Here is a 288,358-nt window from a genome sequence, read left to right as displayed (position 1 = left end):
CTCACCAGTTTCTTCTCATCTCAGTCTTTGTCACCAGTTTTCACTTTTGTTATATCCCCAATGTGCCTCAAAGAGAAAAAGTATGGAGGTGCCACACACTTGGCTTTCTTCCAAACACAATGCAAGGTTTATTCAAGAGATGTTACTTTACAAGACAAGATGGAGAGCGAAACCCTGTGCAAACCCTCAGCTGACGTTACTACATATCATGTGCTGTTTCACTAGCAGGGATGCATTACTTAAATACTTAACAGTTTTTAGAATGGGAGGGTGGAGTCTTAAGTGGAGTTTTCAGAATGGGAGGGTTGTATTTTTAGGAGACTTTTTGGAACGGGATGATAGAGTTTGTAGAATGGGAAGGTAGTGTTTCTAGAATGGGAGAGTAGAGTTTTTAGAAGAAGAGGGTTGGTTTTTTTTAAATGGGAGAATAATATTTTAATAGAATGGTAGTGTTTTTAGAATGTGAATGAGTGTAGAGTTCTTAGAATCATAGAATCCTGACAGTGCAGAAGGAGGCCAATCAGCCCATCAAGTCTGCACCGATCTTCTGAAAGACCAAGCCCACTCCCCTGTCCTATCCCCGTAACCTCACCTAACCTGCACATCTTTGGACTGTTGGAGGAAACCAGACACCCAAAGGAAATCCACACAGACATGGGGAGAATGTGCAAACTCCACACAGGCAGTCCCCCAAGGCCCGAATCGAACCTGGCCCCCTGACGCTGTGAAGCAGCAGTGCTAACCACAGTGCCACCCAGAATGGGAGGGTAGTGTTTTTAGAATGGGTGGTAGAGATTTTAGAATGGAAAGGTAGTGTTTTTAGAATAGGAGGTCAAATTTTTAGAACGGGAAGGTAGAGGTTTTAGAATCTTAGAATCGTAGGGTAGAGCTTGGAGAAACCTGCACCCAAAGCACGGTTGGAATCATCAAGGAAGCCAGTAGCAAGTCCGGGGTGATAATTCTGGACTAACACTGCCTGCTCGAAGCCAAGTGTGTGTCGGTTTAATTAAGGCTTTGAAAGATTAATGAAGCTAGCTCCTGGTATTGACGTTACACCTCGAGAGAAGGATGGGAGGCTCACGGACAACAATAACAGGGAAAGAAGACTCTATATGCTTCTCAGTCTAACTGGATAAGAACAAGAGGTGTCACGTCACTCGCTTTGCACGCTCATTCACATTCAGATGCATAATTGATTGCATCTCTGCTTGGGATGAAATTCAGACAGGGCAGAACAAGTATGGGGCTTGTTCATTCAGCACCAAACTCCAAGTTCCATGTCAGAACCCATCTATTTGCATAGAGTTAACATTGCATTCCAAAGAAGCGTCGTATTGAACTCAAAGAAATTTGATTTAGTGGCCCCGTTCGCCGAGTGTGCAAATCACGTTATGATCCTCCGAGTGGACAAAGAGGGATTTGCCCGAGTATGCAAATCGCGTTATGATCCTGCGAGTGGACAAAAAAGGGATTTGCGCCGGCTTGATCTCAGTGTAATTTCCCCCCCGCCCCTGCTAGTGGCCGTGTGCGTCTCATACTTGTGTGGCGATGTGGGGTGGGAAAAAGAGTACCCCCCAAAACATCCGTGGTGAGGGGAGGGCACCCCAATGCTTGAGAAGGTGGTCCTCCGTGTCGGTGGTTTTTTTGGGGGGGAACTGTATTTTAAATACAGCTCAGGGTGCCATCCTTAAAGGGCATCCTGATCTGGCTTTATCAGGCCCCGCCTTGCCAGAGTGACAGCGCAAACCACGCCCCACATTCTCTGTGCACAAAGCATCAGAAAATCTGGTCCGAAAACCCGGCTGCGTTTCTGGAGAAACAAGTCAGATTTCAGTCAGAACCGGACACTTAAGAAATTTCGGGAAAATTCCACCCATCAACTCTGTTTCTCTCTCCACAGATGCTGCCAGACCCATTGAGTTTCTTTTTGCAGACTTTTGTTTTTATTTAAATTAGTATGCAGTGAGCCTCTTGGGTGGTGGTACAGGGGGCAGTTATCACTGCTGTGTTTTGACACCCACATGTGTCTCATAAACAGGTTCAGATGTAGCTGAGATCTGGGGTGAAATGTGATCCCCCTCAGGTTTGACAGTATCTGCTGCAGTTCTGGTCACTCTCCCCCCTGCTTGACTTGGGTTAGAACGGAGCCAATGCAGTGCAAGAAAGACTTGGGAAATGTTTACTGGAGGAACAGGCAACTTTGAGGCAACGCCCTTTAAAAGTCACCATGAGGTTAATGAAGATGAGGCTAAAAAAAGTCAGTAGGTTTTGCCTTGGGCTTCCGAGAAACAGACAAAAGACAGAAAACCATTGCACTCCAGCAACAGTTTACCGCATGGTATTGAGCCAGCTGTGCATTTGTTTTTAAAGACTTTGAAAGCAAATTGCCCTCCAGTATTATTCGTCGCTGCTCTTTGTGCGGGAGCAGGGTGAACACATTTATCAAGGGAGCAGCTTAAAAACTTTTCAGGCAACAGGCAGCCAGGTCAGGTGGCTGGAGTACAATCCCCTTGCCTGTCCCCCATCCCCAGTCTATACAATCTAATCTCCAGCTGAAGGGTTGTCCCCTCAAATTTACAATGAACACTTGTGTTTATATAGCACCTTTAACATAATAAAATAACCCCAGCTGCAAAGCACACCACCATAACTCAGTATTATTTTTTAAATAGTCAAACCAAAACTCCAGATGAAGTGGTCTCACTAGGATCAGTCAATTTTTAAATGATCTCTATGGATAAAACTGTTATCCCTTTTCTATGCATCCCATAGGATGTATTTTTCATAGGATCATCCAATGGCGACAGCACAGAAGGTCATTCAGCCCTTCATATTCCCGCCAGCTGTCCACAAATAGCAGGCGACCTTTCATCAGAATTTCTCCAGTCTATTCTGGAATCATTCTCAAGAATCTGTTCTGCATTCTCTCGATTGCCATCACATCCTTCCTAAAGTGTGGTGCCCAGATGGAACACAGTGCTCCAGTTGAGGCCAAACCAATGTTTATACAGACTTCCCATCATTTCCTTGCTTTTGTACACAAAACCTCTGCTTGTAAAGCTCAGGATGCTACATCCCATATTAACCACTTTTTCAACCTGCTCTGTTACTTTCAACGGTTTGTCCACACATCCATGATCCCACTCTTCTTTTAGAAATGTACCCATTGTTTTACACTGCCCCTCCTTGTTCTTCCTTCCAAAATCTTCTCTGCATTAAATTTCATCTGCCATGTGTCTACCCATTTCACCAGCTTAACAGAATGGGCCCGATAGCTTCCCTCTGCACAGGAAATCAATTCAATTCTGACTATGTTCTTTTGAAGAGTGTCACTATCCTCCCCAGCTTGGGCTACTGTCTGTGTGGAGTCTGCATGTTCTCCGTGTCGACGTGGGTTTCCTCCGGGTGCTCCGGTTTCCTCCCAGAAGTCCTGAAAGATGTGTCCCGAACAGGTGTCGTAGTGTGGCGACAAGGGGATTTTCACAGTAACTTCATTGCAGTGTTAATGTAAGCCTACTTGTGACACTAATAAAGATTATTATTTTGACCTGGACATCCAAGTCTAGGTCATTTACACATAGCAATAAAAGCCGTGGTGCCAATACAGACTCCTGAAGGGCAGCACTATATATATATATATATATTTTTTTTAATGTTCATCACTACTGTTTGTTTCCTGGCACTCAGTCAACTTCGAATCCATGCTGTCACTGTCTCTTTTATTCCACTTTGCTGAGAAGCCTGTTATGGGGCATTTTGCCGAACACCTTTTGGAAGTCAATTTACATGTCAAATACTCCCTCTCTGTAATAATAATAATCTTTATTATTGTCACAAGTAGGCTCACATTAACACAGCAATGAAGTTACTGTGAAAAGCCCCTAGTCACCACATTCCGGCGCCTGTTCGGGTACACAGAGGGAGAATTCAGAATGTCCAATTCATCTAACAAACATGTCTTTCGTGATTTGTGGGAGAAAACCGGAGCACCCGGAGAAAACCCACGCAGACACAGGGAGAACATGCAGACTCCACACAGTGACCCAAGCCGGGAATTGAAGCTCGGACCCTGGAGCTGTGAAGCAACAGTGCTAACCACTGTGCTACCATGCCGCCCCTGCTAGCGTGCTGCCCATAATTGTTGCCACATCAAAAAACACAAGTTAGTTAAACCTAATTTTCCCTTCATAAACCCATGTTGGCTTTTCTTTATTAAGCCGCATTTGTTGAAGTAACTGTTGATTAGATCTCAGATTATAATTCCTAAAAGCTTTCCCTCCAAACTGCTGACCCGTAGTTTTATTATTATAGCTAATGGAAAGAACATACTTAATAAGTATTCCATTTTAGTGAATCACAGCGTTGAATTTTGAATGTTGCATTTAGTGAAGGAAAATGCAGTTTACTGTGGGTAATAAAACATTGATGACAGACATTGTTGGTGTTTTACATTTCTATCACTGGGATTGCCAAATCAATTCAAAGTTTACAATGCTAATTAATATAGCAAGATGTCGTTAACAAAGATCAATTAAAGTAGTTAAAGGAAAAAGTGGATGTAATTAACAAGTTTTTGTTCATTTTAAAGCACAAATTATACAAGCAATCAAGGTTCATTTTAGTTGGGATATCTCCTCCATAGGGTCTTAGTTAAAGTGCATGAACAGTCAAAGACTATTGACTTTGTAGATGGAATTTATACCCACAGGCTGCAGATCGTGTTCTGCCAGTAGAGAGCGAGGCATTCGCAAAGACCTGCTTCCAATTGCCTTGTTCTTTTTAGAACAGGCGGGATCAGACTCATTATTACATAAAATCTCCAATAAATCCAATTAGTGCCTGAACATTCCAAAACACCTTTGCACAAGTGCAGGTGTAAAGCCAAGAAGGGCCAAGCCAGCCTGCAAGGAGAATACCACACAATGCTTGTGCTTTAGCTGCGTCTTGCAGTCAGATTAGGGTCTGCAGCCCTGAATTATGTTGCTATGTTCATATCCAAGATAAACCAAAGTTCACTTTGCATCAATGCAAAAACCTAAAGTACAACAGCAGCACAAGAGGGATGTTTAATCTCAAACCTGCCAAATATATATTCAGAAACTGCTGCAATTTATGGAACAACAGTCATACACAATTAGTGACTATGGTGCAATTAGAAAAAACATTTTAATACTAGCTATAATGATTAAAGTATCTTATATTGTATATTTAAAGGGGCAATTCATTAGCCCCTTAGGGGCCACTCCATTTCAATTTTCCCTGTTTCAGGCAGAGGCCAATGTCAAGTGGGAAGGTCGGCAGTTCTTCCGCTCAGACTGTTGGTGGCAAAGGGGGTGTACTGCCTTTACAGCCCCCCCCATACCAATCGGAGTCCCCTTCCCCATGGATCCCTCGCAACATAGAATTCTACCCCACGAGTGTGGATGTTAGGGGAGGACAGGACTGGGCTTGATTATTAAGTTCACTGATAATTGAATACCTGGTTGATACTCTGTGATCAGACATGAAAAATAGCCAGAAGACGGATTGAGCACTCATGGAATCAGATAGCAGAAAGGAAGTTGCACCTTAAGGAAATGTCTGTGCCAGCCAACAAGCACCTATTTACTCTAATCCCATTTTCCAGCACTTGGCCTGTACCCTTGTTTGCTCTGGCTTTCCAAGTGTTCATCTAAATATTTCTTAAATGTTGTGATGGTGCCCACCTCTACCACCCTTTCAGGCAGTGAGTTCCAGATTCCAACTACCCTCTGGGTGAAAAGGTTTTTCCTCATATCTCCAATAAGCTTCCTGCCCATTACCATAAATCTGGTTATTGACCCGTCCGCTATGGGGAAAAGTTCTTTTCTATCCACCCTATCTATGCCCCTCATAATTTTATACACCTCAATCAGGTCCCCCCCGCCCAGCCTTCTCTGCTCCAGGGAAAACAACCCCATATACAGTCTCTCTTGCTAGCTGAAATGATCCAGCCCAGGCAACATCCAATTGACTCTCCTTTGAATCCTCTCCAGTGCAATAATTTCCTTCCTATAGTGTGGCGACCAGAACTGTACACAGTACTCTAGCATTTTATACAGCTCCATCAAAACCTTCCTGCTCTTATATTCTTTGGCTTTATTAATAAAGGCAAGTGTCCCATTTGCCTTCTTAACCACTTGAGCTACCTGTCCTGCTGTCTTCAGGGAGCTCTGGACATACACACCAAGGTCCCTCTGATTGTTACTACTTCCTAGAGCCCTACCTTTCATTGTATATTTCCTTGGCTTTTTATTCCTACCAAAATGCATTACCTCACACCTTTCAGGATTAAATTCCATTTGCCACTGTTCTGTCCATCTAATCAGTCCATCTACATTGTTCTGTAATCTAAGGCTTTCCTCCTCACTATTTACCACAACACCAATTCTTGTATCATCTGAAAACTTACTGAGCCTATCCCCTACATTCACATCCAGATCATTAATGCATACTACAAACAGCAAGGGGCCCATCTCTGTGGAACACCACTGGACACAGGCTTCCTGTCACAAAAACAACCTTCGATCATCACCCTCTGCCTCCTGCCCTTAAGTCAATTTTAGATCCAATTTGCCAAATTTCCTTGGATCCCATGGGCTCTTACCTTCTTTGCCAGTCTACCATGTCAGCCCTTGTCAAAAGATTTCCTGAAGTCCATGTAGACTGCATCAACTGCACTACCCTCATCTACACACCTAGTCAACTCCTTGAAAAAATTCAATCACATTTGTAAGACATGTGCCGGAAATCTCCGGCTGTTGGGATACACTCTTCCTGCGAGCAGCACAACCACGCCCATGGATTTCCCGGTGGCATGGGGTGGCTTCAATGGGAAATCCCATTGACAAGTGGTGGGAGTATAGCCACTCGCTGCCAGCGAATGGTGCGTCGCTGAGAAAAACTGGGGGACTGGAGAATCCAGCCCATGATCTCCCTTTGACAAAGCTATGCTGACTACCCTTGATTGATTCTTGCTTCCCCAAGAGGAGATTAATTCTATCCTTCAGAACTTCTTCCAACTATTTTCCTACCACAGAAGTTAGACTCACTAACCTGTTTTTTTCCTACTCCCCTTCTTGAATAATGGTACCACATTAGCTGTCCTCCAGTCCTCTGATACCTCACTTGTGTCAAGAGAGGATTTGAAAATTGTCAGGGCCTCTGAAATCTCTCAGAACAGTCCAAGATACAGAACATCTGGCCCTCAGGATTTATCCACTTTCAAGTCCACTAAAATCGTTAATACCTCCTCCCTCTCAATGTTAATTTGTACAAGTACATCATTGTCTCCCTCCCTGATTTCTATACTTACATCGTCCTTCTCCATAGTGAACACAGATGCAAAGTACTCATTTAAAACCTCCCCAATGTCTTCCGTTGCACACAGAGATTGCCATGTTGGTCCCTAATGGGCCCTACTTTTTCCATAGTCATCCTATTGCTCTTAATATACCTATAAAACACCCTTGAATTACACTTTATTTTACCTGCCAGTATTTATTCATGCCCCCTCTTCAATCTCCTAATTTCTTTTTAAGTAACCTTCTGCACTCTCTATACTCAAGGGCTTCTGCTGGTTTTGAGTCCTTGGTGTCTGCCCTTTTTTTCCTTATTGAACCCTGGATATCCCTTCACATCCATGGTTCTCTGGACCTATTGCTCCCACCATTCACCTTTACGGGAACATGTTGGCCCTGTACTCTATTCACTTTTTCAATGAATCCCACTGCTCTGATGTAGATTTTCCTTCAAGTAGCCGCTGCCAGTCAACTTTGGCCAGATCCTGTCTTATTATATTAAAATTGGCCCTCCCCCAATTCAGAACCTTTATCTCCGATCCATATTTCCATAACTACCTTAAATCCTACTGAATTATGGTCACTTTCACCAAAATGCTCGCCCACGGAAACGTCTACCACCTGCCTGGCTTCAGTGCGTAAAACTAGGTCCAGCACCACCTTCTCTCGTGCGACTTTCTATGTACTGGCATAAAAACTCTCCTGAATGCATTCCATGCCCTATAAATCTGTCACACTTTGACCATCCCAGTTAATATTCAGGAAGTTGAAATCCCCCAGTATTAACATAGGAACAGGAGTAGGCCATTCAGCCTTCAAGCCTGTCCCGCTATTCAATGAGATTATGGCTAATCTGTGACCTAACTCCATATGGGCCTTATCCCTTTTGTTTAGCAAAAATGTATCTATCTCAGATTTAAAATTAACAACTGCTCTCGCTTCAACTGCTGTTTGTGGGAGAGAGTGCCAAACCTCTACCACCCTGTGAGTAAAGTTCTTCCTAACATCTCTCCCATTTATATATAAATGACTCGGAAGAAAACGTAACTGGTCTGATTAACAAGTTTGCAGATGATACTAAAATGGTAGGGATTGCAGATAGTGAGGAAGATTGTCAGAGAATACAACAGGATATAGATTGGCTGCAAAATTGGGCAGAGAAATGGCAGATGGAATTTAACCCAGACAAATGCGAGGTGATGCATTTTGATAGATCCAATTCAGGCGGGAGCTATAAAATAAATGGCAGGACCATCAGGAGCATAGAGACACAGAGAGATCTGGGCGTGCAGGTCCACAGATCCTTGAAAGTGGCAGCACAGGTGGAAATGGTGGTAAAGAAAGCATATGGCGTGCTTGCCTTCAGAGGACGGGGTATCGAGTATAAAAGCTCGAAAATGATGTTAAATTATATAGAACGCTGTTAGGCCACATTTGGAATACTGTGTCCAATTCTGGCCACTGTCATGATATTCAAACACACACATCATGATAGACAGACCAACAGACAAATCAGCACACACAACACGACAGCCAATCACAGACAAGGACAGAGACAGTATAAGAGAAGAAACACAACACCATCTGGAGACCAGGACAAGGACAGGACCTGATTAACAACACACTCAGGGAGTCACCACGTGCAGAGTATCAAGACAGAACTGTAAATAGCATGTTAGAATAAAGCAGCATTGTACCAAATACAACCGTGTTGGCTCATCTGTACATCAGAACACCCAACACCACAGCCACCACACTACCAGAAGGACGTGGAGGCTTTGGAGAGAATACAGAAAAGGTTTACCAAGATGTTGTCTGGTATGGAGGGCATTAGCTATGAAGAGGGATTGAATAAACTGGGATTGTTCTCCCTAGAAAAACAGAGGCTGAGGGGCGACCTGATAGAAGTTTATCAAATTATATGGGTTATAGTTAGGGTGAACAGTTGGAGGCTTTTTCCCAGGGCATAAATGATAATTGTAAAGGGGGCACAAGTTCAAGGTGAGGGGTCAAAAGTTCACTGGAGATGTGTGGGGGAAGTTTTTTTACACAGCGGGTGGTGGTGACCTGGAATGCACTGCCAGGTGAGGTGGTTGAATCAAATAACAATACAGCTCAGGAACAGGCCCTTCAGCCCTCCAGGCCTGCGCCGACCATGGTACCTGCCGAAACGAAAACCATCTGCACTTACGGAGTCCGTATCCTTCCATTCCCATCCTAATCATATATTTGTCTATATGTTCCTTAAATGCAGCTATCGTACCTGCTCCCACCACCTCCCCAGCCAGCGTGTTCCATATATTTACCACCCTCGGTGTAAAAAAACTTGCCTCGCACAACTGTTCTAAACTTTTCCCTACGCACTTTAAACCTATGTCCCCCTAGTACTTGACTCTGCTACCCTAGGAAAGAGCATCTGACTATCCAGATATGGTAGCGACCGTTAAGACTTATCTAGATGGACAGACAGGGTATAGAAGGATACAGGAGGTTGGTGGAGAGAGGACAGATGATTGGCACAGGCTTGGAGGGCAGAAGGGCCTGTTCCTGTGCTGTCCTGTTCTTTGAACGGTTTAACCCTAATTTTTAGACTATGCCACATAGTTTTAGAATCGACACCCAATCAAAATAGTTTATTTTTATCAACCCTGTCTTTCTCTGTTAATATCTTGAATACTTTAATCAGGTCGCCCCTTTACCTTCCAAATTCTAGGAAAACCAGGTCTAATTTGAGTCATCTCTCCTCATAAATCAACCCCTGTAATCCAGGTATAATCTTTGTAAACTATGTTGCACTCCCTCCAAGGCCAAAACATCCTTCCGAAGTGTGGAATCCAGAACTGCTCATAGTACTCCAAATGGGGTCTAACCAGGGTTTTGTACAGCTGCAGCATAACTTCTGTGTCTTTCTACTCCAATCCTGTAGATCAAAGGCTAGCATTCCATTAACCTTTTTGATCATTTTCTGCATTTGTTCCTGACATTTTACACCTTTATACACCTGAACCCCCAATCTGTTTGGACATCCACTGTACCTAACCTATTTCCATTTAGAAAGTACTCTGCTCTATCCTTTTTTGGTCCAAAATGGATAACCTCATACTTGTTACATTAACAATTAATAATCTTTATTAGTGTCACAAGTAGGCTTACATTAACATTGCAAAATTCCATCTGCCACAATATTGTCCATTCACCTAGTTTGTCACTATCTCCGTACAATTTCAAGCTATTGTGCACAGCATTGGTCCCCTTATTTGAGGAAAGATGTAGTGGCAGTGGAGGCAGTTCAGAGGAGGTGCACTAGATTGATTTCAGAGATGAGGGGTTCGTCATATGAAGAGGGATTTAACAGTTCAGGCCTATACTCTCTAGAGTATAGAAGAATGAGGGGAGATCAAATCGAGGAACACAAGATGCTAATAGGTATGGATAAAGTAGACATGGAGCTGGTGTTTTCTCTTGTGGGCCATTCTAAAACAAGGGGCGAAATTCTCCGTTATCGGCACAAAGTCCGCCGATCGGCGCTAAAAACGGCGCAAATCCGACCTTCATCACGCCGCCCCAAACGTCGCAAAGTCTCCGGCCCGGAATGGGCTAGCAGCGACGTGATGGGATCCGCGCTTGCTCACGTGCTTCATGCCGTGCGGCGTCATACACGCCGCACGGCGTGACGGCTCATCAGGACGTGCTGCTCCCCCCCACCCGACCGGAACACCCGACCGGAACACCAGACCGGATGGCCGCCCGCCGCTCAGCCCTGAGGTTCCAGTCACGGGATGTGGAGGCGCACCTGGACGCAGTGGTGCAGAGGAGGGAGGCCCGGTATCCCGGACACGGCCGCAGAGTTGCCCCACGCCACAGCCGGCGTCTGTGGAGGGAGGTGGCAGAGGCCGTCACCGCTGTGGCCCTGACACCACGGACTGGCACCCAGTGCCACAAGAAGGTGAACGACCTCGTCAGAGCAGCCAGGGTGAGCCTCCCCCCCTTGCCCGATATCCATACCCCCATATCCCCCCTCCCCATCTCCCCCCGCCCCATCTCCCCCTCCCCCATCTCCCCCCTCCCCCATCTCCCTCATCCCCCATCTCCCCCCTCCCCATCTCCCCTTCCCCCATATCCCCCCTCCCCCATATTCCTCTTCCCCATATCCACCATATCCCCCCTCTCCCATATCCCCTCTCCCATATCCCCCCTCCCCCATATCTCCCCTCCCCCATATCTCCCTCATATCTCCCTCCCCATATCCCCCCTCCCCCATATCCCCCCCCTCCCCCATATCCCCCCCTCCCCCATATCCCCCCCTCCCCCATATCCCCCCCTCCCCCATATCCCCCCCCTCCCCCATATCCCCCCTCCCCCATATCCCCCCCTCCCCCATATCCCCCCTCCCCCATATCCCCCCTCCCCCATATCCCCCATATCCCCCCCTCCCCCATATCCCCCCCTCCCCCATATCCCCCCCTCCCCCATATCCCCCCTCCCCCATATCCCCCCTCCCCATAGCCCCATATCCCCCCCTCCCCCATATCCCCCTCCCCCATATCCGCCTTCCCCCATTTCCCCAAGTGAATCCAGCCCTAACCTTAACCTCTGCAATACACGCGCAACCGATGGCGTGCATTCATATACCTGTCTAACACTGTTGCCTTTTACCCCTGCCACCACCCCCACCCACCCCCCGCCACAGGAGAAGCGAGCACACAACAATAGGGAGCATGTGAGGACTGGAGGAGGCCCCGCTGATGAGAGGCCACTGACCAAATACGAGGAAAGGGCCCTGGAACTGGCTGGCAGACCTGAGGACCGGGAGGTTGCTGATGCAGAGGTCGGGGGCATACTAGCAAGTGAGCCACCGACAGCCCGTCCCCATATCCCCCCTCCCCTATATCCCCCTCCCCCATATCACCTGATCACTGCCTGCATGCCTAACCATGCATGCTTCATTGTGTATCGCAGGGGCAAACGTCGAGGCACCCATCCCCGCAGATGCAGACCGCCCGCATGATGCCCCTCGCACACCATGGGAGACGGAGAGACCCGGACCCTCCGGCATGCGACGCCCGCAGGATGTCCCTTGGAGACCATTGGAGACGGAGAGATCTGGAGCAACAGGGAGACGACGCCCCCGTCTCGTGCGGGTGCGACGACGCAGGCGTGTGCCACCCAGCGACGAGAGGGGCAGCCACAGGCCCCCGTCACAGCCGAGCCAGGACACCACTCCCCAGGACACCACTACCCAGGACACCACTACCCAGGACACCCCTACCCGGGACACCCCTACCCGGGACAGCACTACCCAGGAAAACAAAATACCGGACAGTGACACAGAGTGGATGGGTGGATACGAATCCCCACCCCAAAGTGCCATGGACTCAGAGTGGGACGAAGAGCACGACACAACGCCACTGCTGTCACCAACACCCTCCACCATCGCAGAAACACTCACCTCGGTTGGGCACTTTAGTGATGAGGCGTCTGGTACACTCACTGGTGTGCACAACACAGCCGTCCCGGTACAGCAGGTGGAGGTAGGAGCAGCAGAGGGGCCAGGCGGTCGGAGGGCAGCCCAGCCCAAGCGAACATCTGCCGCCCAGATGAACCCCGGGTTCCTGGAGTTATCACACCCACCCATAGATCCGATGCAACCACCGAACCGGAGACGAGCGAAGAGGGTGACGGCCGGCTTGCGGCGGCTGCAGTCGCAGGTGGAGGAGTCCACCCACGTCCAGGAGCGGGGAGTGGTGCCGGTCATGCGTGCCACCCAGGCCGACACCGCACGGGTGGCGTCCACGGTGGAGGCAATGGGTGCGTCGGTGTCAGACATGGGGAACGGTTTGCGAGGCCTGGGGCTTTCCGTGCAGGCGGCGTCTGTGGCCCAGGACATGGCTGCCCTCTCACAGGAGGCCATGAGCCAGTGCCAGCGCCAGATGGCAGAGGCGCTCAACGCCATGGCCCAGTCTCAGCAGTCCATAGCCCAGTCTCTGCAGGCCATGGCCCAGTCTCAGCAGGCCATCGCTGAGGGCATCGGCGCCAGTGGCCATGTGCGAGCCGGCGTCGCACAGTCACAGACAGGGTTTGCCAATCCCCTGAGCTCCATGGCTGCAAACCTGCAGACCCCTGTCGATACCAGCACGGGGCTCCAGGACTGGCAGCGCCAGATGTCGGGGGGGGGGGCGTCGGATGGCCAGTCCATTCGCATCCCCCACCCATGGAGAGGCCTGGGGGCCATCGGGCACCGTGAGGGAGGAGGAGGTGCTGTGGTCCGTCCCAGGTCCCCCTGTAGGGGAGGTCCCGGAACACCGCGACACCTCGGACTCCCCCCCTTCCGTCCCAGGTGCATCGGGTGGGCAACGGGCAGGACAGGCTGGCAGCTCGCCATCCCAGTCGCCCGGGCCGCAGCCTGGCCCATCTAGGCCAGGACGCCCCAGGAAACGGCCGCCAAAGGGATCCCGTGTCAGAGGGCAGGAATCACAGGGGTCCACCTCCAGTTCTGCTGTACCGTCTGGGGAACCACGTAGACGTAGTCATAGGGTCCGTAAGGCCAAACAATTAGACACTGAGTAAGTTGGCACGGGTGCAGGGCACAGATGAGTTTTAGGGGCTAGGGCACGTGCATGAACTCCTTTGGTTATTAAAGTCAATGTTACACCTACAGAAGCTGCCTTTGTGCTCTGTCCAAAGCGTGCAGGGGTGTCATGTACGTTGAGCGCAAGTGTGTGTGTGAGGGGTGGTCTTACCTCAGCACCAGGTGAGTCTGCCCCCTCCCCCGGGCTGCCATCAACATCCCCCCGGGCAGAGGACGGGACCGTGCGCTGCAGTGTCACAGCCGCATGCAGGGATGGTCCGGGTGGATGGTGGTACTGTGGCCATGGGTCAGACATAGTCCAACGATGTGGAGCCAGGAGCTCATCGCAGGGCGGGTTGTCATCATCCTCCATGACCTGAAATAGACACGTGCCCACCGGCAACTGTGTGAGCCCGGCCGTTGTGCCGCAGGTGGATCGGTAATGGGGGGGGTGGTGTGCATGCGGGTGGGGTGGGTGGGGTTGGGGAGGGGGGTGAGGGTGCTGGGTGGGTGGATGGGTGGGGGGTGTGGGTGGACGGCTGTTGCCATGGTGTGCGATCTGTGGCCATACTACCCGATTCCCACGCCCATCTAGTCAGTGAAGCGGGCGGCTATCAGCCTGTCCCATGCCCGCTGGCCCAGCCGGTAACGGTGGGCAGCCACCCGCCTGTGTCTAGCCCGTTTGCCCTGACCATTGCCCCCATCCCCCTCATCTGGGTCGGACTGCGCCTCTTCCTGCTGCTCCTCCACTCCACCCTCCTCCGCCTGCGGCACATCGCCCCTCTGCTGGGCTATGTTGTGCAGGACGCAGCACACCACAATGATGCAGCCGACCCTATCCGACCGATACTGGAGGGCGCCCCCAGAGTGGTCCAGGCACCTGAAACGGATCTTCAGCACGCCAAAGCACCTCTCGATCACTCCCCTTGTCGCTACATGGGCATCATTGTAGCGGTTCTCCGCCTCATTGCGCGGCCTCCGTATAGGCGCCATCAGCCACAATCGCAATGGGTAGCCCATCGCCCAGCAACCAGCCCCTCAGCCGGGGATGGCATCTTGGCTGGCCCGGTCCACAGGGAAGCGGATGTAGCGGGGAAACAACGACGTGTCATCATTGCCCATACCCCCTCCTACCCCCAGCCAGGTGGCATGGACCGCATGGGTCCAACTGTTGGAGGCTGGCACCTGGCCAGGTGGACCAACTCACGTGCCCTCGCACCCCCCCTCCCTGGCACGGACCCCATCCTCCTCCCCGGCACGGACCCCCCCATCCTCCTCCCCGGCACGGACCCCCCCATCCTCCTCCCCGCCACGGACCCCCCCCCATCCTACTCCCCGGCACGGACCCCCCCCATCCTCCTCCCCGGCACGGACCCCTCCCATCCTCCTCCTCGGCACGGACCCCCCCCCATCCTCCTCGGCACGGACCCCCCCCCATCCTCCTCCCCAGCACGGACCCCATCCTCCTCCCCGGCACGGACCTCCCCATCCTCCTCCCCGGCACGGACCCCATCCTCCTCCCCGGCACGGACCCCCCCCATCCCCCCTCCCGGCACTCCCCCGGAGCCCAGCCCACTCTAACCACCCCTCCCGCCGCACACACACACACAAAACCCTACACACACCTCTCCCCCACACATTCAGACTGCGGCCACGCCATCGCCTCTCCAGCGGCCAACCCCCCAGGCCGTCACCCACCTCCACGCTGGTCGGCGTGAACCTGGAGCACTGGTTGACGCCGATTGAAAGGAGGTTTGATTTACGCCGACGTGACCCGTCATCACGTCGACAGGACTTCGGCCCATCCGGACGGGAGAATATCGACAGGCCCAAAATCAGCCTTGCACCCACCCGTGCCATTCTCCGAGGTCTGCGGCACCATTGATGCCCCGCCGACTTTTCTCCCTTCGGAGACTTCGGCGGACGCGGAATTCACGGCGGCCAACGGCCATTATCCGACCCGCTGGGGGGTCGGAGAATGACACCCAAGAGGTCATAATCTTAGAATAAGAGGTAACAAATTTAAAACCGATTTGATGAGAAACTACCTCTCCCAAAGGGTTGTGAATCTATTCGCTATCCCAGAGTGCGATGGATACAGGGACAGTGAGTAAATTTAAGGAGGAGTTGGACAGATTTTTAATTGGTAATGGGTTGAAGGGATTTGGAGAATTGGCAGGACAGTGGAGTTGAGGCCGGGATGGGATCAGCCATGATCACATTGAAGGTGTTTTGGCTCGGAAGGTTACTCCTAGGTCATGTGTTCTAGGGAGGGGATGCTCGGCTGATTTTACAATCCAGCTCTTGGTCTGTAACATCGTAGGAAACCGATGAGGAACATACCAGCCATGATAGAATGGCAGAGCAGACTCGATGGGCCGAATGGCCCAATTCTGCTCCTATACCTTATGAACTAGGCTGTCTGCAATGCCACCTACCTAACTTTGTATCATCCGCAAATTTGGATACATGGCTTTCTATGCCATCATCCAAGTCATTAATGAATAGTGTGAATAATTGATGCCCCAACACCGATCCCTCTGGTACATCACTAGTCATCTCCTGCCAATTAGAGTAATTACCCAATATCCCCACTCTAGGTCAACTGCCACTCAACCAATTTCCTAACCATGTCAAGAATTAACCCTCAACTCCGAGGGCTGCCACATGAGTTAATGGTCTCGTGTGGGACTTCATCAAATGCCTTCTGGAAGTCTGCATAAATGACATCCATAGATATTCCCCTGTTCACTACCTTAGTCACCTCTTCAAAACGTTCAATAAGTTTATTCAGGCCTGACATTCCCTTCACAAATCCATGCTGGCTTCCCTGATCGACCAAAACTTTTCAAGGTGTTCTGTTAGACTCCAGCAATTCACCCCCCCCACCCCCCGCACCACCCCTCCTCAAAAAGCACTATCAAAACTCCCAGCAAGGATGTTAGCCCCATTCCGGTTTAGTTGCAACCTGTTAATTTTGTACAGGTCCCACCTTAACCAGAAATAAATCCAGTGATACAGGAATCCAAAGCCTTTCCTCCTACACCATCTCTTCAGCCACGTATTGATCTTCCCTATCCTCCTACTCCTATGCGCAGTGGGATGTTGCACTGGGAGTAATCCAGAGATTGCAATCTGCTACCTAGCTCCCTAAATTCTTTCTGCAGGACCTCATCCCTCTTTCTCCCCATTTCATTGGTACCAATGTGAATCATGACTCGTCTGTTCACTCTCCCCCTTTAGAATGCCCTGCAGCCATTCAGTGACATACCTGAACCTGGCACCAGGGAGACAACACACCTTCCTGGAGTCATGCCTGCGGCTGCAGTAACGTCTATCGGCACTCCTCACTATTGAGTCTCCTACCACTATTGCTCTTTCACTCTTACTCCTCCCCCCTTTGTGCAGCTGAGCCATCCACAGGGCCATAAACGTGGCTCTGGCTGCACTCCCCAGAGGAACCATCACTTTCACCGCTTTCCAACACAGAAAAACTGTTCTGGTGCAGCGTGTACTCTGGGGCTTTCCTACCTGCCTGCCTCCCCTTCTCATTGCTGGTCAACCATTCCCTCTCTGACTGCACTTCCTGTAGCTGTGGGGTGTCCACGTCTAAAAACGTGCTCAGTACACAAGTCTCAGCCTTGCAGATGCAACTCCCAGTGCCTCCCGCAGACGCTCAAGCTCCGAAACTCGATGGCACTTCCTGCACAGGTGGTCATTCAGACTGCGAGGAGCATCTCCGAATTCCCACACGCTGCAGGTGGTGCAACACACAGGACTGAACTTCCCAGCCATAAATTTAGTTAAAAACTCTTACCCTAAATTCATGCCGAACAGAAATTTATTCAAGTTTTTTTTTAAATGCTGGAACTCTTATCTACCTGCCGAGTGTGTCGGGTGTACTATGCTCCACCCTGTTGTACCTTTGCATGTCATCTCCTGTAGCTGTAACCTAACTCTTATTATCTATCTTCCTCAGTCATTTAAATATACCAGGTGTCCCCCCACCCCGTTCTACTCAGACCCCCTTCCTTTTATAATATCCCCACGTTCCCAGTCAACTGCCCCACACCTGGTTATTTGCACCTATTCAAAAACAAATGCTTGCTAATGATTGACAGTAATAGGAGACTTTCTTTTTTACATAGAGGCTTATTGGGGCTTAGAATGCCTAGCAGAAGCAGTGGTGGTAGCATAATCTATAATATCTTTCAAAAGGAATCGGGATAAATAATTTAAAAAGCAACTTCTGGCAAGGAATGGTTCGAGCAAGGGTTTGGAATTAGAATTGACAGTTCGTTCAGACAGGCAGCAGAGGAATAATGGGCCAAAGGACCTCCTTCTGGGCTTCACAATGAATTAAACGCCTGTGTCAACATCAGGGAATATTATATCAAAACAGCTTGTTTGCTAATACTGCCAACAATAAATTTTAGGATAAGTTACATATTTGTGATTTACTAATTATTTGGTTATCACTACATACTGCTGAGAGAGAGAAAGAGAAAGAAAAAGAGGAGAGAATGAGAGAGAGAGAGAGAGAGAGAGAGAAAATTACTTCAAAAATTCAGGCCAAAGAAAACCCTGTTCCATTACACAATGTGAACTGGAAAGATCTAGCTTTACTTAGACACTGAATAATTGATAAGAAGCTGAGTAAAGCTACAGTTACCAAGTCAGATCTTCTTTGTTAAGGAAATTAAACCAAGGTATGGGTGATTCATAGGAGAGATGTAGTTACTTTACTGCTCAATAAATTGGCCAGTGTTGCACTTGTCTCTGGGTAATACCAAATCAGCTTACTTTAAAATAAAACAAATTCCTCCCAACCTTCCCTCCTGTTATAGCTCCCCCTCCATTACATGAAATGTGCCTCAGCTAGGAGATGGTTAGCTGACTACTCCCAATGCCTCTCATAATCCCGAATGTATCAAATACTAGAAATGTAATAACTATTGAGGATGGAGGTGAAGATCTTGGCCGGGATTCTCCAAAATCCCGGCCAAGTGTTGACGCCGGCACCAAAACCTGCGCGAGCGACGCTGGCGTCAATGGGCCTCCAGGCCCACTCATTCTCCCCTTCCTCGGGGCCAGAACGGCGCCGGAGTGCTGGGAGTTGTTCCGGCGCTGAAAGCCGGCCATGTGGCTCCCCGCATGCGCGCCACCGCCGTCTCCGCTCCAGCCCCAGGCAACATAGCGGAGCCCTACAGGGGCCAGGCGCAGAGGAACATAGGCCCCCCCCCCCCGGAATGAGCGCGCCTGAGTTTGCCCCCCCATCGCAGGCCTGGCCACCATGGAGGCCCCCCACCGGAGTCGGCTACCTCCGCCCCTCCACCAGGGCAGCCCCCGCAGCCAGAATGCCGAGGTCCCGCGGGGGAGGACCATATGTAAACCGCGCCGGCGCGACTCGGCAGGCACTCGGCACGTCGAGTGCGGAGGATCACCACAGGGCCCACTTTCAACAGCCCCCGACCATCGCGCTGGCGCGATTGCCGGCAATTCTCAGGTCACCGGAGAATCAGCAGCCCGGCGCCGGAGCGGCGTGTCGGGATTCGCGTGCCCCCCCCCCCCCCCTCCCCTCCGATTCTCCGACCCAGTGCAGGGCTTGGAGAATCCTGGTCCTTGTCTTTTCTACTTCATATTGTGTGAACGAACAGCATTGAGTGGATGGGGGTAACTCAATTTCCACATCTGAAGACTAGCGAAATGCTTATTTTTTTCACAAATGAAAACTACATTTGAATATAGTACCTGTGAATTGGTCGACTCAATGAGCCCAATTTGAACCCATTCAAAATCCATCCACTTGTAATAATAATATTACTATTGGATGGGTGCCCAAGAATTTGGTATGCATAGATCTAATTTTGCTCATACAATGGATCTGCATGAACAATGGGCAAAGGTAATTCTGAGTATCTGCTGATGGACACCACTACTGCAAGCACATTGTCAGAGAATCATGTGTGTGACCTTGAACTCTACATCCAGGAATGGATTCTTTGATAATTGAACAATGCCCCCTGCAGTCAATGAAGAACCAGGGAATTTGGGTTTAAGTTCAGTATTCCCATTTTGATGCATGTGTCTTAATCTATTGACACCAACATGTAAGCACCCTGATTCATAATTTATTCACTATGAGCAGATTGAATTCACTGAGCTTTGTGGAATGAATTGTTAAAAGTTTGGAGGCCGCATGAGGCCGAATTAGCAATGTTTTAGATGCCCGTTTTCTTTTCACTGCTCTGACCAATGTTCAAATATAATTCAGGCTGAGGGTCAAAAGCTACTCTGTGCTTCCGGGTGCGGCGATGACCAGCTGAGTCGCACGTTTCGGCAGCTCCCTGTGAAACGGACTTTTGGGCTCTTGATAGGAGCCCCAACGGCAATTTTGACGGCTAAAAACACTGTGCGGTAAACCAGAAGGGAATCCCCCCTGGATACGGATGGAAAAAGGAGGAGAGAGTGGCCAGATTGCAGTGGATCCCTTAGAACAGCGGCAAGGAAGGCAAGCAAAAACCAAGATGGCGTCGGAAGGTGGCAGTTTAACATGGGGCCCTGAACAACAAGAGTTCTTGAAATGCTGTGTGGAAGAGATCAAAAAGGAAATGAAGAAAGAGCTGTTGGCCCCGATACTACAGGCGATCGAAGGGCTAAGGGAGGAACAAAAGACCCAGGAGCGGGAGCTTCGGGTCGTGAAGGCAAAGACAGCCGAGAATGAGGACGATATACAGGGCCTGGTGGTGAAGACGGAGTCGCAGGAGGCACATCAGAAACGATGTGTGGAAAGGTTGGAGGCACTGGAAAACAACGCAAGGAGGAACAACCTGAGGATTCTTGGTCTTCCTGAAGGTGTGGAGGGAGCGGATGTCGGGGCATATGTGAGCACGATGCTGCACTCGTTAATGGGAGCGGAGGCCCCGGCGGGTCCGTTGGAGGTGGAGGGAGCATACCGAATGATGGCGCGAGGACCGAGAGCAGGAGAAATTCCCAGAGCCATAGTGGTGAGATTCCTCCGTTTTAAGGATAGAGAAATGGTCCTTAGATGGGCGAAGAAAACTCGGAGCAGTAAATGGGAGAACGCGGTGATCCGCGTTTATCAAGACTGGAGTGCGGAGGTGGCGAGAAGGAGGGCGAGCTTTAATCGGGCCAAGGTGGTGCTTCATAAAAAGAAGATAAAATTTGGAATGCTGCAACCGGCAAGACTGTGGGTCACATATCGAGGGAGGCACCACTACTTTGAGACGGCGGATGAAGCGTGGACTTTTATTGTGGAAGAAAAACTGGAATGAGCGGGTTATTAAAAAGAACGTTCGAACAAAGTGGTGGGGCGAATGTGGGGGGCAAAGAGGGGTTTTATGTACTAATCCTGCGATGTGGTAACTTTTCTCTCTCCCACAGGTGGTGATGGGGGAGGAGGGGAGGTGGAGGAGATGGGGCGTTGGCCATTGGGGCAGGGCCAAGGGAGAAGCGCGGGCTTGGTTCCCGCGCTATGATAATCATGGCGGGAATAGAGAAGCAGGAAGGAGGGGGCGTCGCACGGTGCGCGCCGAGGTCAGGGGGGGGAAGCCGAGGTCAGCCAGAGTTTGCTGACTTCTGGGAGCAACATGGGGGGAGTAATTACGCTAGCGGGGGATCTAGCGGGGGGGTGGGAGGGGGGAATTACTGGGTTGCTGCTCCTGGGGAGAGGGGAGAGCTGGTATGGGAGAGGATGGGCGGGGGGGCACCGCCTGGGGGAGATACAGCTGCGTGGGAACCGGGTGAGGAGCTGGAAAAAGGTGATGGCTAATCGACAAGGGGGGGGGGGGGGGGGGGGGGTAGTAGGAAGCCCCCCAACTCGGCTGATCACGTGGAACGTGAGAGGGCTGAACGGGCCGATAAAGAGGGCACGGGTACTCGCACACCTTAAGAAACTGAAGGCAGATGTGGTTATGTTACAGGAAACGCACCTGAAACTGATAGACGAGGTTAGGCTACGCATAGGATGGGTGGGGCAGGTGTTCCATTCGGGGCTAGATGCGAAAAACAGGGGGGTGGCTATATTAGTGGGGAAGCGGGTAATGTTCGAGGCAAAGACTATAGTGGCGGATAACGGGGGCAGATACGTGATGGTGAGTGGCAAACTACAGGGGGAGACGGTGGTTTTGGTAAACATATATGCCCCGAACTGGGATGATGCCAATTTTATGAGGCGGATGCTAGGACGCATTCCGGACCTAGAGATGGGAAAGCTGATAATGGGGGGAGATTTTAATACGGTGTTGGAACCAGGGCTGGATAGGTCGAAGTCCAGGACTGGAAGGAGGCCGGCAGCAGCCAAGGTACTTAAAGATTTTATGGAGCAGATGGGAGGTGTAGACCCGTGGAGATTTAGCAGACCTAGGAGTAAGGAGTTCTCGTTTTTCTCCTATGTCCATAAAGTCTACTCGCGAATAGACGTTTTTGTGCTGGGTAGGGCATTGATCCCGAAGGTGAGGGGAACGGAGTATACGGCTATAGCCATTTCGGATCACGCTCCACACTGGGTGGACTTGGAGATAGGGGAGGAAACAGGAGGGCGCCCACCCTGGAGAATGGACATGGGACTAATGGCAGATGAGGGGGGGTGTCTAAGGGTGAGGGGGTGCATTGAAAAGTACTTGGAACTCAATGATAATGGGGAGGTCCAGGTGGGAGTGGTCTGGGAGGCGTTGAAGGCGGTGGTTAGAGGGGAGCTGATATCAATAAGGGCACATAAAGGGAAGCAGGAGAGTAAGGAACGGGAGCGGTTGCTGCAAGAACTTTTGAGGGTGGACAGACAATATGCGGAAGCACCGGATGAGGGACTGTACAGGGAAAGGCAAAGGCTACATGTAGAATTTGACTTGCTGACTACAGGCACTGCAGAGGCACAATGGAGGAAGGCACAGGGTGTACAGTACGAATATGGGGAGAAGGCGAGCAGGTTGCTGGCACACCAATTGAGGAAAAGGGGAGCAGCGAGGGAAATAGGAGGAGTGAGGGATGAGGAAGGAGAGATGGAGCGGGGAGCGGAGAGAGTGAATGGAGTGTTCAAGACATTTTATAAAAAATTATATGAAGCTCAACCCCCGGATGGGAGGGAGAGAATGATGGGCTTCTTGGATCGGCTGGAATTTCCCAAGGTGGAAGAGCAGGAAAGGGTGGGACTGGGAGCACAGATCGAGGTAGAAGAAGTGGTGAAAGGAATTAGGAGCATGCAGGCGGGAAAGGCCCCGGGACCGGATGGATTCCCAGTCGAATTCTATAGAAAATATGTGGACTTGCTCGCCCCGGTACTGACGAGGACCTTTAATGAGGCAAAGGAAAGGGGACAACTGCCCCCGACTATGTCTGAAGCAACGATATCGCTTCTCTTAAAGAAGGAAAAGGACCCGCTACAATGCGGGTCCTATAGACCTATTTCCCTCCTAAATGTAGATGCCAAGGTCCTGGCCAAGGTAATGGCAATGAGAATAGAGGAATGTGTCCCGGGGGTGGTCCACGAGGACCAAACTGGGTTTGTGAAGGGGAGACAGCTGAACACGAATATACGGAGGTTGTTAGGGGTAATGATGATGGCCCCACCAGAGGGAGAAACGGAGATAGTAGTGGCGATGGATGCCGAGAAAGCATTTGATAGAGTGGAGTGGGATTATTTGTGGGAGGTGTTGAGGAGATTTGGTTTTGGAGAGGGGTATGTTAGATGGGTGCAGCTGTTGTATAGGGCCCCAGTGGCGAGCGTGGTCACGAATGGACGGGGATCTGCATATTTTCGGCTCCATAGAGGGACAAGGCAGGGATGCCCTCTGTCCCCATTATTGTTTGCACTGGCGATTGAGCCCCTGGCGATAGCGTTGAGGGGTTCCAAGAAGTGGAGGGGAGTACTTAGGGGAGGAGAAGAGCACCGGGTATCTTTGTATGCGGACGATTTGCTACTATACGTGGCGGACCCGGCGGAGGGGATGCCAGAAATAATGCAGATACTTGGGGAGTTTGGGGATTTTTCAGGGTATAAATTGAACATGGGGAAAAGTGAGTTGTTTGTGGTGCATCCAGGGGAGCAGAGTAGAGAAATAGAGGACCTACCGTTGAGGAAGGTAACAAGGGACTTTCATTACCTGGGGATCCAGATAGCTAAGAATTGGGGCACATTGCATAGGTTAAATTTAACGCGGTTGGTGGAACAGATGGAGGAGGATTTCAAGAGATGGGATATGGTATCCCTGTCAATGGCAGGGAGGGTGCAGGCGGTTAAGATGGTGGTCCTCCCGAGATTCCTCTTTGTGTTTCAGTGCCTCCCGGTGGTGATCACGAAGGCTTTTTTTAAAAGGATTGAAAAGAGCATCATGGGTTTTGTGTGGGCCGGGAAGACCCCGAGAGTGAGGAAGGGATTCTTGCAGCGTAGCAGGGATAGGGGGGGGCTGGCACTACCGAGCCTAAGTGAGTATTATTGGGCCGCTAATATTTCAATGGTGAGTAAGTGGATGGGAGAGGAGGAGGGAGCGGCGTGGAAGAGATTAGAGAGGGCGTCCTGTAGGGGGACTAGCCTACAGGCTATGGTGACAGCCCCATTGCCGTTCTCACCGAGGAACTACACCACAAGCCCGGTGGTGGTGGCTACACTGAAGATTTGGGGACAGTGGAGACGGCATAGGGGAAAGACTGGAGCCTTGGGGGTGTCCCCGATAAGAAACAACCATAGGTTTGCCCCGGGGGGAATGGATGGGGGATATGGAATGTGGCAAAGAGCAGGAATAACGCAACTGAAAGATCTGTTTGTGGATGGGAAGTTCGCGAGTCTGGGAGCGCTGACCGAGAAATATGGGTTGCCCCAAGGGAATGCATTCAGGTATATGCAACTGAGGGCTTTTGCGAGGCAACAGGTGAGGGAATTCCCGCAGCTCCCGACACAAGAGGTGCAGGACAGAGTGATCTCAAAGACATGTGTGGGGGATGGTAAGGTGTCAGATATATATATAGGGAAATGAGGGACGAAGGGGAGACTATGGTAGATGAACTAAAAGGGAAATGGGAAGAAGAGCTGGGGGAGGAGATCGAGGAGGGGCTGTGGGCAGATGCCCTAAGCAGGGTAAACTCGTCGTCCTCGTGTGCCAGGATAAGCCTGATTCAGTTTAAGGTATTACACAGGGCACATATGACTGGAGCACGGCTCAGTAAATTTTTTGGGGTGGAGGATAGGTGTGCGAGGTGCTCGAGAAGCCCAGCGAATCATACCCATATGTTTTGGTCATGCTCGGCACTACAGGGGTTTTGGATGGGGGTGACAAAGGTGCTTTCAAAAGTAGTAGGAGTCCGGGTCGAACCAAGCTGGGGGTTGGCTATATTTGGGGTTGCACAAGAGCCGGGAGTGCAGGAGGCGAGAGAGGCCGATGTTTTGGCCTTTGCGTCCCTAGTAGCCCGGCGCAGGATATTGCTAATGTTCGTCCTAAGGGGGTCGGCTCAAGGGTTCACCAGGCGGTGGCAACCGTTCGTCGAATACCTCGCAGAAAGATAGATGGAATGGGAAAAAGAAGGCAGCAGCAGCAGCCCAGGATCGGGGGGGGGGGGGGGGGGGGGGTTGGGGTTGGGGGGGGGGGGGGGGAGGAGGAACCAGAAGGACTCTCAGGGTTGTTAATATATACTGTATAGTATGTATAGGTCGTTGCTACAGATAATTATATATTGGACTGTTAAATTATATTTTTGGAGAGTGTTACTTGTGACAAGGCAGTTGCCAATTAGGGCTAGTTTTCATTTTTGTTATTTATTATTTATTCATTTTTTTTTGTTTTGTTTATAAAATAGGTCATTGTTATTTGTGTTGTTATAATATTGTGTAAAGGATGCACAATGTACTGTGTTGGTTGACCAAAAATTTTCAATAAAATATTTAATTAAAAAAAAGCTACTCTGTGATAACCATGTCTCAATAATAAAAAGCAAAATAATGTGGATGCTGGAAATCGGAAATAAACAGAAAATGCTCAGAAAACTCAGCAGGTCTGGCAGCATCTGTGGAGCGAGAAACAGTCAACACGGACTCCATATGACTCTTCAATTCTGTAGAAGGGACATATGGACTTGGGAACAGTAACGGTGTCTCTCTCCACAGATGCTGTCAGAAATGCGGAGTTTATCCAGCATTTCTTGTTTTTATATATGAAACTCTCAATTCACTTTTTAAGAGCACGAGTTCAGGTTTAAAACTAACAATTGTTTTTTTTTTAAAAAATGTTCACCGTCACTGGCCAGACCAGCATTTTTGGTCCATCCCCAATTGCCCACGAGCTGGTGAGCCACCTTCTTGAATCACCGCAGTTCATGTGGTGTAGGTGCATCCCCTGTGGTGTTAGGGAGAGTTCCAGGGTTTTGACTGAGCTATGATGATGGAAGGGTGACACAGTTCCCAGACCACTAAGGAAGCTTTCACAAAGTATTCCTACTTGAATTTCTGCCTGTTCGTCAATCCTTAATCCACAACAGTACTTCCTATCCCGTGTGCTTTAATTTTTCTAACCAACCTCCTGTTCCTTGATTTTATCAAAAGCCTTCTGAAAGTCCGAGAATATTATGTCCACTGACTCTTTATCAATTCTGTTAGCAACATCTTCAAAAAGCCAAATGATTCAGAGATACAAGTTCAACACAGACTAGGGCAACTGGGAATTTTCAATTCAGTTGAACTAAAAATGGAACAAAGAGAGTATCAGTAATGTTTGACCATGGAACTACAGGATTGTTGTTAAAACCTATCTATTTCACCAGTGTCCTATGGGGAACAAGAACTGCCATCCCACCCAGTCTGGCCCATATGCGATTCCAAACCTACACCAAAGTGATTGACTCGGAAATGATCCAAAAGCCGCAAAGTCGCATCAAACCACAATGAAAAAAAATCTAACAAATCAGAATTCAGAGACATGAAAATGGTTGACGTATGAAACATCAATTCACATCCACACAGAGGTTCTCTTCTGATTCCCGGGGTTATTACATTGATGAGACTCATGCATCCAATACAAGAGAGCTTGATACTATCATTGGGTGCCACAGTATAACTGTCCCAATTATATTGGGTTTGTCATCCTCAGACCTGACAGAAGCTCTGCCATATGCAAATTTATACAAGTCGTACAACAGGCCTGATAAAGGTCCAAACAATTGCCACAGGCATTTATTTCTGGATGAATTTTATTCCCTTTGGAACAATAGTTTCCTTTTTCTTAATCATTCCCAGGCCTCGATGTCCCTATCATGGTGGCTGGATCACCATCACTGGTACAATGGAGCAGGTGCCTCTGCTGCATCCCTACAGAGGTGGACCATCCATCTTAACTATGGAAATTACTCCATCCCCACAATTTAGGATTGAGTCTGGGCTGAGTGCAATTGGTGGCTAGGAATTCCACTACTGCCTTGCCAAAACAGGGGGCTGGATTCTCCACCCCGCTGCGCCACATTTCTGTTTCACCCCGCCGGCGGGATGCTCCGTTACGCTGGCCGGTCAATGGGGTTTCCCATTGTGGAGCAGGCCCACGCCGTCGGGGAACCCCGAGCGGCCGGCAAAGCGGAGCATCCCGCCGGCGTAGAATCCAGCCCAGGGAGTCTAGAATTGTAGAGCCGAGTACCTAAAGTGGGAAAGTGCTCATTGCACATCTATTCCTCAAAACTACTGCCCTTTACCCAGAGTACACCAATTTATCCAAAGAACAAAATAATGGGGAATGAACATAAGTGAAGTTTTCAATATTAAATAAGTTATTAATGTAGCAGCATCGCATAAGTGTGCTCCACAAATTTGATGATATTTTGTCACAAATATTCCACCCCTCTGAAGAAATTTCAATTGATGACTGAACCGTTCTTGGTGTTTGTAAATTCATGAAGGCCCCACTCTGTAAAGTCAGAGTTGCTGTAACACCAGATGACTTGTGATTGTGATACCGGTAGAAAGAACACACCAATCTCCGATGCTCTTCTCTCATTCCAGGAATTGGAATGCTCAGTGCTAAGAAAAGGAGAGCAATGACTTGAAACACTAATTGGTCAACTATACTACACAGCTTGCATCATTCTAAAGTGGTTTAGGCTCAATACCAAATGGAAATGGTGTAATGTAATTCTGATCTGCATTCCTCCAAATCCAAGAGTTAAGGCCTAGGAGCATGCCTCCAGAGCTCCCTCCTAAATTCAATTATTTTATTTTTAGCATTGCGAGAGGGAACATAGCTGTTAGTCCTGTGCTTAACATCACAACTTATTCAGCATTTGTGGACTGGAGAACAGAGCCTCGTCTGCGGAAGCCTACCTTCCCTGGTTAAGGGACAACACAGGACTCTGCAGTGCAATTCAGGCCCATCAGCACATCAGTCTCTGCGGGTACCTCCTTGTAAAACATTACATCCATCCCCGGCAACATCCTGGTGAATCTCCTCTGCACCCATTCCAGTGCAGTCACATCCTTCCTACAATGTGGCGACCAGAATTGCACACAGAACTCCAGCTGTGGCCTCACAAAAGTTCTATACAGCTCCAATGTGACCTCCCTGCTTTTATAACCTATGCCACGATTGAGAAAGGCAAGTATCCCATATGTCATTTTCACAACCCTATTAACCTGCCCTGCTGTCTTGGCCATAGATCTCTGAAGGTGGGAGGGTAGGTTAACAGGGTGGTGAAAGAGGCATATGGGGTACTTGCCTTTATCAATTAAAAAAAAATAATCTTTAATAGTGTCACAAGTAGACTTACATTAACTCTGCAATGAAGTTACTGTGAAAATCCTGTAGTTGCCACACTACGGCGCCTGTTCGTGTACACTGAGGGAGAATTCAGAATGTCCAATTCACTTAACAAACACGTCTTTTTGGGACATGTGGGAAGAAACGGGAGCACCCGGAGGAAACCCACGCACACACGGGAAAAACGAGCAGACTCCGCACAGTGACCTAAGCCGAGAATTGAACCCGTGTCCCTGGTGCTGTGAAGCAACAGTGCTAACCACTGTGCTATGGCGCCGCACCTGCCTTTATCAATCTTTTTTTTTTATATAAAGGAAATTGGACAAATTTTCATTTATTTTTTCATTTTTATAAATTTAGAGTACACAATTCATTATTTTCCAATTAAGGGGCAATTTAGTGTGGCCAATCCACCTACCCTGCACATCTTTGGGTTGTGGGGGTGAGACCCACGCAGGCACGGGGAGAAGGTGCAAGTGAAGTGGCCTGTGAGCAGGATTGACATGGACAGTGTAGCCACCTAAAATGGCTGATTCCCGAGTATTTGGCCAAACTCCGATGTAAAATGGCGAACTAAAAAGGCTGTAGGGAAAATCAGCCAACAGGACTCAAAACGGACAGCTGCAGGCATCAACCCAGCCATCTGCATTTTAAATCGGCCATCCCCGGGAACAATTGCTACAAATTAGCAATTGAAAGCCGATCCAGACCTCTCGGAGCCAGCAGCGGCCGAGACAAGGAAAGGTGAACGACCACCCCCCGATCAAGGAATCGCCCCATTATTGGAGCATATCGAACCCAGTGATTGGGACCAAGTCCAATCACTTGGGACCAGGGTCAAGGTCCGCCCCGAGAGGCGGGAAGACCCTAGGGACTATAAAAATAGGGGCCAAGTTCAGATCGACCCTTCTTCTCCTACTCGCAACCTTCGAGACCCTTCGACGAAAGCACAAGTAAGTCTTACTCCAGCGATCGCTACCTGATAGGTGTTCCAGACTATCGACCCGTACCAGCCTTTTTGAATCCCGCAGGCCAGATCCAATTCGATAAGCCATTTGTTTCCCTGACCTGGTGGGCCATCACCAAAGTTAAGTATTGACCTTTAGTGGTAGGTAATAGTCTAGAGGTAGTATTATTATATAAGTATTTATTGCTGTATATAATAAATGATTGTTGATTTAACATTTACTAAGCGGCGTGCTGTATTATTAATCATTACTTGAGCTTGGACCACGTGGCGGTATCAGAAAGATACCTGGTGACTCGTGAGCAAAGGTGATAGAATTAGAGCTAATAAAACTAAGGCTAATAAGAGCAACATTTTGGCGACATCCTGACGGGGCCCGATCTAGAAGTGGTAAACCACTCCGGGAGAACCCAAGAAATTTTGAATTAGAATCCAATTGGAGACAAAAAAAACCACAAGTGTTCAAGCAGTTCTGATTAATAATTCATAATTCGGAAGTGTGTGTATGCATGCAAAACTAACAGGGCTATAAGATAAAACTGATAGATTTTTGTTGCGTCAAAACTGTCGGAAGTCTGTATTTTCAGAAATTAGCACAAGCCGTACCCACATCAACGACACCACCTTAACCCCCTGTTCCAAATTTAACCGAAGCAAGCAGATAGGAGAGATGGCCATGCAGGCAATGCAACGCCTCATGAACCCAGAGGAATTTGCGGTTGCAGCGACCAGCAGCAGTAGAGTGGGACAGTGCCCCACTTGGGAAGAGGAAATTCGGAAATACCTCAAGGGCAAAGGATGGCCCATGTGGAATGATTTCTGTAATAATGACGACTCAGGTCCCGGAAGTATAGGGCATACTTGGTGGGAGAACATGAGTGAGATCCATAAAAAGAACTTAACAAAAGCTCGCAAGCCGATGGCAATTGTGTCCTGTCTGGCACAATTGCGAGGCACAGAGGAGGTCGTCAGGACGCTCCGCAAAGAAGTAGAGGGCATGCATCATATGAGTAAAGTCGATGTATGCGAGGTGGAGAAAGAGAATCTGGAATTAAGGTGGAAATTAGTAGCAAAGGACGAAGTGGTGGCTGACGCCAAACGGGGTCACCAGTCTTGTCTGGCGCATTTGAGTAGTTTCCAGTCCCAGTATGAAAAGGCTTATCAGGACACGCAACGTGCAGTCCTGGTAAAGAAAGAGTACGAAGTCTTACAACACCAGGTTAAAGTCCAACAGGTTTGTTTCGATGTCACTAGCTTTCGGAGCGCTGCTCCTTCCTCAGGTGAAATTCACCTGAGGAAGGAGCAGCGCTCCGAAAGCTAGTGACATTGAAACAAACCTGTTGGACTTTAACCTCGTGTTGCAAGACTTCGTACTGTGCTCACCCCAGTCCAACGCCGGCATCTCCACATCATGGTAATGAAAGAGGCAGAGAATCAGGTGGAGACGCTACAGAAGCAATGTAGTGATCTCAAGGCAGCCTTGAGAGCACTCCACGCTGCAACCACAGAACAAAGACAGAGCACCATAGACCATGCAAAGTGCCAGAAGCAAATTGCAGACCTGCAGTCACTGCTTTCTGTCCAAAAGGGATTTCAAGAAACCTTTGGGGAAAGTTTAGACCAGGACGACGGCCCCGATTGGGAAGAATTACAGGAAACAGCGCAGAGATATTTTCAGGGAACATGTGCGCAGGGAAAGCCCCAAAGGAGAAAAGCACCCCCAACCCACACACAGCAGGTAGTTCAGGCTCCGATGAACCCTGTAACAACCCACCGCACAGCCACATCAGACGAGGCGGAATTCCTATATTCCACCCCCCTCACAGTGACCCAATTACGGGACGCGTGTGCAAAAAATCACACCGTTCCTCCCTGCTTCAGACCCACACCACTTCTTTGCCACCGTCAAACATCAGGCGACCATGTACGGCCTGGATGAGAGAGAGCATGTAAAGCTCATTGTTCTAAGTAGCAGCAGCCCTTCCCGACCCACAGAACGTAGGAGGAGACACCCTTGCAGAAATGCATACCGCGATCCTGGATGCGATCGGGTATAACCGGGGTGACCCCGTAGATGGCCTCAATAAGAGCAGGCAGGAAAAGACAGAACACCCCACCGCGTTTGCTGGATGCCTATGGATTCATTTCACAGCAGTTTTCGGTAATTTAGAACGCACCCATTTGTCCCAAGACGGTATGGCCAAATGGACCCACACCCTTAACTCCCATGCCACCGAGGCAGGACAAAAAGCCTGTACAAATTATGACCCCTCAGAGGAAGCCAACAAGGAGAAATGGGTTTTAAAAAGATTGTCCCGCACCTGGGAGCAGTCTGTACAAAGCAAACCCACAGTTAAAAATCCCGAAGAACAGCAGGCAGAAGCAGACAAACCCGCAGTTAGGGAACCCGAGGAAGAGCAGGCAGACATGTATCCAGTTAAAACGCACCAGAACCCCGCATGGGTAAACGAAGGAACAGACCCCCACAGAAACCACCGGAATGTTACAATTGCAGACAATTAGGACATTACGCACGAGAATGTCAAGCCCCCCTGAAACAGCAACAGGATAAGCCCACAAATGCCCCCCGAACCAGCAAAGAAACCAACAGCCCCGACCCCCCACCCAGGGAACCACACCCAAGGGAACAATGCACCAGAGAGCCTTCTCCACCTTATGTGCCTCAGGGGTCATGTTACATTTTCCTTGTTCTTTAGTGGATAGTCAGAGGCTTTTCCCCAGGGTAGAGGGGTCAATTACTAGGGGGCATAGGTTTAAGGTGAGGGGGCAAAGTTTAGAGTAGATGTACGAGGCAAGTTTTTTACGCAGAGGGTAGTGGGTGCCTGGAACTCACTACCGGAGGAGGTAGTGGAGGCAGGGACGATAGGGACATTTAAGGGGCATCTTGACAAATATATGAATAGGATGGGAATAGAAGGATACGGACCCAGGAAGTGTAGAAGATTGTAGTTTAGTCGGGCAGTATGGTCGGCACGGGCTTGGAGGGCCGAAGGGCCTGTTCCTGTGCTGTACATTTCTTTGTTCTTTGTTCTTTGTACAACTGTGAGCAGCCAGGACACTTCGCCCGAGATTGCAGGAGACCCCCACTAGCTAGACTAGCCCCCAGATATGAAAGAGAACACCACCCACAGCAGCTACAAGGTTCCAGCTGCCCCATGCACACTGTGAGCGCTTACCCACCACTTCTCATGGCAGCGTTACCTCAGCAAGGCCACTTCATTTTTGTTTCACTCCTCCTTCCTGTCTTCTTTGGTCATGCTGCACTCCCTCCATATGCTAATTACACCCCAGCCCAAATGTGATTTACGATGTCCCGTATTCGGATGGAACCTGCAGGATGTTTTATATTATTCGTACGTTTGTTTAAGTGTTGTCCTTCCTGATGGAACCTGCAGGATGTTTTATGTTCTTCGGACGTTTGTTTTGTGTCGTTCGTCCGACAGAATTTTTTCTCACTGCCACACGCCCATTCACCTGAAACTTCTGAGCACTTGCCCTCAGACACCCACCGCGACCGGACACTTGTTCAATGGAACTAGCTTGTCTGCAGACACTTCAGCTGATACCGGTTCGGGTACCAGACGCCCGATCGTAGCTGCTCTTGTGATTCAAGGATAGAATCACTGTAGCAACCACACCACGATGACTACATTTTTGCCCGTTCTTGTCGGTTGCTCCCCCCCCCCCATTGGTCAAACACGCTCAGGTAGGGGAGATACGGCATTGGTAGCCGTCCTACCCGGGGACTCCATCCAAATCTTACCCGTCGCGGCCCATACGCACCTCATTTGACATTCTTTCATTTCAAAAAGTTTTTATTTGTTTAGGCGACCTTTAGGTTGCTGCCATATGCTATTTACATCCTGGAACATTTGGATGGCAAATAAGCACTGGTCCGTCATTGGGAAGTGTGCCACGTCCTAAAATTTGGTTTGAAAAAAAAAAAAAAAAGAGGGAGTCACACATAGTGACCAATTATAAGGGTACAATTGGCCCCAAAAGGACAGACACCGGATATTAAACCAAGGTAGTTACAGATACTATGCTTGTTTTCACAGAACTCCAGAGGCTCCAGGATCGGAGAAAACAAAAGAACACAAGAAGGAAAAGGAAAGAGGACAGCCATGAGGACTTCTTTCATCGTGCTCAACACTCTTTTGATGAACATTTGGTTGCGCGGGAACGTGGACCCCATTACTCCAAACCTCCCTGCCGTTAATGTTTCACTGCCCCGCAGTACCCAAAGCCCAGTCACCAGCGACACTGCATCTTCCTGGTGTGCCAGGTTCATAACCTGGTACTCCCTGTCCTACGTGATTGAAGCACTGTTAGCGTTGGCGATACTCTGCTGTGTAGTGCAGACTATGCGCCTCCGCAAATGGAGGAGAGCGTACCGCGCTCGAACCCCGGTATATCGGATCCGATCCCCTATATTCGGTTATGACCAGACCCCCGACCCCCACGACCTATAACACAATAATAAAGAACATGCACTTGCATTTTTCTGTAAATAAGAAAATGTACAAAACCTCCATATACAAAAAAATGTATGATCCTGAGCTTGACTGCCAAGCCAGGAAAGAGTATATTGAATGTTATGATTGTTGTTGTATGTTTTAGGAAGATAGGATAATGCAATGTTTGATGAGTATAGCGTATTTAGGTAAAATTAGAGGTTCCAAGTTTTTATTTTGTAGATACATGCCCCTGCCTGACATAGCACCCTTAGAATTGTTTTGGTAAAAAAATGTGTGCATAGCTAGGGTCAGAGTAGTGGCCATGTTGCTCTAATTCTGTCACCTTTGCTCATGAGTCGCCAGGTACCTTTCTGATACCGCCACGTGGTTCAAGCTGTAGTTATGATTAATAAGACAGCACACCGCTTAGTAAGATTTAATCAACGATCATTTATTATGTACAGCAATAAATACTTACACAATAATCCTACTTTCTATATCACTACCTACCACTACTGGCCAATACTTAACTTTTGGGAATGGCCCACCAGGTCAGGGAAACAAATAGCTTATCGAATTGGGTCTGGCCTGCAGGATTCAAAGGCTGATACAGGTCGATGGCTAGGAGTCTCTATCGGGTAGCTATCGCTGGAGTCAAACTACTCTATCGAGTAGCTGATCGATGGTTCTTGCGAAGGTTGCGAGCAGAAGAAGGGAGAGAAGGGTTGATCTGAACTTGGCCCCTATCTTTTATAGGTCCCAGGGGCTTCCCGCCTCTCGCGGCGGACCTTGACCCTGGTCCCAAGTGATTGGACTTGTTCCCAATCACTGGGTTCGATATGCTCCAATAATCGGGCGATTCCTTGATCGGGGGGTGGTCGTTCACCTTTCTTTGTCTCGGTCACTGCTGGCGCCGAGAGGTCTGGATCGGCATTCAATTGCCCTGCCCTGCCTGGGGACCCCCCCCCCATTGGTCAAACACGCTCAGCTAGGGGAGATACGGCATTGGTAGCCGTCCTACCCGGGGACTCCGTCCAAATCTTACCCGTCGGGGCCCATACGCACCTCATTTGGCATTTTTCATTTCAAAAAGTTTTTATTTGTTTAGGTGACCTTTAGGTTGCTGCCATATGCTATTTACATCCTGGAACATTTGGATGGTAAATAAGCACTGGTCCGTCATTGGGAAGTGTGCCGTGTCCTAACATTTGGTTTGAAAACAAAATGAGGGAGTCACACATAGTGACCAATTATAAGGGTATAATTGGCCCCAAAAGGACAGACACACGAAGACACCGGATATTAAACCAAGGTAGTTACAGATACTATGCTTGTTTTCACAGAACTCCAGAGGCTCCAGGACCGGAGAAAACAAAAGAACACAAGGAAAAGGAAAGAGGACAGCCATGAGGACTTCTTTCATCGTGCTCAATACTCTTTTGATGAACATTTGGTTGCGCGGGAACGCGGACCCCATTACTCCAAACCTCCCTGCCGTTAATGTTTCACTGCCCCGCAGTACCCAAAGCCCAGTCACCAGCGACACTGCATCTTCCTGGTGTGCCAGGTTCATAACATGGTACTCCCTGTCCTACGTGATTGAAGCACTGTTAGCGTTGACGATACTCTGCTGTGTAGTGCAGACTATGTGCCTCCGCAAATGGAGGAGAGCGTACCGTGCTCGAACCCCGGTATATCGGATCCGATCCCCTATATTCGGTTATGACCAGACCCCCGCGACCTATAACACAATAATAAAGAACATGCACTTGCGTTTTTACTGTAAATAAAAAAGATGTACAAAAATTTTCATGAACAAAAAAATGTATGATCCTGAGCTTGACTGCCAAGCCAGGAAAGAGTATATTAAATGTTGTGATTGTTGTTGTATGTTTTAGGAAGATAGGATAATGCAATGTTTAGTGAGTATAGTGTATTTAGGTAAAATTAGAGGTTCCAAGTTTTTTATTTTGTAAATGCATGCCCCTGCCTGACATAGCGCCCCTAGAATTATTTAAGTAAAACATTTTTGTGCATAGCCAGGATCAGAGTAGTGGCCACGTAGGTGGTGTCCTCCCCGGTCAGGGAATGGAAAGACCAAATTTATGTGATCCTTCACGCTTCGTGTTAGGATCACAAGGAGGGAATGTCACCACCTAAAATGGCTGATTCCCGAGTATTTGGCCAAACCCCGATGTAAAATGGCGAACTAAAAAGGCTGATGGGAAAATCAGCCAACAGGACTCAAAACGGACAGCTGCAGGCAGAACAGTGTATTCGGCTCTGGGGAAGTCGGCCCAGACCGATACCGGCAACCATTAACAGCACATCAACCCAGCCATCTGCATTTTAATCGGCCATCCCCGGGAACAATTGCTACAAATTAGCAATTGAAAGCCGATCCAGACCTCTCGGCGCCAGCAGTGGCCGAGACAAAGAAAGGTGGACGGCCACCCCCCGATCAAGGAATCGCCCCATTATTGGAGCATATCGAACCCAGTGATTGGGACCAAGTCCAATCACTTGGGACCAGGGTCAAGGTCCGCCCCGAGAGGCGGGAAGCCCTTAGGAACTATAAAAATAGGGGCCAAGTTCAGATCGACCCTTCTTCTCCTACTCGCAACCTTCGAGACCCTTCGACGAAAGAACAAGTTTGTCTTACTCCAGCGATCGCTACCTGATAGATGTTCCAGACTATCGACCCGTACCAGCCTTTTTGAATCCCGCAGGCCAGACCCAATTCGATAAGCTATTTGTTTCCCTGACCTGGTGGGCCAACACCAAAGTTAAGTATTGGCCTTTAGTGGTAGGTTATAGTCTAGAGGTAGTATTATTGTATAAGTATTTATTGCTGTTTATAATAAATGATCGTGATTTAACATTTACTAAGCGGTGTGCTGGATTATTAATCATTACTTGAGCTTGGACCACGTGGCGGTATCAGAAAGATACCTGGCGACTCGTGAGCAAAGGTGACAGAATTAGAGCTAATAAAACTAAGGCTAATAAGAGCAACAACAGTGACCCGGGGTCAGGATTGAATCCGCGTCCTCGGTGCCGTGAGGCAGCAGTGCTAACCGATGTGCCACTGTGCCGCCCGCCTTTCTCAATCCTGACCATTGGTCACCCTTTATCGAACTCAAAAAAAAGATGGAATTAGGATCCCCCCTCCTCAAACTTAACAGCTTCCACTTTCATTGAAATAAATGCTCTTGATATTGCATTTATATACTTAGCAGTAATTATTATTTAGTCTGAAAGACTTAGTCAAATTTATTGAAGCTTTTGCTCCAAACTTGGTTCATAGTTGGATGGCAAGTTCTATAGTTGGGCAGATTCCCTCGTCTCAAAATCTCCATTTATTCCTCGTCACTCCTGGGACAGAATATCCCAGGATTAACAATTAACTACAAACTTCACTTCCTGGAGAATACATGGGTTACCCAACGCATTTTCTCAGGTGCTGTCTCTCCACGCAGGCAGCAACCTACTTCCCGTCCTGTAAATTGCTGACACGCTTTTCATCTCACATCACCAGTATCCCCCCCTACTGTAAGAAAGCGGGTTAAGATCTGCAGTAATTAAAGTCAAAGTTACACCCCATTTTGGGGAGTCAGCACTCTTCCCGTCAGACCTGCTCTTCTCTTTCTAAAGTCTCTGGACCAATTCCATCTTCTTCTGTTTCAATCGCTAATATAGTTTCCCCCTTAATCCACCACCATGTAACTCCTTCCTCAGCTATTCACATACTTTTCAATCTATGCTTCTCATTATACTTCTTCCTGTTGTCTCAAGTTAACATCATGCTTGAGAATTTAATCATTGGATTTTCTTTTAAAATCTGAGGTCTTGTACTGATACTTCGCATCTCATGGACCAGCATAGCAAATTTTCCCTGTGTTCTGATTTTCCGTGTGTTCGGTTATGATTTAAATGTTGTGCATTTTTTCATTTCTGGGAGAAATTCTACAAACTAAACTACTCTCTCAGCAGGTAGGGACTGCTTCCATTTCTTGTTTCAGGCTTGGGGTTTTGAAAATATGACAGCTTGTCTACACCTTTACAGCAAATGTTATTTCTGTACATATTCATCCGGTTTTAAAGTAAGAGAGCCACCCCTCTCCGAAAATAACACGTGGAAGCAACAAAGCTGATTCAGAAATATATATCGAAATGTATTAGAATCAATTTCTCTAGAATTTTATGAATTTATGAAATTAATTCCATATTAAATCTGAGTACTTTATTTTCAATTGGGAGTTGAAAAAGAGAATTAAATACATATATTGCATAACAAAAGAGACATATTGATGCTGAGAAAGCATTTCAAAATTTATTGAAATGTTGTTTAAATATATGGAGAACACTTCGGATCACGGGACGCAGATTAAAAATAAATCAAACATTAGTTCTCATGCTTCTACTGTGATATGAAATGCATCAACTCTGTCAAAACCTATATTACAATTTTTTCCCATAGTGGTTCAAGCGGATATTGTTTCGTAACATGCAATCTGTCGATTAACATAAAGAAAGAACTGCTCGATGCCAATGCTAATATACAGGTTTAAAAGAGATATTGGTTTTAGTCCTTAGGGAAGCAGGTTCGAAGGCAGCCCACAGATAAGGGAGTGAAGCGGATGCATTACTAATGATTTCTGAAGGACATAAATAAAATGAGCTGCTGACGGCTTGATGCTATTCCCAACGGAAAAATGTCCACGGAGAAAATAATGTCCCCCAGCTCTGCCAAAAACATCTAGAAAAAACATACAATTAACATCAATTAATTGATAAAATAGATTCAAAAGTACCAGGAACAATGAAAACACAATCAACAATTCAACTACCCACTGTAAATATTTTAAAAACTTCTGCAGAGTATAAACTATATTATTTGTTGTTACCTTACTACAAGTGTTTTTTGGATCGACAACAGGCTGAATCATGACCATGAATTCTTTAATTTTATTTTTGAATCAATATTATCTCACATATAAATCATATGCTGATAATAAACAATAATTTGAAGTTAAACAAATAAAATGTGTAACAAATGAATGTGCTTAATGGCTAATTATTTTTTTAAATTAGCCTTAAATGTCATTAGGTGCATTATCTCACAGATAACCCAAGAGGGATATTGCAGTACATGGAGTGTACTTGGAAAACATGATCGTTTTTTGAGCTGCCAGGATCAGGGAGATTCTGTGACAAAGGTAGCAAACTGGTCCAAGATGCGTAATGAGAGATACACTCTGGCTTTACGTGATTTATCTTATGAAAGGGTGTGGAGACACCTACCTTCCAAACCTGCCGTCCCTTAGCATGTGAATTCAGCAGCATCCTTGGAATCTCTACAGTGCCATTCGGCCAATTGAATCGCCACCATCTAAAAGAGAGCCCCACTCAGGCCTACTACCGCCCCCCCCCCCCCCCCCCCCACCTTATCCCCATTGCCCCACCTAACCTGCCCATCTTTAGACTGTGGGCACCCAAAGGAAACCCACGCAGACACGGGGAGAACACACAAACTCCACACAGAAAGTCACCCAAGGCCAGAATTGAACCCGGGTCCAGAAAGCTGTGAGGCAGCAGTGCTAACGACTGTGCCACCGTGCTGCCCATTGATGTGTTGGGTGTTCTGGATCACATACAGGTCACCAACACTTGAAATAGTGCAACACTATTTTATTGAATCATTAACTGTTTAAACTTACTTAGACTGTGGGTTAATACGATACTAGCTTTAACTAAAGACCTTTGCCTTGTCCTAACCAGTCAATGCACTCAGCACATGGTGAATGTCGGTGTTGCAGGCTGTGAGCTCTGTCCTCCTAGCTAGCTGCAACTCGAATGAGCGGGAACTCTGATGCCCCCTGTCTTTATAGTGAGTGTGCTCTCACTGGTGATAGGCTGCGGTGTTGTGTGTGTTGATTGGTCCCACTGTGTGTCCATCAGTGTGTGCCTGCACCATGATATACTGGTGGGAAAGTGCGCGAAATGGCCGCCCTCATCCAGGCTGAGGCCCTGGAGGTGCTCAATCACTTGGACCCGTTCCGCCTCGTGGGGACCTTGCCGCGCCGTTTCAGCCGCTTGTATATGGGAATACCGACTTGTGGCGTTTTCATGTAAGACACAGGTCTCGATGGCGGTCGCTAGGGTGAGTTGCTTTACTTTGAAGAGCTGCTGACGTAGGGGGTCCGACTGAACACCGAAAACGATCTGGTCGCATATCATGGAGTCGGAGGTGGGCCCGTAGCTGCAAGATTGCGCAAGGATGCGGAGGTGCGTAAGAAAGGATTGGAAAGGTTCACCCTTACCCTGCAAACGCTGCTGGAACATGTAGCGTTCAAAACTTTCATTCACCTCTACGCTGCAGTGAGTGTCAAACTTGAGGAGGACCGTCTTGAACTTGGTCTTGTCTTCATCACCCGCAAAGGTGAGAGAGTTGAAAATGTGGATGGCATGATCCCCGGCCGTGGAGAGGAGACGAGCAAACTTTCTGGTGTCCGAGTCACCCTCCCTGTCCGTGGCTTCGAGGAAGAGCTGCAAGTGCTGTTTGAAAATCTTCCAGTTGGCCTCGAGGTTGCCGGCGATGTGGAGCGGCGGCGACGGGCTGATGTTGTCCATGTTGCAGGATGACGGAATGCTGGCGGAAGGCAGATCACTTGCAGGTAGGTCTAAGAAGTGCTATTATCCCACCACTCCTGTTATCATGATGTGTTGGGTGTTCTGGATCACATACAGGTCACCAACACTTGAAATAGTGCAACACTATTTTATTGAATCATTAACTGTTTAAACTTACTTAGACTGTGGGTTAATACGATACTAGCTTTAACTAAAGACCTTTGCCTTGTCCTAACCAGTCGATGCACTCAGCACATGGTGAATGTCTGTGTTGCAGGCGGTGAGCTCTGTCCTCCTAGCTAGCTGCAACTCGAATGAACAGGAACTCTGATGCCCCCTGTCTTTATAGTGCGTGTGCTCTCACTGGTGATTGGCTGCGGTGTTGTGTGTGTTGATTGGTCCCACTGTGTGTCCATCAGGGTGTGTCTGCACCATGATATATTGGTGTATATTATGACACCCATGATAAGAGTAATCTGCACTCCGTTTCAAAAATGCGCTTAACAGGTTGAATATGCCTATTCTTGCCCCATGCTTTCTTACGTACTTCACACTCAACAACATCTCCAAACTGAAATAAAAACAGAAAACGTGGGAAATTCTCAGCAGGTCTGGCAACTTCGGAGGAGGGAGAAACAGAGTTAATGTTGCAGATTGACTGCCTTTGATCAGAAACTAGCTGACTCAGTACAGCAGGACATTTTATACTAACAGCAAGGTTCCAATATTTGTTAAATACTAAGAGAGCAAGAAATTGCATGCAAGAGGAAGGTTTTTCTGTTCATCATTTATAGAAAAATTGTAAACACATTTATAAAGAAGTCTGTGTTGGACAACAACTGTGGAAATAATTTTTTTAAATTATTCTTTCATGGGATGTGGGTGTCGTTGGCTAGGCCAGCATTTATTGGCCATCCCCAATTATCCTTGAGAAGGTGGTGGTAAGCCGCCTAATTGAGCCACTGCAGTCCATGTGGTGTAAGTACACACACATTGCTGTTCTGGAGGGAGTTTCAGGAATTTCAACCAGTGCCAGTGAAGGAACGGCGATAAATTTCCAACTCCGGATGGTGAGTGACTTGGGGAGGAACCTGCATAGATGATCTGGAGTTGGGGACCAAGTGTTCGCATATGACATTAAGATGAATGGTAGAGCAAGTGTGCAGAGGACACTGACAGTCTGCAGAGGGATATAGATAGTTTAAGTGAGTGGGCAAGGGTCTGGCAGATGGAGTACAATGCTGGTAAATGTGAGGTCATCCATTTTGTTAGGAATAACAGCAAAATGGACTATTTAAATGGTTTAAAAAATTGCAGCACGCTGGTGTGCAGAGGGACCTGGGTGTCCTTGCGCATGAACTGTGAACAGTTGATATCGTGGCTGGGTAGGATTGCACTGATTAAGGTGCATGTGTAGCCTAGATTGCTGTATCCTTTAAAGATGCTGTCAATCCTATTGTCTGTTAAGGCCTTAAAGGAGATCAATGGCGTGATCAGCTCATTCATTTGGAATAAAAAGATATTGACCAAGTTGCAGCTCCCAGGTTCTAAGGGGGATTGGGGGTGCCAATATTAGAGCGTACCAATTAGCCTCGCAGGTTCAGTTCATATGGGACCGTGCAATAATATATGGGATTAAACATAGAATATAGAACAGTACAGCACAGTACAGGCCCTTCGGCTCACGATGTTGTGACGACCACTTATTCTAATTTAAGATCAACCTAACCTACACCTCTTCAATTTACTGCTGTCCATGTGCCTGTCCAACAGTCGCTTAAATGTCCCTAATGACTCTACCACCTCCGCTGGTAGTGCATTCCACGCACCCACCACTCTGTGTAAAGAAATGACCTCTGACATCTCCCCTATATCTTCCTCCAATCACCTTAAAATTATGTCCCCTCGTGACAGCCATTTCCACCCTGGGGAAAAGTCTCTGGCTATCCACTCTATCCATGCCTCTATCACGTCACCTCTCTTCCTTCTTCGCTTCAGTGAGAAAAGCCCTAGCTCTCTCAACTTTTCTTCATAAGACGTCCAGTCTAGGCAGCATCCTGGTAAATCTCCTCTGCACCCTCGCCTAAGCATTCACATCCTTCCTAATGAGGCGATCAGTCTCGTATTGATCCGTTATGTAAGAGACACCGGTTCTTAAGGACCATAGTTTGAAATTATCCAGTCTTTCGCTATTCAAATGTTTGCAGAACTGTAGTGCACCAGTTTTGATTTGAAAGCAAAAAGTGCAGAGGATAATGGAAGTCTGCAGAGGGATTTAGATAGGCTAAGTGAATGGGCTGGGGTCTGGCAGATGGAATACAATGTTGACAAATGTGAGGTTATCCATTTTGGTAGGAATAACAGTAAAAGAGATTATTATTTGAATGATAAAATATTAAAACATGCTGCTGTGCAGAGAGACGTGGGTGTGCTAGTGCATGAGTCGCAAAAAGTTGGTTTACAGGTGCAACGGGTGATTAAGGCGGCGAATGGAATTTTGTCCTTCATTGGTAGAAGGATGGAGTTTAAGACGAGGGAGGTTATGCTGCAATTGTAGAAAGTGTTAATGAGGCCACACCTGGAGTAGTGTGTTCAGTTTTGGTCTCCTTACTTGAGAAAGGACGTACTGGCGCTGGAGGGTGTGCAGAGGAGATTCACTGGGTTAATCCCAGATCTGAAGGGGTTGGATTACGAGGAGAGGTTGCGTAGACTAGGACTGTACTTGTTGGAATTTAGAAGGATGAGGGGGGATCTTATAGAAACATATAAAATTATGAAAGGAATAGATAGGATAGATGCGGGCAGGTTGTTTCCACTGACGGGTGAAAGCAGAACTAGGGGGCATAGCCTCAAAATAAGGGGAAGTAGATTTAGGACTGAGTTTAGGAGGAACTTCTTCACCCAAAGGGTTGTGAATCTATGGAATTCCTTGCCCAGTGAAGCAGTTGAGGCTCCTTCATTAAATGTTTTTAAGATAAAGATAGATAGTTTTTTGAAGAATAAAGGGATTAAGGGTTATGGTGTTCGGGCCAGAAAATAGAGCTGAGTCCACAAAAGATCAGCCATGATCTCATTGAATGGCGGAGCAGGCTCGAGGAGCCAGATGGCCTAATCCTGCTCCTAGTTCTTAAGTTCTTATGAAAGGTTGTGTTTTCTGTAAAAATGATAAAATTCTAAATATATATAAAATAAAGTACTTGATTGACTATAAAACACTTATCAATCTGACTCATAGAAAAACTGCAATGACACATTTTTTTACTTCAATAATAAACTTCCTACATCCCTTCTTTTCCATGTTCCAAGAATGGGGAAAAAAGATTCGAGCTGCCAGCTGCTTCCAACTCCTACAATGCAATTCTGGAACACCCCACAAGGGGGAGCATGTTTGCAAAGGAAAATACTTGTGTGGAAAGGGAGTTTTGTACGCAAGATACACAGAATGCCGCAAACTAGTCACATTAATTCAAGTAGAATTTTTTGTTTTGCGGTGTCTAAGCGCACAAGACATCAAGTTGCTTTGTCGTACCCTGGATCCAAAACCAAGTAGAAGTTAATGTCTTCCAAAAAGAATGGGAGGAAGCCGAATCAAAATCATTCCACGCAGTTAATATATGAAACTTCCATTCCATTCATAAATCCCCGCAACAGTGTGGATATTTGGAAGCTGATAAAAACAACTGTTTGTGGTTCTTCGGTTCTAAATATTCTTCAGCGAAGACACGAAACACAAACTTAGTGTAATTGGTGTAATTAGCTCCAGGAAAGTTCTGCATTATTTTGCACCACATGAAAATGACATTTTTAAGTATGCAATGACATTTGTTTGAAGCAAATAGCATTATCCAGTGTTACGGAACGCTGCTAATGTTATGTGTGAGAGTGTTCCAACACTGGTTGCACGTGATGTATTGTTTTTTGGATATCAGTGAGAAACGCCCGCGGAGACAGTGAGAACTCAAACCTCTCTTTCGTTAAACAACAATAAAAGTGTATATTAACGTCGAAGAAAGATAATGAATCACTACAATTACTTCAGCACATTAACTTAGTCCCTCGAAGACTGAAAATCCCAAAACATATTTTCCCCATAATCCTAAACTCCACTAAGACCCTTCCATTTCCAAAACAACAACCATAAACCTATTGGTCAAATCTAGCCAGTGACGACCACACCATACAGCCCAAGTGACCAGAGCTTAAAACCGTCTTCAGTTCAACAAGGAAAACAATATTTTGCACAAACTGGCTTTTGCCTTCAGTACTTCATTCCTGGCTGAGCTGCTTCCTGAGGTTAGCTGGCTCTCTCTCTTGCTTCTTCAGCACCTTATCAGTGACTTCCCCTGCTTCCTGGCTCACAGAACTCTTGACTACTAATTGTATTAATTGCAAAGAACACCCTGTGCCTGATTCTTTTCTGTCTTTTTTCTCAGTTGCTGCACAGACATGGTTTACAAGACACACAGCAGTTTGATTTTACTTGTGCAAAAAATTCATTTTCATGGCATCCTACCATTTTGTGACCCGTGGCTTTAAAAGATGTCTCTTGTCAATATCCATCAGATCAAATCATTCAACTTTGGAGTAGTTGCAATCATTTAAAGTGAAAACTGAATCTCTACATAGTTTGTTTCAAGTTTTCAACTTTAGCTTTTACCTTCAACTTGCAGAATTTGAGAGAAATCATTACAATTATTTTTTTTTTAGGTTTATATAGTACACTTCAAAGAACAATACATAACAGAAACAGGACCTTTGGCCCTCCAACCCTGCGCCGATCATGATGCCTGTCTAAACTAAAACCTTTTGCACTCCCTGGGTCTGTATCCCTCTATTCCCGTCTTATTCATGTATTTGTCAAGATACCTCTCGCTATCGTATCTGTTATCACAACTTCTCCGGCATCGAGTTCCAGGCACTCACCACCCGCTCTGTAAAAACACTTCCCTCTCACATCTCCTCTAAACTTTGCCCCTCACACCGTAAACCTATGTCCCCATGTAATTGATTTTTCCATCCTGGGGAAAAGGATCTGGCTATACAAAAGGTGGAAATTGTGCTGCCTGTAGCCACCTAAAATGGCTGATTCCCGATTAGAATGGTCAAACCCCGATCTAAAATGGCGAACGAAAGAGGCTGATGGGAAAGTCAGCCAACAGGACTCAAACGGACAGCTGCAGGTAAAACAGTGTATTCGGCTCTGGGGAAGTCGGCCCAGACCGATACCTGCAGCCATTAACATCACAACAACCCAGCCATCTGCATAGTAAGCAGCCATCCCCAGGAACAATTGCTACACATTAGCAACATAAAGCCGATCCAAACCTTTCGGCGCCAGCAGTGGCTGTGACAAAGGAAGGTAGACGACCACCCCTCGATCAAGGAATCGCCCCATTATTGGAGCATATCGAACCAAGTGATTGGGTCCAAGTCCAATCACTTGGAACCAGGTACGAGGTCCGCCCCGAGAGACGGGAAGCCCCTGGGAACTATAAAAATAGGGGCCACGTTCAGATCGACCCTTCTCTTCCTGCTCGCAACCTTTGAGACCCGTTGACAAAGAAAACAAGTAAGTCTTACTCCAGCGATCGCTACCAGATAGGTGCTCCTGACTATCGACTTGTACCAGCCTTTGAATCCCGCAGGCCCAGACCCAATTCGATAGACCATTCGTTTCCCTGACCTGGTGGGCCGTCTCCAAAGTTAAGTATTGGCCTTTAGTGGTAGGTAGTAGTCTAGAAGTAGGATTATTGTATAAGTATTTATTGCTGTATGTAATAAATAATCGTTGATTTATAACTTTTACTAAGTGGTGTGCTGCATTATTTTTAAAAAATATATATATTTTATTGAAATTGTTTCCGAGCAACATTTTTCCCGCTTACAAAACAAGCAAAACGATAACAGTAACAAAACAGAAATTTTTAAACTTTTTAACAATAATAATAGTAGTAATAATATACAAGTAACAAAACCTCGTACTCTATTGACCTATACTCAACTGCCTCCCCCCCTCCCCCCTCCCCCCCTGGGTTGCTGCTGCTGGTCATCCGTCTTCCCTCTAACGTTCCCCTAGGTAGTCGAGAAATGGCTGCCACCGCCTGGTGAACCCTTGAGCCGATCCTCTCAGGGCAAACTTTATCTGCTCCAGTTTAATAAACCCCGCCATATCGTTTACCCAGGCCTCCAGTCCGGGGGGTTTCGCCTCCTTCCACATGAGTAGGATCCTGCGCCGGGCTACTAGGGACACAAAGGCCACGACATCGGCCTCTTTCGCAACTCCAAATAGAGCTAACCCCCCAGCCTGGTTTGACCCGGGCCTTCACCACCTGCGAAATCACTCCAGTCACTCCCTTCCAATACCCGTCCAGTGCCGGGCACGCCCAAAACATATGTGCGTGATTTGCCGGGCTCCCGCCACACCTCCCACATTTGTCCTCCACTCCAAAGAACCTGCTCAATCTTGCCCCTGTTATGTGTGCTCTATGTAGCACCTTAAATTGAATCAGGCTAAGCCTGGCGCATGAGGAACAGGAATTTACCCTGCTTAGGGCATCAGCCCACATACCCTCCTCTATCTCCTCCCCTAATTCTTCTTCCCACTTTCTTTTTAGTTCGCCCACCGACTCCTCCCCCTCTTCCCTCATCTCTCTATAAATCTCTGACACCTTGCCCTCTCCGACCCACACCCCTGAAAGCACCCTGTCCTGTATCCCCTGTGTCGGGAGCCGCGGAAATTCCCTCACCTGTTGTCTAGTAAACGCCCTCACCTGCATATATCTCAAGAAATTCCCCCGGGGTAAGTTATACTTTTCCTCCAGTGCTCCCAAGCTCGCAAAAGTTCCATCTATGAATAAATCTCCCACCTTCCTAATTCCCAACTGGTACCAGCTCTGAAATCCTCCATCCATTCTTCCTGGGGCGAACCTATGGTTGTTCCTGATAGGGGACCCCACCAGGGCTCCCCGCACCCCTCGCTGTCGCCTCCACTGTCCCCATATGTTCAGTGTTGCCGCCACCACCGGGTTCGTGGTGTACTTTTTCGATGAGAACGGTAGCGGCGCCGTCACCAGCGCCTCTAGACTCGTCCCTTTACAGGACCTTCTCTCCAGCCTTTTCCACGCCGCTCCCTCACCCTCCATCATCCATCTACGTATCATTGCCACATTGGCGGCCCAATAATAATCTCCCAAATTCGGTAGTGCCAGTCCTCCTCTGTCCCTACTGCGCTGAAGGAACCCCCTCCTTACTCTCGGAACTTTCCCTGCCCACACAAAGCTCGTAATGCTCCTATCTATTTTATTAAAAAAGGTCCTGGTGATTAAAATAGGGAGACATTGAAATACAAATAAGAACCTCGGGAGGACCATCATCTTAATTGCCTGCACCCTGCCCGCCAGCGATAAAGGCTGCATGTCCCACCTCTTAAAGTCCTCCTCCATTTGTTCCACCAGCCGTGTCAGATTAAGTCTGTGCAAGGTTCCCCAGCTCCGAGCGATCTGAATCCCCAAGTATCGGAAGTTTCTTTCCACTTTGCTGAGCGGTAAGCCTTCTATCTCTCTACTCTGGTCCCCTGGATGTATCACATATAATTCACTCTTCCCCATGTTTAACCTATACCCCGAAAATTCCCCGAACCTCCTCAAGATTCGCATAACCTCTATCATCCCCCCCGCTGGGTCCGACACGTATAGCAATAGGTCATCCGCGTACAACGAGACTCGGTGTTCTTCTCCCCCTCTAGTCACCCCTCTCCATTTCCTGGAGTCTCTCAGCGCCATGGCCAGAGGTTCAATTGCCAGCGCAAACAACAATGGAGACAGCGGGCATCCCTGTCTTGTTCCCCTATATAATCGGAAATACTCCGATCTATGTCGACCTGTAACTACGCTTGCCGTTGGTGCCCCATAAAGTAGTCTAACCCAGCGAATAAATACGTTCCCAAACCCAAACCTCCTTAACACTTCCCATAAATACTCCCACTCCACCCTATCAAATGCCTTCTCTGCATCCATTGCCGCCACTATCTCTGTCTCCCCCTCCACTGAGGGCATCATTATCACCCCTAAGAGCCGTCGCACGTTAACATTCAATTGTCTCCCTTTTACGAACCCTGTCTGGTCTTCGTGCACCACCCCTGGGACACTGTCCTCTATCCTCGATGCCAGCACCTTTGCTAGCAGTTTGGCGTCCACGTTCAATAGTGAAATAGGTCTATAGGACCCACACTGCATCGGATCTTTGTCCCTCTTCAAAATTAGCGATATCGTCGCCTCCGACATTGTCGGGGGTAGTGTCCCCCCTTCCCTGGCCTCATTGAACGTCCTTGCCAACAACGGGGCCAACAAGTCCACATATTTTCTGTAGAATTCCACCGGGAACCCGTCTGGCCCCGGGGCCTTACCTGCTTGCATGCTTCCCAGTCCCTTAATAACCTCGTCCAACTCAATCGGCGCCCCCAGGCCTGCCACCGCCTGCTCCTCCACTTTCGGGAACCTCAACTGGTCCAGGAACTGCCGCATCCCCTCCTCTCCCTCTGGGGGCTGAGACCTATACAGTTCTTCATGAAAGGTCTTAAACACCTCATTTATCTTTCCTGCCCTTCGCACGGTGTCTCCCCTTTCATCCCTAATTCCTCCTATCTCCCTCGCTGCTGCCCTCTTTCGCAGTTGGTGCGCCAACAGGCGACTAGCCTTTTCCCCATATTCATACCTCCTCCCCTGTGCCTTCCTCCACAGTACCTCCGCCTTTCTGGTGGTCAGAAGGTCAAACTCAGTCTGGAGTCGTCTCCTCTCCCTGTACAGCTCCTCCTCCAGAGTCTCTGCAAATTCCCTGTCCACCCTTAAAATCTCCCCCAGTAATCTATCCCTTTCCGTGGCCTCTGTTTTCCTTTTGTGGGCCCCAATAGAAATCAGCTCTCCTCTGACCACCGCTTTTAGTGCTTCCCAGACCACTCCCACAGGGACCTCGCCGTCATCATTGACCTCCAGGTATCTCTCGATACACCCCCTCACTCTTGCACACACTCCCTCATCCGCCATCAGTCCCACATCTAATCGCCAGAGTGTTCTCTGCTCCCTGTCCTCTCCTACTTCCAGGTCCACCCAATGTGGGGCATGATCCGAAACCGCTATGGCTGAGTATTCAGCCTCTTCCACCCTAGAGATCAACGACCTTCCTAGAACAAAAAAATCTATCCGGGAGTACACTTTATGGACGTGGGAGAAGAAGGGATACTCCCTAGCCCTGGGTCTAAGAAATCGCCATGGATCCACTCCCCCCATTTGGTCCATAAACCCCTTAAGTACCTTGGCCGCTGCGGGCCTTCTTCCAGTCCTTGAGCTGGATTCTATCTAGCCCCGGGTCCAGCACCGTATTGAAGTCCCCTCCTAAAATCAAATTTCCTGCCTCCAGGTCCGGAATACGCCCCAGCATCCGTCTCATGAACCCCGCATCGTCCCAATTTGGGGCATACACATTAACCAACACGACCTCCATTCCCTCCAGCCTACCACTAACCATGACATATCTACCTCCACTATCTGCTACGATGTTCTTTGCTTCAAATGCTACCCGTTTCCCCACCAAAATGGCCACCCCTCTGTTCTTTGCGTCCAGTCCTGAGTGGAACACCTGTCCCACCCATCCTTTCCTTAGCCTAACTTGGTCCGCCACCTTTAGGTGCGTCTCTTGGAGCATAACCACATCTGCCCTTAGTCCTTTCAAATGCGCGAGCGCTCGGGCCCTTTTTATCGGTCCATTCAGGCCTCTCACGTTCCACGTGATCAGCCTCACTGGGGGGCTACCTGCCCCCCTCCCGTGTCGACTAGCCATTACCTTCTCTAGGCCAGTCCCATATCCCGCCTCCGCGCTCCCACTCGCTCCCCCAGCGTCGCATTCCGCCCCCGACCACCTTCTCTTTAACCATTTCTTTTTGGATTTCCGCAGCAGCAACCCAGTTGTCCCCTCTCTTCCCCCCCCCCCCCCGCTAGCTCCCTATCTAGCTTGATTGCTCCCCCATATCACTTCCGTAAGTCAGCTGACTTCAACTGACCCCGGCTACTCCTGCTCGCTCCTCGGCCCCCCCGGTGTGAGGGAACTCCCATCCGCCTTGCGCCTGTTTTCCCGCCTTATTCTTTCTGGCGCGGGAACATCCCTTTACCTGTCCTGCCTCTTATGGCGCAGCTCCCTATCCCCTCCCCTTCTCCTTCACCCTTCCCTGACTATGTCCCGCCTCTCCCCCCTCACCGGCGCCCACATTTCCCCAATGTCTCCCCCCTTCCCTGTTTACTTCTCGCTTAACTTTCACCATCCCATTAACAAAAACAACAATAACAACAATAACAGTTCCCTGCAGCATCAGTCCCTCAGTTCCGGTCCAGTTTCTCTTCATTGATGAAGGACCATGCTTCCTCCGCCGTCTCGAAATAATATTGTCTCTCCTGATGCGTGACCCATAGTCTTGCCGGCTGCAGCATCCCAAACTTCACCTTCCTTTTGTGCAAAACCTCTTTGGCTCGGTTGAAGCTCGCCCTCCTTCTCGCCACCTCCGCACTCCAATCCTGGTAGATCCTTACCACCGCATTCTCCCATCTGCTACTCCGCACCTTTTTGGCCCATCTCAGGACCTCTTCTCTGTCCTTAAGGCGGTGGAATCGCACGATTATCGCCCTGGGTGGTTCTCCCGCTTTTGGTCTTCTCGCCGGGATCCGATTTGCCCACTCCACCTCCATGGGGCCCGCAGGGGCCTCAGCACCCATCAGTGAGCTCAGCATCTTACTTGCGTACGCTCCACAGTCCACTCCTTCCACACCCTCCGGGAGACCTAGTATCCTAAGGTTCTCCCTTCGCGCTCCATTTTCAAGGGACTCAATCCTGCCAGCACACTTTTTATGAAGTGCCTCGTGCGTCTGAGTCTTGGCCGCCAGGCCCAGGACCTCGTCCTCAATACCTGACACCTTCTGCTCCACCACGCGAAGTTCCGTCTCCTGGGTCTTTCAAGTCTCCTTAAGCCCCTCAATTGCCTGTAACAACGGGGTCATTACCTCCTTCTTCAGCAGGTCCACGCACCGTCTCACCACCTCGTCCTGCTCAGGCCCCCATGTCACCTGTGGTTTCTCCGCCGCCATTTTGTTTCACTCCCTCTCTCTCTCTCTCTCTCTGATCTTCTGGCTGCAGATTCTTTGGGCTGCAGCCGCCGCCGCCGGTTTTTCCCTCCGTCTTTCGGGGGGGGCTCCCTTCCCTCGCGCCTCGCACCGGGTTTTACGGCCGTCCAAGTCCCCGTTGGGGCTCTTAAAAGAGCCCGAAGTTCCGTCGGAGCTGGAGCCGCCGAAACGTGCGGCTAGCTCATCCCTGCCGCAACCGGAAGTCTGTGCTGCATTATTAATCATTACTTGAGCTTGAACCACGTGGCGGTATCAGAAAGATACCTGGCGACTCGAGAGCAAAGGTGACAGAATTAGAGCTAATAAAACTAAGGCTAATAAGAGCAACATGCCGAAAATTGTACCAAAAAAGCCATGAGAGCAAAACAAAAAATCCTACTTTGTGCTCATGAAAATATTTTTCCACTAAAATTATCAATTGCAGAAATTTATTTCAACTGAGTGGAACTGTGGTACCCTCTGGTGGCGACTGGCAGAACAGCAATCTGGCAATGCTGCGATCCTTTAAAGCTGAAAATATGACTTTAAAAATGGAGTCACTGACATGCATATGGAGACTGCCTGCTACAAACTTGTTTTTGGGCTAATTTTAAAATTCTAATTCACAATTACACATGCAACGATGAGGTCAACAGCTGCAATATCTGAATCAATTGGTAGACCACTGATACTGCAAGAAATGCAATACTACTAGCGGTTTCTACAGGAATCTAAAAATAAAGTGGAGCAATAAAGTAAATCCACAATGTCTAAACATGCACACTATCCAGTTGGGCTATTGACAACCATCAGGCTGTGAACCCCCAGGTGATTCACCCTCACTACTTCAGGAGCCATACGGTCATCTAAAGACAATCAAGATCAGCAGTAACTCATAGTCAAACCGAGGATTTCCAGTTATGTGGCCGACTCATGCCACATGCTACCCGTTAACAAATGAATTATTGGTATGTTCCCACATTGCATTTTTAATGACAAATACTGCCGCCATCCTGCCTGTGACAGCACAATTTTATCACCCTGCTCCTCTCTCGGGTAATTAGTATACAGACAATGCATGGATCAGAGTCCTCTGGCCTGAGATTATGTTGGGATTTTTTATGGTCCCAGTCTCAGTCTGATTGTCGGAAACACATATTCTCTGTTGCATCAATGTTTCTCCAAATATTGCTATGACGAAATCTCAATCCAGTCGCCTGCAGACGGTGAGCCTTCCTTTTAACGGATCATCAGTTTTGGATATGTTCAAAAGAGATTGGATAGATACCTAGATTGGCAAGACTTCTGATTCCCATCAAGCTGTCCCAAGAAGGAAGAACATGCAGCTTTTCACAACCGTGGGACATCACAAAGTGCTTTATGGACAATTAATGAAATGTCGTCACTATTGTAAAAGTAGAAATGGTGGCAATGAATTTGTACACAGCAAACCCCCACAAACAGCAGTGAGATGAGGGATATATAATCAGTCAGGACGCTAGGGATAACTCCCAAGTTCTTGTTCAAAAGAATGCCATGGGATTATTTACATCCACCTGAGAAGGCAGATGTTACATTTTCTAGAGGACTATCTAATACAGATACTGCTTGTTGATGTATGGACTTTAGGTTTAAATTAAGATTGAAGTACAGCAATGTCATTAGCTGTGGCATTAAGGCTCTATCGTGGTAGACTCAGGCACAGGGGGAGAACACAAGAGGTGCTTGTCTCACACTTTCATCTGCTTTGCAGCCTGGTACCAGTCTGCACTGGTTCACCCCTCTCCATACACACCTATTTTCTTCTGCTTACAATGCACAGACGATATTAGAACTGGGCAACCCAACAATATGCAGTGAATGCAAATTTTTGACGGCATCCTGAACTGCCACAAAACGAAGCTCAATCAGTGGTGGCGGCTACCCGAATCCCAGCATTAGATTTTGTCTTTCAAATTGCTCTCGGCAACCTATCAATTACAAATATTGAGAGTTGGGGGCATGTTTATTCACATCGTAAATGTCAGTCATGCTACTACATTTAAAAGCACAACTGCTGTTATCTCAACAGTAAGCAATTGATTTTTATTTCAATAACTGCATTGCAGTTTCATGTTTGTATCATTAAAAAAATTAACTGACTTAAAAATCAAGATCCTGGTGCCCATTAGTGGGCATACACGGAATATCAATAATACTCCAGCTGTAGGTTGAAACCCGGAATCTCTAAAACAGTTCAGACACATTTAAATTAAGTTTCAGGTATCATGTAACTTTGTCCTCTAATTTTGATAAGTCTGGTCCAATGCCCAGGATGGTTATGCAACTTAGGTGTTATCTGAGCGAAACCAGCACCCTCCGGTAACTCTGATAACACGTTTACATTATTTGAAAGAATAGTTGCATTTGTATCACAGCAAAAGTATCAAAGGTCTCCCTGAAAAATACAGTGAATATCATACCTTCAAACCTGCCTGCCATTTTGTGTCAACACCCCATGAACAACATAGATTGAAAGCAATAGGTTTTGTTCTTATACATTACAAGAGAAACAACGACACATTGATCCGGAGGTGGCTTTCAACTCAAGCGCTTCTGAAGTGCCAAGATTAATCTGCAGGCTGAACAACGATTGTAGGTACACAGGCAACCTGGCGCAAAAATAAGCAAGTGTCTGAGGGAGCTGGCAAAGTTACAAGATTTGCCATCAAGCTCATTGCATTGTGATAACAGATTATAGCAGAGGCCGGCCAACTTTCAGAAGCGGCGTGCTAAATTTTCATATATTCACTTTGATTTAAGGTTTTGCATGCCAGTAATACATTTTAATGTTCATAAGGTCTCTATATATAACTAAACTATTCTTGTAAGTGAAGCAATTAAGGTTTTTAAAATGATCATGAAGCTTCATTTAAAATTAAATTAAAGTGCAAAGACCCTTGCCTGTCCTTCCTTTCTTTGGAGATTACATTTTGTCAGCTATATCCCTCAATTTACAGTGAAAATAAATCACAAGGTCAGATGCAGTGCGCTGTTCCACATTACGTGATACTAATGTAAGCAACAAATCGAGGCTCAAGAATATCCCAGTAATTTAATAAAACACGTTTGTGCCGTTATTTGGACTAGCAGTGTGAGTACCACTTAAAATCATTTTACATGCATGCCATAGGTTGCCAACTGCTGGATTTTGGACACAGCAGAAAGAGAATGACTAAGTGCCCACTGATCAGTGGAAGTGCACGGACCTCTGCCCAATGCTTTTGCAAATCAGTTTAAATTATTGCCTTCAAATAGTCCTCTAAAGTCCAATTGTCCAAGCATCCACTTTGAATGCACCGGCTAGTATGGAAGGTCTCCAAGGTGGGGTGGAGGTGGGAACGAAGATGGACACAAAGGCTCGTGGTGCTTCCCCAAAACACTCGGGATTTTTGCATGGATGGGAACAGGATTATATTTGCGACTTCAGCCATCAGTTGCAGTGTGAAACACATCCACTGCCTTTCTTTTTTAAACAGTGGAAAACCCAGAGGTCTGAGCATACATGGTTTCATGGAGATCATCGAACTTTTATTTCCAGATTTTTATTGAATTCAAATTCCACAAACTGTCATAGTCGGATTCGAACCCAGGTCCCCAGAGAATTACCCTGGGTCCCTAGATTATTAACCCAGTGATAACGCCTCCCCATTCTGGAAGGGTTGGTTCCTTCCTCAGTTTCCATTTTCAATTAGGGCCTGTCTCAAAGAATAAAGCTTTATAACCCATAGATTCCATCACATTTATATTTAATTTTATATTCTGCTGCTCCATCACATCTCTGGTTTCCTGGTGGCTATTTTTCACAATCCCACAACCCCTACCCATCTGACTAACATTCATGTCATTTGGGGCAAAACCCCCATCATCACCTCAGCTTCCAGCCCATTTCTGTCACGTCTCCGATATTGCAAGTTGGTGTATTCAAATTAGCTGAACAATTCAAGTCAGAAGTGGGTATCAGAACTTCATGCCGAGTGGAAATCACACCACATTGCACTTTCAATAGCCCTTTCAGGAGTCTGGATCAGGTTTGTTTTTAAAAAAATAATTTTTATTGAAGTTTTCGCAAAATATCAACAACAAAATGAAAAAGGAACCCAATAGAATTAAATACAAAACAAAATAAAACAACCCCCGTGCCCCCCTCCCCCCCATACATAAATAATAAATTAACACCCCGAATTAACACATAGCAAACATATACACCCCCTCAGATCTCCCACTCTAGACAAACAAAAATAAAATAGAACCCACCCCCGGGCTGCTGCCATTGTCTACCGTTCTGCCAGGAAGTCTAAGAACGGTTGCCACCGCCTGAAAAACCCTTGCACCGATCCCTTTAAAGCAAATTTCACCCTCTCCAATTTAATAAACCCCGCCATATAGTTGATCCAGGATTCCACGCTTGGGAGCCTTGCATCCTTCCACTGAAGAAGAATCCTTCGCCGGGCTACCGGGGACGCAAAGGCCAGAATACCGGCCTCTTTCGCCTCCTGCACTCCCGGCTCCCCTGTAACCCCAAATATTGCAAGCCCCCAGCCCGATTTGACCCTGGATCTACCACCCTCGACACCGTCCTTGCTACGCCCTTCCAAAACTCCTCCAGCGCTGGGCACGCTCAGAACATATGGGTGTGGTTTGCTGGGCTCCCTGAGCCCCTAACACACCTGTCCTCACCCCCAAAAAACCAGCTCATCCTTGTTCCGGTCATGTGTGCCCTGTGCAGCACCTTAAACTGTATAAGGTTGAGCCTCGCGCACGAAGAGCAAGAGTTCACCCTCCCAAGGGCATCTGCCCACCTCACTCCTCGATCTCCTCCCCCAACTCCTCCTCCCACTTACCTTTCAACTCCACCACCGAGGCCTCCTCCTCCTCCTGCATCACCTGGTAAGTTGCCAAGGTCTTCCCCTCTCCAACCCACCACCCCCACCACCCCCCCAAGAGCACCCTGTCCTGTACCGTGCGTGGCGGCAGCCGCGGGAATTCCACCACTTGCTGTCTGGCAAACGCCCTTACCTGTAAGTACCTGAAGGTGTTCCACGGGGGGAGCCCATACTTCTCCTCCAGCTCACCCAGGCTCGCGAACTTCCCATCCACAAACAGGTCCCCCAACCTTCTTATCCCTGCCCTGTGCCACCCCGAAAACCCTCAATCTATTCTCCCTGGGACAAACCGGTGGTTCCCCCGTATTGGGGTCCACACCGAGGCCCCCACTCCCCCCCCCGTGCCGCCTCCCACTGCTCCCAGATTCTGAGGGTAGCCGCCACCACGGGCTCGTCGTATACCTCATTGGAGGGAGCGGCAGCGGCGCCGTTGCCAGCGCCTCCAGACTCGTACCCTCACAAGACGCCATCTCCAGCCTCTTCCATGCAGCCCCCTCCATCACCCACTTGCGCACTATCGCCACATTGGAGGCCCAGTAGTACACAGAGGTTGGGCAGTGTCAGCCCCCCCCCCATCCCTACTCCGCTCCAGGAACACCCTTCTCACCCTCGGAGTCCCTCGCGCCCACACAAACCCCGTTATGCTCCTGTTGACCCGCCTAAAGAAGGCCTTCGGGATAAGAATGGGGAGGCACTGGAACAGGAACAAAAACCTTGGGAGCACCGTCATCTTAACTGACTGCACCCTACCCGCCAGGGACAGCGGCAACGCGTCCCACCTCTTAAACTCCTCCTCCATTTGCTCCAATAGCCTCGTGAAATAAAGTCTATGCAGGGCCCCCCAGCTCCTGGCCACCTGCACCCCCAAATAACTGAAGCTCCTCTCCGCCCTTTTCAGTGGGATCTCGCCAATCTCCCTCTCCTGGTCCCCTGGTCTCCTGGGTGAACCACGAACAACTCGCTCTTCCCCATGTTGAGCTAGTACGCTGCGAAATCCCCGAACTCCCTGAGGATCCTCATTATCTCTGGCATTCCCCCCACCGTGTCCGCCACATATAGCAGCAACTAGTCCGCATAGAGCGACACCCTATGCTCCTCTTCCCCCCCCACCCCCCCGCACCAACCCCCTCCAGTTCCTCGACTCCCTCAGTGCCATAGCCAGGGGTTCAATCGCCAGTGCGAAGAGCAGGGGAGACAGGGGACACCCCTGTCTCATCCCTCGGTGCAACCAAAAGTACTCAGACCTCCTCTTGTTCTGGCCACACTCGCCATCGGGACCTCATACAACAGCCTAACCCACCTGACAAACCCCTCCCCAAACCCGAACCTCTTCAGCACCTCCCACAAGTACCCCCACTCTGCCCTATCGAAGGCCTTCTCAGCATCCATCGCCACCACTATCTCCGCCTCCCCCGCCGGCATCATAGTAACGTTCAGGAGCCTCCGCACATTCGCGTTCAACTGCCTCCCCTTCACGAACCCTGTGTGGTCTTCGTGGATGACCTGCGGCACACAATCCTCAATTCTCCCCACTCGGACCTCCCCGTTATCGTTGGCCCCCAGGTATCTCTCTATGCTTCCTCGGACCCGCTCACTCACTTCCTCGTCCGCCAACAGCCCCACCTCCAAGTGCCACAACGGGCGCTGGTCCCTCTCCTCCCCCAGCTCTAGGTCTACCCAATGCGGGGCATGATCCGAAATGACTATCGCCGAGTACTTGGTATCCTCTACTCTCGCTATCAGCGCCCTGCTCGTAATAAAAAAGTCGATCCGGGAATAAGCCTTCTGAACATGCGAGAAGAATGAAAATTCCCTAGCCCCCTGCCTTGCAAATCTCCAAGGGTCCACCCCTCCCATCTGGTACATAAACCCCCTCAGCACTTTAGCTGCCACCGACATCCTACCCGTCCTAGGCCTGGAGCGGTCCAGTGCCGGATCCAGCACCGTGTTAAAGTACCCCCCCCCCCACTTCCAAGTACGGGATCCGACCCAACATGCGCTGCATAAAACCCGCATTGTTCCAGTTCAGGGCGTACACGTTGACCAGCACCACCCTCTCCCCATGCAGCTTACCACTTACCATTACATACCTGCCACCATTGTCTGTCACAATGCTCGACGCCTCGAACGACACGCTCTTTCCCACCAAGATCGCCCCCCCCCCCAATTTTTGGCATCCAGCCCTGAATGAAACACCCGACCTACCCACCCCTTCCTCAATCTTACCTGGTCTGCCCCTTCAGGTGTGTCTCCTGGAGCATGACCACATCCGCCTTCAGCCCCTCCAGGTGCGCGAACACCAGGGCCCGCTTGACCGGCCCGTTCAGTCCCCTTACATTCCAGGTTATCAGCCGGATCAGGGGGCCAGCCGCCCCCCCCTCCCCCGCCGACTAGCCATAACCCCTCCTCGGCCAGCCACACGCCCACACCCCATGCCCGGCCCGTTCCCATTCCCCAGGGCGGCAGACCCCCGTCCCAACCCCCTCTACTCGCTCCAGCTCCCCCTTGACCATACCAGCAGCAACCCGGTTCCCCACCGCACCCGCACCCCCCCCCCCCTCCAACGCTAGGACCCCTCCTAGCTGCCTTGCTCCCCCCACTGCACTCCCGCAAGTCAGCTGACTCCTGCCACTCCCGCCTCTCCTTCGACTCCTCCCATTGTGGGACATCCCCTCCTCCTCCATTACCCATCAGCAGGCTCTCCGCCTCCCCTTTCAACCCCAAGCGCGGGAAACATCCCTCGCTTCCCCGCCCTGGCCCCACCCCCTCCAGCGCGGGAAAAAGCCCACACTTTCCACCTGCCTGGCCCCGCCACCTCTGAAGCAGCTCCTTTTACAGGCCCAGTCCCCTCACCCCCGACTTGGGCCTCACCCTCCCCCTCCCCTGCCAGTCCTTGTAGTTGACCCACAGTCGTGCCGGCTGCAGCATGCTAAACTTCACCCCCTTCCTGTGCAGCACCGCCTTCCCCCCATTTGTACCCGACCCTCTTCTTCGCCACCTCCGCGCTCCAGTCCTGATATATTCGAACCTCCGCGTTCTCCCACCTGCTGCTCCTCTCTTTCTTGGCCCATCTGAGCATGCACTCCCGATCAGCGAACCGATGAAACTGCACCAGCACCACCCGCGGCGCCTCGTTAGCCTTGGCCCTCCTCGCCAGCACTCTCTGGGCCCCTTCCAGCTCCAGGGGCCCCTGGAAGGACCCTGCTCCCATCAGCGAATTTAACATGGTGACCACATAGGCCCCCACGTCCGACCCCTCCAGCCCCTCCGGGAGGCCCAGGATCCGCAGATTCTTCCGCCTCGACCGATTCTCCATCTCCTCGAACCGTTCCTGCCATTTCTTGTGGAGCGCCTCATGCGCCTCCACCTTTACCGCTAGGCCCAAAGCTCTCGTCCTCGTTATCGGAGATCTTTTGTCGAACCTCGCGGATCGCCACCCCCTGGGCCGTCTGGGTCTCCAGCAGCTTATCGATAGAAGCCTTCATCGGCTCCAGCAGGTCCGATTTGAGCTCCCTGAAGCAGCGCTGGATAACCTCCTGCTGCCCCTGCGCCCACTGCATCCACGCTGCCTGGTCCCCGCCCACCGCCATCTTGCTCTTCTTCCCTCGTACTTTGTTTGGGTTCACCACCACTTTTTTTAGTCGCCCCGCTCCTGGTCCAAGCCATACACTTTCGGGGGAATGTTACAGTCTTCTTCCCACACCGGGAAATGTCAAAACAATGCCGTTGGGGGCCCTGAAAAGAGCCCAAAAGTCCGTTCCAAGCAGGAACTGCCGAACGTGCGACTTAGCTCTGCATAGCCGCAACCGGAAGTCAGTCTGGATCATGTTTATGGTGAGAGGTGATGCACTAATAATGTCAGTGGACTGACAAATTCAGATTCCCAGGCAAATTCTCTCGAGGCTTGGGTTCCATGGGAGCTGGTGAAATTTAAATTCAATTAAATTAAGAAGTCTGGAATTGAAATCTAGTCTGAGTAACGATGACCATGAAACTACCACTATCATTGTTTGTTGTAAAAACCCATCTGGCTCACTAAAGTCCTTGTAGAGAAGGAAATCTGTCGTCTTTACCCGGTCTGGTCTACGCATGACTTTGCATCCACACTAATGCAATTGACTCTTAACTGCCCTCTGAAGTGGCTTAGAAAGTCACTCAGTTTGAGGGCAACAAATGTTGGCCTTGCCAATGATGCCCACATCCCCTGAAAGAATAAATTTTCAAAAAACAAGACACATTTTAAGATACGATGAATGCATGCCTCTGAAAGTATGCCTAGAAGCCTCACGTAATTGGGGCTTTTCACCAGGTTAAGGAGCTCATCTAATCGTCCGTCAAAAATAAGCGGTAAAAGGTGATGTACCAAAAATAGCAAAAAATATCCCATGGAGAATGTAGGAAGTCTAATTTTTTCACTACGTATATTCAGAACATGGATTGTTTTTCCATAAATACCTACCGAGGCAGAGGTGATGACATAATTTGAAGTGAAATTGGGCGAAGTGTTTGAAAAAAGGAAATGAAAACATATTCGAAAAAACCCACAGGTCCAATTAAAAGCTAGCATCGGCACGATGGGGTTTAATGGCAATTTTTTTCCCTGTAAAATCTATTATCATAGGCAAACTCACAACTGCTACAGTAAAGGTGACTCCGTACTTACATATTCTTCAATGACTCAGCACCTGTTACAACTCATGACGACTCAGCAAATGCCGATGGATAATTGAAAAAGAAAGCCTAACATCAATTACACAAACAGAAAATGCTGGAATTGCTGAGCAGATCGGGCGGCAACTGTGGGGAGAGAGAAACAGAGTTAATTCTTTACGTCAATGGCCTTTTGTCAGAGCCCTAACATTAGTTGTCTGGGTTATAGACTCAGTAAAACTCATAAATAAATGATCAGAGTTTGGGTGCTTTTGACATTATGTTTGAAACTGCAAAATTAGTAAAATAGAATAATCATTACTTAACTATAAAACAAAACTGCACATGTTCCCAAACTAGAACACTAAACATTCACTAATGCTCCACTTCAGCTGGAATTATGCCCCAGACTCTACAAAATGGGTTTGAAATGAAATGAAAATCGCTTATTGTCACAAGTAGGCTTCAAATGAAGTTACTGTGAAAAGCCCCTAGTCGCCACATTCCGGCGCCTGTTCAGGGAGGCTGTTACGGGAATACTGTGACATCACACCATAGCAATAAGACCCAATGAGATCATTGGAATGTAGGCAGTTTTACTGGTAATATTTTAAGAAACTTCGCCACGATTAATAAAACCTTATACTTGTCCTCAGAAAATAAAAATGGACTTGCATTTTCAAAATCTTAATGAGAATTCTGGTTGGAGAATATCTTTATAACATGCTCAAAATGCTCACAAGAAAAAACCCGTATGACTACCACTGAGCGAAACATCGAATGGCTAACAAGACATGGGAACTTTGAGAATAGAAAGCTTAATAACACCAGCACACGCAGTTCCATAGTTAATATGTACAACAGACAGGCCAGAAAGATGATAATAAGCAAGTCTGCCTACCAGAGGGATGGCTATATGAGTATAAAACTAAGCCAAGGTAAGCTGGACAAGAGTACAAAGTGCTGGAAATGCACAGCAGGTGCATTTACATTCTGGAGAGAAAAGATGAGAAACCAGTTGATCTGCAGCAAACTCTCATCAGCCAATTCTGATGAAGGGTCAAAATTGAAACACATATTTCATCTTTTTTTCACCACAGATGTTAAAAGACCTGCTGTGTGTATTTCAGCCTTGTTTTTTGCCATGAAATTTGAGTTTGTTTGCTTTTGTAGATTTTCTACATTTAAAATATTCTTCTTGGTGTCAGTTACAAACCACGGACGTTAGCTGGAGCTTCTTCACATTGGGTCAGTGTGCATAAATGCGATAGCATTTTTAAACTTAGCAGTGCAGTATCATGTCCTACTACCATTCAAGAATTGAACCGGACCTCATTCAACATACTTCAATTGGTGAATTTTATACTCACTGACAAAAACCAAGCAACTGACCAGCTGAAACAAAAAATAGTTAGCACATTGACACATCAGTGCAGTTGGTTATAGCTCCTTTGTGAACTTTACTTTTTTTTTTTGGAATGGTTTTCTTTTTTTTTTTTTTTAAGATGACTAATTTTATTTTTTTTTAATAATTTTTTTTTAAAGTTTTTCCATTTTAATTCATTCTTTTAAATTTTTTCCATTTTAATCATTCTTTTGAAAGTTTTCCATCTTTTTTCCCCTCTATATCCATGTATAATTTTTTTTTTTTTAATGTATCATATTGCAAACCATTCCATTGCAAGACTTTATTTCAAAGGTGAACATGCCTCTATTAGAAATTCAGATACAATCAGTAAAACAGAAATAAAGACATAAATTCAAACGTATAAACTGTTACAAATTCAGCAACAATATCACCCAATGAAGTAACATTTTACTGAAAAGTGCAAGAAACTTGCACCGAATTCACATTTTAGCATAAACAACCTAAAAAATACATTGATGTTCTACATGTCCACAATTCTGAATAAACTCTATTATACAAGTATTTACTTACAAAAGAAAAAGATCATAGAATATCAGACTGTTCTTCCCCACAAAAAAAATCTACAATAGCAATTTTTAAACAGCTTCAAACAGCTGCAATGAGTTTCCTTTCACACAATGCATTTTTTTTGTTGAATCCATCTAGATATTTGCCTTGAAGATCACATGGCAATGACCTCCTCAAACTATAGTTCCACTCTATCCCTCCTCCTTCTTCATGATGGCAAATGCTGTATATACTAATTAAAGAGACACAAGTAAAGTGTAGCCTTCCCTTTATCACGATTTTCCAACTGCTTTCTAATTAAATGACGCAGGGCTTTAAACAGAACAAAGCAAAAGATCTAACAGGAATAACAGGGGAGCAGAGAGGGTGCAAGGAGATAAAACAAAAATACGATGAACAAAAAAGGTTGTAGGAATCCTTCAGCATAGTTGACAAACAAAAAGGACAAACTCAACTAACAAGACTACTCACAGGTTTTAATGTGCCGAAGGGCTAAAACAGAGATCAATCCCAGAAGGCTCAGCTTTAACTCCAGGTTTCTAGCTAAGCTTTTTATGAAAGTTACATGGAAATTACTTGCTGTTTGCTTGAATTGCGCAAAATGTGAGAAATGAATAGTGTAGGTAAGGTGACATCCGGTATGGTAGATACCTGGCAGTAATTATAAAGCACTGGCTCAAGGGGCTCAGATGACACTGCAAATCATAAAAACTTACAATCAAGCAATCCCTCTCATCTCTTATTTTAAATGAACAATTTTGTGATACCAAAAATAAATTCCAATCTTGAAAATGCTTTCCGGTATCTTCCACTCTGGGAAGAGGGAGGGAAAGGAGGTTGAATCAATTTCTGGTTACTTACAACAGCAGTGCCTTATTATTTATGCCAATTACATTTTCAAAATATAGAGCAGCAACCGTGAACATCTTACGGGCAGTTGTGCAAGGTGCTGCAACATTCATGAATGGATATTCTTGAGGATTCCATTAACCGACCATCACAACGGTTAGCTGATATCAGGATAAAGTAGTTGTATTTTGCAGTGATTTGGAGAGTCACTTTGTTCATATATATCAGATGTGGATTGTGGTAGAACAGAGTGTGATGGTAACTGGGTTATATTTTATCACAAGATGGCACTGTTTCCAGTTCTTCACATCTAACAATTTTATCTTCTGAAATAGTCATCAAAACTAATGCTCAAATATTTCAGGCAACAGTCACTTTTTCCTTTTATAAAAAAGAACCGCAGAACATAGATGTTAAAAATTTACAATTATAAAGATGCCAAAAGATATTAACCCACAACAGTTCAGAATTGAAATCTCCCACAATTTATGACTTTCAGCTGGGTCAAGGTACAAATGGTCTAATTAAGCCTTTTTAAAACATTAAACATCAAAAAAGGCAACTGCAAATGGTCACCCTATATACAACCAAATCTTTTTCAACAACTATATTTGACCGGTTTATTTTTCCTTTTACATATGCAGTAGGCTTTCTTGATGTTTCATTTAAAGCTGCATTTCCGCACAAATTGAAAAAGATTAGCATGAAGTTAAATGTGAACTTAAGTATATATTTATTTAAGAACATTTAAATCTTGAAGTGTTTTACATTTGCACTGTAGTATTTCTGTTTAGTGAATATATTTTGTAGTATGCAGCTTTTTGCCTTCAGCGGACATATCATTAGGTCTGCAGAGGTTCTGTATTAAACTTTGCGACTGTTGTTATTTTTATAGCCTATCAAATAGTAGCAAAATTAGAACAGCCTATAAGTTACTCTCCCGCAAGTAAAAATATACTCAAAATTGTGCCACCGAAATTAATATTTTACTCTGGACTATCAATACCTGAATCTTGACTTGGAGGCAAACAGGTTATTTAGGCAAAAAACAAAAGGAATGCATTACAGTATATGTTGACCGGATGCTACTTGATTCATCTGCATGAAGATTACAATTATTAGCTCAGCCATTGCGAATGAAGTACTCCACATAATAGAAAATGACTCTTAACAGAATATACAAAGTCATTCTATATGTCAAGTTGTTCACAGCAATTAAATTTCAAATGCTTGCCAAGATATGTTAAGCAAGGAAATAACTGTACTTTCTTTCCCTCCATACAAATTTCTGCCCTTGGCTGATGTCTAAACACCTACACTTTCCAGTATGAGTCACAGGATAGCAAATAGGATCGGTGAAGAGACTTCTTGATAAAGAGTTTCTTCTGTTTATAAAATATTTAAAGGAGCAATCTTTTCTATAAATGACAAAAGAATTGCCGTTATAGCATCTATACTGTCAGTTATAAGCAAAGCTTATATTTTTATATTTCAATCATTTCTTTAACACTTTAAAAGAGCAATCTTGCTCTTTTACAAGAACTAATGTCTTAAGTTGAGGAAAAAAGAGCTGAAGTTGAATGCACAACTCCATTGAGGTACAAATCACTATTCAGCACATCATTAGTGATATCAAACGTGATGCGCTTGTAATATTTAAGAGTGCTAGGATGATAGCAGAGTAAAACAAACAGAATAAAAATATATCAATAACATATAGCCAACAGAAACTATTGGAAACTCAAGCAATAAGAGTATGTAGAAATTACCATCATAAAAAAGTGGTTTCAATAAATAGAAAATCACTAAAAGATGTTTAGTATTGAAATTTTGATTAGTCGGGCATTGCAGCTTTAAATGCATTTGGCTTTTGTAAACATTTACCATTCATATACCTTATTTTCAAGGATTACTGTATTCTATCCAACTAAATTTTGTATTGGTTAACATCGGTCATCTTGGTTCTACAGTATCTTTTTTGCTTACCAGAAGGTCACTATCTGGCCCAACAAAACTACTGAGGAAAACAATAGAACTCTTTAGGTTTACATTACATTGAATGCCCTCATTAATATATCAATCACTCTATTGCCCTTCAAAATGGAATATATATATATATATATATATATATATATATATGTATGTGTATATATATATATATATATATATATATATATATAAAATATATTTATTAGAACTCAATACTTTCTATAAATTCTCTCCTTGCACGGTGCATTCTGGTGTTTTAATCTTTTTTAAAAGGAGAAAAAGAGACCTCTATCAAAAATTTACTTACAGGCTTTAATGTTCTTTCTTTTCATCAAAAAAAAAAGGCAAAGTATATACACGATTTTAATATACATTCATACAAGAACCTCTGCTACAAGCAGAATGTACATCTGGTTATTCCCTATCTTCCCCTATTTTTTTCCTGAAACATTCTGTGATTTTCCTCCATTGGGGCATGTATCCTAAAAGCATTGAAAGCAAAATACTAAGCTTTTTGTAATTTTCACAAAAATGTCGCGAACCCATTTTTTTTCCTTAAATACAATAAAAATGTTTCTGTAAAATTAGTAAATATATTTAAACACAAAAAATGCACAAAAGTTCATGACGATAGAGTGAAAGTTCTAAATCCCATCATCGTCTCCAGGAGCGAGATTCATCATCTTCTTCTTCATCATCGTCATCTTCACGAAAGAAAGGATCCACAGGTTCTGATGCCTTGGGGAGGGCAAGAAAAAGAATGCTTAATGGCACAAGTTTGTGGACAGCTAAACGTTAAAACCACCCAACAAGCAATCCAGATCTGATGCAAAATGGCTGGTGGGATAGTGAACACTTCTAACTAAAGCTATAAATTATAAATAATCCATAATCTACCACTTTGTCCAGATGCAAACAAAGCAATGTAGGCAAAGTTGGGACAATACTAGATGTTTAGCATTATGAAGGAATGGAATAGAACAAATTGTTTCTGGTCGAGGTGCCTGGAAATGGGGGAGATGGCGAGGGGGAGGGGGCACAGATAAAAGATTAAATGTGAGATTTAGAACAGAGAGCTAGTGAAACTGTTGGGATGAATTCAGATCGGTCAGTTGAGATATTGAGAACATGGCAGGAACATGGGATCAGGGCTACCGCCAGGGTGGAGGTCAAGTATCACCACAGCGAGGTTGGGTAGAATGGCTGCTTCAATTCTTTAATTTTGATGCAATTCTACATATTAGGCAACTCGAGTCTGAAGATAATAAGCCGATCAAATCTGTTGGAAAGTCAATAGAACATTTTGATTCCATGATTACATAGTAACAGAAATCTAATTGGAAATATTGTTCAGTACTCTGATAGAATATTTACAGCACACAAGCTAGCCATTCGGTCCATCATGGCTGTTCCGGCCCTCTGCCACTCCCCTAGCCCCACTCCCTCGCCCTTCAGATACTTTTTTCCTCAAAACAATTATTAAATTCTTTTGAAGGTATCAACTGAATTTGCCTCAACGACACTCCCGGTCAGTACATTCCAGATCCCAACCATCCGCTCTGTTACAAAGTAAATCAATCTTTTCCTCACGTTGCGTTGCTTTTTTACCTCTGGTTCTCGATCCTTCCACTAATGGGAACCGTTTCTGTCTATTCTGTCCAGAACACTCATGATTTTAAACACTTCTTTTAAAAAAAAATTTTAAATGTTAAAAGAGTACCCAATTCATTTTTTCCAATTAAAGGGCAATTTAGCGTGGCCAATCCATCCTCCCTGCACATCTTTTGGGTTGTGGTGGCGAAAGCCACGCAAATACGGGGAGAATGTGCAAACTCGACACGAACAATGACCCAGAGCTGGGATCGAACCTGGGACCTCGGTGCCGTGAGGCAGCAGCGCTAACCACTAAGCCATCATGCTGCCCTTCAAACATTTCTATCAAATATCGTCTGAATCTTCTTTTCTCCAAGAACATCCCCAGCGCCTCAAATCCAAGTAATTGATATTTCTTATCCTTGAAACCATTCTTATGAAACTTCTCTGCGCACTCTCCAATACCTTCCCATTCTTCCTATCCAATATCTTCCCATTCTTCCTAAAGTGCGCAGAATTAGATACATCATGCCATTTGTGTTTTACACAGGTTCTTTATAACTTCATTTTGTACTCTTTATGCCCCAATTTATAAAGCCCGGGATGCCTTATGCTTTATTAACCGTGTTCTTAATCTGTCCTGTCACCTTCAATGATTTGTGCACGTATACTCCTCTGCTCCCACAAAATTATTATATAATGCAGGAATCCAACTTTGGAATTGTATACTTTAAACTTATCTGCCTCCTTCATTCTTACTACAAAAATGAATCACTTCACACTTCTCTGCAGTAAATATTATCTGCCACTTGCCCGCACAAGTTTGTCCATGACTTCTTTTTTCAAAAAAATTATTTATTTATTTATGTTTTTAAATTGAGTGCCCAATTCATTTTTTCCAAATGAAAAAATGAAAATGAAAATCGCTTATTGTCACAAGTAGGCTTCAAATTAAGTTACTGGGAAAAGCCCCTAGTCGCCACATTCCGGCGCCTGTTCGGGGAGGCTGGTACGGGAATAAGGGGCAATTTAGTGTGGCCAATCCACCTAGCCTGCACATCTTTGGGTTGTGGGGGCGAAACCCACGCAAACACGGGGAGAATGTGCAAACTCCACACGGACAGTGACCCAGAGCCGGGATCGAACCTGGGACCTCGGCGCGGTGAGGCAGCAGGGCTAACCCACTGCACCACCGTGCTACCCCTGTCGATGTCTTCTTGAAGATTATCAGGACCATCCTCACGGTTCATCCTTCTACGTTGTGTGTCATCCGCAGAACGTGAAATTGTGCCGTGTGCTCAAATCCAGGTCAATAATATTTATCAAGAAAAGCATTACTCCCAATACCAACCCCTACTATACACCTGTGTGCGGAAAGTAGTCATTTACCATGCCTGTTTCCTGTTACTCAGTCAATATGCTGTCCTTTTATTCCATGGGTTTCAACTTTGCCGATGTGGCATTTTATCAAATGCCTTTTGGATGTTCTTGTATACCACATCAAATTCAACACCCTCATCAACCCTCGCTGCTACCTCATCAAAAAACTCAAATAGGTTGGTCTATCACAATTTCTTCTTAACTATTCAATGCGGTTTTCCTTAATTAATCCACATTTGTCGAAGTAACCATTAATTTTGCCCTGAATTGTCATTGTTAAAAGCTTTTCCACCACTGAAGTTAAACTGACTGACTGGCCTGTCATTGTGGAACTTGCCCGTACACCATATTTTTGAACAAGGGTGCAACATTTGCAGATCTCTAATCCTCTAACCCCTGCATTCAAAAGGGATTGGAAGATTATGGCCAGTGCCTCCACAATTTCCTCCCTTATGCACCTCATTATCCTCAAATGCATCTCATCAGTTCCTGGTGATTTATCAAATTTAAAGTACAGCCAGCCATCTAATAACTCCAATTTTTTTGAAAACAAGTCAAAAAACTGATGCAGGAAGTAAATTATCTGATGTTGTCGTGATAACCAAAAGAAACAAAATTGGAGTGTTAAAATGAGAAGAGTCCAATTGGACTCAAAACGTTAATTCTGTTTCCCTCTGCACAGATGCGGTCAGACCCGAGTTTTTCCAGATATTTCTGTTTTTATTGGAGATTTAAAATGTTTGTGATCCAATAAAAACAAAATGTTGAGTTGGTCTGCAAATCCATAACTTTTATTTTGAAAATTTTGAATTGAATTTTTATCTTGTGTCTTACCCCAAAAGGCAACTGCAGGAGCATCCAAACTATTTTTATTTAGGTTGCAAATATAGAGGCCAGTTGTAAAGTGTAACTGTTTCCATTAATTCATATATATCTCAAGTTGCTGATGCTACCAGATTGAGGTTATTCTGGTTTAGAATTTATTTCCTATGAACACTTTCTAACCTTTAAAGTTCTACAAACTGCCAATTGGACACATTAGCAAATAGGAAATATAAATACAAGAGGGCAGCATCGTCAGGGGTTCGACAACTGAAATATCATACAACATGGAAACCGTGGGGTCCAAGATACTACTAATCTATACAGATCAAAAGGTCCCAGTCATGCTCTTTGGTGAGACAGCTACACTCAGAACAACGGCTGATAATCTGCAGAAATCTGATGAAAGGTAGCAAACCCTAACTCTCTTTTTCTCTCCACAGATGCGGACTGACCTGCTGACTATTTTCAGCATTTCCAGTTTTTTTTTTAAATTAACATTCATTGTTCAGATCCGCATTTTAACAATAGACATTTGGGACAGCAAAGTGTGACTGCTGCTGCTCATCGATCATGCTCAGCAAAGAACAGTGCTTTCAGCAGAAGGCAGGAGAGAACTGGCAAAAAGAATCTCACCAGGGAATCATTGTCTTATGATTGACAGGGAATCAAATGGAAGGAGATGCTTGGGGACTGACAGGGGATATATTGTCAAAAGAATAAAGGTCACATTGTATGTACATGTCATAAATATAACTAAGGCCTCATAATCAGTGCAAGCATTATTATCCAGTGCCAGGGTTCAAATTTTAAATAAAGTAGAAAATTATGATTTGGTGATTATAATTATATAGCATATATTGCTACGGTAAGACTTGGGCATTGATTTTTTATAAAGAGCCAAACCAATTGTATCTGCGAGCCTTTATCAGCTTTGTGCATATTTTTCATGAAGAAAATGGAATTCTAGAACTTCAAAAAAAAATTATTTGGCCAGCATTTATTACCCATCCCTGAGGACATGCAAGAGTCAACCACATTGCTGTGGATCTGGAGTCACATGTATGCCAAACCAGGTAAGGATGACAGATTTCCTTTCCAAAAGGATATTAGTGAACAGATGAGTTTTACGACAATTGACAATGGTTTAATTGTCACCATTAGGCTTTTTAATTCCAGATATTTATTGAATTCAAATTCCACCATCTGCCCTGGTGAGATACAAATCCAGGTTTCCAGAGCATTACCCTGGGTCTCTGGATTACTCGTCCAGTGACAATACCACTGAACCACTGCCTCCCCTAAACAATTGTACAATTATCCATTTCTCTCCAATCATGACTCTTACATGTTTGAAATTAATATTTTCGATTCTGGCTGCTGATTTCAAACATCACACAAGATGGAGCTTTGTAAGTCATTTTCTTCTGGGAGCTTAGCACCTCCCATTAACCACTTCCACATTTCCTGCGGGTTCCATTAGCTGCTTTATTTCTCAAAATGTTTTCTTAGATTTTGTGCATTCTTAACTCGCATAGATATTTTAACAGGACGCAAAGAATGCAATGGAAACCACATTCATGAATAAACACGGGCAATTTCAGGTCTTTTCAACACAGCCTTCATTTCATAAGTGTATCTCACTCACTTTCTCATCCAATTGTTACTGGCCTCAAGTGACATTCACCAATCCTAAATCTCCAGACACTATTACCACCGACAAGGTACACGTCTGAGAGCCCTCTATCACTTGAGTCACAACAGATCGGATGGCACAGAAACTCCAGAGACACCCTTTTCCAACCCCTTTAAATGGTCTGGTGGGCTCTGGCACCACTTCAACTATGACAATAGGTAATGTACAATCTACAATCCCTTGCTCTTCTTGTCTTCGGTGTTCCATCCTTTCCAATTGAATGACTTACAGAGCAACAGTCTATCCTCTTATTCAAAGAGACCTGCTATGAAGATTGCAAAACAGAAAAGTGTTCCATTTAAAGAGAGCCGAGCTTGCTTTCTCTTTGCACAAACATCAATGTTCTGAACTGCCAAACAGAAAAACAGGTTGACCACGCTCCTCTGCCATTAGCTTTTTATTTACCCTTTACTTGGCACCCGAGGTCATATGGGCTTTTCTGGAACCTATTGATGTCATAATCAGGAAACAAATGAATCCCTTACCTGACCACTTTGTTCTTAAAAGAACATCGCACAAAATAAAATACAGGTTTTCCCAACACATGGGTCAAAAGTTTTTCAAAAAAACTTACGGCAACAATGTTTGACTCAGTATTTTGAAGCAAACCTTTGAAGCTTCCTTTGAAGCAAGGAAGAGATAGCGAGGCACCTGGATGGAAATTTTCCCATTGGGCAGACGCAGCATGGGTTCATAAAGGGAGGTCGTGCCTAACTAATTTAGTGGAATTTTCTGAGGACATTAACAGTGCGGTAGATAACGGGGAGCCAATGGATGTGGTATATCGGGATTTCCAGAAAGCCTTTGACAAGGTGCCACACAAAAGGTTGTTGCATAAGATAAAGATGCATGGCATTAAGGGGAAAATAGTAGCATGGATAGAGGATTGGTTAATTAATAGAAAGCAAAGAGTGCGGATTAATGGGTGTTTCTCTGGTTGGCAATCAGTAGCTAGTGGTGTCCCTCAGGGATCAGTGTTGGGCCCACAACTGTTCACAATTTACATAGATGATTTGGAGTTGGGGACCAAGGGCAATGTGTCCAAGTTTGCAGACGACACTAAGATAAGTGGAAAAGCAAAAAGTGCAGAGGATACTGGAAGTCTGCAGAGGGATTTGGATAGGTTAAGTGAATGGGCTAGGGTCTGGCAGATGGAATACAATGTTGACAAATGTGAGGTTATCCATTTTGGTAGGAATAACAGCAAAAGGGATTATTATTTAAATGATAAAATATTAAAACATGCTGCTGTGCAGAGAGACCTGGGTGTGCTGGTGCATGAGTCGCAAAAAGTTGGTTTTCAGGTGCAACAGGTGATTAAGAAGGCAAATGGAATTTTGTCCTTCATTGCTTAGAGGGATGGAGTTTAAGACTAGGGAGGTTCTGCTGCAATTGTATAAGGTGTTAGTGAGGCCACACCTGGAGTAGTGTGTTAAGTTTTGGTCTCCTTACTTGAGAAAGGATGTACTGGCACTGGAGGGTGTGCAGAGGAGATTCACTAGGTTAATCCCAGAGCTGAAGGGGTTGGATTACGAGGAGAGGTTGAGTAGACTGGGACTGTACTCGTTGGAATTTAGAAGGATGAGGGGGGATCTTATAGAAACATATAAGATTATGAAAGGAATAGATAGGATAGGTGCGGGCAGGTTGTTTCCACTGGCGGGTGAAAGCAGAACTAGGGGGCATAGCCTCAAAATAAGGGGAAGTAGATTTAGGATTGAGTTTAGGAGGAACTTCTTCACCCAAAGGGTTGTGAATCTATGGAATTCCTTGCCCAGTGAAGCAGTAGAGGCTCCTTCATTAAATGTTTTTAAGATAAAGATAGGTAGTTTTTTGAAGAATAAAGGGATTAAGGGTTATGGTGTTCGGGCCGGAAAGTGGAGCTGAGTCCACAAAAGATCAACCATGATCTCATTGAATGGTGGAGCAGGCTCGAGGGGCCAGATGGCCTACTCCTGGCTCCTAGTTCTTATGTAAACCAGTGAGGTCAATTATTTATATGGAGAGAGAGGTGTTCAATTTCCTGCAATTGACTTCCAAGAAATAGAATACAAAAGAAGATAAAAATGAACTCATGAAACAAGTTATAACTATGGCAAAAGCCATTTGTAAGTTGTCTCATTTATTTAACCACTGGTTCACGAGTCGAAAATTGGCATACAGCTTTTCCCCAATGCCAAATTCAGAGATACAATTTAGAAGTGCAAAGACTTGCTACTAAAATAATGCATCATGTCTGTCTGTACCCAGGAGAGCTGTGCAGACCACAAAGCAATGGTCTAACAAAATACAAATCAACAACCCGTAACAATTTGGGGATTGTCAGGATTTCAGTTATGTAATGATCTAAATGAGTCCCTGTGAGTAGATATTATGGCAGATGACCAAAAGTCTGGTCAAAGTGCTTTTAATCTGGCCAAAGCTTTTAGGCAACATGTCACAGGAGGAAGCAGAAGAGAGATAAAGAGGTTAGGGAAGGAATCACAAAACTTAAGGCTTGGCATCTGAGACAATGTCGCCAATGGTGCAGCAATTAAAATTGGGGATGCTCAATAGTCCTGGATTGAAGATATCCAGATATTGAAGAGTTATAGGGCTTGAGGAGATCACAGAGATAAGACAGGGTGAGGCCATGGTGGAGTCTAAAAACAAGAATGAGAACTTAAAAACTAAGGCCTTGCTTATCTCGGAACCAATGTAGCTGAGTGGGCACAGCAGGTGAACAGGGCTTGCTGCAAGTTAGGACATGGGTAGCAGAGGTTTAGATGCTCTCAGGTTTAATGAAGCCAGCCAAGATTGTGTTGGCATTGTCAAGTCTAATAATAAAAATAATAATAATAACTTATTGTCACAAGTAGGCTTCAATGAAGTTACTGTGAAAAGCCCCTAGTCGGCACACTCCGGCGCCTGTTCGGGGAGGCCGGTACGGGAATTGAACCCGCGCTGCTGGCATTGCTCTGCATTACAAGCCAGCTGTTTAGCCCACTATGCTAAACTGGCCCCCTGGAGATAACAAAGGCAAGAGTAAGAATTTCAGCAGCAGATAAGCTTAGGCAAGGACAACCTCCTTCATCAGGCAAGAGATACAAAAGTCTGAGAACATGCACTAACGGGTTCAAAAACAGCTTCTTCCCTGCTGTCACCAGACTCCTGAATGACCCTTTTTGGACTGAACCGAGCTCACCACACGTCTTATCTACTTAGTTGTACTACACTCCATATGCTTCACCCGATGTCTGTGTACTGTGTATACGATAAACACATTGTGTGTTTATTGTATGTCCTATGTTTTTTTACGTATGAAACGATCTGTCCGGACTGTACGCAGAACAATTACTTTTCATTGGACCTCGGTACACATGACAATAAATCAAATCAAGGTCAAGTATAACAAGATTCAATCTCAGACAGTTGTCAGGGAGAGGGATGATGTCAGTGGCTGGAGAATGCAGTTTGTGGCAGGGACCAAAGACAATGGACTTAATTTTCCGCCTTCAGGATTCTCTGTTTTGCCGGCAGCCGGGGGGTTTCCCGATGGCGTGGGGCTGCCCCACAATGGGAAACCCCATTGACCAACCGACGAAACGGAGAATCCCGACGGCGTGCGGGATGGAGAAACCCACCCAATTACTTTGGTTGAATATTTAGTTGGAAGACAGTTTGAAACTTACACAGAATGCAATCTGTGATTTTGATAAGAGCTGTTTCAGTACTGAAACCCAATTCCATCCTCTTGAGCAGAAACCTGATTGGAGGGATTGAAACATGGAGTTTTGGTTAAAATATACATGATTTTGGAGACAGCATGTTCAAGAATTTGGAGTTGGAGTGGCAGTTTACCAAAAAGGAAGAGTTGAGCTTTTTTTCTAGCGGGGAGAGATGATGGCACATTTGTTGGGGAGGGACATTACCTGCATAGAGATATTAATTAACAATAAGAGCTAGGAAGTTCCGTGATCAGCCAGTTACTCAAAGATAAGGGCCCCAACTTACCAATTGTTTAAATAACAGCAAATGTAACGTTGAGTTGCTGACAGAAATTTAGGTGGGTGAATAGCCTCCTTCTGCACTGTATGTTCTATGTTAATTACTTTGCCTCAGTATTTAAAGTTGAAAAGGAGGATAACTTGCCGGAAGTCCAGAAAAAAACTAATAGTCGATAGAGGACAGGGACTTCATACAATTAATGTAAGTAGAGCATCAGTAACTAGAAAATTAATGGAACTAACGAGTGACAAATCCGCAGGATCTGACAGTTTCTATCCAAGGGTGTTAAAGAAAGTAGGGGAGCACTTTGTAGATTCCCTAACTATAATCTTTCAGAGTTCTCATATTCAGGAGCAGTGTCTCTGGATTGGTAAATTGCACACGCCACTCCACGTTTTAAGAAGGGTGAAAGGAAGAAATCAAGGAATTACAGACCAGTTAGCCCAGCATCTGTGATGGGGAAATTGCTGACTAATGTAGTGGTCAGGGGAATGTTGATGGATGTCATTTATATGGACTTCCAGAAGGCACCAAGAGACTGTTAACTAAGGTGGAAGCCCACAGAGCTAAGGGCAAATTATTGACACGGTCAGGAAATTGGTTGAGTGGCAGGCGACAGAGAGTGGAGTTTAATGAGTAATTACTCTAATTGGCAGGAGGTCATGAGTGGTGTATCACAGGGATATGTGTTGGGGACATCAATTATTCCCACTATTCATCAATGACTTGGATGATGGCATAGAAAGTCATATATTCAAATTTGTGGATGATACAATGTTAGGTGACATTGTTAAGACAGCCTAGATGAAAGCATAAAAATGCAAGGAGATATTGACAGAATGGGCAAAAGTGTGGCAGATGGAATTTAATGTAAGCAAGTGAGAGGTTATCAATTTTGGACCAAAAAGGGATAGAGCAGAGTATTTTCTAAATAGAAGGAGGTTATGGGTGGCACGGTAGCACAGTGGTTAGCACTGTTGCTTCACAGCACCAGGGACCTGGATGCGATTCCCAGCTTGGGTCACTGTCTGTGAGGAGTCAGCACGTTCTCCCAGTGTCTGCATGGGTTTCCTCCGGGTGCTCCAGTTTCCTCCCACAAGTCCCGAAAGATGTGCTGGTGAGGTGAATTGGACATTCTGAATTCTACCTCAGTGCACCTGAACAGGCGCCAGAGTGTGGCGGCTAGGGGATTTTCACAGTAGCTTAATTGCAGTGTTAATGCAAGCCTACTTGTGACACTAATAAAGATTATTATTATTAGGTGAATGTTGAAAGAGACTTCGGGTTCAGATGTATAAGTCCTTAAAATGTCAGGAACAAATGCAGAAAATAATCAAAAAGGTTACTGGAATGCTAGCCTTTATAGCTAGAGAATTGGACTAGGAAGACACAGCTATACAAATCCCTGGTTAGACCCCACTTGGAGTACGGTGAGCAGTGCTGGACATCACATCTTAGGAAGGATATTTTGGCCTTGGAGGAAGTGCAAATGATACCTGGATTACAGGGGTTGAGTTAAGAGGAAAAAATACTCAAATCAGACCTTGTTTCGCTAGAATTTGGAAGGCTAAGGGGTGACCTGATCAAAGTATCCAAGATATTAACAGGTAAAGACAGGGTAGGTAAAGATAAACTATTTCCACTGGTTAGAGATTCTAAAAGTAGGGGGCAGTGTCAAAAAATTAGGACTAGACTGTTCTGGAAAGATGTTAGGAAGAACTTCTGCATTCAAAAAGGCGGTAGAGGTTTTGAACTCTCTCTCACAAACAGCAATTGATGCTAGATCAGTTGTTGATTTTAAATCTGAAATAGGTTTTTAAGCAACGGTATTGATGGATTATGGGCCAAAGGCAGGTATTTTGAGTTAGGTCACAGATCAGCCATGATCTCATTGAATGGCAGGACAGGCTCGAGGGGGTGAATGGCTTACTCCTTTTCCTATTTTTCTATGCAATTAATTGTAAATAGTCAAGACCTAACAATGATGCTTGTGGTATTCCAGTAGCTACAACCTGCCAAGTCAAAAATGGCCCAATTATTTCTACACTATTTTCTGTACATAACCAATTCTCTTTCCATGCTAATAAATTACATTCAATGCCATGGACCCTAGTGTTGCACCTTTTCAAATGCTCCTGGAAAATCTAAAACATGACCGCTTATGTTCCATGCAAGTTACAACCTCAAAACACTTTCCCTATAAGTCGGTGTTGCATTGTTTTTCTATAGGCCCTGTTACATTACTAATAACGGATTCTTCACCACTACTGATGTCAGTCTAACTGCCCTTCTGGATGTTTTCTCCCTTTCTTTATTGAGTAATGGGGTCATGTGTTCTCTTACATCACTGTCTGGGCAATACTATACTCAATCTCACATTAACCTTTATGTCAATCCTTTATATTACACCTTCACCCAAGTATTTGCAAGTTATCCCACTTTACCCCATACATTATATCATTACTACTACTCCAACACCCCCCGCCCCCCCCCCCCCCCCCCATCAAATTGGAATTCATAGGTTATGGCGGTCTGGCAATCCATACCTTGTTCTCCCTCCTATTGGTGGAATGATTTCATGTTTAGCTATTATATGTTTAGCTGTTGGGCCTACCAAATAAAGTAGTGTATTAGCAGTGTACAGCTTGTGTCGTTTTACCAAAACCTGAAGCAATCCTGAATCTAAGAAATCTCTTTCTCCAAAGTCCCCAACCTTGTCTGGGCATTGGATATGTCCAGAGGATAAGTTCAAATTGATCTGGAAGAATGGATTTCTGATCCATGGCGAAAACGTTTAATTGCACGTCCAGCTTCAAGATTTTTTGAAATTCACAATACACTTCTCCACAAAGGTTTTCCCCACGCTACCAGTTTTGGCGTGTGCCCGCAATAATGGCATTCACGATCTCAGCCTTTACATTTTTTCAATAGTGGATGTCTGGATAAACTGGTTAGAATCTTCCCACTTTAGCGCAATGTCCTTAGGTCTTAGAACCATTGTGTCCCAGCTTTCGTTGTGTTTTTTAAGTTGCCTACTTAATCACAATTAATTTTTAATTATTTTTTTTTGTTTGAAGTAAGCTCGACCACCATGTGTTCAGGCACCAACTCGGGTTTGGAATTCTCGAACTGCGATTTAACAGCAATTTCTGACCACTGCAGTATTTAACTTTTTTCAGATCGAGGAATTTTACATTTTTAGCTCACCCCTGCAAGGCCTGCTGACTCTGTACAATCTGGGTATTGAAGGTCGACTTCCATGGGGTTCAATGGAGTCTTCTGCCATGAAGAATTTAGAAACCTAGAAATTTAGAAATCTTCCAGATTTCAAACCTTTCTTTGAAGCTTTTCTCTGGTAATTCTCCTCTGTGCCTTCACTTCTCGAGCTTTTCTTCAGGTCAGAATAATGCTTCGATTTCTTTTCAGTTTTCTACGATTTTAATTTTCTTCTGTAGTGTCTGTGAGGTTGAGTTATTCCATTTGCTACCACCATTTTGTAATATGTTGGATCGTTCGGTAGGGCCTATTAAAGTATTTGCGGTCTATGTAATACAACAGTAAGTTATTAACTACTGGAAATTATGTACAGTAAAAAGGTCCAAGCTAGGAGCGGTCTCCATGTTCGCTTCTACATATGGCTCTTTCCAACACTACATGACGCTGAGGTGCGGGTCATGGCTTCTCTTACATCGCTGTGTGGACAGTACTGGACTCAGTCCCACATTATGTGCCAGACCCTTATACTCCAGTCCTTGTACAAGGAATTACATGTAATCTATAGGGTCCACCAGCCTCTTTCTTGAAGTGCATGTTCAAGAACCTAACAGTGTCACAGAAGACAGCTCTGAGCAAAAGGTTGAGGGTAATTTTTCAAAGTGCTCTAAATTGCATCATCTCTTGCCAAAGATAAAGCCCCAAGTGCTGCAATAATTCTGAGACAACGGTGGCCTTATTTCTGGGTTAATCATCTTCGGTTTCCTAATCTCAAGATGGAAAGTTTATATTCTAAGAATTCTTCTAATATAAAAACCTCTTTGTAGTGTAATACATTCATGCCCACAGACAGTATGGGGTTGAAAAAGTACATCAATACAAAGCAAAACAATGCTTTCAATGTTTGACTTAAACTACTGCACTTTAAAACATCCTAACCGGTGTACTTCAACGGTAATACAAATTTTCACACATTTCCTGGTATAAAATGCCACTTTTATTCATTTACCGTGCTGCTAACTTCCCAGGTCTCTGAATTAGAAAGTCCACCTTTCTACATAACTTGATTAAACAAATACATTTTACTTTTAATACCTTTGTTCATAAATATAAACAAATGTGCTCCTATGATGACAACAAACCTCTTCACACAGTACATCTAATAATTTGTGGACCCAACCATCATGATTAGAGGCAAAAGCATCCCTTGTCCGGTGGCAGGCAATTTTGCCACCTGTTGCAATCCCAGTTGGTGTTATAAGGTCCCAGATTGGAACCCTGGCTCAGAAGACCAAAACGTTTCATTTTAAGAAAACATGGGACAGTTACAGGATTGCCATATGGTTTTTAACGATAAGAAAAAATATATATTAAACATAAAAAGTTTGAGTATTATCTTCACAAATGTATACAGATTTCAAGGATAACACCCCACTCTGAAACCAAATGGAATTGGATTGGATTTGTTGATTGTCACATGTACCGAGGTACAGTGAAAAGTACTTTTCTGCAAACAGCACAACAGATCATTAAGTACATGGGAAGAAAAGGGAATAAAAGAAAATACATAATAGGGCAACACAACATATACAATGTAACTACATAAGCACCGGCATCGGATGAAGCATACAGGGTGTAGTGTTAATGAGGTCAGTCCATAAGAGGATCATTTAGGAGTCTGGTAACAGCGGGGAAGAAGCTGTTTTTGAGTCTGTTTGTGCGTGTATCTCCTGCCCGATGGAAGAAGTTGGAAGAGTGAGGAAGCCGGGTGGGAGGGGGCTTTGATTATGCTGCCCACTTTCCCCACGCAGCAGGAGGTGTAAATGGAGTTAATGGATGGGAGGCAGGTTCGTGTGATGGACTGGGCTGTGACTCTCTGAAGTTTCTTGCGGTCCTGGGCCGAGCAGTTGCCATACCAGGCTGTGATGCAGCCAGATAGGATGCTTTCTATGATGCATCTGTAAAAGTTGGTACGGGTTAGTGTGGACATGCCGACTTTCCTTTGTTTCCGGAGGACGTATAGGCGCTGTTGTGCTTTCTTGCCACTGAATATGCCATTCAATCGTTCTTCCATGGATTTCTCCTCAAATTTCCCCAGATGATTGGCACGAGTGTTTCCAAACTCCACTCTCAGAAAGACACTCTTAAAATCTTCATTTAAACAATGCTTTCTATCAGCTATTTTCATCAAGAACCCACCTCCAGGTTTTCTAACTATCCTTTCAGGATTCCTGTGTCTTGAATGCTTTCACACAAACTAGGAGATCCAGCCACTGACAACTTTCAACTAACGTCTCACTGTACTAAGATCTGAAGTGGTCTTAAGACTCACAAACCTTAAGACCACTTCAGATATCTTTCTGGGTTCTCACTAGCCAACTCCTTCTTAGCTCTGTCCATCTTCACTGGACAGTACACTGTTCTGGATTCAGTTTTGGCTGTTGTTTTAACTTTAGACTTCCTGGAAATGGCTCTTCATTTCTCCAGTTCTTTAACTAATTGTTCTTTCGATTTCTGCAGTTGCTCAATTGTATGGCTTTTCTTCTAGCAGCTCATGGAGATGTACCATTTCTCCCCACAAAGCTCCTCCTCTGGCTTCCAGTTAAAAACTCAAAATTCTACCTAAAGGTGCCCCTGGTTGGTAGGCAAGATCTCTTTCCTTCTCCAAGCTTTTATTTACTTTTCACACTGTAAATCTCTCCAAGCACAACAGAAACACGATTTGAACTGATCAAAACCTCCCTACATGCATTTAATATGAATCTACCCTTTCCTACACACCACTAAAGTAAACCTATAACTTATTTCTCATATTTAATACAAATTTGGTTAATCTAAAACATGTTTCATTAGGTTGCTGGTAAATAAAACAAGAAAGACTTGCCTTATTAAAGTGCTTTTCACAACCGACAAATATTTTGAGTCAAGGAAATACAGTACTCATGAAATGTAGTTACTGTTGTAACGTAGGAATATGATAGCCAGTTTGCCCACAACAACCCAACCTCCCATAAAAAGCAAGTGACAATGACCCCACAAACTGCTCTTCATGATGTTGTTTGAGGGATAAATATTGGGGATAACTGCTTTATTCTTCTTCAAAATAATATCATGGTATCTTTTATGTCCACCCAAGGGAGCAGATGGAGTCTTGGTCTACCCTCCCATCTGAAAAACACCACGTCCAACAGTTCAACACTCCCTTATACGTCACTGGAGTGTCAGCCTTGATTTTTATGTTCAAATTCCAGAGTGGGACTTTGAACCCAGAATCTTGTGACTCAAAAGGCTAGAGTGCCGCCAACTGAACAAAGGCTGACAATAAATGTGCCACAGAAAACAGCTTTTCGACTTTGTAAATACAACTTTAATCAAGATAAATCTCACTGAACTGTTTAAGCCCAACCATGACATACACTTCCACCACAATAATGAAATAATCTGGCACACAATCCGAACAAGGGTTAACCTAATTGAATTGGTAGAGCATCTTTTTTTGAAGGGGACAGTCTCCATGAAACTCGAGGTGTTCATTTAAATTATTCAACTGCAGACAATACACTCCAACTCAAAATAAAATGCTGAATGGAATGCCAGTTACAAGATGACACATGTAGCATGCTAAGGAAAAAGAAGCTGTGGATATTGAAACACTACTTATTGGAAATATATTATCCAGATATGGGAGCCACACAAATTGGCATGTAATGCCTCCAGAGAAGTATTGCAATGGTTGTGAATGAATTACCTACAAGACTTGGGTTGAAGAACTCGCCGAAAGAAAAAAGGAGAAACTGATGTATGAAAAGGTCGGTTTGTCCATATGGAAGGGTGCCCATTCACCCTTTTCTTTTTTTAAGATCTGAAAGTAATCTCCATCACCCAAAACACTTACATGTGCTGCGCCAGCTCCGTATGAACATATTCAAGTGTAAAAACATAAATGTATATAAATAATTAAGTTATGTTGATCTCAGGTTCCCACAATAAAGCCAAATACCCCCAGAAGGAAAACTGTCAAATCAAATATCTTGGCAGCATCTTTACCATACAGATATTTAAACAAAATTATTTGGTCGTCACTGTTTCATACCGCACATCCATTTCTTCAGATTGATCTATAAGTGAACAAAGTTCAAACTTTCAGATTTTGACAAGTTTTTTTTTCCAATCCCTACTTTCAAGTGCAGGCCAATACACGGATGATATTGGTCAAGTTGCTTGATAAATGCTTGACATTGCATGGTTTCTGCTTTACTGCTCTTATCATTGATTCTCATTATTGTTGCAAAATATAACAAGGCAGCAATTGAGGATATTATACCCATTGGTATTGATGTATTAAGTCGACCTACGACTTGACGTTCAGGTACGTACCAATTCTCAAAGTCATCTTGTTGTAACTACACTTATAAGTGCTGTTCCGCCTTTTCTTCACGTTTTCCACTCGTTGGCTGAGTTGCAAATCTTTTGGTATGTTATTATTCAAACTCTTTCTCATGCCCAAGAAACAGTCCACTTTGATAGCCAACCATTATACATACTTTCAAAACTTTGTTGGCCATTTGTTCATTGTGATCAGGCACAAGTTTGATGACAGGTTTTCTTAAGGTTACGGCACAACCAGTTCATCTCTTACAGCTGGATTCAGTCTTGCCGTTGGATCCAGACTCTCCACCTGGATCATAAGTTCCTCTTGACAGTAGAAATTGAATACATTTTGGAGTGTTAATCTGTGCAGCACCCACCAATTCCTGTAGCTCCAAGTATAACCTTGAATAAAGAATACAGGAATCTACCCATCTACCACTAGGACAACTCTGTTCATTTAGGGTTGTGCATTCCTCGTGTCGGTCATAAATCATCTGGAAAATGAGCCTGCCAACAATTTAGCTCCCCTTATTCTGCTATGTTCACAATTACAACTTCCAAATATACACCCAATTTTTATCGCGTAATCTTTATATTCATGAGCGATTTCCAAACTTCTGCCTGTATGCTCCAAATGTTGAGTTATAAGCAGTACCCATACATGACAATACATTGTGCTCCATCGCTAAATGGAGATACCAACTGTTCCGCTCAAAATTCTTCATCTCACTTATGATTTGCTAACAAGTCAAAAGGCATTAAGAATCAACCTAAGTTGTGACCTTTCTTACAAGATGTTTCTACAGAGTGATGGGCTCTCATTCACCAGACTAGTTAATGACATGTCTTTCCCACAGTGTATGGCGGTACATTTTTATTCTATCTTATACTTCAGTACTATCCCCCATGTGCTGGCGCAACAGTAATTGTCCTCACATGAGGAATCTGCACGAGCACTCTGCTACTTCTCCCTCATTTACACCAACAGCTCACATTTACAAAGAACCATTCATATCATAAAATGTCACAGAAGCATTCTCAAACAAAATTTGACATCAAGCAATTTAAGGCAGTATTATGGCAGGTGACCAATGGCTTGGTCAAAGTGTTGAATTTGAGGGTAGAGAGGCCCAAAACTTTAAGGAGGAAGTTCCAGCACTTAGGGCATTGGCAGCTGAAGATGCAGCCACCAAAAGTGAAGCAAAGAGAATCATGGATGCGGAACAGGTTCAAACTGGAGGAATGCAAGATCTCAGACCATACCCATATGCTCATCAGATCTACGAGGTTAACAACCTCTGGTTTATTAAAATATTGCAGGCAAAGGAAGACAAAAAACGTATGTAGCTTTCCTTAACCACTTCAGGTGCGACTTTCTTCTTCTACTTTACGCTCCACTGCATCTTTACAAGTCTCCAAACTAAGCACTTCCAACTGGAGTTAAATGCTTTCCCCCTTTTCTCTGCACAGATGAGGTATAAGTGGTTAATAATCCCCATCTCTCGTTGCCCTGATACTCATTTTCTGATAATATTGAACGATTCTGCTTCCTTAATTTAATTTCAGCGTGTTTGGCCTGCAAGTGGTAGAACTTCTGCTTCCTTTGTTCCCGATTGTTATGATGTCGGTTCAGCCTAGAATCTTATTTCGAGCCCAAGTCAAAAGTTAGCTTCTTCTAGGAAACCACTTGCTCTCCAAAGCCCAAAATGCAAACTTCTGCATGAAATAATGAGGTTGGCAGCTCCTAGCAAAACCTATTTACTGTAGGTCACTTCAGAAGATGGGTCACTCCAGACACTGCTTTGTAACAGATGAACCATCAAATAGATTTATTTTAGTTATCCATGGAACCAGCAAGACGGTGAATTCATTCTAATCCAGCAGTCTGGAGACAGTTCATGAAGGATCAAATCAGACATCATCATTTGAAAACATTCCTTGTAGAACTAATGATAAAAACAACATTTTTTAAATGAAGAATTATCAGATTCCTTTATGAGTTATGAAATTCCAGTCTTCCGGATTTACAAAGACCCACATAGCTGCAGTCCATCCCACCACTTTCACAGCCAGACTAAAATGGAAATGTTGAATGTCAGAAAATGTTTGGGAAATTTATGCTGTACTTGTAAAGCACTTTGAAGGTCAGTTTGAGACTTGAACGACAATCAAGACAATCTGCAAAGCCAAGATGACGATGGCCAGTTTGCTCGGAGTGTTTCACAAGTCTCGGAGACTAACTGGTTGACAATACCATCAACTCAACTAACCCAAGTTGGATAGGACAAGAGTCGTCTCATTGATTGTTGTTCTGTTGATAAATTCACCATTGATGAGTTTTGCCAACAAAACATTTATGTATTCAGGATATCATAGACCCTTCAAAGGGCAAAGGGTAATCAAAGATATTCCAACCCTCTAGCCGATAAGCAAACTTTTAAAAGAAAACATAATTTCCATTTTGCATGTCTTTTAAAACCTAATATTTTTTCCAAAGGTATTCAAACGTTATCACAGCTTGTTTGGAAAGAGAGTGGGAAGCATGCATAAGTTACATCCACCGTTGAAGTAAAGAATAGCAGAGTTTTCCCAAAGAGCACTACCACCAACTAATCAGATATGGGTATTTATTGCTGCATTCAATGGTAAAGTTAACAATGAGATGGAAAATGTTTCAGTGACTTGGTACCACTTAATGATAACTCTCCACACAACAAAAACTCTAATAAAGGTGGAACTTCTATTTAGCTAACTATCCACCTTTAAACTAAAGTGTTAACCCTGAAAAGGAACTTGCCTCACTTGAGCACCTATAAGGCACCTCATATTAAACCAAGTAACTACAACGGTTTTTCAGTTTGGGGTTTTGGCAAAACAGTGCCACCAGAAACTAGTTTTTGGTTTAATTTTTTATTCGATGGAATTAGGCTTAACACACACATCACTTCCAAAACAGTGGCAACAATATGCTTTATTTCAAGATTGTTAGGTACATAAAGTTCATCTGCTACATACATACATGCATGCATCACAGTATCATCTTTATCTTGCTTTTTGAAGGGAAGTGTTTTGAGTGGGGAGGGACAGGAAATAGATGATGCTTGGATTTATTGCATTTCACATTTTCCCTACTTCACTTCTTTCTGTAATGTTATATAATGTATTTGAGTACGTGCCATGACACATAGTCGTGCACCAAGTGCTGGGCCTTTCAATTAATTGCTTTGTTCATCAAATGCCTGATGTATTACAGCTATAGATTCCTCATCATTGACCTCCTTCCTGTTGGTGTCCCTGGAGCTGGAATTACACATAATATTGGTTTAAACAAAACCCTGCAGATCGGACTGGAAAAATCCATATCTACAGCCCTAACCTGAATATGAAATTTTATTATTTATTTCTGAAATACGCTAGCTATTCAGTTGCAAATTTGATTTTACTTGATCAATTAAAATATTTATATATTTACTAGCTAATTAAGGAGAAGCTTGATCTTTTAAACATATATGAATTTATTTCTGTGTGGTTGTAAATTTAAAATTTGAGCGATTAAGTTTTTTAAAAAAAAGTATTTATTTAAGGCCCAGCTCCAGTTTCATAAAATAAACTATTCAAATGAATCAAAAAAAGTAGGAAAAAGGAGATAGTATTTATTCAAATGTGCAGCAAGTTTCCTATGGTGTGTTCCATCCATATTCTTGAACCCTGAAATTATATCAAATGATTCAAACATAATAGTAGTTACTGGGTTAATCTGGCTTTCTCTCTGAACTAAACTAGAACAGAAGTTAACCTTTTTTAAATAAATACTTACACTAACACAATTTTAACTGAATATATAAGCCTTTGCACACTTGGGTTCCATCACCCGGTTTCAGTATCGTAGTATTTGCAACTTGATAGGAAATCCTTTCAAGTGTATTCCTAATTCAAATGGCAATATTAGATCCAAATTTATTGGAACAGAAATTTATCTGAAATGGATTAATATCTGCTGTTTTGTGAAAGTGGACCATTTCAATGCTACATAGACAAACTTGTCGATGTGAAATTAGAAAATGTACATTTAAAACAAAAGATTAATTAATTTTACAAACAACCCTTGCACAATTCTCCAATTCAAATAAGCTTGAAAGTCAAAACAACTGCCATTCAGACAAGTGAGAGTGCCACATTAATGTCAATAATCAACTCATGTCCTATGTAATAATCAATCGACAGAAAATCAAAATTGCTTTTAAACTTGTTCCTCTGCCTCCAATCACTCCGTGTGTGCCGCTATTTTCAATTTTCTCTTGATTGCAACAATAATAAAAAGAATTACATTTTTGAATCACAACGATCCAGAATCCCCAAAATACCTCTGAAAAATGCGGATCCAAACTTGATGAAAGGGTATCACTGATAAATAGTTTGATTCAGAACTACATTCTTTTGTGAAACATTTGCAGTGATTTGCTTGAAAGGAAGTTGAAACCTCACCAATTGCTACTTAATTGGTAACCATGCACTGTGTTCATGGTTTAAATTAGGGGTTAAAGGGTATACTTTACTGCAAAATAATTTAAACATTTGGTACAGTAAAAAATGATATTGAACAGCAGATGGGCAGCAACTACATGAATACTGGGTGAACAGTGAAAATTCAAAACCTACTGACAGACTAGAATTTCTCAAATGGCAAAAAATGGGCAACATTGTACATTCTTGCAAGTTTTTTGGTGTAGATGTTTCTGAAAAAAAAGTTCCATATCTATAGGATAGCACATATTCATCTTTCAGAAGACACGGTGTTAGAATTGAGACATACGCCCACAAAAGGAGAGGGGAATGCTAAAGTGAGTCAAACACAAATGATGATACATCATAAACACTGGTGAAATTGTAGAGGTTTTATTCTCCAGTTCAAATGAAAAGTTAATATTTTGGTTAGAGACCTAGTGCTTGTATTTTCAATTGCCACTGTATCTCTACAATCGGTGATTTATTTCAGGTTTAGTTTTTCCTTTGCATTACCATACAAATGTAAGTGTTGGGAATTTGACTGTACCAATTTAATATCTTTAATGCTATAAAATGCACTATTAATATTGTAGAATAATAACTTCTAGATGGCTAGGGTTAGCGGTGTGCAAGGTAATAGAAAGCTCTGGGTTAGCTAAGCTATTTTTAGTTATCTTCAATGACTACATTATCATTCGTGAGCCAAAGCTGTTCCTATATTTCTCTGGTAGTACTGAATTTCAAATCCTCTCAGGCTGTGGATCGAAGCCACTTTGGAATCAGGTTAAAAGTGTGAACAATACTGCTGAAATACCTTAGTAACATTGTAGGAGATTAATTTACTTGTCCTACTGTTGCTGGATAGTTCACTCTTACAAAATGTGACGTATGAAGTGACGAAACACGACATTACTCGTACACCTGTAATAATTAATTTAATTTAATGAAGGAAAAAAAACAACTTATAATGGACTGCAGTGGTAACATAGCCTGACTGTTTCAAGAGAGACCCTGAAAAGTTTCCCAAAGACAAGGTGAATTAACCTTACTGCCTTACAACATGAATCATCCAATGTTCATAGACCTTTTTTTTTTTTAAAAACGAAACATAATCGTGATTGTGCACATAATATAGTTGAAACCTTGTAAGTAAGAATGGACACTCATATTAAAATCCTCACTTCAGCTGTTCTGCGTTCTCTCAGCCAGGAGAACAGAGCTGCTTCAATTAGCTGCAATGCCCGAGGAGAAGGTGGGCACAGTATATCATGGTAGGTTCAGGCTCCTAAATACTATTAAGGGACTCCTACAGGAAAATTGCACAGATGTTAGGTTAGGTCATGGCCGAGGTAGGCTGTAATGCCCCTCGTGTTCCGATAACCGATTGGTGCTCGCACAAGGAATGGTCACTTAGGCAACGCAGGGAATGTCCTGATACCCACAGTTCGATGATCCAGCACGAATTAGCACCTTCAAGGCAGTTGGGTTGAAACATTAAAATCATTTTGTGCTTGCCTATGGTTTACCAGTGATGAAAGTCCCATCATTCTGATTTTTGGGCACCCAGCAGATTTTGTTGTGTACACGCAACAACAACAAGCAGTCTGAAAGCTTGTGTCAATAATCAGTGCACACTTGTTCTTACTCAAGTAACACGGAGCAATTTGCATTAATAACCAATATGCACAAGTTACAGTTTTCTCTGTTTTCCCAAACCAAATAATTTTATAAAATTAAATATATATATATATATATATATATTAAAAATTATATATTACTTCAACTAGTAATATCACCTTAGGAAGCATGTATTTCTGACACCTCCCTCTTTAGTCAGGGATCATCCTGATCTTAATATGAATTATTTGTCTGACAAGAACCTCAGGAGCACTAATACTACTGTATTATTCCAAGCAGTGGGAAATTCTATGGCCAGTGCAGTACCTCTTCTTTTGTATCCTCTTCTTCCGGTTCTGTTGATACTGAAGGTGCTTTTGGCTTGTACCAGGAGATCTGAAGATTTCGGCCTTTGAACTTTGCGCCCTGATTGGCAGCCTGTGCAGGATTTATATGAATCAAAAGTTAGAAAATGCAATTGCAGGGTCAGTTGGCGATACAAATGTGAAAATCCATTTGAAGCAAGTTTTTCAACCCCACATTTTCTTCCAAATAGTTCTTAAGTACTACAAAATAAATGCAGCTCACGATATAAAATGTCTTTACAGGTAACAATGATCGAGGCACTTTAACTTGTGGTGAAGTACAAAAATGTATGCATGCGCAAATAGATGAATCTCAAACAAAGATTTACCAGTATAATCTAATAATCTTGTATTAGTGTCACAAGTAGGCTTACTGTGTTAAGTTACATTAAGATACTGTGAAAATCCCCTAGTCGCCACACTCTGGCACCTGTTCGGAGGGAGAATTCAGATGTCCAATTCACCTAACAAGCACTTCTTTCGGGACTTGTGGGAGGAAACCAGTGCTCCCGGAGGAAACCCATGCAGACACGGGGAGAACGTGCAGACTCCGCAATGACCCAAGATGGGAATCGAACGCGGGTCCCTGGCGCTCTGAAGCAACAGTGCTAACCACTGTGCTACCGTGCCACCTCCATGCAATTTTAATCATTCCTTATATCATTGCTTGACTTATAATTTCCAATAAGCTATAAATTATTGAATTATGGAGAGATTTAGGCATCAGAGAACAGAAAGTTCTCTTTCTGAAATTTGCTTTAAAAGGAATTTGGCCTTTATTACGAGGGGTAATACAATAGAGTGTAAGTTATATTATAGTTATATGGTATTCTGGTTAGGCCCAGATGACTGCATTCAGTTCTGGGAACCACACCTCAAAAGGATATATTGGCTTTTCAGGAGATGCAGGAGATTTCACCAGAATGACACCTGAACTAAAAGCATTAAATTATACACACAAGTTGTACAGACTACTGCAACAAGTTAGATTTTTATACCTTTAACACAAATGAGACAAACCGAGGCATTTCACATCAGTGTTATAAAACAAAGTATGAGACAGAACCACATAAGGAGATTTCAGATGAGAAAACAAAAGTTGATTCAAAGAGGTGAGAGATTTAAGAAGTGTCTTAAAGGAGTCATATAACCAAGTCGGCACTGTATTCCCTCAGTTAAAGTACACAAAACATTTACTAGAACAGTACAACGGTTAAATGGATAGACGAGCACATGGATTGAGGAGAGAAACCAGGCATATTCTCCTTACAAATCAAGAGATTCTTAGGATCAGAGATTGATTACAGCAAAGGAGGAGCCCATTTGGACCATCATGTCCATGCTGTTTGTCTGGAATAGCTAGCCCCACTCCCCTGCCTTTTCCCCGTACCCCTGCAAATATTTTCTCTTCAGGTAATTAAACAATTCTCTTTCAAAAGCTTTAAAGGAATCTGCCACACTCTCAGGGAGTGAATTCCAAATCTTTTCTTTAAATATTCGGGATGTGGGGTCACTGGCTGGGCCAGCATTTACTGCCCAGCCTGAGGGCAGTTAAGAGTCAACCACATTGCTGTGGATCTGGAGTCACATGTAGTCCAGATCAGGTGAGGATGGTAAGTTTCCTTCCCTCAAGCAAATTAGTGAACCAGATGGGTTTTTATGATAACCAACAATGGTTTCAGGGATGTCATTAGACTTTTAATTTCAGATTTTTATTGAATTCAAATTCCACCAAAGGCCCTGACGGGATTTGAACCCAGGTTTCCAGAACGTTACCCTGGGTCTCTGGATTACTAGTCCAGTGACAATACCACTATGCCACTGCCTCCACTCACTGCATAAAAAAAGTTATTCCTCATGTCACCTTTGGTTCTTTTGCCATTCTTCTTAAATTGTCCTCAATGAACTTGAACTCATCTGAACCACCTCTGCACGCATTCCAACTCACAAGTTCCTTTCACCCATCACCCCTGTGCTCACTGACCTCATGGTCTAGCAATGCATAATTTTAAAGTTCCCCATCTCAGGTTGAAATCCCACTATTCCTTGTGATTCAATTTGGGGGTTTGAGCACGGTGAGTGTTCGTTTCTCTGAAAGCAGTGTTAGCACTGTGTACTTTGGAGACTGCCTGACAATGACGAGAACATTCAATTACTCTGCAGCAGGCAGGATCAAATTATATATATTCAACACAAACTGTTGAATGTGGTTGGGCATCTAGGTTGGGTGGCAAGGCAGCACAGTGGTTAGCACTGCTGCTTCACAACGCTAGAGTCCCAGGTTCGATTCCCGGCTTGGGTCACTGTCTGTGCGGAGTCTGCACATTCTCCCCGTGTCTTTGTGGGTTTCCTCCAGGCGCTCCGGTTTTCTCCCACAAGTCCTGAAAGGTGTGCTGTTAGGTCCCTCAGTGTACCCGAACAGGCGCCGGAGTGTGGCGACTAAGGGCTTTTCATAGTAACTTCATTGCAGTGTTAATCTAAGCCGACTTGTAACAATAATAAAGTTTATTATTAAAGAGGACGAATCAGAAATCTGGTCCAAATCACTTACATTACAAATAAACAAGAGCATGCTGACCTCATGATCAGAGAGAGGGGAGGGGTTGCTGGTTTTCCTTCTCCTACAGCCCAATAATACCTCACCAAAATCACAGCAAACCGTTCCTTTTCCCATTGCCAAAAACACTGGCACACTCGTTTCACACTGTCAGCATTTCTTGAGTCTACTAAGTCAATATGCCAGAGGCTGCAAAATGCTTAATAGAAAGGTGAGGAAAGAGTCCCTAAGCTGGTGTTGAGCTGCAATTAAACTATGGAAAAGGCCAAAAGATAGATGCAACAATGGAACATGAAAATAAATGACAAATAACAAGTAGTTCAGGGTTGGACTGGCAGACTGAATAGACTTGGTCGCCCATTTTGAACACGACCCCTTTGACTGGAGGTACAACCCTGTTCCATTTAAGCACTTAACAGATCCCTATTTTCTTTCCTGTTTTTGTCCCTTCCACTTGTTACATTTATTCAAAAATAATAATCTTTTAATAATAATCTTTATTGTCACAAGTAGGCTTACATTAACACCACAATGAAGTTACTGTGAAAATCCCCTAGTCGCCACACTCCGGTGCGTGTTCAGGTACACGGAGGGAGAATTCAGAATATCCAAAACACCTAACAGCACGTCTTTCGGGACTTATGGGAGGAAACCAGAGGACACGGAGGAAACCCACGCAGACAGGGAGAACGTCTGTGCAGACTACGCCCAGACAGTGAACCAAGCCGGGAATCGAACCAAGCCGAGAATCAAACCTGGGACCTTGCGCCGTGAAGCAACAGTGCTAACCACTGTGCTACCGTGCCACCCAGTATTTTTAAATACTGTTCAACTACAACATCTGCCAGATCTAATGAAGAGTTCATATCCAAAATATAAAGTTTCTTCTCTCTATAAATATTATCTGATTAGCAGTGTTCCTGGAATTTCCTCCTACTGTTTTGATTTTCAGCACCCACGGTCTTTAACTTTCGGAGTTAGATGGAGCAGCAGGAAGAACAGATTATCTCACAAATACCTAAACTAAGCACTGGGTAAGATAGAGGGCATTGAGCCGTAACCTCCAGGTTCCCCAGTGTCAGATTTGGGGGCTACCCCAAAGATGTGTTGGGGAATACTTCTCGGAAAATTGCAGGCAAGCATTTTCACAGCAATTGTCCAGAAGCGCCAACTTTCCCATGACAATTGCCCTGTGAATCATCCAACAAAGCAATTTAAATCACTAATGCAGGTGGCTCTGCCAGAGGTACACTGATAAGTAATCAGAAAAAGTAAGAAAATAAAACTTTTTCTAACTTCTGCGTAGTTATTTTAAATACCCAGAACATTCCACGCAGGGAATTCCATCACACACCCATCGTTCTCCTGGGGGACGTTACCATCACCACACACCAGACACTCTCGGGCCGCCACCCTCACCACACCTCCTACCCCAAAGGGGACGCAACTCACAGCACACCCCCATGCTCTAGGTGATGCCGCTCACACCACACCCCCACCACATTAGGGAACACTACCACCCCCACTATCCTCTAGTGGAGTCCAACCCCACCACTCCCTGACCCAGCGAGGGGACTGTGACCCCACCATACCCCAACGAACCACCCCCTCCATGCTATTCCCCTCACCCCCCACCAGCAAGGGACAACATGGCCCTCCCCTCTCGCTGCACCCATTCTCTTCCTGACTTGACAGTCTTGACTCTCCTCCCACTAATGAACTGACCCCTCTAATGTGACTAGACACCCACCCCTATGGCTTGACCACCCCCCCACACCTTCTGCAACACCCCAGACCTCCAACACCCCGCACCCACCCTGACCTCCGAACCCCCATCCACGACCTCAGAGACCCCACTCCCCAACACGCCTTGACCTGCGACCCTCCCAACTACCAAAATCCCACACACTTAACTGAGACACTCACCTTCTCCCTGGTCTGTCAATTTCACTGGATCCGTTACACATGGCTACTTTATGACATGGAATGTAATAGAAAAGGGGCCGTTGCCTACTTGAATCTGATGTAGCTGGGCTATGCTGGGGCATGTGGGAACTCTTTCGATGAAGGTCCCAAGCAGCCCTGGCCATCAGAGGTTTCATCATAATTGTCGACGACATGCAAGTGTGCTTTCAAGTATTGTAATTCCAGCGGACCGTCGCTTTCCAACACTTGTCAGAAGTCATTGCCAATTGTCTTTGGTCCCTACTATAAATGTGGTTTCCTAGCCAACTCTACCCTAACTCTGGCAACAGTTCCAAGGGTCCCAACTTTGTTTGAGTTCAAAATGAACTTAATATCTGCTTCATCGCCCAGCCATCTTCCAGAACATTAGTCAACTCTCTTTATGCCTCAGGGCAGATACTGCTGAAACCCTCAGCCATATCTTTGTACACTAGACTTGGCTACTTCAGAGTTCTCCTGGCTGAGACGGTGGTTTTGGTAAACGTATATGCCCCGAACTGGGATGATGCCAATTTTATGAGGCGGATGCTAGGACGCATTCCGGACCTAGAGATGGGAAAGCTGATAATGGGGGGAGATTTTAATACGGTGTTGGAACCAGGGCTGGATAGGTCGAAGTCCAGGACTGGAAGGAGGCCGGCAGCAGCCAAGGTACTTAAAGATTTTATGGAGCAGGTGGGAGGTGTAGACCCGTGGAGATTTAGCAGACCTAGGAGTAAGGAGTTCTCGTTTTTCTCCTATGTCCATAAAGTCTACTCGCGAATAGACTTTTTTGTGCTGGGAAGGGCGTTGATCCCGAAGGTGAGGGGAACGGAGTATACGGCTATAGCCATTTCGGATCACGCTCCACACTGGGTAGACTTGGGGATAGGGGAGGAAACAGGAGGGCGCCCACCCTGGAGAATGGACATGGGACTAATGGCAGATGAGGGGGTGTGTCTAAGGGTGAGGGGGTGCATTGAAAAGTACTTGGAACTCAATGATAATGGGGAGGTCCAGGTGGGAGTGGTCTGGGAGGCGCTGAAGGCGGTGATCAGAGGGGAGCTGATATCAATAAGGGTACATAAAGGGAAGCAGGAGAGTAAGGAACAGGAGCGGTTGCTGCAAGAACTTTTGAGGGTGGACAGACAATATGCAGAAGCACCGGAGGAGGGACTGTACAGGGAAAGGCAAAGGCTACATGTAGATTTTGACTTGCTGACTACGGGCACTGCAGAGGCACAATGGAGGAAGGCACATGGTGTACAGTACGAATATGGGGAGAAGGCGAGCAGGTTGCTGGCACACCAATTGAGGAAAAGGGGAGCAGCGAGGGAAATAGGGGGAGTGAGGGATGAGGAAGGAGAGATGGAGCGGGGAGCGGAGAGAGTGAATGGAGTGTTCAAGACATTTTATAAAAAATTATATGAAGCTCAACCCCCAGATGGGAGGGAGAGAATGATGGGCTTTTTGGATCGGCTGGAATTTCCCAAGGTGGAAGAGCAGGAAAGGGTGGGACTGGGAGCACAGATCGAGGTAGAAGAAGTGGTGAAAGGAATTAGGAGCATGCAGGCGGGAAAGGCCCCGGGACCGGATGGATTCCCAGTCGAATTCTACAGAAAATATGTGGACTTGCTCGCCCCGGTATTGACGAGGACCTTTAATGAGGCAAAGGAAAGGGGACAACTGCCCCCGACTATGTCTGAAGCAACAATATCGCTTCTCTTAAAGAAGGAAAAGGACCCGCTACAATGCGGGTCCTATAGACATATTTCCCTCCTAAATGTAGATGCCAAGATCCTGGCCAAGGTAATGGCAATGAGAATAGAGGAATGTGTCCCGGGGGTGGTCCACGAGGACCAAACTGGGTTTGTGAAGGGGAGACAGCTGAACACGAATATACGGAGGCTGTTAGGGGTAATGATGATGCCCCCACCAGAGGGGGAAACGGAGATAGTAGTGGCGATGGATGCCGAGAAAGCATTTGACAGAGTGGAGTGGGATTATTTGTGGGAGGTGTTGAGGAGATTTGGTTTTGGAGGGGTATGTTAGATGGGTGCAGCTGTTGTATAGGGCCCCGATGGCGAGCGTGGTCACGAATGGACGGGGATCTGTATATTTTCGGCTCCATAGAGGGACAAGGCAGGGATGCCCTCTGTCCCCATTATTGTTTGCACTGGCGATTGAGCCCCTGGCGATAGCGTTGAGGGGTTCCAAGAAGTGGAAGGGAGTACTTATGGGAGGAGAAGAGCACCGGGTATCTTTGTATGCGGACGATTTGTTACTATATGTGGCAGACCCGGCGGAGGGGATGCCAGAAATAATGCGGATACTTGGGGAGTTTGGGGATTTTTCAGGGTATAAATTGAACATGGGTAAAAGTGAGTTGTTTGTGGTGCATCCAGGGGAGCAGAGTAGAGAAATAGAGGACCTACCGTTGAGGAAGGTAACAAGGGACTTTCGTTACCTGGGGATCCAGATAGCCAAGAATTGGGGCACATTGCATAGGTTAAATTTAACGCGGTTGGTGGAACAAATGGAGGAGGATTTCAAGAGATGGGATATGGTATCCCTGTCACTGGCAGGGAGGGTGCAGGCGGTTAAGATGGTGGTCCTCCCGAGATTCCTCTTTGTGTTTCAGTGCCTCCCGGTGGTGATCACGAAGGCTTTTTTTTAAAGGATTGAAAAGAGCATCATGGGTTTTGTGTGGGCCGGGAAGACCCCGAGAGTGAGGAAGGGATTCTTACAGCGTAGCAGGGATAGAGGGGGGCTGGCACTACCGAGCCTAAGTGAGTATTATTGGGCCGCTAATATTTCAATGGTGAGTAAGTGGATGGGAGAGGAGGAGGGAGCGGCGTGGAAGAGATTAGAGAAGGCGTCCTGTAGGGGGACTAGCCTACAGGCTATAGTGACAGCCCCATTGCCGTTCTCACCGAGGAACTACACCACAAGCCCGGTGGTGGTGGCTACACTAAAGATTTGGGGACAGTGGAGACGGCATAGGGGAAAGACTGGAGCTTTGGGGGGGTCCCCGATAAGAAACAACCATAGATTTGCCCCGGGGGGAATGGATGGGGGATATGGAATGTGGCAAAGAGCAGGAATAACGCAACTGAAAGATCTGTTTGTGGATGGGAAGTTCGCGAGTCTGGGAGCGCTGACCGAGAAATATGGGTTGCCCCAAGGGAATGCATTCAGGTATTTGCAACTGAGGGCTTTTGCGAGGCAACAGGTGAGGGAATTCCCGCAGCTCCCGACACAAGAGGTGCAGGACAGAGTGATCTCAAAGACATGGGTGGGGGATGGTAAGGTGTCAGATATATATAGGGATATGAGGGACGAAGGGGAGACTATGGTAGATGAACTAAAAGGGAAATGGGAAGAAGAGCTGGGGGAGGAGATCGAGGAGGGGCTGTGGGCAGATGCCCTAAGCAGGGTAAACTCGTCGTCCTCGTGTGCCAGGCTAAGCCTGATTCAGTTTAAGGTATTACACAGGGCGCATATGACTGGAGCACGGCTCAGTAAATTTTTTGGGGTGGAGGATAGGTGTGCGAGGTGCTCGAGAAGCCCAGCGAATCATACCCATATGTTTTGGTCATGCCCGGCACTACAGGGGTTTTGGATGGGGGTGACAAAGGTGCTTTCAAAAGTAGTAGGGGTCCAGGTCGAACCAAGCTGGGGGTTGGCTATATTTGGGGTTGCACAAGAGCCGGGAGTGCAGGAGGCGAGAGAGGCCGATGTTTTGGCCTTTGCGTCCCTAGTAGCCCGGCGTAGGATATTGCTAATGTGGAAAGAAGCCAAGCCCCCGGGGGTGGAGACCTGGATAAATGACATGGCAGGGTTTATAAAGCTAGAGCGGATTAAGTTCGTCCTAAGGGGGTCGGCTCAAGGGTTCACCAGGCGGTGGCAACCGTTTGTCGAATACCTCACAGAAAGATAGATGGAATGGAAAAAAGGCAGCAGCAGCAGCCCAGGATCGGGGGGGGGGGGGGGGGGGGACCAGAAGGACTCCCAGGGTTGTTAATATATACTGTATAATATGTATAGGTCGTTGCTATAGATAATTATATATTGGACTGTTAAATTATATTTTGCAGAGTGTTACTTGTGATAAGGCAGTTGCCAATTAGGGTTAGTTTTCATTTTTGTTATTTATTATTTATTCATTTTCTGTTTATAAAATAGGCCATTGTTATTTGTGTTGTTATAATATTGTGTAAAGGATGCACAATGTACTGTGTTGGTTGACCAAAAATTTTCAATAAAATATTTTAATTAAAAAAAAGAGTTCTCCTGGCTGGCTTCCCACCAAATACCCTACATGAACTTTGAGCACCTTCAAATTTCCATTGCCCATATCCTATTTCGCATCAATGCATCAAATCCCAGTCATCTATTCATCATGTGCTCGCTGACAAAAATCATCTCTCCCTCGGGCAATGGCTCAACAGAAAAATTATCTTTCTTACAAATTCCTCCAAGGCCTTGCCTCTCACTGTGTTTGTGATCTTCTTCAACTCCACAAATCTGCAAGATCTCCGCACTCTTCTAATTCTGGCCCTTATGCATTCCTGATTTGGCCACCAAGCCTTCAGCTTTGGAAGCCTTAGCTCTGGAATTCTCACTCTCTGAACCTCTCTAGCTTTCTCTTATCCATTAAGATGTTACTTAAAACCTAACACTTGGGGCAAGGTTTTGGTCATTTGTCTCAATAACTCCTTACATGACTCAATGTAAAATCTTTGTTCGAGAATGCTCTTCTGAAGCATTTTGGGTCATGTACTACTACACAATAGGTAGTAGGGATGGAGTTGCCATGGATGCCGCATAAATACAAGTTGTTGTTGGTGTCGGCCCGTAAAATCAGAAATTTGAGGACGTCCAAAACAAAATACACAGAAAAATACATCTTTCTCTATATCTGAACAATTATAAAGATTATCTTTTGCTGACCAAAGAGAAAAACATTTTTAGCTTAATCAGTATGTGCTACATCTAAATATTATCTTGTATGATTATTACAGCAGACCTTTTCTGAGCATCAAAATTAGAAACATGGTTCCGGAAATTTTATACATGTAGCTAAATAATTCACCCCAAGAAGTCTACATTTCTTAAAGTACTTGTAATTTATTAATATTTAACAAGTTGCTAATTTGATAATTTTTAAAATTTCTGGATCTAGAGTCATTTTCAATCATCTCAAAGTATAAATATTACAGAAAGTACGACACAGCAGGAAATAGTAAAAATATCTTTAGTTCTGCTTTATGTCAGTTAGGTTTGATACTGGATCAATGTGCACATGCTGTCTGTATTGGAAACTTATTTTCTTTTACATTTCTTTGTGCAATGTGGATGATGCTGGAAATGCAGTATATTTGCCCAACTCTAGTTGCTCTGATGGCATCTTTATAGTGAAATAAGTCTTCAGTAACATCGTTCATTATCCATCATATAGTCAACAATGCAAAATGCTAGTCTCATGAACAATGACCACAAAACTGTCAGATTGTTGTTAAAAACCCAGTCAATCAGTTAATTAATGTTCTTTCATGGGGGACATTTGTTGTCCTCACCCAGTCCAGCCTGCATGCAATTCCAGACCCACAGCGATGTGGTCCAGACTTAACTACACTCAATGACCTAGCAAGCCACTTTGATGTACCAAACTACTACAGTAAAGTTAACAAATAAAACAGACGACCTAGACACCGGAAATGACAAAGGCATATCTTGTGCAATTGACCCTGCAAAGTTCTCTTCACCAACATTTGGGACTTGTGCCAAAACTATCCCACAGATGAGTCAAGGAGCAGTTTGATTTAATTCAAGCTCGTTGACTCACACTGTAAATGTCACAGATTCCTCCATCACCTTTTCCACTGACAGGACAGACCCACAAGTGGTGGCACAGTGGAAAGCAGTTGGGATGGAGTTGCCATGGAAGTCCTCAGTATCAACTCCGGGCCCCACGATGTCTCATAAGATCAGGTCAAACAGAGGCAGAAAATCTCCTGTTGATTGCCACCTACCTCCCTCCCTGACCTGATGAATCAATGCTCTCAATATTGAACACCATTTGAATGAAGTAGGGTACAGAATGTACTCTGGATGGAGAATTCAAAGTCCAAGAATGGCTCAGTAGCATAACCGCTGACTGAGCAGACTGGGTCCTAAAGTAAACATCTACCAGTCTGGGCCTTTGGTAGGTAGTGGGAGAACCCAGAAGAGGGAAAAACATTGTCCTCACAAAGCTACTTGGTGTAAATGCATCTGTCCATAACAGCATTAGTAGAAATGACCACCGCACAGATCATGTGAACACTACATCCCATCTTCACAATGAGGACACTCTCCATTATGTTGTGTGGCACTTCCATCAGGCTAAATCGGGTGGTCACAGAGTAACTCAAAACTGGGCATTCATGAGGCATTGTGACCAGTAGCAGAAATGAAATTATATTCAACAACAATCGGCAAATCTCATGGACCAGTATATCTTTCACTTTACCAATATCATCAAACCAGGAGATCATACGGAGAGTAACATCAAGCATACCTAAAAATGAAGACCTGGCAAAGCAACAATGCAGCACTACATGTAACCAAACAGCGGTAGTAGCATGCAGAGCTAATCAGTACCACAGCCAACAAATCAGATCAAAGTTCTGCAGCCCTGAAACACCCAATCATGAATGGTTTTGGACAATTAAATAACTAACTGGAGCAGGCTGCGTGAAAAAAAATCCTGAATGATGGGGCTACCATGCACATCAATGCAAAAGACAAGGCTGAAGCGTTTGCAACCATCGTCAACCAGAAGTAGAGTGGATGATCCATCTCTGCCTCCTCCAATCATAGATGCCAGTTTTCAGACAATTCGATTCACTCCACGTAATATCAAGAAGTGACTGAATGCACTGGATGCTACATAAGCTATGGACGCCGACAATATTCCAGCTGTGGTACCAAAGACTTTTGCTCCAGCCATAACCCTGGTCAAGGTGTTCCAGTACAGCTACAAAAACAGCACCTTTCCGGCAATGTTGAAAATCTCCCAAGTGTGTCCTGTCCACAAAAACAAGACAATCTGGCCAATTACTACCTTATCAACCTACTCTCAATCATAGGTGTCGTTGACAGTGCTATCAAGCGACACTTACTCAGCAACTTGTTCACCGATGCTCAGTTTGGATTCCACAGAGGGCACTCCACTCCACATCACATTAGTCTTGGTCTAAACATAGATAAGAACTGAATTTCAGCAGTGACTTTCCTTGACATCACGACAACATCAAGAAGCACTTGCAAAATTGAAGTTTATTGGAATCGGGTGGAAATCTCTCTACTGGTTGCAGTAATACCTAGGCCAATCATCTCAGTCCTAGGATATTGCTGCACGAGTTCCCTGGCCTAGTCTCCTCAGCCCAAATATCTTCAGCAGCTTCATCCAGGACAAAGCTGACCATCCACCACCTTACCATTCACTCCTTCCACCACTGATGCAGTGGCAGCAGTGTGTACAAAGAACAAAGAAACGTACAGCACAGGAACAGGCCCTTCGGCCCTCCAAGCCCGTGCCGACCATGCTGCCCGACTAAACTACAATCTTCTACACTTCCTGGGTCCGTATCCTTCTATTCCCATCCTATTCATATATTTGTCAAGGTGCCTCTTAAATGACCCTATCGTCCCTGCTTCCACTACCTCCTCCGGTAGCGAGTTCCAGGCACCCACTACCCTCTGCGTAAAAAAACTTGCCTCGTAAATCTACTCTAAACCTTGCCCCTCTCACCTTAAACCTATGCCCCCTAGTAATTGACCCCTCTACCCTGGGGAAAAGCCCCTGACTATCCACTCTGTCTATGCCCCTCATAATTTTGTAGACCTCTATCAGGTCTCCCCTCAACCTCCTTCGTTCCAGTGAGAACAAACCGAGTTTATTCAACCGCTCCTCATAGCTAATGCCCTCCATACCAGGCAACATTCTGGTAAATCTCTTCTGCACCCTCTCTAAAGCCTCCACATCCTTCTGGTAGTGTGGCGACCAGAATTGAACACTGTACTCCACCTACAAGATGCACTGCAGCAATTCACTAAGGTCCCTTTGATTGCATCTTCCAAACCCGTAACCTCTACCCACCTCGAGGTACAGGGGCAGCAGATACATGGGAATACCATCACCTGCAAGTTCCCCTTCAAGCTACACACCATCCTGACTTGGAACGATATCGCCATTCAAGAACCTGGAAGTCCCGCCCTCACAGCATTGTGGTGCACTTATACCCAAGAACTGCAGTGGTTCAAGGCAGCAGCTCACCACAACCTTCTCAAAGGCAATTAGAGATGGGAAATCAATGCTGACTTAGCCAACAGTATTCACATCCCGTGAACGAATTTAAAAACTGACATTAAGTTAGATATTCACTGATGATTGCATATAGTTCAGTGTCATTTGCAAAGCCTCAGATATTGATGCATTCCATGTCCGCATGCAGCAAGCCCTGGAGAGAATTCAGTCTTGGGCTGGTTAGTGGCAAGTAACTTTCACGCCACATAACTACCCCACAATGGCCATCTCAAACAAAAGAGAATCTAACTATCTCCTCTTGAAACTAAAAAACATTACCATCACTGAAACCCCCACAATCAACATGTTTGGGATCACCATTGACCAGAAATTTGACTGGACCAGCCATATAAACACTGTGGCTACAAGGGCAGGCAAGAGGCTGGGAACTTGCAGCAAGACGCTCACCTACTGGCTCCTTGAAGCACGTTCAACATCTACAAGGCATAAGTCAGGAGGGTGGTGGAATACTCTCCACCTGCCTAAATTAATATGGCTCCAACAACATTCAAGAACAAAGCAGCCCCTTTGATCAACATCCCATCCATCCATCACCTTGGATATCCACTTCCTCCTGTAAGGTTTCGGGCAATTCGGCCCTTTTGGAAAAACTCAGAGACTGTAAACTGACTTTTCAGCCAAGATAACAGAACCAGTTTTCCCAGCAGGCTTGGCCCGCTGAGCTGAGTAGGGACATAAGTACATAAATATTTACAAACACCCCCCTAGGAGCTACAAGGAAGAAGGAGCCAGACAACAAGATAACATCAAAACACAGACAAAGGGGCACGGGAATACACAGGAGGCTTGCATGCAAGCAGGACAATGGGATGGTCATAGCCCCATGCAAATGTAAATGACCTGGCCTCCACCAGAGCAGAATCCAATTAACACCCCATCAACATAGCGAGGTGAGAATAGCAGCCATCTCCGGAGCAGCTGGAAGACACTGAAATTCTCCACAGAAGAGCCTAACCTCGTTAAACTAGAAATCAGACTGTCTGAGTCCAGCATATTGCGCTGGAAAAGCCCCATGAAAATCAGCGGTAGAGAAAAACCAAGTTGGAGGCGGACCTGGGGGAGGTACTCCAATCTTGACAGGAGCTACCGGCAGAAACTCACTGGGAGGAGGGGGGCGGAGCCAGCGCCAAATTCAAATCACGCCGGTCTGGAAAAAACCAAGTTGGAGGCGGACCTGGGGGAGGTACTCCAAGCTTGACAGAAGCTACCGGCAGAAAAACCAAGTTGGAGGCGGACCTGGGGGAGGTACTCCAAGCTTGACAGAAGCTGCCGGCAGAAACTCACTGAAAGAAGGGGGCGGAGCCAGCGCCAAATTCAAATCGCGCAGGTCTGCCTAGCTGGAAGAAGCGGACCTGCAAGGAATACCCGGAAACATACAGCTCTGACCGGCTCAAAGGGGGCGGGACCAGCGGGAACTTTAAAACTTACCTTTTTCAATGCAAAAGGGGCTGGCCGATCACAGAACAAAGCCAGGTAAAGCAATATAAAAGGGGCTGTGTTTTCAATTGGGGGTCTCTTCGTTCGTGGCTCGACCTCTGCACCCCTGACTTGACCTCTGCAGCCTGTGACCGTAAGTACTCTGCAGCAGCTTGCGAAACTCCCTTGACTTTAATAGTGGTTGAGGCTTTGGGGAAGGGAATTTGTTTTGTGCCTTGTGATATTGCTAAAACCTGTGTAATCATAAGAATTTTCGTTGTGTCCGCTATATTACTTTTGAATAGACATAGTGTGTATTAGAGCATAAGATTTTATTGTGTTTCTTCTGTTGATGATTTTGACCTGGGTTTTTACAATAAACCTTGATTTGATGATAATTGGAGTCGTTTAAATCCTTCAATCCTTCACCAGCGATCTCTGACCAAGTCATTGTTAAAATACTCCTCACCTTAATTCCGGGTTCAAGAATCGAGGGTCATCTTGAGCGATTCACTCAGGACAGACTGCTGGTTAGGAAATAAACAGCAGTGTCCTATTCTCTCTCTTGGGAAAGCTACTCTAGTGGAGTAGGAACCGGGTGGGTGTTGCCCCACCGGCAAGAGAGAGAATCACCTGGGTATTGGTAGGGGTCTGGAGATCTGTGTGATATAAGTCTCAGGCTGTCGGTTAGGAATAAACGGCAGGCTTGAATCAGTGCTCTCTTCAGTGGAAGTGTCCCAGTGCGACATCCCCTGGCCTCTGAAGTTTCAGTGCCAGCTGGAGAGAGACACACACAGACATCCAAACCCCAGATATCGGCCCAGTAGTGGAGTAGCGGAGATGGCACCCTCTACACTCCCCCACCAGTGCACATCAGCAGCAGTATACAGCACCTAAAAAATGCACTACAGCAACTAGGTCCTTCAGGAGCACCTTCCAAACTTGCAACCTCCACCATCTAAAAGGACAAGGCCAACAGACACATGGGATTACCACCACCTGGAAGTTCTCCTCTGAGCCACACATTTCCCATAAGCCTTCAAACTATATTGCCGTGCTTTTCCTGTCACTGGTTGAATATCTTGGAACTCAATCCCTATCAGCACTGTGGGTGTACCCCCACTATATGGACTGCAGTGGTTCAAGAAGGCAGTTGACCATCACATTCTCAAGGGAAATCAGGTATGGGAATATTAGCTGGCCTTGCCAGCCACATTCACATCCTGAGAACGAATAAAAATAAAATCTATCTACTTACATTTTCTGCTTCAATTCTTGATTTGAATGCAACTCTAATATTTAAAGGAGTATCCTCTTGAAAATCCTCCACTTCTCCAAACTTCTAGAGAAACCAAATGAAATACAAAAGTCAGATATTTTTTTTTAACTCACTTTGTCTAAAAACCTGTAAACCAGTTTATTGTCTCTAAATAATTGAGCAAACACTTGGCAACAAGTCACAGACTGGTTCTGGAAACATCGACATCGACTTCAGCTGAACCTTCATTGCCCGTGGTTACTTCAAAACATCTGTATGTCTTTCACAGCAATATACATGTTGCCACGATTACAGATCATTTTTTTGTCCCCAAGGATTGTGGGGGGGGGGGGGGGAATGCAGAGCTGAATATAGAAGCGTAACCTATGAAATTCTTTAAAAATGTCCTGTGGTAGAGGGCCAAAATTCAAATGGTACCTACTTCATCATGCCAGAAATAAATCCAAAATTTTAATTCTCTGATCAAGAAAACAAGAAATGGGGAAAGTGCCGAAATAGTGTTCCTAAGCTTAAGCATCCAAGTGTGTAAACGTTCTTCATTTGTTATTCTGGGCAGGCAGGACTCTGCATAATACACAAGGACAAGGTTGGACCCAAAGCTATGTAACTTGTGCAGCTCAATTAGAGCTGATCCCAGGGAACCCAATTTAAATTGTATTTTGAGATATACACAGACTTTGTGCAGCAGCTGTTTTCTAATGAAATGTTTTAAAAGAGAGTCTCTATTATTTCAAACACTATCAGTTTAAAATCACGGGTAACGTTTTTAGTCAACCTTTTTGATTTTGCATATTAATTATTTTCCGATAGCTTTGTTAAAATATTTAGCAACTGACGATGGCAATCCCACAGGGGTACATTGATTGGCAGAATTATAGCTATACTTGAAATGAAATGAAATGAAAATGAAATAAAAATCGCTTATTGTCACGAGTAGGCTTCAATGAAGTTACTGTGAAAAGCCCCTAGTCGCCACATTCCAGAGCCTGTTCGGGGAGGCTGGTACAGGAATCGAACCGTGCTGCTGGCCTGCCTTGGTCTGCTTTAAAAGCCAGCGATTTAGCCCAGTGTGCTAAACCAGCCCCTTGATAGAATGGAATGAAATACTGCTGAAACTAAACCATAGCTGGGTTAATGATGGTTCCCCCGGCATTAATCAGATCACCTGCACGGTTTATAGCTCACTAATTCCTCAATGACAACTTCTCTCTATGGGGCATCAGCTTTCATAGCCATATCGACATCAAAGCAAAAGGCCATAAAAACTGATCACAAGAGAATGAAAGCGATTAAAGGCCAAAAGGCCTTTGATAAGGTGCCTCACGGGAGGCTGCTGAGTAAAATAAGGGCCCATGGTATTCGAGGCAAGGTACTAACACGGATTGACGATTGGCTGTCAGGCAGAAGGCAGAGAGTTGGGATAAAAGGTTCTTTTTCGGAATGGCAACCGGTGACGAGTGGTGTCCCGCAGGGTTCAGTGTTGGGGCCACAGCTGTTCTCTTTATATATTAACGATCTAGATGACGGGACGGGGGCATTCTGGCTAAGTTTGCTGATGATACAAAGATAGATGGAGGGGCAGGTAGTATGGAGGAGTTGGGGGGGAGGGGGGCTGCAGAAAGATTTAGACAGTTTAGGAGAGTGGTCCAAGAAATGGCTGATGAAATTCAACGTGGGCAAGTGCGAGGTCTTGCACTTTGGAAAAAAGAATAGAGGCATGGACTATTTTCTAAACGGTGACAAAATTCATAATGCTGAAGTGCAAAGGGACTTGGGAGTCCTAGTCCAGGATTCTCTAAAGGTAAACTTGCAGGTTGAGTCCGTAATTAAGAAAGCAAATGCAATGTTGTCATTCATCTCAAGAGGCTTGGAATATAAAAGCAGGGATGTACTTCTGAAGCTTTATAAAGCATTAGTTAGGCCCCATTTAGAATATGGTGAGCAATTTTGGGCCCCACACCTCAGGAAGGACATACTGGCACTGGAGCGGGTCCAGCGGAGATTCGCACGGATGATCCCGGGAATGGTAGGCCTAACATACGATGAACGTCTGAGGATCCTGGGATTATATTCATTGGAGTTTAGGAGGTTGAGGGGAGATCTAATAGAAACTTGCAAGATAATGAATGGCTTAGATAGGGTGGATGTAGGGAAGTTGTTTCCATTAGCAGGGGAGACTAGGACCCGGGGGCACAGCCTTAGAATAAAAGGGAGTCACTTTAGAACAGAGATGAGGAGAAATTTCTTCAGCCAGAGAGTGGTGGGTCTGTGGAATTCATTGCCACAGAGGGCGGTGGAGGCCGGGACGTTGAGTGTCTTTAAGACAGAAGTTGATAAATTCTTGATTTATCGAGGAATTAAGGGCTACGGAGAGAGAGCGGGTAAATGGAGTTGAAATCAGCCATGATTGAATGGTGGAGTGGACTCGATGGGCCGAATGGCCTTACTTCCGCTCCTGTGTCTTATGGTCTTATGGTCTAAATTGAATGAAAATTCTGTACAGCATGATTTTGAAATGGGATCTTAGTGGCAACATTTCCTCTTTAAAACTGCCCTAAGAAACTCTGGCACAATACCATTTTGAATGTTCAGGAGGTTCCTGCTCCATGAATGTTCCATGCAGCCAGGAGTGGACTGAACACCAAAAGACTGTGAGCCTCAACAACACCCCAGCACAACCTCCTCTCAATACTGGCATCTGGGAGACTGTCACGGTGCATCCACAAAATCCAGAACAAACCCAATTTAGTCAGAATGATAACAAAGACGTCAATGGCGTGATCACATGAGATTTACTCACCAATGACCTGATTAGAAGTTCTTTTCCTCAGAGGATTCCCCTCCATTCTAGTTGACAGGGACCTCATCCACATCCATTCCTTTTCCTGCAATTCTGCTCTCATTACTTTCTCTCCCTCCAAGATTCATCACACCTTCAACTTCCCATCATTAACCCCCACTCAACCGATCATCCTCCATTATTTCTGCCACCTACATAGCAAACATCTTCCACCTCAACTTTCAGCATTCTTAAAGGACCACTCCCGCCATGACATTCTGGTCCATTTCTCAGTCAACCTTCCCCTCACACAGCCTACCCATAACAGCACAGGAGATGCAACACTTGCCCCTTTACCTCCTCCTTTCCCATTATCCAGGTGAAACAGCAATTTACTTGTACTACTTTCAATTTAGTATACCGCATTCACCAAATCTCCTCCAAATTAAGGAACTAAATGTAAATTGAGTGGCCACTTTGTGGAAACAGGATCAAGAGTTTCCGGTTGCATTTTAATTCTTCACACAGTGCCAAGTTAATCTCGCTGTCCTCGGCTTACTGCATTATTCTAATAAAGCTCAATATGAGCTAGAGAAACAGCACCTTATCTTTCAATGAGGCACTTCACAGCCTTATGTATGAACATACATATTAGGAAGTGTAGCCACTTGGCCCCTCAAGCATGCTCTGCCATTCAACGAGATCACTGCTGGTCTGATTGCAAGCTCAACTCTCTGCATCCCCACTCTTACCCCCTTGCTCATCAAAAATCTAGCTCTGTCTCAAAAATATTCAAAGATTTGGCACGAAAGGGGCAATTGGGGTCTCAGAAGAGGCCGGCATGGGAGGGTGCCCAACTTCAGAAGCGCCATCAGTCTCATCTGCGATGCAATTCTTTTGATTTTTGGCCTTCCCCCACACAAGTTCAAAGCATGCCCAAGAATTGAGGCTGGATGGGAGACAGCCCTAAAGTGGCCAACAATTGGCCATTTAAGGGCCTCAACGGGGGTACGGTCAGGCTTTGTATCCGAGGCCTTGCCTGCCCCAGCGTGAAATCGCTGTGCGGTTGTGGCAGGTGGAAACTTGACAGAATTCAGTCCTTTCAATTTCAGGTTCACAGCCCACCGGTGATGGGAGTGCAAAATGAAAATGAAAATCGCCTGTTGTCACAAGTAGGCTTCAATGAAGTTAGTGAAAAGCCCCTAGTCGCCACATTCCGACGCCTGTTCGGGGAGGCTGTTACGGGATTCTGGCCCAGTTCTAGGTTCTCCCACAAGAGGAAACATCCTTTCAATATCGTTCAGGATCTATGTTTCAAAGTGGTTTCTGGTCTTCTAAACTCCAATGGATACAAGCCTCGCTTGTCCAATATTTCCTCGGAAAACAACCTGTCTATTCCAGATATTAGTCTAGTATACCCTCTCTGAACTGCTTCCAACATACTTCTTCCTCAAACAAGGAAATTGATACTCCAGATGGAGTCTCACCAATGCCCCGTGTAAATGAAACATAACCTCCCTATCTTTGTATTCAATTTCCCTCACAATAAACAACAACATTCTATTACCGTTCCTCATTACTTGTTGTGCCGGCATATCAGCCTTTTGCGATTCATGCATTAAAACACAGGTCCCTCTAAATTTCAAGAGCTCTGCAATCTCTCACCATTTAGATAATATGCTTCTTTCTATTCTTCCTGCCAAAATGGCCAATTTCACATTTGTCCATGGTATACTCAATTTGCCAGATCATTGTCCACTCACTAACCTATATCCCTTTGTAGCCTCCCTATGCCCTCTTCACAATTTACTTTCTTACTTTTCCTTGTGTCATCAGCAAATTTAGCAAGCATACCTTGCGCCGGCCCCATCATCAGTCATTTATATAAATTGTAAAGTTGAGGCCCCAGCACTGATCTCTGTGGCACATCACTTGCTACATCCGGACAACCGGAAAATGCCTACTGTTTGCTTTTTAAAAAAAATTTAGAGTACTCAATTCTTTTTTTCCCCCAATTATGGGACAATTTAGCGTGACCAATCCACCTACCCTGCACATCTTTTTGCGCTGTGGGGGCAAGGGCCACGCAGAGAACGTGACACCTCACATGGACATTGACCCGGGGCCGGGATCGAACCTGGGTCCTCGGCGCATGAGGCAGCTATGCTAACCACTGCGCCACCGTGCCGCCCTTACCTACTCGGTTTCCTGTTAGCTAGCTAATTTTCTATCCATGCCAGAATGTTACCGCCTACATCATGCACTTTTATTTTCACAATTACCTTTGGTATAGCACCATATCAAATGCCTTCTGGAATTCTAAATACAGTACATCCGCCTTTTCCCCATTAACAACAGCACTTGATAATTCTTCAAAGAACTCAAATAAATTGGTAAAAATCACAGAATTTACAATGCAGAAGAGGCCATTCGGCCCATCAAGCCTGCACCGGCCCTTGGAAAGACCACCCTACCCAAGCTCATACCTCCACCCTATCTCTGTAACACCATACAACCTTTTATTTTTGAACACGAAAAGCAATTTAGCATGGCCAATCCACCTAACCTGCACATCTTTGGACTGTGGGAGGAAACCGGAGCACCCGGAGGAAACCCACGCAAACACGGGGAAAACATGCAGACTCCACAGACAGTGAACCAAGCCGGGAATCAAACCTGACCCTGGAGCAGTGAGGCAGCTGTGCTAACCATTGTGCTACCATGCCGCCCCTTGATTTACTTTCACAAAACCATGTTGACTCTGCCTGATTACCTTTAATTTTTCCAAACGTCCCGTTAGAACTTCATCAGCTTCTCACATTTCCCTATGGCATATATCAAGCTAACTGGCCCTAAATGGCCAGTTCTTGCCTGGTTTGTCTCCCTCCATTTTTGAATAAAGGAGTGATATTTGCCATTTTCCAATCAAATGGAACCTACCAGAATCTAGGGAATTTTGGAAAATTAAAACCAATGCACCGACTATCTCACAAGCCACTTCTTTCAAGGCCCAAGGGCTAAGTCTATCAGAACCCTCTGAACACAACAGCAGGAACAAAAATTTTAAATCATACCCTGGTCCCCATTTTTTCAGGTTGCTGTTGTTGGTAATGATTCATGTCATTTGTATTTACACCCCCTCTAGATATCTCTTCGGTTTCTTTGTCACCTCCTTATGCCTTGCACCATATATCCTTTTGTTATTTGATCTCTCCTCTCCTAAAACAGGCCTTCCCTTTTGTTCCTTCTCCCATTTCAGACTTCCCCCTACCTTTGTACTTGCTTAAAACCTATATCTCTTGTTTTTCTTGTTTTGACTGAATATTTTTCTCTCCACATTTGTTGCCAGACTTTCTCAGTTTTGTCACCATTTTCTTGTTTTTAATTTTACATGTCCATTATCTACAGTTTTTAAATTTTATATTAATGTTCAGTTTCCATTCTGCTAGGAAACCTTGGCTCCAAATCTTATTACAGCTTTGGTTCAAACACAAGTTGAGTTCTAGAGGTGAAGTAATAGTAACTGCCCTTGACACCAAGTTGCCATTCAACCAAGTGTGGCACTGTCAAGGGGAATTGGGGAAGCTCACCATCTTCTCAAGAGCAATAAGTGCTGATCTAGCCAGCGATGACCACATCCCCTGAATGAATAAATTAACTCTCCAATGGTTGGAGTCATATCTGCCACAAGGCAAGATGATTTTTAGAGGCCTATCATCTTGGCAGTAGGACATGACTGCAGGATTTCCTCAGGGCCGTGTCCTGGGTCCAACTATTTTCAGTTGCTTCATTATTAACCTTCCCTTTTGATGGATAATGAAGTAGTTCCTAGCCACACACAGCAAGGTATGGACAACATCCAGAAGAAATAATCTCATCACCTTCCCAAGACATTCGATGGATTACTTATCATCACCACTGACCAGAAACTTGATTAGATCTTTACTTTACACATCCACTCCATCCATATTAGCACACTGTCTACAGGATGCACCATTCAGCAATATCTCCCAAATATGCAACCTCCATCACCCAGAAAGACAACAGAAGTAGGTGCACAGGGACACCATCACCTCAGCTTCCGCATCATATATAACCACTGTTCTTTCATAATTAATGGGTAAAAATCTTGGAACTCCCTAGCTAACAGGATTATGACAGAAACCTTCACCACAGAGATTACAGAAGTTCACGAAGGCAGCCCATCACCAACTATGACAGGCAAAAATGCCAGACATGGCAACAATGTCCACATCCAAAGAAAAATAATTAAAACAAATTTCCCTGGGATTAAAATGCAACAAGAATTTTTTTGAAAGTCTCAATTCAAAATCATATCCCAAGCATCTTTTTTATACTCACTGACACACTGACTTGGCCTAAATTTCACCTTCACTGAACTCTTAAATTTAAAAAAACACTTATACAAACATCTCATTGGTTATTTATCTCAGTGCAGTAGGTTAAATTTTGTAAGCACAAAATAGCTGTCATGTTTCCTTGCATAACAAGTTCGTTTTCGGTGATCACTCGGTAATGAGTATGATTGTACACCGAAGAAGTTCCATGTCACTGCTTACTGCTCTTTTAAAATATTTTATGTGGAGTCCTACGGTCCTTTTGAAGAAACATGAAACGCTTTTTCAAAAGCCTAACCAATTCTACATAATGAAGCCTATATTATATTGGAAGATAAATGCAAAGACTATCAGTAAATGCATATCTTGCATGATCTGGAGTCACACAGACCAGGATGAACCCAGGTTCACTATTTTTCGGAACGTGGCGACTAGGGGCTTTTCACAGTAACTTCATTTGAAGCCTACTTGTGACACTAAAGGAAAAGAGGTGCAAGAATTAACCAGTTTCCCTGGCCTGTTTCTATAACAAGACTACCCCATTAATGGGACATGGGCAGTTTCCAAGTTAGCGTAAATACTGGTGCAATGCTACAAGATGGATCTTATAGTCTGTACCTAATGGCATGAATTGAAGAATAAAATATGCTCCATTGTAATGTGAATTTGCAAGATACACAATGAGCAGGCCCCAAGATCTCAAAAAGCCCTCACTGACATTTTCAAAGAATTGGATTCGTGCCCTGTGACAAAATGTGTCTGGAAATTTTCAATAATATAATGGATTAGATAATAATGGGGAGAATAAAAATCCACCTATCTGCCAAGGCATTCAATTGACTCTAATTTCTTCTGCAGGATCACAGAAAGTAGCAACATTTTTTTTTTTGCATTGGCTCATGGAGCTGGAGACAACGGAAATTCTTGAGGGAACAGTTCACAGAAGCATTGAATTTCTACAGTGCAGGAGGCCATTTGGCCCATCAAGCTTGCACCAACCCTCCGAAAGAGCACTCTACCTAGATCCACCACATAACCGCACTTATCCCTGGGCAATTTTGCATAGCAAATCCACCTAACCTGCAGATCTTAGGACTGTGGGAGGAAACCCAGGCACCCGGAGAAAACCTACACAGACACAGGGAGAATATGTGAACTCCACACAGACAGTCACCCAAGGCTGGAATCGAACCTGGGTCTCTGGTGCTGAGGAAGTAGTGCTAACCACTATAGTTATTTAACAAACGGTTCCAAAACAGCAGAAATCTTTCATATGTCTTGATTGGGATAGTAACTTTCAACAAAAGTGAGAATTGAGTTTTTCATTTTTTTTTAAAAACAGGATTGTATTTAGTCCAGTCCGAGAGTAAACATATCTGATACCCTTAGTGTGATGAACTGTGTCACCCATCCTATTAATTCCCAACTAATCAACTCATTAAGATTGATATTTTGCAGCACAATTGAGGGGAGCAGTGGCAGCTGCGCTATCTTGAAATTGAATTTGTAGCCCTGGTGCTTCACAGATTAGCAGGCAAACTCAAGTGGAAAATCTGTATTACATGTATACCGACCACATACATACTGTCATTGCAGCACGGTCAAGTAACAGGACATCAGAGAAGTCAGCAATGCTGAGCAATACAAAGTTGATTGGGGAATAGGAACAGGCTGGGAATATGGAAGTACATTCTACAAAATAAGCTCATCGCGTGAGGGAGATATTAGGGAGTTGCGTGAGAAACGAGACAACGATGTAGTAGACAATTTAAGGGTTAAACAGACGGAGAGGGAAATATCTGCTCGCACAGAGTCAGAGGGATATGCCCACACTTGGCCGAGTTACATTTCCGCAGTCAGACTTAAATTCGATGGTGGCAATATACATGATGCCCCGGATTCATTGTTCTTTGGGACGCTCCTGGCTGACCAGGCAATAATCCACGACAGAGTTTGATGGTCTCTTTGTCCGTCAATGGGACGTTAGTTGCACATCAGTAACATGGCTCTGTTCTTTTGTATACACGGGGTGGGCAATCAAATAGCCGAGATAACGCTGATGAGCTCAATCATGGAAACCCCAGCGGAGAACCTATGTACCTTTGTGTGAAGGAGAACAGATTCAGAGCGCAAGCGAGCGCGAGAGCAAGAAGAGAGCGAGAGCAAGCACAAGAGAGCGCGAGAGCGAGAGAAAGCGCGAGAGAGCAAAAGAATGCTGTTCTGAACAGTTATAGGAGAAAGCTTTGGAAATCGACCGAGAGGGTCATGAAAGTTGCAACTGAAGCAGGCTTTGGAAAAAGGGTTCAGAGTGAATGGCCCAACAAGAAAAAGTGCTTCGTAAATGCAAGTATTGCCTTTGTCTACTAGTGAAAGTTATACGAGAACTGCAGGTTCTGTTACAGTGTAGTTTAGTTTGGGAACTAGTGTATTAAGGTTACAAAACTGCATGTAATCTGTTATTGTTAAGGTTGAAGTGTAAAAGTTTAAATATTTTTTTATTTTCTTCAAGTTTATTTATAAAATAACCACCTGTATTTCTTATATTATGGAACAAATTGATCTATCCACTGTCTTAAAATAGCCTCTTAGCAACTGTTGAGAGCTGACTAGGCTTCCTTAACAAGCTACATAAGATTATTCCCTATCCTTACTATTTCCAACCCCCAGTGAACAGTACATCTCATGTACGGTACAATTTATGAGTGTAAATTTTTGGTTGTGTGTTGTCTCCGAAATGATACTTAACAGCAAGACCTAAATCTTGGATGTGCAGACCATAAGATCATTTCAGAATCTTTAGTATAGATGGAGGCCATTCGGCCTTTTGCGTCTGCACTGACCCTTCGATAGAGCACCTTACCTAGGACCACGCCATGTCCTTGTAGCCCCACCTAACCTTTTGGGCTATAAGGGGCAATTTACCATGGCAAATCCATCTAACCTTCACATCTTTGGACTGTGGGAGAAAACCAGAGTATCCAGAGGACGCCCACGTAGATACGGGGAGAATATGAAAACTCCAGTCACTGAAGGTCAGAATTGAACCTGGGTCCCTAGTACTGAGGAAGCAGTGCTAACCACTGTGTCCATGTTGCTCATGGTTGGGAGATGAACAAACCAAAATATCTACACTCATTTTGCAAATTAATTACTTAAATTTGAATGCTGACTGCAATTCTTAAGTCTGGACTTACTGAAAAATGTGGCATTAATTCATCCTTTTCTTCCTCTGTGAAGCCGAACACAGTTAGCGTTTTTGGTCTGTGATCAACCACCATATGCATCTGTGCGCCTCGTCCCCTCACGCTCCTGCCTCGACCTCGGCCTCGTGTCTGCACAGTTTTACCACGTCCTCCAGGAAGAATACCCAATCGTGCAGCCTGGAAACAGATAAAGAATTTGATTATGTCCATTTATAATGTAAAAGCTTTGCTGATTTGTGCCAGTTTCTTCTCGCACCTTTTTACAACTGGATTCCTCATATTGTGCCTTCTTAGAACAGCAACAAATAACAGAATTGGCATGGGATATAAAATCAGACTTGGAAGAATACAGGTAGTTAAAAAATCAAGGTGTGATGAATGTAGGTATATCGTATTATATGAATCTGGTACAGTAATGGGTAAAAGCCTGCATTATGGGTAAAAGCCTGCATTAGCGTGTGTATGTATCTGCTCCTTAAGATGTTTCATAAACCTGGTTTAAAAAACAGGCATACACCGTGGCTACATAAGTAGTAATTAAGGCATCGTAAAAAATGAGATTATCCTTATTTCAAACCATGCTTATGAGTAGAAGGACCAGCCTAACAGATTTTTATTATGATTTCTCGGGAGTTGATCATTGGAAACATTGGGCGCATTCAAACGGCCATGCTTCCGCCCGAAAAGTAGGGCTCCGCTGCACAACGTTAGATGTAAATCCCACAAGAAGGTGCGATATAAATCCCGGCCAATGTGGATGGAAGCTGGTAGACCCCACTCCCGAGATCTCGCGAGACATTGCGGTGTAAATCCCCGCCCCCCCAGTGTGGATGGAATTACTTTTTGGCAAACCTTCATATAAGAGAAAGTTAGCCCAGCTTGGGTCACTATCTGTGCAGAGTCTGCACGTTCTCCCAGCATCTGTGTGGGTTCCCTCCCACAAGTCCCGAAAGACGTGCTGTTAGGTGATATGGATATTCTGAATTAACCCTCAGTCTACCTGAACAGGCGCCGGAGTGCGGCGACGAGGGGATTTTCACAGTAACTTCATTGCAATGTTAATGTAAACCTCCTTGTGACACTAATAAAGATTATTATATTATGCAGTTTCCTGAGGCATCCATGTTGGGATCTAGCCTCTTCACCTCGGAGACCTGGGGCAAGTACCGTTCAGTACGGATCTCCACAAATGGGGACAAGACGGAACAGCACTCGTGGGGGTCTCCCAGGGATTGGAGGCCCCCAGGTACATGCCCTTTGGGCTGGGTGGTACCCTGGCACTACTGGTGCCACCTGGGCACTGGCAGTGCCAGCCAGGCACCCTGGCAGTGCCAAGGTGCAATCTGGCATTTTTCGCTCAGCAGCAATCGGGCTGAGGCTGCACTACGACGATGGTGCGGGAGAGAGAGGCGGATTCCTCGTAGTCCCTATTTGTGCATGGAGTCACTCCTCGAGCGAAATATCCTTTCCTCACAGCTTTACAAATTTAAAAAAATTGGGGTTCTGCCCAGTATCCTAGCAAAGGTTGGGGTCTGGTTCAGGATCATAATAAAGGCCAAATGAAACCAAAATCGATCATGCATGAAAAGCAACTAAATCTACCAATGATGAAACTGAACTAATCAAACTGCTCCAAATATTTTTCAAAATCTTGTGCTAATATCTTGGTTTCTTTACTCAGATGAGAATTTATGACAAGACGTTTCCCTGTAGAACAGCATTTTCTATTGGACGCCTGTACTATATTTACTGCTATCCTTCAAAGACAAATTCACCAATCATTCAAATAGAACTGGTAAATTATATTGCAAGTTCTTTATTCAAAGATTACAGCAGTAGTAGGACATTGCTAGATAGCTCTTACCAGTATGTCTTGCTTGGTCAACTAACACATGGTTGAGTTTGATACCAACGCAATGCTAGGTGTTGCACTTTGTACATTTGTATGCACAGATGCAGTATTTGGCAGTATCGCCAGATCAGGCAACAGCCAGTAAAAAAAAAAAATGTGCTGTTCATAGCCCACCACATACCCACTGCCCAAGTTCACTGCAATTTTACCAACAGCGGCAGGTGTGTTAGGTGGCCCATCCACCAGTAAACCAATTGAGGCCCTTAAGTGGGCGATTAAGTTTCACTTCAGGGCCTCATCCTTGCCACTGGTGGGAGATTGGGTGGCACACACCAAGTGAGTAGCCCTGCAGATTACCCCAAATGTTTTACCACCTGCCAGGTTCACCTCCCTCCCCAAGCCCCCGTAGTCTATCAAAGCCCGAACCCTCACCAGGGCATCTTAGCATCTGGCAAGACCCCAAGCATTTGCCCAAATTCTGATGCAATGTTGCATGGTTCAGTCCAAAGTACCAGAGAGCGGTCGGTCTCGAATCAACATTTAATTGCAGTATTCTTCCCAGAAAATCTGTTGTAAACTTCTTTCCATCACTGGAAAGGTGTACTACTCCAGCAATTTCACAACTCGGCTCCCTTTGCAACATTGTCACTACTCATTCCATCAGCAATGCTATTGGATATCAGCTTGGAGTGTTTATTTCATATTGCATCCCATTTCCAATAGTCTTCATCATACGTCTAGAGTCAGCGATAATATACCATTATTTCCAAGAGATCTCAATTTATGGTACGGTAATCCCTTGTTTAAAACACTTCCAATAACGCACTTTCGTTTCACATTAGTGGTTTTCATTTCAGGGAACTAATTGTTTTAATAGTGTTACCAGCCTTATAGTAAATTTTCAACTTAACACGGTGAGTAAGCGTCAAGGGACTGGATGAACCATTCCTTTAATTTTTCCTGACTGATTCCCAAGCTTTCTTGATGGTACAGGGACTGAATATGGCCTCTGCCGGTGAGCCAAATCTTTGTTCTTGTCGTCTACTTAGGCTGCCTGCCTGCAGCCACTCCCAACTCTCCTGACAGTTACAATGACTGGAGCTAGATCTGTGGTCTTCCTGGGGTCATGCCCACTGACAGCCGATAAAGGTGCCAGGACACTGGGTTTGGTAGTGATCTTGGACTGCAGGCCGGGTGCTCACTCCTCACCTTCGGTGTGTCCACACTGCTGCCAATCAGCAGCAGATGCCAGGGCTGAGAGAAAATGAGAGATTTCTGCCTAATTTTTTATTCATTCATGGGACATGTGTGTTGCTGGCTCGGCCAGCATTTATTACCCACCTGCAAGTCAAGAAAGCATACGGAATGCTTGCCTTCATTGGACGGGGCATCGAGTATAAAAACTGTTAAGTCATGCTACAGTTGTATAGAACCTTGGTACGGCCGCACTTGGAATATTGTGCACAATTCTGCTCGCCACACTACCAGAAGGATGTGGAGACTTTGACGAGGGTGTAGAGGAGGATTACCAGAATGCTGCCTGGTCTGGAGGGTGTTAGCGATGTGGAGAGGCTGAATGGACTCGGACTGTTTTTCATTAGAAAGGCGAAGGTTATGGGGTGACTTGATAAGAGGTCTACAAGATTATGAGGGGCATGGATAGAGTGGATGGACATGCACTTACCCAGGGTGGAGGGGTCAGTCACCAGGGGGCATAGGTTTAAGGTCTGTGGGGCAAAGTTTAGAGGAAATGTGCGAGGCAAGTTTTTTTATGCAGAGGGTGGTGAGTGCCTGGAACGCGTTGACGGGGAGGTTGTGGAAGCAGATACATTAACGGCGTTCAAAAGGCACCTTGACAAAGACATGGATAGTATAGAGGGATATGGCACAAGGAAGTGCTGAGGTTTTTGGCAAAGGTTGGTATCATGACCGGTACAGGTTTGGAGGGCCGAAGGGCCTGTTCCTGTGTTGTATTGTTCTTTAATATTTAATAATCGCTTATTGTCACAAGTAGGCTTCGATTAAGTTACTGTGAAAAGCCCACATTCCGGCGCCTGTTCGGGGAGGCCGGTAAGGGAATTGAACCCCCGCTTCTGGCATTGTTCTGCATTACAAGCCAGCTGTTTAGCCCACTGTGCTACCAGCATCACATGGACTGCAGAGATTCGAGAAGTCAGCTTACCACTACCTTCTCAAGGACAATTAAGGATGGGAAATAAATGCTGGCTTAGGCAGCAATGCCTACATCTCATGAAACAATTTTTTTTAAAGTTGTTTACATGCAGGAAATAATGATGATCTGTAATGCACTTCCCAAAGGGGTGGTGGAAGCAGATGCAATACCAACTTTCAAAAGGAAACTAAATAAATACTGGAGAGGAAAACACTGCATAGATTTTTCTAAAGGCCAAAAACAGCATGATGGGCTGGATGAACTTCTGTGCGGTGTCATGAGGTGATTCTATGGAAGGCTTGCCAAGAGATCATCGGAGTAATCTTGACCAAAGGTAACAGATATCATAACCATGCTCCAGACATCATAACCATGCTCCAGACACAGACTACCCTCGAGCAATGTCACAGCAATTTAAACAGTACATCAAGTTCTGAAATGTATCCTTCAAACTTGGTCACAATTGAGAATTTCTGCCATACTTAAAAACGGAGGAGAGGAAGCATACTGTGTTGTATTTGTTTAACACTTCATTTGTCTATTGGCTGGAAGTAAGCTTTATGGTCTTGAAGTGACATCTGATTGGAAATATCTCCACTTCAGCAGCAGAGCAGCATAATCAGAATCCTCCAACTTATCATGAGCAACACCACTGGTACGGATAACTGAAATTTCCTTGCCTTTGTTGTCTGAAAGTCACACTATCAAATTTATGACATTTAAGGACTTTTTAAAAAGGTTATAGGTTTGTTACTGTTTCCTACTTTTATTTCTTCCATATTTGGTAAATATATACAGGTATAGTTTCTCAAAACCAGCAACTTGCGAGTCCAGGCTGAGTCCATGCCAGATTTCAGATCTTGGTTTACAAGTCTGGTAGTTCGGGCTGGGATTGAACAGTGCGGAGGTATGTTTTTCGAGTAAGGATTGCAAAGGGTATTTTGAAAGAAAAAAAGAAGTTCTGTAAATGGGGTCCACTGCACTTCAATGAATAGTTGCTGGCAGACTGGAGCAGCTCCAAGGAATTTCCTAGCCATAGTTAGGCCGAAGACCGTCACTGAGGAGGTGATGGCAGCTTAAAGAAAAGTATCTCATCAAAATTATACAAGTACATATAATCAACAACAAAAGTTGTTTCATATTAATTTGAAATAGGTGATGTTTTCAAAGACTTTTTGGGTGATTTTTGCAATGAGGCATAATAGAATGTAATATTTTGATTCTCCAGAAAAACTGAGCTCTCTTGCGCAGGTTACATAAAGTGTAAAGGTCCCTCCATTCTACCCATCAATATGTCTAATCGGAATCTCAAAGCACAATGATTCTTCTGCCATTTCCCAAATCAGTTTTTCTTTTTTTTTGACACTAACACTGACAATCAACCTGTGCTCTATTAACCCATAACTTTTCAGAACTGTGTCCAGTCTAAACCAATTTGACAAAGGAATCTTATAGCCAGAAAGCTTGGAATTCTTTCATTTAGTCTAGTCAGATTCAAGCACATGTCGCAGAAATGATGGAACAGTACTGTCAGGAGGCAACGGTAGTTTTAAGTGATATATATTTGCACTGTTGAATGTTAGAAGTAAGATATAGATTTAAATGCGTTTAATTTAGCGTTTCTGTGTAGGAAAGGGTACAATTCCGCCCTCGGGAGACTGTCAGTGTGGAGTTTGCACATTCTCCCCATGTCTGTGTGGGTTTCCTCTGTCCAGTTTCCTCCCCCAGTTCAAAGATGTGCAGTTTAGGTGGACTGGCCATCTAAACTTCCCCTAGGTGGGGTTACGGGAATAGGGTGGGGGATTGGGCCTAGGTCGGGTACTCTTCAGAGGGTCGGTGCAGGCTCAATGGGCCAAATGGCCTCCTTCTGCACTGTAGGGATTCTATGATTCAAATAACATTTTTGTTGCTGAAAGCAAACTGGCAGACCTGTGACTGTTCTTCCACGTTTTCTGAAGAAAAAGTAAAAGTTATGTTGTTTTGAGTCAGGGTTCAATTCTGGGACCTTCCCATCCAGTAGAAACACCAAATGGGATCATAATAGTACGTTCACCTATTCTGGCAATAACACATCCATTTTTGAGGTCTGATTGTGGCTGCTGACTTCATACACAGGCCAGTGCTTAGCAAATTTTTTCACTCTCGTGGCCCCATATTAAAGTCTGAAAACTGACAAAACCCCCAGAGTGAGAAAGAGAGGCGGGGTTGGAGGTGTCTTTACAGCTATGAGAGCTGCGGGTCAAGAGAGGTCACCAGGGGTCACAACCCTGAGTTTAGGAACCCGGGAGACACAGAGATTTTAAAAAACAACTCTCACCTCCACCTGGAGCTGGTTCAGCTTTTTCCTCAAGTCTGTTGTGTCCTCTCCCGAGTTAAGCTTCTTGTGGAAATCCAGTTCTGCATCCAGTAATTCCTTCTGTGCCTGAACAGTCAAAAGAAGAAAAATTATAATTAATCTTTATATGACCGTATTCCTTAACCAGCATGTATTCCTCAACCAACAACTCTAAAAATTCATTTTTTTCCATTGCTATTTGGAGGAACTTGATGTGCGCAAATTAGTTGCCACGTTTCCTTACAATAGAATATACTTCCAAAAACACTTCTGCCGTTTGGATACTTCGATGCATCGCAGGTGTTGAATGGGCTAAATAAATGGCTGTCAGAGGGTTGTGGGTTCAAAACCCACTACAGAAACCGGAGCACATAATATAGGCTGACATGCCTTTGCAATACTGAGAGAGGACTGTTGGGGCGGATGTGCTGGCTTTTGGATAAAATGTTAAAACCATGGCTCTGTCTACCTGCTGAGGTGGGCATAAAAGATTCTATGGCACTATTTTAAGCATCAGATGCGTTCTCCTGGTGTCTTGACCATTTAGCCCACAAACATCAATTAAACAAAATTGGTTGTTATCTGGTCATTATCTCATTGCTGGATTTAGGCTCTCATTGTAAACAATTTGGATGCCCTGTTTCCTACATTCCAACAGCAATTACATTTCAAAAAGGACTTTGTTGGTATAAAGCACTATGAAACATTCAGAGGTTGTGAAAGTCACCAAATAAATCTAGGTACTTAGACTTACAATCGTGCTATTCTTTGTGCTAACTCAAACAACTTGTCAACACTGAATCTTCTCAGTTACTTTTCTTTTATGACACCGCATACATCAAGGATCAAAGTGATCCATTATGACAACAGTGACTAAAATACTAATGGATGACACTCATTACTGGTGAGAACTGATAAGGGTAAAATATTTATGTACATTTATCACTAACTGTGCCTCACTGAAAGATATCTGAACTGTACAATCGCGAGAAAGGGGCGCTCAGATTCCATGGTGCCTCATGCTGATTGGGAAAGATGGCCAACACTAGCCGTAAGGCTTGATGGGAAAATAAGTCAATGACTAACTTTAAAGAAGCTAACAAGAAAATTGCAGTTCTTTGCAAAATGGATTTCATGAGAACCAGGGACAACAATATCACTGATAACACCCTTGTTTTCAGAACACGGGAGGACAGGCTCAGATGACGTCCAGTATAACATCCTCGTTTATGGAACGCAAAGGATAAGCTCGAATGACATCTGAAGCTTGAAGGATTGTTTAACTTAAATCATCTAAAATACCCTATCACCGAATTGAACCAACGATAACTTGAAATCAACCGTTGTATGTGTAGACTTGACTTTCAAAGCCCATCAGCCCCTCAGAGTGAACCTGGCCAAGCTCTGTAGCCACCTAAAATGGCTGATTCCCGATTAGAATGGTCAAAGCCCGATCTAAAATGGCGAACGAATGAGGCTGATGGGAAAGTCAGCCAACAGGACTCAAACGGACAGCTGCAGGTAAAACAGTGTATTCGCCTCTGGGGAAGTCGGCCCAGACCAATACCTGCAGCCATCAACATCACAACAACCCAGCCATCTGCATATTAAGCAGCCATCCCCGGGAACAATTGCTACAAATTAGCAATTGAAAGCCGACCCAGACCTTTCGGCGCCAGCAGGGGCTGACACAAAGGAAGGTAAACAACCACCCCCCCCCCGATCAAGGAATCGCCCCATTATTGGAGCATATCGAACCAAGTGATTGGGACCAAGTCCAATCACTTGGAACCAGGTACAAGGTCCGCCCCGAGAGGCGGGAAGCCCCTGGGGACAAGAGAATAGGGGCCAAGTTCAACTCAACCCTTCTCTTCCTGCTCGCAACCTTCGAAACCCTTCGACAAAGAAAACCGTAAGTCTTACTCCAGCGATCGCTACCAGATAGGTGCTCCTGACTATCGACTTGTACCAGCCTTTGAATCCCGCAGGCCAGAACCAATTCGAAAGACCATTCGTTTCCCTGACCTGGTGGGCCATTTCCAAAGTTAAGTATTGGCCTTGAGTGGTAGGTAGTAGTCTAGAAGTAGGATTATTGTATAAGTATTTATTGCTGTATATAATAAATGAGCGTTGATTTAATTCTTACTAAGCGGTGTGTTGCATTATTAATCATTACTTGGACTTGAACCACGTGGCGGTATCAGAAAGATACCTGGCGACTCATGAGCAACGGTGACAGAATTAGAATAAAGTAAACTAAGGCTAAAACGAGCAACAGCTCTCTCTCATGGGAAGTATACTTGATTCAAGCAACTGTTTAAATAAACACATAGCTGTAGTCTTGGTGAAGTCTTAAAAGAAATAATAAAGCTGTGTTTAAAGATAAATCAACCCGACTGAGTATTCAATTCTGTCTGCATTTGTCAGTTGCGGCCAGCAGAGGCAGAACATTTGGCACACCCAGATGGGGCATATCTAACTTTATAGAGGTGAGTCATGATCCAGTTCCAAGTCCAGCATCTCATCCACCCAGACTGAGCTTGAATTAGAGGGCAGTAGCCCCACGTGATGGCCAGGATTAAGTGAGTGAAGAGAGTATAAGACAAAGAGCTGGGTTGCCGATAAGTTCTGAGGCTGTGTTTAAACTACAGAAGCTGAAGACAGAATTGTGAGAGTTAAAAGATTAAAGTGACGAACGGTTAATAGCAAAAGTAAGCTCCAATGATCAGCCTCGAAGGGTGTTCAGCAAACCTCAAATGTTTAGGGGCTGGTTTAGCTCACTGGGCTAAATAGCTGGCTTTTAAAGCAGACCAAGGCAGGCCAGCAGCACGGTTCAATTCCCGTACTAGCCTCCCCGAACAGGCACCGGAATGTGGCGACTAGGGGATTTTCACAGTAACTTCATTGAAGCCTACTCGTGACAATAAGCGATTTTCATTTCATTTCATTTTCATTTTCATGTGCAGACGAGGGGAGACTGGACAGGAAGTTAATGACAAGGGTATCTAAAAGGAGTTTTAAAGGATTATAGAGACACTCTCTGCCAGAAACCGGCGCTGGACCCAAAAAATCTTCAAACGGGCGGCACGCAGCACACTGGGTTATGCATTCCTGGAATATCCACTACAAGCCCACTGACTCCCACAGCTGTCTGGACTGCAGCTCTTCGCACCCTACACCCTGTAAGGACTCCATCCCTTTCTCTCAACTCCTTCACCTCCGTCGCGTTTGTTCCGAAGATGCCACTTTCCAAAATGGTGCTTCGAAAATGTGTTCCTTCTTCCTCAACCACGATTTCGAACCTAGTTGTTGACAGGGCCCTCAACAATGTGCGGTCCATCTCCCATGCCATGACTCTCGCCCCCTCCCCTCCCTTGCAGAACAAGGATAGAGTCCCCCTCATTCTCACATTTCATCCCGCCAGCCTCTGGATACAAAGCAAAATCCTCCGCCATTTTCGCCAACTCCGAAGTGTGATGCCACCACCAAACACATCTTTCCTTCACCGCCTCTGTCAGCATTCCACAGAGACTGTTCCCTCCGAGATAATCTAGTCCACTCCTCCACCATACCCACTGCCTCTCCCATCACCTATGGCACCTTCCCATGCAATCACAGAAGGTGTAACACCTGCCCCTTTACCTCTTACATGCATAACATCAGAGGTCCAAAACACTCATTCCAGGTTAAGCAGCTTTTCACTTGCATCTTTTCCAATTTGGTCTATTGCATTCGCTGCTCCCAATGTGGTCTCCTCTATACCGGAGAGACCAAACGCAGACTGGGTGATCGCTTTGCTGAGCATCTCCGGTGTGCGCGCATTCAGGATCCTGACCTTCCCATTGCTTGCCATTTTAACAAAAGACCCTGCTCCCATGCCCACATGTCTGTCCTTGACCTGCTGCAATGTTCCAGTGAAGCTCAACGCAAACTGGAGGAACAACATTTCGCCTTCCGGTTAGGCACGCTACAGCCTTCCGGTCTCAACATCGAATTCAACAACTTCAGATGATTAGCTCCATCCCCACCTCGACCCATTTGTTTTCATCCCATTTCATTTTAACTGTCTTTTACCATTTCTTTCTTTCTTAATAGATATTACCCCCCCCCCCCCCCCCCCGTCTTATCCACCTTTCCTTACCCTTTCTCCACTTTACTTCCCCCTTCCCCTCTCCCTACATCTACATCTCTCAGAGTTTACCCTCTGATGTCAGTTTCTCTGCTGTTTGGCCTTTCACATCTTTTGTTCTCTCTGGGGACTGCCATTAGCACTCTTTCCCATTGGTTTCTATGGCCATTACCACCTGGTTTCCCTGGGTTTCTGTGGCTATGACTCATCTTTCATTCTCAGTCCACAGTATAAATATTTCCCACTTTCTCTGTCTGTTTGCTTTGACAAAGAGCCATCGGACTCGAAACGTTAGCTCTTTTCTCTCCCTACAGATGCTGCTAGACCTGCTGAGATTTTCCAGCATTTTCTTTTTGGGAACAGTAGCACAGTTGCTTCACAGCGTCAGGGTCCCAGGTTCGATTCTCGTCTTGGGTCACCATCTGTGTGGAGTCTGCACACTTTCCCGGTGTCTGCGTGGGTTTCCTCCAGGTGTTCTGGTTTCCTCCCACAAGTTCCGAAAGATGTGCTGTTAGATGAATTGGTCATTCTGAATTCTCCCTCGTGTGTACCCAAACAGGTGCTGGAATGTGGCAACTAGGGTCTTTTCACGGTAGCTTCATTGCAGTGTTAACGTAAGCCTACTTGTGACAAAAGATTAGATTATAATATAATTACCGTGTTGATTAACTGAATTAAGAAATGGCTGGATCTGGGCCAGAATGGGAAAAGGCACTTGGGGAGTACCTAAACTGTAAATGGTCCAAATGGATAGATTTGAGGAAAAATTAATGGGTCTTTGATCCGTCGGACAAAGACAGTGGGAAGAAGTCCACTCTGAGTTAGGAAACTGTCCATTGAAATATGCAACAGCTATAGCTATACTTAGTGTACAAGAATTAGGTGAGAAAGCAATGGATATACCAAATTTGTGACATAATGAAGAAATTTAAATTTAAAACAAGAGTTGAAAGTTGCAAAATCAGATTTATTCACAGAGGCTCAGAAGAATCAAATTAATTCTGCACATAGGAGCCTATTCCAAACGGAAACTGAGAAAGCTCATCAGGAAAAGGAGCAAGCTGTTAGTGAACGAAGCTCAGCCCAGAAAGAAATTAAAGGTTGAACAGGAGATGTGTTAATTTACAAGCAACCGTAAAAGCATTGCATCAAACAAATAAAACCGTTCAACATCAAACCACTGTCGACAGCTGTCAGCATGAGGTAGATAAGTTGAGGTCACAACTCCAGATCTGGAAGGAGTTAGATTGAAGTGTATTGGGCGAAGCCGTGCAACAATCCGGCCATCAGGAGCAAGTCGAGAGGCCTGGCCCCATTCCTCGGTCTGAACACCCCAGTCCCTCTACTCCATAGGGAGAACCAATTCCCATGTACCCCATCACAACAGCACACACTGGGGGCATGGAGTAGGGCATGTCACATACAGTGGCCCAACTGCCGGTATATGAACAATCTGCAGATCCTCACAAGTTCTTTAATTAAGTCTATCAATGGAGGTTTCTACACGGTTTAGATGCAAATAGTCATAGAATTTACAGTGCAGGAGGCCATTCGGCCCATCGAGTCTGCACCGGCTCTTCGAAAGAGCACCCTACCCAAGCCCGCACTCCCACCCTATCCGCATAACCCAGTAACCCCACCAACACCAAGGGCAATTTTGGACACTTAGGGCAAACTCGTTGTGTTTACATTCGGCTGTTGGCTCAGCCTCACCAGCCTCGAGGACACTTGAAGAAATGAAAATGGCCATACTAACGAACAGTCGAGTGGACCAGGTAGAAGATCTGCATAAGTGCAGACAAAGGAATGGGGAACATCACATGTCATTTGCTAATTGCATATGGGCGCTCATGTTCCAGGGCTGTGACACTATAGTTAAGAGAATCAGAAAACCTATCGTCGCCACAGAAAAGCCCAGTTACAGAGGGGAACAGCATGACTATCAGGTCTTGACAGTAAACAAATCCAAGGGACCATTCATGTCAAAACAAAAAAGAGGAGGGGAGCCCAAGGCACCAAGACCTGGGGAGGCTGGGGCCACCGCAGCTAGGGCCACTGTGCCCCCACCCCCAAAAGTTTTGTCAAGGCACAGGAGGCAGATGAGGATTTGAAACAGATCAAGATTGGATTGTTTTTGGCATCTTATGACAAACGAAAAGCCAAAATTGTAACAGAGGACGGTCTTATCCTTCAGGGCGGAAGTTATGTGGTGCCATTCCAGGATTGGAACCAGATAATCCATCAATGTCAAATACATTCTGGTCATCATTGATACCTTTAGTAAATGGATTGAAGCATTCCCTACTTACCAAGACGAACATAGCAAACGTAACAGCCAATGTGCTGATATAGCAGGTGTTCACTAAATGGGGACTCTCCCGTAACATTGAATAATCAAACCAAGGAACTAATTTCACCGCTCAGGTGACCCTCTTCTGAATAAAACAGAAATTCCACATAGCCAATCCCCCACAGTAACTGATCCCGAGGTTCACCTCTGGTCCTGACTGCCTTTGCTCAATTTCCATTTAACAGTATTTAAATACAAATATCTTTAAAGTATAATGCAGGCATAATTCCAATTTACCCACTGCACTCCATTTCATTCAAGCTCCTCAGATCAGACAATCGAAACCATCAGCATTAGTCCTCCATGAAACAAACTCACTTAAATGTGATGGACGTAAGGAAAGAACTCAAGAGGCAAAAGCAATGTTCAAAGATTTTTTAACTTTTTTTAAAAATTGGTGCAAAGAAGTCTATTCTGCACTGGACGTTTAACACAACGCAGAAAATAATAGGGTAGTGTTCAAAAATAAAACTGCTTCATGCTAAGCAGTAAATGGAAAAACAAAATCAAACCGGTCTATTTGGCATGCAAATGAATTCAGTTATCTTGTTCCTCAATATACTCATTTCCCACAGTAACCACATGTAATTCTGATCCAAGAATTAAAGAACCTTTAAGAATAGGAATAGGCAGTTGATCTTCGCCACTTGCTCACCATATTCCTCAATCTAACACACAATCCAAAATGGATAAAAATTATTTTCTCGGTCCATTTACACTGCCTGCTTTAATGCACTTTGCAGAAAACTTATTCCATTACTATTACCATTTGAGTGAAGTAAATTTCATCACTTCAGGACAAAGAAAATTCAACACTCACGTCAGATTTTGATTTTAGTTGTGATGGCGCCAATGACGTTGATGCTGACGTTGCCTTCAGTTCATCTCGCAATTGTGATATTCTTTCTGTCAAGTCTTTAATGGTTTTCATTATTTTAGCCCTCTCCTCTGCTTTCATACCTTTATTCTTTTCCAGTTTGCAAATTAATACCTGAATTGGTGGAAAAACAAAAAGAGAACTATCCTTAATATTATAAATATTTCTTAATCTAAACTGGTTAACAGTAATAGATGCATGCTGTGCCAAATGAGCACTGTTTTACATGTAAAGAAAAATAGTGCATCAGCTTAACATGACAACAGAGACAACATGAAAATAACATTAGCAAGTCTCATACGTTGGACAAAATAACAGAAGTTGATTGGCTGAATAGTCTTTTCATCCATTCTTCTATGTATAAACAGAAGAGGACACAATCTCCGATCAATCCTTGGATCTGCTGCTGCCTCCCAAACGCATATCCATCTTTCCCTCCACTTCATATTTGAATCTCTTTGCACCTTCCCACTAATCAAATTCACACTTAACATCCTTAGTGACCATGACTGCATTACACTATCCATCCTCAACCTTCTCCACCTCTCAGCAGTCTTTATTCTGACATTCCACTCCTGCTTCACCCCTTGCAACATCTATAGCTTCCTTCAGGCTTAATACAACAAACTCTGCATTCGTCCAGCTCTGACAATCTCCATTTTCTTTACTTCATCACCGATGGCTGCACCTCCAACTGCCTTTTTAGGCTCTCTTTAAATGCTACGACTTTGAAAAAGCTTCTTTTTTTTTTTTATTCTCCTCCATTTTCACATTTTCTCCCACATTTACATCCATCAACAATAAACAATAATCAGCAAGATATGTCAGTCCCCATAATAACATCTACCCACCAACCCCCAAACCTCAACCCGCATGTTTACATAAACAAATGACAAAAATAAATCAGGGATTACCCATAGTCACCCTTAATCTTACACAGCTCCCACCCCCCACCCCAGAGCTCCAGCTCCTCCCGTCCACTGCCTCTTGTAAAACTCCTCCCCCTACCCTTGGTTCCTTCCCCCCCAACTTTCCACCCTGGCTAGACCACTCGGACCCTGTTCTGCCAGGCTCCGATGGCCGCAGCCCCTTCCCCCAACTAACTCCCGTTCACTGGCCGGCACAAACCGGCCAGCGTGGAGGCCCCCGCCTGGGTCCCTTTCCCACTTGCGCGGCCCCAGGAAAGCCCAAAGATCCCCTTTTAGCACACAAACCCCGCCTATCCACCTACACCTCAAAGAACTCTCATTTCGAGTGAAAGTCCCGTCCCTTCCCTCGTCCAAATATATACCACCTTGGCTCCTTTAATCTCTACACCCGCGCGCAGTGATACAAAAAAGAAGAAAATACAGTCATGAGGTTGCATCGGCACATGGCCATTCCTCAGTTTGTCAGTTCTGCCACAGTCCTTCTGCTTTCGCAAACTCCTCCGCTGCTTCCGCCGTTCCAAAATAAAAGTCCCTGAGCTTGTAAGTCACCCTCAGCTTCGCTGGATATACAATGCCGCACCTTGCTAATGTACAGTGCCCTCGTCACCCGGTTGAAGGCAGCCCGCCTCCTTGCCAGCTCCACCGTAAAGTCCTGGTATACACGTATACCAGCTCCAGCCCACTGCACCACCCGCTTCTGCTTGGCCCAGCTCAGGACCTTCTCCTTCACCCTGTACATACGGAAGCACAGAGTCACTGCCCTTGGCGGCTCACTCGCCTTTGGTACAGGCCTCCACGACCGATGAGCCCGATCCAGTTCATATCGGGAGGGGTCCTCCCCCTCCCCCAGTAGTTTTGCCAGCATCGCGGCAAAATACTCAGTCGGCTTCGGTCCTTCAACTCCTTCGGGCAGCCCCACAATCCTCAAATTCTGTCGCCTGGATCTGTTTTCCAGGTCTTCCATTTTTCCTCGCAGATCCTTGTTAGTACCCATCACCTTCCGCATCTCTTTCCCCATCGAGGCAAGTTGATCACCGTGCTGCAATAACGTCTCCTTCACTTCCTTCAGTGCCTCCCCTTGCTCTCGCACCTCCGCCACTGCGCTTGCCACCTCCGTCCTCACCGGGGAAACCGCCTCCTCCACCAGCACACTCAAAGCCTCCCTCATCTCCTTCCTCACCGATTCCATGCATTTCGCAATCTGCGCCAACTGCTTTTCAAATTCCGCAGCCATCACCTTGGTTATTTCTTCAGCCGTAAGCAGTGCGGCCTTCCCTGGTGCTCCAGCCTCCATTTTTCCTGGTGACCCCGCGGTGACCTTTCCACTCCCCGACAGACCTCCAGCTGGGTTTTTTTTCGGCCGTTTTTCTGCTCACCCTCGACATTTTTCTTTGTGGTTTTTTCCCCTCCTGTGTCTTCTCAGTGCCTCCTCCGTGCCTTCTCCCTTCTTCTGCCGCCTCCGCGGACCCTGGGACCGGGCTTAAAGCCCCGAAATTGCTGTTCCCGAGTGGGGGCTCTCCATTGTGCGGCCGCCTCCCGCCCGCCGTCACCGGAAGTGCTTTGAAAAAGCTTTAATAAACTCCACCCAATAGTTCCTTCTTGGATTCTGTCAAATTTTGTACTAATATGTTTCCATTAAATACCTTGGAATGTTCCTCCATGTTAAAACATTATAGAAATGCCAGCTGTTTTTGAATACATTGCAAGAACTCTGTAATCCAACTACCACACAAACATCTACACAACTGTGGACAAGGACAACACCCAGCTCTATTTCACAACCACCCTTCTCAACCTTCAACGTCTCTAAATTGTCATGATGTGGAGATGCCAGCATTTGACTGGGGTGGACACAGTAGGAAGTCTTACAACACCAGGTTAAAGTTCAACAGGTTTGTTTCGAATCACTAGCTTTTGGAGCACAATTTCTTCACTTGTGCTCTTTTAAAGCATCGGTGCAGACCCGATGGGCCGAATGGCCTCCTTCTGCACTGTAAGGATTCTATGATTCACTTGGACCACCTACTTCCACGAAGGCAAGATCTCTCAACTCTGACTCTGCCTCAGTTCATCTGCTGTTGAAACCCTCATGCATCCAAACTTGACTATTACAAGACGATCCTGAATGGCCTCTCATATTCTAGGCTCTGTAAACTTGAGATCATCCAAAATTTTGCTCTACATATCCTAACTTGCACCAAGTCCAATTCACGAATTTCTGTATTGCTCAAGGATCAACAATTGCTCTGAATAAAATTGCCTTAATTTTAAAATTCTTATCCAGATTTTCAATCCTTCTGCAGCCTAATTCTTCTGTATCTTTGTAATCACCTCCAACCCCACAACCCTCAGATATCAGCCAATTCTGGTTTGTTGAACAACCCTCAATTTCAATTATCCCATCGTTGGTGAATTGTGCCTTCAGCTTTTAAGATCCTGCGTTTTGGAATTCTCTCTTTAAACCTCTCTACCTCTTTTAAGACACTTCATGAAACCTCTCTTGCTTGGTTATCTACTCTAGTTTTACAACATTCCTTAAAAGCACAATACAAGTTAAATTTTTGTAGTGAGTTGCAGTTGTGAGTATCGGACCACTTATTTTATTGTTTTATAATGCCTTTCATTTTAAAACCACATTGGGGAAAAGTGCTGAAAGGAAGGTAGCCAAAATTACTTTCATTCTGTTAGGGACCCAGTTAATATCAAGGGGTCAGCCTGGACCCGGAACATAGAACATAGAAAATTACAGTGCAGTACAGGCCCTTCAGCCCTCGATGTTGCGCCGACCTGTGAAACCGCTCTAAAGCCCATCTACACTATTCCCTTCTCATCCATATGTTTATCCAATGACCATTTAAATGCCCTTAGTGTTGGCGAGTCCACTACTGTTACAGGCAGGGCATTCCACGCCCTTACTACTCTGAGTAAAGAACCTACCTCTGACATCTGTCCTATATCTATCACCCCTCAATTTAAAGCTATGTCCTCTCGTGCTCGTCATCACCATCCGAGGAAAAAGGCTCTCACTGTCCACCCTATCCAATCCTCTGATCATCTTGTGTGCCTCAATTAAGTCACCTCTTAACCTTCTTCTTTCTAAAGTAAATAACCACAAGTCCCTCAGCCTTCCCGCATAAGATCTTCCCTCCAGACCAGGCAACAACCTGGTAAATCTCCTCTGCACCCTTTCCAAGGCTTCCACATCCTTCCTATAATGCGGCGACCAGAATTGCACGCAATACTCCAAATGCGGCCGCACCGGAGTTTTGTACAGCTGCAACATGACCTCATGACCTCCGAAACTCAATCCCTCTACCAATAAAAGCTAACACACCGTATGCCTTAACAACCCTCTCAACCTGGGTGGCAACTTTCAGGGATCTATGTACATGGACACCGAGATCTCCCTGCTGATCCACACTACCAAGAATCTTACCATTTGCCCAGTACTCTGTCTTCCTGTTATTCCTTCCAAAATGAATTACCTCACATTTTTCTGCATTAAACTCCATTTGCCACCTCTCAGCCCAGCTCTGCAGCTTATCTATGTCCCTCTGTAACGTGTTACATCCTTCCGCACTGTCCACAACTCCACCGACTTTAGTGTAATCGGCAAATTTACTCACTCATCCTTCTACGCCATCCTCCAGGTCATTTATAAAAATGACAAACAGCAGTGGCCCCAAAACAGATCCTTGTGGTACACCACTAGTAACTTGACTCCATGCTGAACATTTCCCATCAACCACCACCCTTTGCCTTCTTCCAGCAAGCCAATTTCTGATCCAAACTGCGAAACCACCCTGAATCCCATTCCTCTGTATTTTCTGCAATAGCCTACCGTGGGGAATCTTATCAAACGCTTTACTGAAATCCATATACACCACATCAACTGCTTTACCCTCGTCCACCTGTTTGGTCACCTTCTCAAAGAACTCAATAAGGTTTGTGAGGCACGACCTACCCTTCACAAAACCGTGTTGACTATCTCTAATTAAATTATTCCTTTCGAGATGATTGTACATCCTATCTCTTATCAACCTTTCCAAGACTTTGCCCACACCATAAGTAAGGCTCACTGGTCTATAGTTACCGGAGTTGTCTCTACTCCCCTTCTTGAACAAGGGGACGTTTGCTATCCTCCAGTCTTCTGGCACTATTCCTGCAGACAATGATGACGTAAAGATCAAAGCCAAAGGCTCAGCAATCTCCTCCCTAGCTTCCCATAGAATCCTAGGATAAATCCCATCCGGCCCAGGGGACTTATCTATTTTCACACTTTCCAGAATTGCTAACACCTCCTCCTTAAGAACCTCAAGACCTTCTAGTCTAGTAGCCTGTATCTCAGTATTCTCCTCGACAACATTGTCTTTTTCCTGTGTGAATACGGACGAAAAATATTCATTTAGCACCTCTCCTATCTCCTCGGACTCCATGCACAACTTCCCACTACTGTCCTTGACTGGGCCCACGCTTAGCCTAGTCATTCTTTTATTCCTGTCATATCTATAGAAAGCTTTAGGGTTACCCTTGATCCTACCTGCCAAAGACTTCTCATGTCCCCTCCTGGCTCTTCTTAGCTCTCTCTTTAGGTCCTTCCGAGCTGATTTGTAACTCTCGAGCGCCTTAACTGAACCTTCACGTCTCATCTTTACATAAGCCTCCTTCTTCCTCTTAACAAGTGATTCAACTACTTTAGATAACCATGGTTCCCTCGCTCGACCACTTCCACCCTGCCTGACAGGGACATACTTATCAAGGACACACAGTAGCTGGTCCTTGAACCAGCTCCACATTTCAATTGTGCCCATCCCCTGCAGTTTCCCTCCCCATCCTATGCATCCTAAGTCTTGCCTTATCGCATCATAATTGCCTTTCCCCCAGCTATAACTCTTGCCCTGCAGTATATACCTATCCTTTTCCATCGCTAAAGTAAACGTAATCGAATTGTGGTCACTATCACCAAAGTGCTCACCTACCTCCAAATCTAACACCTGTCCAGGTTCATTTCCCAGTACCAAATCCAATATAGCCTCGCCTCTTGTTGACCTACCTACATAGTGTCAGGAAACCCTCCTGCATACATTGGACAAAAAAGGACCCATTTAACGTACTCGAACTATAGCTTTTCCAGTCAATATTTGAAAAGTTAAAGTCCCCCATAACAACTACCCTGTTGCTTTCGCTCCTATCCAGAATCATCTTTGCAATCCTTTCCTCTACATCTCTGGAACTTTTCGGAGGCCTATAGAAAACTCCCAGCAGGGTGACCTCTCCTTTCCTGTTTCTGACCTCAGCTCATACCACCTCAGTAGAGTAGTCTTCATCGAACGTCCTTTCTGCCACCGTAATACTGTCCTTGACTAACAATGCCACCCCTCCCCCTCTTATACCACCTTCTCTGAGCTTACTGAAATATCTAAGCCCCGGCACACGTAACAATCATTCCTGTCCCTGCTCTATCCATGTCTCCGAAATGGCCACAACATCGAAGTCCCAGGTACCAACACATGCTTGAGTGGACAGTAAAAAGCACGAGAGGTTTGGCTGCAACACCATCAATGTCAGATTGTCTTTTCAAACAATGTTCTTACCTTCTGGCACTCAATTTGTTTTTCCAACATCTCTTGTTTCTTTTTCCTCATATCTTGCTGCAGCCTTATAGCTTCCTAAAATCAAAATATGAAATCAAATAAACAATTCTCACTTTTACTTTAAAGATTTTAATTCAAACAAAAACATCCGCATTGTGTAACAACAGTAAGAACATTTAATTGATTGTGAAAATAACACTTTAATATAAAATTTAAATTATTTATAAAGGGATCTTTTTCTTCATTCTTTCATATGGAGATCTTTGGCAAGGCCAGCATTTGTTGCCCATTTCTAATTGCCCTTGAACAGATTGGCTTGTTCGGTCATTGACGAGAGCAGTTAGGTAGAGCTGGGTGGCGTCAGTAAATTTCTGCAATCCACTTGATATTACCAATGGAAAGGTTGTGATTAATGAGGCGGAGAAGTCTAAGGAGAAATCCATATTAAGGACTGGAAAAACCTTCACAAACAAGGCAAGACCTATATCATTAACGGGGACAAAATAGTCAAATGAGGTTCCTGCTTTGCCATGGTCGTGCATCTATCTTCATATGTTATAACCTCCGAAGGACATCAATCCAGATAATTAACTTCCCCTTGCAATATTTCAATATTCAGGGTTAGAATGAGACATTTCCTGTTTTAAGTTGTTGTAATTAAGCAATAGAAACAAAATGACTTCCACTTTATTATTCTTTTTTCTACATTTAACTACCATCTTATGCTTAAAAACTAAAGATTAGTAGCCAGTCTGTCCCACATAACTTATGATAAATGACCTTAACATAATTTGTATCTGTAACTTTTCAAAGCAGCTCGGGGAGACTTAATTTTCTTCACTCATGAAATGTGGGCATTGATGCAAGGCCAGCAATTATTGCCCAGTGCTAATTAATTGCCCTCAAGAAGCCGGTGATGAGCCACCTTCCTGAACCACTGCAGTTTGGATGGTGAAGATATATCTACAATGCTGTTGGGGGGGGGAAAGTCCAAGTATTTTGACCCAACAATGAGAAAGGAACCCGATATATGGTGTGCTATGCCTGCTGCCCTTGTTCTTCTCAGACATTAAGAGTGGCTTTGGAGGGCACTGTCAAGAAGCCCTGATGAATTGCTGCAGTGCATCTTGTAGATGGTACAAACTGCTGCCATTGTGTGTCAGTTGTGAATGGAGGGGGTGGTGGATGGGGTGCCAATCAAGCAGGCTGTATGGTGTCAAGTTTCTTTAGTTGCTGGAGCTGCACATATCCAGACAAGTGGCAAATCGAATCATAGTCATTATGACACAGCAGGGTGCCATTTAGCTGGTTTTGGAGTCTAAAGTTTAAAAACAAATGTCCTTTAGGATAAAACATCTAATAAATCACACTCCTGACTTGTGCCTTGTAGATGACACACACACATTCAGGAGTCGGAAGACGAATAACTCTTAGAAAATACCTAGCCTCTTGAGTTTCCCTTATAGCCACAGTATTTAAACGTTCAGTTAAATTTCTGGTAAATGGTAATTCCCTTGAATATAGTTAGCGGCAGATTCAACAATGTTTATACCACTGAATGTCAGGACAGATATTCAGAATCTCTCTTGTTGGAGATGATCATTGACTGGCACGTGTGTGGCATGCCACAATAAAATTCCCCTCAGTGTCCAAAAATAGGTTAGGTGGGGTTACGGGGATAGGGTGCAGGGTGCTCGTTCCAAGGGCCGGTGCAGACTCAAATGGCCTCCTTCTGCACTGCAAATTCTATGATTCCATGCATCTCATTTTTGCTTCTTAGCCCAAGCCTGAACGTTATCCAGGTCTTAATGCATGCAGGCACAGACTGCTTCATTATCTTAAGAGTGGAGTGCAAATGAACACTGCAGTCAGTAAAAATTTCCGTATTTCTTGTATGTCATGAATGAAATGTCAAATATTGATTAAGCAGCTGAAAATACTTGTGCCAGGACACAGCCCTGAGGATCTCCTGAGACAGGGACGATCAACCGCCAACAAACACAATTATCGTACTCCTAAGCAGTGAAGAGATTTCATCCTGGATTCTCATCGACTTCAAATTTTGCTAGAGCTCCTTGATGCGGTACACAATTAAATACTGCCTTGATATCAAGCAGTCTCTCTCACCTTATCTATGCAATTCAGCTCCATATTTGGAACACAACGGTATTGAGGTCTGGAGATGAGTATAGAACATACAGTGCAGAAGGAGGCCATTCGGCCGATCGAATCTGCACCGACCCACTTAAGCCCTCACTTCCACCCCACCCCCGCAACCCAACAACCCCTTCTAACCCCTTTGGTCACAAAGGGCAATTTATCATTGCCAATCCACCTAACCTGCACGTCTTTGGACTGTGGGAGGAAACCGGGGCACCCGGAGGAAACTCACACACACACACGGGGAGAACGTGCAGACTCCGCACAGACAGTGACCCAGCAGGGAATCGAACCTGGGACCCTGGTGCTGTGAAGCCACAGTGTTAATCACTTGTGCTACCATGCTGCCAGAGTAGATCTGGCAGAACCCAAACTAAGCATCAGCAAGTAGGTTACTGGTGAGTAAGTGCCACTTAATTGCAGTCAATGGTGTCTTCCGTCATGATGCTGAAAATCAAGTGGATTGATGGGAAAGTAATTGGATGGATGGGTTGGATTAGTCCTGCTTCTTGTGGACAAGATATACTCTGGGCAATTTTCCACATTGTCAGGCAGATGCCAGTGTTGTAGCTGTACTGAAACAGCTTGGCTACAAGAGTGGATAGTTCTGGAGCAAAAGTCTTCAGTTAAACAGTCAGGATGTTGTCAGGGCCCATTGCCTTTGCTGTATCCAGTGTCTTCAGCCATTGATTGATATCACATACGGTGATATCACACTGGCATCTGTGACCTTAAATAGAGGCAGAGATAGATCATCCAGTCAGCACTTGTGGCTGAGATGACTGCAAATGCTTCAGACATGTCTTTTGTATCATGTGCACGGCTCTGCCATCTGGGATTGGGATGTTCTTGGGAGTTGTCTCCTACTGTTGTTTAATTGTCCATTGCCTTTTGTGACTGGAAGTGGCAGTACTGCAGAACCTGGCTCTGATTCTTTTGCTGTGGGATCACTGAGCTCTGTCTATATACCATGATTCTGCTGTTCAGTGAGCATAAAATGCTCCGTTGTGGTTTCACCAGATTGAAACACAATTTTCAGGTAAACTCTGTTGCTCCTGCGATGTTCTCCTACATTCACTGTCGAAGTTGAGACATTGGCTCTCGATGGTAATGGTAGAGTTAAGAATATGCTGTTAAAATGCTTATTAATTGAGGGGGTTGAAAATTCTGATCCTGCTGATAGCTCACAGCCCAGGTTTGAGATGTTCGATCAGATCTGAATCTCTTCCATTTTGGACAGCGGCGGTGCCACACAACAGAACGGATGGCATCCTCAGTATAAAGATGAGGCTTCGCGAAGCCTCATTCTTGGCCAAGACACCTTCCTTTGCAACAAGTAGACTGGTTAGGAATTAGTCAAGTAGATTCTTCCCTCATGCTGTTTCTCTCACCATCTGCGCAGGCCTATTGTGGCAGTTATGTCCTTCAGTACTTGGTCGGTTGTGGTGTTACTGAGCCACTCCTGGAGTTGGACATAACCAAAATATGTTGTGTTTACACTCCATGCTGTCCAACATTGAGGACACTGTTTCATCACCTGAAAGAGTGCGATAGGTGGTAATTAAAACAGGAGGGTTCCTTGCGCAGGTTTTATCTGATGCCATTAAATTTTCCATGGCGTCTGGGATCAATTTTAATTTCCAGAGCAACTCCCCACTGATTCTATGGACTGGATTTCACGCTCCCTGTCCTGGCCAGCAGGTTGGCTTGTTAAATCTGGCAGGTGGCCTGTCAGCCACCAACTTTCTTATACTGTCCCACCAAAATTAAAATTATACGAGCAGTGGTGATGCCATCGGGCAGCCGGTGAACCAACTGAGGCAATTAATTTCTACTTGAGGGCTATAACCAGTTGATGCCAGGACTGAACAGCCTGCAGGAATGGCCCATGCTCGGCACAGGCATCCAGTCCAGCGGCTTTCCCTGTGAGCTGGAGTTGGTGGGGTTGTTTTTTTTGGGGGGGGGGGGGGCAACCTTCTGGGCCATCGGAACACACACCCCAAAAAAGTCTGGCCACAGAATCATTTGAGGCGCAGGAGGTGGCAATCGTGTTTCACTCCCCCCTGCCCTCTTCTAAACGGTTGGTCTCCACGCAGAGCCTCTCAAACCCTAACCCCACTCTCCCAGCTGGGGACTTCCCATTTAGCAGCTAGTGAATAAGACAATTGGAAGATTTGAGGAAATTTGGATTATAAATGTAGTGGGCAATTTAAGGGTTAAAAGCCTGGGGTTAGAATGTGTTTGACTGCAATGGTCATTTATTTATTTATGTTTAAAAAAGTTCTGTTCTGCAGGGCCTGGGTGGTTTTAGCAGCCAGCAGGTGAATTTGACAAAGGAATGTGTTTTTCCAATCTCGGCTAACACATAGTGGTTTGCCTGGAGAAGTGTCAAGAGAGTTTATATGTTTTCAGTCCCCGGAAATTTAATTTGTTTTTTTAACTTGGGGTGACAAGAGGGTAGCCAGGGAAAAGGGTTGGCCCATTGAAGGATAGGCAAGGGAATCTGTGTGTGGAGCCAGAGGAAATGGGTGAGGAACTAAATGAATACTTTGCATCAGTATTCACCAAAGAGAAGAAATTGGTAGATGTTGAGTCTGGAGATGGGTGTGTAGATAGCCTGGGTCACATTGAGATCCAAAAAGACGAGGTGTTGGGCGTCTTGAAAAATATTAAGGTAGATAAGTCCCCAAGGCCTGGTGGGATCTACCCCAGAATACTGAAGGAGGCTAGAGAGGAAATTGCTGAGGCCTTGCCAGAAATCTTTGGATCCTCACGGTCTTCAGATGATGTCTCGAAGGACTGGAGAATAACCAATGTTGTTCCTCTGTTTAAGAAGGGTAGCAAGGATAATCCAGGGAACTACAGGCCGGTGAGCCTTACGTCAGTGGTAGGGAAATTACTGGAGAGAAATCTTCAAGACAGGATCTACTCCATTTGGAAGCAAATGGACGTATTAGTGAGAGGCAGCATGGTTTTGTGAAGGGGAGATCGTGTCTCACTAACTTGATAGAGTTTTTCGAAGAGGTCACAAAGATGATTGATGCAGGTAGGACAGTGGGTGTCGTCTATATGGACTTCAGTAAGGCCTTTGACAAGGTCCCCCATGGTAAGACTGGTACAAAAGGTGAAGTCACACGGGATCAGGGGTGAGCTGGCAAGGTGGATACAGAACTGGCTCGGTCATAGGAGGCAGAGAGTAGTAATGGAAGGGTGCTTTTCTAATTGGAGGGCTGTGACTAGTGCTGTTCCGCAGGGATCAGTGCCGGGACCTTTTCTGTTCGTAGTCTATATAAATGATTGAGGAAAATGGAACTGGTCTGATTAGTAGGTTTGCAGACGACACAAAGGTTGGTGGAATTGCGGATAGCGATGAGGACGGTCAGAGGATACAGCAGGATTTAGATTGTTTGGAGACTTGGGCGGAGAAATGGCAGATGGAGTTTAATCCGGACAAATGTGAGGTAATGCATTTGGGAAGGTCTCATGCAGGTAGGGAATATACAGTGAATGGTAGAACCCTCAAGAGTATTGAAAGTCAGAGAGATCTCGGTGTACAGGTCCACAGGTCACTGAAAGGGGCAACACAGGTGGAGAAGGTAGTCAAGAAGGCATACGGCATGCTTGCCTTCATTGGCCGGGGCATTGAGTGTAAGAATTGGCAAGTCATGTTGCAGCTGGATAGAACCTTAGTTAGGCCACACTTGGAGTATAGTGTTCAATTCTAGTCGCCACACTACCAGAAGGATGTGGAGGCTTTAGAGAGGGTGCAGAAGAGATTTACCAGGATGTTGCCTGGTATGGAGGGCATTAGCTATGAGGAGCGGTTGAATAAACTCGGTTTGTTCTCACTGGAACGACGGAGATTGAGGGGCGACCTGATAGGGGTCTACAAAATTATGAGGAGCATAGACAGAGTGGATAGTCAGAGGCTTTTTCCCAGGATAGAGGGGTCAATTACTAGGGGGCATAGGTTTAAGGTGCGAGGGGCAAGGTTTAGAGGAGATGTACGAGGCAAGTTTTTTTTACAGAGAGTAGTGGGTGCCTGGAACTCGCTGCCGGAGGAGGTGGTGGAAGCAGGGACGATTGTCACATTTAAAGGGGCATCTGGACAAATACATGAATAGGATGGGAATAGAGGGATACGGACCCAGAAAGTGCAGAAGATTTTAGTTTAGACGGGCAGCATGGTCGGCAAGGGCTTGGAGGGCCGAAGGGCCTGTTCCTGTGCTGTACTTTTCTTTGTTCTTTGATAAGGTCATTGCTGGGTGGAGCTCAGGATGGCAGAGAGTTATTTTAAAAGCATGAGAGAGGCAGAGCTTTGGAGAAAGACTTTTGGAAATGAAGTCTGGCAACACTTGTGCTCTTTAAAGAGTGCAAGTAAAGGCAATTTTCTTTCCAAGTGGGAGAGTTTAAAATTAAGAGTAATAATATTTTAAAAGCAGAGCAGTCTTGTCTGAAGACAATGAAGAGGCTGAAACAACCAGCTGAAGCAGTTATTTGAAGATATTCAGCCAGAGTCTGAAGGGGCTTTAACAAGAGCCAGAATCTGTTTTGTAAAGCAAGTATTACGATAGACACTGCTGATTTTCAACTGGATTGAGAGTGTATGTTTCTTTTCTTGTTGTTTAATGGGAATCTTAAGTCATGTTAAGGGGTAATTGGAAGCTCTTCTTTTTCAGATGTGAAGTGAAAAGTTAATATTGTATTTGTAATAAAGCTTTGTTTTAGAGATACTAAAGCCCTATTTTTTTCATGTAATCATTTCTGGAGCAAATCATTCTTTCCGCAATATTAAAATAAACAAAAGGACTGGGACTTTGGTCCAGTATCCTAGCCACTGTTGAGGTCTGGTCTGGAATCGTAATAAGAGACACCCATAAACCTACCCACATCCTGACCCAATGCTGCTCGCCTCGGTCCAGACATTCCGGATGTCATAATATACACCAGTATATCATGGTGCAGACACACATTGATGGACACACAGTGGGACCAATCAACACACACAACACCGCAGCTAATCACCAGTGAGAGCACACACACTATAAAGACGGGAGGCATCAGAGTTCCCGCTCATTCGAGTTGCAGCTAGCTAGGACAGAGCTCACAGCCTGTAACACAGTGCATCGACTGGTTAGGACAAGGCAAAGGTCTTTAGTTAAAGCTGGTATCTTATTAACCCACAGTCTGAGTATGTTTAAACAGTTAATGATTCAATAAAATAGTGTTGCACTATTTCAAGTGCTGGTGACCTGTATGTGATCCAGAACACCCAACACATACCGGAGAGCTGCCAGCCAATCAGAGGCAGGCCTTTCTGCTCCTGAAGGACAGAAATCCCACCTCCAGCCTTTTAATGGCCAATGCAGGGGTGGGTGGGGGCAGGCAATCTGGTGCCTCAGATAATTCAGCCCTGTACCACTGTATGATTGTATGGCTATGTCAGGCTGTTGCTCGATAGGCTTGTGGTACTACTTTCCCAATGTTTGCACAGGTCCCTAGATTTACTGAGGAATTTGTTGCAGTGTTGACTGCCGTGTCTGATGCTGGAGGTCAATGCAGGGCAGTTCATCAGATTTTGTCAAATAACCTTCTTGTAGCAGCTTGATACCATTTTTTTTTAAAAATTAAATACTTTATTGAAAATTTTTGGTCAACCAACACAGTACATTGTGCATCCTTTACACAATATTATTACAACACAAATAACAATGACCTATTTTATGAACAAAAAATGAATAAATAATAAATAACAAAAATGAAAACTAGCCCTAATTGGCAACTGCCTTGTCACAAGTAACACTCTCCAAAAATATAATTTAACAGTCCAATATATAATTTATCTGTAGCAACGACCTATACATACTATACAGTATATATTAACAACCCTGAGAGTCCTTCTGGTTCCTCCTCCCCCCCCCCCCCCCCCCCACCCACCCCCCCCGATTCTGGGCTGCTGCTGCTGCCTTCTTTTTCCCGTTCCGTCTATCTTTCTGCGAGGTATTCGACGAACGGTTGCCACCGCCTGGTGAACCCTTGAGCCGACCCCCTTCGGAAGAACTTAATCCGCTCTAGCTTTATAAACCCCGCCATGTCATTTATCCAGGTCTCCACCCCCGGGGGCTTGGCTTCTTTCCACATTAGCAATATCCTGCGCCGGGCTACTAGGGACGCAAAGGCCAAAACATCGGCGTCTCTCGCCTCCTGCACTCCCGGCTCTTGTGCAATCCCAAATATAGCCAACCCCCAGCTTGGTTCGACCCGGACTCCTACTACTTTTGAAAGCACCTTTGTCACCCCCATCCAAAACCCCTGTAGTGCCGGGCATGACCAAAACATATGGGTATGATTCGCTGGGCTTCTCGAGCACCTCGCACACCTATCCTCCACCCCAAAAAATTTACTGAGCCGTGCTCCAGTCATATGTGCCCTGTGTAATACCTTAAACTGAATCAGGCTTAGCCTGGCACACGAGGACGACGAGTTTACCCTGCTTAGGGCATCTGCCCACAGCCCCTCCTCGATCTCCTCCCCCAGCTCTTCTTCCCATTTCCCTTTTAGTTCATCTACCATAGTCTCCCCTTCGTCCCTCATTTCCCTATATATATCTGACACCTTACCATCCCCCACCCATGTCTTTGAGATCACTCTGTCCTGCACCTCTTGTGTCGGGAGCTGCGGGAATTCCCTCACCTGTTGCCTCGCAAAAGCCCTCAGTTGCATATAACTGAATGCATTCCCTTGGGGCAACCCATATTTCTCGGTCAGCGCTCCCAGACTCGCGAACTTCCCATCCACAAACAGATCTTTCAGTTGCGTTATTCCTGCTCTTTGCCACATTCCATATCCCCCATCCATTCCCCCCGGGGCAAACCTATGGTTGTTTCTTATCGGGGACCCCCCCAAGGCTCCAGTCTTTCCCCTATGCCGTCTCCACTGTCCCCAAATCTTCAGTGTAGCCACCACCACCGGGCTTGTGGTGTAGTTCCTCGGTGAGAACGGCAATGGGGCTGTCACCATAGCCTGTAGGCTAGTCCCCCTACAGGACGCCCTCTCTAATCTCTTCCACGCCGCTCCCTCCTCCTCTCCCATCCACTTACTCACCATTGAAATATTAGCGGCCCAATAATACTCACTTAGGCTCGGTAGTGCCAGCCCCCCCCTATCCCTGCTACGCTGTAAGAATCCCTTCCTCACTCTCGGGGTCTTCCCGGCCCACACAAAACCCATGATGCTCTTTTCAATCCTTTTAAAAAAAGCCTTCGTGATCACCACCGGGAGGCACTGAAACACAAAGAGGAATCTCGGGAGGACCACCATCTTAACCGCCTGCACCCTCCCTGCCATTGACAGGGATACCATATCCCATCTCTTGAAATCCTCCTCCATCTGTTCCACCAACCGCGTTAAATTTAACCTATGCAATGTGCCCCAATTCTTAGCTATCTGGATCCCCAGGTAACGAAAGTCCCTTGTTACCTTCCTCAACGGTAGGTCCTCTATTTCTCTACTCTGCTCCCCTGGATGCACCACAAACAACTCACTTTTCCCCATGTTCAATTTATACCCTGAAAAATCCCCAAACTCCCCAAGTATCCGCATTATTTCTGGCATCCCCTCCGCCGGGACCGCCACGTATATTAGCAAATCGTCCGCATACAAAGATACCCGGTGATCTTCTCCTCCCCTAAGTACTCCCCTCCACTTCTTGGAACCCCTCAACGCTATCGCCAGGGGCTCAATCGCCAGTGCAAACAATAATGGGGACAGAGGGCATTCCTGCCTTGTCCCTCTATGGAGCCGAAAATATGCAGATCCCCGTCCATTCGTGACCACGCTCGCCACTGGGGCCCTATACAACAGCTGCACCCATCTAACATACCCCTCTCCAAAACCAAATCTCCTCAACACCTCCCACAAATAATCCCACTCCACTCTATCAAATGCTTTCTCGGCATCCATCGCCACTACTATCTCCGTTTCTCCCTCTGGTGGGGCCATCATCATTACCCCGAACAACCTCCGTATATTCGTGTTCAGCTGTCTCCCCTTCACAAACCCAGTTTGGTCCTCGTGGACCACCCCCGGGACACATTCCTCTATTCTCATTGCCATTACCTTGGCCAGGACCTTGGCATCTACATTTAGGAGGGAAATAGGTCTATAGGACCCGCATTGTAGCTTATTTAAGAGAAGCGATATCGTTGCTTCAGACATAGTCGGGGGCAGTTGTCCCCTTTCCTTTGCCTCATTAAAGGTCCTCGTCAGTACCGGGGCGAGCAAGTCCACATATTTTCTATAGAATTCGACTGGGAATCCATCCGGTCCCGGGGCCTTTCCCGCCTGCATGCTCCTAATTCCTTTCACCACTTCTTCTACCTCGATCTGTGCTCCCAGTCCCACCCTTTCCTGCTCTTCCACCTTGGGAAATTCCAGCCGATCCAAGAAGCCCATCATTCTCTCCCTCCCATCCGGGGGTTGAGCTTCATATAATTTTTTATAAAATGTCTTGAACACTCCATTCACTCTCTCCGCTCCCCGCTCCATCTCTCCTTCCTCATCCCTCACTCCCCCTATTTCCCTCGCTGCTCCCCTTTTCCTCAATTGGTGTGCCAGCAACCTGCTCGCCTTCTCCCCATATTCGTACTGTACACCCTGTGCCTTCCTCCATTGTGCCTCTGCAGTGCCTGTAGTCAGCAAGTCAAATTCTACATGTAGCCTTTGCCTTTCCCTGTACAGTCCCTCCTCCGGTGCTTCCGCATATTGTCTGTCCACCCTCAAAAGTTCTTGCAGCAACCGCTCCCGTTCCTTACTCTCCTGCTTCCCTTTATGTGCCCTTATTGATATCAGCTTCCCTCTAACCACCGCCTTCAACGCCTCCCAGACCACTCCCACCTGGACCTCCCCATTATCATTGAGTTCCAAGTACTTTTCAATGCACCCCCTCACCCTTAGACACACCCCCTCATCTGCCATTAGTCCCATGTCCATTCTCCAGGGTGGGCGCCCTCCTGTTTCCTCCCCTATCTCCAAGTCCACCCAGTGTGGAGCGTGATCCGAAATGGCTATAGCCGTATACTCCGTTCCCCTCACCTTCGGGATCAATGCCCTATCCAGCACAAAAAAGTCTATTCGCGAGTAGACTTTATGGACATAGGAGAAAAACGAGAACTCCTTACTCCTAGGTCTGCTAAATCTCCACGGGTCTACACCTCCCATCTGCTCCATAAAATCTTTAAGTACCTTGGCTGCTGCCGGCCTCCTTCCAGTCCTGGACTTCGACCTATCCAGCCCTGGTTCCAACACCGTATTAAAATCTCCCCCCATTATCAGCTTTCCCATCTCTAGGTCCGGAATGCGTCCTAGCATCCGCCTCATAAAATTGGCATCATCCCAGTTCGGGGCATATACGTTTACCAAAACCACCGTCTCCCCCTGTAGTTTGCCACTCACCATCACGTATCTGCCCCCGTTATCCGCCACTATAGTCTTTGCCTCGAACATTACCCGCTTCCCCACTAATATAGCCACCCCCCCTGTTTTTCGCATCTAGCCCCGAATGGAACACCTGCCCCACCCATCCTTTGCGTAGCCTAACCTGGTCTATCAGTTTCAGGTGCGTTTCCTGTAACATAACCACATCTGCCTTAAGTTTCTTAAGATGTGCGAGTACCCGTGCCCTCTTTATCGGCCCGTTCAGCCCTCTCACGTTCCACGCGATCAGCCGAGTTGGGGGGCTTCCTACCCCCCCCCCCTTGTCGATTAGCCATCACCTTTTTCCAGCTCCTCACCCGGTTCCCACGCAGCTGTATCTCCCCCAGGCGGTGCCCCCCCGCCCATCCTCTCCCATACCAGCTCCCCCCTCTCCCCAGCAGCAGCAACCCAGTAATTCCCCCCTCCCACCCCCCCCCCCGCTAGATCCCCCGCTAGCGTAATTACTCCCCCCATGTTGCTCCCAGAAGTCAGCAAACTCTGGCTGATCTCGGCTTCCCCCCGTGACCGCGGCTCGCACCGTGCGACGCCCCCTCCTTCCTGCTTCTCTATTCCCGCCATGATTATCATAGCGCGGGAACCAAGCCCGCGCTTCTCCCTTGGCCCCGCCCCCAATGGCCAACGCCCCATCTCCTCCACCTCCCCTCCTCCCCCCCATCACCACCTGTGGGAGAGAGAAAAGTTACCACATCGCAGGATTAGTACATAAAACCCCTCTTTGCCCCCCACATTCGCCCCACCACTTTGTTCGAAAGTTCATTTTAATAACCCGCTCATTCCAGTTTTTCTTCCACAATAAAAGTCCACGCTTCATCCGCCGTCTCAAAGTAGTGGTGCCTCCCTCGATATGTGACCCACAGTCTTGCCGGTTGCAGCATTCCAAATTTTATCTTCTTTTTATGAAGCACCGCCTTGGCCCGATTAAAGCTCGCCCTCCTTCTCGCCACCTCCGCACTCCAGTCTTGATAAACGCGGATCACCGCGTTCTCCCATTTACTGTTCCGAGTTTTCTTCGCCCATCTAAGGACCATTTCTCTATCCTTAAAACGGAGGAATCTCACCACTATGGCTCTGGGAATTTCTCCTGCTCTCGGTCCTCGCGCCATCACTTGGTATGCTCCCGCCACCTCCAACGGACCCGCCGGGGCCTCCGCTCCCATTAACGAGTGCAGCATCGTGCTCACATATGCCCCGACGTCCGCTCCCTCCACACCTTCAGGAAGACCAAGAATCCTCAGGTTGTTCCTCCTTGCGTTGTTTTCCAGTGCCTCCAACCTTTCCACACATCGTTTCTGATGTGCCTCCTGCGTCTCCGTCTTCACCACCAGGCCCTGTATATCGTCCTCATTCTCGGCTGCCTTTGCCTTCATGACCCGAAGCTCCCACTCCTGGGTCTTTTGTTCCTCCTTTAGCCCTTCGATCGCCTGTAGTATCGGGGCCAACAGCTCTTTCTTCATTTCCTTTTTGATCTCTTCCACACAGCATTTCAAGAACTCTTGTTGTTCAGGGCCCCATGTTAAACTGCCACCTTCCGACGCCATCTTGGTTTTTGCTTGCCTTCCTTGCCGCTGTTCTAAAGGATCCACTGCAATCTGGCCACTCTCTCCTCCTTTTTCCATCCGTATCCAGGGGGGATTCCCTTCTGGTTTACCGCACAGTGTTTTTAGCCGTCAAAATTGCCGTTGGGGCTCCTATCAAGAGCCCAAAAGTCCGTTTCACAGGGAGCTGCCGAAACGTGCGACTCAGCTGGTCATCGCCGCACCCGGAACCACCAGCTTGATACCATTTAAGATTCACCCACATTGCAAAAGGTATGGAGTCACATACAGGCACAATCTTGTAAGGAATGCAGATTTTGCTCCCCAATGACATTAGTGAACTTGTTGGGATTTTAGAGAGATAGATAATGCTAGTTTCATGGTCATGATTACTGACCACAAAACTATTATTTTATTTCATGAATTGAATTTAAATTCTCAATCACAATGATAGAATTTGAACTAATTATCTCCACAATCGGAGTCTCTGGGTTCCTCGTTCAGTAACATAGCACTACAAGTGCAGTAACACAGTAGTCTCAAGCTTTCCAACATTAGTATGAATAACTGATCTGCTCAAAATTAGCATTTAAATCAGGTACTAAAGAACTCACTGTAAAATTAGATAAATTAATTGAGTATATTCAAGACAGTGATGAATAGATTTCTAGACATTAAAGATACCAAGGGATAATGTGATAAAATGGTGTTGAGGTAGATCAGCAGCCATGAGCTAGTTGAGTGGCGTAACAGACACAAGGGGGCTCATAGTCTACACCTGCACCTATTTCCTATGTTCCTAAACTTAATTCAAGAGTGAAATGAAGTGTACATAAGATGCCCAAAAGACTACAAAGGAAACTATGCCACTAATATCTACAGTACCTGCTTTTTCCTGAGAGCTTCTTTTGCTTCAATTGCTTTACTGGATGTAACAGAAGATTTATGGTTTGTCTTTGTGACTGCAGAACTATATCCTGCCTTTATCAGGCTTGTGGAGTTGGGAGGCCCCTAGGAGAAACAAAGTTAGCATAATAACTTAATAGCATTATAACTTCAGACAAGTATTATGGAACATTAAATAGTGCGCACAATTTTGGCTGTAGAACAAAGTCCCAGGAAGACACCAAATGGTGTCTAATTATAATACTCAGATCATGCTAGACAACTTGATATGACAAAATATCATGGCACAGGGTTTTTCGAATGGTGGGTCTCAACCCGCTGGAGGGTTGCAGGCGGGTGCCAGGATGGTCATGCCCAGTGACCGCTACCAGCATTTAAATTGAAAATGGCGGCTGCTACCAGCTTTAAAATGAGAACAAAATGAGGCTGTGTGCAGTTTTCTAACCATAAGCGGTAGCAGTGAGGTCAGAGAGCATATACACTTATCAAGCACCCTGTCTGTACTTCCTTTTGGCCTGAAATCACTGAAGAGAGTTTCTTCCACTTTCTAGCTGCTAGCAAGCAAGGCAACACGGCTGTGAAGTAGATTGTTTTTTTTAAAACATGAGATGGGCAGACACAACATAAATAGGCAGTGCACCTACTGGCCAGGATCTCTCATTTGAATCTGTTGGAGCTACTGGGGGGGGGCGGCTCTGCACAGAGTTCTCGGGCCTCAGGTGATCAACCTATGAAGAAACTTAACTTGAGAACAAAGCAGTATTAAGATGATTTCTTGAGGTATGGTTTTGTCAATTGTGCGGATGCAAAATCCATGTGTGTTATATGCAGGGACGTACTGGTGAATGAGAGAAGTTTCAGATTTTGAAAGAGGAATGGTGGGTGAAAAATTCCTTCGGAGGTTGAAACCTCAGAGTTATGATTAACTTACAGCTGACTCCAAATGAAAGGCTGCTGTACCTGACCTGTGACAGCCCATTAAAAACACACCAAACGTCCATGAGGCTGTCAGCATTCTGGAGTAGCATCTCCCAAGAGGATCCAGTGCAGAGTAAAACAAGCATTTTGTTGCTATTGTGCAAGGTTGGAATTTTTGTTCTCACAAAAATTAAGACAGCACAAAGGAACTGGCTGAACTCTGCATCTGATATGCATTGTCCTCTTCTGTGAACCTGAATGGAGTGAGGACCAAGTAGGCTTCCCTTTCCCATTAAATGTATGCGAACGTGGCATGTTACAAAGGTCGGCAAACGTGGGTCCCGAAGGTCGGCTTGTTGGCGAAAGTGGATCACGGGAAAAAAGGTTACGGTTTGATAAAAACTGCATGGCCTGCATTTCAGAAAGATCTATAGCATGTATTTCAGAATGTTCTCATGTGCTCTTCAAATAAGTCATTGTGAAATATATCACTATGTTACCAGTTAATAACTATCATTCCTTGCAGATGACCGAGAATTGCCATTTTTTGCAGTTTCTAATATAATCGATGAGAGCCAATATATTTTTCCTGAATTGTGTACTTAATTTTTTAACTAAGTCTACATCCTGCAAGGGTCCGTCCTGTTTTTTCCAAGTTGATTCCCTTATTTTCCCTTTCTTTTATTTTTGGTGTTACATTTTTCATCTATGGATGTTTAATGGACCTGTGACTTTAAGGCAAAGCAGCCTGTAAGCAGCCTTTCATTCAAACAAGCAGATTCTAGCAGACTGTGCTGTTTTAGCTTGGTGATTGAAGATTGGCTGTCCTGAGTGATGACTCTGTCTGAGTGATGTGGCTAGTAGCCAATGAATTGGACCAAACAGCTGTGCTCTGCTCTGTAACAGGAGGTGATTGGATCTTATTCCTCGGAAATGTTTCTCAGAGCCATGAGGGTCCATTTCAGTTTCACTTCTGATTCTCCAGTCTGGTTGGAGGATTCCAACTATTTCTCTCCCAAAAGATCCAGCTAAACTCCAGAAGGCCACGATGAAAACTCTTGCTCCATTAAGTCTGGGTGCCATTCTCTTGGCACTGCAAAGGATTAAGGTCAAACCACAAGCTGAAGACAAGGTTTGATGAGAGATATAGTGTCTCATGAACGAAAGAGGCCTGGAAATTATCCACAAACAAAAAGCACAGTCTGATGTGAAGCGTCTCCAGGAAAGGCTGGGAGTAAAACATTTCTAAACTACAGTGAAGATCATTCCAGACTGCAAACCAAGGGCTCCAATACACAAACAAACTGTGAAGAAAGCATGCTACCCTATGAAGCAATGTCTCTTATCTTTCAATGTTCACTCTTATTATTTTCACCCCTTTCCCCCCCTGTGGTTGTTTGTCTTGTGTCTATGATAGACAATGGGACAATTCAAAGGGGTAGTAGGTTAGTTTGTTGTTATTCAGTTGCATTTACGCCTATCTCATCATCATCCTTGTTCTAAATAAACAGGAATTATGTTTCAACTTACAAACCTAGTGACTGTAATTACTGGGCGGTCAATGGGCAAAGATTTCAGGAATTTGCATAATTATAGAATTCACTGGTATGTGGCTCCTGGGCATATGGGGCCGGAATCGACCGCACGCTTGCCCAGGGTGGCATAATAATCCCCAATCCGGCAATTTCCTTTCCCCAACTAATCAAACTGTTTGCAAACCAATGAAAATTTGATCACCTCCTTTAACGCTCTTCCCGAAAGAAAAATTCTAAAGTACACATTATTCTTTACAGTCAAGTACTCTTCTGTGTTGGCATGAACATTACCATCCTATGTTTAATCTTCCGTAATATCATGACATCCATTTTGAAGTTGGGGACAATAAGTATGGGACCTCAAGGGCATTCATCATTTTACAGCTTACATTTTGCTGTGCAATTTGATATCTTGCTATTCTCTTTCAGACTCCCAGGTTTATGGTGATACTGATCTTGGATTTGAAAGTACATATTTACTGCTACCTTTGGTCAAATCTCATCACTTCACCTTAGTTGCATTTTTTTCTTTATTCTTTCATGGGATTTGGGCGTGACAAAAGTGGATCGATCCATCACTTTTCTGCCCATAATCTCCAGTGTTTTCTGATTGCTTCTGACCATCTACTTCTACTGCTTTAATGTCATCTGTAAACTTGGGCATCCTAGGGCGGCACGGTGGCGGTGGTTAGTACTGCTGCCTCACGGCGCTGAGGACGCAGGTTCGATCCTGGCCCTGGGTCACTGTCCGTGTGGAGTTTGCACATTCCCCCATGTCTGCCTGGGTCTGACCCACAACCCAAAAGATGTGCAGGGTAAGTGTAATGGTCACGCTAACTTGTCCCTTAATGAGAAAAAAAGAATTGGGTAACTTAACAGACTCCAGTAACCAATACTTATAAAACAGAATCAGCCAAAACTCCAATCTTACATTGTTCTAAAGGCATACAATGGAGCAATTAATGATATGCTGATGGGTAAAACGCCATTTCTGCTTCAGTTTAAGCCAAACCAAACATTCGGTGGAGGGGGGTGGGGGGAGAACTCACAATACTTTGTATTTATGTTATGTAGAATTACTTGAGCGTTACTTTTTCCCTCACCAACAAACATAAGGAACTTGGGTCTTCTTTATTACAAAGATTGTGAGCAGCATTTCAGCTGCCTTTAATTGTTTCTCACAGTTCCCCTTGCCGGCCAAGCCAAACCTTCCCCCTAGGTTTCACTCTTGCCCCAGCCCTGAGCCCACATAGTTCTTGAGCCAAAATAAAAACAAGTTACTGCGGATGCTGGAATCGGAAACAAACAGAAAATACTGGACAATCTCAGCAGCTTTTGACAAAGAGTCATCCAGATTCGAAATGTTAGTGCCCTTCTCTCTCCACAGATACAGTTAGACCTGCTGAGATTGCAGAGTATTTTCTTGAGCTTCTCTTTTATCTCTCTTCATGCCCTCAAGAGTTCATCTTGAACACAAAATCCTCCTTCTACTCCTTGATTACATTGACAGCAAGTGCTGACGACCCAACTTCTCTTTCAGGCTCTTTAGAGTAGCGAATGCAAATACCTCCCTCTCAATTTCAACACCATCATTGCCATCCATTCCTCACAAAATCCCTCAACCTTGTTCTTGAAAACTATTGGCATATCCTCAACCTCCCTTTCCTCTCTCAACTTTTGATAATGTTGTCACTTTGCAATTCTGTGCCCATCTTTGCCGCAACTCAAAATGTTTGAAACTCCAATCAGTTTTCTGACTCAGCCATAGCATTGAAGCATATCAAAACCAAATCATAAATTTATTTAAATAAATATTTTTCAGCTTTTTCAAAATTATTACACATATCTACCTAACATTTAACAACCCCTTCCTCAACTCGAAAACAATTAATGAACTAACTACCCCCTTCCTCCTTTAGCTGCTGACTGAGGTTAATTCCTAACAGTGAGATATGAACAGGCGCCATTGTTTATGAAACCCCTCCTCATTCTCTCAAACTAAACTTAACCTTCTCTAGGCTTAGAAACTCAATTAAATCTCTCAGCCAAATTGAGGCAGAGGGTGGAGAAACGTACCTCCAACCCACTAGCATCCTCCTCCTCGCCACAAGGGAAAGGCTAAGACATCTGCCCCTGTCTGGAGCTTCAGCAAATCCGACACCCCGAATATGGCTCCAGGGGACAGGGTTCTAGGTCTATCTGGAACACTGCCGACATGGTGCTAAAGGTGGTGTTCCATAATTTCCTCAGTTCCAGCCATGACCAAAACATGTGTACATGATTGCAGGAGGCTGGTCTCCTCCCGCATCGGTCACAAATGTTCTCAATTCCTTCAAACATGCAACTCATTCTCAACCTTGTCAAATGTGTTCTGTGAACTAAGTTCAATTGTATCAGTGCCAACCTTGCACACAAAGTCGATGCATTTATCCTCCGTAAAATTTTGCACCAAAGCTCCCATTTGGCCTTAACCCTATCCAAAAATTTGGATCCTGCTTCCATAATCTTTCCATAAATCGTAGAGGTAACTTCCCCTTCTATCCCCAAAACCATCAACGCCTCCTCTTCCAAGAAGGGGGTAACATTGGGAACGTAGGGAAGGTCTCCTTTACGAAAGCCTGTATCTGTGTATATCTAAAGGCCTCCCTCCTTGAGAGCTTATTTCTCCTTCAATTCTTCAAATGTTGTAAAACAACCTTCAAGAAACAAATTTTTAAACGTGATCACACCTTTATCCTCCCAGTCTTGAAACCCAGCACCCATTTGTGCAAGTTTAAATAGATGGTTTTCTCGGACTGGCATTTGTTTCCAAGTCTTAAATGATGTCCTTGTGAATGTGATGAGATGCATTATCCCTCCATGTCCTTTTTGACCACCCTATCCTTTTTACTTTGACTGAAACCATTCCCAGCCAAAGCATCTCCGACAATGGCTTCCTTTCCAGCCCTCACATCATTGTCCATATAAATGTTTTTCAAACTTTTTTCCACGACCCACTTTTGCCAACAGGCCGACCTGCACGATCCATGCCAGGTTCACTTACGATTAATACGAAAAGGGAGCCTTCTTGGTCCCCATGATCTCACTCCCCAGGTTTACAGGAGGAGAGGGAAATGCACACATCATGTGCTTAGACTTCAGCCAGTTCAGTCTTCATCTTTTGTGATCCATCACCACACACGTAGGTCATTGTGAAGGGCAATAGCAACACAATGCACGTTTTACTCAGCACTGGGCTCTCCTGGAAGATGCTACTCTAGAATGCTGACAACCTCATGGGCTTTTGGTGTGTTTATACTTGTGCAATCACAGGTCAAATATAGCAGTGTAGTCTTTTCATTTGTAGTCAGCTGTAAGTTAATTACTTACGCTGGGGTCTCAACCACAAAAGGAATTTTTCACCCACTATTTCTCTTTCAAAGTCTGAAACTTCTCTCATTTGTCAGTCCTTCCCTGCTTATGACACAGATGGGCTTTGCATCCTTATTTGCACTGGCACAAATGACAAAACCAAATCTCAAAAAGTCTTTATACTTCTTTGTTCCAGAGTTAAGTTTCTTCTTTGTAGGCTGTTAACCAGAGGCTCTGGAGCTCTGTATAGAGCTTAAACTAGCACTGCTCTGTCCTGCTGTGGACTCTTCTGAACAGCTCTCTCCAGCAGATTCAGTTGTGCGACCTTGGCCAGGAGATACACTGCTGGCTTGTACCTCTGGCCTTCTCTTACTTGTAAGAAAATGATTAATCTGCACAGTCCTCTTGCCTTGCTTGTCAGTAGCTGAAGAACCTCTCCACGGTGATTTGGCGCCAAAAGCACGTACAAATAAGGCGAGTGACATCAGGTGTACATGCTCACTGCTGCTGCTCCTGGTCGGAAGACTGCAGACAGCCTAATTTCCTTTTTATTTAAAAGGCAACAGCGGCTGCCATTCTCAATAAATATGCCGGCAGTGGCATTTGGGTGCTTCTTCCACAATGGGGACCACAGAGGAAACAATCCTCTCCTTCCATTCACATGCTGCACAGTGGCAATCAAAATTAGACACATTGGGTCAGCTTTCATATATATCTAATGAGGCCAATCTCTACCACTCTATTTTGTTGTCCACTTTTGTACGGCTTCGGAGTTGTCAGGGTGCTTGTCCAAAATATAGTCTTGGTTGAGTCACAATTAACAATTCTACATTGAGAACACTGCACCTATCGGCGCTAGCTCCCGTCAATACTTCTATACACTCAGCAGATTCCATCCTCTTCCCTGGCCATCATCTGGTTAAAAATCATATCCAACCTTAAGTTGAATTTCAAACCCCTACATCAGGCCTACTGCTGAAACTATGTTGCCCTCATCCTATGCAGCACCATCCCCTCACCCATCATCTCCACTTTCCTGACTTGCACTGGTTTGACTGGTTTCCAGTGCACAATGCCTCAAATTTAAACATTTTGTCTTGCTTAAATTTCTTTATTATATAGCTTCTCGCTATCTTTTCTACATTAAAGGGTGTTAAATAAATGCATGGGGCGGGATTCTCCATATCTGAGACGAAGTGTTGACGCGGTCTATTCATGCTTCTCGTCTTGTGGACACCGCCCCAGTCGTGTGTGTGTGTTGGGGAGGGCACCCCGGCATGTTTCCCCGGCACATACCCACCCAACCACCAGCCAGCTCAACCAGTCTGCAGTGTCCGGCCCGACAGCCCACAGCAACTGTGTCCTACCTCCTCGCTCTCTCCCTCATACGCCACGATGCCAGTTTCACGATTTTTAAAAGCACAAGTGAATCGTGCTCTCGGGAACTCTCCCATCGGAGGAGGAGAATCGCGGAGGCCCAGAACCTATTCTCCGCCCAATCGCCGTTTCCGATTTCACCATGAGGCGACGGAGAATCCCCTCCAAGTTGTTTTTGCAAATAGAAACATGAAACTGGAATAGTCATTACCTGTGAAGCTTCTCCACCAGCTCCAAACTGGCTTGAACTTATTTGTGTCCCATCAGGCTGACTGCCACACAATGGCCCAAGTCGTTGCTTTAGTGATGGATTTGTAAGTACAAAAGGCCCTGGATTTTGGTTTCGGTTTAGTATCTGGAACATAGATAAAAGGGTTTGTGATCATGGGAGTTAGTATTCAACACATGACTTATCTATTCATGCTTTTTAGGATTTTAGAACCGTATCCTTGGACCTTTGGAAACTTGGAATTCAAAACTAGTTAGATTAGATGAAAATGACCTCTTATGTCACAGTCATTACGGCACATATAGAGGCCATTCGGCCGATCGAGTCATAGGGTCCAAAAGTTTGAAAAGTAATTGGATCCCAAAAAAAAGTGATAAAACTGCATATGAAAGGAATTATTGTACAACATATTCTTTGCATAATGTATTCTTTGCAATGTTGTAAGCAGAAGGTTTAACAAAACGTATACAGATTAACTATTAGTCTGATTACAGAAGGCAAACAACTACTGAAGCAGGAACCTGTGTAACACATGTAGCAAAATGAAGTCACCGGCTGCCAATGTTTAGCAGAAACAGATTTTCAATTTCCCACTGAAAGCTAGAACGGGAAAGAAAGGAGAATGTATGAGCACAGGCAGTAAAGTGAAGCAGGAGAAAGAAAAGCAAGGATGGAGGAGGTGGAGGTACTTGGCATTATCAGTATTCTAACTGAGGTTGGGACACACTCGAGGCAGACAGCTTTTGGTTGCACTAACCCCACAAACCACAGACTCAGATCCTCTTTTCAAATTTACTGTCAAGAATGTTGAATGGTTTGAGCAAATGCTTTGGATATGTCCACGTGTGTGTGATAAGGCCCTGTTCTTTAGCAGTGATTTCTTTTCATTGTATTAAAGCCATATTTTGTGTAACTGTTTAATGTAAATTAGTTGCAAAGCACGAAAACATTCTTTTATCTATCATAAAATATACGGTTGGCTTCCTTTTAAATGAAGGTAAGGCAGTGTAATTTGCAACACATCTGACTTAAGGAGGAAAAGCACCAATTTATTTTGCCCACACACTATAACGAGCTTCAAGTAGGAAAAACACATGAACGAAAAAGGAACTCCACTTTGACAACTTGGAAGCCGTACAAAAGTGGACGAAAAGATAGTGGTCGAGCTTGACCACTTTGACTTCAGGCCTTTGACAAAGGGTCATCCAGATTCGAAATGTTAGCTCCTTTCTCCCTCCACAGATGCTGTCAGACCTGTTGAGATTGTCCAGCACTTTGTTTTTGGTTCAGATTCCAGAATCTGCAGTAATTTGCTTTTAACCCCACTTTGCCAAAAGTTTATTCAAGGCTGAAATTCATTATTTGGAGTTGGGGACCAAGTGCAATGTGTCCAAGTTTGCAGACGACACGAAGATGAGTGGAAAAGCAAAAGGTGCAGAGGATACCGGAAGTCTGCAGAGGGATTTGGATAGGTTAAGTGAATGGGCTAGGGTCTGGCAGATGGAATACAATGTCGACAAATGTGGGGTTATCCATTTTGGTAGGAATAACAGCAAAAGGGATTATTATTTAAATGATTAAATATTAAAACAAGCTGCTGTGCAGAGAGACCTGGGTGTGCTAGTGCACGTGTCGCAAAAAGTTGGTTTACAGGTGCAACAGGTGATTAAGAAGGCAAATGGAATTTTGTCCTTCATTGCTAGAGGGATGGAGTTTAAGACTAGGGAGGTTATGCTGCAATTGTATACGGTGTTAGTGAGGCCACACCTGGAGTATTGTGTTCAGTATTGGTCTCCTTACCTGAGAAAGGACGTACTGGCGCTAAAGGGTGTGCAGAGGAGATTCACTAGGTTAATCCCAGAGCTGAAGGGGTTGGACTACGAGGAGAGTTTGAGTAGACTGGGACTGTACTCGTTGGAATTTAGACCGATGCGGGGGGGGGGGGGGGGGGGGGGATCTTATAGAAATGTATAAAATTATGAATGGAATAGATAGGATAGATGCGGGGAGGCTTTTTCCACTGGCGGGTGAAAGCAGAACTAGGGGGCATAGCCTCAAAATAAGGGGAAGTAGATTTAGGACTGAGTTTTGGAGGAACTTCTTTACCCAAAGGGTTGTGAATCTATGGAATTCCTTGCCCAGTGACGCAGTTGAGGCTCCTTCATTAAATGTTGTTAAGATAAAGATAGATCGTTTTTTGAAGAATTAAGGAATTAAGGGTTATGGTGTTCAGGCCGGAAAGTGGAGCTGAATCCAAAAAAGATCAGTCATGATCTCATTGAATGGCGGAGCAGGCTCGATGGGCCAGATGGCCTACTCCTGCTCCTAGTTCTTATTATGGGGCAATTGTGGATGCAAGTTACACTGTAGCAAATAGAACGAACGTGCTAAAGTTCCGCCACAACTGCCACCTATTTTAATAAAAATACAGATAGATTGCAATCATCGTTACTTGAAACTGAATAATTCCGGGATTTGATTTGAACATTCCAGACAGAAATCATACAAAAAAAAAAAAAAAATGACTGTCCATTTAAACAGGTTCACTTTTAACTGGAGTACTATTTTGTATAAATCTGCAGGAATAATTTTTAAGTCTGCAAAATAAATGTGCATTTTGAGTCCATTCACACATACGCGATTTTTCCATTGGGATCAATGCTCAGATTTGATTCCCGTTCAGTGACATTGGGTTAGATATCAGTTCTGGTTTCCAGATAGTTGAAGAATCTTATTGTCGAATACACAAAATACACCAGTCTGATTACTAAATCAGTTATCAGTTCTGGTTTCCAGATAGTTGAAGAATCTTGTTGTCGAATACACAAAATACACTAGTCTGATTACTAAAGGATTAGACGTGCAGTAAAATAGTAAACCAGTACCTTATGAACAGTGCTGTGATGTGACACTGCTAACTGTTGTGTCTGTACTTGCTGATGCTGATGTTGATGTTGATGTTGAACTCCATTGTTCTCTCTGTGCCAGTATACCCTAATAAATCTGTTGTTCAATACTGCTGCAGTGCTGGAAATGGCTCGTTTTGCCTCCTCGTTATGAGAGTATTGAATGAGAGCGGCTTCTGGGTCACCACCAAAGGCCACCTGTAGGATTAAGTGGAAGGAGGGGAGTGGGTGAAATCAATACTTTGGACCAGCATTATATTCATTTCTAAGAGAATAATAGCTTCAGGTTCTATTTGTGCCTGCCATTGGAAATGGTGTTCAGCAGATTCAAGCCTTTGTTTACTACAGCTAGCATATAACGTTAACTGAAATGTCTGAAGAAAATTGCACTGCTCATCAAAGTGTGGTCATTTATTTCCACGGTAAAAGCATCATCCTGGCAAATGATTTAACTAGTCTATTTTGTTGCAGTGCAATGGTTATTGATTCAAGTGTTAAGCCAACAAAACTGTTTGTATGGAGACCAAAATATATGGATGAAATACCGATATTCCAACAACCATTCATCGAGTACTCCCTCATCATGTTACTCCTTCCAAAGTGCATCACCTCACACTTTTCAGGGTTATATTCCATCTGCCATTGATCTGCCCATCTGACCAATCATATCCTCCTGTAATCCAAGATCTTCTCCTTTACTGTCAACCACCCGGCCAACCTTTGTGTCATCTGCAAACTTACTTATCATCCCCCTCCCCCACACACATTTCCTTCTATATCATGGTCCCCTGTACATCAAATTCAGAATTATGTGCGAAAATACCTTAATGACCTTACATCTGCTCATCTATATACCTTTCAAACAGTTGTGCAAAAATCCCCATCAAACTTGCTATTCCTCTGCCTTTAGTGAAACGTTTCCTTCCTTCATCCGCTATTCTTATGAATGTCTTCAGCTCTCTGAGCCCATAGTACTAGAATTTCTTCTCTAAACTGTTCCATTTCTCCACATCTCTTTCATCTTTTAACAACCTCCTGAAAACACCCCTCTTTGATCAACATTTTTGATGCCTCTTAATATCATAGAATTTACAGTGCAGGAGGCCGCCATTCGGCCCATCGAGTCTGCACCGGCTCCCGGAAAGAGCACCCCACCCAAGGCCAACACCTCCACCCCATTCCCACAACCCAGTATCCCCACCCAACACTAAGGGTAATTTTGGTCACTAAGGGCAATTTATCATGGCCAATCCACCTAACCTGCACATCTTTGGACTGTGGGAGGATACCGGAGCACCCAGAGGAAACCCACGCACACACGAGGAGGATGTGCTGACTCAGCACAGACAGTGACCCAAGCCAGAATCGAACCTGGGACCCTGGAGCTGTGAAGCAATTGTGCTATCCACAATGCTACCATGCTGCCCCAATATCTTGCTTGTTCTTTGTCGCAGTAACATTTTTGTCTGATTATGCATCCACAAAGCCTTTTCCTATATTAAATGCACAACATATATGCAAAATGTTGTTATATACACTAAAACCGATTCTCCAGTGTTTTGTCCACTAATTAGTCTCAAATTAGAATCGTAGGTTTGAAGGATAACGATTATAAAATTGAGCTTTTCCCTTCGCATGCCTTCCCAAATGAACTTTCGCATTTTGATCTCTTCAGGGGCGATTTGAGAACATGTCGGTCCATCTGGACTCTTGTGCTGCAACTGAGTTCGGAATAGAATAGTTTGGGAGTCTGGTGTCAGGTGCATGAATGACATGCCTTTCTCCCAATCAATTCATATCAATGATGAGGTTCATGAAAATGTACCCAAGTCCTTGTACCATCAGCTAATGGACACAGTAAGAAGTCTAACAACACCAGGTTAAAATTCAACAGGTTTGTTTTGATTCATTAGCTTTCAGAGCGCAGCTCTTTCCACAGGTGAATGAAGAGGTGGGTTCCATAAACACATATAGACAAGTCAATGATGCAACACGATGCTTTGAATGAGAGTCTTTGCAGGTAATGAAGTCTTTACAGGTCCAGACGGAGTGACTGGAGAGAACGATAACCACAGGTTAAAGAGGTGTGAATTGTCTGTGGTTATCCCTCTCTCCAGTCGCTCCGTCTGGACCTGAAAGACACGCATTCAAAGCATCGTGTTGCATCATTGACTTTGTCTATATATGTCTTTCTGGAACCCACCTCTTCATTCACCCAAGGATGCTCCGAAAGCTAGTGAATCGAAACAAACCTGTTTGACTTTAACCTGGTGTTGTCAGACTTCTTGCTGTGCCCACCCCAGTCCAACGCCAGCATCTCCACATCATCAGCTAATGGGGAATGCTTTTTTTACAATCTTATCAAAAACAATGTTAATCGAGCGGACATCCATCAAATCTCCCCTGCTCCAAGCAGTACAACCCTTGCTAATATTCACCAGCCCAGGAACCACTCTTATAATTCAAAAGGATCATTGTTTTTTGGAAAGGTCAACCCCAAGTGGACGGCCAACTTTCTGATGTGTATGACACCTCCTCATTCACCCAGTTAACTTACATACTGTTTCACAAAGTATTTAAATACTAAATATACGTTCATGTGGTTAACTAGTACATTGTCTTTTCACCTCTAAAGCCAGCACCATGCTTCTCCCTCAGCTTGATACAAGTCAAACAAATTTTGGTGTACTGATCACCAATGTTTAGGAGGGTGGGATAGCTTGAGTGGAAAGTATAAAGTTCACTTTGAAGTTTGCTTTGATAGTCTGCAGTTAAAGCACATCGATGGGATCCAGTAATAGATTTGGTTTTACAAATGGCAAACTAACCAAAAATACAAAGCTTAGTGTGTCCCAGGCTTGTGTTCTCAGCCACCCTCCTTTACAGTAGCAAGGCATGGACACCTTATGTAAGCCAAGAAAAGCCACTGAACAGCTCCCATCTCCATTGCCTCAGATGAACATTGGACAACTTCCGGCAAGGCAAGAGGGCCGAATATGGAAGCATAGCAGCTTGCAAGGATCCCCAGCAGGTTTGCCTTCATGAGTCAGTGGCAACTCCATTAGCTGGGTCGGGTGAGCTGAACCAATGGCAACATCCAAAGATATGTTTTATGGCGAGTCTGTTAATGGCATGATGTCGGTGAGCGAGTCTTTAAGTTGACCGGGTTCAGGGTTGATGCAGGGGAAGCCATCGTTGCTGACCGGAGTGTCTGGGGTTCAGCAGTCAAGAAAGACATGGCAAAGGCAGAGAAATAAAGGAAATGACCAGATGACAGAGGTCCGAAGTAAAAAAACATCAGTCGACCATGGGCCAATGCTGTTCATCTGTGCCAGCTGTGAAGGGACTGCCACTGAATTGGCCTCGCCAGCCACAACAGACGATGTTCAATACAGAAGCGGCGTACAATGCCATCATCTCCCATGACGGCAGTTGCCAATGTTTTGCATGTAGAACAAGTTTTGCTCGACATGATGGAACTGGTCTTTCAATTACCAGCACTAAAATCTCTCCCTTTGATGCACAGACCTTCATCTGAAAGCGGGCGATCTGTTGAACAGTAATATCTGATATCATTGCTCCTTTACAAACAGGAGATAATGCTCCATTTATCACATGACTCGTGAAAAATAATAATTTTAATTCCTTATAAAAGTGACAGTCTGCTTACCTGAATGTTGACAATAGTACCAAATTTACTGAAATGCTCATTGAGCTGGGTAATGGTGTTCATTTCTCTTGGGATTTTGCGGACCTCTAGCTTTGTGTTATCATATGTGTGTGGAGTTTTCTTCTGAAACCCTTGCTTGTTTTGATGGTTAAAGCTTTGCCTGCTGATTTAAAATAAAGTGCGACATGTATATAATGGCATCCAGGACTCCAGTATTCTTGGATAAGCATTTGCCTTCAACAATGGGTTCATGTTAAAAATCGTTGTGTCAAAGCTAAATTCTACACCAGATTTCAGTTTTGGAGAAATGAATGAAATGTGAAATCGATACATTCAATTAATTGCTACCAGAATACCCAACTCCCATTAATCTGATGCTGTGAAATATTAATTAGACATATTTAAATCCTTAAAATGAACAAACATACATAAATATATAATTCCAGATATGTTACAGCACATTGGCACACCAGTACTGTATATTAAAGGAGGTAGGTTTGAACCCCAAAAATACAACTCAGCAAGCTTCCTATTGCAGCAGTCAAGAGAACTTGCAGAGCAAAGACCAGACTTGTAATCAAAATTCAGAACAATGCTTCATGTCATGTTCAGTTTGTTGCCCTTTTAATTAGGAAATGGAACAAATCAAAATGAAAAGTACTTAAGGATTTTTTAGATTAAAACCAACAGGAATATCACATTAATAAGTTAATCAGTATGGACTGGATGGTACAGTAAGCATAAATCCACACCAGAATCATCGGATCCAATCCTTCTGTTTGCTGGTTGCAAAAACCTGATCAAAGAATTCTGGCTTGAGCACTCAGTATCATGCAAAATTTAATGTCGAAGTATTTATTCCATGAAATGGGTATCAGCCATTCCTCACAGTTACATTCCTTGACCTAGAAAACAAGAAAATTCTCAGTGTAACCTTACTTTTCCATCCAAGGCTTTTTCGTAGGTGGTCCATCCACAGTCACTACAGTCCTTTTCCGAGATTCTGGTTCAATAACTACACGTGACACACTGTTGCTGGTTGTTGCTGCTATACAGATCTCAGTTTGATTAACTTTCATAGGCACTGGAAGTGTTAAAGAATAAGAAAATTAACAACATCGCTGTGAGCCATCAGCATATACAACCGAATTGTACAGTGTACAAAATACTTTCCAAAATGTCTTTTGGTTTCAGCATGGGTGCATTTTAAGTCATGGCTAACCACGAGAACAATGCCGAAGAGTGCAGCTTCGCAGAGGTAGAAATAGAAAATTTTGTAATAGCATCTCGGGCAGCACGGCAGCATGGTGGTTAGCACAATTGCTTCACAGCTCCAGGGTCCCAGGTTCGATTCCCGGCTTGGGTCACTGGCTGTGCGGAGTCTCCACATTCTCCCCGTGTGTGCGTGGGTTTCCTCCGGGTGCTCCGGTTTCCTCCCACAGTCCAAAGATGTGCAGGTTAGGTGGATTGGCCATGCTAAATTGCCCTTAGTGTCCAAAATTGCCCTTAGTGTTGGGTGGGGTTACTGGGTTATGGGGATAGCGTGGAGATGTTGACCTTGAGTAGGGTGCTCTTTCAAAGAGCCGATGCAGACTCGATGGGCCGAATGGCCTACTTCTGCACTGTAAATTCTATGATAATCTATGATCTCAGGGCAAAGGCATTGTGCTGTGCTGGTGCAAAACACTTCAGATATACCGGGTGTCATATTATCTGCCTCCATCCTGTGGGGTTCTTGTGTAGTGAAACTGCTGCAGCTGATTCCAGTCCAATTGGAAACTCAAGGGAGACAGCCATCTCAAAACACCAGCCCAAAACACCAAATGGCCTGTGAATAACCCAATCAATTGAAGATATGCATTGAAATCTGAGAAGAAATCGTTTAACTTCAACAATTCACTTTTATGAAGTCTATAAAAATCTTCCCAGATTAGAAGGAATCGAAGCACTTTGCTCTCTAACTTCTTTCTGTCAAAAACCAAATCAGCATTCAGCCCCAAATTCCAAACCAACGACTTCAATTTATATCAACAATTATTTTTTTGCGCTCAGAGCTCTTTGAAATTGTGACTATATGTGGAGAGGGAAGCAAATTAATTTTAGGTTGATGACCTCTTAATCCGAAAGGTTAGAGAAACAGAAAATACTGGGCAATCTCAGCAGGTCTGACAGCATCTGGGAGTTAACGTTTCAAGTCTGGATGACCTCAGTTTCTCTCTCCAGATGCTGCCAGACCTACTGAGCATTTCCAGCATTTTCGGTTTTTGTTTCAGTTATTCCAGCACCCATAGTGTTTTGCTTTGAACAAGACATAAAGGGCAGGATTCTCCAGTCTCCCAGCCGTGTGTTGCTCGGTGAGGGAGGCGACGTGCTCACTGAAGCCATGCCACGCTGCAAGTAGGGTGTGCTGCTGACAGGACCAAAAGTTCCGTTGCCAGCGAACGATCGGAGAATTCCAGCCTAATAACGGTTTACTCGCCTGCTTGTAAAGGCATTATTTTGAATTTATAAACAATAATTAAGGTGGCTTAAGTTGCAATCTCAGTCGTGACACAATGACAAGACATAATCCTAAATTCAATGACAAATTCTAAGTGTGTTGGGATACCCAGTAGCTCCATCTTTTCATTATATTAGATCTATTAGATTGCTATGCATCTTGGCAGCGTAGAATTTCAAGCACAGGTGTCACAAATACAGATTTACTATATAAACTATCTTTTCCCCATTCGGAACTCAAATTAAAAGAAGATTCATTCAGTTATATTTTTTCCTGTTCAACTTATTTGGACTAGAAACTTCTTGGTTTTCTATAGAACCAATTAGGAAAGTAACATTTTTTGAAAGAAGTTTGAATTAATAGCCATGTTCAAAAACTGTTACTGCAAGAAAATAATTTTGATCCATTTTAGTCTTACCACAATTAACAGACACAAGATAGTCAAAAGCATTCCAACATTGTTTCTCTCAAATAAAGCGTCAAACAAATGCAAGGAATCTATCAGCTAAGCAAGTCTTAGCAATGTACATTTTAATGTACATTGATTTAAAATTTCAGTCCTTACTAATTCCTACCTTAAGATATAAATTCTGAACCAACACCACCTTGTAATTAAGAAATTGTACTAATAGCTGAAGACCACCTGCTATCTACCTCTACAAAGCATCACAGTATTTTTTTTACCTCGTGAAGGACCATCCATCGTGTTGGAAGTTAAACCAATCAGATTTGGACGTTCAGTGTGAACTCGTGGGATGTAGTGGCGATACGGAGGCCTGGCACCTCCAGTAATACTGGGAGCTTCGGGGTTATATCCATCAGGCTCATAGTTATCTGAAACATAAAGGCCTCATCATAATATTTTATTGAAGCAGAGTGGTAAAGCAAAAAAGTTAGGAATCTGATCATATTGCAATGAGTTGCTAGAAATACATTCTTAGAGTCAAGCGGAAAGAAACTGGAACCCAACTATATTCCGTGCCATGGTTGCTGGCAATACCAAAATTGCAATGAGTGATTTAATGCAACTGTCAAAACATTTAACTGTCAAGCAAGGGGAAAAATAATGTTTGAAACATCTCCAGCCAACATACACATAGTGGTCGAAAGTTATACATACCTACGCAATGAAACATTTTACATAATTTAGAAACTAAATTCTGAAGACATTATCCCTATATCACAACTGGTTAAAGCAGCAAGTAACCAAGACACACAAGACAAAAGAGGTCTGCGATTTAGCTCATGATCTGTGTTGAATTAGATAATATCAACCAGGTTGATGGCATTGGTGCAACATTGGGCCTCCATGCCCAGGGCCAGGAAAGGGAACCACGCAAGTCAAAGTTGTTGCTCTAAATTGCTTTCCTTTGATCCCTGCTGGAAAGTGTTAATGCATGCTCATTAGTTGACAAACACACCAGGGTTGGTGATCATTCTTACACAGTCACTCGCTGACAATCAGTAAGGATCACAGGTGTGAAAGGCCACTGGGATGATGAGGCAGCATACAAGCGGTATGTGAGAAACTGGACCCAACAGGCACCTTCAGGCAAGGAGGGGAGAAAATTGGCAAAATTACTTTTGGGTAGATAAAGCTATGATTTTTAAGTCTTAGGAGATAGCAGTGACGCTGACATTGTATCTGGTCTTGGAGAAGCCCATCTGGAGTTCAGCTTTTGGTTCCCACGAACAAAATTTGATAAGTTTCCCAACCTGCCACCAGAAGACGCAGCAAGAAAAACTAACGCCAGGAGTGCAGGAGCCATTTAGCATTCCATTGATCGGTGGCCATGACCGAGACTACAATCAATTCCAAATGTTAATGGTGGAGCTAGGATGCTGCTAAGTTCAGGGGGTGTTGTGATGAGGACGAGCAAAGGCTCGACATGGTGGGGATCTTTGCTTGGGGGGGGGATCTTGCTGGAGAGGGGGAATGGGAGTGTGAGGAAGCACCCGGGGGAGGGGCAATCCCTTTAAAAGGGGTCAATTATGGACAGACCCACCCCAAGAGCACCCTGTTGGGCTTCATCTCTATTCTAGCTCTTCTGATGGCCTTAAAACTGAGGCCAGTGGGAAGCAACCCTCAAGTGGGTTAGGAATTGCATCGCGTGTAGTAAACATGTACTTTTGGTTTTCCTCATCCCAGCATCGCCTCTTGCCTCACAAAAACCCTATCCTGTGACAGTTTTCTTGCAAAACCCATGAAATTCTACCTGGCCCAACAATGCTGGGAAGAGTGGGAAGACACCAATCGAGCAGAAACCCCACACTATTTCACATTTGCAGCCACAAACTTAAAGTATAGCAGTGAAGCACCATCTGCATACACTGACACAGCATGCATTTGCAGTCCCGAACCAGGGCTGAGAGCAAGGGATAGCACAGGTGCCACGGCCAGGTGGATGTGGTCTCACAAAAGTTCTTAGAACTAGGGGGCATAAGCATCATCATCTACTACGTGCAACTCCAGGAGTTTTCTGTAAACCTTTTTTTATGTTTACTTGCTACTGGACTCGGTCCTTATCTCTTGTCTGTATGATTGCAGATTCAGGTGTTTTAGCATTTCTCCTCAACTTTTACTAGTTAATAAACTTACTTTCTCTTAACTCAAGGAGCCTAGTTGATTAGGCTCCTTTGTAAACATACCTATTGTGTCTGGAAAAGGTAAGGTAAAGGAAACCAGATGAATAACTTTTGGGGAACCGCACCAGAGGCTGGTTGGAACAATGGGGATCTCGCATATTCAAAAAATCCGACAGCACTATCAGAAGAAGAGCAAGGGACTTCTTTAGTACCACAGCTAACATTTATCCTTCACCAAAGTCAGTGAAACAGGATTCCTACTCATTTATCTTATTGCTATTTGCACTGCCCTCATGTCATTGCCTGCTAAAATTCTCATCCTTCTTTTCACATACCTCCATGGCCTCCTCACCTCTACCTCCGAGATCGCAGCCCTCTTGTGGACCTCCAATTTTCATTGCTCCGCCGTTGGCAGTCATGACCTAAGCTGCTTAGCCCTTAAGCTCTGGAAGTCCTTCCCTAAACTGCTCTACTTCCATTTTCTCCAATGTAACAAGAGAAGTTATATAAATACAGGTTATTCTTCCTAAAAAGACTGCGCCACATTTTTCTTCTTATTGGATGACGGAGTATTCATTTCTCCATGGAGTCTAATTATATTGACAGAGTAAAGGATACAGTGCCTTTAAAGTCTCATATTTCTGGCACAAAACATTTTTCAGCTACAACAATTCAAAATGAATTAGAGTCGTAGGTGATGTCACAATTTCTTCAGTAAACACCTGATAGTTTCCCGACTGAATGATGATGCCCTGCATACGACTGCACAATTTAAATTTGCTGATTATATTCATGACAAAAATTAAATGGGCAATAAACTAGACAAAACCATGCTTGATGTGCATGAAAACCATAGTAAGCGCCCACAAACAAAAGAATCTGCAGCAATATAAAGCCATAAACATTTTAAAATCTCAGTTAATTCATATAATTTTGATTAGCTGACAACAGGCTGGATTTTTACATGGCAAGATAATTATTAATATGTCACTATTACAGATTTGAAATATTTGTATGTTCCAGAGACAATCATAAAATTATTTTCATCCTGGCTTATAAATAAGGTGACTACTTACATTCTGAAGTCACATATGGTGGATACTGAGGTAAAGGTGGGGGCCTTAATCTTGGAGGTGGCAATGTATGTACTGTACTGGTCCCAGAGACTTCAATGGTGTCTGCACCATTCTTTGGGATTGGATGTGGTCCTACAAAGACAACACAGAGCATTGCGTTATAGGTATCATCAAGCACAATACACTGGAAAAAAGATACTTGCAATTACTCAGCAATTATCTGTCATGCTGTCATTTTGATTACCGTCTATCTTTCAAAATGATCGCATTAGCCAATCACACATACATATATTAGAGTAAGGATGCTGCAACTGTTCCTTTAACTGTGGTGGCACAGTGCCGGCATGGTGGCACAGTGGTTAGCCTCGGTGTCTACGGCGCTGAGGACCTGGGTTCGAATCCCGGCCCTGGGTCACTGTCCATGTGGAATTTGCACATCTCCCAGTGTCTGCGTGGGTTTCACCCCCACAACCCAAAGATGTGCAGGGTATGCGGATTGGCCACGCTAAATTTCCCCTTAATTGGAAAAAAATAATTGGGTACTCTATATTTTAAAAAGAGAACAATGAGACTAAATAAACAAGACGAAGAATGGAATATGTCAACGAAAGAAAGAATGTACGTTAAATCCCAATTGCATGACAAAGCAAATGCACATGCTTTATCAAAGTAAACTAACTTACCTTAGGAATATCATTGGGCACAGATTTTTTTTTTTTTAAATTTTAAAGTGATATATAGAAGCATCCATAATTAATGGTGTTGATTTAATGAATTTGTGTTCTGAATATTGCTCATCTCCCAAGATATGTTAAGATAAACAAATGGAAATTAAAAAAGATAATTTCATATATGGGTTTTCCCCAAAGTAGCCTCACAAGCACGGAGATCTTTTAATTCTGCACAACATTCTTGGCAGCAGACTAAGCGCTGTCCATTTGAGCAGAAGACGTCTTCGGGGAATGTTAGGATATAATTAATATCATATTAACTCTGAAGGACATTGTTTAAAACCAAGCCAAGATTCAGAGAATAACCATTTATTTCTGCAAATCAATTGTTTGGTCATGACAGAACAAATTATTTCTACCGTTTCCAGCTTTAGGATTTTAGACAGAGATTGATAAAGATGCGTAATCTTACAAAAGCCCAATATTTTCTACATGGTCACAAATACAAAGCTTGTGTGACTGGTGCTATTGTAATGGGTCAGTCTTATAACAGAGTACAATGGACTACTATGCAGCCCTCCTCTGACTCTACATATTGCTCCATTTTATCTTGCATCTACTCTTGACAGGCACTGGTGGCTCTCCTTTACCTTGCCTACATTGATCCCCCTTCATGTATTTGAGCCTTTTTAACTGGAGGTTGAGGGTGGTTGCTGTTCAGGTGAGGCTAAAGATCCTCACATATTTCACTGGCAACCAGGAAAGATAGATGTATGTTGATATAATACCTTTAACTATCTCCATGCATCTCAGAGTGTTATTTTGTTTTTGCTTCATTGAAGCGGTCTTCATGAATTCATCAAGCCAAAGATTGCGAACTTTATATCCATGAAAAGCAACAGTCATTTTTGTCAATTCTCTGCTTGCTGGAAAGGTTTCAGAATGCATCAGGATATAAATATAAAAGGAATGAAACGTCCTCAAAAATAAAAATGATCTGGTTTACAAATATAACCAACATTTCTCAGTCGATTGACTGACTGATTTTGAGGCACCCCTCTCTGACTCCATACTGAGACTGAAATAACAGGGCTTGCTGCCAACAAGTGAAGAATATATAATGGGAGACTAGTCTGGAATTTTGTCACTGGTGATCTTGTAAGCAGAAATTATGATGATAAAAATATCCAATGTCAGCTAAATGTTTTTCAACAGTATAAGCTCTGTACACGTTGTCAGCATGGTAACTGAAGTTCTTGTTTAGCACTGACGATGTTCATAGAACATAACAGCGCAGTACAGGCCCTTCGGCCCTCGATGCTGCGCCGACCTGTGAAACCACTCTAAAGCCCATCTACACTATTCCCTTATCGTCCATATGTCTATCCAATGACCATTTGAATGCCCTTAATGTTGGCGAGACTACTACTGTTGCAGGCAGGGCATTCCACGCCCTTACTATTCTCTGGGTAAAGAACCTACCTCTGACATCTGTCTCCCCTCAATTTAAAGCTATGTCCCCTCGTGCTAGACATCACCATCCGAGGAAAAAGGCTCTCACTGTCCACCCTATCTAATCCTCTGATCATCTTGTATGCCTCAATTAAGTCACCTCTTAACCCTCTTTTACCACCTTCCCTGAGCTTATTGAAATATCGAAACCCCGGCACCTGCAACAACCATTCCTGTCCCTGCTCTATCCATGTCTCCGAAATGGCCACAACATCGAAGTCCCAGGTACCAACCATGCCGCAAGTTCACCCACCTTATTCCGGATGCTCCTGGCATTGAAGACACACTTTAAACCACCTTCCTGCCTGCACACTCCTGCAACTTTGAAACCTTACTCATGACTTCACTACTCTCAACCTCCTGTATACTGGAGCTACAATTCAGGTTCCCAACTCCCTGCTGAGCTAGTTTAAACCCTCCTGAAGAGCATTAGCAAATCCCCCCCCCCCCGAGCTAGTTTAAACCCTCCTGAAGAGCATTAGCAAATCCCCCCCCCCCCCCGGATATTGGTACCCCTCTGGTCCAGGTGTAGACCATCCCGTTTGTAGAGGTCCCACCGACCCCAGAATTAGGAGGAAAAAAAGTTATGGCAGTGGTTAAATTGTTTGGTCTCACAAATTGTTCACCCTTCTCCATCAGAGATGCAAGACCATGGAGAGGGTTAAGTGCAGTAGAGACTCACTAAAATAAGAGGCCTTGGTTCTGAAAAGGGACTTTGGAAACTGTTTTTTTTCCATTACAACAAAGAAGGCTAAGAAGAATCTGATAATGGTAAAGATGAAGAGGGTTTTGTCAATTCAGAAAACTATTTTCACTGGTGGTTTCATACCATAGGGCATAAGGTTGGTAATTCACTCAAAGAACACTTGAGCACTTGAGGTTTTTTTTTAAATGCAGGAGGTATTGAGGACATGGAATTCCACAACAAATAGTGGTAGAAACTTGAGTCTATAAGTACCCTAGAAAGCAAGTAAATAAGTAATTAAGAAATATAAAAGGATATGGAGTGGAGAAAGGGTGTGGTAATAGAATTAAGTCAATAACTCTTTTTCAAGGACTGAATGGGCTCTTCAGTGCTATTCCTTACTGGTTGACTTACATAAATATGGTCAATTGGTAGGAGCCATGAATTGCCACAATGTGTGAGCAAGTATTTAGAAGCACTCTTTTTACAGGCAATTGCTAACATAAATTGAAGAAACAAAATCGGAACGCTAACCAGACATTCCACACAAGAAATCTACTTTTGATGTGCGTACATGCTGCAGTTATATTGTCATTTCAGTTCTCCAACCCTTTCTCAACATGTCTCCACTAGAACATAGAACATTACAGCGCAGTACAGGCCCTTCGGCCCTCGATGCTGCGCCGACCTGTGAAACCATTCTAAAGCCCATCTACACTATTCCCTTATCGTCCACATGTCTATCCAATGACCATTTGAATGCCCTTAATGTTGGCGAGTCCACTACTGTTGCAGGCAGGGCATTCCACGCCCTTACTACTCTCTGGGTAAAGAACCTACCTCTGACATCTGTCTTATATCTATCTCCCCTCAATTTAAAGCTATGTCCCCTCGTGCTAGACATCACCATCCGAGGAAAAAGGCTCTCGCTGACCACCCTATCTAATCCTCTGATCATCTTGTATGCCTATATTAAGTCACCTCTTAACCTTCTTCTCTCTAACGAAAACAGCCTCAAGTCCCTCAGCCGTTCCTCATAATCCCTCATAAGATCTTCCCTCCATATCAGGCAACATTCTGGTAAATATCCTCTGCACCCTTTCCAATGCTTCCACATCCTTCCAATAATGCGGCGACCAGAATTGCACGCAATACTTATGTGCAGGCTCAAGTTCAGCAGTCTTTAACCTGAAACTGGCATACAGTGACTTTGGGATACATTGTATTTAACGTGGGTCCAACGTTAGCACTAATTCCCAAGAGGCTTTTATTTTGGTACCATATTGCTCTCCCAATAATCAGCAATTTCTGCCTGCTGAAGTCGTCAGTTGTCACGTGTTGAAAATGTTACTTCAATCCAGCACTCCCACAACCACGTCAAAAACAAGTGGCCATCCAAATGGCCAAAAAGCTTCTTTAAAATTGGATACTGAAGCAAGAACAACTTTTAATTCTAATTTAAGCATCTTCCACTTCTTGAGAGAGGAATCATGAATATTTGAAAGCCTGGCTTTAACTGGACACTCGTTGCTCTCCCCTGAATCAAACATTACAAAGGGAAGAAGGAGGTGGGCTCTCGCTTCTCACATTTGAAGAGTCGGCACAATCAGAATACTCCACAGCCTTTTCAGGCTCGAATGGATGTTAAGCTGCAGGCAGGACTTCCGTACCTCACTTAGGAGAACGTCCTGCCTCAGAGAGCTGCCGGCCAACCTGATTGGTCAGCAGTGCAAAGGAGAGAAGAAGTAATACAGGAGGACAATGGATCCTAAGTTTGAGCACCAGAGGTCCAGCTAAGACCCGAGGGACATGAACAGAGCCTTGGGGAAGAGGGAAGGGGGCTAGCCCTGAAGTGGCCACCGCCTTGCCCACCCCAGCATAAAATCTTTGTGGGGCCAGAGTTCATTACTAGAACCGCTGCTATTTTTCAAATACAGTAGCAGCTTACACATAAGGTGCAATTTAAAAATTTGCGGGTGACAGAAAACATGGAAGGGTAGTAAATGGTGAAAGAGACAGTGATATACTTCAGAGAACATGGATTGGTGAACAACAAACATGGCAAATTAAATTAATTGCAGTAAAATTAGGGGTGAGAAGAATGGGGAGGAGATCAAGGACAATAACAAACCTTGGAGAGTTTGTGGATAAATCTTTGAAAGTGACACGACAAGTCAACAAAACAGTTAAGCATATGGAATTCTGAGACTTTAAAGGCGAGGGGCAGAGTATCAAAGCCAGGAGGTTATCCTAAACTATGTAAAGCCCAAGTTCAGCCTCACATGGAGTATTGTATCCAATTATAGATACCATATTTTAGGATGGATATGAAGATTAGGGAGATGGTAAAGAAGAAATTTACCAGGCTGGTTCGAATAATGAGGGACCGTAACTGGAAAAATTAGGTGTGTTCTTAAAGCAGCAAAGACTAAAAGGAAATTTGATAAAACAGCTCTAAAATGAAAGGGATACAATAAATCAAGAAAAATGGTTTCCTGAACCTGAAGAGTTAATAACCAGAAGGCAAAGGTTTAAGGTGATTGGCAAAGAACCAGAAATAACTTTTTTTTGCGTAATGAATGGCAAGAGTTTGAATCCACTGCCCAGTGAGGGTCGAAACAGATCCAATGGCAGCTTTCAAAAGGAAATTAATAAATACTTGGAGAAAAAAAAAATCAGTAATATGGAGAAAGAGCTGGGAAAGTAAGTCTTCAAAAGAGCACCTGGTTCTTTTACACTAGATGGGATGAATGGTCTCCTTCTCTGCTCTACAAGTCTATGATGATTGCATAAAGCCAGGAGATCGCAACTGTCATACAAAACTGCAAGCAAGACTGGCTGATTTTTTAAGCATAAATGTTTCTCTTGGGACATCACTGCTGTTAGCATTTTATAGACAATGGTTATATTTATCATTAGATGCAAATCTCAAAATTACTATTCCAATTAGCAGAGGGTCACAAATTTTTCAAATATAATTGAAAAAATGGTTCTACTGGGAACGCGAGTTACAGAAAATCACTAAACATTTTTGAGATCTTCTTTCTTTAGCCAAAAAGCTTCCATGCATTCACTTAACTGTTACATTTTTTTCTCATTTGTTTTTTTTCAGTTCAACAACATGGCTAATCATCATGCAATGTTAAGTCAACCATCAACTCTACCTTACAAAAGCATTCTCAGTTCTTGTACCATACTTTTCCAAATAATAATCCCAGTTCTCACATCATTAAGTCTATTTTAGTACTGTGGTAATAATGACTTAAGATTGCATTACACAAGGGCTCTTCAATCAACCAAGCATGTGAAAATAACCATAACAGAGATCTTTCCAATAAAGCCTGCTTATTCATAAAGGTTTCAATCTGTAGCACAAAACCAAAGTGGGATGCATTGCAGATTCAAACATCATAGTGCTTAATGCCCAATGACAGCCTGGTTTTCTGTTTCATTCCTTTGTAAACAATTTCCTCTGTCATGACTCTGTTGTGCACCTTTTCAACGTAAAAACACAAATACATCTCAAACACAGTGTGCTGCAGCTTTACAAAGAACTGCAGCTGTGTGTTTCTTAATTCACATGTCCTATGCTGCTCAGTGATTCCATGACTTAAATATGTTGTTTCACAGAGTGAAAATAAATAGTTTTCCACGTACAAAAGACTTAACAGTAAATTAACATGTTTTTTTCTTCAAGTAGAACCAAAATCCTCTACAAAGTAACCCAGGTTCACTGAATACAAGCAAATATTTAAGACAACTGTGAGAAAAGAAATGGTGTCCTTACCAGTTACAGGGTGGATGCCAGGAGGAGGAGGCTGCCCAGGTGGGGGTATTGGGGGCAACCTCAGGTTTGGAGGGAGACCTGGTAAGGGTGGAGGTAAATGATGTCCTGGTGGAGGCAATTGATGGCCAGGGGGGGGTAAGCCTGGAGGTGGGGGCGGAAAAGGAATCATTCCAGGAAGAGTGACATCTTCCACTATTAATGGGTCATTGCCATGATCAAAGAGGCAGAGATCACCACGCATGCAGAAACCTTTCTCTGAAAACAAGACATAAATTTCAGTGCAAGGTTTTTCTTCAAGCTATATTTTTCACTCATATCCTTCAAATTTTAATTTATGGGGGTATGGGGAAAGGAGGAGTAAATTTATCTAGCAATCATATTGTAATATTATGTACTCATTACACCGTGCACATACACATAATAATATTTATAATAATAATCTTTATTATTGTCACAAGTAGGCTTCGCTTACATTAACACTGCAATGAAGTTTGTGAAAATCCTCTAGCCGCCACACTCCGGCGCCTGCTCGGGTACACTGAGGGAGAATTCAGAATGTCCAATTTACCTAACAATCATGTCTTTCTGGACTTGTGGGAAGAAACCGGAGCACCCAGAGGAAACCCACGCGCAATGTGCAGACTCCACACACACAGTAACCACAGCTAACCACTGTACTACCGTGCTCGGTCCTCGACTGCCAATAGTTGACAAGCTTCTTTTCAATGGACACTATACCAAAAATTAGATTTTGTTGGGTGTTCAGTTCTTATGTGCAACCAGGTAACCATATATTATTTTGGACATGAGTTCATGTTCACAAATGATTAAAGCAAGTCTGATGAACATAGGCGCGCAGGGAGGGATAGCCCATTAAGTGCCACCAAGAGCACAGATTTTGATTCATTTTCTTACATAGAATTACATAGATATTCAGCACAGAAACAGGCCATTCGGCCCCCAAGCCTCCTCCCATCTTTCCTCATATAAATATATTATCTTAATCCTCTTTTCCTTTCTCCCTCATAACCTTGCCTACTATCCCCTTAGGCACATATAAACTACTCGCTTTAACCACACCCCATAGTAGCAAGTTCCATATTCCCATCTCTCTTGGGTAAAGTTTCTTCTGAATTCCCAATTTGATTTCTTGGTTTCTATCTTACATTGATGGCCTCTCATTATGCTCTTTCAACAAGAGGAAACATTCTCTCTATACGCAGTATATCAAAACTTTTGATAACGTTAGATATATTCTCAGCCTTCCTTTCAACAGAGCTTTTAATTTATAGCCGAATTTCAACTGGAATCATCACTGAACTTCATTTGCATGGCCCTTACATTATGGACATTAAACTCGAGTTTGCTGTATCGCACTGAATTTCAGTGCAGGCTATCTTGACTATAGTCACCATCAAGTGTCAAAATGCAGTTGAAGGAATTAAATTTTGACTCAAAAATATTCGAGAACACAAAAGGTGAAAGCTGGACACATTTCTTACCATCATAGTCTCTGCATCGGTGCTTTGGGGCTGAATTTCTACCAAAGGAATTTGTGCCCGTGTGGTTATTATAAAAATTAGACCAGCTCTCAGTCGTGTTGTCAGGGTGGTGGGCAGGAGCTACCACAGTTACTGCACTAGAAGCAGCATGTCCTCCAGAGAAATATTGTTCAGTTGAACTGCTCGCAGACGTGCAACTAGGAACATACATGTTCTCTGACCCCTCGTTTCTTTCCAATTCAAATTTTGATCTGTCTTTATGTTGTTGCTCTGTGTATTTAAAAAAACAATAAAGTGTTATTGAACCAAATTCTTTCAAACAGGCTGTATTTTTCAAAATAATAATTATGCATTGTTATCAACTTATCACGAGTTTTGCATTGCCAAATAAAATCACCTTCCTTAAAATTTGTACAGCTCAATTACTTCTTGTACATTTCATTAATCTTACAAATTGGATTTAGCTAAATGTCCTGTTAAAAACATGTCAGCAATTGCTTTTGCATTGTTATTGAATGCTCTTTTACATTTGCTTAGTATCTCGAGCAAAACGTAAGCCAAGCCACTAGAATCCATGGTAAGCTATGTTTTAATACTATGCAAGACCAGCGAACAACAAAACTGGTACGACTAGAACGACCACTTTAAGGAACCTCTTTTAAATTCTTGTCTGGTCCTGGTGTCCTTTTTAATTCCGGACTTGCTGGCTGCTTTTGAATTGTAGATTTTGCTTTTAAACTATAGACTTTTGAAAAAAAAAAACCTGCAGCAAACTGCTATTTGAACTGGCCCAGGCACCCCCCCCAAATCCAGTGTGCTATGTGGTAAGGCCCCCGTGATGTCATTTTGATGGTCCTGGCTAGCAGCCAATCAGCTCTTTTGAAATCCGGGTGTATGACAGGCTCTCGATTCAGATTGGGGGCCTGGTTCCGGAATGTTCTGAAAACACAGGCAAGCTCCGTTTTGCAGTGTTGAGTTTCAGGACTGCTTACACCTTAGGAAGAACAGGTTCTCTCAACTGAGGTTGGCAATTTTAAAAACTTTCCAACTAGGCCTGTGAAGGTTTAACTACTTTAAATAATGCAAGCATCCCACCCAGCCAGGTCCGTGAAGATCAAAAGGCTGCAAGCAGTCTCTATCCAGGTCGGTGAAAGCCTAACCTCTGTATGAAAGGCTGGGGAGGGCACAGTGCTGATATCTCTACCCTGAGCGCTCTAGAGGTCTGGAATAAAGGGCCTCTTTACTTTCTCTTCACTCCAGTTAATCTTGATCTGCAGAACGTCAGGGACAAAGTCGACAGAAACCCCTCTTTTAAACTCTCATGTAGAGAATTCTAATACTATCTCAGTGAGACTGAGAGTCAACCTGGTGGAGGCCTGTACAAGTGAAGGTGACTCTCCGGAGGAATTGCTGCAGCCACGAGATCCAGTTGAAGGCAGATTCTAAAAGATTCACACCAACCGATGATTTCAAGATCATTGACTACAAAGACTGCCACCTCAGCAGCAAAGATTCAACTCCGCCCTTTTAATCCGTGTTACTTTTTAACCTTTCCTAACCACCCACCATGTGTCTGTCTGGGAGGAGGATGGGAGGGGCTTTGGGGGAATAGTCTGAGAGGTAGACCCTTGTTCTATTATTTCCATCACATGTTTATCTCTTCTCTCATTATAAATAAAGTTTTTTTTAATGCTTCAAAACAAATCTGGTACCTGTAAGTCATTGGAGCAGTTGAGGGTCAGAGATCTCAGGAAAACATACAAATTATTGGTTAATTCACTAATGCTGGGACTCCGGGCCAGTCAAGCTGGAATTAGAACATAGAATATAACAGCGCAGTACAGGCCCTTCGGCCCTCGATGTTGCGCCGACCTGTGAAACCACTCTAAAGCCCATCTACACTATTCCCTTATCGTCCATATGTCTATCCAATGACCATGTGAATGCCCTTAATGTTGGCGAGACTACTACTGTTGCAGGCAGGGCATTCCACGCCCTTACTACTCTCTGGGTAAAGAACCTACCTCTGACATCTGTCTTATATCTATCTCCCCTCAATTTAAAGCTATGTCCCCTCGTGCTAGACATCACCATCCGAGGAAAAAGGCTCTCACTGTCTACCCTATCCAATCCTCTGATCATCTTGTATGCCTCAATTAAGTCACCTCTTAACCTTCTTCTCTCCAACGAAAATAGCCTCAAGTCCCTCAGCCTTTCCTCATAAGATCTTCCCTCCATACCAGACAACATTCTAGTAAATCTCCTCTGCACCCTTTCCAATGCTTCCACATCCTTCCTATAATGCGGCGACCAGAGTTTTGTACAGCTGCAACATGACCTCATGGCTCCGAAACTCAATCCCTCTACCAATAAAAGCTAACACACCGTACGCCTTCTTAACAACCCTCTCAACCTGAGTGGCAACTTTCAGGGATCTATCTACATGGACACAGAGATTTTTCTGCTCATCCACACTGCCAAGAATCTTACCATTAGCCCAGTACTTTGTCTTCCTGTTATTCCTTCCAAAATGAATCAACTCACACTTTTCTGCATTAAACTCCATTTGCCACCTCTCAGCCCAGCACTGCAGCTTATCTATGTCCCTCTGTAACTTGTAACATCCTTCCGCACTGTCCACAACTCCACCGACTTTAGTCTCATCTGCAAATTTACTCACCCTACCTTCTACGCCCTCCTCCAGGTCATTTATAAAAATGACAAACAGCAGTGGCCCCAAAACAGATCCTTGTGGTACACCACTAGTAACTGGACTCCAGTCTGAACATTTCCCATCAACCACCACCCTTTGTCTTCTTCCAGCAAGCCAATTTCTGATCCAAACTGCTAAATCTCCCTGAATCCCATGTTTCCGTATTTTCTGCAGTAGCCTACCGTGGGGAACCTTATCAAACGCTTTACTGAAATCCATATACACCACATCAACTGCTTCACCCTCATCCACCTGTTTGGTCACCTTCTCAAAGAACTCAATAAGGTTTGTGAGGCACGACCTACCCTTCACAAAACCGTGTTGACTATGTCTAATCAAATTATTCCTTCCCAGATGATTATACACCATATCTCTTATAAACCTTTCCAAGATTTTGCCCACAACAGAGGTAAGGCTCACTGGTCTATAGTTACCGGGGTCGGCTCTACTTCCCTTCTTGAACAAGGGGACAACATTTGCTATCCACCAGTCTTCTAGCACTATTCCTGTAGACAAAGATGACTTAAAGATCAAAGCCAAAGGCTCAACAATCTCCTCCCTAGCTTCCCAGAGAATCCTAGGATAAATCCCATCCGGCCAAGGGGACTTATCCATTTTCACACTTTCCAGAATTGTTAACACCTCCTCCTTATGAACCTCAAGCCCTTCTAGTAGCTTGAATCTCAGTATTCTCCTCGACAACATGGTCTTTTTCCTGTATGAATACTGACGAAAAATATTCATTTAGCACCTCTCCTATCTCCTCGGTCTCCAAGCACAACTTCCCACTACTGTCCTTGACTGGGCCCACTCTTATCCTAGTCATTCTTTTATTCCTGACATATCTATAGAAAGCTTTAGGGTTATCCTTGATCCTACCTGCCAAAGACTTCTCATGTCCCCTCCTGGCTCTTCTTAGCTCTCTCTTTAGGTCCTTCCTAGCTAACTTGTAACTCTCGAGCGCCCAAACTGAACCTTCATGTCTCATCTTTACATAAGCCTCCTTCTTCCTCTTGACAAGTGTTTCGACTGCCTTAGTAAACCACGGTTCCTTTGCTCGACCACTTCCTCCCTGCCTGACAGGTACATACTCATCAAGGACACCCAGTAGCTGTTCCTTGAACAGGCTCCACATTTCCATTGTGCCCATCCCCTGCAGTTTTCCTCTCCATCCGATGCATCCTACGTCTTGCCTCATCGCATCATAATTGCCTTTCCCCCAGATATAACTCATGCCCTGTGGTATATGCCTATCCCTTTCCATCACTAAAGTAAACGTAATCGAATTGTGGTCACTATCACCAAAGTGCTCACCTACCTACAAATCTAACACCTGTCCTGGTTCATTACCCAGTACCAAATCCAATACGGCCTTGCCTCTCATTGGCCTATCTACATACTGTCTCAGGAAACCCTGCTGTACACATTGGACAAAAACGGACCCATCTAAAGTACTCGAACTATAGCGTTTCCAGTCAATATTTGGAAAGTTAAAGTCCCCCATAACAACTACCCTGGTGCTTTCGCTCCTATCCCGAATCATTTTTGCAATCCTTTCCTCTACATCTCTGGAACTTTTCAGAGGCCTATAGAAAACCCCTAACAGGGTAACTCTCCTTTCCTGTTTCTAACCTCAGCCCATACTACCTCAGTAGACGAGTCCTCATCAAACGTCCTTTCTGCCACCGTAATACTGTCCTTGACTAACAATGCCACCCCTCCCCCTCTTTTACCATCTTCCCAGAGCTTACTGAAATATCTAAACCCCGGCACCTGCAACAACCATTTCTGTCCCTGCTCTATCCATGTCTCCGAAATGGCCACAACATCGAAGTCCCAGGTACCAACCATGCCGCAAGTTCACCCACCTTATTCCGGATGCTCCTGGCATTGAAGACACACTTTAAACCACCTTCCTGCCTGCACACTCCTGCAACTTTGAAACCTTACTCATGACCTCACTACTCTCAACCTCCTGTATACTGGAGCTACAATTCAGGTTCCCAAGCCCCTGCTCAACTAGTTTAAACCCTCCCGAAGAGCATTAGCAAATTTCCCCAAGATATTGTTACCCCTCTGGTCCAGGTGTAGACCATCCCGTTTGTAGAGGTCCCACCGACCCCAGAATGAGTCCCAATTATCCATAAATCTGAACCCCTCCCTCCTGCACCATCCCTGTAGCCACGTGTTCAACTCCTCTCTTTCCCTATTCCTCGTCTCGTTATCACGTGGCACGGGTAACAACCCAGAGATAATAACTCTGTTCGTCCTAGATCTAAGTTTCCACCCTAGCTCCCTGAATTCCTGCCTTATATCCCTATCCCTTTTCCTACCTGTGTCGTTGGTACCTATGTGGACCACGACTTGGGGCTGCTCCCCCTCCCCCTTAAGGATCCCGAAAACACGATCCGAGACATCACGCACCCTGGCACCTGGGAGGCAACACACCAACCGAGAGTCTCTCTCGTTCCCACAGAATCTCTTATCTATCCCCCTAACTATGGAGCCTCCAATGACTAATGCTCTACTCCTCTCCCCCTTCCCTTCTGAGCAACAGGGACAGACTCTGTGCCAGAGACCTGCACACCATGGCTTACCCCTGGTAAGTCTCCCCCCACCCCCCCAACAGTATCCAAAGCGGTATACTCGTTACTAAGGGGAACGACCACAGGGGATCCCTGTACTGACTGCTTCCTCCCAGCCCCTCTCACCGTCACCCATCTATCCTTATTCTTCGGAGTAACTACATCCCTGCAGCTTCTATCTATGACCACCTCTGCCTCCCGAATGATCCTAAGTTCATCCAGCTCCAGTTCCCTAACGCGGTTTCGGAGGAGCTGGAGATGGGTGCACTTCCCACAGATGAAATCAGCAGGGACACTGAAGGCGTCCCTCACCTCAAACATTCTGCAGGAGGAACATTGCACTACCTTCCCTGCCATCTGCTCTCGATAAAAAAAAAAAGAAAGAAAGAGCTTACCTGTTATTCACTCCCCTTCTCAGCAAGCACTCACTCAGCAACCTCTGCGCCCTGCACGATAACACCTGAGGGAAAATAAAAGAAAAACTACTTACCAGTCACCAGCCAATCCCTTACCTGCAGGCTGTGGCGTCATGGTTCAACTTCTTTCTACTTCTACCTGACCTCGAGCCTTCCTCTTGATCTTTACAGCGGTTGTTTTTTTTGGTTAGAGGAGGGGGTAGGGAGGGAAACACTGAACAAGTGTTCGGGTTTAAGTGTCACTTGACAACAGCTCCTCCACAAACCACCTTCAAGTTAGGGTGACCACAACGGAGGTATGCAAATTTCCCTTGCAACAGCCAATCAGCAGCTCCGCTCTACTGCCCTCTGCTGGATTTGGCCACACACTAGCCCAGGGTGTCACAATATCACACCATCTAAGATCACATCAACAAAAAAAGAGGAAAGCTCTCCGTGCCTGGCAAAACGACATCACCAGCAAGACTAAGAGGAGAACTAATCAAACAACAACGGCAGAGATGCAAACAAGAACTAGGGAAATCAAGAAGCAATGGTGGACTGAGAAAGCCAAGAGCTACAACTCCTCACTGACAAGCATGACAGTTGGAGCTTCTTCAGTGCCAATATAAGGCAATATGTGGACCCAACTCCCTCGGCCTCAAAACGGTGCAGAGTAAGAATGAAACTCTTCTGGGAGACGCAGGAACCATCAGCCTTCGATGGAGAGAACACTACAAATAACTCTAAATCGGGATGTTCTCATGTATAATTTGTGTGCTTGGAAATCCCCCAACTCCCCAAAGATAATCTTGGACTCCCACCAAGTGTGGATGAAGTCGAAGCGGCTATCAAACATATGAAGAATGGAAACGCTGCAGGAGTGGATGGGATTCCAGGGAAGATTTTCTATCTTGGAGAAGAGATCACCCGTTGTCTCCATCAGCTGTTCCTGGGACAGAGAAGAAATCCTGCTGACTTCAGGGATGCCGTCATTTCTACTATCTTCAAAAAAGACGACAAAGCAGACTGTGGGAGCTACCAAGGAATCTCCCTACTCTCCATCGCCGGGAAGATCATCATCCGAATCCTCGCATGCCGCCTTCTCCCAATTTCTGAATAAATCCTGCTGGAAAGCCAGTGCAGATGGGAGGACATGCATACTAACATCGAAGTCCTTGAAGGGCCAGCACATGCTTAGGATGTCAGAGTCCCGACTGCCAAAGCAAATTTTCTTCGCCCACCTCAGGGAAGGCTTCTGAACAAGAGGAGGACAATGGGAGTGCTTCAAAGACAGCCCAAAGGCTTACTTTCAAGAAATGCAACATAGACATCAATGCCTGGGAGTCACTTGCTCAGAGACGACCGACTTGGAGGAAACGCCTCATTGAAGGGACATGATTCCTTGAGAACACCCATGGCAAGAGGAGATCCGGAAAAGGAGCCCGAGAAAGGAATATCAATGATCGAGTCGAAGGACCAATCCCACCTCCCAGAAACTCCTGCCATGTATGTGGCCGAAGATGCGACTCTAATGATCAGACACATCCACCACGTGAGGACCCACAGAACTTAATGACCAGTGACACGGAATTTCTTAGATGGACAATCATACACATTAGCGACTGATCGCCGGAGAAGAACATTGGGTCTTTGAACCAGTGTTTGCAATACAGCAGAGATTCAACACCGGCCTCTACTATACAAACAGCACGTGGCAGCACGGTAACATAGTGGTTAGCATGGTTGCTTCACAGCTCCAGAGTCCAGGTTCGATTCCTGGCTTGGGTCACTGTCTGTGCGGACTCTGCACATTCTCCTCGTGTCTGTGTGGCTTTCCTCCGGGTGTTCCGGTTTCCTCCCACAATCCAAAGATGTGCGGTTTAGGTGGAGTGGTTAAATTGCCCTTAGTGTCCAAAAAGGTTAAGTGGGGTTATGGGGATAGGGTGGGCTTGGGTAGGGTGCTCTTTCCAAGGGCCGGTGCAGACTCGATGGGCCGAATGCCCTCCTTCAGCACTGTAAATTCTATGAACTTCTATGAAAAACATAGCACACTTCAAAATGGAGTTAAATTATGACTCAAAAATATTTTAGAGGGAAACACTAAAACTGCGCCCTTTACTTCCAGTCATAGTCTCAGAAGTAAACTTTATAATAGCTGTTCATAACCATGAACAGTCCAGAGACAACCAGTCTAATTTTTATTTTTTTTAACCTTTTCATTTATTTTTTCCTTCAATCTGGCTCCAAACTAAGAATTCCCACCAACATTCATAAATGCAGAAAACGTGACTTTCTTGATGTACAAAAGGAGCTGAACTTGATCTTTGTCAGTTGCTAGTTTCTCCACCCTTTCACAAAAACAGACATTTTCTAAATGAGGTTTTCCACCTGATGCCCTGTTTGAGAAATGATGAAACTATTGCAAGTACAGCTGATATATTCAAGTAACAGCTAGGGACATGATCTTAAATCCAGAGGGACTATGTTGTTCACATGCAGTCCCTAAAAATGAAATTGAAAAGGATCTCTTCATAAACATTGTGATATAGCTTTCTTAGCAGCATTACAAGTCACAGTTCACAGTCTGCTAATTTACTAATGCAACAATGGAAATGTTTCCAATCCGATGTAGGTGTTAAAATCAAGACACAACTTCCCAAAGTTTAGCCCAATTTGCAAAACTGTTTCGCTACCAGTATCATCCGAGAGATAATTCAATTCCAGGAGCGTTCTGTCCAAAGGCAGGTCCTTGGTTCATTGTCTGCTCATGCTTAATCTTAAGGCTTCAAATTATGTGCCCAGCAATAGAAAAGTCTGAAACTATTTCTAACTTCCAATAACTGATGGAATCAATCATCAGCCTGAATTTAAATGGGAAAAATAACAACAGGTGTCAGAGGACAAATCCTACTCTTCTCCTCCAATTGTATTTAGCATGAACAACACTGCACAGCACAAAATGTATTTTAAAGTGTTTCTTTTTAGAAAACAACATTTATTGGTTAAGTCATATCTTATGTAACCTGTCTTTCATTCAAAGGTAGGGAAGCAGATTTAATACTGTGCAGAAAATAAAAACCCGCACAGCCTACAGATAAAAGGATTAATCACTGTACTCCAGGTGCCTACATGAGCACCCTATTGAGATTTAAGAAAAATATTTTTTAAATCTCAAAGTGCTTCAGGTAAGGATTCCATCTAGACCTCAGAAGATATGAAGCTGTCTGGATTTCCTTTCTAAAGGCTTGCACAATCAGTGGCCTTGCACATACCCCATAGTATACCACTGGAGAGAGTAACAGGTTAATGCCAATGAGAACATACTTAACCGGAGTACATAATGTAGTGGTTATGGTACTAAACTAGCAATCCTGAGATTGTGGCTTTCAATTGCACCAGAACAGCCTTTCGAATTGAATTTAAGATATTTGAAATCTGAAGCAGCAAATGAACAGAGTTCAACTTCAGTTAATTGCCAAATGCAAGAGCTCCAATTCTAAAATAGCTTTAAAATATTGATATAATTCACACAAGGCTTTGCATTACTTCACAGTCAATGATATATTTCTGAAAAGTAGTAGCTGTTTTTTTTTTTTTTAAATATTGGTCCATGATATGTGGGCATCACAGGCACTAATCAACCACCCCTGGAGAAGCTGGTGATGAGCTGCCTGCTTAACCTGCTGCAGTCCATGTGGTGTCGGTACACCCACAGTGCTGTTCAGGTGGGAGCTCCTGGATTTTGACCCAGGCGCAGTGAAGGAACGGTGGTAGATTTCCAGGTCAGGATTGGGGGGGCTGTCCTGGTCCTTGAAATGGTAGCGATCGCGGGTTTGGAAGGTGCTGTCTAAGGAGCCTTGGTAAATTTCTGCATCTTGTAGATGATACACACGGCTGCTGAGCGTCGCTGGTGGAGGATGTGAATGATTTAGAAGGGGTGGCAAGCACCTTAATAGTGTTGAGCATCTTCAGTGTTGCTGGAGCTGCACTCATTCAGGCAAGTGGAGAGTATTTCCCGTTGCCCCTGCTTGCTGCTGGTCGAATACCAGAAGTAGCAGGGTGGGACCCTTTAACTGGTCACCATCAGAACTGGTCTATCGGTGGGAAGGTCACTCTTGAGCCTTCCCATTCGGTCTTAATTCGGGGGGGGGGGGGGGGGGGGGGGGGGGGGAGAGATCCACAACCAGAATTACCACCTCATTATTTGCAGGGCACTCCCCCCAAACACCCAATCTGCACCTAGGGGTGAGTGGGGATATCCCATTCTGCCCCAGGTGTCGACACAAATATATTCTGCCCTGAAAAGCTATTCAAGCATGTGTGAGATGTGTAATCCCTTTCTGTATAAACTACCATGGATATGGGGGCATGGGCCAGTACATCTATGAAAAGGAAGACTTGCATGGAAAATTTCACTTTATGGCTTGTGATAGAGATAAGATTTGTGATAATGGGTTTTGCTGTGCAATGTATTTCACAGTGCAGTGAATAAAATGATTTCACAGCTTCAAGGCATTTAATATCCAAGCTTAATTTGGAGTTTTAACTTCTGATTTTACATTTGTCATTTGAGGGGATGAATAAGGGACCTTTCTAAAAAGCAATTTGACCATTGATGTTTAATTTGGTCTGGGAGAAGGAATAGAACACAGTCAGCAAAGTCTATGGACTTCCAACAATGTGTAGGTTCGGTGGCTTGACCATGATCAATGTATGGGATTACAGGGAGAGGGCGGGGAGTGGGCCGAGGTAGAGTGCTTTCTGTGGTTCAGTGCAGACTCAAGGGGCCTAACAGCCTCCTTCTGCACTGCAGGGATTCTATAGAATCTTACATCTGACTGGTGCCTTCTGGATGTCTGTGCGCATGTGTGGGGGTTCAGGAGTCAGGAGGTGATGTACCCGCCGCAGAATTTCTTGCCTCTGATCTGCTCTTGTAGCCATAGTATTTTTATGTCTTGTCCAGTTAGGTTTCTGGTCAATGGAAATTCCATGCAGGATTTTGATAGTGGGGGATTCAGTGATGGCAATGCCAAGGAGCAATGGTTAAATTCTCTTACATTGGAGATGATCATGGTCTGACATTGTGTCAGCCCAAGCCTGGAAGCTGTCCATCCCACTGCATTTGGACACGGACTGCTTCACTATCTGAGGAGTTGTGAATGGTGCTGATCATCATGCAATGCCCACTACTGACCTTATGATGGAAGAAAGGTGAAGATGAAGCAGCTGAAGATGGCTGGGCCTAAGACATAACCCTGAGGAACTTTAGCGGGGATGTCCTGCAACTGAGATGATTGACCTCCAAAAACTACACCCACCTTTCTTTGCACCAGGTATGACTCCAATCTAAAGAGGTTCACCAATGATTTGGATGAGAGTACCAAATGTAATATTTCCAATTTTGATGACGACACAAAACCTGGTGGTAATGTGGGTGGTGAGGAGGATTTTGAGAGACTTCAAGGTGATTTAGACAAGTTGACCGAGTGTACAAATATGTGGCAGATGCAGTATAACGTGGATAAATATGAAGTTATCTACTTAGGAAGGAAAAACAAAAGGGCAGAGTATGACTTAAATAGTGATTGGTTGGGAAATGTTGACATACAAAGGGACCTGTGTGACCTTGTACACCATTCATTGGAAGCAAGTATGTAAGTGCAGCAAGCAACTAAGGAAGTAAATGGCATGATGGCCTTCAAAAGAGTGGACTACAGGAGCACAATGTCTCACTGCAGCTGCACAGGGCCTTGTTGAGAACACACCTGAAGTATTGTATATAATTTTGGTCTCCTTACCCAAGAAAGGATACATTTGCCATGGAGGGAATGCAGCGAAGGTTCACCACACTAATCCTTGGAATGGCAGGATTGCCGTACGAGGAGATATTAGTTGGACTAGGCCTGTATTCACTGGAGTTTAAAAGAATGAGACGGATCTCATTCAAAGGTATAAAAATCTGACATGGCTGGACAGACTGGATGCAGGGATGATGTTTCCCCTTGCTGGGGTGTCCAGAACAAGGAGTCACAGTCTCAGGATACAGTGTGATGAAGGTAGGAATTTCAGATATATTGCATTGTAGGTATTACGTGCAGGAAGCATTAAAAGCCTGGGTTAGTGGGTTTGTGTGTGTCTGACTGCTGCAGTTTTTTTAAAAATGCTGGTCTGAAAGGCTTTGGGAGCCAGAGGTGCCGAGGCTAATGGAGTTTTGTTTGGATGAAGGGGGTTCCCTGTGGAGTTAATCAGATACATTGTGTTTCAGCTTGCTAAGTTGATGTAATTAATGGGATCAGCTACGTTACCAGGCATTTTGCAGAAAAGCAGTTTAGTGGAGTTATAGATTGGAATGTGAGCAGAAGTCAAGCATCTGCTCTCACTGCAGCTCAGTTAAAGATATGTCTGCAGACAGATTAGCAGTTTCTTTCCAAGCCGTTTAGAATAGTGGCTGGAAGGTGATCTGAAACAAAATTATCTACATCAAATTGCATCTTCAAATTACCTACACATGCTTTACATAGCTATAAAGCTTGTTCCCATCTTCTACCATATTAAGAATATTATTTTAGTATTTGAATCTCATTTCTCAATCTCTCCATGGATTCACTCCTCAACTATCTCTGTGACCTTCTCCAGTCCACAAACTTTCTGCCCTCCACCCAGAACACTAGTTATTTAATGTTAATCAGGAAAATTCAGACCATCTATTAATTTTTCTAACTGGACTTCCATTTCAAAGGTCTTTTTTTTTATATACAGGAGTCCAAGTAAATTATATCCATATTGCTACCCATGCTATATTATTTTAACTCAAAATTCTATTAAATTGGTCTGGCATAACTTGCCTTTTGTAATGCAATTACAAAATTAACTACAAATATATATATTAACTGAGCATTAATTTGGTCAATTAATACAAGTATAGCACCCCAAATAGTCTACCAGTTTATCCTTGATGAGCAATTGCAAATTTTCCAGGTGTAAGATACTCCCACATAAGTTTTAAAATAACAAGACATTTGCCCTTTACCGGAACCAAAGGACAAATAGAAAGTTGAATGACTGATGACGTCCAATTCTATCATACTGCATCATTTGGTCTGTCCTTCCTTTTCTTAGATCACCAGATGGGGGGTTTCTTCAGTTCTTTGCATGAAAGAAAGGTGGATGAGCTCAGGTTTAAGGAGCAAATTCCAAAGCTTAGGGTCTATACGCCTTAGACCATCTTTTTGATTATCCATCCCAATATCCCCAATCTGGCTCAATATCACATTTTGCCTGATTAAGCCCATTTAGAGTATCTTGGGACACTTCCTGTATAAAAGGAGATGAATAAATGCAACTTGTTGTTCATAACTGGATAAAGATATGTCCAGCACTGAAAGGATGGCAGATTGGAAGAAAACATAGCAAACAGCAGACCATATCAGAGAAATCAACCTTCCATTCGTGATTATGCATCAATGCTGACAGTAAATTATGCATCAATGCTGACATCCTTCACCCCACCACTCCAAAAAAGCATATTCGCAAGCATATTAAAATTACCTCTGCTCGTGCTGTTGCTGCGCCCAAGATCTCGAGTCCTGTCTCGACTACGACTGCGACTTCGACTTGCGCTCTTTGTTGGACTGTGGCTGTAACTTCTGCCCCTACGACGGTCATATCGCTCTCGATAAAGGTCTCTGGGATGAGGATATCTCTCAAAGTCCCTGCGTCGTCGTTCTTCACGTTTCTTATCATCGCGAGTTCTAATAAATTGAAAGAATAGATCATACTAGTACTTGCAATAAAATTATGGCCTTTCAGATTAAAATGTTTTTTGTTTTTTTTTAAATCCAATCACACTTCAGTTCAGTTGAAGTCAATGATACAGACAGAAATTAGATTCAGCTGAGAGATTGGGGAGGTCGGACCAAAAAGTAAAACCTTGGACCTAGGGTAGGTTGCTCTTTCCAAGAGCCGGTGCAGACTCGATGGGCCGAATGGCCTCCTTCTGCACTGTAAATTCTATGAAATTGCAGCAGAATCAATCTCTGGATTGTCATTTGAGCCACTTACAAATTAGCATAGGCATCAATAATATTTCGATGTTTAATAAGTGGCTGAAAGAGCAGTGTTGAAGGAAAGGAGTTCCCGTTTACGGATCACCGGTACCATACTGAGGAAAGAGCGAGCTGTTCCAACGGGATGGTCTTCACTTGAACTAAGCTGGGACCAGTACCTTAGTGAATCAAATCACAGTAAATAGAGCTTTAAAACGAATATGAAGGTGACAGTTTGATGAATCATGACACATTCAGGAAATCATTTTCTTTAAAACACAAGACAGGTTTTGTGGCTCGCTGACAAAATATTTCAACTGAACATTACAGGATGCATGAGCATTCAGAATATTACTTGGCAATATTACTCTTGAAATGTGCCAAGTGAAGAATTATTTTGAATGCAAAATCTCGCAATCAAAATTGCCTGTTTCCTCTGTAATTACAATCCACTAAGGAAAGCTATCAACGTGTGGAAACGGTGATGTTGCAATTTCATTTGTAGGGCATTAGGTTTTTTTTGGGGGGGGGGGGGGGGAAATAAAACAGGCATCCTTCCATTTTTCATTACAACAGAAATTTCATCTCCTTAATGTCTTAATCCATTTTATATTATAACATTACAAAAAAAAAACAGAAACTCTCCAAAACTAAAATGGTCTGATAATCATTACTTATTTATCATGCTGAATAAGTACATTGTAGAGCAATATATTAAAACTAACAAATATCCATAATTCATGAAAAACAAGGCAATAGAATTTGCAAGCAATACTTCTCTGCTGGGTATAGCTTGCAGTGCCCCATCACCTTATGAAAAGTAAGTCAAAAGGGGACACAGTCGTGAGTTTACTGCATTTGCAGAACAAAAATCAATACTATATTCTTGTGTATTTGTGCACTCCCTCTGTATCCGAAAATGAGAAAAGTACTTGACTGATGACGTGCGTCTGCGTGTTCTCCCTGTGTCTGCGTGGGTTTCCTCCGGGTGCTCCGGTTTCCTTCCTCAGTCCGAAAGTGGATTGGCCATGATAAGCTGACCCTTAGCGTCCAAAGCTGTGTAGGTTAGGTGGGATTACGAAGAAAGGGCAGGGGAGTGGGCCGAGATATGGTGCTCTTTCGGAGGCCAGTGCAGATTCGATGGGCCGAGTAGCCTCCTTCTGCACTGTACGGATTCTATTAGATTTAACCCAATTGTACCTGCGCTGAAAGCACACTTAATTCTGATATTTTCAGGTAATAATTTGGGTTGAAGCACATACCTTGGATCAATAGGTCCCAAAACAGGTTTAAAAGGACTATGACTTTTCTTTAATAAAGATTTTCTGCCATCTTGATCTTCATCATACAAGGGAACCTAAAATAACAATAAGCAGTAAAAAAAAATGTTTCTTGCAGTTAGCAGTTAAGAAAAATCTTTGTATCTAGTGCATATCCCATGCCAACTTACAGATAAAAGGTGAAAAAAATAAATGATTACATCTCAGCAGTTAACCCCTTAAGAGTACAACATCTCTCGTCATCGGCCTCTCAAGACAACTCACATTACAAACTAGTAGGAATGGCATCATGAAATCTGACCGACTATATAGACATTAGAATCTTCCTCAAAGTACATCATTAGGCAATCTGTTTCTAGAATTATTCTATTCCTTGGATATCCGCTGCAACGATCCCCACTGCTTTCACTTTATCATATCTCCCACCAAATTGACAGCATCATCAATGGAACATCAATAAGAAAGTCAGGAATAATGATACACGTATGAAAAAGGTTCTGTAGATTATTTGCCAAAGAACCGTTGTATATCCATTGGTAATGCGTACCATTAATGGAACACTATGCTCAACACAACTGCCTTGGCGCCCTGTCCTGGCAAACATCACTCCTCCACGTATCCACCGACTTGCAACAACCTACAAAATTAGAAAAAATTTGCAATGTTTCCGAACGTTATGTCATCTGGAAATTTTAAAATCATGCCCTGAACGTGACAGTCTGGATCATTAACATCCTGCCGATCTTCATGCTGATCTATTCAGCCCACCCAAGGTTCGACTCCCATCAAGGAAACCAAACTGGAAAAACCATCCCTCACAGGACTTCAACACAAATTCCACCTGGACAAATTAATGGGAATCTTTGAACATGACAAACAAGTACCTAGTCCACCTTTTACAGATTAAAGACCAGCTACAGCCCCTATTTGGCCAACCTCCACAGATGGGGCATAGGCACCAGCCCCCTACGTGCCTGTGGGAGAGAGCAAACTGTGCACCCCATCATAGAAGAATGTCCAATCCGAACACTCATCAGAGGTCTATCCGCACTCAAACACAGCAGAGCCGGAAGAAACTACTTGGCTTGGAGACTTTGCATTCACTAAATAAATAAACATCCATTGGTGTAACACATTCATGCACACACATCATTTATGCAACTTCATGTGCACTTTTCCTCAAATTGTATAATCTGATATTGGCAACAAATGGCAACCACAAGATTAAAGCTAATCAAATGCATTTTTGGCACACCAGAAAACCTCCCAAAATTTCAAACTACGAGATACAACAGGAAGCGACAACTGCATTGTAGAACAAAATCTTTCCCAAAGAAGCAAAACACTGAATGCTGAAATTCGAAAATAAGAGAAAAAAGTTGTGTAAATATTCAAATGAGGCAGCATTTATGGAAAAAGAGTTAATGGACTCCCAATGGCCAGCAGCTCTTTCTAAGTGGGATTCCGAACATCAGGGCCCTAAATCTTGGGGAAGACCCAACTTTATTGCCAGAGATGCAGTTGCATTTGGTCAGGCCTCCCCCATGGAAGTGCAGCAGGGTTCTCACTGGTTTCTCCAACTAATATTCCTTCACCAATCGTCACCCACATTAAATTTCAGTCCAACATTTCAGGTCTGTGTCCTTTCACCAGAACAGAGCTGGAACATTAACTGTTTCTCTCTCCACCAATACTGGCAGACCTACTGACTCTTCTCCAAAGTAGTCTTAATATCAATTCTGATCAGAATAAATTTCTATGCCATCTCTCTCCTAAACCCAGATTTTGTGTTTGTAAGAAAGCGTTTTCCTACTCCTATCTTTAACTCCAATCATCCAACAACACATCACTTCAGCTGTACCTTCGTCACCCCCTCATTCATTCAGTCCCAAGGTTCAAGTCTTTGACTGAATTATGCAGGTCTGGGATCAATTATGAACAGTTAGATTCATTTGTGAGAGAATTTTTTACTGAAAGTAAACAGACTGTATGTCCTTTTTTTTTTCTTACTATTTAATTAGTTCCTATCCATTGTAAAGGCAATTTCCTACGTTTTAAAAAACTGTTCAAGATGCAAGCAACTTTGGAAAGGTAGTACCAAGTTGCACATTAGTTTTAACCCTGAGAGAAATAAGTATTGTGAAAGTGACAAGTAGGTCAGACTAGGGAAGTACTGCACATTTCTCTCCTAATCGAGATTAATGAAGCAGAAGGCAACCCACAAGTTACCAGATTTATCAAATTCACGGAATCTTTAGTGCAGGAGGCCATTCAGCCCACTGAATCCGCACTTGCTCTCTGAAAGAGCTAATCCCACTCCCCTGCTTGTCCCCATAATCTTACATATCTCTCTCTTTTCAGATAGAAATTCAATTCCCATTCGAATACCTCAACCAAACTTGACTCCACCACCCTCTCAGGAACTTTATTCCAGATTTCAATTACCCTCTGGGTGAAAACAATTTTCCTCACATCATTTTTACTCCTTTTCCCAATTATTTTGAATTTGTGCCCTCTAAGTCTTGGTGCACTTGACTAGGGCCGTTTCTCACTAATTATCCTGTCAATAGCCCTCAGGATCTTGAATACCCCAATCAACTCTCCTCTCAGCCTGTTTTCTCCAAGGAAAACAATCCCAACTTCCCCTCATATACACCAAAGTCTCTCCATTCCTACACCTCCGTTTTTCCCTTCATTTGATACTGTCTTTCCATATTCTTCCTGCCAAAATGAATCACCTCACACTTCTCTGCATTGGACTTTAGAATCATAGAATTCCTACAGTGCAGAAAGAGGCCATTCGGCCCATCGAGTCTGTACCGACACTTCCAAAGACCACCCTACCTAGGCCCAATCCCCGCCCTGTAACCCCACACTGAGGGGCAATTTGTCATGGTCAATCCACCTAACTTGCACATCTTTACTGGAGACCTGTCTGGACAATCCACCAACAAGTCTACGTCCTTTTGAAGTTCAAAGCTACCTTCATCACAGTTGACAATGTTTCCGAACGTCATGTCATCTGGAGATTTTCAAATCATGCCCTGAACATGACAGTCTGGATCATTAACATACATGAAGAATTGCCAGGGTCCCAACACTGTCGCCTGGGAATTCCACTACAAACTATCCTCCAATCTGAAAAACAACTATTTATCACTGCTGTTTCCTGTCACTCAGCCAATTTTGTATGCAAATGCCCCCTTTCTCTTTTGTTCCATGAGATGTAATTTTGCTCACACGTCTGTTGTATGGCATTGTATCAGATGTCCATTTACACTACATCAACAGTGTTGCCCTCATCAACTTCTCTGTTACTTCCTCAAAAAACTCCAACACTATAGTTCAACATGGCTTTACCTCAATTAATCCATGCTGGCTTTCCTTAATTATCTGCACTGGTCTAAATGACCATTAATTTTGTCCTTATCTATAGTTTCTAGAAGTTTCCCCAACAATGAGGTCAAACGGACTGCACCCCTTTTTGAACAAGTGTGTAACATTCACAATTCTCCAATCCTGTGTCACCACTCCCATATCTGAGAAAGACTGAGAATCACTAATGCCTCTGCAAGATGCATCTCATCCAGTCCTCGTACACGGTCTATTTTAAGTAAAGATAGCTTTTCCAATACTTTCTCCTACTCAACTCCCAAATTCTTCCAGCGTACCAGTTACCTCCTCTCACCTCGACATAAGACCATAAGACATAGGAACAGAATTAGGCCACTCGGCCCATCAAGTCTGCTCCACCATTCAATCATGGCTGATATTTTTCTCATCCCCATTCTCCTGCCTTCTCCCCATAACCCCTGTTCCCCTTATTGATCAAAAACCTATCTATCTCTGTTTTAAAGACACTCCGTGATTTGGCCTCCACTGCCTTCTGCGGCAAAGAGTTCCACAGATTCACCACCCTATGTGACATGCGTCGCAGCTTCTTCCTTTGTCAAGACCTATTTAATCGCTCCACTATTTCTCCTGTCACCTCGTGCAAGTCCCCTTTTTTAAATCCGTAATCGGCCCTACTCTCTTTTACTAGCATTTTATTTTTAAATGTTTATAGAAAGCCTTGGGATTCCCTTTAATGATATCTGAATTTTTGATCTCCGAATTGCACGTTCAACACTATATTCACTAGCTTAGCCATGCTCTAATACAAAATTAACTCACAGAAGTAGACATATTGTTACTCACTTCTTTCTTGTCCTCTCTTTCTTGCCAAGTAGGTTGCATGTCCTGCTTTAATGTCTCCTGAACAAACTGTTCTGGTCGTGGCACGTAGTTCTTTGTGCTTAAAGCATCAAAAAGTTTGTCCACAAATCCAACAGTTTCTGTCAAAATAATTATAGACTAATGATGAGTTACGGTGCCAGAGTAAGTAACATGTTAAAAAAATGTTATTTCACAAAAATAACTTGCTTATAATTTAATTACGTAGAGTACCTCAAAAAGAAACATGTGCAATGCTCTCATATAGGACTTGGGTATTCATATGTACAAAGGCTCTGTTACAAATAACTACGAACCACAACTCTCAAAATACAGTCAAAGCTGTCTGTTACCTCCACTGTCTCAGAAGAAACTGAAGTATGGAGAGAGTAAATAAAGGAAAAGGACACTGCTATCCAATGCAAAAAGAAAACTTCCCAATATATAGTTTATCTTCTGAAGGTTACCATGAAAGGATTTAGTTATGGGGCGGGATTCTCCGGTGGCCGATGCCAAAATCGGGAAAGGCGATTGGGCAGAGAATAGGTTCCGAGTCTAAATCGGGCATGCGGCGATTTGACGCCAAATCGCAATTCTCCATCACCTCAACGGCAGAGTCAATGCGTTCTGGAATGAAAGTACAGAAAACAATGTTTGCATATCATTAGGGGGCCCGACCAGGTATTCTCTGGGGTCTCTGTGATTCTCCGCCTCCGATGGGCCGATGACACGGTTCGCTTGTGCTTTTATAAATCGTGAAACTGGACACTTCCGGTTGCGGCGATGACCAGCTAAGCTGCACGTTTCGGCGGCTCCAGCTTTGATGGACCTTCGGGCTCTTTTAAGAGCCCCAACGGGAAATTTTTTGCGACGAAAGCCGGTGTGGGGTGAAGCAACAGGGAGTCCCCCCCCAATGTGAAGAAAAAGATCGGCGGCTGCAGCCAGATCACGGAGGATCCTCGAGGGCAGCGGCAGAGGAAAGAAAGGAACAAGATGGCGTCGGAGGGAGCCCAGGCGACATGGGGACCGGACCAGGATGAATTTTTAAGACGGTGTGTGGAGCTGCTAAAAAAGGAGGTGCTGGCCCCGATGCTACAGGCAATCGAGGGGCTTAAAGAGACAAAAAAGGCCCAGGAGATAGAGCTCCGTGTGGTGGAGCAGAAGGTAACTGACAACGAGGACGAGATCCTGGGCCTAGCGGTCAAAATGCAGACGCACGAGGCGCTCCATAAGAAGTGCATCGAAAGAATTGAAGTCCTGGAAAATAGATCAAGGAGAAAGAACCTCCGGATCCTGGGTCTCCCCGAGGGTGTGGAAAGAGCAGACGGTGGGGCTTATGCGAGCACGATGCTACGTTCGCTAATGGGAGCTGAGGCCCCCACGGGCCCCTTGGAAGTGGAAGGGGCCCAACGGGTCCCTGCGAGGAGACCAAAGGCTGGAGAACCACCGAGGGCGATGGTCGTGCGATTTCACCGCTTCAATGACAGAGAGGTTGTTTTGAGATGGGCCAAGAAGGTACGAAGTAGCAGATGGGAGAATGCGGTGATACGAGTGTATCAGGACTGGAGTGCGGAGGTGGCGAGAAGGAGGGCGAGTTTCAATCAAGCCAAGGAGGTGCTGCATAAGAAGAAAGTAAAGTTCGGGACGTTGCAGCCGGCGCAATTATGGGTCACGCACCAGAATAGACATTACTACTTTGAAACGTCGGAAGAAGCATGGACTTTCATTCAAAAAGAGAAACTGGACCAGGACTGAGGGACTGATGTTGGAGGGGAAATGACAATGCTGATGTATAAGGGTGTAAATTGGGGAGGGGGGGGACACTGAGAAATGTGGGCGCCGGTGGGGGGGGGGGGGGGGGGGAGACCCAGGCGGGGGATGGGGAATGGGAACGGGGCTGTAGGGGGAGCTGCGCCATGGGGGGTGGGATGGTTCTAGAAAGCGCGAGGTTTCTTTTTCTTTTCCCGCGCCAGAGAGATGATGGCGGGAAGATTGGCACAAGGAGGAAGGGAGTTCCTCACACAGGGGGGGGTCAAGGAGAGAGCAGGAGAGGCCGGGGTCAGTTGAAGTCAGCTGACTTTCGGAAGTAATATGGGGGGAGTAACCATGCTAGATGGGGATCTAGTGGGGGGGGGGGGGGGGGTTGGACAACTGGGTTGCTGCTGCTGCGATCAAAAGGGAGCTGGTAAGAGAAAAGATGGTCGAGGTGGGAATGCACCGCCTGGGTGGGTGCGCGGGACCGGGACGTGGGACTGGCCCAGAGAGGGTGATGGCTAGTCGACAGGGGAGGGGGGCAGGCAGCCCCCCAGTCCGGTTGATCACGTGGAACGCGAAAGGCCTAAATGGGCCGATTAAGAGGGCCCGAGTGTTCGCGCACTTAAAAGGACTGAAGGCAGATGTGGCCATGCTTCAAGAGACGCATCGGAAGGTGGCGGACCAGGTTAGGTTAAGGAAAGGATGGGTGGGACAGGTGTTCCACTCAGGGCTGGACGCAAAGAATAGAGGGGTGGCCATATTGGTGGGGAAACGGGTGTCGTTCGAGGCTAGGAACATTGTAGCGGACAGCGGGGGCAGGTATGTGATGGTGAGTGGCAGACTGCTGGGAATGGAGGTTGTGCTGGTCAACATATATGCCCCGAACTGGGATGATGCGGGATTTATGAAGCGGATGCTGGGACATATCCCGGACCTGGAGGTAGGAAACCTGGTAATGGGGGGGGGGGGGAAGACTTCAACACCGTGCTAGACCCAGGGTTAGATAGATCTAGATCCAGGACCGGAAGAAGGGCGGCAGCGGCCAAGGTGCTTAGGGGGTTTATGGACCAAATGGAGGGAGTGGATCCGTGGAGATTTGCCAGGCCGCTGGCCAAAGAGTTCTCCTTTTTCTCCCATGTCCATAAGGTATACTCCCGGATAGATTTCTTCGTTCTGGGAAGGTCACTGATTTCGAGGGTGGAAGGAACGGAGTACTCGGCCATAGCTGTTTCAGACCATGCCCCACATTGGGTGGATCTGGAACTAGGAGAGGAGAGGGAACAGCGCCCACTCTGGCGACTGGATGTGGGATTATTGGCGGATGAGGGAGTCTGCGGAAGAGTGCGGGCATGTATCGAAAGGTACCTGGAGGCCAATGATGATGGGGAGGTCCGAATGGGGGTAGTATGGGAAGCGCTGAAGGCGGTGGTCAGGGGAGAGTTGATCTCCATCAGGGCTCACAAGGCGAAAACAGAGGCCAAAGAGAGGGAAAGATTACTGGGGGAGATCTTGAGTGTGGATAAAAGATATGCGGAGGCCCCGGACGAAGGACGATATAGGGAGAGGCGAAGACTCCAGACGGAGTTTGACCTGCTGACCACAGGGAAGGCAGAGGCACAGTGGAGGAAGGCACAGGGGATGAGATATGAATATGGGGAAAAGGCGAGTCGCCTGTTGACCCACCAGCTTCGTAAGAGGACAGCGGCGAGGGAAATAGGGGGAGTTAGGGATGAAACGGGAACCACGATGCGGAGAGCAGGGAAGGTAAATGAGGTGTTCAAGACCTTTTATGAGAGGTTATATAGGTCCCAACCCCCGGAGGGAAAAGAGGGGATACAGCAGTTTCTGGACCAACTAAGGTTCCCGAGGGTGGAGGAGCAGGAGGTGGCAGGCCTGGGGGCGCCAATTGGGGTGGACGAGATGACCAAAGGGCTGGGGAACATGCACGCAGGGAAGGCCCCGGGACCTGACAGGTTCCCGGTGCAATTTTACCGGAAATACGTGGACTTGTTGGCCCCGCTGCTGGTAAGAACCTTTAACGAGACCAGAGAAGGGGGGACTCTACCCCCGACAATGTCGGAGGCGACGATATCACTAACCCTGAAGCGAGATAAAGACCCGCTGCAATGCGGGTCTTATAGGCCTATCTCGCTTCTGAATGTGGACGCCAAGTTGCTGGCAAAAGTGCTGACAATGAGGATAGAGGATTGTGTCCCGGGGGTGGTGCACGAAGATCAGACAGGGTTCGTAAAGGGGAGACAATTGAATGTCAACGTGCGACGGCTATTGGGGGTGATAATGATGCCCCCATCAGAGGGGGAGGCAGAGATGGTGGTGGCGATGGATGCAGAGAAGGCATTTGATAGGGGAGAGTGGGAGTATCTATGGGAGGTACTGAGGAGGTACGGGTTCGGGAGGGGTTTGTCAGCTGGGTTAAACTCCTCTATGGGGCCCCAATGGCAAGTGTAGTCACAAATGGGCAAAGATCGGAGTATGTTCAACTACATAGGGGAACAAGACAGGGATGCCCGCTGTCCCCATTACTGTTCACGCTGGCAATTGAACCACTGGCCATAGCGCTGAAAGACTCAAGGAAATGGAGAGGGGTGGTTAGAAGGGGAGAGGAACACCGAGTGTCACTCTACGCAGATGACCTACTGCTGTATGTGGCGGATCCAGTGGGGGGGGGGGATGACAGAGGTTATGCAGATATTGAGGGAGTTTGGAGATTTCTTGGGATATAGGCTTAACATGGGAAAGAGTGAGCTTTTCGTGATACACCCTGGGACCAGAGTAGAGGGATAGATGGCCTGCCGCTAAGGAGAGTGGAAAGAAACTTCCGATACCTGGGGATTCAGATAGCCAGGAGCTGGGGAACCTTACACAGACTCAACCTGACTCGGCTGGTGGAGCAAATGGAAGAGGATTTCAAAAGGTGGGATATGCAGCCGCTGTCACTGGCGGGCAGAGTGCAGGCGATTAAGATGATGGTCCTCCCAAGGTTCCTATTTGTGTTTCAATGTCTCCCTATATTGATCACTAAGGCCTTTTTCAAGAAAATAGATAGGAGCATCATGAGCTTAGTGTGGGCAGGGAAGGCCCCGAGGGTAAGGAGGGGGTTCCTGCAACGTAGCAGGGACAGAGGGGGACTGGCGTTGCCGAATTTGTGCGACTATTACTGGGCCGCCAATGTGGCGATGATCCGTAAGTGGATGATAGAGGGAGAGGGGGCGGCGTTGAAAAGGCTGGAGATGGCGTCCTGTGAAGGAACGAGCTTAAAAGCGCTGGTGACGGCGCCACGACCGCTCTCCCGGAAAAGGTTCACCACAAACCCAGTGGTGGCGGCAACATTAAGTATCTGGGGGCAATGGAGGCGACAGAGGGGTGTGCTGGGAGCCTCGGTGTGGTCCCCGATCAGGAACAACCATAGGTTTGCCCCAGGGAGGTTGAACGGAGGGTTCCAGAGCTGGCACCGGGCAGGAATTAGGAGAGTGGGAGACTTATTTACAGATGGGACATTTGCGAGCTTGGGAGCGCTAGGGGAAAAGTATGAGCTGCCCCCAGGGAATATCTTTAGGTATATGCAGGTGAGAGCGTTCACGAGACAACAGGTGAGAGAATTTCCGCTGCTCCCGACACAGGGGATCCAGGATAGAGTGCTTTCGGGGGGGTGGGTCGGGGAGGGCAAAGTGTCCAAAATATACCAGGAGATGAGAGAAGAGGGGGAGGAGCTGGTAGAAGAGCTGAAAGGAAAATGGGAAGAAGAGCTCAGGGGGGAGATTGAGGAGGGTTTGTGGGCTGATGCCCTAAGTAGGGTAAATTCCTCTTCCTCGTGTGCCAGGCTTAGCCTGGTCCAATTTAAGGTGCTACATAGAGCACACATAACGGGAGCGAGGTTGAGCAGGTTCTTCGGAGTGGAGGACAAGTGCGGGAGGTGCGGGGGAAGCACGGCGAACCACACACATATGTTTTGGTCGTGTCCGGCACTGGAGGGGTATTGGAGGGGAGTGGCGGGGGTGATCTCGAAGGTGGTGAATGGTGAAGGTCCTGGTCAAGCCAAGCTGGGGGTTAGCTATATTTGGGGTAGCAGATGAGCCGGGAGTGCAGGAGGCGAAAGAGGCCGATATTGTGGCCTTTGCGTCCCTAGTAGCCCGGCGAAGGATTTTACTCATGTGGAAGGAAGCAAAACCCCCCGGCGTGGAGGCCTGGATAAACGACATTGCAGGGCTCATAAAACTGGAGCAGATGAAGTTTGCGCTGAGAGGATCGGCTCAGGGGTTATCCAGGCGGTGGCAACCGTTCCTCGACTATCTAGCGGAACGTTAGGGGGAAAATAGATAGCCAACAGCAGCAGCCCCGGGGGGGGGGGGGGGGGGGATTGTTTTTGTTCTAGAGGGGGTGAAGGGGCTGGCGGGGGGGGGGAGCACTATTTTGTGTTATGTTAGTTCACTATTTTATTTAAACCATGTTATCTTATCAGTTATCATGTTACCGTTTGAGTTGATTTGTAAGGGGGAAAAATGGTGTATGAAAACTTTAATAAAATATATATATATTTTTTTTTAAATCGTGAAACCGGCGCCACAGCTGCTGAGCGAGAGAGGGGGGTATGGAAAGTGTTCAACATCGCCATACTTTGCAAACAGTTGTGCCGCTGGCCAGGGGAGCTTCTGCCAGGGCCGGGGGGAGTAGCAAGGAGGTGGGTTGTGGGATGGACTGGCATGGAACACCATTGCTGCAGCAAAGAACCAGAGGAGAGATTAAAAGAATAATTTTAAACAAGTTAAGATCTAGAATGCATTGCCTTAAGGAGTGGTGAAAGCAGATTCAAAAGTAACTTTCTAATGGAATTTATATAGACATGCTTGAGAAAAATGTGCACGACTATCGGTGAACACCTACGAAACACAACTGACTGATAGTTATTTCAAAAATCCCACACAGGCAATGTATCACAAGTGGCTTCCTTCTGTGCTGCAAGATCCATAATTCTCAGTGTTCTTCAGGATGATTTGAACAGAGTTGTCATCTCCATTTTTATTGACAGCGATCCACACTCATGTTGTATGTCAGGATATTAAATTGCCAGCGAGCCTGACACACATACATTATTATTACAGCTGGAGTTGAAAAAGGACACATTATTATTACAGCTGGAATTGAAAAAGGACACAATGTCGAATATGCTATTTATGTAACCAGTGTAGGCCCGCTGGTTCCTCATTAGAAATTAGAGCTGTTGCACTGTAAAATAAATGCCAAACACAATTGTGTAGTAAATAATGAATCAAACTAACATGCATGATGAAGTAACACAAATCTAACTTTACAGAAAGAAAGCCTGCATTAGGCAATTACACCAGCCTGATGAGATTCCCCTTCTTCAGAGCACAAGGTATCATTGTTAAGAAAATACAAAGCATTTGCACCTCTCGATCTGAAAACAGGCGTTAATATCAAATAGTATTTTACCGTCTTCTTCCTGCCTAGGCTGAAAAGTTAAACCAAATTGCTGGATCGAGTGGAATATATTCAACTTAAACTGCTGTCTCACAGTGCCAGGGACCCGGGTTCAATTCCAACCTTGGGTGACTGTGTGTGGAGTTTGCACATTCTCCCCATATCTGTGTGGGTTTCCTCCCATTGTCCAAAGATGTGCAGGTTAGGTGGATTGGCAATGGTAAGTTGCCCCTTAATGTCCAACGGTTAAGGTGAGGTTATGGGTTTGTGGTGAACGGGGCTAGGAAGAGTGTTCTTTCAGAGGGACGGTGATGACGATGAGCTAAATGACCTTCTTTTGCACTGTAGGGATTATATGGTTCTATGATTAACACGGGTGTTTTCGTGGGACGTGACAACATTATCTTCTTTACTAAGCAGTATCTGAACACACACGACGATGCTTTTGTGAGGTAAGATTTATCTGACCTACATGTGACTCCAGACCCGCAGCAATGTGGCTGACTCATAACTGCCCCCCTCATGGGCAATAAATGCTGGCACAGCCTGCGACGCCCACGTCCCATGAACAAAAAAAAAAAATTACATTCAGGAGTTGAAGCCGAAGAAGTGCTCCTAATATTGGTACCCAAGAAAAGATTTAATTTATTCTTGGATTAATTTGGTTTGCACTGAGTGCTGAATTTGGTGCATTTGAGTGCGATAGTGAGAGTTTGGTGACCGAGGGAGTATAAGGCTTCATTTTTATCTAAAGTTTAGTCTTTCGTTTATTTAGTTAATTAACTTAAAAGTTGCTGTTTGGTTTAGAAGAAGGTGAATTTTCAATAAGCTTTAAACCGGCTTCTACTTGTAGGCACTTGCAGCTGGAGCTTGTTAATTAGTTAATTGGATTAGGCCAGGTTTTCAGAGGCTAGATTCACAGTATAAAAGTGATCCCCTACAGTGCAGACTTTGTTTGCACTGAGTGCTGAATTTGGTGCATTTGAGTGCGATAGTGAGAGTTTTGGTGACTGAGGGAGTGCTGAACTTGGTGCATTTGAGTGCGAGAGTGAGAGTTTGGCGACTCAGGGAGTGCTGAATTTGGTGCATTTGAGTGCTATAGTGAGAGTTTGGTGACTGAGGGAGTTAGGTGAGGAGGGAGTAAGGTGCTCCTTTCATTTTGTTTCCGACATTTCCGCGAAGAGTGCCAGGAGCTTACAGGAAGTGTAGCTGACTGGGAGCAGAGTCGGAGGGCGGATGTCCAGTTGGTACACAGGGCAGCTATATTCTGTAAGGTAAGAGGGGATGGAGGCTAGGCCAGTTGCGTGCTCCTCCTGTAGGATGTGGGTGGTGAGGGATACCACCGGTGTCCCCACTGACTATACCTGCGGGAAGTGCACCCAACTTCAGCTCCTCAAAGGCCGTGTTAGGGAACTGGAGCTGAAGCTGGATGAACTTCGGATCACCCGGGAGGCAGAGGGGGTGATTGAGAAGAGTTACAAGGAGGTAACCACATCCAAGGTACAGGACAAGAATAGCTGGGTTACAGTCAGGGGGAAAAAAACAAACAGGCAGAAAGTGCAGGGATCCCTCGTGGCCGTTCCCCTTCAAAACAAGTATACCGTTTTGGATGCTGTTGGGGGGGGGAATGACCTACCGGGGGAAGGTCCTAGCGGCCAGGTCTCTGGCACTGAGTCTGGCTCTGGGGCTCAGAAGGGAAGGGGGGAGAATAGAAAAGCAATAGTTGTAGGAGATTCAATGGTTAGGGGAATAGGGGATTCGGTGGTCGCGAGCGAGACTCCCGGAAGGTATGTTGCCTCCCGGGTGCCAGGGCCAGGGATGTCTCGGATCGTGTCTTCAGGATCCTTAAGGGGGAGGGGGAGCAGCCAGAAGTCGTGGTGCACATTGGTACCAACGACATAGGTAGGAAAAGGGGTGTGGAGGTAATAAACAAGTTTAGGGAGTTAGGCTGGAAGTTAAAAGCCAGGACAGACAGTTGTCATCTCTGGTTTGTTGCCGGTGCCACGTGATAGCGAGGCTAGGAATAGGGAGAGAGTGCAGTTGAACACGTGGCTGCAGGAATGGTGTAGGAGGGAGGGCTTCAGGTATTTGGATAATTGGAGCGCATTCTGGGGAAGGTGGGACCTGTACAAGCAGGACGGGTTGCATCTGAACCAGAGGGGCACCAATATCCTGGGAGGGAGGTTTTCTAGTACTCTTCGGGAGGGTTTAAACTAATTTGGCAGGGGAATGGGAACCGGATTTGTAGTCCAGCAACCAAGGTAGCCGATATTCAGGACGCCAAAGCGTGTAATGAGGCAGTGGGGAAGGGAACACTGACAAAGGAGAGTACTTGCAGGCACGGAGAGGGGTTGAAGTGTGTATACTTCAACGCAAGAAGCATCAGGAATAAGGTGGGTGAACTTAAGGCATGGATCGGTACTTGGGACTACGATGTGGTGGCCATCACGGAAACTTGGATAGAAGAGGAGCAGAAATGGTTGTTGGAGGTCCCTGGTTATAGATGTTTCAATAAGATTAGGGAGGGTGGTAAAAGTGGGGGGGGGGGGGGGGGGGGGGGGTGGCATTATTAATTAGAGATAGTATAACAGCTGCAGAAAGGCAGTTCGAGGAGTATCAGCCTACTGAGGTAGTGTGGGTTGAAGTCAGAAATAGGAAAGGAGCAGTCACCGTGTTAGGAGTTTTCTATAGGCCCCCCAATAGTAGCAGAGATGTGGAGGAACAGATTGGGAAACAGATTTTGGAAAGGTGCAGAAGTCATAGGGTAGTAGTCATAGGCGACTTTAACTTCCCAAATATTGAGTGGAAACTCTTTAGATCAAATTGTTTGGATGGGGTGGTGTTTGTGCAGTGTGTCCAGGAAGCTTTTCGAACGCAGTATGTAGATTGTCCGACCAGAGGAGGGGCAATATTGGATTTAGTACTGGGTAATGAGCCAGGGCAAGTGATAGATTTGTTAGTGGGGGAGCATTTTGGAGATAGTGACCACAATTCTGTGACTTTCACTTTAGTAATGGAGAGGGATAGGTACGTGCAACAGGGCAAGGTTTACAATTGGGGGAAGGGTAAATACGATGTTGTCAGACAAGAATTGAAGTGCATAAGTTGGGAACATAGGCTGTCAGGGAAGGACACAAGTGAAATGTGGAACTTGTTCAAGGAACAGGTGCGACGTGTCCTTGATATGTATGTCCCTGTCAGGCAGGGAAGAGATGGTCGAGTGAGGGAACCATGGTTGACAAGAGAGGTTGGATGTCTTGTTAAGAGGAAAAAGGTGACTTATGTAAGGCTGAGGAAACAAGGTTCAGACAGGGCATTGGAGGGATACAAGATAGCCAGGAGGGAACTGAAGAAAGGGATTAGGAGAGCTAAGAGAGGGCATGAACAATCTTTGGCGGGTAGGATCAAGGAAAACCCCAAGGCCTTTTACACATATGTGAGAAATATGAGAATGACGAGAGCGAGGGTAGGTCCGATCAAGGACAGTAGCGGGAGATTGTGTATTGAGTCTGAAGAGATAGGAGAGGTCTTGAATGAGTACTTTTCTTCTGTATTTACAAATGAGAGGGGCGATATTGTTGGAGAGGACAGTGTGAAACAGATTGGTAAGCTCGAGGAAATACTTGTTAGGAAGGAAGATGTGTTGGGCATTTTGAAAAACTTGAGGATAGACAAGTCCCCCGGGCCTGACGGGATATATCCAAGGATTCTATGGGAAGCAAGAGATGAAATTGCAGAGCCGTTGGCAATGATCTTTTCGTCCTCACTGTCAACAGGGGTGGTACCAGGGGATTGGAGAGTGGCGAATGTCGTGCCCCTGTTCAAAAAAGGAACTAGGGATAACCCTGGGAATTACAGGCCAGTTAGTCTTACTTCGGTGGTAGGCAAAGTAATGGAAAGGGTACTGAAGGATAGGATTTCTGAGCATCTGGAAAGACACTGCTTGATTAGGGATAGTCAGCACGGATTTGTGAGGGGTAGGTCTTGCCTTACAAATCTTATTGAATTCTTTGAGGAGGTGACCAAGCATGTGGATGAAGGTAAAGCAGTGGATGTCGTGTACATGGATTTTAGTAAGGCATTTGATAAAGTTCCCCATGGTAGGCTTATGCAGAAAGTAAGGAGGCATGGGATAGTGGGAAATTTGGCCAGTTGGATAACGAACTGGCTAACCGATAGAAGTCAGAGAGTGGTGGTGGATGGCAAATATTCAGCCTGGATCCCAGTTACCAGTGGCGTACCGCAGGGATCAGTTCTGGGTCCTCTGCTGTTTGTGATTTTCATTAATGACTTGGATGAGGGAGTTGAAGGGTGGGTCAGTAAATTTGCAGACGATACGAAGATTGGTGGAGTTGTGGATAGTAAGGAGGGCTGTTGTCGGCTGCAAAGAGACATAGATAGGATGCAGAGCTGGGCTGAGAAGTGGCAGATGGAGTTTAACCCTGAAAAGTGTGAGGTTGTCCATTTTGGAAGGACAAATATGAATGCGGAATACAGGGTTAACGGTAGAGTTCTTGGCAATGTGGAGGAGCAGAGAGATCTTGGGGTCTATGTTCATACATCTTTGAAAGTTGCCACTCAAGTGGATAGAGCTGTGAAGAAGGCCTATGGTGTGCTCGCGTTCATTAACAGAGGGATTGAATTTAAGAGCTGTGAGGTGATGATGCAGCTGTACAAAACTTTGGTAAGGCCACATTTGGAGTACTGTGTACAGTTCTGGTCACCTCATTTTAGGAAGGATGTGGAAGCTTTGGAAAAGGTGCAAATGAGATTTACCAGGATGTTGCCTGGAATGGAGAGTAGGTCTTACGAGGAAAGGTTGTGGGTGCTAGGCCTTTTCTCATTAGAACGGAGAAGGATGAGGGGCGACTTGATAGAGGTTTATAAGATGATCAGGGGAATAGATAGAGTAGACAGTCAGAGACTTTTTCCCCGGGTGGAACAAACCATTACAAGGGGACATAAATTTCAGGTGGAAGATATAGGAGGGATATCAGAGGTAGGTTCTTTACCCAGAGAGTAGTGGGGGCATGGAATGCACTGCCTGTGGAAGTAGTTGAGTCGGAAACATTAGGGACCTTCCAGCAGCTATTGGATAGGTACATGGATTATGGTTAAATGATATAGTGTAGATTTATTTGTTCTCAAGGGCAGCACGGTAGCATTGTGGATAGCACAATTGCTTCACAGTTCCAGGGTCCCAGGTTCGATTCCGGCTTGGGTCACTGTCTGTGCGGAGTCTGCACATCCTCCCAGTGCCTGCGTGGGTTTCCTCCGGGTGCTCCGGTTTCCTCCCACAATCCAAAGATGTGCGGGTTAGGTGAATTGGCCAATGATAAATTGCCCTTAATGTCCAAATTGCCCTTGGTGTTGGGTGGAGGTGTTGAGTTGGGTGGGGTGCTCTTTCCAGGGGCCGGTGCAGACTCGGGGGCCGAATGGCCTCCTTCTGCACTGTAAATTCAATGATAATCTATGATTAATCTAGGACAAAGGTTCGTCACAACATCGTGGGCCGAAGGGCCTGTTCTGTGCTGTATTTTCTATCTTCTATGTTCTATGTAATCTGGAGCAAATAATTCGGAAAATTTCCACGGGTGAAACAAAATCAACTTTATGAAAACATTTATACAAAGAAATAACTTATATTGACATAGCACATTTCATAACCTCAGGACATCCCAAAATAATTTTTTTGAAATGTAGCCATTATTGTAATGGAGGAAACACCTAGAACGGAATAGAATTACTACAGTGCAGAAGGAGGCCATTCGGCCCATCACGTCCGCATCGCCCCTCCCCGCTGAAAGAGCACCCTTCCTTGGCTCACTCCCCAGTCCAATCCCCCTAACCCTACCTAACCTACACATCTTTGGACACTAAGGGGTGATTTAGCATGGCAATCCATCTACCCTGCACATCTTTGGACTGTGGGAGGAAACCAGAGCACTGGGAGGAAACCCACGCACACACAGGGAGAAGGTGCAAACTCCATAGACAGTCACCCCAGGCCAGAACTGAACCAGTGTCCCTGGCGCTGTGAGGCGGCAGTGTTAACCACTGTGCTACCATGCCGACTATCCCTGCTGCCACCGCAACAAATCTGCACACAGCAGGGTCCCACAAAGAGTAATGAGAAATTGACATGGGTATTGCAGTCAGCATTGAAGTAACAGCGTCGGAAAATCCCATTGAAAAGCACAAGATTTTGAAGGAGCATTATAGCATTGAAGCTCAGAGATAGTTTCTGCTGATCGGGGAATTTAAAAGGCGGGGACAGAGTCTCAGGATAACGATCGATCATTTGGGACTAAGATGAGGAAAAATTACTTCATTCGAAGAGTTACAAATCTTTGGAATTCTCTGCCTCAGATGGTTGTGGATGTTCCATCATTAAATACATTTAAAGCTGGAATAGGCACATTGTTGGTCTCTCAGGAATCAACGGATATGGGAACGGACAGAGACGTGGATTTGAAGCCCAAGATCAGCCATAATCACACTGAACGACAGAGCAGGCTCAATGGGCCATATGGTTTACTCTTGCTTATATTTCTTTTGTTGTGTTTTCACCACTGATCTCAGAAAGCTCCCACAAAATAACTACCAAACTTTATGACATAGATTTCATCTTTCCCAATGTTAATACTTCTCCAATCAAGGGGATCTTCCAGCGTACAGCAATAGTGATGTAAGTAAGCAGCCAATCACACTGAAGCATTCCCAGATAACAATCCAGGAAGTAAATTGCACGATCCTTCACTTTTCATCAAATGTTACAGAGACAAAATAATTGATTTGGGAAATACAATACAACACAAATGGCACTAATGTAGGCAGAATATCAAAACATGTTTTTTGTATAAATGATTTTAAAATATGGGATTTCGTCCTAAGACCACAAGACATTGGAGCAAAATTAGGCCCCTTGGCCCATCGAGTCTGCTCTGCCATTCAATCATGGCTGATATTTTTCTCCTGCCTTCTCCACATAGGTTCTTGATTAACCCTTGATCCCCTTATTAATCAAGAACCTATCTGTCTCTGTCTTAAAGACACTCAGTGATTTGGCCTCCACAGCCTTCTGCCACAAAGAGTTCTACATATTCACCACCCTCTGGCTGAAGAAATTCCTCCTCATCTCTGTTTTAAAGGAGCGTCCCTTTAGTCGGAGATTGTGTCCTCTGCTTCTAGTTTTTCCTACAAGTGGAAAGATCCTCTCCACGTCCACTCTATCCACGCCACACAATATCCTGTAAGTTTCAATAAGATCCCCCCTCATCCTTCTAAACTCCAACGAGTACAGACCCAGAGTCCTCAACCGTTCCTCATACGACTCTCCATTCCAGAGATTATTCTTGTGAACCTCCTCTGGACCCTTTCCAAGGCCAGCACATCCTCCCTTCGAATCGGGGCCAAAGCTGCTCACAATACTCCAAATGGGGTCTGACCCATAGAAGGAGAATTATGATTTTTCACAAATAAAATTTGGATTTTCAGAGCCAAAGAGCTTTTTCAAAATAATTAGAAACGCAGTAAATCATTAAAAATCCAGTTATGCCTCATTCAACAAGGTACAATCTTTTCCAAGAGCATTAATAGCAAGACATAGATTCCACGTTTCCCAATTTTAATCCAACTCAAGGGGATCTTCAGGCAATTCTTGTCATTTCAGTGTTTTCATTTAACATAGAAACATAGGAAATAAAAGCAGGAGTATGTAATTTGATCCTTCGAGCCTGCTTTGCCATCCAATACAGTCACGGCTGTTTTATCTCAAAGCCATACTCCCCCGCACTCTCCCCTTGACACCTAGACAGTGTCTAGAAATCTATTTCCTTCTTAAATACATTGTGACTTGGCCTCCACAACTTTCTGTGGTTGAGAATTCAACAGGTTCACCACCCCGAGTGAAGGTTTTCCTCGTCTCAGTCCTAAATGGCCTACCCCATATCCTGAGACTGTGACCCCCCTTCTAGACTCTGCAGCGCGGTAGCACAGTGGTTAGCACAGTTGCTTCACAGATCCAGGGTACCAGGTTCGATTCCCAGCTTGGGTCACTGTCTGTGTGGAGTCTGCACGTTCTCCCCTTGTCTGCGTGGGTTTCCTCCCACAGTCGAAAGATGTGCAAGTTAGGTGGATTGGCCAAGATAAATTGCCCGTCGTGTCCAAAAAAGGTTAGGTGGGGTTACTAGGTTACGGGGATAGGATGGAGTGGTGGGCGTAAGTAGGGTGCTCTTTTCAAGGGCCAGTGCAGACCCAATGGGCCGAATGGCCTCCTTCTGCACTGTAAATTCTTTGATTCTATGACTCCCCAGACAGAGGAAACATTAACCCTGCATCCAGATTGTTCAACCCTGTCAGGGACATATACATTTCAACGAGATCCTCTCTCATTCTTCTAAACTCCAGTGAACATAGACCTAGTTGACTAAATATCTCCTTATACGCCAATCTGCCAGCACTGGAATCATTCTAGTGAATCTTCGCTGCACTCGCCCAATGGCAAACATATCCTTTCTTAGGTAAGGAAACGAAAGCTACACCCAATCCTCCAGCTGTGGTCTCACCAAGGCCCTGAACAGCTGCAGTAAGACATCTTTGCTCCTGCACTCTAGTTCTCTTACAATGAAGGCTAATATACCATTTGCTTTTCTAAATGCTTGTTGCACCTGCATGCTTGTTTTCAGTAACTGGTGTACAAGGACACCTGGGGGTGCGTGTAGGTGTGTGGTGAGCACAACATCACTGAGAACGACTCTCTTCTTCTGCAAATAGCGCCACGGGATCTTTTACATCTACCTGAAAGAGTACACAGCACCTCAGACTAACATCGCATGTTAGGAGCACCTCTTATAGTGCAACACTTAAGTACTCAACTTTCAGCCTCAACCTGCATTTTGCACTTGTGTCTGGAGGGAGACTTCAATTCACAGCCTTCTCACCCAAAGGCAGGCGTTCTACCACTGAGCCACAGCTTATCCCCAAAGTACATTTCATACACAACAAATACAGATTCTCAATTCAAATAGTAGAAAAAATAATGGCCAACCAAATCACCGGTCAAGAAAATAAGCCATTGAACCATTGCGATTCCTCCAGGCAAACATTTGCGGTATCTGTAAAACTCCATGCTCATCTGCTCTGCTGCTGATAAACAAAGGAAAGTTCTGCTGCCATTTATGCATGCACTGTCAACTAACAAAAAAATTATTCATCCTTAGAGAATGTGCTTCAGATATTGTTTTAAATAAACTGTCATACCTTTTCAAATGGAGGGTGCATTTAAGTACATTTTTTTTTTTTTTTTTTTATAAAACTTAGCAACATATATCTGAAACAATGCACGCTCCAGTATCATGTAGCCGGTAATCCAAGGTGAAAAGGGGAAAACAAGGTAGACCAGTCAATTGGAGCCAATTAGGTTTGGTTCTATACCTGCCAGTGTAGACCGCAAAACAAGATAGTTATTTTTAGGTGGTAAATCTAATTTTGCCAAGAGCTGCCTCATTACATATATTTAGATTGTAGTCAACATCTATTCCCCTCTCCAATATTAAATTAAGTTATAGAAGTAAACAAGTCATTATTATAATTTGTTAAACTGATAGAATTTAAAAGCTGGCCTCTAACAATAACTATCTTTGCTTTTAGATAAAGAGATGTGCACACAATACCCATCAATCAAACGAAAAGACTTTAGAGAAGCTGTTGCTTTTTTTTTTTGCAATAATAAAATGTCTTCAAACTGTATCTTGGAATCCAACTGGTATTTGAGGTTTTTTTTTTAAATGCTGCACACTGGATAGTGACTGTACAAAATGCAATGCATGCACAATATTTTAGTATAGACAATTAAACTACAAAACAGAAATGGATGGCACAGGCCTAGTCTTTAAAACCTCAATACCACCTTCGGGCTCTTTTAAGAGCCCCAAGGGGGAATTTTTCGACGACGCAACCCGGTGTGGGGTGTGTGAGAAGGGAGTCCCCCCCCAAACGAAGGAGGAAAAAACCGGCGGCGGCGGCTGCAGCGCGAGGAATCGTCGACCAAAGGGTCAGAAAGAGAGAAGTACAAGATGGCGGCGGAGAAAGCGCAGGCGACATGGGGGCCTGAGCAGGATGAAATTGTGAGACGGTGCGTGGAGCTGCTGAAGAGGGAGGTGCTGACCCCGATGCTACAGGCAATTGAGGGGCTCAAGGAGACACTAAAGACCCAGAAGACAGAGCTCCGCGTGGTGGAGCAGAAGATGACAGATATTGAGGACGAGATCCTGGGCCTGGCGGTTAAGACACAGACGCACGAGGCACTTCATAAAAAGTGTACTGAAAGGATCGAGGCCCTAGAAAACGGAGCGCGAAGGAAGAACCTTTGGATACTGGGTCTCCGAGGGTATGGAAGGAGTGGACTGTGGAGCGTACGCAAGTACGATGCTGAGCTCACTGATGGGTGCTGAGGCCCCTACGGGCCCCTTGGAGGTGGAGTGGGCAAATCGGATTCCGGCGAGAAGACCAAAAGCGGGAGAACCACCCAGGGCGATAATCGTGCGATTTTACCGCCTTAAGGATAGAGAAGAGGTCCTGAGATGGGCTAAAAAGGTGCGGAGTAGCAGATGGGAGAATGCAGTGGTACGGGTATACCAGGATTGGAGTGCGGAAGTGGCGAGAAGGAGGGCGAGCTTCAACCGAGCCAAAGAGGTGTTGCATAAAAGGAAGGTGAAGTTCAGGATGCTGCAGCCGGCAAGACTATGGGTCACGCATCAGGAGAGACACTATTATTTCGAGACGGCGGAGGAAGCATGGACCTTCATCAAAGAAGAGAAATTGGATCGGAACTGAGGGACTGATGCTGCAGGGAACTGTTATTGTTGTTATTGTTGTTTTTGTTAATGGGATGGTGAAAGTTAAGCGAGAAGTAAACAGGGAAGGGGGGAGACATTGGGGAAATGTGGGCGCCGGTGAGGGGAGAAAGACGGGACATAGTTGGAGAATGGGGAAGGGGAGGGGGAGGGGAAAGGGAGCTGCGCCATAAGAGGCGGGTCAGGTAAAGGGATGTTCCCACGCCAGAAAGAATAAGGCGGGAAGACAGGTGCAAGGCGAATGGGAGTTCCCCACACGGGGAGGGGGGGGGGGGGTGTCGAGGAGTGAGCAGGAGTAGCCGGGGTCAGTTGAAGTCAGCTGACTTACGGAAGTAATATGGGGGGAGCAATCATGCTAGAAATAGATCTAGCAGGGGGGGGGGGGGGGGGGGGGGGAGATGGGGGGGGGGGACAACTGGGTTGCTGCTGCGGAAATCCAAAAGGAAGTGGCTAAAGAGTGGGTGGGCGGGGATGGTGTGCGACGCTGGGGGAGCGAGCGGGAGCGCGGAGGCGGGATATGGGACTGGCCTAGAGAAGGTAATGGCTAGTCGACACGGGAGGGGGGCAGGTAGCCCCCTAGTGAGGCTGATCACATGGAACGTGAGAGGCCTGAACGGACCGATAAAAAGGGCCCGAGTGCTCGCGCATTTGAAAGGACTAAGGGCAGACGTGGTTATGCTCCAAGAGACGCACCTAAAAGGTGGCGGGCCAAGTTAGGTTAAGGAAAGGATGGGTGGGACAGGTGTTCCACTCAGGACTGGACGCAAAGAATAGAGGGGTGGCCACTTTGGTGGGGAAACGGGTAGCATTTGAAGCAAAGAACATCGTAGCAGATAGCGGAGGTAGATATGTAATGGTGAGTGGCAGGCTGGAGGGAATGGAGGTCGTGTTGGTTAATGTGTATGCCCCAAACTGTGACGATGCGGGATTTATGAGACGGATGCTGGGGCGTATACCGGACCTGGAGGTAGGAAACTTGATTTTAGGAGGGGAGTTTAATACGGTGCTGGACCCGGGGCTAGATAGATCCAGCTCAAGGACCGGAAGAAGGCCGGCGGCGGCCAAGGTACTTAAGGGGTTTATGGACCAAATGGGGGGAGTGGATCCATGGCGATTTCTTAGACCTAGGGCTAGGGAGTTTTCCTTCTTCTCCCATGTCCATAAAGTGTACTCCCGGATAGATTTTTTTGTTTTGGGAAGGTGGTTGATCTCTAGGGTGGAAGAAGCTGAGTACTCAGCCATAGCGGTTTCGGATCATGCCCCACATTGGGTGGACCTGGAATTAGGAGAGGAAAGGGAGCAGAGAACACTCTGGCGATTAGGTGTGGGACTGATGGCGGATGAGGGAGTGTGTGGAAGAGTGCGGGGGTGTATTGAGAGATACCTGGAGGTCAATGACGACGGCGAGGTCCCTGTGGGAGTGGTATGGGAAGCACTAAAAGCGGTGGTCAGAGGAGAGCTGATCTCCATTGGGGCCCACAAAAGGAAAACAGAGGCCAAGGAAAGGGAAAGATTACTGGGGGAGATTTTAAGGGTGGACAGGGAATTTGCAGAGACCCCGGAGGAGGAATTGTACAGGGAGAGGAGATGACTCCAGACGGAGTTTGACCTTCTGACCACCAGAAAGGCGGAGGTACTGTGGAGGAAGGCACAGGGGAGGAGGTATGAATATGGGGAAAAGGCTAGTCGCCTGTTGGCTCATCAATTGCGAAAGAAGGCAGCAGCGAGGGAGATAGGAGGAATTAGAGACGAAAGTGGAGACACGGTGCGAAGGGCAGGAAAGATAAACGAGGTGTTCAAGACCTTCTATGAGGAACTGTATAGGTCTCAACCCCCAGAGGGAGAGGAGGGGATGCGGCAGTTCCTGGACCAATTGAGGTTCCCGAAAGTGGAGGAGTGGGGGGTGGTAGGCCTGGGGGCACCGATTGGGGTGGACGAGGTTATTAAGGGACTGGGAAGCATGCAAGCAGGGAAGGCCCCGGGACCAGACGGGTTCCCGGTGGAATATTACAGAAAATATGTGGACTTGTTCGCCCCGTTGATGGTGAGGACGTTCAATGAGGCCAGGGAAGGGGGGACTCTACCCCCGACGATGTTGGAGGCGACGATATCGTTAATTTTGAAGAGGGATAAAGATCCGTTGCAGTGCGGGTCCTATAGACCCATTTCATTATTGAACGTGGACGCCAAATTGTTGGCAAAGGTACTGGCATCGAGGATAGAGGACTGTGTCCTGGGGGTGGTGCACGAAGACCAAACAGGGTTCGTAAAAGGGAGACAACTGAATGTTAACGTGCGACGACTATTAGGGGTGATAATGATGCCCCAAGTGGAGGGGGAGGCAGAGATAGTGGCAGCAATGGACGCAGAGAAGGCATTTGATAGGGTGGAGTGGGAGTATTTATGGGAAGTGTTAAGGAGGTTTGGGAACGGGTTTATTAGCTGGGTTAGACTTCTTTATGGGGCTCCAACGGCAAGCGTAGTTACAGGTCGACATAGATCGGAGTATTTCTGACTATATAGGGGAACAAGACAAGGATGCCCGCTGTCTCCATTGTTGTTCGCGTTGGCAATTGAACCTCTGGCCATGGCGTTGAGAGACTCCAGGAAATGGAGAGGGGTGATTAGAGGGGGAGAAGAACACAGAGTCTCGTTATACGCGGATGACCTATTGTTATACGTGTCGGACCCAGCTGGGGGGGGGGGGGGGGAATGATAGAGGTTATGTGAATTTTGAGGGGGTTCGGGGATTTCTCGGGGTATAGGCTAAACATGGGGAAGAGTGAATTATTTGTGATACATCCAGGGGACCAGAGTAGAGAGATAGAAGGCTTGCCTCTAAGGAAAGTGGAAAGAAACTTCCGATACCTGGGGATTCAGATCGCTAGGAGCTGGGAAAGCTTGCACAGACTTAATCTGACACGGTTGGTAGAACAAATGGAGGGAGACTTCAAGAGGTGGGACATGCAGCCTCTATCGCTGGCGGGCAGGGTGCAAGCAATTAAGATGATGGTCCTCCCGAGGTTCTTATTTGTATTTCAATGTCTCCCTATACTAATCACCAAGACCTTTTTTAATAAAATAGACAGGAGCATCACGAGCTTCGTGTGGGCAGGGAAAGTTCCGAGAGTAAGGAGGGGGGTTCCTTCAGCGTAGTAGGGACAGAGGAGGATTGGCACTACTGAACTTGGGCGATTACTATTGGGCCGCCAATGTGGCAATGATACGTAAATGGATGATGGAGGGTGAGGGAGCGGCGTGGAAAAGACTGGAGAGAAAGTCCTGTAAAGGGACGAGTTTAGAGGCGCTGGTGACGGCGCCGCTCCCGATCTCACCTAAAAAGTTTACCACGAACCCGGTGGTGGCGGCAACATTGAATATCTGGGGACAGTGGAGGCGACAGAGAGGGGTGCGGGGAGCCCTGGTGGGGTCCCCAATCAGGAACAACCATAGGTTCGCCCCAGGAAGAATGGATGGAGGATTTCAGAGCTGGTACCAGTTGGGAATTAGGAGGGTGGGAGATTTATTTATAGATGGGACTTTTGCGAGCTTGGGAGCATTGGAGGAAAAGTATAAGTTGCCCCGGAGAAATTTCTTGAGATATATGCAGGTGAGGGCGTTTACTAGACAACAGGTGAGGGAATTTCCATTGCTCCAGACACAGGGGATACAGGACAGGGTGCTTTCAGGGGTGTGGGTCGGAGAGGGCAAGGTGTCAGAGATTTACCGAGAGATGAGGGAAAGGGGGAGGAGTCGGTGGGCGAACTAAAAGGAAAGTGGGAAGAAGAGCTCGGGGAGGAGATAGAGGAGGGTATGTGGGCTGATGCCCTCAGCAGGGTAAATTCCTCTTCCTCATGCGCCAGGCTTGGCCTGATTCAATTTAAGGTGCTACATAGAGCACACATAACGGGAGCAAGATTGAGCAGGTTCTTTGGAGTGGAGGACAAATGTGGGAGGTGTGGCGGGAGCCCGGCAAACCACGCACATATGTTTTGGGCGTGCCCGGCACTGGAAGGGTATTGGAAGGGAGTGACGGGAGTGATTTCGCAGGTGGTGAAGGCCCGGGTCAAACCAGGCTGGGGGTTAGCTCTATTTGGAGTTGCGGAAGAGCCGGGAGTGCAGGAGGCGAAAGAGGCCGACGTTGTGGCCTTTGCGTCCCTAGTAGCCCGGCGCAGGATCCTACTCATGTGGAAGGAGGCGAAACCCCCCGGACTGGAGGCCTGGGTAAATGATATGGCGGGGTTCATTAAACTGGAGCAGATAAAGTTTGCCCTGAGAGGATTGGCTCAAGGGTTCACCAAGCGGTGGCAGCCATTTCTCGACTACCTAGGGGAATGTTAGAGGGAAGACAGATGACCAGCAGCAGCAACCCAGGGGGAAGGGGGGGGGGTTTAGTTTAGTTTAGGTCAAAGATAATGGGGTTTTGTTACTCGTGTATTGTTAAAAATTTCTGTATTGTTATTGTTGCGTTTGCTTTGTAAGAGGGGAAAAATTGTTTGGGAAAAAAATTTCAATAAAACATTTTTTTAAAAACCTCAATACCACTTGAAAAACCAGAAAACATGTACGTGAAACTCAGTCGAAACTTAAACTGCAGTGGTTAAAGCAGCATTTTCAACCAGTTAGCAATCAGAGTCTAATAAATTATGAACTTAGGAAAATTTCTGTTGGCACTGAACATTCTAATCAGCTGAGAAGATCTTCCCCAAAAAATAAACAAAACAGCTCCTCTATTCATTCAGTTGATAAATGTACCGCCCATTGTGTTACTGAATTATACAGATCATGAAGATCTCATGTTCAAACCAAAGTGAGAGTTCAATCAGTTGATTTCAGTCAGGTCAACAGTAGGGGTGTTACAATTGGCTTCAGAACAGCTTATGGAGAAGGAATGGAAAATTATTTAGGTCATCATTGCTAACCTGCCTGCCAGTAAAATGTGTTTTCAAGATCAGGTAAGGATAAATCTAGCTAAATAGGGTGATCTCTTCCGCATCCACCCCCCCCACCTTTCTCAAGATTAAACAGTTTACTAAAGCTTGCAGCCTATATTTCCACATGATGAATGTCACTTGCAACAGTACATGTGAAACTACAATCCCAGCATGAATCAGCAAGTTCAAAAAATGCAGTAGTAAATACAAAAACCATAAATCTTACCTTTTTGTAAAAATACGTCCAGTTGATCAACGCACAAAGCCTTAAGTTCTTTTTCTGGCTTGTCTTTCTTAACTAAAGCCACTACATATTTTGCTAAAGCTGATGGGTCAGCATCGCAACTGAAAAATAAGATCATTAAAAAAAAAATCAAACACTAGATTGCTAGAACAACATACTTGATTTCTTATGGTGGAGGTGTGGTTTCTGTAAAGCATGCCGAATGGCTTTCTGTGCGCTGTAACTTTTCTATGACATGTAATCCACATGGCACAGATTTTAAGATTGATCTCAAAAAGGAGCTCTCGCTACAGAAAATGAGCAACATTGTAACTGATTTATCATTTTCCATCCTAGGTCAAATCTCCATGCAATCAGCTAAAGAAACTTATTTCTGCACAGGATCGCAGTTGTTCATTCCACATATCCAAGTCCTACGGCAAATATTTATCATAGAATACACAGTTTAGTGGCAGAAAGGGAATTCTGGTGCACATCCACTTGATCTCAGTTAATAGAGGCCAGCCAGGTTACCTTCCAGTCATATTCGGATTCTTGCAAGAGTATAAAAGAGAGCACAAAACTAAAAGATTTTAAGAAATTCACTTGCTGCCTTTTAAAAAATTATTTGATGGGATAGAAGCGTCGCCGGTTAAGCCAGCATCTGTCCATCCCCGATTGTCCTTGAACTGAGTGCCATAGTATGCTTACAGTACAGAGAACAGTTTACACTACAGAGGGCTGTTAAGAGTCAACCACGTTGCTGTGGATCTGGAGTCACATATAGGCCCACTAGGCAAAGATGGCAGATTTCCTTCCATAAGAGGGGTTAATGAAGCAGATGTGTTTTTACGGCAATCAATGGTGGTTTCATGGTCTCCATTACTGAGGCTAGCTTTCAATTCAGAATTTTATTAATTGAATTTGCATTCCACTAGCTGCCATGGTGGGATTTGACCCAGGTCCCGAGGCATCAGCCTGGGTCTTTGGATTATTAGTCCAGTGACATTACCACTATATTACCATTGTCCTGTTTCATTGTTTCTGTTAAGAAACTTTCAAAAGCTTTTTCCGAGACTGCCAACATTTAATGCCCATCCCTAATTGCTCGAGAAGGCAGGAGTGGTGAGCCAATTTCTTGAACTGCTATAGTATGTGTGGTGCTAGTGTAGTGTAGGTACTAGTGCTGCAAGATAGCAAGTTCCAAGATTTTGACCCAAGCTTGAAAATGAAGTTGTCAGGAAGACTGGGAAAGGTGGGCAGTTTTCAAACCTTCAGTACAATAAGTAAAAGGTTGGATAGGAATCAATGATGTTGTCTTATTATATACACAACAAAAATTTTACAATTGAAAACATTCCTACCACTTTCAGACAGCACTGAAAATGCATATCAAAAGCAAAAATTTAAATTTATGCCTTCTGTTTAATGATTTAGAAGCTTTTGGCTCAGTCACACAAATCTTAAGAGGTTTTTGTAAGTAAATGCTACTCCTGATGCAGCACACACTTATATAACGATTTTAACATAGCAGAACATACCAAATCATTTGACAAGTACATTATTGGACAAAAGTAGACATGAAGGTCTCTTTACTTAATCCCTCTTTTCTTGTACAGGTTAAATTCCTTACTCAGTTAATTTTACAGCAACCATTTGCCCTCATGTACCTTGCCCAAATCGAGAACATTCACACACAAAGCTTGACAATGAGCACATTGTACTAACAGCTTGGGGAGGATCATCACAAATAATGTATGACCCTGTGCTCATCCGACATCCATAATCTCCACTTCTAGCGATCAAAAATAGGAACCCTGGCCTATTTTCCTTTCCCTAATTCAGAAGCATTGAGGATGCTTTTGATCTAACAATTGCCCCCAAAAAAGCACAGACTGGGCTGTGAACTTTTAACTGACCTAGTACGTGAAGCAAGCTCCCTGCAAAACTCCTCTGGAGCAGAAAGACGATTTGTATGTGGTCAACCATTTCCATTTATATTGAGTAGTTAAGAAATCAAAATTCTTCACAGGAAAATGAACAATGGGAGAATTAGAGGACTGAACGATTGGTCAAAGAGCTGGATGTTGCAAATGCTTTAAATGCCAAAGGACATGGGTGTAGATGGAGTTTCAAATAGCAAATGTGAAACAGCGAAGGGTTCCACCTGCTAGGGTGGAGTGAGGAACAGATTCAGAAAACCAATAAGTCTGAACATAAGACTGGAAGTAATTTCAGAGGTCCAATATTATTTTCTAGTTTTGAAGTTGGTCCAATCAGGTCTAATATTTACTGTTTTAATACAAGGTCATGGAACATCAAAACTCAATTGACTTTAGATCAATGTATGCAGCATTTAAAATACTTACAGAATGGTTGGTATTGGATTGACATATCAGGAAATTCACTTCAGCAGTGTTAGGAAGATAAGGTACTTAATTTTAAAAAGGCAGTTGCAGGACAGGAACTACAGTTGCCAGTGGGCCTCGGGTCTTCTGCGCATGCACCAGGCGGGAAATGTGCAGTTCATGTCGGTCAAGTTTTTCAGGCCAGAAGCTGGCACTGCATGCCTGCCCAGTCGGAAGGAAGTGAAATGGCATGAAACTGCAGTTCAGGGGACCTGAAACTGAGCATCATCCCAGAGAAGGTGCTCCAAGGAGCAGGACATGGGGAGAGAGAGAGGAAAGTTCCAAATAGGGACAAAGTAAAGAGGTCCCAGAAAGAAATCCCAGGCAAGGGACAGAGGCTGGGATCAGAAATAGGTCCCGATAAGGAGTTGAAGTAAGTTAAAGAAAGAGCTACAGGGTGCAGACTTGACGCTAATGGGCTCGAGAGAAGCCCTGAAGATCCGAGAAGGCAGCCAAACATTGGTGACTCCTTACTGTGGACTTTTTGGAGCAGTGGTGCTCCACTTGGCATAGCCAAGGATCTGAAATTGTGCTTGGAAGGTGACATTTGAGTGTATTTGGAGATCCGGGAAAAGGAATGCTGGAAGGTGAGATTGAAACCCTCAAAGTAGGTCAACGTTACAGCCGTAGTGAGAGCGAGGTTTGGATCGAAAAACAAAAGAATTCTGCAAATGTTGAGAATGGACAGTGTCAAACAAAATGTACAGAACTAGCTTTGGCCGCATATGTTATTTACTTAAAGTGTCTGACCACAATTTATGGGAAATATTTGTTGTAACAATTCGCCTGTTAATTCATAAGTACCTCATACTTCCCTTGAATATTAGAGCACAAGATAGATATGACAAATTATTTTTCTCTTTCTGAATTTGGATGAGTTTGTAAACATGTTGCCAGTATTAAAGGAACAGTGTGAACTTTTAATTATTTTCTTGTGTTTGTACTGAGACCTTTCCAACCATTTTGCCTGGTTTAATAAAGTTCATTTTTTCTTGTTTCATATTTTGTTCTTATAGTTAGACGTTCATTAGCAGACTTCTGTGAATTTGTTTGGCCACTTTTCATTGCAGTTTCTAAACAAAAGCTAGGATCCATCATGCCAGGTTTCACTCTGGGATATGATTGATCCAGTATTAACACCAGCTTGGATCATAACAACAGTGTCAAGTTAAACTGCGCCTTGCCCTAATTATACCCCATCACCTGTATAAAAAATACAAACTGCTGCAATTTTACATTCTAAGGCAGGGTTTATAGCTGAAACATGAATTGATTTGTGGTTTCTCTCCAATGTTGCCCAACCTGCCGAGTCTTTCTGGTGTTTGTTGTTTTTTATTTGCAATTTCATGAAGTGTTGTGGCAGGTGCAGGGCTCAAAAACAGTAACAGTCCACTAATCTAAACAATAAGTAGCAAACCAACATCAAACACAATTTCTGAATGGACTCAAGAATGGATTTTAATGCCAATAGATGGTCACTTCACTGCTCCTATGTGAATGCAATTTCTTCTGTTAACGCTCTATATTACAATTACCGACAAGGAGAATAATTTTGGGTGCCTAATCGAAGCAGACAGTTTAATGTAGCTGAGGGGATGTGACATTTGGTGCCGCATTCATTCCCTCAGGCGATATTATTCCAATTCTCACAATCTAAAATTTTAACAAGGGCAACCTGTCAGGAGGAGTGCAAGTACACAGCAAACCGATATGTTGGACTGGATGGATTGGAACCTGGGATATTAAAGGAAGTAGCTACAGAGATAGTGGACTCACTGGTAGTAATCTTCCAAGAATGCTTAAATTCTGGAAAAGTCCCAGAGGATTGGAAACTACCAATGTAACACCCTTATTCAAAAAGGGAGGCAAAAACAGGTAACTATGGACCAGTTAGCTTAACGTTGGTCATTGGGAAATTATTAGAGTCAATTATAAAGGATATAATAGCAGAGCATTTAGAAATACATAATATAATCAAGTAGAGTCAGCAAGGCTTCAAGGAGAAATCATGTCTGACAAATTTATGGGAAATATTTGTTGTAACAAGCAGGATCAATAAAAGGGGAACCAGTAATATATTTGGATTCCAAAAAGTGTTTGATAATGCACCGCAGAAAAGGCTGCGGTAAGGTAAGAGCCCCTGGTTTTGGGGGTAGTATATTAGCATGAATAGAGGATTGGCTAATGAACAGAAGGCAGAATTGGAATAAGAGAGACATTTTCTGGATGATGTAGTATCCTGTGGCCGACGCTGTGCCAAACACGCCGGCGCAAATGGCGCCGATTCTCCGCCGCTTGGCGAATCGCGCGCCGGCACGGGGCGTCGTGGCGCGGTTGCTTCGATTCTCCGGCCTGCCGTGGGGCTCGGAGAATCGCCCCCTATAAGTCACCATAAGGTCACCTCTCATTCTTCCAAACTATAATGAGTACAGGCCCAAACTACTCCACCTCTCCTCAGAATAAAAATCCCTCTGTAGAATGAGAACCTAGTGAACCTTCTCTGGACTGCCTCCAAAGCTAATGCAGTGCCACAGGAATCAGTGCTGGGGGCCAAAATTACTTGCACTATATATTGACTTGGATGAGGGAAGTGAACTTCCTATCGCCAAGTTTGCGGACAGAAAAATAGGTAGGAAGGCAACTGGTGAGGTAGACAAAAAGAGGGATATACTCAAGTTAAGTGAATGGCCAAAAGCTTGGCAGATGGAATATAACATAGGAAAATGTGAAATTATGCACTTTGGTAAACATAAAAACATAGAATATAGGAGCAGGAGGCAGCCATTTGGCCCTTTGAGCCTGCTCTGCCACTCATAATGATCAAGGCTGATCATCTAACTCAATAGCCTAATCCTGCTTTTCCCCCATATCCTTTGATCCCCTAAGTGCTATATCTAACTGCTTCTTGAAAACATACAATGTTTTGGTGGGAAGAATAACGGTGCTGAATATTATTTAAATGGAGAAAGGTTGATAAAAAACATAGTACACAGGGATTCGGGGGTCCTCATGCATAAGTCACAAAAAGCCAACATGCAAGTTCAGCAAGTAACAGGGAAGGCAAATGGAATGTCAGCCTTTATTTCAATAGGAATGGAGTATAAAATAGGGAAGTCTCGCTAAAACTGTAGAAGACACTAGTTAGACTATCCCTGGAATACGGTGAACAGCTTTGGCCCCCTTATCTAAGGAAAGATATGCTAGCTTTGGAGGCAGTCCAGAGAAGGTTCACTAGGTTCTCATTCTACAGAGGGATTTTTATTCTGAGGAGAGGTGGAGTAGTTTGGGCCTGTACTCATTATAATTTGGAAGAATGAGAGGTGACCTTATGGTGACTTATAGGGGGCGATTCTCCGAGCCCCACGGCGGGCCGGAGAATCGAAGCAACCGCGCCACGACGCCTCGTGCCGGCGCGCGATTCTCCAAGCGGCGGAGAATCGGCGCCATTTGCGCCGGCATGTTTGGCGCAGCGTCGGCCACAGGAATCGGCGGGGCCGCCGATTCTCCGGCCCAGATGGGCCGAGCGGCCGCTCCGACACGACAGAATCCCGCCGGCACCGTTCACCCCAATCGGCGGGCCGGCCTCTGTCAGCAGGCCTCCTTTCCTCCGCCGGCTATGTTATAGCCCTGCGCCATTTTGTATGGGGCAGCCTGGGGGAGGACAGCCACTGCGCACGCGCTAGTTGGCGCCTGTCCAACTGCGCATGCGTGGGACCCAAGGTTCTCCGACGCCACGCCAAGGCCCTGCCCTGCAAATCGCACCACGCCCTTGCCAGCCTCATGGAGGCCCCAGAATAGGGGTCTGGGAACAGGTGCCGATGCCAGAGTAAAACACTCCGGTTTTTACTCCGGCGTCGGCACTTAAGACTCCCGCCCAGATGATTCTCAGGGGGCTTGACAGGGTAAATGCTGAAAGGTTGTTTCCTCTGGGAGACTCTAGGACCAGAGGGCATAATATCATATCATAAGGCGTTGTCCATTTAAGACAGAGATGAGGAGGAATTTCTTCTCTCAGAGAGTAGTGAATCTGTGGAATTCTTTACCGCAGAGGGCTGCAGAGGCTGGGTCATTAAGTATGCTGAGATAGACAGATTTTTAATCAAGAATGGAATCAAGGGTTATAGGGATCAGGTGGGAAAGTGGAGTTTTGAGGATTATCATATATCAATCATGGTCTCATTGAAGGGCAGAGCAAACTCGATGGGCAGTAGACTACTTCTGCTGTTATGTCTCATCTTTGTAAATGTAAGATCCCATTTTAAGTTGCTAGTGAACCGGTGGTCTTCACCACTGACTGCTCTCATTGTCTGACAATTTTATTTTCTTCTGAGCTCTGCAAATCCACAAACAGGTTGAGCATCCCCTATTCGAAATGCTTGGAGCCGAGAGTGTCTCCGATTCCGGAATACCTGTGTAGTTGAGAAACATTGCGTAGCTAGCGGATCTCGGTTACACAATGTTATTGTTTTCCCGGAAACATGATTTCGACCCTCGAAAAAAAGTGCAGATTTTACAGTTTGTCAAATTTTGAATAAGGGGTGCTCAACCAGTAAGAAGCAACAGTTTGTAAAATCTAAAGGTGAATAAAACAGTTGCAATACCTGTATCTCACTTAGAAGTCATGGTAGGTTTGATCCACACAAGTTTAAACATTTAGTCCAACTTCTTAAACTTTTAAAACCTGAACTGCCTTGCATCAGACACTAGTAAATCACATCTCAAAATGTTGTACCATTATGTCTCCAAACACAAGTACCATACTTGCTTTTGATGAACTGAAATAATATTTTTTTTAAACAGAATGAAAACACCAACTGGTGCAAAGTAAACCTAATCAACAAAAAAAACATCAGTTGTGAAACTGGTGATAAATGTATGATGAGTAACTAATGAAATCACAGAAAACTTTTTTTTTGAAAAACAAAGTTTTTGGCCATCATCCAATTTGCTTCAGCAGAAGTTAGGACACTACCAGAGTGATGCAGTGTTTCCCATCAATTCAACTTTGTCTTAAATGGATTTATACCTCAGTTCAGCAGCAGCAGAATAACATTCATTTTTACAAGATGTAACCCTTACAAATAAGAAATACCTTACCCCTACCACACGAGAACTTAAGTAATTCTATTAAAAAATACAGATATTAAAAAATTGAAATATTTCAGGCATGTTTAATGCAAATTTCTGTGTCAGGTTTAAAGGCAATCTTTAATGCCTCAGGAATAAATTATACTACCCAAAAATAAAGCCAGGATTCTGACCTCCCAGTTTTTATAACAACTAACTTATAAATAAGAATGCTTCAATTTATGAATTATAATTTGTAGTCTTAAAACATTCATGGGAGGCACGGTAGCACAATGGTTAGCACTGTTGCTTCACAGCGCCAGGAATCCAGATTCGATTCCCGGCTTGGGTCACTGTCTGTATGGAGTCTGCATGTTTTCCCTGCGTCTCTGTGGGTTTCTTCCTGGTGCTCCGCGGAGTTTCCTCCTCTTGAAAGACGTGCTCAATAGGTGAATTGGACATTTTTGAATTCTCCTTAAGTGTACCCAAACAGGCGCAGTAGTGTGGTGACGAGGAGATTTTCACAGTAACTTCACTGCAGTGTTAATGTAAGCCAACTTGTGACACTAATAAAGATTATTATACTACCATATCAGCAGAATAAAACTATTATTTTTAGATAATGTCCCATATTTCTCAGTATTATTAAGAACTAAAATGAAGAATAACGTTCAGCAACAGCATGTGGGCAGTTAAATGAGGAAATCACAAAGTTGCTGTCTGAGTTGCCCTGCTTCTCCACAAGCTTTTGCGACACTTGCACCTCACAGAGGTATTCACTTGGAGTAATGTTGCTGCACTTACCCATTAGATGCTTGCAAATTGTGCTCGGAAAAACTAGGGCTTGTCCAGTCAAGCAAAAGAAAATGTTCCAAGGGGTGGTAAGCCTCAACTGCTGCCAAACAACTTCATTGGCACAGTGGTTAGCATTGCTCCCTCACAGCACCAGGGACTTTGGTTAAATTTAAGCTTGGGTAACTGTGTGGAGTTTGCACTTACTCCCTGTGTCTGCGTGCATTTCCTCCGGGTGCTCCATTTTCCTCCCAAAACTGTGCAAATTAAGTGGATTGGCCGTGCTAAAATTGCCACTTTGATTGCAGAGATGTGCAGATTAGGTGGGGTTAGGTGTGAGCCTCGGTATGGTGCTCCTTCAGAGGGTCGATGCAGACTCAATGGGCCAAATGGCCTCCTTCAGCACTGTAGGGGAACTGAGAACTGAACTGGGAAAATTGACCCCAAAATGTCATTTAATGCCTTCAGATTTGTATTACTGTTGGTCATTTTTTTAAAAATAACTTAATTTCAGACTTTCTCTGTCCATCTCGTTTCTCTCAAATCCCATCTTTATTCCACATTCTAGTCAAGATTTTATAACTAAATATTTTAATTTATTCTTCCTAGATTACACTTTAGTGCCTACATATTAACAGGTGCAGGTAACGTGATGGGTGGAGGTGGGTGCAGAGCTTCAGACAAGAAACCACAAAATCCAGGTTTCCCCACCTGCAGGGGTTTTAATTGCACATTGTACATCTTGTCATCAACAGGTTCCTTGCACAAACCCAGACTGATTGACAAGTTTGGCTCTTTTTCCAGCACGTAGAATGTCCGCAGCAGGTAGGTTTGATTCACAATCCCAGAGAAGAGAAGCACTCTCATCCCCTCCTGGCCTACAAAGTAGGGCGGTAAGAGACACTTATCTTCTTTCCGAAGCGGTCCTCATCTCCCTTCAGCTTCATGGAAACAAAGCCACCCACTATAAAATTCCCACTGCATGTCAAACAACAGGTTGCTCGCTGATTGAAAATATTAAAATTCCCAACCAAGGGAGCATGTTGGTTGTCCGCCCATTGTCCCACCCTCAGTTGAACATGGAGGTGGGTGGGTTAAACTGGGTTTCAGACATAAAACTTCAACATTTTGGCCTGACATTAACAAATCAGTTTTTGGCAGTTAAAATTACTGCAAGTCGCAGTCAGGATTCTTCTGGTGAGGAGATACACCGCTGCTAGCTCTGTTCACCAGAAATCCCTGGTCCCGTGGAGAGGGCGTTGAGCTGTTTTGGCTTTCTAATTACCACACAAATCACAATGTAAAAAGTGAACGTGTAAATGCAATGAATGTCAAGCATTGTTCATTCATCCCCAAGCACAAAACATGAGCAGCCATAATGTTCCTGGTTAGTTTAGCGCAGTTAGTCGGACAGCTGGTTCGTGATGCAGAGCGCGGGTTCAATTCCCGTACCAGCTGAGGTTCTTTCTGAAGGCCCCCCTTCTCAACCTTGCCCCTCCCCTGAGATGTGGTGGTCCTCAAGTTAAATTACTGCCAGCCAGCACTCCCCCTCAAAAGGGGAAAGCAGCCTATGGTCATCTGGGACTGTGGCAACTTTACATTCTTTACAGAAAGTGGTTCCTGACTTGCGTTACTATTCCCGTAGAGACTGATAAACCTTTTTAAAAGGCATTTTGAATTTCCAAAGGCATTTTGAATTTCTAGTGACACATTGAAAAGATCACACAAGATTTCAATTGTTTAGGCTCTTACTGTAACAAAAAAAATTATCTAAATATTTTTCAGTCAGCAATTTGTACTGTAAACGACAAACATGAAACTCCACAATTAGCTCTCAACAGGACTGAAAATCTCCCACTACGGTTATATATTATATTGTCCCTTATGTGGACACTTCATTCTCCAAGAAGGAACTAGTCCCAAGTCACTCAACCCCAAGGGCTTGCTTCCTTTATTTTCCTTTCCCAGCCAGGTAACTTCTAATCCCAGAACCCACTTGCACTGTGAGGGTTACACTGGAGATTACTGCTCTCGATTCCAAGCTATGTGAATCTTGCAGCCTCCTGTAAATCCTCACGGACCACGTTTCCTCAGCTGAGCATGAGCTCCCACCCACATTCTGCATGGTGAAGACTCAGCATTTTTACGACTTCAAATGCAGGACTAGCTGCCTCTCTCTCTGCAGCCTCTCAGATGGCTGCAGACTCTTATTTCTGAGATTCAGAACCTGTAACCCAATACAATGGCTTTCTAATGGGTCTTTTTCTATCTCAAAGTTCATCTCCATGATAATGTGAATTACATGGGCCTTGTATTGAGGTGGAAATGCTGATCACCTATCTCTCAGACTCCCAACTCAGTTGTAACTTGAAATTAAACAGATAATTTAAAGTACAACTGTTTATAATGCCGAGCATTCTTAATATCTCACCATGAGACTTGGATATTAACAATCTGCCCATAGCCAGCACAATTGCTCTTGCTCAGATGAAGGTTGAGCACCTTATTCCCAATAACACAAGCACAACCTGCCCCCCCCCCCCCCTTTAACAACCAATCCACTAGGCTTGTTGGGCAGAACTCAGGGCAGGTTACATGACCCCCATCATTCTTCCATCTTACTTTAAAGACACTGTCCCAAAACATAACAATCTTATAAATTTTTCATTTGTAACACTTAACATGAGCAGTACCATAGATTATTGGCAAGTACACACATACACAGTCTGTGAAACTGGCAAGCAACATTCTAATCCAAGTTCCCAGATCAAATTAAATGCTCAATATTACCATCAGTTTTCATGGAAGGAATGAATAAATAAACCCAAGAATGAAATTGCTTTTGGATACTTCATAATCAAGACCTTTGTGGGCTTAAAGAAACACGATTCTGCCTTAACATGAAATAAATTTGGCAATATATCGTATGACAACCCATTAATAATAAAGACAATGAGGTGAATTATCCGCCAGCGAGATTCTCCCTTCCTGGCAGTGTGGGGTGGCTACAATGGGAAATTCCATTCACCAGAGGTGCAACAGAGAATCCCGCTGCCAGTTACGGCACGCCACCGACAAACACGTGGCTGGGGAGGTGGAAAATTCACCCCAGTGTTTTTATCCAACTTAATTAGCCAATCTCTTAGTGTTGTTTAGCTCAGTTGGCTGGACGGCTGGTTTATGATACCAAGTAATGCCAGCAGCATGAATTCAATTCCCGTAACGGCTGAGGCTATTCATGACCTTACCTCTCGTCTGAAGTGTGGTGACCCTCAGGTTAAATCACTACCAGTCAGCTCTCCCAAAAGGGGAAAGCAGCCTATGGTCCTCTGGGACCAAAGCAACTTGATTTCATTTCATTCTTTGACTACAAATCTTACACTGAGCATATCTTCATCATACATGTGCAGGGGTCATAAGAAAAAATGCTAGTTTCCTGGAATCAATCAGAAGACCCTTACTTCTTCTACTTTCAAAACTTCCTTCCAAATTCTCTGTACCCTTCCTAGCTGTTAAAGCTAACAACAGCCCACCTTCCAACTCATCATTAAATGGAAATTATATCTGTGGTTTTATTAAATGCACAATTAAAATCATACACAATCATAATTCGTGCAGAAGAAAATTTCTGATATATTAGGGACGAAAATGACACAAAGCATTATGAGGAAAAACACATTTGAAGAACCTTGGATGTTTTTCTATCTTAAAGGTGCTGTATGAATACAAATTGCTGTTTTTGTTGTATCACATTTTTTATATTTCTTTTCAAATCACAGGACCCCATTTGTATTAAAATTTTAGTAAAACACCCTTGAACAGACCTGCGCTCATCAGCTGAGCAACAAAGATTAAATAAATATCATGGGAAAGGGCACAACCTTATTTGAAAAAAAGTCAATTTTATCCAGTTTAAAGAGTAGCAAACACATTCCAAAATTTCAACATATAAAATTAACTAAATTATCTAAGACTGCTGCCTGAAGCACAACACAATAAATGTTAAAAATGTAGAAAATAATATTTGAATGCCACAGCATTCATCTGGAGGGGTCATTTGAAATCTCATACAATTGCAAAAGACTTCCTTCATTCTGCAATACTAACAGTCACAATGCTCTCCACTTTAGCCAATGCACAGAATAGAATGACATTCATGCTCATCATTTTATAAAAGTTATTCCATTGAATAGATCGCCAAAGGGTGTGAAAAGGGCTGAAAGTACATACTAAACAATTACTCTTTTGAAGTTTTCTTTAAAGAATATTCCAGCTCCACATCACCTGTACAGGAGGTTCCACATCCACATTTTAATGATTTCAATATCACTATTCCTAGTCAGCTTGAAAGAAAACAATCTCCGGGAACAGATAGTATATATCTGAAGGCACTAAGTGAGGCACAAAGATTCTACAAAATAGTGATGGTGTGAGGGTGATGAAGAGGCCAGGAGAGGTACAACTAATTGGAAATAAATCCACATGCTCAAAACTTTAAATTAAAAGAAATGTTTTACATTGGCAACTGTCAAAAATAAAAAATTATCTGGAATAAACTAGACAACGATATAACAAAATATCACCTCGCGCATGACACTCAGTTTCTGGAGATGGAAATCAGGTCTGTCCAGAAGTTTATTAATTTACTCTTTCACAAGATGTGGCCATCCCGGGCTAGGCCACTATTTATTGCCTATCCTGAACTGCCCTTGAGAAGGTGAAAATACACGATAACCCTTGAAATTGTTCTTAGTTTTTTGGAGGAAGTCCTTCCTCACGTGGACAATACAAAGTCCTATGATCAACACCAAGGCTTCCAGAAAACCTCTGACAAAGATGCGCATGAATGGCTGATACACAAGTTTACGGCAATGGGTCCTATCCAATGAGGATACATCATCAACTGCTTCCCTTTACACCTACAATACCACTAAAAATTTATGCAAACTATTATTTTAATAAAATAAACAGAAAAATCTTTCATAACCCCAAATTGTGGATGATTGTGTTCACAAGGTCCAGGAGCAGACTCAATAGGATGCACTCCAATCTGCTTAACTTGTGTATTGGGTGACCAAAAATATAGGGAAAATATCAAATCTTTCAACGGCATCCTTTCAAATAACATGGAACACAGGCTTCTCCCCACCATAAAATAGACAATGAGTTGGAGCTCAATGGCAACATTTAATAAAACTGGCCGTACAATAGTTTACACTCTGGATATCCATGCATTTATAGTGTGCCTTTCACTTGAGATACAATAGAGCATAGTTGTGCTCCTCGGAAAATTTCCCTTTCCATATGCCATTGATAAAAAGGACGTTGGGGGCGATCTAGCGACCATGTCAAGCGTGAAAGGCAGCGCAGCGCATCGCAACCGATCGATGTCAGGAGGTACCTCTTCCGGGATGCCACGATGGGAATCCCATTGTAGGCGGATCACCTTTTGGCAAATCTGTAAACAGATACTCTAATACTCCCACAATCTACACATGCTGGCAATTGAATTTAACCCCTTCACTTTGGAGATCTTGGGCGAGCGCCATTCAGTGCCGGTCTCCACAAACAGGGACCAGATGGAAAGCACTCATGGAGGTCTCCCAGGGGATCAGAGGTACCAGGTGCTTGCCCTCTGGGCAGGTGGCATCCTAGCACTGCTGGTGCCACCCAGGCACCCTCACACTGCCAGCCTGGCATTCTGGCAGTGCTACCTGGGTGCCAGCCTGGCACGGAGGTGCCCAGGTGGCACTGCCAGGTTGGCACCCTGGCTGTGCCAAGCTGGCACTTTTTCCACACTGCAGATTGGGCCCAGGGGTACCCTGCGTGGGTGCAGCATGGCCTGTGGGAGAATGGGCGGTTCGACAGATCGGGGTGCCATTTCCGATCTCCTTCTGCACTGAGGAGTTCCGGCAAGCGGAGCACCTCAGTGCAGAAAACAAGACGAAGTGTGGCCTCATTGGGGCGTTCCCCACTGAATTCCCTTATCTACCTGAATGGGCGTTCAATAGTGTGTTTCTCAGCGCTTAAATACCCAGCTAACCATGCTTGTGACAGGATTCCATTCCCATCTGGGTAGATCGCACCCTTTGTCTTTCTGCCAATATCTGCATTATAATTTAGAAGCACTATAAAATAAGTGCACCAAATTATACAAACTATTTCTTTATTCAAATTAAACCTGACATAATCGGATCATTTAAATTTTAGAAGATGACTGCTACAATCCTGAAATAGTTCATTAAACACTGCGCAGTTGCAGTGAACACAGTAATTACACAAAAGTAAAACTTACCCAAATGTACACATTTTACTCATTCATGGTCTTCAAAGTTGAATGGGAGAAAACCACGCACTCAGGAAGAATCCAGAACAGTAGCAATGCCAGTAGGAACATACAAGAAGCAGCCGCAATTCAGGCAATACTAATTATATGGAAAATTGTATGTATTTCACAGGGTTTTGGATTTTTCTATCAATATCTTGATTCCAAGAGATTTTTGGGTTTGTTTTGCAGTTCACAAAGGAGAGGGCCCACTGATAAGTGTGGATATGATGATGCAACAGCGGGTTTTTATTCAGACAAGTTGAATGCAGTACTCTCAGAATCACACACAGCACTTGCATCTACATTTACAGCATTCAACAAAAAGAATCTTTGTTTTTCAAAATACTATAAGAATTTCACTTGAAAAAGTATGGAGCACTTTTCTGCCATTGAAGGACAGCAAATATGGCTTTACTGTTTGACATGAAAGAAATGTGACAAATAAGGATAGAAAAAGCTGATAAACACAGAAATCTAAATCTTTATAATGGAACAGCCACAAAAGCTTGACAGCGACAAAGAAAAGTTAATCCTGAGAGTGGAGGGAAAGGACCGAATCCTCCAATAGTTGCATGAAAATTAAATGTGCACCACTCATAGGTTAACCAATTACTTTAAAAGTGAGGGCAGAGTCCTAAGAAAACAGGGCGGCACGGTAGCACAGTTGCTTCACAGCGCCAGGGGCCCGGGTTCGATTCCTGGCTTGGGTCACCGTCTGTGCAGAGTCTGCACGTTCTCCTTGTGTCTGTGTGGGTTTCCTCCGGGTGCTCTGGTTTCCTCCCAAAGATGTGCAGGTTAGGTGGATTGGTCATGCTAAATTTCCCCTGTTGTGTCCAAAAAATGTTTGGTGGGGTTGCTGGGTTACAAGGATAGGGTGATCTTTCAGAGGCTTGTGTAGACTCGATGGGCCAAATGGCCTCCTTCTGCACTGTAAATTCTATGATTCTAGAACTTTACATCAGCAAAATGAGGATTAAGACGTGGATTGTGACATAACCAAAAAATAAAAATAAAAGATAATAAATAGGGCAACACAAGGTACACAATGTAACTACATAAACACCGGCATCGGGTGAAGCATGCAGGGGTGTAGTGTTAATCAGGTCAGTCAATAAGGGGGTCATTTAGGAGTCTGGTAACAGCGGGGAAGCTGTTTTTGAGTCTGAATGCGTTGTCTTAGACTTTTGTCAGAGCGGCCACAGATGTCAAACATACAGCTCAAGAGATGTTATTTTTCTAATCTGAAGGTTGTCACGCACTCGGAAATGGGACATAAATCTTACAGTCTAATTTAACTGAGAGAACTGCACCTTTTCTTCTTCTTAGACAGTCTTTCGGGATTGAGGATGATTGCTTTCACCTTGGTTCAATTAGTTAGGGGTGCCTGAAGAGCCCAATACGTGATCTGCTGACTGCAACATATGAGGCAGGTGACACTTGGGTTCTTCAGGTTTGTGCGCTCCCATCAACACCTCAGCTTTGCCTCTGCACACTCCCAACAGTGCGTTTCCGAATTAACCTTCTTCGTTTCTCCAGTCACAAGCCAGCGCCTCCCATGAGTCTGCAGGAATGCTAACCCTCATCAGCGATGAAGAGATCCCCAAAGGGTTTCTAAGGTGATCCCCAAAGGGATCACCTGCCACAATTGAGTTCCAAGTGGAGCAGTTGCTTCACAATCTGGTGTCAGACATACGAACAACATGTTCTACCCAGCAGAGCTTGCTTTGAGTAATGAGCACCTTGATACTGGACAAGTTGGCTTGGGAGAAGATGCTGCTGTTAGACTGCCTTTCATGCCACCGCTGATGGTGTTCCTTCAGTGCTTTGAGGTACCTGCTGTAGGTTTTCCAATGTTTTTAAGAACATAGCAGCAAACGAGTTATTGCTGCCCAGTACACCACGACCTTAGCCTGGAGTTTGAGATCCTGATCCTCAAAACACTCTGTTCTTCACTTCTAACAGCTCCCAATAATTACAACTTTTAAACTTGGTGTGGCTGCGCTCCCACAGCCTCACCTCACTCCTTAACCTTCCGACACAGCCCCATTATATAACTGAAATACTAAGTCAGCACAGCACATGCTCAAGTTGTTTCCCATTTTGCTGAAGAGTCCCAAAATAGTTGCACGACCCTTCTTTTCATACTTAAATTGATCCAATACTTATTTCAAGCAGCTCCCAGGTCCATGAAGACCAATATAACAGCCATATCAGAGGGATATAAAATACAACAGGTGAGAATATTGAAGTCCACATTTTCAAGGACTGGGAGCCAATGTCGTTCAATAAGGTTATGGTCAAGCACAGCAGCATTCTGGAACAGCTAAAGTTTGCAAAAGATATTAGCCAAGAAAAGCATGGAATAAGTATTTTTTGGCAAAGGAATGTGGCAAGGGTTTCAGCAGCAGATGAGCTACGGTTGCAGTATTGTATGAAAGTAGGTATTTTGTAATGATGGAGAAGATAGTGTTGGAAGCTCAGCTTGTAGTTAAATAGTTATGGCTGCGAAATTGGGGACATTTTTGTTCTGTATGAAAGTGACTCTGCACTTTTTAATAAGAAAATTCTCAAGATAGGAAGCCTGAGAAAACTGCAACAATAATTAGAACGCCTGGAACGTATGAAATAGAATTTTAGCAGCTGCACGGAAGAAATGAGATACCCATAACACAGAAAAAGTGAACCTTGTGAGAAGTCATAGCCATACCAGTTTGAATAACTGCAACAAATATATCATAGAATCACAGAATCCCTACAGTATAGGAGGCCAATATCATGCATTTTTTCAAACTTAAAGCATTGTACAGTGCAGCATTCACCAATGGAGTCAAAATATAATATAATTATAATCTTTATTATTGTCACAGGTTTACATTAACACTGCAATGAAGTTACTGCAAAAATCCCCTCGTCCCCACACTCCCGACGCCTGATCAGGTACACAGGGAGAATTCAGAATGTCCAAATTACCTAACAGCGCGCTTTCGGGACTTGTGGGAGGAAATCCACACCGGCACGGGGAGAACGTGCTGACTCCACACAGACAGTGACCCAAGCCGGGAATCGAACCTGGGACCCTGGGTGCTGCTAAACACGTAAATGTGTTAATGGTGCGAGCAAGATACTTTTACAGTGCAATTTCTGCTATATTTCCCCACACCCCACCATCTGGCAACTGCAATTATGCCCTCAGTCACGAAGATGACATGAGCTTTGGCAAACAATCCAAGCTAGGAACAATGTCATCGTTCAACAGGTAACACTATACATCTATCATTTCAATCTCTCCATATATTTCCATGCACATAAAATTTGGATTTTGGATTTGTCACATGTGCCAAGGTGCAGTGGAAAGTATTATTCCTCATACAGTCCAGACAGATCATTCCATACATGAAAAACGTAGGACATACGCCAATAGTTAAGATGCTGAATCAATCGCTTCATCAACTTACAAATTTCTGTTTTGGCCTTCGACAGCTCCTCGCCTTCAGACACCCCCAATACTATGTACCATTCTCCCCCAGCTACAAAAGACGACAAGCATGCAGTTTAGAGACCGATATTAGTTGCCAAAGTGAAATCTGGAGTGACTTGCCTTTTAAATTTCTTACCCTGCTTTAAAGCTGTCTGTTTCCATCCCAATGACTGCATTTAGGAATACAGGTCATAAGCAATGAACCAAGGACTGACTGCCTCTTCTAATATAGTTACTAATCAGAAGTTCTATTTCCTCACTTCGGAATAAAAAAATAATTGCGGGAGCAAGATTCAGTACTGAATCAGAACTCCTACTGCCACCCCGCATAAAGTAAAGGTTGAATGTAACATTGCAGTTAGCATGACCATTGCAAACCGTTCAGCGCAGCAACAAAATATTTAGGTTACAATCACCAACTATTCAAGCATTCTATAAAATATGCCTGAAAGGCGTGAATGATGATGTTTTTCCTTCAGTTTACTATCCTTCCCTCAATGAAGCAACTTTGAGTTTGGGACTATTCCGTACCTGTATTCAGTTCTGTAGGATTAACTGGAGTGATGCCAACAAAAACAAGAAAAGTGCCCATTTTCGACTATGTTTTATGGTTATTTCCATTAAATAGGTTAAAAGGTTGATAACCAAAGGACACAGAATTAAGGAAAAAGTAGGCAATATAAGGAAACTTTTTTTTTTTTTAAAAAGTGAGTTGCTGGAATCAAGAGTGCACGGTCTTAAAGGGTGGTGGAATAAGATTACATCCAATTTATAAAACAATTGGATAAATATGTGAAGAAATATTCACAGGGCTCTGTTAAAATTGGGTAACTCTACCACAGAGCCAAAACAGGCACAATGGGTTAAGAGATCTCCTTCTGTGATGCGATTTCATAAAATCATTCTGTACATCTTGAAGCTCTTGGCAGCTTTACCTAAATCAATTTCCACTATAGTGCACATCACTGACATTTATTGCCCATCCCTCATAGCCTCGTGTAGGTGGTGACTAGATTTTGTTTAGAGTTGCTATAAGTGGTCCAATACAATTGGGTGCACACTAGGCCACTTCACAATGGCTTCTGCAACAAGAGGCTGCTGGGAAAACTCAGCAGGTCTGGCAGCATCTGTAAGCAGATAAAGCAGAGTTAATGTTTCGAGTCCTTTTGGCTCATACAGATGCCAGCCCTGCTGAATTTTTCCAGCATCTTCTGTTCCGGTTTCAGATTCCAGCTTCTGCAGTGTTTTGCTTATCATAAAGAGTTTACTCTGCTTACACAGGTACACCTAGCAAACCAGCTGCGTTTTTACAACAATCCAGCATCTTCATGGACACTTCTAAATGTGCATATTTCCAGATTTGCTTTTCTGAAGTCAATTTCAAATTCTCACGGTGCAATGGATTCGAACTGACATCCTTAAGATTATTAGTCCAAGTTTCTAGGTTACCATCAAACTTCTAGCTCAATAGCCCAGCAAAGAACCAATGCATTGTCACAATCCTATAATTTCTTCAAATTTAACAAAATATAACAAAAGCATTAAACATAATGCAAGAAATATTGTCAGGAGAGTTCACTCTGGTCCTGGAAGCAGCTCAACCCATTCAATAAAATTCTTGCTGATCATGGCTTTAACTCCACTTTCCTGGTAGCTCCTCATAATCCTAGACTCCCTTGTAGAACTAAAATATATCAACTCAGCCTTGAATAAATGCAATCCACTGTTTTCTGGGGAACAAAACTTCCAAGGACTGATGACCCTCAGAAGAAATTCATCTTCATCTTCTTAAATGGGGAACTGCGTTCTTGAATCCTCTCTGAGGTGAAACATCAAAATCTTTCATGTTTCAATCATGTGGAGATGCTGGCGTTGGACTGAGGTGGGCACAGTCAAAGGTCTTACAACACCACCAGATGAAGGTGCTGCGCTCCAAAAGCTAGTGATTTGAAACAAACCTGTTAGACTTTAACCTGGTGTTGCAAGACTTATTAATGTTTCAATAAGATCAACTTTAATTCTTCTAAATTCCAAAGAGTACAGAACGAAGGTGCTCAACCTTTCCTTGCAAGACAACCCCTTCATCCCAAAAATGGACCGAGTGAACCACCTCCAATGCAAGCACAGTATAACCCGCTTAATTAAGGAGGCCAAAACTGTACGTAGTACTCTCGGTGTGGTCCCACCAATGCCCTGTACGGTTGGAACAAGACTTCTCTACTTTTGAAGATAAAATGAAACACTTATGGCTCATGAAAATACACCCAGGAGAGCGACTGATTATTTGCACACACAAAACCATTGAGGAAATCTTGCTGAACTGAATTACCAAACATTTGGTGTTCAATGTTAGTTTAAACATTTTCAAGATGAGTTGAATGATAAGGCCACCAAATCAGTAGTTGTTTCGGTAGTACAAAGATCTAATTACAATGTAATAAAGCAAAAACAGGAGACAAAAAATGCAATATTCTAGCCTGCAAGAAATGTTTCTAAATACAATTTACCATGTAAAAGTTATAAATATTCTTCTCCGTTCCCTGTGCTCGAGTGCTGTCCCACATGTATCAACAACTGCACTGTGCTTCACCAACTTCTCCATCCTTTGTGTCTGAGCCAAAACAGAATGGCAGCTGGCTGTTCACCAAGATAGACAGCAGGTATCCATTGATGCCCTCATCTAATTTAGCCAAACATGCACTTTGCAGTGGGGGAGACTGAATAGCAATCACAGGGTTTTCACAAGCTATACATCAATTGCAGTCAACCATGGCATGATCATCATTTCCTTGTGTTAGCTAAAAATAAAGATCAAACTTCAGCTGGTCCATATAGCTCAGTGCAACAAGTGCACATTTATGGACTGTGCTATCACAGATACCTTTTACTTTAAAAAGGTTACCATGACAAATCATAGAATTTTTTATGTCAAAAGTTGCAATCCCTCGTACATTTTTGTTTAAATATTTTCATCTGTTAAACATATTTAATAGCCAAAGGAAGGTACCCCACCTACGAAATCAATATTTTCTTTGCTCAATTTTAAAACAACCCACAATCTACTTAATTTTCACAGTTGGTGCTAAATCACAAATTATCTTATGTATGAACAAGATGGGATTTGAACTCTTCACCTCTGGATTGCTTATCCAGTACCATTATTAGATGCTAAGAAGAGGATCTCCTCATGGCTTACCAAACAATGCAGTTCCATCTGAATTGCACAATGGACCACACAATCTCAGTTAGGGCAGTAGTTTACCCAAACAGTTAGCCACATTGTTCCTGAGATTGGAGGAGTGGGCGTCAGGTAAAGGGGAGATGTAAAAACAACCAGCATGATCCCTGTTCCAGATTGCTATCCAGGAATATTGATTGTTGGGGTCAGCTGTGGCTCAGTTTGCAGCACACTTGCTCGACAGTCAGGTGGTCATTGGTCCCAGCCTACTCCAGAGACTTTCACACACAAATCTAGGCTGACATTCCAGTGCAACACAAAAAGAGCGTTGCGCTGGCAGAGGTTCTGTCTTTTGGATAACACACCAAACCAAGACCTCATTTGCTCTTTCAAGGCGAAAGATGTAAAAGATCCCATGGAACCTTTCAAAAAAAAAAAAATAGGGAAATTATCCCCGGTTCCCTGACCAATAATTATTCTTCAATCAACACCAATAAAATAGATTATCTGGACATTATCACTTTGGAACTTTGCTGTACACAAATTAGCTGCCACATTTCCTACATTACAAAAGTGACTAGATTTCAAAAGTACATAATTGGCTGTAAAGCATTTTGGGATGGTCTAAAGTTGTGAAAGATCCAACATAAATGCACGTCTCTCCCCCCGCCCCACCCCCAACTACATAGAAACATGGGGCTGGTTTAGCACAGGGCTAAATCGCTGGCTTTTAACGCAGACCAAGCAGGCCAGCAGCACGGTTCAATTCCGTACCAGCCTCCCCGAACAGGCGCCGGAATGTGGCGACTAGGGGCTTTTCACAGTAACTTCATTGAATCCTACTTGTGACAATAAGCGATTTTCATTTTCAACATAGAAAATAGGCACACGAATAGGCCATTCAGCCCTTCGAGCCTGCACCACCATTCAATATGATCATGGCTAATCATGCAAATTCAGTATCCCACTCCCGCTTTCTCTCCATACCCTTTAGCCGCAAAGGCTATGTCCAGCTCCCTCTTGAACATATCCAACGATCTGGCCCCAACAGCTTTCTGTGGTAGAGAATTCCACAAGTTCATAACTCTGAGTTGTTCCCCATCTCAGTCCTGGATGGCTTACCCCTTAGTCTTAGGCTGTGACCCCTCGTTCTGGATGCCCCCAATATCGGGAACATTATTCCCACATCTAGCCTGTCCAGTCCCATAAGGATTTTCTATGTTTCAGTGAAATCCCCCCTTTTTCTTCTAAACTCCAGTGAGTACAAGCCCAGTCAATCCAGTCTTTCTTCATATGTCAGACCTGCCATCCCAGGAATTAGTCTGGTGAACCTTCGTTGGACACACTCAACAGCAAGAATGTCTTTCCTCAAACGAGGAAACCAAAACTGCACATAATACTCAAGGTGTGACCTCACCAACTGCAGCAAGACACCCCTACTCCGGTACTCAAATCCTCTCACTATGAAGGCCAGCATGACATTGGCTTTCCTCACTGCCTGCTGTACCTTCAGCAACTGTTCTACCATGACACCCAGGTATCATTGCACGTCTCCTTTTCCTAAACTGCCAACATTCAGATAATAATCTGCCTCCCTGTTTTTGCCACCCAAGTGGATAACCTCACATTTACCCACATTGCATTGCATTTACCAAGTATTTGCCCACTCAGCCAGCCTGTCAGTCACCCACCCTGCAGCCTCTTTGCATTCTCAATAATTTTTTTTAAATATATAAATTTAGAGTACCCAATTCATTTTTTCCAAGGGGCAATTTAGTGTGTTCAATCCACCTACCTTGCACATCTTTGGGTTGTGGGGGTGAAACCCACGCAAACACGGGGAGAATGTGCAAACTCCACACGGACAGTGACCCAGAGCCGGGATCGAACCTGGACCTCGGCGCCATGAGACTGCAGTGCTACCACTGCGCCACCGTGCTGCCCTTGTTCTCCTCAATAATAATCTTTATTAGTGTCACATGTAGGCTTACATTAACACTGCAATGAAATTACTGTGAAAATCCCCTCGTCGCCACATTCCAGCACCTGTTCGGGTACAGTGAAGGAGAATTCAGAATGTCCAATTCACCTAACAAACATGTCTTTCAGGATTTGTGGGAAGAAACTGGAGCACCCGGAGGAAACCCACGCAGACACGGGGAGAATGTGCAGACTCCGTATAGACAGTAACCCAAGCCGGGTATCGAACCTGGGTCCCTGGCGCTGTGAAGCAACAGTGCTAACCACTGTGCTACTGACAGCACACACTGCCACCCAGATTAGTATCGTCTGCAAATTTGGAGTTATTGCACACAATTCCTTCGTCAAAATCATTTGTGTATATTGTGAACAACTGGGGCTCCACCCTGCGGTACCCCACTGGTAAAAAAACAAAAGCAAATTACTGCAGATGCTGGAATCTGAAACCAAAAAGAAAATGCTTGAAAATCTCAGCAGGTTTGGCAGCATCGGCAGGGAGAGAAAAGAGCTAACGTTTCGAGTCCAGATGACCCTTTGTCAAAGTGGTACCCCATTAGTCATTGCTTGCCACTCTGTAAAGGACCTTATTCCCACTCTCTGCTTCGCAGTCAACCAGTTCTCTATCCACGTCAATACATTACCCCCAATATCATGAGTTTTAATTTTGCTCACTAATCTGTGTGTGGGACCTTGTCAAAAGCCTTTTGAAAGTCCAGATACACAATATCCACTGGCTCACCATTGTCCACTCTGCTGGTCACATCCTCAAAAAATTCCAGAATATTTGTCAAGTATGATTTCTCTTTAGTGAATCCAGGCTGACTTGGACCAATCCTGTCCCTGCTTTCCAAATTTTCAATTATTTCATCCTTAATAATTGATTCCAGCAATTATTTCGTCCTTAATAACTGGTTCCAGCAATTTACCCACCACCATATTGATCTTGAAGGAGGGCTGATTAACCTGTAACATTAACTCTGCTCCTCTCTCCACAGATGCTGCCAGTTATTTCCAGCATTTTTCAAACATTATTTTGATAAATGAATCTTGACTTTGTAAATTTTGGGCTGAAAATGGCTTTAACATACTCATTTGGTCTAAGCACAGAACACATCAGTACTCAAGAGATCACAGATTCATGGATCATAAATTCCATGTTGACAGATGATTTTATGGGCAAGATTTTACCATAACAAGATTACTCAGAACGTGGTCCGACAAAAAGAAAGTGACTGGGTTGAAATTCTGGCTTGCACAAGATTAAGTGGATTGTTTGTCTCGAATAATAGTGTATACTACTTTTCTTAAATGGTCTCAGCAGCAGTGTTACTCTTGCCAGTAAATAACATTCTTCCAACAAAATGTTGTGGAAAGCTAGTTGCAGAAAAATATGAAGAAGCACTATAAGTTGCCATGAATGGAGAATTAACAATTTCACGAAAGTGATAATTCACTAAGATTGCAATTTGCTTTGTGTGTTTCCTGTCCCACCTTCAAAATGTCCAGTTCCAATTTTACAACTCCCATTGGTCTTTTACTTTGCTGCTCCCCCACCCTCCACAATTGGAAATGTATCCACCCACTGTCCAAACCAAACTTCCAAATCAACTTCAGACAATGGCAACAAAATCTCAAAACATAAAAGCATGGTACCTTAACACAACCACAGCCAGCAGAGTGGAATTCAAGTGTGATGCAGCAAACACACATAATTATAAATTTCTCATGGAACTAAAAATAATTTTACTTGTGAATCTTCAGAGGCATGATTCACACTAAGTTTGATGATATGCTGTTTTGTGATATGAGCATTATATCAGTTCACAAAAAATATAATGATTCCCTTATTCTGGTGGATGAGTTCAAGATGCCCTCTTAACTTCAACATTACAAAGTCTAGTTACTGTAAGCAAATACAGCCTGTGATCAATCAGAATTTAACAGCTCTTTGGTGAGGTAAGTTTGCAGATTAGAAGGTATTTCTGTTTTTTATTTATTTGCAGCAGAGGGATGATTTACTGGAGATGTATACAATTATTAAGAGGGGCCTGGTTAGGTCAATAACTCGAGGGCATGGTTTTATATTACTAGAAGGATTATTGAAGGACTCAAGAGGCATTTATTCATCCATAAGGTGGGGGCAGTCTGGAGGGCATTGCCTGGAAGGGTGGTAGAGCTAGAAACCCTCTTCACATTTAAAGAACAGTTGGAAATGCACTTAAGCTGCTCTAACCGACTGGACTATGGACCAAGAGCTGACGGTGGGATTAAATTGGTTTATGTTTTTTTGCCAGCAAGCACGTGATGAACCAAAAGGCCTCCTTCTGCACAATAAATCTTTTTAAATGTTTCCCTTCACCAAGATAGAAACAAAATTACAAACTGACTACTTTTCAGGTTATATATTTGGACATTCTGAAGTGTGACAGATGCTCTGAAAGCTTCCTGTCGGCCAACACTATAAAACTCCTTCAAGCATCTTGGAATTTTTCATTTTATGTTAAAAAGGACGAAGTAAACAAAGAGTAAGAACTTTCATTTGCATAGTATTTTTACAACTTCCGAATGTCCCAAACTCTTCATAGCCAACTGAGTACTTTAGAACTATGGAGACATAGCAATCGGGTGCATCAATTGCCCACAAGCAGCAAAAAGATAAATGACCAGATCTGTTTTTGTGCCACTAGTTACATAAATGCATGATGTTGTTGCAGGGGCTCACATTCCACCCAATACCTGACCAGAATATTTAAATTAAAATAATCTTTATTGGCACAAGTAGGCTTACATTGCAATGAAGTTACTGTGAAAATCCCCTAGTATTTATATTTAGAATGATTATAAGATTGGCAATGTTGACATTAATGGATAGAAAATATTACTGGTCATATATTACTGGTTAATCAACTATAGGAGATATTCATTTTCTTTTTATCAAACAGTTTGAAAAGCAATTAATTTTTGTTCGTCAAAAAAAATGCAACTTTGAATTTTCTCTCCCACCGAATGTGATAATTACATCGAGAACACCCTGCACTTAAAGGAAATACTCCAATGGCGTACTAGGAGTTTTAGAAAGAAAAAAACATAATAATCAATACATCTGGCACTTCAAATTAAATTTTCTGTTTGGTAAATGTTCTCGCTTCACTCGCCACAGACTACAAAATTGATGTGGGTCCTTCTGCTATCGTTTAAAAAGATGAAACCCCAAAATACAAGGTTGGTGAGTTCAGATTCGTAAAAGTAACGAAGAGTACGTGTTTCGAAAGAGTTAACACATTTAAAGAAAAAAACAAAGTCTGCCTGATGGATTAAATTGTTGAGCCTCATCTTAACAGGGGGGACAAGAGCAGAGTCTCAGCGTGTGGCCTTGCAAGCCTGGCTCATGTGGCAGCCCGAGGGCCCGAAAAGTGAAAAGTCCCGCCCTCTTCCCCCCAATAAAACCACTTAAAGAAAGCCCCAAAACCGCCCGGTGCACCCGAAAGGGCAGAATACTACTCACATCGGGTCCAGCGCCCTTGACAACCAAGATCTGAAAGCGTCCAGGTTCTCTATGATCATCTTCCTGTGGTGTCTGGCCCAGTCCCTGGTGCACCATCAGAATTGTCAGGCCCTCAGTAAAAGTCCACAAGCAACATGACAACAAACCAGAGCGAAGCCCAGGCCGCGCCGCGCCGCGCAACCGACCCTGCCGCCGATCCGATTGACAGCTCGGTCAGCCAGTCAGCGAGCGGCCCTTCGGACGACGCACCAATCGGGAGGAGGAGGTAGGCGGGGCGAAGCGCGGGGCGGGGCAAGCGGCCACCAGCTAAGTTAGGTTGCACTCAACGGCCTGGGAAGGGACGAGCAATCGATCGGTCCAAATTTCGGTTTGCTTTCCCCGCTCCCATTTACAAAAAAAAAAGTTGAAACGCGAGGGTTTGTGGAATGGACAATATTCTTTTCCACCGGGGGAAAAAAAAATAGACACTACCCGAACGACAAACGTTTGAGTTGCGGGCGAAGCCCGGTCTGGGGGGAGGGGGGACGATGCCGCACTGCTCAATCAAACCTGAAAACGTCGTGCAGACAGCCACTGTTTGATAGGCAGCGCTACTGTCCAATCACAATGCGGCTGACTGGCGGCGCTGCTTCTCCATTGGACTGGTGGGCAGTAGAAGGCGGGACGGCCCCGTGCTGACGGACGGCCTCGCGACCAACAGAACAAACGCAATTTTCCTAACTACCGAAAAAAATTGGCGTGCATGTGGGAGACGCGTTAACATGGTTACGTGGTCGGTAAATATGACCGAATATTACGAAATGTCAGCACAACGCAGGCAGTCACGCCGCCACGTGATCAGGCGCAATTTGATGGACAACCGCCGAGACCCAGCCCCTTGCTTTTTCCGGATAAAATATAATATCGCGAGATGATAACCCCTCCCTCCCCCTCGCCGCGTGCGGTATCCTAGCAACCAGAAACCCAGGCCTACTGCTAAATACCCCCACTCCCGGGCCAGGATAGAGCTGATCTGTGTCCTGCAACAGCACAGCAACCAGCCACCCAATGAATTGCTAGATAATTGTGGTTCCGAGAAGGTTCACTGGGATGGGCAAGTACAAGTTACAGTCCAGATAACCAGGGAATTGGGACAGAAAGAATGCTTAAGACACCTGATGTGAAGAGAATACAGACCAAGGTATTGTTCAGCAGAATTCAAGGAGGAGTGAGCAAAATGGTATGAGTTAAAGAATAATTAGTAACTAGGGCAGCACGGTAGCACAAGTGGATAGCAATGTGGCTTCATAGCGCCAGGGTCCCAGTTGGATTGGATTTCTTTATTGTCACATGTACCGAGGTACAGTGAAAAGTATTTTTCTGCGAGCAGCTCAACAGATCATTAAGTACATGAGAAGAAAAGGGAATAAAAGAAAATACATAATAGGGCAACACAACATATACAATGTAACTACATAAGCACCGGCATCGGATGAAGCATACAGGGTGTAGTGTTAATGAGGTCAGTCCATAAGAGGATCATTTAGGAGTCTGGTAACAGCGGGGAAGAAGCTGTTTTTGAGTCTGTTTGTGCGTGTATCTCCTGCCCGATGGAAGAAGTTGGAAGAGTGAGGAAGCCGGGTGGGAGGGATCTTTGATTATGCTGCCCGCTTTCCCCAGGCAGCGGGAGGTGTAGATGGAGTCAATGGATGGGAGGCAGGTTCGTGTGATGGACTGGGCGGTGTTCACGACTCTCTGAAGTTTCTTGCGGTCCTGGGCATAACAGTTGCCATACCAGGCTGTGATGCAGCCCGATAGGATGCTTTCTATGGTGCATCTGTAAAAGTTGGGAAGGGTTAATGTGGACATGCCTAATTTCCTGAGGAAGTATAGGCGCTGTTGTGCTTTCTTGGTGGTAGCGTCGACGTGGGTGGACCAGGACAGATTTTTGGAGATGTGCACCCCTAGGAATTTGAAACTGCTAACCATCTCCACCTCGCCCCCGTTGATGCTGACAAGGGTGTGTACAGTACTTTGCTTCCGAAGTCAATTACCAGCTCTTTAGTTTTGCTGGCATGGAGGGAGAGATTGTTGTCGCTACACCACTCCACTAGGTTCTCTATCTCCCTCCTGTATTCGGACTCATCGTTATTCGAGATCCGGCCCACTATGGTCGTATCGTCAGCAAACTTGTAGATGGAGTTAGAATCAAGTTTTGCCACGCAGTCGTGTGTGTACAGGGAGTAGAGTAGGGGGCTAAGTACGCAGCCTTGCGGGGCGCCAGTGTTGAGGACTATTGTGGAGGAGGTGTTGTTGTTCATTCTTACTGATTGTGGTCTGTTGGTCAGAAAATTGAGGGTCCAGTTGCAGAGTGGGGAGCCAAGTCCTAGCTTTTGGAGCTTTGATATGAGCTTGGTTGGGATTGTGGTGTTGAAGGCGGAGCTGTAGTCAATAAATAGGAGTCTGATGTAGGAGTCCTTGTTTTCGAGATGCTCTAGGGATGAGTGTAGGGCCAGGGAAATGGTGTCTGATGTGGACCGGTTGCAGTGGTATGCGAATTGCAGTGGATCAAGGCGTTCTGGGAGTATGGAGGTGATGCGTTTATGATCAACCTCTCGAAGCACTTCATTACGACTGAAGTCAGGGCCACTGGTCGGTCGTCATTGAGGCACGTTGCCTGGTTCTTCTTTGGTACCGGTATGATGGTGGTCTTCTTGAAGCAGGTGAGGACCTCGGAGTGGAGTAGGAACAGGTTAAAGATGTCCGTGAATACCTCTGCCAGCTGGTCCGCGCATGCTCTGAGTGCACGACCAGGGATCCCGTCTGGGCCCGTCGTCTTCCGAGGGTTCACTTTCAGGAAGGCCAATCTGACTTCGGAAGCTGTGATGGTGGGTATGGGTGAATTATGGGCTGCTGGCGCCAGCGGATTGTTGGTTACCTGCTCAAACCGAGCATAGAATGCATTGAGTTCATCGGGGAGGGGTGCGCTGCTTGCTGCCAGAGATACTGTTCGGCTTCGCTTTGTAGCCCGTTATGTTGTTTAGTCCTTGCCACAACCGCCCAGAGTCTGTCTGTGACTCTAGCTTGGTTTGATATTCTCTCTTGGCATTCCGGATGGCTTTGGGGAGGTGCGCAGTTTCGATTCCCTGCTGGGTCACTGGCCGTGCGGAGTCTGCACGTTCTCCCTGTGTCTGCGTGGGTTTCCTCCGGGTGCTCTGGTTTCCTCCCACAGTCCAAAAACGTGCAGGTTAGAGTGGATTTGCCATGATAAATTGCCATTAGTGAACAAAAAGGTTAGATGGGGTTATTGGGTTACGGGGATAGGGTGTAAGTGAGGGCTTAAGTGGGTCGGTGCAGACTCGAGGGGCCGAATGGCCTCCTTCTGCACTATGTTCTAGGGGTGGGATTCTCCGGTCTCCCAGCCGAGTGCATCTTGCCGGCAGGAGGTGGCAAGCTGTTCGCTGGCGGAGAGATTCTCTGCTCCCGCCACTGCCAATGAGTATTTCCATTGAAGCGACCCCACGCCGCCGGGAAACCTACAGACGGAGGCACACTGCCACGAAAACTAGAGAATGCTGCCGCCAGCGAACGGCTGGAGCGCTCTAACCTCGATTTAAAGTGGGACAGCAGACCTCAGAGGCAGATTAAACATTTGACATCATTTTCATAGTTTGGGAATTACGAGTTAAGCAATTGTGAGCAATTTGCACAGCAGTCAAGTCAAAGATATCCTAAAGGGATTGCTGTAGAATCCTGGACTGGATTCAGAACTTTGTTTAAAAGTGCCATTTTGAAAACCTGGTGTGTATTTCAGGATGCAAACCACAGAGAGAAAGCATAAGGAAGGTGGGGCAACCACGAGAGATGGGGGCTACTCCCCCTTTTTCCTTTTTTTTTCTCTCCACTCTGTCCGGAAAATGAAAGATATGCAATGCCGAAGCCGGGGTGGGGGGGTAACGGGGAAGGGGGAGGAACCATAGACCGATCCAGAGGGCAACGAACTGCACATAGGGTCAGTTAAACGAAGGACAGACTAAACCTCTGTATAACAAAGGAAATTAGCGCGGGCGATAAAACTGATGGCTATATATACAACTGCTTATAAATATGGGAAATGCCAATAAAAAGATTTATTTTTTTTTAAAAAAATATTTGGGTGCCAGATTTAAAAGGTGCCCTGACATCCAACTCACTGTCAGGTCCGATTGAGATGTCAGGAAGGGGAGGTGAAGGTTCAAGTCCAGTGACGCCTCCCTGATCATTCGAGATCAGGAGGGCTATACTCTACCAGGCTGATTGGAGGAGAAGGCTGAGCAGGAAAGCCTACCCTGCATGGGAGCAGGTTGCTAATGCTTGAAGTGCCAGACTGTCCAGTGCAGCTCAGCCATACAATGCTGGAAAAGGATGAATAACTTCATCTGCTCCACCAGTGTAAGTGTGCAATGAGGTGGGAGATGGGGTGGGGTAGGGGAGGACCAACCTCTGAGGGTTCTCACGGAGTTTGAAGAGAGGGCAGCCCAGCTGGCAAGTGTGAAGCGGGACCGGGCAATTGGTGTTGGGGAGCTTGGAATTGGGCCTCCACCCAATAAGGATCCATGCATGGTATAGAATCCTGAGGGCCAAGTGGGCCTCCATGTTGGAGGCAGCTCATGCTGTCATAAGAACTAGGAGCAGGAGTAGGCCATCTGGCCCTTCGAGCCTGCTCCGCCATTCAATGAGATCATGGCTGATCTTTTGTGGACTCAGCTCCACTTTCCCGCCTGAACACCATAACCCTTTATTCTTCAAAAAAACTATCTATCTTTATCTTGAAAACATTTAATGAAGGAGCCTCAACTGCTTCACTGGGCAGGAGATTCCATAGATTCACAACCCTTTGGGTGAAGAAGTTCCTCCTAAACTCAGTCCTAAATCTACTTCCCCTTATTTTGAGGCTATGCCCCCTAGTTCTGCTTTCACCCGCCAGTGGAAACAACCTGCCCGCATCTATCCTATCTATTCCCTGCATAATTTTATATGTTTCTATAAGATCCCCCCGCATCCTTCTAAATTTCAGCGAGTACAGTCCCAGTCTACTCAACCTCTCCTAGTAATCCAACCCTCTCAACTCTGGGATTAACCCAGTGAATCTCCTCTGCATACCTTCCAGCGCCAGTACATCCTTTCTCAGGTAAGGAAACCAAAACTGAACACAATACTCCAGGTGTGGCCTCACTAACACCTTATACAGTAGCATAACCTCCCTAGTCTTAAACTCCATCCCTCTAGCAATGAAGGACAAAACTCCATTTGCCTTCTTAATCACCTGTTGCCCCTGCAAACCAACTTTTGCAACTCATGCACGAGCACACCCAGGTCCCTCTGCACAGCAGCATGTTTTAATATTTTATCATTTAAATAATAATCCCTTTTGCTGTTATTCCTTCCAAAATGGATAACCTCACATTTGTCAACATTGTATTCCATCTGCCAGACCCTCGCCCATTCACTTAAACTATCCAAATCCCTCTGCAGACTTCCAGTATCCGCTGCACTTTTTTCTTTACCACTCATCTTAAGTGTCGTCTGCAAACTTGGACACATTGCAATTGGTCCCCAACTCCAAATCATCTCTGAAAATTGTGAACAATTGTGGGCCCAGCACTGATCCCTGAGGGACACCACTAGCTACTGATTGCCATCCAGAGAAACACCCATTAATTCCCACTCTTTGCTTCCTATTAATTAACCAATCCTCTATCCATGCTCCTACTTTACCTTTAATGCCATGCATCATTATCTTATGCAACAGCCTTTTGTGTGGCACCTTGAAATCTAGATATACCACTCGCTCATTTACAGGTGCCACCAGGAAAAGGCCAAGGCCTCAGGCAGAGGACTCCCTGTCAGACCTCAACAGAATTCCGAGCCTGGAGAGAGCCAGGCGAGAGGACAAGAGGAGAGATGTCACAGCAGACATCTTCATCTGCATGTCATGAGTGAGATGCAAACTGGTCTCGCGCTGGCCTCTCGTGGTAATCGCAATCTGCCATGGCGGGCCGAGTCGGAATATCCTGCAGTCATTTTATGCTGGCATGAAATAGATTTTTGAACCTCCCGCTGAATTCTATCCCCCTCCCCACACCTGCCATTGATCCCTTGAAGAGGGGCATGTGAGAATTCCGCCCTCTAAAGAGATCACAATTGTACACAAATGGCATACAATTCGAACTTTGACGCCTTCCAAATTCCTTCCAAAAATGATTTGTAAGTCGAGTACAAAAGTGAGCCGCCAGTGTGCATGATGATCATTTTGAAAAGTCATTCACATCTGACTTGTGTATATACACTCGCACGCATCTTTGCAACACACTCCAGATTGCTTGCTTGATCCCTTGCACCCAGTTATGAGGTACTAGCACGTTCCTTGTGGAGTGAAAAATTGAGGCTAACTACGAATGCAAGTACAGCATGTTGTGGCTGATATGGGAGCGCGGTCAACTTTACGTAGAACCGTTCACAACCTCGGTAACCCAAAATGGTTCACAACCATTGAAGTACTTTTGAAGCATTGTCACGATTCCAATGTAGAGACTGTGGCAACAAATTTTGTGCGTAGCAAGGCTCCTCAAACAGTTGTGATAATAACCAGATCATCTGTATTTATGATGTCAATTGAGTGATAAATATTGGTCAGGACACTGGGGTTAATCCCCTGCTCTTCTTAGAAACAATGTCATGGGATCTTTCACATCAAGATTTTTCAAAGTGCTGTCGGGTCACGGCGGGTGTCAGAAGGGTCACAATGTTCTGAATCCATCAGCCAATAACACAGAGTTTTCCAACATCAGAATTCAGAAGCCTGCAGGGAAAATCCAGCCTAAAATTTGAATTCAGTCCTCTAGAGAGAGTAATTATTTGACACTTTTCCTGTAAGCCTCGCAGTTCCCCCCCCCCCCCCCCCCCCCCCCACCACCACCATCAACCCCTTCCCGGCGGCGGCTCTGCTTCAAAAATCCCGTGCCACAAAATGTTTGGCAAATTCCTCAACCTCTCCTGGCCAAAGCTGCAGCCAAAGAGTTTACCCAGATGCAGTCTCTCTGCACTTCCATCCACCTGGACATGGGACCCATGTGCTCTGCCTCGATGCAGAACAGTAGTCTGGTGGACGACATCAAGGGGACCATACTACTCTCCAGGAGACCATCCTGCAGGAGAAAGAGACCATCATGAAATAGAGACCATCAGAGAACCCACCATCAAGCTCAGCAGATCCAAGAGTCAGAGTATGTCAGGGCCCTCGGTGAGTGAGCACAAACCTGGACAGAGATTCCGTGTGTGTGTGTGAGTGAGTGGTTGTGTGTGCAACGTCTCCATGCAGACAAATAGCTTGAAAGTCTTCTGCAGATCCTCTTGCAGTGTGGTTGCTGCTGAGGGGCCAGAAGTGTGTCTGTCAGCGACGGCATGGAGACACATTCATTGGGAGAGAATCGTTGCCATTGCAGCAAGATCTATATTAGTGGAGTCAACAATCTCCACGGAGTGACTGCAATGGCATGTTTTCTGGTTGGGAGACATGAGTACATCACAATTCCACAATTGAATATCTGAGAAAATAATGAACATTTGCGGAAAAAAAGTTTGATGTCCATTTTGCCTGATTAATGACAGCCAGAACAGTTAGTTTGTCAGTTGTCTGTGGGCCAGTTTTAGTGTTGTCAGCATTCATCAATATTCATAGAAGAATAGAATCATAGAATCACTACAGTGCAGAAGGGGGCCATTCAGCCCATTGAGTCTGCACCAACCCTCTGAAAGAGCATCCTACCCAGGCCCATGTCACCAACCAATTCTGGAACCCAGTAACCCCACCTAACCTTTTGGACACTAAAGGGTAATTTAGCATAGCCAATTTACCTAACCTGCACATCTTTGGACTATGGGAGGAAACCGGAACACCCGAGAGAAACCCACACCGACACGGGGAGAACGTACAAACTCCACTCAAGGCTGGAATTGAACCCAGGTCCCGGCGCTGTGAGGCAGCAGTGCTAACCACTGTGCCACCGTGTCAATATTGGTGAACTTGTTTCTAATAGTATACTTTGAAGTGGATAAACTTATATCAAATAGTTGAAGTGCATTTAAGCCAATTATAAATCAAGATTTTAATATCATTAGCTTCAGATTTATGGCTGTTTTATTTATGGCTCTCTCCCACTGATACCTGTTCTTTGTTCTCCTCACCTCAGTCTTCTTCCTTTATTTCTTTGTTTCCTCGAGGCAGTGTCCCACAATGAATGCAGATTCACAATTGTTGGTGGATCTCCAGTATCTCTCACGAGTAACTATCCTTCGTGTCTGACCCTTATCAATGAACTTTTCTAGATGGGAGGACATCACAGGCAGATATGATCCTGTCCTCACTCAATGTTGATATAAATTCAATGCACCAAAGGTGACTTGATGGTGAATAAGAACAGGAAAACTTGAGGATTTACTTTCCCTCCCTTGCCTGGGGCTCAAACACTGTCTTGAATCAGGATAGACTGAGTTAGCAAAGGTGGCGTGGGTCCCGAAGGTTGGCCAGCATGAGGCCCGAAGGAGGAAAATGTGAACTTGCCCCCCCTGGCAGGCGGGATAAAAAAACAGCATTATATTTAAATAGAGAGAGATTGCAGAACGCAGTGGTACAGAGGGATTTTTGGTGTCCTGGTACGTGAATCACATAAAGTTAGCATGCAGGTTATCAGTAAATCAGGAAAGTGAATGGAATGTTGGTGGTTATTGCAAGAGAAATGGAATATCAAAGTAGGGAAGATTTACTGCAGCTGTGCAGGGTATTCGTGAGACTTCATCTCGAGTACTGTAAACAGTTTTGGTGTCTTTACATGAAAAGGATATAATTGCATTCTAGGTAGTTCAGAGAAAGTTATTAAAACTCATTCCTGGGATGAGGGACTCCCCTTCTGAAAGGTTGAACAGTTTGGGCCTATGCCCAAGAATGAGAGGTGATCTTATTGAAACATAGGATCCTGAGGGGTCTAGACAGTGCAGATACCAGGCGGATGTTTCCACTTGTTGGCGAGATTGGAACTAAAGGACACAGTTTAAGATTAAGAGGCATATTATTTAAGATGGAGATGAGGAGAAATACTTTCTCTCAAAAGTTAATTAGCATGCAGAATTTTCTTCCCCAGAAGCAGTAGAGGTTGGATCATTGAATTTATTCAAGGCAGAGTTAGACAGATATTTGATAGCTAAAGCAGCCTCGGGTACAATTAGATCAACCATGATCTTATTAAATAGCAGAGCAGCCTCGTAGGGTCGAAAGGCCTCCTGCTCCAAAGCCCTATTTTCCTAACCTGTGAGGCAGGAGGTCGGGCATGGCAACTCCATGCTCAACACTAGGGGGAGCAGTTCCTGCACATGGGTAACGTGAGTCACTGTTGGCTGCTGCATTAAAACAAATGAGTTGGCATGACACACACATGACCATGCTGTGCAGTTCTTATGATCTGGAATGTATTGCCAGACCAGGGAATGGAAGCAGATTGAGCAGTCAGTTTTCAAAGAGAATTGGATACTTGAAGGGAAAAATTACAGGCCTATGGAGAATGGATAGCTCTCCCCAAAAATCTGCCCAGGCATGATGGGCTGATTGGCCTCCTTCTGAGCTCTCTCATTCTATGGGGCGGTGTCATAATATACGCCAGTATATCACGGTGCAGACACACACTGATGGACACACAGTGGGACCAATCAACACACACAACACCGCAGCCAATCACCAGTGAGAGCACACGCACTATAAAGACAGGGGGCATCAGAGTTCCCGCTCATTCGAGTTGCAGCTAGCTAGGAGGACAGAGCTCACAGCCTGCAACACCGACATTCACCATGTGCTGAGTGCATCGACTGGTTAGGACAAGACAAAGGTCTTTAGTTAAAGCTAGTATCATATTAACCCACAGTCAGAGTATGTTTAAACAGTTAATAATTCAATAAAATAGTGTTGCACTATTTCAAATGCTGGTGACCTGTATGTGACCCAGAACACCCAACACATCAGGCGGTTCAGCTCACTTGGCTGTAGAGCTGGTTTGTGATGCAGAGTAAGGCCAGCAGCGCCGGTTCAATTCCCTTACCGGCTGAGGGTATTCATGAAGGCCCTGCCTTCTCAACCTTGCACCTCGCTTGAGATGTGGTGATCCTCAGGTTACATCACCAGCAGTCAACTCTCCCCCTCAAAGGGGAAAGCAGCCTATGATCATCTAGGACTATGGCGACTTTACCGATGATCATTCTCTGATTCTAACTTGATCAAGATAAGAAAGAATGGCAAAAAATATCTTCCACAAAGGCACCTTCTACTACATTGGAGTTGCTGAGAATTAATGTGATGTCGGTTCACAATGTAACTTATAAAAGCATCCTGTTTATGGGGAGGCAAAAAGTAACTTACAACAGTGCACATATATGGAAACAGAGGGTTGAAGTTAAATAGTGGGGTCGCTGGGAAGAATTCACACGAGGGCAGATTTGGAAAGTTAAACAAGGCAGATATGGGTAATGATAGCCAGAGTGTGACAGGAAGGGGCAGCACATGCAAACACCAGCAAATACGGTCAGAGTAGTGAAAAGTGGTAAAAAGACAGAATTACTAATGTTGGAGAAAACATATCTTCACAGACTGTGTTTTTCTTATTGTCAACTAGTCTGCCTTTTCTAGGAAATCACATTATTTCAGCGATCTAATCAGCATGCTCCTTGAAGTTGGAGAGCTATTTGAACCAAAATTATGTTATTTGTTGGGGAAAAATTGGTTTAAAGGCAAAGACCTGGTGGTTTAGTGGAAATCGCCTGACTAAGGAGTTTTAAGTTTTGAACCTGTTGTTGTTAAACTCAGTTTTGGGAGAATAAGCCAAGAAGGAAGGCTGTCCCAACTTTCTCTCTCCCTGCCTTGCCTAAAATTCCATGTATGGTTATCAGTCTGCAACAAGAGAATCTTCATATGTGTATCACATGTCTGCATTTGAAAACCTGCACAGCTGAGATAACAAGAATTGATACAGCTCCATATTCTCCTGCACACCGAAGCTCTGTTGGTGAGAACCCCTAGACATCTACTGGGACCAGTAGCCCATCTTAACACAAGGGAGTTCCAGATCAACAGCGTCAAAACCTTGCAAACTTTATCCTTTATTTTATAAAGTCCATGCCCCAAAGCCCATCTCTACAGAGACTTTATCTGTTTATCTATGGTTATACTTCCAGGGTACAATTCTGTGTGTACTAGTTCCTGCAACTTGTTTCAAAAAATAAGTTTTGTTTTATAATAAATCAATTATTCTGAGTTTATTGTTGAAGTGTCTTATTCTGGGTCCAACAGCAATAAATGTAGATAATTGGCCATTTTGATGTTGAATTAACTTTAAATTAATGGAGCAAGCTGCAGTCTAGTGGGGCTAGATAAACTGTGCAGTTCTCCCATCCTGATCGTAACAATGGTTCTTTATCTGAATGCACACATCCATTGATAGTTCAAATCAAAATAAATGATACAGATATGACAGAGACACTATTGCAAGATAATGAAGGCCAGGAGCTGAATATTCAAGAGCATTGACATTTCAAAAAATGGGCAGCACGGTAGCATTGTGGATAGCACAATTGCTTCACAGCTCCAGGGTCCCAGGTTCGATTCCCGGCTTGGGTCACTGGCTGTGCGGAGTCTCCACATTCTCCCCGTGTGTGCGTGGGTTTCCTCCGGGTGCTCCGGTTTCCTCCCACAGTCCAAAGATATGCGGGTTAGGTGGATTGGCCATGCTAAATTGCCCATAGTGTCCAAAATTGCCTTAGTATTGGGTGGGGTTACTAGGTTATGGGGATAGGGTGGAGGTGTGGACTTTGGGTAGGGTGCTCTTTCAAAGAGCCGGTGCAGACTCGATGGGCCGAATGGCCTCCTTCTGCACTGTAAATTCTATGATACTCTATGAAAAAGGCAGGAAGAAAGAAGAAGGATGGAGTAGCTCTGTTAATGAAGGATGAGATCACTATTGTGAGAAATAATCTTGACTTGGAAGATCAAGATGTAAAGAGTTTAAGTTGAGATAAGAAAGGAAACAAGTCACTGGTGGGAGTAGTCTAATAGCAGCTACACTGTCGAGCAAAGTATAAATCAAGAAATATTTGGGGCCTGTAAGGAAGGTACTGCAATAATTGTGGATTGTAATTTTCATATCGATTGAGTTAATCAAATTGACAAAGATAGCCTGGAGGATGAGTTCAGACGGCATTCAGGACTGTTTCCCAGAATGGCACATCTGGAACCAACCAGTGAGCAGGCTATTTTAGATCTGGTAATGTATGATGAGGCAAGATTAATTAATAACCTCATACTAAAGGATCGTCTCGGCAAGAGTGCTCATAACATGCTAGAATTTCAGATTCAGTTTGAGGATGAGAAATGTGGGTCTGAAATTAGTGCCTTAAACTTAAATAAAGGCAATTACAAGGGTATGAAGACAGAGTTGGCTGAAGTACACTGGGAAAATGCGTTAAAAGATAAGACAGTAGAGCAAACAGCAGAAGATGTTTAAGGAGATACTTCATAACTTCTAATAAAGATAAAGTCCATTGAGAAAAGAAACAATGTGAGAAGTATGCACTATACATGACTAATTAAGAGTTACGGCTGGTATCAAATAGAAATGGGTACAATGCTTCCAAAAACAGAGGATTGGGTGGCACAGTGATTAACACTGCTGCCTCAGGTCCAGGGACCCGGGTTCGAATCCGGCCTTAGGTGATTTTCTGTGTGGAGTTTGCATGGTCTCCCCGTGTCTGTGAGGGTTTCCTCCCACGGTCCAAAGATGAGCAGGTTGTGTGGATTGGCATGCTAAATTGCCTCTTATTGTCCAAAAGGTTAGGTGGGGTTACGGGGATAGGACAGGGGCATGGGCCTAGGTAGAGTGCTCTTTTGGAGGGTCAGTGCAGACTCGTTGGGCCAAATGGCCTCTTCTGCACTGTAAAGGTTCTATGATTGGGACAAATTTAGAAACCAGCAAAGGGTGACTAAAATAATAATGAATAGAGAAAAATAAAGAGTAAGAGAAGAAGCTAGCAAGAATTATAAAATCAAACAGTAAACCTTGCTACAAGTTTATCAAAAAGAAAATAATAACCAAATGAGCTTAGAGGGTGAGACTGGGGAATTAACCTGAGGAAACAAAGAAATGACAGAGACTTTAAAGTCTCCGTCTTCACAGTAGAAGACAGAGACGGCATCCCAAGAACAGTAGAAAATCAAAAGGCAAAGGGCAGGGTGAAACTTAAAATAATCACGGTCATAGAGAAAAAGTGCTGGGGAAACTCCTGGGACTGACAAAGGTCTGTGGGCCTGATGGCCTGTAGGCTCGGGTATTTAAAGCTTCAGAGTAGTGAAATCATTGATTGTTAGCATACAGATACAGTAGGTAATTTAGAATGTACATGGATGGTTGGTCTTTATTGCAAGAAGTATGAAGGTAAGGATGTATTGCTATAACTATATTGTATGGTAAGACCACACCTAGGGTACTGAGTACAGTTTCGGTCTCCTTAGTTAAGAAGGGATAAACTTGCATTGGAGGCAATTCAGAGAAGGTCACTCGGCTGATACTTGGGATGAAGGAATGTCTTATAAGGAAAGGTTCAGCAGGTTGACCCTGTCCTCATTGGAGTTGAGAAGAATGAAACAGATACAATTCTGAGGAGGTTTGACAGGGTGAGAAGATGTTCCCCATTTGTGAGGGAATATATAACTAGGGGCACAGTTTAAAAATGAGTCTCCTGTTTAATATGGAGATGACGAATGTCTTGCCTCAGAGGTTGTTAATCTTTGGAATTCTCTTCGCCAGAGAGCCGTAGAGACTGAGTCATTGAATACATCAAGACTGAGTTAGACAGACTTTTGATCAACAAGAGAGTCAAGGGTTATGGGGGCAGGGAGTAAAGTGCAGTTAAGTCGATAATCAGATCATGATCTTATTGAAATGGTAACAATCAGAGCCAGGATCATATTGCATGGTGGTGTAAGCTCGAAGGGCCAAATGGCCTACCCCTGGCTCCTGTTTCTTCTGATCTTATTATGAGAACATAAGAACTAGGAGCAGGAGTAGGCAATTCAGCTCCTTGAGCCTGCTCCGCCATTCAATATGATCATGACTCATTTCCTCCTGGCCTCGACTCCACTTTCCTATCCATTTTCCATAACCCTTCAACCCATTACGAATTACAAATCTGTCTACCTCCTTAAATTTACTCAATGTCCTGGCATTCAGCGCACTCTGGGGTAGCGAATTCCACAGATTCACAACTTTTTGAGAGAAGTAATTTCTTCTCATCTCTGCTTTAAATCTGCTCCCCTTTATCATAATACTGTGACCATTATGATCTTATTAGGTCAGTCAACATCAACAGGCAACATTTCTTTAAAAGGGTTTGGTATATCACCCAACTGAGGTACCTAATGCTTTGCTTTTCTATATGAAGTATCTAATGATAGATCCATCATTTGAGGTTAGGGTCTCATGCTTTCTCCCATCAATCGGATCAGAGCTGGATTCTTTTAATAGAGATTTTGTTTCTTGGGATGTGGGCAAGACTGGCATTGCCGGCTGGGAAAACTCATGATGGAACAATCTGCTATACACCTGTGGGCTACAAACCCTTCAATGGGAGGTGAGTAGCCATTTCCATTTTCCGGCATGCAGCTCCAGGGAGCTGCTGCCCCAGTGCTCAGGAGAACCCTCGGGGGTTGGGTTTGGTCGGGGGGGGGGGATGATAGCATAAAATTGCAAGGAGATATTGACAGACCAGCTGAATGGCCAAAATTGTGGCAAATGGAACTCAATGTAAGCAAGTGCGAGGTTATCCATTTTGGACCAAAAAAAGGATAAAGCAGAGTACTGTCATGTGAGAGTACCTTTAAGAAATGGGTGTTTATAAATGGATGTGTATATAAATATCTGTAGTGAGAGTACCTTTAAGAAGTGGGTGTTTACTACTGCAGTGATGTCAGAGAATGGGTGGAGCTGGGCTGTCTGTCAGCTTTTTACTTTCGTTTTTGAGCAGGCTGCAGGGTGTGTTTTAGTTTAGTTTTCAGTGTTGGAGCTGAAGCCAGACCAAGCAGGTGTACTGATGTTCTCTCTGCCATCAAAAGACTATCTCTTGGGACTTCCGATGGCGGGAATGAGTGAGTGAGCCGCACATTCGGGGGCTCTCACTCCGGCGGGATTTGAGGACCTGGTTCCCCGGTTTTGCGGGACTGCGGAGCGCTGGAAAGACGGCCACGGAGGTGCTGAGGAATGGGCAGAGCTGCATGGAACTGTGGGAGAGCAGAAAGCAGCGCAAATGGGAGAGGAAGGGACAAAGGCAAGGTGCAGGGGAAGCTGACCAGGGAGCAAAGATGGCGGACCTGCAGACCTCGGACCCGGCGATCCAGCAGGCACTGGAAAACATGCTGCAGGTGATAAAAAGCAGTTTTAAATCGTTGAAGCGGGATAACTTGGACACATTTCAGAAGGCAGTGGATCAATTGAACCAGGGATTGGATGCCCAGGACAAAAAGATTAAGGAGCTGGGAGAGGCGGTGGAGGAGCAGGCGGGCGCGCAGACGATTGCTGTGCTAGAAGTCGATGGGCTGATGGAGAGACAGAGAAGACTGCTGGACAGAGTAGAGGAGCTGGAAAATAGAGCCCGTAGATAAAATCTGAGGATCATCGGCCTCCCGTAGGGGGCGGAGGGAGCTGATGCCACAGCGTTCGTGGCGGACCTGTTGATGCAGCTGATGGGGGCGGAAGCCTGCCCGTGACCGCCGGAGCTGGAGGGGGCACACAGAGTACAGGCGAGGAAGATGCGTCCGGGGGGTCCCCCCGTCCAATGGTGATCAGGTTCCACAGGTTTGTGGAGAAGGAGCAGGTGTTGCAGTGGGCAAAGAGCGCTAAGAGCAGCACGTGGAATAACAGTGTCCTTCGCATTTACCAGGACCTAAGCCAGGAGGTGGTCAGGCGGTGAGCAGCCTTTAAACAAGTTAAGGAGATGTTGTTCAAAAAGCAGGTGAAGTTTGGTCTGCTCTTCCCGGCCCGTCTTTGGGTCACGCGTCAGGGCCAACACCACTACTTCTCCGAGCCCGAAGAAGCGATGGGCTTTGTGAGGGATCAGGGGCTGGTCTCGAAAAAAGGTCCCACAGACGCAAGCTGGGGTCCGAGAATTACTGGTTGAAGGGACGCTTACTGTGCCTGGACTGCAGGTCGATTGTTTACTGCTTTAAAGGTGCCTTGTGTATTTTTTTGTGGGCAGTTTTTGCCTGTGGGGGATGTGGGGGGGGGGGGGTATCCCCCACCCCCATCCCCCATCATCCCCCCCCATCATCCCCCCACTCCCCGAATGGTCTTTTTCCTTATATTGCGGTGTTATATATTTCTTCTTTTTTCTTTTTGGTGTTCAGAAAGGGACGTGGGTTGACACTTTTCTGTGTACACAGCTGGAACTGTATTGTATCTGGAGCAGCCTCGCGGTGCTGTTTGATGTTTACATCTTGTTTGATCTTTCCCATCTTAGTGAGACTGCTCTAGTGGGTCGGAGTGGGGGATGGTTTGCTGGGGAGTGGGAGATGAGGTCGGGGAAACAATGGGAGTGAGACAAGGGGGCGCCGGAGCGGTGAGTCACCGGGCTAGCAGATTGGCTAGTCAAGAGAGTCAGGTGGGGGGGGAAATACAGCCAGTGAATGGCAGGGGTGGGGTTATCGGGGGATGTTGCTGGGGGGGGGGGGGGGGGGGGGGGAGTTATTTTGCTGACGTGGGGGGGGACTGAAGTAGGTAATGGAAAGGAGGTCGGGGGTGGAGGCATCCAAGAGGCGAGCCAGGAATGGCACGGCGCATGGGCCGGGGGCGGGCCCAGGAAAGGTTATGGCTGACCGGCAGGGTGGGGGGTTGTGCCCCCCAACCAGGCTGATCACTTGGAATGTCAGGGGACTAAATGGGCCAGTTAAAAGGGCACGTGTGCTCACGCATTTGTGGGCTCTAAAGGCAGATGTAATTATGTTGCAGGAGATACATCTGAAAGTTTCTGACCAGACTAGGCTAAGGAATCAGCCAGGTCTTCCACTCGGACTTGGATTCTAAGTCCAGGGGGGTAGCAATTATGATCAATAAGCGGGTTCAATTTGAGGCGGAGGGCGTAGTCGCAAACGGCGGGGGCAGATTCCTTATGGTAAGGGGCAAGCTGGAGGGGAGAAGAGTGGTGCTGGTGAACATATATGCGCCGAACTAGGACGACGTTGACTTTATCAAAAGAGTGCTGGGGAAGATCCCGGACCTGGACTCATGTAAGTTGACAATGGGGGGGGGGACTTTAATACGGTCCTTGACACGGTGCTGGACCGGTCATGTCCCAGAACAGGCAGACTCCCAGCAATGGCAAGGGAGCTGAAAGGGTTCATGGAGCAAATGGGGGCAGTGGACTCATGGAGAGAAGGACAGCCGACGGGAAGGGGCTACTCGTTTTATTCGCATGTTCATAAAGTATATTCTAGGATTGATTTTTTTATCTTGAGCAGGGACTGTGTAGGGGAGGTAAAGAATACGGAATACTCGGCAATCACTATGTCGGACCATGCCCCGCACTGGGTGGACCTGCAGGTCGGGGGGGCGAATTACCAACGCCCGCAATGGAGGTTAGACGTATGACTGTTGTCGGAGGAGGGGATATGTGAGAGACTTCGGAAGTGTATGCAAAATTACTTGCAGGTGAACGATATGGGGGAGGTATCAGCAGCGACCCTGTGGGAGGCGCTGAAGGGAGTAGTGTGGGGGGAGCTGATCTCAATTCGGGCTCACAGGGATAGGACGGACAGAGCAGAAATGGACAGATTGGTGAGGGAAATTCACCGGATAGACGAGGAGCATGCGGGGTCCCCGGGGGAGGACCTACTCAGGGAGAGACGGAGATTGCAGGCGGAACTGGGGGTGCTATCCACGAGTAGGGCCATGGAACAACTTAGGAAGGCAAGGGGTGTGGTGTATGAGCATGGGGAGAAGGCCAGCAGATTGCTAGCGCAGCAACTCAGGAAGAGGGAGGCGGCCAGGGAAATACGTAGAGTGGTTGATGGGGAGGGGAGCAGAGTGGAGGACCCGGCAGGACTGAATAAGGTATTTCGGGACTTCTATAGTAAGCTGTACACTTCAGAACCCCCGGAAGAGCCGGAGGAGATTAAAAGGTTCCTGGATGGACTAACCTTCCCAAAAGTAGGCAGGGGACTAGTGGATGGGCTGGGGGCTCCGATTAGAGCAGAGCAGGTACTGGGGGGCCTAAAGGCCATGCAGTCGGGGAAAGCCCCGGGACCAGATGGATACCCAGTAGAGTTTTGCAGGACGTTCTCGGAGATAGTGGGACCGGTCCTGACAAGGGTTTTTAATGAGGTAAGGGACAGAGGGACCCTGCCACTGACGATGTCGCAAGCCACCATCTCGCTGATACTAAAGCGGGACAAGGACCCGGAATCCTGCGGGTTATACAGGCCAATCTTCCTGATCAATGTGGATGCCAAGCTCCTGGCCAAGGTCCTGGCGATTAGAATTGAGGACTGCGTACCGGAGGTGATTGGGACGATCAGACAGGGTTTGTGAAAGGCAGGCAGCTGACAGCAAACTTGAGAAGATTGCTTAATGTGATCATGATGCCCCCGACGGGCAAGGAGGTGGAGGCAGTGGTTGCAATGGACGCTGAGAAGGCCTTCTACCGGGTGGAGTGGGGCTATTTATGGGAGGTGCTTGGACGGTTTGGGTTCGGGGAGGGACTGGTTAATTGGGTCAGACTATTGTACCAGGCCCCAAAAGCTAGCATTAGGACGAACAGGATAATGTCAGATTATTTCAGACTACACCGCGGGACCAGACAGGGATGCCCACTCTCCCCGTTGCTGTTCGCGCTGGCCATAGAGCCGTTGGCGATGGCGTTAAGAGCTGCGAAGGGGTGGAAGGGAATGACTAGGGGGGTGGAGCATAGGGTCTCTCTCTATGCGGACGACCTGCTCCTGTACGTGTCGGACCCACTGGCCGGGATGGAAAATATACTGGAAACATTGAGGAAGTTCGGCCGGTTTTCAGGGTACAAATTAAATATGGCCAAAAATGAGATGTTTGTGGTGCAGGCAAGGGGCCAGGAGAATAGACTGAAGGAGCTGCCATTTAGGTTGGTTGGGGAAAGTTTTCGGTACCTGAGGATACAGGTGGCACGAGACTGGGGCAGGTTGCAGAAGTTAAATTTGACTAGGGTGGTGGAACAAATGAAGAGGGAGTTTCGGAGATGGGATGCACTCCCGCTGTCACTGGCGGGGAGGGTGCAGACTGTAAGGATGACAATCCTCCCTAGATTTCTGTTCATCTTCCAGTGCCTCCCGATCTTTATCCCACGGTCCTTCTTCAAAAGGACTGGCAAAATCATCATGAGCTTTGTCTGGGCGGGAAAATCCCCGCGGGTGAAGAAGGCAATGCTTGAAAGGAGCCACAGCGAGGGGGGACTGGCATTGCCGAGTCTGATCAACTACTACTGGGCGGGTTAACAGGAGTATAATGGGGTTTGTGTGGGCGCGAGGGGCTCTGAGGGTGAGAAGGGTGTTCCTGGAGCAGAGTAGAGATAGGGGGGGGGGCTGGCATTGCTCAACCTCTGTGGGTACTACTGGGCCGCCAATGCGACGATGGTGCGCAAGTGGGTGATGGAGGGGGAGGAGGCTGGAGACGGCGGTCCTGTGTGGGTACGGGTCTGGGGGCGCTGGCAATGGCGCCACTGCCGCTCCCTCCAAGGAGGTATACCATGAGCCCGGTGGTGGTGGCGGCCCTCAAAATTTGGGGGCAGTGGAGGCAGCATAGGGGGGAAGTTGGGGCCTCGGCGTGGACCCCATTACGGGGGAACCACCGGTTCGCCCCAAGAAGAACAGGTGGAGGGTTTTCGGGGTGGCACAGGGCAGGGATACGAAAGTTGGGGACCTGTTTGTGGACGGGAAGTTCGCAAGCTTGGGTGAGCTGGAGGAGAAGTACAGGCTCCCCGCGGGGAACACCTTCAGGTACTTACAGGTAAGGGCGTTTGCCAGACGGCAGGTGGTGGAATTCCCACGGCTACTGCCACACACAGTACAGGACAGGGTGCTCTCGGGGGGGTGGGTGGGAGTGGGGAACATCTCGGAAACTTACCAAGTGATGCAGGAGGAGGAGGAGGCCTCGGTGGTGGAGTTGAAAGGTAAGTGGTAGGAGGAGTTGGGGGAGGAGATCGAGGAGGGGACGTGGGCAGATGCCCTAGGGAGGGTGAACTCTTCCTCTTTGTGCGCGAGGCTCGGCCTCATACAGTTTAAGATGCTGCACAGGGCACACATGACCGGGACAAGGATGAGCTGGTTCTTTGGGGGTGAGGACAGGTGTTTTCGGTGCTCAGGGAGCCCTGCAAATCACACCCATATGTTCTGGGCATGCCCAGCGCTGGAGGAATTTTGGAAGGGCGTAGCGAGGACGGTGTCGAGGGTGGTAGGAGCCAGGGTCAAACCGGGCTGGGGGCTCGCAATATTTGGGGTGGCAGAGGAGCCGGGAGTGCAGGAGGCGAAAGAGGCCGGAATTCTGGCCTTTGCGTCCCTGGTAGCCCGGCGAAGGATTCTCCTTCAGTGGAAAGATGCAAGGCCCCCAAGCGTGGAACCCTGGATCAGCGATATGGCAGAGTTCATTAAATTGGAGAGGATGAAATTCGCCTTGAGAGGGTCGGTACAAGGGTTCTTTAATCGGTGGCACCCGTTCTTAGACTTTCTGGCAGAACGATAGACATTGGTCAATGGCAGCAGCAGCTCGGGGGGAGGGGGGGGGGGGGTTTACTTTATTTTTGTTTATGTTATTTACACTGGAGGGCCTGAGGGGGTGTATACACCTGTTGTGTTAAGTCGGGGTGTTAATGTTAATTTATTATTTATGTACAGTGGGGGAGGGGTTTGGTGGGTTGCTTTTTTTTAGATTGTGTTTTGTACTTAACCCTGTTGGGTTCTTTTTTCTTTCTCATTTTTGTTATTGCTATTTTATGAAAACCTTTAATAAAATTTTTTTTTTTTTTAAACTACTACTGGGCGGCTAACATAGCCATGATAAGGAAGTGGATGGTGGGTACGGGGTCTATCTGGGAGCGAGTGGAGGCGGCTTCGTGCAGGGGTACCAGTTTGGCAGCCCTGGTCATGGCTCCCCTACCGCTGTCGCCAGCCAGGTACTCCACCAGCCCGGTAGTGGGGCGCCCCTGTGGATATGGGGCCAGTGGAGGAGGCATGTGGGGGCTTGGGTGCGTCTGTTTGGGCTCCAATATGTGATAACCATTGATTCGCCCCCGGGAACATAGATGGAGGGTTTCGAACATGGCAGCGGGCGGGGGTGGGAGGGTGGGCGATATGTTCCTGGAGGGGAGCTTTGCGAGTTTGAGGGGCTTGGAGGAGAAATTTGGGCTGGTAAGGGGAAATGACTTTAGGTACTTACAGATGCGGGACTTTGTATGCAGACCGGTCCCATCCTTCCTACACCTCCCGCCAATAGGGATCCAGGACAGAATAGTCTCTAGAGGAGAAGGAGGAGAGGGTAGAGTCTTGGATATCTACAAGGTGCTCATGAAATGAAAATGAAAATCGCTTATTGTCACAAGTAGGCTTCAAATGAAGTTACTGTGAAAAGTCCCTAGTCGCCACATTCTGGCGCCTGTTCGGGGAGGCTGGTACGGGAAGGGGGGAAGAGTCCCAGACGGAGGAACTGAAACTCAAATGGGAGGAGGAGCTCGGCGGGGAGATGGAGGACAGGCCGTGGGCGGAAACTCTGAGTAGGGTAAATTCAACCGCAACATGTGCCAGGCTCGGCCTGATTCAATTTAAGGTCGTTCACCGGGCCCACATGACGGTAGCTCGGATGAGCAAATTCTTTGGGGTAGAGGACAAGTGCGCTAGATGCGCTGGAGGACCAGCAAACCATGTTCACATGTTTTGGGCATGTCCTAAGCTTAGGGGGTACTGGGAGGGATTTGCAGGGGTCATGTCCCGGGTGCTGAAAACTAGGGTGGTGATGAGTCCAGAGGTGGCAATTTTCGGGGCTTCGGAAGACCCGGGAGTCCAGGGGGAGAAAGAGGCAGATGTTCTGGCCTTTGCTTCCCTGATAGCCCGGCGGCGAATACTGCTGGCATGGAGGGACTCAAAACCCCCGAAGACCGAACTATGGCTTTCGGACATGTCAAGTTTTCTGGGTATGGAAAAAATTAAGTTCGCCTTGAGGGGATCTGTACTGGGTTAGCCCGAAGGTGGCAACCATTCATCGACTTCTTTGCGGGAGAGTGAACGTCAGCACGGGGGGGGGGGGGGGAGAGAGGAGGGGGGGGGGGGAGAGAGGAAGAGGGGGGGGAGGGGGGAGATTAGGGTAGAGTAGGAGGGATAAATAGGCGGGTAGTGTCTAGGGGAGAGGAGCGGGCATGTGCAGTATGGTTTGATTGAAGTAGTGGTTTTATATTGATGTTTGCACATTTCTGTTAGCTGTAACTGTTTACAATGCCAAAAGAATACCTCAATAAAATTGTTTGCGAAAAAAAAGACTATCTCTTGATCATTTGGTGAATTCAGAATTATAAATGTTTTCAGTCGTGACTTTAACCTGATGTGCTTCTGATAAAGGTTTAGTTTTTAACTCGTATGGATGTTAAAAAGGAAAGCTTAAACGTTTGCTTAGTGTTGTAGTCTTTGGGGGTTGTATTTGAATTAATGGTTGCTAAGATGTTCACTGTATGTTTTAAAAAGGTTAACTTGAGTTCACAGAATAAACATTGTTTTGCTTTAAAAAACACTTTTCCATTTCTGCTGTACCATACCTGTAGAGTGGGCCGTGTCCTCCCCATATCACAATCTATTAAAAGTTGTGGGTCAGTTGAACTCCACGATACATTTTGGGGTTCTCTAAACCCTGGCCCATAACAGTTCTTTCTAAATGGAAAGAGTTTAGGTACAGTGGATGTCCAGATGGGGGTTCAGCTGTAGGTCCCTAAAATGGCACGAACTAGTGCAGAAAATAATCAAAAAGGCTAATGGAACGTCAGCTTTTTGTATCTAGAGAATTGTAGTATAAAGACACAAGGATTATGCTGCAGCTATACAAAACCCTGGTTAGATTCCACTTAGAGTCACTGTGAGCAGTTCTGGGCACCACACCTGAGGACAGTGAATGGTAGAACCCTCAAGAGTATTGAAAGTCAAAGAGATCTAGGAGTACAGGTCCACAGATCACTGAAAGGGGCTACACAGGTGGAGAAGGTAGTCAAGAAGGCATACGGCATGCTTGCCTTCATTGGCCGGGGTATTGAGTATAAGAATTGGCAAGTCATGTTGCAGCTGTATAGAACCTTAGTTAGGCCACACTTGGAGTATAGTGTTCAATTCTGGTCGCCACACTACCAGAAGGATGTGGAGGCTTTAGAGAGGGTGCAGAAGAGATTTACCAGAATGTTGCCTGGTATGGAGGGCATAAGCTATGAGGAGCGATTGAATAAACTCGGTTTGTTCTCACTGGAACGAAGGAGGTTGAGGGGCGACCTGATAGAGGTATACAAAATTATGAGGGGCATAGACAGAGTGGATAGTCAGAGGCTTTTCCCCAGGGTAGAGGGGTCAATTACTAGGGGGCATAGGTTTAAGGTGAGAGGGGCAAAGTTTAGAGTAGATGTACGAGGCAAGTTTTTTACGCAGAGGGTAGTGGGTGCCTGGAACTCACTACCGGAGGAGGTAGTGGAGGCAGGGACGATAGGGACATTTAAGGGGCATCTTGACAAATATATGAATAGGATGGGAATAGAAGGATACGGACCCAGGAAGTGTAGAAGATTGTAGTTTAGTCGGGCAGTATGGTCGGCACGGGCTTGGAGGGCCGAAGGGCCTGTTCCTGTGCTGTACATTTCTTTGTTCTTTGTTCTTTGTTCTTTGTTCTTTGAAGGATATTTTGGCTTTGGGGGGAGTGCAGCGTAGATCTACAAAAATGATACCTGGACTACAGGGGTTGAGTTACATGGAGAAATACACAAATTAGACCTGTTTTCACTAGAATTTAAAAGGTTAAAGGTGATCTTATTGAAGTATTCAAAGCTATGGGCCAAGTGTTGGCAAATGGGATCGGGTAGACAGGTCAGGTGTTTTTCATGCGTCAGCGCAGGCTTGATGGGCTGAAGGGCCTCTTCTGTACTGTATCATTCTATGATTCTGTGAATCCATTGAAGCTAATGTGCCATCTCTGACTCATTCATGCTATCAGTTGAGTTCATTGACACATAAGGAGACATTTTTCTCAAAGCTTATCCAGTGAAACGCCCTTGGAGTCAGAGGCAGATTTACAATGAAACACACTGTGCCTGGGCACAAAGTCTCAACCAATGGGGCGCTCCACGCTGGCCGATGCACTGGACATCCAATCAAAGCCTAATTACTCCAGATTTGCCGATGTGCTCATTTGTACTTGAAGAGCCTATCAGCGGGAAATGCAGAGCAAAATCAGACTCTGATTGGTGAATCTGAAAGCACCGAATCAAGCTTTAGCAGCACAAGGAGATGATGAGTGAGGCAGGAGGCTGCCTTGAAGACCCAGGCAAGCAAGATGAGTGCGATTGTGAGAATGGGAGAGTGTGAGCGGTTGGGGGGGGGAGCAGGAGGGGAGTGCGAGGACCCCAGAAATGAAGAGGCCTCATGAACATTAAATCCGCCTGTCTGGAGCCATTTTGCTGTGACTACTCCAATGAATACAAGGCTGCTCCTTCTCCAGCAAGTGTTGATCTCATTCAGTACAATCTACTTATGTCATTCTGGACTTTTAACAATGACACATCAAATAAAACAAAATATCAAACCAAGATGAACAGTGACCATGGCATGCATGTGCAGACGTCAAAGATATCTCCATGTCTTGACTGAATTATTACTCAGCGGCAGCAACAGGTTTCACATTAAGTAAAGCAAAAATAACAGTAAATATATATGTTTAATTGTATAACCAGTTTCTGCAACTAAAAACACTTGTTACAGGGATCCATGGAATTTTTGTAACAAAGGAAAGGCGGAGGGGGGGGGGGGGGCGCCTCAATCAGAACCAAAAAGGTTGAGAACCTCTGACTTAGATAACATATTTTAGAGCCATGTATGCACATTTGCCGATGGCACAAAGATTGGCGTTATAACCAGTGCTGCAAGTTTAGCTTCTGTGGTCTTATCATAGTAACAAATGACATCCTCTATAACTGTGACCATGGTAAACTGCTCCTATCCTTTTTAACTGGTCTACAATCTTTGACACACTATCCTCCTCCAGTGCTTGGTGGGACTTTTCTCACCTGGATAGATTCCTATCTAACCAGATATAAGCATAACATCATCTGCAATTACTTCTCTTCTAATGTTTCTACCATTATCCCTGAAGTCCCCAAAGGCTGTACCCATGGCCCCCTCCTATTTCTCATCAACATGGCACTCAGAGTGACATAATTCGAGAACACAATAATACATCCCACAGGTATACGGGAACACCCAGTCTGCCTCATCAACCCCTCTCGTGAGACTTCTGCCATCTCTGATTTGTCACTCTGCTTATTTGACTTCCTGTACTAGATAAGCGGAAACGCAGTCCAGTAGATACTGGGAAGACTATTGGGTGGGATTCTCCGTCGGCCGGCACTGAAATTAGGAAAGGCGATTGGGCGGAGAATTGGTCGTGAAGACAAAATTGTAGCAGGCACCTGGCACCCGCCAGATTGCCATGCTCCGGTGCCCCGACAGCAGCATAAATGTGTTCTACTCCGCACGTACAGTAAACGCTGTTTGCATATCATTAGCGGGCCCGACGCCATATTCTGCAGGGCCTCCGCAATGCTCCGCCTCCGCCGGGAGGAATTCCTGATGGCTAGTTTCAAAATCCGGAAACAGGCCTCGTGGCTGAAGAGGGAGAGAGGAGGTAGGACATGCAGAAGCATGACTGTGGGCTTCCGGTCCTGCTGCTGGCAGGGGTGGCTGAGGTGGAGGGGGGGTGGCTCCACAAGGCCCGAGGCCAGAGGCCATGTACAGTGCCACCGGTCGAATGGATTCCCCCACCCCACCATCCCCAATGCCCCAGCCTCCACCAACCCTAACATGCTAAGGGGAGGGATGTCAAAGACAGCATAAAAGCTAAAGTGGTAAGGATTAGTGGGAAGCCAGAGGATTGGGAAGCCTTTAAAAGTGAGCAGAGGACAACTAAAAAAGCAATAAGGGAGAAGAAGGTGAAGTATGAGTGCAAGCTAGCTAGTAATATAAAGGAAGATAGGAAGAATTTTTTTCAATATATAAAAGGTAAGAGAGAGGCAAAAATAGACATTAGACCACTGGAAAATGTGGCTAGAGAAGTAATAATAGGAAACAAAGAAATGGCAGACGAACTGAATAGTTACTTTGCATCAGTCTTCACGGTGGAAGATTTTAGAGCCTGTCATTAACATAAGAACATAAGAACTAGGAGCAGGAGTAGGCCATATCGCCCCTCGAGCCTGCTCCGCCATGCAATGAGATCATGGCTGATCTTTTGTGGACTCAGCTCCACTTTCCGGCCCGAACACCATAACCCTTAATCCCTTTGTTCTTCAAAAAACTATCTATCTTTATCTTAAAAACATTTAGTGAAGGAGCCTCAACTGTTTCACTGGGCAAGGAATTCCATAGATTCACAACCCTTTGGGTGAAGAAGTTCCTCCTAAACTCAGTCCTAAATCTACTTTCCCTTATTTTGAGGCTATGCCCCCTAGTTCTGCTTTCACCCGCCAGTGGAAACAACCTGCCCGCATCTATCCTATCTATTCCCTTCATAATTTTATATGTTTCTATAAGATCCCCCCTCATCCTTCTAAATTTCAATGAGTACAGTCCCAGTCTACTCAACCTCTCCTCGTAATCCAACCCCTTCAACTCTGGGATTAACCGAGTGAATCTCCTCTGCACCAGTACGTCCTTTCTCAGGTAAGGAGACTAAAACTGAACACAATACTCCAGGTGTGGCCACACTAACACCTTATACAATTGCAGCATAACCTCCCTAGTCTTAAACTCCATCCCTCTCGCAATGAAGGACAAAATTCCATTTGCCTTCTTAATCACCTGTTGCACCTGTAAACCAACTTTTTGCGACTCATGCACGAGCACACCCAGGTCTCTCTGCACAGCAGCATGTTTTAATATTTTATCATTTAAATAATAATCCCTTTTGCTGTTATTCCTACCAAAATGGATAACCTCACATTTGCCAACATTGTATTCCATCTGCCAGACCCTAGCCCATTCACTTAACCTATCCAAATCCCTCTGCAGACTTCCGGTATCCTCTGCACTTTTTGCTTTACCACTCATCTTAGTGTCGTCTGCAAACTTGGACACATTGCCCTTGGTCCCCAACTCCAAATCATATATGTAAATTGTGAACAATTGTGGGCCTAACACTTATCCCTGAGGGACACCACTAGCTACTGATTGCCAACCAGAGAAACATCCATTAATCCCCACTCTGCTTTCTATTAATTAACCAATCCTCTATCCATGCTACGACTTTACCCTTAATGCCATGCATCTTTATCTTATGCAGCAACCTTTTGTGTGGCACCTTGTCAAAGGTTTTCTGGAAATCCAGATATACCCACATCCATTGGCTTCCCGTTATCTACCGTACTGGTAATGTCCTCAAAAAATTCCACTCAATTAGTTAGGCACGACCTGCCCTTTAAAGATGCGATCGCGGAGTACTTGGAAGTGCATGGTAAAATAGGACTGAGTCAGCGTGGCTTTGTCAAAGGGAGGCCATGTCTGACAAATCTGTTAGAGTTCTTTGAGGAGGTAACAAGGAAGTTGGACAAAGGAGAACCAGTGGACGTGATTTATTTAGATTTCCAGAAGGCCTTTGACAAGGTGCCGCAGAGGAAACTGTTAAATAAGTTAAAAGCCCATGGTTTTAAGGGTAAGATCCTGACATGGATAGAGGATTGGCTGACTGGCAGAAGGCAGAGAGTGGTGATAAAGAGGTATTTTTCAGAATGGCAGCTGGTGACTAGTGGTGTGCCTCAGGGGTCTGTGCTGGGACCACAACTTTTCAGAATATACGTTAATGATCTGGAAGAAGGCACTGTTGCTAAGTTTGCAGATGATACAAAAATCTGTACAGGTGGTATTGAGGAAGCAGGCGGGCTGCAGAAGGATTTGGACAAGCTAGGAGAGTGGCCAATGAAGTGGGCAAATGAAATACAATGTGGAAACGTGTGAGGTTATGCACTTTGGAAGGAGGAATTTAGGCACACACTATTTTCTAAATGGGGAAATGCTTAGGATATCAGAAGCACAAAGGGACTTGAGAGTCCTTGTTCAGGATTCTCTTAAGGTTAATGTGCAGGTTCAGTCGGCAGTTAAGAAGGCAAATGCTGGAGGCCTGGATAAACGACATGGCTGGGTTCATAAAGCTGGAGAGGATTAAGTTCGCCTTGAGAGGGTCTGCGCAGGGGTTCTACAGGCGGTGGCAACCGTTTCTAGACTACCTCGCGGAGCGTTAGAGGAAGGTCGGTCAGCAGCAGCAACCCGGGGGGGGGGGGGGGGGCGGATGGAGGGGTGAGCGAGAGATTGTTTGAGGGGAGGGATGAGCAGGAGATAACATGGAGGGTGGGGGAAACTGGCACGTGCGGGTGAGAGCCAGTGTATAAAGCTATGTAAATATACCATTTTGCCATGTATATATCTTGCTCAGTGCGATTTTGTGTTATTTTGTTACGTTTTGTAATTGTTATTGTTATTGTTCATAAGGGGAAAAAATTGTGTTGTTAAAAAACTTTAATAAATATATTTTTTTTAAAAAGAAGGCAAATGCAATGTTAGCATTCATGTCAAGAGGGCTAGAATACAAGACCAGGGATGTACTTCCGAGGCTGTATAAGGCTCTGGTCAGACCCCATTTGGAGTATTGTGAGCAGTTTTGGGCCCCGTATCTAAGGAAGGATGTGCTGGCCTTGGAAAGGGTCCAGAGGAGGTTCACAAGAATGATCCCTTTAATGAAGAGCTTGTCGTATGACGAGCGGTTGAGGACTCTGGGTCTGTACGCGTTGGAGCTTAGAAGGTGAGGGGGGATCTTATTGAAACTTTCAAGATACTGCGAGGCCTGGATAGAGTGGATGTGGAGAGGATGTTTCCACTGGTAGGAAAAACTCGATCCAGAGGACATCATCTCAGACTAAAGGGACGATCTTTTAAAACAGAGATGAGGAGGAATTTCTACAGCCAGAGGGTGGTGAATCTGTGGAACTCTTTGCCACAGAAGGCTGTGAGGCCAAATCACAGAGTGTCTTTAAGACAGAGATAGATAGGTTCTTGATTAATAAGGGGATCAGGGGTTATGGGGAGAAGGCAGGAGAATGGGGATGAGAAAATATCAGCCATGATTGAATGACGGAGCAGACTCGATGGGCCGAGTGGCCTAATTCTGCTCCCATGTCTTATGGTCTTATGGTCTAACCCCACCCAGCTGACTGCACCCGCGGCCACAGTGGCCCCTGCAGGAGGGTGCCAGACGGGGGCTGCGGAGGTTACTACTGGCATGGGTAGTGCCAGCCAATGGTACAATGGGCAGCAGGGATGTGCACCAGGGCCAGAGACATACCACGGCGTCAGGCACTGAGGGGGCCAGGGGCTCGGTGGGTAGGGTGCAGGGGTAATGGCTGGGGGTTGGTGTGGGGATGGGGGAGGGGAAGGGGAAATGCGGGGGCAGGGTCTGCAGTGCAGACCTGGGCCACCATGTAGCCTGTTGGACCTGGTTGGGCACAGGGGGTACGCATCATGCTAACATGTCTGACTTTCACCCCCTGCAGACAATGGACTTCAGAATTCACTCAGGAACGGTGGCCTTCATTCCAGCTGCAGCAGCCCTGGGGTATGCACTGAGGCTGGACGAGCTGGGAGACTGATTAAGAAGGTCCATGGGATGCAGGGCAATTTGGCAAATTGGATCCAAAATTGGCTTAGTGGCGGAGGCAGAGGGTGGTCAAAGGTTATTTTTGTGACCAGGGGTCAGCTTGGTGGCACAGTGGTTAGCACTGCTACCTCACATTGCCAGGAACCCGGCCTTGGGGCACTGTCTGTGTGGAGTTTGTACATTCTTCCTGTTCCTGCGTAGGTTTTCTCCGGGTGCTCCAGTTTCCTCCCACAGTCCAAAGACGTGCAGTTTAGGTGGATTAATCATGCTAAATATAATCTGATTCATAGTTTGACATCTCTGAACGCTCCTGATACTAAGTCATTAGCAGAGCTAGTGGACCAAGTGAAGGGGCATTATCATCCTAAAGCTTGGTGACACTGCAAAGATATAAGTTTAACTCAATGGGGAAAGCCCTGGCATTCGTAGACAGGCTAAAGCAGATTGCAGAGTACTGCAACTTTGGATCAGCTTTAAATGATATGCTAAGAGATCAGCTAGTATGTGGTGTGAATAGCATAGTCATACAGATGAATCTATTGGCTGAGTCAGAGTTGATTTTCAAGAAGGTGTTAGAAATGGAGCCAGCAATTGAGATCGCTGAAAAGAATCACAAGATCAACAAAGCTTTGAAGTCAATCAGTTAGGGTGGGAAACAGTGAGTAGTAATGATGCCAGCAGTGTGGGCACGGGATTATGCTCAGGCAGTGAAGAAGCAGGAAGAATCACCAAATACCAAGTCTTGGAGTAACACAGAGTGTTTTCAATGCATTGGTAAATAACATGGGGGATTGTCCAGTGGCAGAATGTAATGTCAAGACCATAAGATATACGAGTAGAATTAGGCTATTCGGCCTATGGTGTGTGTGATTTACCTTTAATCTGAAGCAATTTAGAATAGATAATACAAATTAGCAGTTATTTACCATGCCCTTAAATAGTGTGGAAGAGGACAAGTTAGCCCCCATCACAGTCGTGTTAATAGCAAATGACCGGCTATTAAAAATAGCAGTGGACACAGGGGCATTAGGTACTGTTATAAACAATCAGTAAGAATAAACAACAACACCTCATCCACGAGGTGTGTATTTAGCCCCCTACTATACTCCCGAAACACAAACGACTGTGTGGCAAAATTTGGCTCAAACTCCATCCAAAAGTTTGCTCATGACACCATCGTAGTGGGTTGGATTTCAAACAATGATGAGTCAGAATACAGGAGGGAGATAGAGATCTAGTGGTGGCGTAATGACAACAATCTCTCCTCAACCTCAGCAGAACTAAAGAGCTGGTCATTGACTTCAGGAAGCAAAGTATCGTACACACCCGTGTCTGCATCAGTGATGCCGAGGTGGAGATGGTTGACAGCTTCAACTTCCTTGGTGTGCACCTCACCAACAAACTGTCCTGGTCCACCCACCTCGACGCTGCGACCAAGCACAACAGCACTGATACTTCAAAGGAAACATCCTATCTGGCTACATCACAACCTGGTATGGCAATTGCTCGGCCCAAGACCGTAAGAAACTACAGAGAGTCGTGAACAGAGCCCAGTCCGTCACACAAAACCGTCTCCCATCCATTCACTCTATCTACACCTCCCACTGCCTTTGGAAAGCAAACAGCAGAATCAAAGACCACTCCCACCCGGGTTACTCACTCTTCCAACTTCTTCCATCGGGCAGGAGATACAAAGTCTTAGAACTAACAATCTAACACAATCAAAAACAGCTTCTTCCCCGCTGTTACCAGACTCCTGAATGACCCTCTTGTGGACTGAACTGATCTCGTCACCCATCTTCTCTACTGAGTAGTACTACACTCCGTATGCTTCACCCAATACCTGGATCTATGTATTTACATTGTGTATTTATGTATATCCTATGTTCTTTCACGTATGGAATGATTTGTCTGGACGGTATGCAGAACATACTTTTCACTGTACCTCGGTACATGTGACAATAAATCAACTCCAAATCCAAGTGTACAGATCTGATTTGTTAACAAAACTTTGTTCTTATTTTTACTCGCTGTGGACACCCTATGTCCTTATTAAACTGGCGACGTGGAGTAAACTGGTTTCCTGTTGACGATGTGACCTAGTCAGCTGAGCCAGCTCCCCGATTTTATGAACCCAGGTTTGGATTTCTTTGATTTGCCATGCCTCTGTATGTGCGGTTAGATGCACCTGACACCCAATCAAAAATAACGTGAGAGCCATTAAAGAAGCTCAAGATCCGAAGAAGATTTCAGAACTCAGTTCTTTCCTGGCAATGGTTAATTACTACGGATAGTTCCTCCCTCACCTATCAACGTCGTTAGCTCCGTTACATGTGTTGTTGAAGAAATGCCAAAAATGGTGCTGGAAGAATCCACAAAAAGAAGCTTTCAATCAAATGAAGCAAGTGCTTTGATCCTCAAGTTTATTAGTGTGGTGGTATGTATTAGGGGTAATACGGTACCTGTGAAGCCGAGAGGCTATTGGTTGACAGGTCCCGGGTCCTGGTTGGATCTGCTGCCTTCTGGCTCCGCCCTGAAGGCGGAGTATAAGAGCTCGAGTTCTCCCAGCAGCCGCATTCTGTAACTGAGCTGCTGGGGAACAAGTCTTGCTTAATAAAGCCTCGATTGATTTAATCTCTTCTCGACTTGAGTGAGTAATTGTTGCGCTACAATTTATTAAGCAAGCTTAAAAGACTATGGAGCTCCGGATCGCCCCGGAGTGTCTGCGAATCAGCCCCCATGCAGCAAACTCGGCAGCCGTGTTTAAACACTGGCTAGCATGCTTCGAAGGTTACCTTCGAACGGCCCCCGGCTGGACCACGGAAGATCAGAAAATGCAGGTCCTACATTCCAGGGTGAGCCCGGAGATCTACTCGCTCATCGAAGACGCGGAGGATTTCCCGGCGGCGCTTGCCATGCTGAAAGGAGTCTACATTCGGCCCATAAACCAGGTTTACGCACGCCACCAACTCGCGACGATCCATGTGCGGCCCGCGGGCGCTGCCATTTTGGGTCCCGGACACCACGAGGGGAGGATGGGCGCCGCCATCTTGTGACCCCCCAGCCACGGGCGATTCATGGGGTGGCCATTTTGTCCACCCCCGACCGCGTGCGATCCATGGACGCCGCCATCTTGGCCAATAGCCAAGGACTCCAGCATAGACGGCTCCACAGGGTCTGAAGAAAACGCTGCGACGCAACAATCACGACTGGCTTCGGTGACCCTGGACCAATCGCGGCCCCGGACGCTCCAGACGGCAACAACAACGGTGCTGATCAACGGGTACAAGACGCCATGCTTGATCGACTCTGGGAGCACGGAAAGTTTTATCCACCCGGATACGGTAAGACGCTGTTTTCTTTCCATTCGTCCGAGCACCCAAAAGATTTTCCTGGCAGCGGGATCCCATTCAGTAGAGATCCAAGGGTTCTGCATCATGAACCTAACGGTGCAAGGGAGGGAGTTTAAAAATTATAGGCTTTACGTCCTCCCCCAACTCTGCGTTCCCACTCTATTGGGGTTAGACTTCCAGTGTAACCTCCAGAGCCTAACGTTCCAATTGGCGGCCCAATACCGCCACTCACTACCTGCAGCCTTGCAACCCTCAAGGTTGAATCGCCTTCCTTGTTTACGAACCTCACCCCGGATTGCAAACCCGTCGCCACTAGGAGCAGACGATACAGCGCCCAGGACCGGACGTTTATCCGGTCCGAAGTCCAGTGGCTGCTGAAGGAAGGCATAATCCAGGCCAGCAATAGTCCCTGGAGAGCCCAGGTGGTAGTTGTGAAGACTGGGGAGAAGCAGAGGATGGTCGTAGACTATAGTCAGACCATCAATAGGTACGCGCAGCTAGATGCGTACCCTCTCCCCCGCATATCCGACATGGTCAATCGGATTGCACAGTACAAGGTCTTTTCCACCGTGGACCTCAAGTCCGCATACCACCAGCTCCCCATCCGCCTGAGTGACCGCAAGTACACGGCCTTCGAGGCAGACGGGCGGCTCTACCATTTTCTAAGGGTCCCATTTGGCGTCACGAACGGAGTCTCGGTCTTCCAACGGGAGATGGACCGAATGGTTGACAAGCAAGGTTTGCGGGCCACATTCCCATACCTCGACAACGTAACCATCTGCGGCCATAACCAGCAGGACCATGACGCCAACCTCCGCAAATTCCTCCAGATCGCTAACGCCCTGAACCTCACCTATAATGAGGAAAAATGTGTTTTTAGCACCGACCGTCTGGCCATCCTGGGATATGTAGTGTGCAATGGAGTGATAGGCCCCGACCCCGAACGCATGCGCCCCCTTATGGAATTTCCCCTCCCCCACTGCTCCAAAGCCCTGAAACGCTGCCTGGGCTTCTTTTCGTATTACGCCCAGTGGGTTCCCCAGTATGCAGACAAGGCCCACCCGTTAATCCATTCCACTACCTTCCCCCTGTCGACAGAGGCCTGCCAGGCCTTCAGCCGCATCAAAGCGGACATCGCAAAGGCCACGATGCGCGCCATCGACGAGTCCCTCCCCTTCCAGGTCGAGAGCGACGCATCCGATGTAGCTCTGGCGGCCACTCTCAACCAAGCGGGCAGACCCGTGGCCTTTTTCTCCCGGACCCTCCACGCCTCAGAAATCCGCCACTCCTCATGGAAAAGGAAGCCCAAGCCATAGTGGAAGCTGTGCGACATTGGAGGCATTACCTGGCCGGCAGGAGATTCACTCTCCTCACTGACCAACGGTCGGTAGCCTTTATGTTCAATAATGCACAGCGGGGCAAAATTAAGAATGACAAGATCTTGAGGTGGAGGATTGAGCTCTCCACCTATAACTATGAGATTGTGTATCGTCCCGGAAAGCTGAATGAGCCGTCCGATGCCCTATCCCGTGGCACATGTGCCAACGCACAAGTAGACCGCCTCCAAGCCCTCCACGAGGACCTCTGCCACCCGGGGATCACTCGATTCTACCATTTTGTGAAGTCCCGCAACCTCCCCTACTCTGTGGAGGATGTCCGTACAGTCACCAGGAACTGCCAAATCTGCGCAGAGTGCAAATTGCACTTTTTCAGGCCAGATAGAGCGCACCTGATAAAGGCTTCCCGTCCCTTTGAACGCCTCCGTTTGGATTTCAAAGGCCCCCTCCCCTCCACCGACCGCAAATCATACTTCCTGAACATGGTGGACGAGTACTCCCGTTTCCCCTTCGCCATCCCCTGCCCCGACATGACAGCGGCCACAGTCATTAAAGCCCTCGGCACCATCTTTACACTGTTCGGTTTCCCCGCGTACATCCATAGCGACAGGGGGTCCTCCTTCATGAGCGACGAGCTGCGCCAGTTCCTGCTCAGCAAGGGCATTGCCTCGAGCAGGACGACCAGCTACAACCCCCGGGGAAACGGTCAGGTAGAGAGGGAGAACGGTACGGTCTGGAAGACCGTCCTACTGGCCCTATGGTCCAGAAACCTCCCAGTTTCCCAGTATCAGGAAGTCCTCCCGGATGCCCTCCACTCCATCCGATCGCTGTTGTGTACCACCACTAACCAAACGCCTCACGAGCGCTTCCTTGTCTTCCCGAGGAAGTCCTCCTTCGGAACGTCGCCGCCGACCTGGCTGGCAGTCCCAGGACCCATCTTGCTCCAAAAGCATGTGCCGGCGCAAAAATCGGACCCGTTGGTCGAGAGGGTTCACCTTCTCCACGCAAACCCCCAGTACGCCTACGTGGGGTATCCCGACGGCCAACAGGACACGGTCTCCCTGCGGGACCTGGCGCCCGCCGGAAACACACACACACTCCCAACACCGATCACCCCCTCCCTGCCACCGACGCACCCCGCGACCGCCCCCTTCCCGGGTGGATCGGTCCTCCCCCCGTGCCCGCCCAGGAGTAAAGAAACAGGAACGAACAGCGCAACGCTCCCAGAGACGACAGTGCCCGAGCCAGCACCTGCACCACCACCGGGGCTGAGGCGATCGACAAGGACGACCAGGGCACCCGCTCAACTCGTGGAATCCGCGTGACACCAGAAAAACTTGTAAATGATTCTGACAAAACCTGTACATAATGATTCTGACGAAACCTGTACATAGTAATCCTGATGTGGAGATGCCGGTGTTGGACTGGGGTGAGCACAGTACAAAGTCTTACAACACCAGGTTAAAGTCCAACAGGTTTGTTTCGATGTCACTAGCTTTCGGAGCGCTGCTCCTTCCTCTTTTTTTTTAAATAATATTTTATTGAAAATTTTTGGTCAACCAACACAGTACATTGTGCATCCTTTACACAACATTATAACAATACAGATAATAATGACCTTTTTTATTCAAACAAGAACGAAAGAAAACAACAACAAATAAATAAATATTAAATAACAAAAGTAAAAACTAGCCCTAATTGGCAACTGCCTTGTCTCAGGCCACCCCCCCCCCCCCCCCCCCCCAAGTCCTGGGCTGCTGCTGCTGCCTTCTTTTTTCCCCCATCTATCTTTCCGCAAGATATTCGACGAACGGTTGCCACCGCCTGGTAAACCCTTGAGCCGACCCCCTTAGGACGAACTTAATCCGCTCTAACTTTATGAACCCCGCCATATCATTTATCCAGGTCTCCACCCCCGGGGGCTTGGCTTCTTTCCACATTAGCAATATCCTGCGCCGGGCTACTAGGGACGCAAAGGCCAAAACATCGGCCTCTCTCGCCTCCTGCACTCCCGGCTCTTGTGCAACCCCAAATATAGCCAACCCCCAGCTTGGTTCGACCCGGACTCCTACTACTTTCGAAAGCACCTTTGTCACCCCCATCCAAAACCCCTGTAGTGCCGGGCATGACCAAAACATATGGGTATGATTCGCTGGGCTTCTCGAGCACCTCGCACACCTATCCTCCACCCCAAAAAATTTACTGAGCCGTGTTCCAGTCATATGTGCCCTGTGTAATACCTTAAACTGAATCAGGCTTAGCCTGGCGCACGAGGACGACGAGTTTACCCTGTTTAGGGCATCTGCCCACAGCCCCTCCTCGATCTCCTCCCCTAGCTCTTCTTCCCATTTCCCTTTTAGTTCGTCCACCATAGTCTCCCCTTCATCCCTCATTTCCCTCTATATATCCGACACCTTACCGTCCCCCACCCATTTCTTCGAGATGACTCTGTCCTGCACCTCTTGTGTCGGGAGCTGCGGGAATTCCCTCACCTGTTGCCTCGCAAAAGCCCTCAATTGCATGTACCTGAATGCATTCCCTTGGGGCAACCCATATTTCTCGGTCAGCGCTCCCAGACTCGCGAACTTCCCATCTACAAATAGATCTTTCAATTGCGTTATACCTGCTCTTTGCCACATTCCATATCCCCCATCCATTCCCCCCGGGGCAAACCTGTGGTTGTTTCTTATCGGGGACCCCCCCAATGCTCCGGTCTTTCCCCTATGTCGTCTCCACTGTCCCCAAATCTTCAGTGTAGCTACCACCACCGGACTCGTGGTATAGTTCCTTGGTGAGAACGGCAATGGGGCTGTCACCATAGTCTGCAGGCTGGTCCCCCTACAGGACGCCCTCTCTAATCTCTTCCACGCCGCTCCTTCCTCCTCTCCCATCCACTTACTCACCATTGAAATATTAGCGGCCCAATAATACTCACTGAGGCTCGGTAGTGCCAGCCCCCCCCTATCCCTACTACGCTGTAAGAATCCCTTCCTCACTCTCGGAGTCTTCCCGGCCCAAACAAAACCCATGATACTCTTTTCTATCCTTTTGAAAAAAGCCTTTGTGATCACCACCGGGAGGCACTGAAACACAAAGAGGAATCTCGGGAGGACCACCATCTTAACAGCCTGCACCCTCCCTGCCATTGACAATGCTACCATATCCCATCTCTTGAAATCTTCCTCCATCTGTTCCACCAACCGCGTCAAATTTAGCCTGTGCAATGTGCCCCAATTCTTAGCTATCTGGATCCCCAGGTAACGAAAGTCTCTTGTTACCTTCCTCAACGGTAGGTCTTCTATTTCTCTACTCTGCTCCCCTGGATGCACCACAAACAGCTCACTCTTCCCCATGTTCAATTTATACCCTGAAAAATCCCCAAACTCCCCAAGTATCCGCATTATTTCTGGCATCCCCTCCGCTGGATCCGCCACATATAGTAGCAGATCATCCGCATATAAAGATACCCGGTGTTCTTCTCCTCCCCTAAGTATTCCCCTCCATCTCTTGGAACCTCTCAGCGCTATCGCCAGGGGCTCAATCGCCAGTGCAAACAGTAATGGGGACAGAGGACATCCCTGCCTTGTCCCTCTATGGAGCCGAAAATACGCCGATCCCCGTCCATTCGTGACCACACTCGCCACTGGGGCCCTATACAACAGCTGCACCCATCTAACATACCCCTCTCCAAACCCAAATCTCCTCAACACCTCCCACAGATAATCCCATTCCACTCTATCAAATGCTTTCTCGGCATCCATCGCCACTACTATCTCCGCTTCCCCCTCTGGTGGGGCCATCATAATTACCCCTAACAGCCTCCGTATATTCGTGTTCAGCTGTCTCCCCTTCACAAACCCAGTTTGGTCCTCATGAACCACCCCTGGGACACATTCCTCTATTCTCATTGCCATTATCTTGGCCAGGACCTTGGCATCCACATTGAGGAGGGAAATTGGTCTGTAGGACCCGCATTGTAGCGGATCCTTTTCCTTCTTTAAGAGAAGCGATATCGTTGCTTCTGACATAGTCGGGGGCAGTTGTCCCCTTTCCTTTGCCTCGTTAAAGGTCCTCGTCAGTAGCGGGGCGAGCAAGTCCAAATATTTTCTGTAAAATTCAACTGGGAATCCGTCCGGTCCCGGGGCCTTTCCCGTCTGCATGTTCCTAATTCCTTTCACCACTTCTTCTACCGTGATCTGTGCTCCCAGTCCCACCCTTTCCTGCTCTTCCACCTTGGGAATTTCCAGCCGATCCAAAAAATCCATCATTCTCTCCCTCCCATCCGGGGGTTGAGCTTCATACAATTTTTTATAAAATGTCTTGAACACTTCGTTCACTCTCTCCGCTCCCCGCTCCGTCTCTCCTTCCTCGTCCCTCACCCCCCCTATTTCCCTCGCTGCTCCCCTTTTCCTCAATTGGTGTGCCAGCAATCTGCTCGCCTTCTCTCCATATTCATACTGTACACCCTGCGCCTTCCTCCATTGTGCCTCTGCAGTGCCTGTAGTCAGCAAGTCAAATTCCACATGCAGCCTTTGCCTTTCCCTGTACAGTCCCTCCTCCGGTGCTTCCGCATATTGTCTATCCACCCTCAAAAGTTCTTGCAGCAACCGCTCCCGTTCCTTACTCTCCTGCTTCCCTTTATGTGTCCTTATTGATATCAGCTCCCCCCTAACCACCGCCTTCAACGCCTCCCAGACCACTCCCACCTGAACCTCCCCATTGTCATTGAGTTCCAAGTACTTTTCAATGCATCCCCTCACCCTTAGGCACACCCCCTCATCCGCCATTAGTCCCATGTCCATTCTCCAGGGTGGGCGCCCTCTTGTTTCCTCCCCTATCTCCAAGTCTACCCAGTGTGGGGCATGATCCGAAATGGCTATAGCCGTATATTCCGTTCCCCTCACCCTCGGGATCAATGCCCTACCCAACACAAAAAAGTCTATGCGTGAATAGACTTTATGGACATAGGAGAAAAACGAGAACTCCTTACTCCTAGGTCTACTGAATCTCCACGGGTCCACCCCTCCCATCTGCTCCATAAAATCCTTAAGCACCTTATCTGCTGCCGGCCTCCTACCAGTCCTGGACTTCGACCTATCCAGCCTTGGTTCCAACACCGTGTTAAAGTCTCCCCCCATTATCAGCTTTCCGGTCTCTAGGTCTGGGATGCGTCCTAGCATTCGCCTCATAAAGTTGGCATCGTCCCAGTTCGGGGCATACACGTTTACCAAAACCACCATCTCTCCCTGTAATTTGCCACTCACCATCACGTATCTGCCCCCATTATCCGCCACTATAGTCTTCGCCTCGAACATTACCCGCTTCCCCACTAATATAGCCACCCCCCTGTTTTTCGCATCCAGCCCCGAATGGAACACCTGCCCCACCCATCCTTTGCGCAACCTAACCTGGTCTATCAGTTTCAGGTGCGTTTCCTGTAGCATAACCACATCTGCTTTAAGTTTCTTAAGGTGTGCGAGTACTCGTGCCCTCTTTATCGGCCCGTTAAGCCCCCTCACGTTCCACGTGATCAGCCGAGTTGGGGGGCTTCCCACCCCCCCCCCCCCCCCTTGCCGGTTAGCCATCATCTTTTTCCAGCTTCTCACCCAGTTCCCACGCAGCTGTATCTCTCCCAGACGGTGCCCCCCCGCCCATCCTTTCCCGTACCCACTCCCCCCTTTCCCCAGCAGCAGCAACCCAGTAATTCCCCCCTCCCTCCCCCCGCTAGACCCCCCGCTAGCGTAGTTACTCCCCCCATGTTGCTCCCAGAAGTCAGCAAACTCTGGCTGACCTCGGCTTCCCCCCGTGATCACGGCTCGCACCGTGCGACGCCCCCTCCTTCCTGCTTCTCTATTCCCGCCATAATTATCATAGCGCGGGAACCAAGCCCGCGCCTCTCCCTCGGCCCCGCCTCCCATGGCCAACGCCCCATCTCCTCTCCCTCCCCACCTCCCCCCATCACCACCTGTGGGAGAAAGAAAAGTTACCATACCGCAGGATTAAAACATAAAACCCCTCTTCGCCCCCCCCCCCATTCGCCCCACCACTTTGTCCAAACGTTCATTTTCATAATCCAATCATTCCAATTTTTCTTCTACAATAAAAGTCCACGCTTCATCCGCCGTTTCAAAGTAGTGGTGCCTCCCTTGATATGTGACCCACAGTCTTGC

At 45.3% G+C, this 288,358-nt stretch overlaps 1 protein-coding gene across 4 annotated transcripts; it reads right to left on the bottom strand.

Annotated features, from left to right (window-relative positions):
• Window positions 1-62,887: 62,887 nt before the first annotated feature.
• rbm27 (RNA binding motif protein 27) lies at window positions 62,888-248,288 on the bottom strand. 4 transcript variants are annotated; one of them, XM_072512627.1, is made up of 22 exons: window positions 247,500-248,286; window positions 220,767-220,885; window positions 197,521-197,657; window positions 193,871-193,960; window positions 193,306-193,400; window positions 191,547-191,749; window positions 178,303-178,572; window positions 176,801-177,055; window positions 170,146-170,277; window positions 167,168-167,317; window positions 164,923-165,067; window positions 163,984-164,146; window positions 160,293-160,511; window positions 157,390-157,533; window positions 149,977-150,102; window positions 135,902-135,976; window positions 129,322-129,492; window positions 122,005-122,109; window positions 115,654-115,839; window positions 105,302-105,385; window positions 89,715-89,825; window positions 62,888-66,940 (listed from the first exon to the last, which is right to left on the bottom strand). In XM_072512627.1, exons 1-22 carry the CDS (start codon window positions 247,556-247,558, stop codon window positions 66,857-66,859), a joined length of 3,123 nt encoding a protein of 1,040 aa, XP_072368728.1. In that variant the 5' UTR covers window positions 247,559-248,286; the 3' UTR covers window positions 62,888-66,856. The 4 variants fall into 4 exon arrangements, with proteins under 4 accessions (XP_072368728.1, XP_072368730.1, XP_072368731.1 ...); XM_072512628.1 differs by lacking the exon at window positions 62,888-66,940 and adding an exon at window positions 86,210-86,564; XM_072512629.1 differs by lacking the exon at window positions 105,302-105,385 and having other exon boundaries at window positions 247,500-248,288.
• Window positions 248,289-288,358: the final 40,070 nt, after the last annotated feature.

This window comes from Scyliorhinus torazame, chromosome 7 (genome assembly GCF_047496885.1).
Source record: "Scyliorhinus torazame isolate Kashiwa2021f chromosome 7, sScyTor2.1, whole genome shotgun sequence".
Lineage (NCBI taxonomy): Eukaryota > Metazoa > Chordata > Chondrichthyes > Carcharhiniformes > Scyliorhinidae > Scyliorhinus > Scyliorhinus torazame.
Note: the sequence above shows the minus strand (reverse complement) of the source record. Positions and strands in the feature narration are given on the sequence as shown.

Coding starts and splice junctions, on each gene's coding strand:
- rbm27 (XM_072512627.1), bottom strand. CDS start 247,558: ATGATCATAGAGAACCTGGACGCTTTCAGATCTTGGTTGTCAAGGGCG. Junction 193,401..193,870: donor AGCATAGTGTTCCATTAATG/GTACGCATTACC, acceptor TTGTTATTTTAG/GTTCCCTTGTATGATGAAGA. Junction 167,318..170,145: donor ACCATATGTGACTTCAGAAT/GTAAGTAGTCAC, acceptor TTTATGTTTCAG/ATAACTATGAGCCTGATGGA.